The sequence below is a fragment of the Mastigoproctus giganteus genome, chromosome 1, assembly GCF_048544385.1.
Source record: "Mastigoproctus giganteus isolate SK-2022 chromosome 1, ASM4854438v1, whole genome shotgun sequence".
NCBI lineage: Eukaryota > Metazoa > Arthropoda > Arachnida > Uropygi > Thelyphonidae > Mastigoproctus > Mastigoproctus giganteus.
Window position 1 is genome coordinate 79,525,855 of NC_143575.1, and position 288,358 is coordinate 79,814,212.

The 288,358-nt window shown below is 37.7% G+C and overlaps 2 protein-coding genes across 2 annotated transcripts; both read left to right on the forward strand.

The window, feature by feature from the left end:
• Positions 1-36,222: 36,222 nt before the first annotated feature.
• On the forward strand, positions 36,223-70,357 carry LOC150090918 (uncharacterized). Its single transcript, XM_090377509.1, has 5 exons — positions 36,223-36,456; positions 50,693-50,817; positions 53,949-54,169; positions 70,256-70,293; positions 70,334-70,357. The coding sequence occupies exons 1-5, from the start codon at positions 36,223-36,225 to the stop codon at positions 70,355-70,357; spliced, it is 642 nt and encodes a 213-aa protein (XP_090233635.1).
• On the forward strand, positions 70,282-169,532 carry LOC150090919 (tetratricopeptide repeat protein 29-like). The gene is made up of 6 exons (XM_090380666.1): positions 70,282-70,441; positions 81,601-81,822; positions 101,875-101,960; positions 130,785-130,876; positions 157,219-157,342; positions 169,164-169,532. The coding sequence occupies exons 1-6, from the start codon at positions 70,372-70,374 to the stop codon at positions 169,482-169,484; spliced, it is 915 nt and encodes a 304-aa protein (XP_090236792.1). The 5' UTR covers positions 70,282-70,371; the 3' UTR covers positions 169,485-169,532.
• Positions 169,533-288,358: the final 118,826 nt, after the last annotated feature.

Below are 288,358 nucleotides of genomic sequence, written 5' to 3' on the forward strand. Positions count from 1 at the left end.
CCAATACCTCTTCAGGCTCTACACCTAGCAGAATCTTTGTCGCCATTACTGAGGGGAGGGGCTTCTTTGCCGTTTTTTGCCAGAAGCATTTGAAAAAGCCTTAATTTCAGCTCCAGTAGCATGCTCAAATTGAATTGTGTTTTGTCTAATTGCATGTTGCCTAGTAATTAACAATAACTAGGCAAATCTTGACTATTTTCTTTAAATTTTGTTCTGATATTTGTTATCTTAATCCATGTATTGTGTTAATGGTCTAGAACTTTTTTTATGTTTTTAAATTCCTCAGAATCTTAGGTATTTGCGCAACGTCCAGTAGCCTAAAATTTTTCTTCATAAAACAACATTTGACTCCAGCTCTAGTTTTTGGTTTCAGCTCACAAACTGGAAATTAGTTGTTTGGGAATACAAAAGAAAATATAATATTTTAATATCAACAGCTGCACAAAAATTACAAACATTAGCAAGGACACAGTACTACTTTCCTTGGCGAACAAAATCTAGTAAATCCGATTTGTGAAATATTTATAAAAAACATCAGGGCCAGGTTGATACCTTGCTTCATCGCCTAACTGAACGATGGACTTGCGAAAAACTTCCAGTCATGATTCTTGGATAACTAGTACCAACAGTTTTTTCATGCTAATTGTAATAATTTAGGTGCATTCATATTAAAATATATTTTCTTTTGTATTCCCAACAAGTCATTTTTGCTCTCGTGGGTAGCACATTTGGTATTATCACTGTCTCTCCCATACCTGGCAGAAAAGACGTGAAGTTTTGATGACATGAAGTTTTAAGGACCTTTTTCAAAACATGGATGAGTTAATCGGTCTCAGTCGAGAGTATGGTTGTTGCTTTGTTTTTTGTCCCCTCCTGGAAACTTGGGTTTTTTTCGTCTAGCAAACAGCAAATCGACCACAGAACATACACGCAATTTACAAACATAATATATACGGCGCAAATATAGTCTAAGTTGCTGACGCGCCTAAAACCCAACAATAAATAATTTAGTTTGTAATAGATATGATACCAAAAACTGAAGGTGATGTCAAAAGCGGCACTCATGTTTTTTTTTTTTTTTTTATTATTATTGTTATTTATGAAGTAATGCCCTCGTGAGTAGCACATTTGCAATAATCGCCGTCCACCCCACAGGGGATGGATGGAAAAGACCTGAGTTCGAACTCCGTCAATGACACGAGGAATTTTTATGGGCCTTTTTCACAACGTGGCTGAGTTAGTCGGCCTTAAGCGAGGATAGGAAAAGAAAACAGCAGATCGACCACAGAACACATGCAATTTACAAACATTCTATACGGCACAACATAACCTAAGTTTATGATGGACCAAAACCCTATAACAACTGACCAACCAAACTGAAGTGGTACAAGTACCCAAGCAATATACTGAGTAGTTTAAAAAACAGACCTTTACCCTAATGATTTATGTATTAAGATAACAAGTATCATAAAAAAGTTTAAGAAAATAGTCTAGACATGAAAGTTATTGTTATTAAAAGCAGCTTGCAACTGGTAGAAACAGAATTCAACCTGAACATGCTGCTGGAGCATGTTCAGGTTGAATTCTGTTAAGGGGCCTTTTCAATTGTTGCTAGTTAGAGACTTGGGCATAGCTGCTCATTTTCGAATTCAATAGGATTTCGATAGGTTACTCTCAGCCACGTCCCATTTAGTCTGCTAACTTACCGTGTGCTGTTGTTGTTGTTGTTGTTGGGTTTTTTTGGCGCAAGAGCTACTTTGGCCATATTGCGCCTTACCGTGTGCAGCTTCCAGAAATCTAAAAATCAAGCCATTGACTCTTTCATGGAGGATAACATTGCTCAGGGGCTGAATGATGTGTTCATGCGTTACATCGTTTATTCATATCTAATGACCTTGTTGAGGTGTGGTGACAACCCAGCCATAAAACCTGGTAATTAACTCCGTCCAAGGCTTTTAATTATAATGTGTATGAAAAGAGTTTTTCTTATTGATTTGTGGCTCTTTTCCGAGTATTCATTATAGATAGTTGCTAACAGCTGATGATTTTTTTTCCTGTCGAATTGCGTCTTTGCCCTTGCTGACCAAGAGCATTGTCGTTTCCTAAATCAAAAGGTGGACTAGCAGCTTTTCTTGGAGCAATGCTCTACAAGACACAATAATCCTATGGAATGTAAAAATTTCTGTAACTAATGAATGCAATGAATGTCTTTCTCGATAAGAAAACGACGAGGATCGATGCCATTCCAACTTTTAGTGTAAAATTCGCCTCCTATTTTATCAATACAGAATGCAGAGAACGATATTATAGAGGAAGGAGTTGCTGCTTTTTGTACAGGGTTGCGAAATTATACAAAATTCAAATTATTATGTTAAGGTACCCTTAATTTCTTACATAAACCTGTATTTGTGTTTGTAAATTGGATGTGTTCTCTGGTCGAATTGCCTGTTTTGCTGGACGAAAACCTCCAGTTTCTGCGGGAAAAACTTGCTATCTACACCTAAGACCAACTAACTCAGCCACGGAGTGAAAAAAGCCCATTAAAGTTCCTCTCGTCATCGACGGGATTCGAACCCGGGCCTTTTCCTTCGGTGTGGGGAGGACGGTGGCGATACAACTGTGCTACACGCGCAGACTGCGAACTTATACAACAGGGAGTTGTCCTAAACTTTGGTGAAATTACAGAAATATCAATAAAGAGCGCTGTCGTTACTTATGTTTTCTATCGAATTGCGCTATTTTCCTTTGATATTTAGTTCTGTCTCTGATAGAACCAGAACTTCTTCCATGCTTTACGTAAGGGACTCCTTTTTTTTTTTTAGAACGTTTAGTGATGGTGTAATACATTGTTTCTGAGCATAATGTAACTCCACATCACAACAAGGTCTTAAGTTTAGATTCTCCTGAATGTCTCTAATGGGAACCTTGACATGTAAATTATTTTTATGATTTAACAACTTCATTATTATTATATTTGCAATTCATTATTATTATTATTATTATATGCGTCTGCGGAGAGTTTGTTGCTGTTGGCCATATTGCTCTGTGTATACAGGGTGTCTCGAAAATATTGGTACAAACGTTTGGGAGAAGGTAGGTAACATCTAAAGGAATGTGAATCGCATAGGAACCCATAACCGGAAACGTCACGGGAAAGTAGTAGCAGAGGCACAAGAAGCAGAAATGACACAAGACAGTAATTATCATCAGGGACCAGCTTTCGTCTTCAACCGAGTGACTGCCATCGTCTTTTCATGTGTTTTCATTTCCCATGTTAATATCAATTTTAAAAGTAAAATATGTAATTATACCTTTTATGTTCTAATATATGTTTCATGTAATTTTTCTTGTATTAGTTATTTCATGTTAAACCCCTAGCATTGTCGCTGTTGTGGGTATTATTGCATCAGGCAATCATGTAACCAATCACTGCCTGCAATAAAGATATTTATCATTAGTGGCAAACATTTATTTAACATAATATTAAGTATGAGATGGATGCATTTCATGATGTTACAACATATGCTCGAAGGTTACACCATGAGACGCGATGCATGCGTGACACCGACGCAGCATGGATTGGCCGATATGGTCGAACACACCTGGAGTTTCTTTGACAGTAGCAGCAGCGAAGAGGAGTCTCGCCACGAGATCCATTTCCGTCTCCACAGGCGATTCATACACAATAGATTTGAGCCCCCTCCACAGAAAGAAATCAAGGCTCAAAAAATCAGGTGAGTGTGGGTTGCCTACACTCACCTGAAAAGGCGCCCCGTCATGTTGAAACCGAATGTTGCGTCTCACATTTGCTGGAACATCGTCAAGTAACCTTGGCAGAACTTGTTCAAGAAAGATCCGATATTTAGCGGAGTTCATGCGGAATGGTAACAGGTATGAGCCGACTAAGCAGTCACCGACCATACCTGCCCACACATTTATTGCGAATGTTGTTGTACCGCATGGGGGCGCACACCGTGTTGGTTGTCGTGAGCCCACACATGAGCATTGTGCTGATTGAATAAGCCTTCCCGAGTGAAATAAGCCTCATCCGTGACCAAAACATAGGCTGGAAAATTCAAGTCTTGCGCACTTTCTTGGAGAAACCACTGCACAAAAGCCACACTCGGAGGATGATCTTGTGGGAGCAGTAACTGAATCCTTTGGAGATGAAAGGAGTGTAAGGAATCGTCGTGCCAGACACGCTGTACGCTGCAACGAGACACTCCTAAGGTAGAGGCAACGTTGAACGTGGTCTGCCCGCACTACTCCTGTTACCTCTAAATTACCCATAATCGCACAAATTTTGATGCACATGCTCAAACAGTGGTCCGGTACATGTCTGTCTGGGAAGCGTTCTCCATAAATTCGTTGAGCAGCTCGTCCATTGCCCTCTGCTAATCCATACACTAGGTGCATGTCTGCCGGCTCACAGTTCATATATCGACGCATGCTCTTCATGCGGCGACTACTGCTTGAATGAGTAAGCCAGAAATGTTCCCTCTCGCGAACTGATGAACAGCACTGTGTACCGACTTACGGTGACGTTTCCGGTTATAGGTTCCTATGCGATTCACATTACTTTAGATGTTACCTACCTCCTCTAAACGTTTGTACCAATATTTTGGAGATACCCTGTATTGTCTGTAAATTGCCTGTGTTTTGCGGTTGATTTTCTGTTTCCTGGATGAAAAACCATAGTTTCCAGGAGAACAAATCATGCTACTTTCGCCTGAGACCATCTAATTCAGCCACGTTGTGAAAAAGGCCCATAAAAATTCCTCACGACATCGACGGGACTTAAAGTCAGGTCTTTCTCACCCGGTGTGAGGAGGAGTGTGATTCTACTAACCCATGACGGCGAGAAAGTTTGTAGAAATGTGTTATAGACATTGTTTTTCTAAAATGTATTGTATTAGAGAATTGTGTCAGGCGTAGATAGCAAGAGTTTTCTCCCAAAAACGGGTTTTTCTTCTAGCAAAACAGACAAATCGACCATAGAGCACACGCAATTAACAGACATAAGTACACGGCATGGTAGATGAATTTCATTATTCAGGTGGCCTAAAAAGAATAGTTTTTTTTTTTTTTGTATTAGAGAATTTGTGCACAGACAGGAAAGTTGATCCAGGAGCGGCTCTAGGGGGTGGGCATGGGAAGCTATCGCAAATTTGGCGTTTGCTCCCCAGTGGCAGAGTGGCTCTTTCTTTTTTGGTAGATGTTCTACTTGATAATGATCATACGGTGGAGATGGACTTTAAGTCAATGTATTAATACATACATTAATATACTCTGACTATTTGTACTACTATGCATTAAAGAATGGTTCGTTCTGTTGTATTAAAATCGTGTATTAGAGAACGGTTGATGGTTGGCTTGCTGTAGACTGGGACAACATCCTTCAGGTCGCTTATGCCGATGACCTGGCAGTTTTGATTTCTGGTGACGCCAGGTTGGAGTTGGAATGCAGAGCTACTGAGTTCCTTGACGATTTAAATTCCTGGTGTAGGATACACAAATTAAAAATATCTATTAGCAAGACTAAGCAGATGTTACTAAAGGGACACTTAAATATTAACAGACCTCCTACTATAAGACTTAATGGGGAGTCAATCAAAATTACAAGATCTTATAAATCCCTTGGTATATTTTTGGATGATTGTATTAACATTATTCAGAACGCCAAATTTTTTTACGGAAAATTAAAATTCTGACCAGCAAAATCATCAGAATTACTAGGACTGTGTGGAGTATTAAACCCTCCACACTTAAAATGTATTATTCATGTATTTTATACCCATTGTTTGTTATGCTGCCTGAGCTTGGAGCTGCTCCAGGGTAAATCATTATATGGTCAAAAAATATCTTGTTCAAGGGCAGCGTTTTTTTTGCTGCTTGCTGTAAGTCGATCATGTAAAACCGTGTCTACCGCTGCATTTCATGTCGTATGTTATAAGAGTTCCCATTCAGTTTGAAATAATTCTGCAATATTTACTATATCGTCGTCAGAAAACCCTCCCTGCTAGTGTCGGTGATTATACTTATAATTTGGAGCTGCAGGAGAAAGAGGACATTAAAATACTTAGAACTGCATTTGTTAATGAATGGCAAAGTTCTTGGACTCACTCAAATCTTGGTAGAATCATCAACAAATTTCTTCCTGTTGTCTCTGAATATGAAAACCAGCTTGCCTGGTTTAATCCAGGTCTTTTTGTAACCTTCCTAATTACATGTCATGGGAGCCTGAATTATAAATTATATTCATTGGATTTGGCTAACTCTCTGTGTCATTGTGGTGCTCCTGAAACGGTGGAGCACCACATTTTCGACTGTGTAACTTATTCCGATATTAGGAATGAATTGCAATTGTTAACAAGTATTTACATGCCTGATGATGTTTCAAGGTTTATTGTTTGTACAGAGAACTTCATTTTCTGACTTCACAGAGAAATTGTTCAAGCGCAGGAAACGGTTATTGAATAGGGGAAATCATAATAATAATTAGACCTAAGTTATTGACAATTAGCACATTGGTGTAATGACATTTTGTTTTTCACTCTGTGCCTTTTGCAACTATGTGTACTGTTTTGGTGTGTAACTTCCTTTTCTGCTGGTTTTGTGATTTTTCACTCTTCTGAGTGTTAATCAAGTTTCTATAAATGTAAATAGTGTTATGTATTTGGCATGTACTGTTTTTTTTTTAATTTTATTTTAATTATGATTAATTGCTTTGTAGTGGTAAGCTGGTTGGGCCCTGCTGGGTTAGTGGTATTGTTTTGTTTTTACAAACACTTAAGTGTGAAATGATGCCTATGTAAATAATTAGTTTTATGGTTTCTATATCTTGTACTTTAAACTTTCTTTTCTAACTTCTTCATTTTTGGGATGCCTTCTTCTTCCCCTTCTATCTACTTTCCCTCCCCTCCCCTCCCATCTCCCTAACTAAACCTACTACTGTATTTCCTATCTTCCTTTCAGTTGAAAATTGGGGCTCACAGGCTTACCCGATAACCCCATTAAGTGTATCAAATAGAAAGTGGACCGTGCAGCGCCTTCTCGTGGTGAAAGTTGGGAGTCAGGGGGAAGGGACCTGGTGTTCAATGCCCCCAGGTTTCGAAGTCGCCAGGTGCCGGCACTCACCACTCAACTTAGCAAAAGGCCCGGTTTGGAATCCCTTAGATGATCCAAGTAACTTTAGTCAGCGTTTTTCATTCCATGGTTGAGTTAGTCGGTCTCAGGAGTTGATGGCAAGGTTTTTTTTCCAGAAAGAATGACAACGTCCAGCAAAACAGGCAAATCGAGCAGAGAACACACGCAATTTATAGACACAAATACAGGTTTATGTAATCATTTACGGGTAACTCTAATATAATATAATAAATAAAAGTTAGAAACATGCGATATGACCAGACGAATCATGGTACATATCAATTAACACAGACTGATGCATGAGATCTGTATAAAACTTTATGAAGAAATTTATCCCCTCCTTTGTATATCTGAGACATAACCCCTCAAAGGAGGAGATATATATTTGATATATAAAAAAGTACACCGATGAGCCAAAACATTATCACCAGCGAGTCGTTATGCAAATCGAAGCAACTGCAGGTGAACTACGGCGCGTGCACGGGTAGGGACACGTGTATATAAAACACCTGATACTGAGCTCCGTTAATGTGTTACTCTCGTTTTTCAGATGGGAAAGGGAGCGGACTTAGCGAGTTGGACAAAGGCTAAATTGCAATGGCCAGACGACTGGGTCAGAGCATACCCGAAACGGCACTGCTGGTGGGATGCTCATGGTCAGCCGTGGTTAGTACCTACCGAAAGTGGTCTGAGGAGGTAAAATCCACGAACCGCTGGCGTGGTGTTGAACGACCTTGGTTCATCGATGCTCGAGGTGAGTGGAGGCTCTCCCAGATGGTGCATGGCAAAAGAAGGGCGACTGTGGCGCAAATAGCTTGTAATTGGAATGCTGGTGACGGGAGTAATGTGTTACAACACACAGTACATAGAACCCTGCTGAAAATGGGGCTGCGTAGCCCCAGGCTGCTCCGAGTACCCATGCTAACCACAGTTCGCCGGCAATAGCGCTTACAATGGGCACATAAGCATCGAAACCACCTTGAGTGATTGGAAGAAAGTCGTCTGGTCGAGATGAATCACGTTTCCTGTTGCACCATGTGGACGGCTGGGTACATGTGTGTCGTTTACCTGGGGAAGTGGTGCCGCCTGGATGCACGTTGTGACGAAAAGCCGGTGGCGGCGTTGTCATGCTTTGGGCGATGTTCTGTTGGGATACCGTGCGTCCAGTCATCCATGTGCTGGGCACTGTGACGTCTGGTCCATTAGCAGCCCATTAGGTTATGTTAGGGTAGGCAGTCACCAACGCAATTGTAGCTGCAGCAAACCAGGCCATCAAAAGAAAATCCCCATGACTAGGGGCCGTTCCCTGGTGGTCTAAGGACTAGATGCCCTGCGCAGAGAACTCAACCAAAAGAGACGAGCATTCCAAAGAGCCAGGCGTTCCTGGTCCCCCTCCCCCAGAGTTGGAGGCCCTCAGGCAACAATACCGGGAAACCAGAAATGCCTACACTGCAATGATCAGGCAGTGGAAAAAGCTGTCCTGGGAGCACCTGGTCTCTACGGTGGGAAACTCAGACCCCTGCGACATAGTCTATAAAATCACCAGAGGAACAATGGTACACGACAATCCATACATTTTTAAACCTCTGGCATTGAAAATGTTCTGTTTCATACCCACAATGTATACTTCGCGGAGATGGGAGAAACCACTGGTGCCGTTTGATACTAAACACAATCTGGCGGCCCAACAGACTTCTGTCCCATTAGCGACTCGACGACGACATACAGGGAACACATCACAGACCCCACTGGGAATCGATCTGCAGAAAAGAAACGACTGCAAAACTACCTTCAATCCGTATGGCATCGATGTCAGATGGAGTCCACAAAAGGAGAGATAACTCACAAGTTCATTCCAGACATACAAACAATGTATCGAAAATCGCCTTCGTGGTTCTCCCACGAAGGTGATTTTCGAGATAATAAGTAAGTGCAATAGAAATCCACGAAGAGAACCAACAATCTATTTTGCGTTTGCAGTTCACAGGAGACCTGGGACCACATGATGTACGACTTCCGATTCTATAAAGACCTCCGGGTTCTATTCGTCACCGGGCTATATTTTAACCCTAAAGACAGAGAGCACCACATCCTAGAGAATGGCATCACCAACAAAGTATTCTCCAAATATGCCCAAAGTCTCTTCACAAGAAGACTCACCATGCCACAACACCAAACCCATCTGAATAGACAGCAACCCGCTACCATGAAAACAACAGTGCAACAAACCCAAACAGCAACGGCTTGTTGCCTGGACGGAGGTATCTGACCAGAGTAGGATAGGATGATGCCCTCACAAAAATCAGAGCATACCAGATTAAGACATACCGGTCTCCGGATGTGATTCAGAATCGGAGGCGACTGACCACAGAACGCAACGAAGCATGGAGTGAACTCCACTTCCCGGACAAGTCATCATGAAATGTGACTAACTGAAACATGACTACTGAATGACCAACAGACCCGGCCAGTAAACACATTTCCCAGACAAGAGTGATGAAAATGCTACAAACACTGGACCTGACTACCACTTTCAAGGACTTCACACATGACAGCATGGGCGGGACCTGAGTCTCATGAGCAACTGCCTGATCAGATCTCTGCAGAGGCTAGACGGATACCCCCGGACCTGGCAGTGCAGCCCTGCTGAAAAGCGCCTTATTGGCGTTCTAAATCGAGTTTCCTGTCTCTATTTACTTTATACCCTCCTTCCAGGCAGTGGGAGACGGTCTCCAACTCCTCCCCTCCCTGCCATCCTCCTTTCCTCTGGTGGGGCCTTGGTAGGCCCCAGTGACCACCAGGATCATCTTTTCTATCGTACCCAGTCTTCAGTCACCCTCCCTACTCTATGTCCATCCTTATCTTGGATGGACATACACAACTCCAGATACTGGAACGCGGCACTGTAACCGGTGCACGCTACTGTACTGAGGTAATCCTTCCCCATGTGCGTCTGTTCCGAGGTGCCGTTGGACCCGAGTTCGTGTTTATGTATCACTCCACAAACATCACGGAAACGGATCGATATGGCGGTCGAGGTGTTCTCATCTGGAGAGGCGTTATCTTGGATGGATGTACACAACTACAGCACTGTAACTGGCGCACGCTACTGTACTGAGGTAATCCTTCCCCGTGTGTCTGTTCCGAGATGCCGTTGGAGCCGAGTTCCTGTTTATGGATGATATCGCCACATCCCCATCGCACTGTAGATGTTGATATGCTTTTGGAAAGTGAGGACATTGTTCACCAGAAAAAATGTTCACCAGCTGAAGATGGCATTGACAGAAGAATGGACGATGTTACCTCAAGAACTCATCAACAACATTGTTCTAAGTATGGATAGGCAGTGCAAAGCCTGCATCGACATTAGGGGGTGGCCATAACTCCTACTGAGGACCACCTCTTCCCTTTGTTCCATCGTTGGCAGCGATGCATCTGTATCATGGCAGCCAGTGCTATGTTGCCATTTTTGAATAAAGTCCCTCTGTACCGTTTTGTTTCCGTTGTTGTGTTGGTGTTGTTTCCTTCATCATTTCTGTACCTCACGAGGTTCCTTTGGTATGCTTTTCTCATATCCAAGCCACTCCTATGAGAAGCTACAGCTGAAAACCTGACTGGTCCTTAAATTTTGCACACCAGCGTATGTATTGTGTCTGTAAAAACGTGTTCTCTGGTCGATTTCTCTGTTTTACTGGACGAAAAAAACCCATTTTCTGAGGAAAAAATCTTGCTATCTAAGCCTGAGACCGACTAATTCAGCCACAGAGCCAAAAAAGCCCGTTAAAGTTTCTCGCGTCATCAACCGTGGATTCGAAACGTGGCCTTTTCCACCCGGTGTGTGGTAGATAGTGACCATACCACTGTGCTATCCGCGCAGACGGCAAATCGGGCACAATTAAATGCTTCTAACTACCTGCTTTATTCGCTCATATAGCACACTCCTCCGTCCTCGCTTGTTGCATAGTGATCGTAACCACTGTTCTTACCCCACTGGGTGGAAGAGGTTCAGGTTCGAATTCCTCAATGACGCCAAGAACTATTAAGAGCAGTTTTTCACTCCCTGTCTGTGTTCTTCAGTGTCAGGCGCGGAGAGAAAGGTTTTTACTCTCAGTGACTCAGGTTTTTTGCCCAACAAAACAGGCAACCTGACCAGGAACACCCTAAATTTATGGACATAAATATACATAAGTGGATGAGGTTATATTCATATAATCCTGACATGAGAGTACACACCGATGAGCCAAAACATTATGACCAATGAGTTGTTATGCAAATCGCAGCAACTGCAGGTGAACTACGGCGCGGGTTGGGACACATTTTAAAAACCACCTGATACTGAGCTCTGTTAATCAGTGTTACTCTTGTTCTTCAGATGGGAAAGGCATCGGACTTAAGCGAGTTTGACAAAGGCCAAATTGTAATGGCCAGACGACTGGATCAGAGCATATCAAAAACGGCATGGCTGGTGGGATTCTCACGGTCAGCCATGGTTAGTACCTACCGAAAGTGGTCCGAGGAGGGTAAACCCACAAATCGCCGGCGAGGTGTTGGATGACCACGGCTCATCGAGCTCCAGGTGAGTGAAGGCTTTCCCGGATGGTACGTGGAAAGTTGCCAGGGAGTAAGAGAATTAAGATAATTGAGGAGAAATGGTCCGTCCTTCCCTACCAGGAATGGCCTTCAACACATCGTCAATATAATGTACTCAGAGCCTCATTGGAACTGGAACTAGCAGATTCAGAAAGATTCTTGTTTCTAGTTCATAGCGATATTAGGTAGCCCCATATTAGATACGACGGAAATGACAGGACACCGACAATGGTGCTCTAAATCTGTCGATGTATGGATTTGCTGAGCATGATCGTGACACATAGGCTTAAAAGGAAATAAATGGCATCAAACATAGGCTTAAAAGGAAATAAATGTCTTCTGTGGAAAGTGAGGTATATCACCCAATGTGGAATCACCGTTCCCAAGTTGTTCAGCAAAAATAACAGTCTATGGACTGGAATGGGTGTAAATAGTAGAAGACATCGAATAAAATCATAATTTCACTTTCAGCAATATTAAACGCTCTAATGATCTGAATGGAATTGACACTGCTGATAAAAATATGACAACCCTACCAACAATGAATATAAACAACTTGAAAAATTCATACGTCAACCATTATATGTAGTAACAGTATGTAAAGGAATACTAAAATTATAAATTTTAGGTAACCCATAAAACTGGTGAAGTTGGCACTCCAATGCATAAAGTGTCCAATGAAGTGTTTTATTAATCTTATTCTTCATAGACCAAAATAATACACAAAAATAACTTTGGACTCTAGATTTCTAACACTGTAATAAGAAACTCTTCTTCTGGTTCGTATGCTTGATGATCGTGAAGGAGGACCAAAACCTTGCACATGTAATTGGATTTGTCTAAAATAATACATGGTCCTTTGTCTGCTGGAAGAACAACTACATCATACTTTTCAAATAAAGAAGGCCCGTATGTTGTACACGACTGAGTTCGTTGGTTGGTTGGTACAGGGTTTTAAACACATCAGCAGCATAGGCCATATTGCATCCAATAAAATGTGTCTGTAAATTACTTGTGTCCTGTGGTCCATTTGCAGTTTGCAGGACGAAAAACTCGAGTTTCCTTAAGAAAAAACCATGCTACTCAATCCCAAGACCGACTAACTCAGCCACGTTGTGAAAAATTCCCTTAAAAATTTCTCGCATCATTGACGGAATTCGAACTCGGGTCTTTTCCACCCAGTGTGGAGAGAATGGCTGTTTTACTAACTGTGCTACTCATGACGACACACGACTGAGAGCAAGGAGCAAGGATTGATATCCGAGAAATGGAGGCATCTATAATTTTCGACTTCTGTGTGGCAATTCCCGAAGATGCCAAAACGAGAGGCTTCACCCCATGACTAAATGAACAATGGGCTACTGGGTAATACAGAAAACTTCGTTCCAATGGCCAAAAGCTGATATTGTTTTGATGTAAATTCTTTAGTGATTAAATTCAAACCAAATTATATCAGATAAACGAGCGAACTCGGAATCTGAAATGATACATAACAGATATACGTGCCACGGAGGCATTTTAAAGCCGGCAGATATATAAATTTGATACGCTAATTAACAATGGTTATTGTGTGGGCGCGAGGGCAGTACAAACAGGCAAACAAAATTCCAGAATTCATGCAGTACCTTATGGCCTTAGTTTGTTATGCCAAACTGTAAATCCAAATGATATAGGTACATATCATTCTTCTCTTTCTTGGTGATTCCTTTCTACTTTTCTCTCTCTCTCTCTCTCTCTCTCTCTCTCTCACTCAGGGTAATTCCGAATTTTTTTTTTTTTTTTTTTGGCTGGTGCAGCATAAGCCGCAGGCTTCCTTCACCATATGGCTAATAATAATAATAATAATAATAATAATAATAATTTTGACTCCCATGGATTAATGGACGCCGAGTTTTACAATATTGTACAAGACTGAAACTTATAGTGCTGCTATCTGGTGTGGTTACATCTAAATACTATTTATTAATTGAATAGAAAGAAATGCTTGCCGAGTTGCTGGCTGTATATTGTTATTGCTGTTTGGTGTAAAAAAAAACAAAAAAAAAATGAGCTTTGATCCTTGATTACCGACATGATTGATGTTACCGACTCTATTTTTAGTAACAGAAATTAAAATTATAAACGACATATATAAGAAAGGATGCACTTCGAATTTAATTTACAGTATAAAGTGAAAAAAAAAAATTTTTTTTTTAAACATCTAGGGTTAATCGTATCGGTTTCTTTAGCAATTTCACCCAATTGGAATTAACCAAGAATATACAAAGTAGATAATTTTCAAGAAGTTGTGATTCACATTCGATGTCGCAGAAATTTCTTGCCATCATTTCCTGTAATGAGTAGGTCATGCTTATATCCCTTTATCGCCCTTGAAATAAGGGATATTTACTGATTTAATTTGCCAAGAATTAAGTACAATTTTTTGAAAGTTTTTTTTTTACAAAAGCTCAATTCTGTTGTGAACACTTCCATTAATTTTTTTAATGGAATAAGGCCGATTTACAATAAGGCCGTTTTGACCATTGGATAGTGAGAAAGAGAGGATATTAAAATACAGTGGTTATTATATGTTGAGAAGCCAATGTAGCAAACTTGATACAACTTTTTTTAGACTGTTTGGTACCAACATTTCCCATCCACACACCCAAGTTGCTATATAGTGTAGTAAACCAGCACTTTGCAACATTACCTACTGCACTGCACTGTGTGGCAATTTTCAAGAAGTTGATTTGCAGTCTGCTGATTGTCACTACCTACTGTGGGAACAGTAGGAAATAATCAAGCAAACTATAATAAGTAGTAATCAAGTAATTTAATTTTATTTTGATCCAATGGCCTCTTCATTCATCCAAGGGAAAGGCTATATCTCCTGTAGGGTTACTAGAAGTTTCATGATTTTAGGATCTATAGATTTAGCAATCCCTGGAACCCAATTTTATTATTATTATTATTATTATTATTATTAGCCATATGGTACAAGGAAGCCTGAGGCTTATGCTGCACCAGCCAAAAAAAAAAATTCCCGAGTTACCCCCTGTGTGTGTGTGTGAGTGAGAGAGAGAGAGAGAGAAGTAGAAGACATCACCAAGAAAGAGAAGAATGATGATATCCAGCTCAGGACCCTGGGTTTGCCAGCCCATACTCACCAGATGTGAGCCCCCGGGGTATTTTTGGAATGCATCCCAGAAAGGTGATATAAGAAATGCAAATTGCATATTCGAGACCGCCCTTTTTTCTAGTCAGTATATTGCACCTCATATTACAAGCTCTCATCAAATGGTTAATGATGACATATACTCTCTCTCTCTCTCTCTCAGGTATCTGGGAAATTTTTTTTCGCTGGTGCAGTATAAGCCTCAGGTTTCCTTGCACTATATGGCTAGTATTAATAATAATAATAATATTCTGTTACCACTGCTGTGAATGTGTGTGGCATAAATAGATTTTGGCAAATGTGACCTTGAACCATGGAACAAAATTTGCCTTCATAGTGAGTTTCCCTGGTTGTGCTACTTTCAAACATTTAATTTAACTTAGCAATTTAAATCTTGCTGGTTGCAAAAAATATGAGGGGAGAAGATAGCCACCTCACTCTATATATTTTAATAATATTTTATTTAATTTTGATAATTAATAGTAAGTTAATTAATTAACTAAACTTATTTGCTAATATAATAAGCTATAATAATTTTGTTTGTTTAATTATTAATTAAATAAGTGATCTCAATGACATCACATATATATAACCCCAGGGGCTCACATCTAGTGAGTATGGGTTTGGCGCACCCAGAGTTGTGAGTTGGATATCATCATTCTTCTCCTCTTTGGTGATTCCCTTCTACTTCTGACTCTCTCTCTCAGGGTAACTCAGAAAATTTTTTTTTTTGGCTGGTGCATCAAAAGCCTTAGGCTTCCTTGCACCATATGGCTAATAATAATATGAGTAGGAACAAGTGAATAAAGGAGGCACCCCCTGTGTGTGAGTTATTTATTTTAGCAGTGGAAGACTGATAATGTTACAGGAAAATTCATATCCACATACAGGTGCTTATGCTGACCTGTATGTGGATATCTGTGACTATTCCACTACCTTAAAGGTTAATGCAGATATTTTAGTATTATTAGTGGCAAATGATACAAGGAAGGAAGCTTATACAGAACGAGCCAAATTAAAAAAAAAAAAAAAAACATCACCCACATTATCTGACTATCTCTTTGTCCAGGCCTCTAAATTTATTCATATTATCCATTTTTTTCACATTATTCTGAAATCATCTTTTTTCAATTTATATTTATGCCTGTTCATGTGTGTGTTGTCTGAGCAACAAGAAGATTGGTATCAGCATTTAGCTGGAAATCCATTCAAAGCTTTAAACACCTGAATCAGATTTTGCAGGTGCCTAATTTCCAGATACTGGAATTTACAGAAGTGAAGCTTTTCTTAGAGTACACTTTTATTATCCTTACTAATCTCATAGCTCTTCTCTACACCCATTCCAACAGATTCATATCTTTCCTAAAACGGAGCTTCCAGATCTGTATTCTGTTCTCCAGATGTGGCCTAACCATTACTAACTGGATAATAACCTCCTTGATCCTGCTTGCAAAGTTCCTATATATCATTGACTCCATTGAGCTAGCCTAGCAGCCTGTCTTAACTACTCTTAGGATTTCAAATCAGATTGTATAATAATGTCGATGTCTTTTTTGTTCTCCACCATCTCGAATATGGTACCATGCAATTGGTATGTTATTCAGGACTTACTGCTATTCATATGCAGTACCTTTCATTTTTTTTTTTTTTATGTTAAACCTCAATTAACATTTCTCAGCCCATCTTCATAATTTCTTTAGGTCTTTTTGCAATACCATACCCATATTCTTGTCATTAACTACTCTGGCATCTTTGTATCATTGGCAAAATTAGATATTAAACTTGTATGCCATTAACAATATTGTTAATAAATATTGAAAACAATGAAGGGTTCAGCACTGGACCCTGAGACACTTACTAATAACATTAGGTCAAGAAGAGCAGTGCCCATTTATAATCACTCTCTGTCTTCTGCCACTTAAATGTCCCTTTATCTACAGCAACAACTTTCCCCTAATGCCATACCGCTACAATTTGTATGGCAGTCCCATATGGACCAGAAGTCAAAATTATTTTTTGGATCCATTATTATTATTATTATTATCATCCATATGATGCAAGGAAGCCTGAGGCTTATGCTGCACCAGGAAAAAAAAAGTTCCCGAGTAGCCCTGAGAGAGAGAGAGAGGGAGGGAGGGGGGAGAGAGAGTCAAAAGTAGAAGGGAATCACCAAGAAAGAGAAGAATAATGATATCCAGCTCAGGACCCTGGGTGTTCCAAGCCCATACTCACCAAATGTGAGCCCCCGGGGTTTCCTTTGTTACTGCATCATAGCTAATCAGATTGTTCAGACAAGATCTCTCCTTAACAAATCCATGCTGTGACTTCCTTGTAATTGCATTCTTGTCAATATGATCCTGAATTACAGAAGTAATGCAGAATTCTTGTCAATATGAAGTAATGCCTCATATTGACAAGAATTATCTGTTATTTTTATCTATTATGCAGGATAATCTATTATTTTCCCTGGAACTGAAGTCAGGTTTTCAGGTCTGTAATTACTCACTTCACCCTTTGATCCTTCTTGTGAATAGAAGTGACATTTACACATTTCAACTCTCTGTGGCCCCTTCTGGAACTCAAGGACCATCATAATTACGGCTAAAGATTTTTTACCTCTTTTGCTGCTGCTTTTTAATACATGTGCACAATTTTTTACATAACATTAGCATTAGTAGGGGCATATAATGCAAGAAAGCAAACTTATACAGCATCAGCCAAAAAAAAAAAAAAAAAACATGCTCCCATTTCACCCCTCCATTCGTTCCAAGTACCTGTCCAGCTCAGCCTTAAATTTATTTAGGCTATCAACTTCCACAAGAAGGGATGGAAGTCTGTTCCACCAACCAACCAACCACCCACTGGCTAAAGGAAGGTGAAACTTCCGCACATCTGTCCTGCATCTGTCTTTCCTCAATTTGAATTTATGCCCTCTCAAATGATTATTCTGAGCAAGAGGAAGAATTCCATCAGCATTGAGCATGCTCAAACCATTCAAGGCTTTATACTCCTCAATCAGATCACCTTGCAGGTGCCTAGTCTCCAGACACTGTAATTTGCAAAATTTAAGCCTTTCTTCGTAAGAACAACCCTTTGTTCCATTCACTAATCTTGTTGCCCTTCTCTGTACTCGTTCCAACAGCTCTACATCCTTAAAATGAGGTCTGCACTGCTCAGAAAACTTCATATCTGCCTGCACAATTACCCCCAGGTCCTTTTTTTGTTCTCTACCACTGTCAGTGTAGTACCACATAGTTGATACGTCACTCTGGGGTTGCTGCTTCCCATATGTAGTACTTTACATTTGTCAATGTTAAACTTCATTTGCTACCTCTCAGCCCATCTGCTCAACTTTTATGGATCCTGTTGCAGCAGCGTACTATCATTAGTGTCCTTAACAACCCTGCCAACCTTCGTATCATCTGAAAACGTGGACATTAAGCTTGATATACCATATCAATATCATTTATAAATACAGAAAACAACAATGGACCCAATACTGAGCCCTGAGGGACTCCACTAATAACATTAGTCCACGATGAGCAGTGTCCATTGATTACCACTCTCTGTCTTCTCCCCCTCAACCACCCCTTTATCCATAGCAGCAATTTGCCTCCAATGTCACACTGCTCCAATTTGTGTAGCAGTCTTCCATGTGCAACAGTATCAAAAGCCTTTCTAAAATCCAAGTATATAATATCAAAGCTATTCCCTGCATCCAGTTCTTTTGTGACTGCATCATAGTATCCAATCAAATTGGTCAGGCAAGACTTCCCCTTAACAAAACCATGCTGTGTCCGAGCTATAACTGAAGTCTTGTCTAAATGATCCTGCAGTGCTTCTTTAACCAGTGCCTCCATTAATTTTCCTGGAACAGAAGTTAAACTCATAGGTCTATAATTACTTGTGTCAGCCTTTGATCCTCCTTTGTGAATTGGGGTCACATTTGCACATTTCCAGTCTATGGGTACCTCCCCTGAGTCCAAGGAAGCTCTCATAATTATGGCTAAGGGTTTGCTTACTTCCTTTGCTGCCTCCTTTAATATAACTGGATAGATCCCATCCACCCCGGGTGCCTTTCTTGTGTTTATCTTCAACAATTTCTCCTTCACTTTCCTCTCAGTTATTACAAAATCATCCAGATCACTGCTAGAGTTTAACTCACCTCTGGCATTCCCCTCCCAGAATAACTCCTCATGGGTGAATGTAGATGCAAAATACTCATTTAGTTTGTTAGCCACCTGAGCAGGATCATCAACAGTTGAACCATTAATATCCAGTGGACCAATCTGATTCATCCCTTTCCTTCTAGAGTTTACAAAGGTAAAGAACTCTTTGTTATTGTTCTTTGCATCCTTTGCCAAGGATTTCTCATAATCTGCCTTTGCCTGCCTAATCTCCTTTGTGACTTGGTTACAGACCAGCTTATATCTATCATAGGCTTCCATGTCACCCATTAGTTTATATGTATTCCATGCATTTTCTTCTCTGCCACATGTCTCATTAGTTCATCTGACATCCATTTAGGCCTAAACCTTGAACAATATTTCTTAGTTGGTATGTAAAGCCTAGTAGCTTCCAAGATAATTTCTTTGAATGCTTCCCATTTTGAATTTGCTGTTGGTAACATCATCAGTTGGTCGTACCATATAGAATTTAAATACTGTCTCAGACCACTGTAGTCACCTTTACGAAAGCAAAAACCCTTCCCTGTACCCCTGATGATAGTTACCTCTTTGAGTAAATCCCACTTCAGCACACTGTGATCACTGCCACCTAGTGGTTCCTTTATCTGCAGATTCTTAATGCATGAAGAATCACTACTGATAATCAGATCAAGAGTATTACTCCCTCTAGTTGCCTCCCGAACATGCTGATGTTGAAAAGAATCATCCAATAAATCCACAGAATCCTTCCTAGTGTGTGAGTGGCCAACCCACAAATTCCAGTCAATATCTGGGAAATTAAAATCCCCCATTATAAGACTCTCTAATTTACTGGCCCACTCTATTTCCCTGTACAGTTTCTTATTATACTCATCAGAGTCATTAGGCCTACAACACACTCCTTTTCTCAATTTTGATCTCCCAGTGCTTATGTCACACCAAACTGACTCCACACTGCACTGTCCAGCGATGTCGACTGGCTTCACATCCTTGGATTTTATGTGTTTCTTAACTAATAGCATAACCCCTCCTCCCTTCCTATCCTGTCTATCCTTCCTGTACACATCGTACTCCCCAAATTTCAGTTCTGCATTATTATTATTATGAGCCATATGGTGCAAGGAAGCCCGAGGCTTATGCTGCACCAGCCAAAAAAAAATTTCTGAACTACCTCGAGAGAGAGAGAGAGAGAAAGAAAGAAAGAGAAATAAAAGGGAATCACCAAAGAAGAGAAGAATGATGATATTCAGCTCAGGACCCTGGGTGTGGCAACCCCCTACTCACCAGATGGTAGCCCCTGGGTAGATTCCTTATATCTGTGTGACACCACGCCTCTGTTATCCCAACAATATCTGCCTTTGATGTTTTGAGCAATACCTCAAATTCATTAAATTTATTTACCAAACTCCTAGCATTGGAGTGTCTGGAGTCTAGGCACCTGCAAGGTGATCTGATTCAGGTGTTTAAGGCTTTGAAAGGTTTGAAAAAATTCAATGCTGATGGGATTCTTCCTCTTGCTTGAACTGTGTACATGAGCGGTATAAATTCAATGAAAAACTAGACAAACTATTGGAGGGGATAGATAGGTGAAATTGGATTTTTTATTATTATTGTTTTTTTATAATTTATTTTTTTTAATTTTTTTATTTTTTATCTGATGCTGTATAAGCTGATGGGTTGAGAAGTGGCAACTGAAGTTTAACATTGACAAATGCAAAGTACTGCATATGGGTAGCAGTAACCCAAGAGAATGTACCAACTCTGTGGTACTACACTCAGGGAGGTGGAGAATGAAAAAGACCGGGGAGTTAATTGTGCAGTCAGATACGAAGTTCTGTGAGCAGTGCAGACAGGCTGCCAGAACAGGTCATGAATTTTTGTCAATGATATATAGGAATTTTGCTAGCAGAAACAAGGAGGCGATTATTCCTTTGTATAAGGCAGTGGTCAGGCCACACCTTGAGTACTGTATACAGGTCTGGAGGCCTCATTTTAGAAAGGATGTAGAGTTGCTAGAATGAGTACAGAGAAGGACAACAAGATTGGTGAGAGGAACAATGGGGTGCACTTAAGAAGAAAGACTTAAGTTCTGCAAGTTGCAGCATCTGGAGACTAGGCACCTGTGAGGTGATCTGATTGAGGTGTATAAGGCTTTGAATGGTTTGAGCAGGCTTAATGCTGATGGGATACTTCTGCTTGCCCAGACTAAGAACCTGAGGAGGCATAGATTCAAATTGAGGAAAGACAGTTGTAGAATAGATGTGCGGAAGTTTGCCTTTAGCCAATGAGTAGTTGATTGGTGGAACAGACTTCCATCTGTTATTGTGGAAGTTGATAGCTTAAATAAATTTAATTCTGATCTAGACAAACTTTGGAGTGACCGGATGGGTGAAATGGGAAGGGTTTTTTTTTTGGCTGATGCTGTATAAGCTTGCTTTCTTGCATCATATGCCTCAAGTAATGGTAAGCTTGTTTGTTGTATCATTTTGCCACTATTACTATTAATACTAATGATTCAAGCCCTCATGACAACTAAATATGGTAATGTTCTTTTATTTTCTCTATTTTGTGAACTCGGACCTTGTGTGGTCATCTGGAAATAGAAATAGAACTGCAATATATTATTATTAATATTGTAATATATTAACATCAGCCATCACATAACAAAGTTGCATGGTTGCAGAGAACAAAATCTAGTACAGTCTTCAACCTTTTATAATGAAGGCTGTGCTGGGATTTGTTCTTTTCAATCATGCAACTTTATAATGTCATAGTTAATTTTAATATGTATATGTATGTTACAAAACTTCATACATACAAGTATATACAGGGTGTCCGAAAAGTCTGGAACCCATGTGATTTACACTTCATATGCTTACTCTCATTTACAGTATGTATTCGATGTATCCACCCTGACTCCATGAATTTTCTCAGCTGGTGTACCATGTTTGTTTGGATTCTTCTCAGCATATTTGAATCGACAGCATCACAGGTCTTGTTAATTCTCTCCCTAAGACCACGGAGATCTTGGATTTTTACAGCTACACCTGTGCCTTCAGGAATCCCCAAAGTGCAAAGTCCAGTGGGTTAAGGTCATGTGATTGTGGTACCCACTCCACTGGTCTTCTCCTTCCAATCCATCGATGAGGAAACATGTCATCGAGCCAATAATGTGGCTCAGTGACATGTTTAAAGTGTAAATTCCATTGGTTCTAGAACTTTTGGAACCAATGGAATTTATTTGTATACCCTTCATTTGTACTCGTCTCTGAGAAAGTGAAATGGTCATGGAATTCATGAAACATCAGATTCAGGTGATTATTGATACTTTTCAGTTTATTTGTCAACATAGGCATCTGCATGTGGATATAGCTTCCCTATTAACAATATCAGTCTTCTATTGCTATAAACAACCCACATTTAGTTGAAAGTACCTCCTTTATTCTCTTATTAATTAAAAAAGTTCATTATTTCATTTATTTAATAACAATAATTTTTATATAATTTTTTTCCCTCTCCTCATGCAAAATATATGGTTATTTTTCCATATTCTGTATGTTGAAACCATTTAGTCCTTAAATTTGATGTACTAAAAATGGTAACTCTATGTTTGATTCCAAATATATTTTTGCCAGTCAGCTGCTAGATAATTCATTTGCTGCTTCTACTCTGTCAGTTGTAACTGTAGGGAGAGAAACTGCCAACACTATGGAAGTGGGAGAAACCTATGGGGAGGGGGAGAAACTGCTACCACAAGGCATACTGCATGTACCCCCTTCCCCTCCATAACTTTTACCTCATTTACATCAATGAATCATGATAGTCAAACTAATGGAACAACTTATCCACAGAAAAGAACTGAACCTCCCAAAAACTTCCTGATTTATTTCACAAATTCAAAGTTATCATTTGTTGAGCGACCCAATGGTTAGTAGTGTGTACTGAGGCAACTGTGCACGTGATCTCACTGGAAATGGATGGAATATTTATAGAACAGAAAGCAGTGCAACATTCATAGATGCAGGGAATGGGAGTTTTTCCACAAGGGACAAGGATTTATTTTGTAATGTACATCTAAATCATTTTTGCAATGTCAAGACAGCACATTCAATAATAAATATCCAGATAGGCTTGTTCCAAAGACTTGCATTTGTGCAATTAATGATGTTCTTTTACATTTAAGTAATTAAATTAGTTTTTAATAATCGGCAAAAATTCTACAAAATTAAAATAATAAAAATGTTTTTATTTTATTCATGCTGAGGGAAAATGGACCATAATCTGCCATGCTGGTCCAGTGTGGGTTGGCAGGTTGACCGTATTCAGCAGTCAGGGGCCTGAACCCCGGTCTACTCAAAGAGCGCGTGCTACTGCACTCCTGCTCCTGCCCACTCGGCTACGGAGGCCTCAGCATGAATTGTTGAGGAGGCTTCCATCCTGCAGTGGGTTGTAATGGCTGCACTTTACTTTTTTACTTTTATTTTATTAATTTTTGTCTTAGTGATTTATCATATGTTAGAATTAATATGTTGCTTTTTTAACCCTTGCATCTACATGTGGGAATGCACAAACACTAGTGGGAGTATCATGCACTTTTTACTGGAGCCCGCATTAGCTCTTGATGCCCCTGGAGGGGATAGTAGATACTGGGAAATGAAAAGGGCTCAGGATAGGGTGATATTGAGAAGTGGTTGTTACTTGCTTGGACCTGCCCTTGGCAGAACACTGATGATGATGGTAATCACATACTAAAAAGTGTGAATGCATGTTGCATGAGTTAGGGGAACACTCACAGCACAGTCTGTAACGTTTTTTTTTTTTTTATAATTCTGTATTTGCTTTTCATCGGTTGATATCATATTGATGGTTTGACTATTGATGATCCTACTCAAATAGCAAACAAACTGAATGAGTATTTTGCATCTACATTTACACATGAGGAGTTATTAAGGATTGAAAATACTAGAAGGTTATCAAATTGTAGCAGGGTGCTTAATTATTTTGTAATAACAGAGCAAAGTGGAGGAAAAATTGTTGAAGTTAAACATAAGAAAGGCACCTGGGTTGGATGGAATCTATCCAATTATATTAAAGGCAAATGAACTAAGCAAACCCTTAGCCATAATTATGAAAGCATCCTTGGACTCAGGGGAGATCCCCACAGACTGGAGATGTGCAAATGTATCCTCAATTCACAAAGGGGGATCGAAGAGTGACACAAGTAATTACAGACCAGTTTATTTAACCTCTGTTCCGGGTAAAATAATGAAGTCACAGGTTAAAGATGCATTGCAGGATCATCTAGACAAGACTGCAGCAATAATTCAGACACAGCATGGGTTTGTTAAGGGAAAGTCTTGTCTGACAAATTAGATTGGATATTATGATGTGGTTACAATTGAACTGGATGCAAAAAATAATTTTGATATCATGTACTTGGATTTCAGGAAAGCTTTTGACACTTTACACATGGAAGACTACTGTACAAATTGGAGCAGACTGGTATTAAGGGTAAGTTGCTACAATGGATAAAAGGATGGTTGAGTGGGAGAAGACAGAGGGTGGTAATCAGTGGGTGCTGCTTCATGGACTAATGTTAGTAGTGGAGTCCCACAGGGTTCGGTGTTGGGTCCACTGTTGTTTTGTCTATTTATCAATGATATTGATGAAGGTATATCAGGCTTAGTGTTGAAGTTTGCAGATGATACAAAAGTTGGTATGGTTGTTAATGACAGTAATGGCATTGTGCTACTGCAACAGGATCTAGAAAATTTGGGAAGATGGGCTGAGAAATGGCAACTGAAGTTTAACATTGACAAATGTAAAGTTGTTGTTATTTGGTTTTTAGGAGCATTAGTAACTAAGGCCATATTGCTCCGGGGATATGCGGTGGTCATTTCCTGACCTTTCCGCATCCTCCGTATTTGGTGGTCACAGGCTCAAACCCCAGTCTAATCAAGAAGCGTGTGCTACGCACTGTTGCTCCTGCCCACCTGGCTACGGAGGTGTCTCAAATGTAAAGTACTGCATATGGGAAGAAGTAAACTCCAGAGGAACGTACCAACTCTGTAGTACTACACTTAGGATGGTAGAAAATGAAAAAGACCTGGGAGTAATTGTGCAGTCAGATATGAAGTTTTCTGAACAATGCAGACAGGCTGCAAGAGCAGGTCATGGGGTTTTGTCAATGATATACAGGAATTTTGCTAGCAGGGAAAAGGATGTGATTGTCTCTCTGTATAAGGCAATGGTCAGGCCATGCCTTGAGTACTGTGTACAGGTCTGGAGGCCTCATTTTAGGAAGGATGTAGATTTGCTTGAGTGTGTACAGAGAAGGGCAACAAGATTGGCAAGGGGAATGAAGGTATCCTCTTACCAAGAGAGGCTTAAGTTCTGCAAATTGCAGCGGCTGGAGATTAGACACCTGCAAGGTGATCTGATTGATGTGTTTAAGGTCTTGAATGAGTTGAGCACCCTGAATTCTGATGGGATTCTTCCACTTGTTCAGATTATGAACCTGAGGGGGCATAAATTCAAACTGAGGAAAGACAGCTGTAGAATTGATGTGCGGAAATTTGCTTTAGCCAGCAGTGATTAATTTCTGGAACAAACTTCTATCTGTTATTGTGGAAGTTGATAGCTTAAATAGATTCAAGGCAGAATTAGACAGTCATTTGGAGTGAATGGATAGGTATAATGAGAAGAGTTTTTTTTTTTTTTTTGCTGATGCTGTATAAGCTTGCTTTCTTGCATAATATGCCTCTACTAATGCTAATTAGGTATTTTAAGTTAACTTATGTAAAGCTAACTTACAAGTAATTTATGACGACCACTTTTTGTATACCAAAATATTAGGCAACAAAAGAAAGCTATATTTTTAATCTGCCCTCCATGATAGTATAGTGATTTTGCAATGTCATTTGTTTGTAGAGGTCTGAGGTTGAGTCCTGTCTGTGACTGGTGGAATTTCTAATGTCTTCTTCAGTTGTAGTTAGTTGAGCTCAGGCAGAGGAAGCAACATTTTTCCCCATGAGTTATTCTTGGTTTTTCAGCCTGGATAATGTGCAAATTGGCCTGCAAACACACGTAATACACAACGGCACAATATGGGCTAAGTCGCTGATGTGCCTGAAACCCTACAACAAAACTAATTATCATGTATTAAGAATCTTCAAGTATAGGAACCACTAGGCAGCAGTGTATTGATATGGGATTTATTCAAAGAAATAACTGTTGTAAAGGGAAGGGATTTTGTTTTTGCAAAGGGCTCACATCTGGTGGGTATGGGCTTAGCATACCCAGGGTCCTGAGCTGGATATCATCATTCTTCTCTTTCTTGGTGATTCCCCCCCCCCCCCACTCTCTCTCTCTCTCAGAGTAACTTTGGAATATTTTTTGGCTGGTTCAGCTTAAGCCTCAGGCTTCCTTGCACCATATGCGGCCGTAGCCTAGTGGTCAGGCACGCGGGTGCATAAGTACACGTGCCTTGAGTGACCAGGGTTAAAGCCTCTGAATGCTGAATACGGTGCTGTTTCTTGTATTCTCTTTATCTTCTGAACTCCTCTGACCGTTTGGTCGTCCAGAGTATAAACAGAAAATTTATTTATTTATTATATGGCTGATAATAATAATAATAATAAAAAAAATAGTCTTAGACATTTTTACATTTTTTTCAGTGTTTCAGTGGAACTAGCTGATGTTTTAAACAAATACAAATCCCAAATGGGAAAATTAAGCTTTTATTATTAAGCTCTTAAGCTTTTATACTAGCAAAGCGATATTGTTCAAAGTTTTCATCAAACTGATGAACTTAATAGATGATTATATGTAAATTATATGTTGATCACAGAATCCTATAATAACTAAAGGATGGCCAAAACTCTGGGAGGGGCTTTCCATGAATATAACTGTCATGTTTGGGGATCAAATGAAAAAATGATTTTTGAAACTTGAAAATCTATTTATTGGGATTTTAATTACCTGTTAGTAAAATTATGTCATTAAGATAGAATCCATTTTGTAAAAAATATTTCTCTGCCCTGGTGAACACATTTTTCCTAACTTGGACCAATATTTGCATTAATGTTATAGAGAAATCTTTAGCTGCTAAGAGTATAAAGGAAAGTAGCAAGGAATCCATTGCTTCTGTTAATACTAGAAGGAAAGAGATGAACCATATTGGTCCATTTAATATGAGTGGTAACTATTAGTGAATGTATCCAAAAAATGAATAAATATCATCATCATCATAAACTTGGTCCTTCTTAGGTCTTTTAAGACCTGTTCTATTGTAGCTCTTGGAATGGGGTCTTGATCTCGCCATCATTGTTTTGATCGACCCACATCTCTCTCTCTCTCTTGCCTATAGGTGTGTAGTTAAAGGCTGATTTTGGGATCCGGTCTGGGTTCATTCTTTCTATGTGGCTGATCCATTTTTTCTGATACCATTTTATGTCATTTGCTATGTTATCTACTTTTAATTTCTCACGGATATCCAAATTTCTTTGGTGGTCTAGTCTTGTAAAGCTTAATAATGATCTTAAAAATCTCATTTGTCCTGCTTCTAGTTTGTGTGCATCTTTCTTATTTATGACCCAAGTCTCATAGCTGTAGAAGAGGGCTGATTTTGAAGTGACGTTGTGCAGTCGTAATTTTATTTCAGTTGTCATTTTATTATATTATATGTAGTTTATATTTTTGTAGTTTAGTGTGGATGTCTTTCCCTTCATTTGATATTAAATTTTCCAAATAGGTGAAGTCAGATATTTGTTCTATTATTTTATCAACAATAACAATTTTAACTCTTTGTATGTTTTTTCCACATAATCTCATTGATTTTGTTTTTGAGGTGGAGATTTTCATCTCGTACTTTTTTTTACCTGTTTTATTCAGTTCATTTGCTGCTATCTGTAGTTCATCTTCAGATTTTGCAATTAAAACTTGATCATCAGCATATAATATAGCGGTTTGTCATGTCTTTGAGCTATGTGTGCTGCCAAAGACCATTTTAGTTCTTTAGTTTTGATAAGAATGTCCTTTACTTGAGTTTGCTGCCTAACCCATGTGTTTCTCTTCTTATCTAACAGTCTGATTCTCAATATAATTCGTTCCATTCTTCGCTGTGTAGTTCTCAGCTTCTCTTCCATTCTTTTGGTGAGCGCCCAGGTTTCACTTCCATAAGTCATTGTGGGGAATATACATTGATTCATTATTTTACGTTTCAGACAAACTGGGATATTACTCTTCGGTATGTGACTATATTTCCTGAATGCTATCCATCCAAAATTTATTCTTCTCTTGACTTTCAACCATTTATCATTATTACAGCTAATAACTTGTGCCAGATAAGTATATGACTCCGTCTTTTCAATTACTGCTCCTTCAATCATTATTTCCCTTTCTGTGGCATACTTGTTCATCATTACTTTGTTTTAACCATATTCATCTTTAGTCCAAAATCCTTGCTAACTGTGCATAACATTAAGATTTTCCTCTAATTCTTTGGGATCATGACTTATGACCACAGTGTCATCTGCAAATCGTAAATGATTTAGGTACTCTCCATTCACATTGACTCCTTTCTGCAACCAGTCTAATCTTCTGAAAGCTTCCTTAAGGGCAGCAGTAAACAGCTTTGGAGATATTGTGTCTCCTTGTCGAACTCCTTTTTCAATTTTAAATTTGCTACTGTCTTTGTCTAGTCTAATAAAGGAGGTAGCATTCTCATATATTTTCTTCAAAATCATAATATGTGGGGTATCTATGCCTTGTCTTTCCAGTACCCGAAACATTGCCTTATGCTATATGGAGTCAAATGCCTTTTCATAATCCACAAATGCCAGGCATAATGGTGTTTTATGTTCATTTGCTTTCTCCATTAGCTGTGATATTACGTGAAGGTGATCCATAGTTGAGAATCCTGTCCTAAAACCAGCTTGCTCTTTCGGTTGATTCTCATCAAGTATTCTTTCTAATCTGTTAGTAATGACCCTTGTGAACAACTTGTAGATGTGGGATGACAAGTTAATTGGTCTATAATTTTTCCAATTTCTGATTTATCTCCTTTCTTATGCAGCAAAACTATGATTGCATTATTCCACTGCTTAGGCGTCACACCTTTTCTAATGCACTTTGTGAAGAGCCTTGCCAGTTTTTGTGTTATGTCTCTTCCTCCCAATTTTAACAACTCTACAGTAACTTCATCTTCCCCGGGGTTTTCTGATCCTTCATTTTCTTCAATGCATGTTCTACCTCATCAGGAAGAATATCGGGTATGTCATATGTATTGCTAATTTGCAATCCATCTTCCCCACTGCTGGCATCATTCTCTCGCTCCTTGTATAATTCTCTATAGTAGTCTTCTGCAATTTGAATTATGCATTCTCTGCTGTTATAAGTACACCATCGCTATTCTTCAGTTTCAGTATCATTTGTCTTTCTGCTGATTTAAGACCTTTGTTTTCCCTTAATGCTTGTTCTACTTTTCTTGTGCTAAATCTTCTTATGTACTCTCTGAGTCGCTTTCTAATGGAGTTGCATAACTCAGTATACTCAATTTTTTCCTTGTCAGTGTTTATCTTGCTCTTCATTTTTCGCCTTCGGTTCATCATACAAGTGTTTCTTGACTAATTTTTTTTTCTTTGGATTTCTTTTCCCAATCCATCTTCAGTGTTAAATCTTGTTAAAACAGAGCAATATTGCCTTATTTGCTAAATGGTAATATTCCTTGTCGATATCTTTGTCCTGAGCAGTCTGCAGAAGCTCAAATTTGTTCTTAAGTTCCAGTACATACTGCTTTTTCTCCTCTTCTGTTATCTCAAAGACCTTTGTATTATTTACTCGAGTCAGTTTTTTCCTTTCCTTTCCTACATCTATATCAATTGTACATCTTACCATTCTGTGATCACTTCCAACATTTACCTTATTCAGGATGGTAACATCATTCACAATATATCTTCTGTTAGTGAGGATGAAGTCGATTTCATGAGTTGTTAATAAATTTGGACTCTTCCATGTCCACTTTCTGTTCACCCTTTTCTTGAAAAAAGTGTTCATTACTGACAATCCTTGAGATTCTGCAAATTCCACAAGTCTTTCACCTCTTTTATTTCTTTCACCAATTCCAAAATTTCCTATAGTTCCCCTTTCTGTGCTGTTTTGTCTTTTTCCAACCTTAGCATTGAAGTCCCCTATAATAATAGTGTAGTGGGTTTTATGCTTATCTAGAAGACTCAATTTCGGTGTACATTTCTTCAACCTCTTTATCATCATGGCTTGATGTTGGTGCATAAATCATTATAACCTTTAGCTTGTACCTCTTAGAAATCTTGAGTATTAGTCTTAACACCCTTGGTGATGTACTTTTGAATTCCAAAATGTTGTTTTTTAAATCTTAATGGACCAGAATTGGTGTACAGCAGATTTCCACTTAATAAACTTATAAGTGATTGATTTCTTCTTCATGTTTCAGCCAAACCGATGATATTCCAATTCACATTTTCTAATTCCTTTTCCAGCTCTAATATCCTGTCTTCACCGATGAGTGATCGTACGTTGTAACAGGCCAAGTTCAGTTTCCGTGCATGGCAGCCTGGTCGTACCCAGAGATTCTTAGCACCCTCTGCTTCCACTCTGATCCTCTGGCTGCCGTAAGAGGGGGAATGAAAGCCGTTGGGGACTGAGGGCCATTTGTTTTGTTGTGCTGTCATATGCTGGAGGGTTTGGTCTTTTCCTCTTCACGCTGACCAGGTGTCGTGAAGTGAACCACTCTACACGTTCATTGCCACCTCGAGCCCGTGACCACCAAATACGGAGAATGCGGAAAGGTCAGGGAATGACCACCGCATATCCCCAGAGCAATATTGTCTTAGTTGGTAATGCTCCTAACAACCGTAACATCTGGTGAGCTCCTAACATCTGGTGAGTATGGGCTTGGCACACCCAGGGTCCTGAGCTGGATATCATCATTCTTCTCTTTCTTGGTGATTCCCCCCTCTCCCTCTCTCTCTCTCTCTCTCAGGATAACTCGGAAATTTTTTTTTTTTTTTTTTGGCTGGTGCAGCATAAGCCTTAGGCTTCCTTGCACCATATAGCTAATAATAATAATAATATAGTTTGGATTTTATTTCTGTTGTTCAACTGTAGTCCGTTGTTAATTGTTTGTTTCCATTTTTTAATAATTTTATTGATGTAGGTATTAAATAAATTTGGTGATAGTCCACATCCTTGTTTGACTCCTTTATCGGTGTTAATTGGATCTGATAGTTGGCCATTAGAATATTTTATACAGACTTTTGAGTTTTTATATAGGCTTTGCATCGCTTTCCGGAGTTGGGTTGGGATATTTTCTTCCTGTAGAATTGCCAAAATTTTTCCTGGTTTACATTGTCATATGCATTTTCATATTACCTCAGATGCTCACATCTGGTGAGTATGGGCTTGGCACACCCACGGTCTTGAACTGGATATCATCATTCTTCTCTTTCTTGGTGATTCCCTTCTCTCTCTCTCTCTCTCTCTCTCAGGGTAATTCAGAAATTTTTTTTGGCTAGTGCAGCATAAGCCTCAAGCTTCCTTGCACCATATGCTTTATATTAATAATAATAATAATAATCAATAAACAGCAGAAATGTTGATAGACTGAATTTTCTTCTTTTCTCCAAAGTATGTTGTAATGAGAAAATGGCATCTATTGTGCTTCTCCCTTTTCTGAACCCACATTGTTCTTCTTCTAAGAATTGTTCACTGTATTTATTAAGTTTATTCTTTAGTATATTAGAGTATAGCTTTGAAGCAGTTGATAGCAGTGTTATCCCTCTGTAGTTGTTACGGTTATTTCTGGAGCCTTTTTTGTGTAAATTGATTACTACTCCTGTTTCCCAATATTTGGGTATCTGTTGCTTATGCCATATGATTGTTAAATAATTTTAGTAGTGCATTTTTTAGTAAGGTGCCACCATATTTAAATAGTTCTACATTCAAATTGTCTATGCCTGGGCTTTTTCCGTTTTTTCATTTTTGTAATTTTAACTCTAGTTCTTCCATTGTTATATTTTCTTCATCTTCAGTTACCACAGATTCATCTTCCAATTCCCTAGTGTCAAGGTAATACCATAGTTTGGAATAGTGTTGCTTCTGTCCTGTTTGAGAGATGGAGTTGGTTTTTATTTGATCATTTGTATCTAGTTGTAATTTCTTAAAAATTTTAAAACCTCTTCTCTGTGGGCCCATGATATCACGTTCTAAAGATTTAACAAATTTATCCCAGTCATCTCGTTGGATTCTTCTGGTTAGTTTTCTGACTTCTTCTCTAAGCTTTTTATATTTTATGTGTAAATGTAGGTCTTTAGTTTGTAGGAACAGTTTATAGGTTTTTTTTTCTCATTGATTATTTGTTTCAATTCTTCATTCCAAGTTCTTGGCCAGTTTTTATTTTTTATAGGTTTATATTCAAGACTTTCTTCAGCAGCTCCTAGAATTGATTTTTTCATGTTTCACCAGATTTCTTCAACATTATCACTTTCATCCGATTTGAGTTTATCTTTCAATTGACTTTCATACAGGAATTTAGTGCTTTCATCTTCAAAGAAATGTATTTTTAATTTCTTAGTAGTTTTTGTTGGTATTTTCTTCTTTTTATTAAGATAATTTCTTTTTATTTTGAAAGTGCTTTCTACTAGGCAGTGATCACTGTCAATTTCACTGCCTCTGAATACTCTAGTGTCTCTAATTTTGTCATTTAAATTTTCATTAATGATAATATAGTCTATTATAGACTTTGTGTTTCATGCTTCTCATGTGAATTTATGGATATTCTTGTGTCTGAAAAAAGTATTTGTAATTTTTAGTTTATTAAAAATGCAGAAGTCTATCAAGCATCTTGCATTATTGTTGACCATGAGTTTGCCTTCTGATCCTCTACATTTGTCTACTGATTGAGCAACAACTCTTGCATTAAAATCTCTTGCTAGTATAAGGTATTCGTTTTTGTTAGTTTGGTCTATGATCTCTTGTAATTCGTCATAAAATTCTACGGTTTCATCGGCGCCTACGTAGCCAGGTGGGAAGGAGCAGCAGTGCGTAGCACACGCTTCTTGATTAGACCGGGGTTCGAGCCCGTCACCACCAAATACGGAGGATGCGGAAAGGTCATTCAGGGAATGACCACCGCATATCCCGGAGCAATATGGCCTTAGTTGCTAATGCTCCTAAAAACCAAATAACAACAACAACAACATCTACGGTTTCATCAATGTTGCCTTTAGCATTAGTAGAGGCATATGATGCAAGAAAGCAAGCTTATGCAGCATCAGCCAAAAAAAAAAACCCTCCCATTTCACCCCTCCATTCGTTCCAAATGCCTGTCCAGCTCAGCCTTAAATTTATTTAGGATTTCAACTTCTACAACAAAAGATGGAAGTCTGTTCCACCAATCAATTACTTGCTGGCTGAAGACAAATTTCCGCACATTTATATGCTGCATGCCTTCTTCATAGGTAACTTCATAATGATATGGCCCCTCCGAAGCCAGGTGGGCAGGAGCAGCAGTGCATAGCACACGCTTCTTGGTTAGACCGGGGTTCGAGCCCGTGACCACCAAATACGGAGTATGTGGAAAGGTCAGGGAATGACCACCGCCATATCCCCAGAGCAATATGGCCTTAGTTGCTGATTCTCATAAAGACCAAAAAAAAAAACCATAATGATATATTCAGGCTTACCAAGTGAAATGTGGGCATCATCGGGAGTTGCTGTTATAATAAAGAAAGAATAGGAAAACCAAATATTAGACTACTGTTGGATATCACCCAGAATATTGAAATTAAAACTAAAAATTCTATCTGATGAATAAATATTTTGAATATAAATTTACAGACAAAGTTTTTGGAGATGGGGATTCCAGTCTGTCTAATACTGACTGGGAGTTAAATGATTTTATGATAACTGAAATGAAATTGAACAGAAATTGTTTTGGCTAAAAGTAAACAAGACACTTGGGATTGATGGAATATATCAGGTTACATTAAAAGAATCATAGTACTTAGGGTTCAGGAGCTTCTGTGATTCCCCACAACTCCGATGTCAGTTTCCTTGTGTTGAATACAGTATCATGTAAAGGTCACATAGTATGGTTTATGTAATGTAGGGTGACGTTCATCTGACCTCTTAGCCTTGGGGGGGCCCATGGAAAACCACTAATCCCTAATATCTGTACCAGGTGCAGGGAGCCGGGCCAGGGACTAGGGATTAGATTATCTGGCTGGGCAAACCCTGACTTCTCCTGAGCTTACCAGGGAAGGCCCTAAAAAAAAACTGTTTTTGTTGGAAAGGCTAAAAATGACAGTTCAGGCTTTAGAGGATAGGTGGAGGTGAAGAGGGTGGACGATAGGAAGGCTACATTATTATAGCCAACTGTTATAATAATGACAGCATCTAATATGTTGAGTGAAAAATCTATGAATTCACACTTGTACATACATAATATATGATATGGATATTAACAATTAGTTATGTCTGTTAACAGTTCAAGTCTGAGCACAGTCCTATTCATTTTTGCTTCCACTTGATTATAGAATCCCAAAATGAATTCAGAAATATCATTGGTAAATATGCAAATTATACTAGTATTGAAGGTTCTAAATGTAGGGTTTTCATTAGAGTCTCAATGTTACAGAGTCAATAAACAAATTGTTCCATTTAAAATGTGGAGTTTTTAAAAGTGTTTTCTTAATTTTAAATTTAAATATAATTTTAATGATAGCATCGTTAACATTCATGGAAAGTTCTTGCCAATTGGAGGTGTCCAAATGTCTCTTCTCTTCAAAAAGATGGTTGAAAGGGTGCAAAGGTAAGAGCCCTAAGGCAATAACATGAATTTGTTAATAGAGGTTTGTGCCTGAGCAGTCTGATTAGCTGTAAGCTCACAAAGGAACTGAATGCAAATAATAATTTTACATAATGTACATAGGTTTTGGTAATGCTTTTGGTATTGTTGCATGTGAACAATTGTATAAGTAAGAGCAATGTGGCATTAGGGGCAAGTTATTACTGTTAACAATTGAATCACTGATGCTCCTGAACCCTAAGTACTATGCTTCTTTTAATATAACTTTCTCATTTAGGTTGCAGTGATAGGAGACAGTGAATAGTTATGCATGGCTTTTTATGGATTAATTTAATTTATTTTTATTTTATTTTTTTTTTGTTGTTGATTTCTGGAATAAATTGGGTAGTTGATTAGCGCTGATATCTTGGGGAAATTCAGGCGTACCAAGTGAAATGTGGGCATCATCGGGAGTTGCTGTTATAATAAAGAAAGAATAGGAAAACAAAATATTAGACTACTGTTGGATATCACCCAGAATATTGAAATTAAGATTAAAAATTCTATTTGATGAATAAATATTTTGAATATAAATTTACAGACAAAGTTTTTGGAGATGGGGATACCAGTCTGTCTAATACTGACTGGTATGAAGTTCTCTAAACAGTGCAGACAGGCTGCAAGAACAGCTCATAGTTCTGTCATTAATATACAGAAACTTGTCCAGCAGGGACAAAGAGGTGATTACTCTATTGTATAAAGAAAATCAGGTATCTCGAGTACTTGGAAACCTCATTTTATGAAGGATATTGATCTGTTATGAGGAAGGAACATAGACCTGTTGGAATGGGTTCAGAGTAGAGCATCAGTAGTTGGGGAAATAAAAGATATTCTTACTAAGACTAGTGTTTCTGTAAATTGCAGCATCTGAAAATTAGGCATCCATGTGATATCTAATTTAAGTGTTTAAAGCTTTAAAAAGTGTTGGGTAAACTAAATGTGATGGCATCTTTGCTCTTTCTCAAATTAAACTCTTGGGGGAGGCATAAATTGAAAAACGATGGGTGCAGAATAGATGTGTAGGAACTTTTTTTTTTCAGCAAAAGAGTCATTTATTGTTGTGGAAGTAAGTAGTTTGAATGAATTGTTGTTGAATGTTGTGGAAATAGTTGTTGAATGAATCTATTAGAAAAATTTTTAGAAGGAATAGGCAGATAAAGTGGGTAAGAGGGTTTTTTGCTACATCCTTTTGCCAATACTAATACTAACCAAACAAAACCCAACTGAATTCAACTCAACTGTTATAATAATTTGTTCTGTATATAATAGATCCTGTTAAACAAATGGCTGAATCAGGTGTTATAACTGGTGAAGAGCTTAGCCAGCAAGGCCAGGTTGAAGAAGAAGTCTCTGTGGCACATAATGGGTCTCCTAGTGAGAATACTTTTGTTTCATCATTTAAAGTTCCGCATTTGCTTGATCCAAGAATCTTACTTTGTTTAACTACCCCAGGAGGAACTCCACAATTTGTTGGAGAAAATGTAGCAGAAAAAGTGCATGGAGAGGAGCCATCCGAGGTAAGTATTGTTACTATTTAAATAAATATATTTGTGTATTTATTTATTTTTATGGTTTTATGTCAAGGGTACAACATACTAAAAGCATTTATTTATATATATATATATTGTGAGGAAGGTTATAGTATTATAATTGTATTATGATATATACCTAGACGGATCTATGGAAAACGCATAGTATATATACAGAAGGAAAATATATACAAAAGTAAAATATACATGTCTTATCATTGCACACCCCTTATCGCTGTTTTACTTTCAATTTGGGTGGTTGATCTCAGATGAAGTCACCCGAATTGTGGGTATGCAACAATAAGACACGTATATTTTCCTTCTGTATATATAATATGTGTTTTCCATAGATCCGTCTAGGTACATATCATAATATGATTATAATACTATAACCTTCCTCGCAATATATTAATACAATACACAACACATTATGGATGTAGTGTATCCATTGCCACCGCAATAGCACTAGCCAAAAAATACAGTATATTAATTCAGTACATTAAAGTCAGTGTTTTAATGGTTTATATATATATATTTGTTTTTATATTTAGAAAAAAAAAATGGTACAAATTACACTCTTACAGTAGTAATTTTATATATATATATATATATATATATTATGTGAGGTAAAAGTTAGGCAAAAGTAATAAAAATAAATAAATATGGCTATGTAGCTATCATTAGAGGCAGCAAATGCACATCCTCCACATGATGCCTAATTATATCTGATAATTAAAATAAATATAATATTTAAAATAAAAACATCAGCCAGTAGTACGGCAATAATGCAGAGCGAAACGAAACGTAAAATAATATAAAATAAACAAACAGGGAAGGGAAAGTAGTGGTAGTAGGACAAAAGGTAGTCGATAATCCCCTGTATAATTTAGTCAATTAAGTCATTAAACCCAATTAATAAAACATGATGTAAATTTAAAATAATGCCAATTATACATAATTTAGCGGAACCCCCTCGAAGGTACCATTTCCAAAAGACGTGAAATATCACCAAAAAAGGGTTAAAGAAACTACCAAAAAACTAAAATATCAAAATCATAGACTGACCATTATGCCCCATATCGACAGAGGACCACGAGGCCAATAATGGTCATGGAATCGCTGCATTTCAATCGTCATACAAATCATCGCAAAGGCGGAAATATCGAAGAACCAAACCACACCTCCATTCTCCGATAGATCAACCAATGCAAAGGATTTGCATGGCGGTGGTCCTTATGCAGCGAAAAATAATCTATAGAACAGACAGCACTCTAGATCAGAGCCACACCACTGACATAATGCAAGCTTAACCAGCTTATATAATAGAAAGGAAAGAAATAAATGGCGGCACAGGCGCTGCTTATTTAGCATATCAACCCACTACTACCATTAATTTATATTATGTGAGGTAAAAGTTAGGCAAAAGTAATAAAAATAAATAAATATGGCTATGTAGCTATCATTAGAGGCAGCAAATGCACATCCTCCACATGATGCCTAATTATATCTGATAATTAAAATAAATATAATATTTAAAATAAAAACATCAGCCAGTAGTACGGCAATAATGCAGAGCGAAACGAAACGTAAAATAATATAAAATAAACAAACAGGGAAGGGAAAGTAGTGGTAGTAGGACAAAAGGTAGTCGATAATCCCCTGTATAATTTAGTCAATTAAGTCATTAAACCCAATTAATAAAACATGATGTAAATTTAAAATAATGCCAATTATACATAATTTAGCGGAACCCCCTCGAAGGTACCATTTCCAAAAGACGTGAAATATCACCAAAAAAGGGTTAAAGAAACTACCAAAAAACTAAAATATCAAAATCATAGACTGACCATTATGCCCCATATCGACAGAGGACCACGAGGCCAATAATGGTCATGGAATCGCTGCATTTCAATCGTCATACAAATCATCGCAAAGGCGGAAATATCGAAGAACCAAACCACACCTCCATTCTCCGATAGATCAACCAATGCAAAGGATTTGCATGGCGGTGGTCCTTATGCAGCGAAAAATAATCTATAGAACAGACAGCACTCTAGATCAGAGCCACACCACTGACATAATGCAAGCTTAACCAGCTTATATAATAGAAAGGAAAGAAATAAATGGCGGCACAGGCGCTGCTTATTTAGCATATCAACCCACTACTACCATTAATTTATATTATGTGAGGTAAAAGTTAGGCAAAAGTAATAAAAATAAATAAATATGGCTATGTAGCTATCATTAGAGGCAGCAAATGCACATCCTCCACATGATGCCTAATTATATCTGATAATTAAAATAAATATAATATTTAAAATAAAAACATCAGCCAGTAGTACGGCAATAATGCAGAGCGAAACGAAACGTAAAATAATATAAAATAAACAAACAGGGAAGGGAAAGTAGCGGTAGTAGGACAAAAGGTAGTCGATAATCCCCTGTATAATTTAGTCAATTAAGTCATTAAACCCAATTAATAAAACATGATGTAAATTTAAAATAATGCCAATTATACATAATTTAGCGGAACCCCCTCGAAGGTACCATTTCCAAAAGACGTGAAATATCACCAAAAAAGGGTTAAAGAAACTACCAAAAAACTAAAATATCAAAATAATAGACTGACCATTATGCCCCATATCGACAGAGGACCACGAGGCCACGAAGACCACGAGGACGATTGAAATGCAGCGATTCCATGACCATTATTGGCCTCGTGGTCCTCTGTCGATATGGGGCATAATGGTCAGTCTATTATTTTGATATTTTAGTTTTTTGGTAGTTTCTTTAACCCTTTTTTGGTGATATTTCACATCTTTTGGAAATGGTACCTCCGAGGGGGTTCCGCTAAATTATGTATAATTGGCATTATTTTAAATTTACATCATGTTTTATTAATTGGGTTTAATGACTTAATTGACTAAATTATACAGGGGATTATCGACTACCTTTTGTCCTACTACCGCTACTTTCCCTTCCCTGTTTGTTTATTTTATATTATTTTACGTTTCGTTTCGCCCTGCATTATTGCCGTACTACTGGCTGATGTTTTTATTTTAAATATTATATTTATTTTAATTATCAGATATATATATATACAGCAAAACTTGGAAATTCAAAGGAACTCCCCCCCTTCCAAGACAAAGGTACTAAAAACAATTAGATAAATAATATATGCACTTTGTTAAATCAAAATATAAATGCATGTTAACTATGATTTCATTTTTAGTTTGCAGTTTCAAAATTTTCTTTAAATTTTATTATTTAAATTTTTCAGTTACAGGTATCAGTTACATCCTGCAAGCAGCACTTATCACAGTAAGCAACAGTCTTTGTGCATGGTATAAAAGTGTTTTAATTTATACATCATTACTGTGTATTTTGTGCTTTAATAACAGCTTAAATATATTTTGCAACTTAAGTTTCAGAATCCTTATAAAATAATATTAACTTTTTATGATAAACAACAAGGAATAACAGTTATTGCAACATAGGAAAAAATCACGTGGAATAATAATCAGAAACAAATTAGAATGAAAGTCACATCAATGTCATGACAAGAAGCTTGGCAAGAAATCACATCTAAATTAATTGAAAATTGTTTTATAATCTTGCCAAGCTTTGTTCATCAGTTCACATTCTTCTAGAAGGTTCAATGTGACTCAGTTATTGTTCTTGTCCATTTCATGCAGAATGATGATAAAGATGCTTAAAATTCTGAATCACTCCTTGTTTCATGGATTGAACTTTTGATGTCATGTGAGGAGGGAGCTATATTTATATTTGTAAATGCTAAACTGATTCTATTGTATACAGCCGATGTATGCAACTGTCTATGAATAAAACCATATGATTTGTTTATTAAACTTTATTAGCCATTTTTTGGACATTTCAATGGTTAATAATGATTTTTTTCTTTGATTTGTGGTCCACCAGTAAACATTTAACATTAAATATTTTTAATTGTTAAATAAAAATAAAATACTACTAAAAATACTGCTTTGCACACTATTACAAGATTACTCAAATCACTAATGTTTATACAAAAACTTTTTTATTTTATTATGGAACACTAAATGATATAATGCAGTTTCTGTATTATGTGTTTACATCATGTGGAATTCTCTACTGAATTAGAGAAAACATAGAGAAGGAGAAAACAAAACAAAAAAAAAAAAAAAAATGGATAGAATGAATAGGTAGATAAAGATTCAAAAAGTTCTGCTATACCAGGTATAGCAGAACTTTTTGACAGCATTATTACTGTAATGTAAGTGTAAATGTGAAAAGGAGTAATAACAAGAAGGTTTTGCTTCTCCATTTTCAGAACAGAGCCACTGTTTATATAAACTACTTTGTGTTTCTTCCATGGTGAGTTTGCAACTTTGAATTATGCAAAAAGGCTTTGATTTTCCTTTACATTCTAGAGATATTTTACGCAAAACAATATAAATTGAAGCAAACGAGAAAACAAAAATTAAATTATCCAAATTTGAATTTAATAAGTTTTACTGTGTATATAGGTGCCTCCTTAGCCAGGTGGGCAGGAGCAGCAGTGCGTAGCACATGCTTCTTCATTAGGCCGAGGTTTGAGCCCGTGACCACCAAATATGGAGGATGCGGAAAGGTCAGGGAATGACCACCGCATATCCCTGGAGCAATATGGCCTTAGTTGCTAATGCTCCTAAAAGCCAAAAAACAACAAACAACATCAATCCCATTAAGCATCTGTGGTTTGTGTTGGGACAGCAGCTCCGATCTGTGGCGTCTCAACCATGGACCTTACAGGAGTTATAGGATCTGCGGGTTATGTGTTGGTACCAGATACCACAAGACACATTTAGAAATCTTGTAGTGTCCATGCCTTGCCTGCCTGCCTGCCTGCCTCTGTAGCCAGGTGGGTAGGAGCAGCAGTGCGTAGCATACGCTTCTTGATTAGACTGGAGTTTGAGCCTATGACCACCAAATATGGAGGATGCAGAAAGGTCAGGGAATGACCACTGCATATCCCCGGAGCAATATGGCCTTAGTTGCTAATGCTCCTAAAAACCAAATAAAAATAAATAACAAACCATGCCTTGCCAGGTACGAGCTGTTTTGGCTGCACACGGAGGACCAACATCATATTAAGTAGGTGGTCCTAATGTTTTGGCTCATCGGTGTATACTTATGTATATATATAATTACTCTGAAAGCTACAATCTTGTCATTAAATTTATTACTGGATATGTACACCTCCTTACACAATGAAATCCAGTACAACAGGCCCATTTGTATTTATTGTTAAAATGTTTAACCAGAAGCAAAGAAAGTCTGAATAACCCTGACATGTACCATGAAGAAAATCTACAGTATTACTAAACATTCATATTCTGTATACTTTGGTTGCAACAATAGCTATCAGGACAAAACTTGGGCTCCACGTATGTGCTGTGTGATCTGCACCATAAATCTCAAGATGTGGCTAACTGCTAAAATTAAAAGTATGCCTTTTGTTGTTCTTATGGTGTCCAGAACTGCATAACCACATTGATGATTACTATTTCTGCATGACAAAAATATTAGAGATGTCCAGAAAAGCAAGCACAGCATGAAATAAGCTAATATATCCATGCAATAAAGCCTGTTCCACATAATGAAGACTTGCTAATACCAGATCCCCATCACATGGGATAAAGGAAGTAGTGTCGAGTATAGCAAGGATTCTTGTATTTCAGACATTGCTGAACCATCCTATTCAACAAATTTGGAGTACCAATCTAAAATTATAAGCAGGAAGAGTTGAAAGACTTAGTTTGTGATTTAACCTTTTCTAAAGAGCAAGCAGAACTCCTTAGTTCTAGGTTACAGTAGTAGAAGTTACTTGAAACAGGAACTATACTTTTTTACAGTATGTCAAAAACATCACAAAGTGTTTTCAAAATATTTCATTATGGAAGATGGTATGTATTTCTGTAACGATATCAGTGGCCTTCTGAATGAAATGGGCATTGAACATAAGCCTAATGAATGGCATATATTTATTGATGCCTCAAAATTAAGTTTAAAAGCAGTTTTGCTGCACAGTTGAAATGCATTCCCATCAGTTCCTCTACTTCATTCTGTTGGCTTGAAAGAAACATGAAAGTATGTCTGAGATTCCAAGTGCAATAAAGTGCCATGGTTTTGCTTGGAATGTATGTGGTGATCTTAAGGTAATTGGATCACTCACTGGTCTGTGTGGAGATTTCACAAAATTTGTTTTCTGCGTTTGTGGGATCATGCAACAAAAAAACATTGTTTTTCAGCAGCTTGGAAAAGAATTTTTACCAGGGAGAAGTAATACCAAATATGTTTCACTGCTTGAACCAAAAAAAAGGTTGTTCTTCTTCCACCTTTGCCTATAAAGCTTGGATTAATAAGAATTTTGTCAAGGCGCAGGGTAAAGAAAGAAGTGGATTCTGCTACTTAAGGGAAATGTTTCCTGGTTTAACAGATGAAAAAATTGAAAATAGACATTTTCATTGGACCTTAAATAAAGAAACTCTTCAAACATGATGTATTTGAAACAAAGCTACAAGATACTGAACAAGCAGCTCATTTAGAGTAGTTGTGCATGGATTTCTTGGAAGAAAGAAAGATAATAATTATGAATCTCTGGTGTCAACTTTACTGCATTGTTATAAAGATATGAGCTACTAAATGTCTTTGAAAATTCATTTCCTTTTCCTCCATCTCAGTTTTTCCCCCTCAGAATTTGGGAGATGTAAGTGATGGGTAAGTAGAATGCATTCATCAGGACATATCCACAATGGAAAAGTGGTACCAAGTTTGCTGGAATACTGCCATGATGGAAGATCGTTGCTAGGTTCTTAGTAAAAGCAAAATGGACTATAAGAAAAATTCTGAATGGTAAACATTTCTAAGGGAATGCAATATATTGTACATTATATGTTTGATTAAAATATTTTAAAATGAATAAGACCTATTTTTATAATAGTATATGTATTATTGTAAGATATTTGAAGCTGGTTGTTGATTATGTTACAAAAATTTCAGTGTCTTTCAATGGAGACATGAAAGTGACATAATTTTGATATTTTTGGAATCGGGATCAATTTGCTTTAGAATCTGCAAATTTTGCTTTTCTGGTAGGTATGATTTTTTTTTTTTTGGCCAGGCATAATCAGCCAAACAACTCATTCCTAGCATTTAATAATGTCTGTATATGAGGTTTGGCAATAAAGTTCCTGAACTGGTGCAATAAAAGGAACACATAGTTGAAAGAGATCAAAAATAGTTTTACTTTTATTCAAAATAATCACGACCTGATTAATTGCACTTATTACACTATTCTAAAAGTTTCTGAAATGAGTCAGTGAAGGCATCCAAAGAGACGGTGTTTGTTCAGTTCAGCAGTTGTGTTTCTTTGTGTTCTCAACATCCTGAAATCACTTTGCTTTTAGGGAAAGAGGAAGAAGTCTGTTTGTGCTACTTCAGGAGGGTAGGGTGGATGGTTTATCTATAATTTTAAGGGCACAAAAGGTGATATAGTTGTACACGTTGGCACTAATGATATTAAGAGTAGGAGACCAGCGGAATTACTTAACAAGTACAGGTCACTGTTGAAAAAAAGCCGTGAAGTAGGGTTGAATTTGAAAGTGTCTGCAATTCTGCCCAGACACGATAGGAGGGAGTATATGATGAGAGCCTTGTCGATCAATTCGGCCCTGGAAAGATTGTGCAAGGCTCAAGGGGTAGAATTTTTTTCAGCCTGGAATGTACTTGTTAACAGGAGAGATTGCTTCTACAGGGATGGGATACACTTAAATAGAAAGGGTGCAAGAATGTTTGCTGATGCTATCGAGGCAGTGTTAGGTGGGTCGGAAAACTGCTAGCTTGGGGGGAGACAAAGACTAATGGATTAACAGTAGCCACTGGCAGAGGAGAAAGAGATTCTTGCACTGCTTCTATTGGAATGAGCAGAAGCCTGAAAAACAAGATGCAGGATATTTCAGAGACTGCTGGAAGTCATTGCGGTACAAGTAAACACATGGGTTGTGTTAGGGTAGCTAAGAATAGAAACAGGTGCATGTATACTTGCGTGTACACCAATGCTAGGAGTTTAGTAAATAAATTTGATGAATTTGAGGTATTACTCAAAACATCAAAGGCAGATATTGTTGGGATATCAGAGACGTGGTGTCACACAGATATAAGGAATGCAGAACTGGAATTTGGGGAGTACAACGTCTACAGAAAGGATAGACAGGATAGGAAGGGAGGAGGGGTTATGCTATTAGTTAAAAAACACATAAAATCCAAGGAAGTGAAGCCAGTCGACATCGATGAACAGGGCAGTGTCGAGTCAGTTTGGTGTGACATAAGGATAGGTAAATCAAAATTGAGAGTAGGAGTGTGCTATAGGCCTAATGACTCTGATGAGTATAATAAGATACTGTACAGGGAAATAGAATGGGCCAGTAAATCAGAGAGTCTTATAATGGGGGATTTTAATTTCCCAGATATTGACTGGAATTTGTGGGTTCGTCACTCACACACTAGCAAGGCTTTTGTGGATTTATTGGATGATTGTTTTCTACACCAGCATGTTCGGGAGGCAAATAGAGGGAGTAATACTCTTGATCTGATTATCAGTAGTGATTCTTCATGCATTAGGAATCTGCAGATAAAGGAAACACTGGGTGGCAGTGATCACAGTGTGCTGAAGTGGGATTTACTCAAGGAGGTAACTACCATCAGAGGTAAAGGGAAGGGTTTTTGCTTTCGTAAAGGCGACTATGATGGTCTGAGACAGTATTTAAATTCTATACAGTGGGACCAACTGATGATGTTACCAACAGCAAATTCAAAATGGGAAGCATTCAAGGAACTAATCTTGGAAGCTACCAGGCTTTACATACCAACCAAGAAATATTGTTCAAGGTTCAGGCCTAAATGGTTGTCAGATGAACTAATGAGACATATGGCAGAGAAGAAAAATGCATGGGATACATACAAATTAATGGGTGACATGGAAGCCTATGATAGATATAAGTTGGTCTGTAAACCAAGTCACAAAGGAGATTAGGCAGGCAAAAGCAGATTATGAGAAATCCTTGGCAAAGGATGCAAAGAAAAACAGAAAAGAGTTCTTTACCTATTTGAACTCAAGAAGGAAAGGGATGAATCAGATTGGTCCACTGGATGTTGATGGTTCAACAGTTGAGGATCCAGCTCAGGTGGCTAACAATCTAAACGAGTATTTTGCATCTACATTCACACATGAGGAGTTATTCAGGAAGGGGAATGTCGTAGGTGAAGTAAACATTGGCAGTGAGCTAGATGATTTTCTAATAACTGAGAGGAAAGTGGAGGAGAAATTGTTGAGGGTAAACATAAAAAAGGCAACCGGGGTGGATGGGATCTATCCAGTTATATTAAAGGAGGCAGCAAAGGAAGTAAGCAAACCCCTAGCCATAATTATGAGAGCTTCTTTGGACTCAGGGGAGGTACCCATGGACTGGAGATGTGCAAATGTAACCCCAATTCACAAAGGAGGATCAAAGGCTGACACAAGTAATTATAGACCTGTTAGTTTAACTTCGGTTCCAGGAAAATTAATGGAGGCACTGGTTAAAGAAGCACTGCAGGATCATCTGGACAAGAATTCAGTTATAGCTCAGACACAGCATGGGTTTGTTAAGGGCAGGTCTTGTCTGACCAATTTGATTGGATACTATGATGTAGTCACAAAAGAACTGGATGCAGGGAATAACTTTGATATTATATATTTGGATCTTAGAAAGGCTTTTGATACTGTTGCGCATGGAAGACTGCTGCACAAATTGGAGAAGTGTGGCATTGGAGGCAAATTGCTGCTATGGATAAAGGGATGGTTGAGTGGCAGAAGACAGAGGGTGGTAATCAATGGACACTGCTCAACGTGGACTAATGTTATTAGTGGAGTTCCTCAGGGGTCAGTGTTGGGTCCATTGTTGTTTTCTGTATTTATAAATGATATTGATGATGGTGTATCAGGCTTAATGTCCAAGTTTGCAGACGATACAAAGGTTGGCAGGGTTGTTAAGGACACTACTGATACTATGCTGCTGCAACAGGATCTGGAAAGGTTGAGCAGATGGGCTGAGAGGTGGCAAATGAAGTTTAACATTGACAAATGTAAAGTACTACATATGGGAAACAGTAACCCCAGATCAACGTATCAACTCTGTGGTACTACGCTGACAGTGGTAGAGAATGAAAAGGACCTGGGGGTAATTGTGCAGGCAGATATGAAGTTCTCTGAGTAGTGCAGACGAGCTGCAAGAGTAGCTCATGGTGTCTTGTCAATGATATACAGGAATTTTTCTAGCAGGGACAGGGATGTGATTATTCCCTTGTATAAGGCATTGGTCAGGCCACACCTTGAGTACTGTATACAGGTCTGGAGGCCTCATTTCAAGAAGAATGTAGAGCTGCTGGAACGAGTACAGAGAAGGGCAACAAGATTAGTGAATGGAACAAAGGGTTGCACTTACGAAGAAAGGCTTAAGTTTTGCAAACTACAGAGCCTGGAGACTAGGCATCGGCGAGGTGATCTGATAGAGGTGTATAAGGCTTTGAATGGCTTGAGCATGCTCAATGCCGATGGGATTCTTCCTCTTGCTCAGAATAATCACCCGAGAGGGCATTAATTCAAATTGAGGAAGGATGGATGTCGGATAGATGTGCGGAAATTTGCCTTTAGCCAGCGGGCAGTTGGATTGTGGAATAGACTTCCATCGCTTGTTGTTGAAGTTGATAGCCTAAACAAATTTAAGGCTCAGCTGGACAGGTATTTCGAACAAATGGAGGGGTGAAATGGGAGTAGTGGTTTTTTTTTTTTTTTTTTGGCTGATGCTGAATAAGCTTGCTTTCTTGCATCATATGCCTCTACTAATGCTAATGCTAATAATGCCATGTTTCTTCAGAAATATCTTCACGACAAATGTGGAATGGGCAGCGGCATTGTCATGCATCAAGTATCAGCTGACTTTCTCTCAAAATTGTAACCTCACACGGGAAATTCTCTTCAATAGTCTTTGAAGCACCTGTATGTAGAACATGGCATTGACTCTCTCCCTTCAGTTACAGATTTCTTGCAAATCACACACACACTGTGTATCAAAAAACATGATCAGCATTGTCTTGATCTTGGATTTTCTGTAAACTAAACATTTTGGGACTTGTTAATAATTTTGAAGTCCACTGCATGCACTGACGCTTTGTTTCTGGGTCTTACTGAAACCCCCAACACTCATCTCCAGTGACAATACAGTCAAGGAAATTAGGATTGTCTACACAAGTCTTGATGACATCTTTGTATGATGACACTCATTGTTGCTTCTGCTCATCTGTGAAGCTGTGTGGAACAAATTTTGCACAGACCTTCCTTTTCCCTAAATCTTCATACAGAATTTGACTAATCATGCTCTTATTCATATCCAACTCAGTCATCATTCTGAGGATCAAACGACGATCTCTTGCCACAATTTATTGAACTTTTGCAGTTCTGTCTTTGTTTCAAGAGGTTTCTAGATTCCCAATTCTTGGTTCATCGTGAAACTCCTCACATACATCTTTCAACCATTTATCACAGAAGCCTTGAATGTGTAAATACCATTAAAAAAAAATACTCCATGAGGAGGATTCCAAGTTGGATGTATAATGAAGTTGCCAGATTACTTGAACAGAAAAAGATGGCATGGAAAAGCTACAAAGTAATAAAAAGTGCTGAAACCTATAATAGCTACAAAGTGATCTGTAATAGTGCCACAGAAAAGATTACGCTGGCAAAGAGTGGGGATAAGGAATTCTTCACATATATAAATACAAAGAAGAGAAGAACAAACCAGATCGGACCCTTATGTAATGGACATGGGATAGTATTAGATACCTCAGCTGATGTTGCAGATGAATTCAACAGTTACTTTGCATTGATATTTACAGAAGAAAAACCCTTTATGTCAATGAGAAATTATGGGAGTGAAGTTGAAAAATATGTAATTAATCATATTGAAATTTCACATGGGTATTTAATGAAAACGTTTGAGCCTACAGGTGAGTAAGGCTCCTGGGATTGATGGCATATACCCTATAATCTTAAGGGAGGCAGCAGTTGAGTGCATTGAACCGTTGAGGCTAATTATGAGAGCATCACTGGACTCGGAAGTGATTCCCTTGGATTGGAAGAGTGCCTTACATAGGGCAGTTCTAAGAGTGAAGTGAGAAATTACCGACTGGTCAGTCTAACTTCAGTAGTAGAAAAAATCATGGAGACAATGATCAAAGATGGAATTCAGGATCATTTAGATAGAAATGGAATTCTGAAGGATACTCAGCATGGTTTTGTAAAGGGAAAATAGTGTTTAACTAATCTGGTTAGCTATTTTGATAGGGTCACTCAAGAGCTGGACTTAGGGAATAATTTCGACATAGTTTATATGGATTTCAGCAAAGCATTTGACTCAGTCCCACATGAGTGGTTACTCTATAAGCTGGAACAGGTTGGAATCACAACATATAAATGGATGGATAGCAGGATGGCTTTAGGGCAGGAGGCAGTGGGTTGTGATAAATAGTCATTCCTCAGATTGGGTTGATGTAAAAAAGTGGCATTCCCAAAGGATTGATAATAGAACCACTGTTGATTTTGATTTTCATAAATGACATCGATGAAGGGATAGATGGCATGATGTCTAAATTTGAAAATGATGTAAAGATTGGTAGAGTAGTTAATGACCACCACCAAGAAGTGCATTTTCAGAGTGACCTAGATAGACTTCAGGGCTGGTCAGAAAAATGGCAGCTATGCTTTAATCCAGCAAAGTGTAAGGTCATTTTTATTACACCTGGGGAACAGTAACCCCAAAATAACTTATACTTGGTGGAGTTGAACAGTAGTGGAAGAAAGGGACTTGGGTGTTATGGCATAGTCAGACATGAAGTTCTCTAAGTATTGTACACAGATTGCAAGGAAGGTCCATTGTGTCCTATTGATGATTTATCGAACATTTGCTAGTAGAGATAAGGATGTCATAATCCTATTATATAATGCTGTTGTAAGACTACACTTGGAATACTGTTCAAGTATGGAGACCGCATCTAAAGAAAGACATTAAGTTTCTTGAAAGGGTCCAAAGATGAGTAACTTGCCTAGTGAGACCAGAAAAAGGGCATCCATATGAGGAAAGACTTCGAATATGTGGGTTGCAGAGCTTGGAAACTAGACACCTTAGAAGAGACTTGATTGAGGTGTTTAAGGCTCTGAGGCATAAGTAAAATTAATGAGGACAAAATTTTCATATAAATGATTATAAATGATTCTAGAACTAGGGCCCATAACTTGAATTTATGGGCCCTAGTTCATTGTAGCCAGTGAGTTATAAATTACTAGAATAAGTTATCTACATGGGTGGTAGAGGCTTACAGTTTGGGGAAATTCAAAGGTCAGCTGGATAGTTACCTATGGGAGGAGGCAAATGCATAGATTGTCTATTTCCTTTTCTTTTATTAATTATTTATTATTTTTTTAATTTTCTTCTTATATTATTTTCTTCTTCTTTTTTTTTTTTTTTTTGGCTGGTGTTTTCTTGTACCATGTGGCCATTGCTAATACTAATACCATTCAGACACACTGGTATGACTCAATGTTTTATCACCATAAACAGTTTTTAAAATTTCATGTGTTTCTGTTGTAGATCTTCCCAGTTTAAAGCAAAATTTTATATTCATTCATTGCTCCATTCAAAATCATGACATGAAACTTGTTTTTACTTGAAACCTGTCAGCCTACTGGACAATCTCTGTACTGCCATCTATTGAAGAAAGTTTGAACTACAATGCACCACTTCATTTTATTTTCAAACTCATTGAACATGACTGTAGCAGTATGTCCAGGATTTTTATTGCCGCACCTTGTAATCACAGAACACTATGTATATTAACAAACACTGCAGTTTTGTTTTGTCCTTGTTATTCATTGTTTACAAATAGAAATTGCACTTTTTATTTATCCCTCATCTTGTAAATTATGTAAAGGCAAATCCTGCTCAATTAGTATATTCTGTTGAAGTTTGAATGATGAAGGTTTTACGTGTTTGAAATTCAGTAAAAAAATGTGGAAAAATATTATTCCCTATGCGATAAGAAAGTTATTTGTATTTCAAAATACTGTATGAAAATACTGTTTTCTTTATAGATAGCATCAATGGATTCTATGTTATCTCACCTCCAACTGGAAGACGAAAAACCATTTGTTACCATTTTTGAAAAGTTAGATGTTGCTTCTTTGTTTCCAACCATGACCCGAGAAGAAATTGCAAAGTAAGTTGTTTATTATTCTTAAATGAAAATATAAAGGAAAAAGAAGTTGAGCAGTTCCACTATTCTGTATAAATTAGTATTTTGTTTATTATTTATTTTATGAACTTGATGAAAAGGTGGTAAATGAAATCTGAAGTATAACGATTCTGTCAGAAAAAGTACATGGGGGTTTGATAGACTGTAAGTGGAAATGATTATCATTGAGATTGGAACTGAGACCATGTATATTTACAAAATGAAAGAGGAATTATGAATGGATGAGAAATGAACATTTTGCTTTTTTACGTTAATTAATTAAGTAATTAATTGGTAACAAGATAATTAGTTATTTACTATTTATTAATCACAGAAAAAGAAAATTCAATTTATCTAAGAAATAAAAATCTAAAGCATCTATAATGTAATGCATTGCACAGCTTACCTAACTTGTTAGTATTTGTAAATGATCTTGAGTAGGAATTTCAAGTTTGAAATTGAAGTTTGCTGATGATACAAAGTTGAATAGGGTGGTTAATGACAGTAATTATGGTATGCTACTTGAAGAAGATGTAAGTAAACTAGACAGATGTGCCAAAAAATGACAATTGAAGTTTAACATTGAAAAATTCAGGTGCTGCATTTGGGGTTGCAGTAATCCAAGAATAACTAAGAAGAATAATATACCATTTAGGTAGCACCAAACCTAAGGTAATTGGTAAGGAAAAAGGCTTAGGAGTAATTATACAGTTTGACATGAAGTTCTCATGAGTTCTGTATTTACAACACATGGAGTGTTGCGGATGCAGATTAGCTGTTTGAACACCTTGTGGGATTCTGTCAGTGATATACAGGAATTTTGCTAATAGACACAAAGAGGTGATTATCCTATTCTATAAAATAATGGTTAAACGACATACAGAATACTGCATGCAGATTAAACCTTAGTTTTGGAACGGCATAGATCTTTTCATAAAGTTGCGGAGAAGAGTATCAAGGTTAGTTGGGTGCCCAGAAGGATATTCTTACCAACAAAGATTGGAGTTCTGTAAATTGCAGGTTCTGAAAACTAGACATATACATATACAACCCAAATGAAGTCTTATAAGGTTTTAAAAGCATTAAGTAAACTAAATGCTGGTGGCATTTGCTCTTTCTCAGATAGCACACATACAAGGGGATATAAATATAAATTGTAAGAGGATAGTTGCAGAAAAGATGTTTGGATATTTGCAATCAGCCAGAGAGTAATTGATTGTTAGAATGAACTTCCACCCTAGTGTCGCCATTAAACACCAAACCAACCAACCAACCAACCCTAGTGTTGTGGAAGTGAATGGTTTGAATAAATTTAAAGCTTAGGAGAAACTATTGGAAAGAATTTTTTAGTCTATTAAAACTGAGATGGAAGTAATTTTTTTTCAAGCTGGTGTCTATATGCTTTGCTTCCTTGCATCATTTTTGCCAATACTAATAATAATATTCTGCAGCCTTCTGTTTTCAGTTTAAATTAATGTCCTCTTGTATATGTTTACTGAGAAAGAGTAAAGATCCCATCAGCATTTAGTTTACTCAAAGATTTTAAAACTTCACTTTGGCCACATGCAGGTATGAGTTTCCAGATGCCACAATTTTCTTTTTACTTTCAAATTTAATTCAATAAAGTGAATTATGATTGCTATCAGTAAGGTTAGTGCGCTAAATGGATAATAGAATTACATAATTTCTTGGTATTCTTATGGAATACTGACCACAGGTTTGTGGTCTGTATTCCAAGGTAAGTGTTGTGGGTATCCCTGGTTTAAAATATATATTACTGTGATATATGGATTTGAATATACACTGAGTGAACACTGAATTATGATCACCTAACTAATACTTCATAGGTCCTCCTTTTGCCCTCAGTACAGCAGCTATCTGATGTGGCATTGATTCAACAAGATTTCAGAAGCGTTCGGGATGTAGGGCCAACCAAGCTGTGTGCAACGTGGTCAGCAATGCAGGTATGGAGGTGATTGGTGTATCCAAATGCCTGCTATGCTTTTCCATAGTGTCCCACAAGTGCTCTATGGGATTCATATCGGGAGTTCGGAGGCCAGTCGATATGCTGGAAGTCAGAACTGTGTTTCTCAAACCATTCCTGCACAACAAGTGCCCGACGGCTCGGCGCATTGTCATCTTGGAAGACACCATCGCCATTCGGGAAAAAGTGTAACATAGCGGGGTGTATAAAGTCAGCAAGCAGTTGACGATAGCGGAGACCACTGATATGTTGTTCCACTTGCACCAGAGGTCCAAATTCCTGCCAGTGAAACATGCCCCACACCATACAACCGCCTCCACCAGCCTGCACTTTTGATACTATGCATGATGGATCAAGAGCCTCATGTTGTTGATTCCAAATCCGTACATGACCATCCAAGGTGTGGAGTAAATAATGTGACTCATCTGACCAGCACACCTTCTTCCAGTCTTCTCACGTCCAACTTGCATGCTCTTTGCACCAGGCGAGTCTTTTACGCCAATGAACCTTGGTTAGGAGAGGATGCCATAGGGGTTGTCTGCTGGTATAGCCCATATGTGCGAGCATGCGATGCATAGTCTGCCAGATATTGTTCCGGGTTTGTCCATGTTGTATTAGGTAGTCAATTCTTCAACAGTGCTGCGCCCATTGGCCTGTACAAGTCATTAGACCCAGCGCTCACCTCTAACATCAATCTTTCGCTGACCTTTGCAGTTTTTCCATCAGGTCCTTTGACCATTTTGACGTCAGGCCTGGTACACTTTAACTACGGTGGCTCTCAAACACCCTACCAGTTCAGCCGTTTGGTAAATCGAGGCACCACCTCGTCAAGCACATACAATCTGTCCTTTATCAAAGTCCGATAAATCCTTCCTTTTACCCATCATGCTTGGAATTTTACTACCTACTGAACCACTGACACCTTATCTATGCTACGTAGGTCGACTAACTCTGCACCCTCGTACCTCATCTGGTCAACGGGTCGCATTCGGTTTTCATAGGGGTGGTCATAATTCAGTGATCACTAACTGATATTTCTGTGATATTGATTTTAATCTTATATTTTATTCTTTATCCCTTGGTCTATTTTTTTTTTTTTTAATCTCTCTACTTTTGCTTGTTTTTGCTTTAGGGTTCGTCACTCTCCTGGGCATCATGCATGTATTCAATTACTCATGACAGGCTACACAGAATGCTTTGTTGAACTCTATACACTTCTTCAAAAGAGTAAAGAACTATTTCTCGCAGAACAAGAACAAGGAATTACTAATACTGATTTATTGGATAATGACAATGAAACTATTGAAATTCTGCAAGAGACATTAAAACGTGCTCAGAATGCTCATAGAGAAAGTAAATAAATGTTACTGTCTTATTTTTGTTGCTGTTGTTAACAAATAAAAATAACATTTGTCATTAATTTATCTCAGTTGCTCTAGACAGCTATTTTGCTTTGCATTAATCATAGAAACTTACAATTCTTACAATATAATCCTTAGGAGTAATTAGTTATTTAATTGCTTGTCATGGAAGAGAACAATCGGTGGATTTTTGGCTGCTGTAAAGGGATAAGTATTTTTATAGTTTTACTGTATTCTTCGTTAATTAATATACTACATTGTGTTTTACAGAGGTATTAAATAGGTTTAGTAGTGTTCATTAGCTTCTTATTTTTAATTTAATTAGTGATTTTTGGAAGTTACGACTCCCGATGTTGGCGCCAATATTGTTGAACTAGCCGCCATATTGTAATCGATATGAAATAGCACAACGTATATGTCTCGAACTGATAGCATAAGGTAAATGTAAAACTAGATAACGTAATATGAAGCACTGTATTAGGAATCTGTTAGATTACTATAATATTATCAATTAATCAAAAATATTTATTAATCTTATTAAATTCCACTCTTAATTAAACTGTATTTAAACGGAAAAATCATGCCCCAGACTAGAGCTGCCAAGCAAAGATCACAGACTAGCGAGAGTGCTGTGATTCAGGGGAGAAACAAAGGGGGTGATTCTCCAATGCATCACAGTCTCAAAATATGTGTGAAATGTTTGTAAAGTGTAAAGTGTTTTCGGAGCAAATGGCACCAGGGGGTTCCCCCATCTCTGCTTAGTATACATTGTTGTGTGATACAGTATACTGTAAAGGCCAGAGATTTAAAAGTGTATGGATATTGTTATGTGTAATGTTTTGTAACATTGTTCATCTGGCCTTTTAGCTGTTGGGCCCCTGATGTTTGCCCACACTTGGCCCCATAGGGGCAGACCAGCTACACCCCACCAAGGCACCTCCATAGCTAGGTGGGCAGCAGCAGTGCATAGCACATGCTTCTTGATTAGACCAAGGTTCGAGCCCATGCCCACCAAATACGGAGGATGCGGAAAGGTCAGGGAATGACTACTGCATATCCCCGGAGCAATATTTCCTCAGTTGTGAATGCTCCTAAAAATCAAATAACAAACAAACAAAACAACAACAAACCAAGTACACCTAGTATAGTTATATTTACTCTGCCAGGTCCTGCCACCTAATTTCCTGAGATTTCAGTGACTAGGACCTAAAAATAAATGTTCGCTGAACTTTCTAAAATGGGACATGATCTAGCTGAGGAGGATGTCTTTGTGTGTGCTAGATGCCTAGAGTGTCAAGAAATTAGGCGCCAACTCAGCATTCTGATGGGCGTCTATGAGAGCTTGAGGTGTAGAGTAAATTCCCTCGAAGAAATTAATATGAGGGTCCCGTCAAGCTCTCAGCTGCCCAGCTCAATGGCAGAGCTGACTCCTGTGCATCAGGCAACACAGAGGCAATCTCCAAGGCAGAATGTGCTGGTCCCAAAGGAACTAGTTATTGTTGGTGACCCTATTGTCAAGGAGACGGGGAATATACTATGCAAGAAGAATAGGTGGAACAGGACCAGGGTATGTCTGCCAGGAGCAAAAGTTGATGACGTTGTAGAGCAGATATCATCTTTCAAGGGCACAAAAGGTGATATTGTTGTACATGTTGGACTAATGTCATTATGAGTAAATCTGCACATTTACTCAACAAATATAGGTCAATGTTGAAAAAGAGCTGCGAGTTAGGGTTAAGTGTGTGTCTGCAATTCTGCCCAGACACAATAGGAGGGAGTATATGATAAGAGCCTTGTCGATCAATTTGGCCCTAGAGAGATTGTGCAAGGCTCAAGGCTGAAGGGGTAGAATTTTTTTCGGCCTGGTCTGTGCTTGTTGACAGGAGAGACTGCTCCTACAGGGATGGGGTACACTTAAATAGAAAGGGTGCAAGAATATTTTCTGATGCTGCAGTGTTAGGTCAGTTGGAAAACTGCTAGCTTGGGAGGTTACACAGACTAAAAGGTTAACAGTGGCGGCAGGCAGAGGCAAAAGTGATTCGTGCACTGCTTCTATTGGAATGAGCAGCAGCATGGAAAGCAAGGCAATGGATATTTCCAGGACTGTTGGGAGTCAGAGTGTAACAAATAAATACATGTGCTGTGTTAGGGTAACTAAAGGTAGAAACAGGTGCATGTATACTTAGGGGCGCCTCCGTAGCCAGGTGGGCAGGAGCAGCAGTGCATAGCACATGCTACTTGATTAGACCAGGGTTCGAGCCCGTGACCACCAAATACGGAGGATGCAGAAAGGTCAGGGAATGACCACCACATATCCCTGGAGCAATATGGCCTTAGTTGTTAATGCTCCTAAAAACCAAATAACAAACAAACATAACAAACATGTCTACTTGCATGTACACCAATGCTTGGAATATAGTTAATAAATTTGATGAGTTTGAAAAGTGCTAGTCAAGACATCAAAGGCAGTATTGTTGGGATATCAGAGACGTGGTGTCATACAGATATAAGCAGTGTGGAATTGGAATTTGGGAGTACAAGGTGTACAGAAAGGATAGACAGGACAGGAAAGGAGGGGAGTTATGCTGTTAGTTAAGAAATACATAAAATCTTAGGAAGTGCATCCAATTGAAGTTGGTGGGCAATGCAATGTTGAGTCTGTTTGGTGTGATATAAGCACTGGAAAAGGAAAAATGAGAGTAGGTGTATGTTATAGGCCTGATGAGTATAATGAGCAGTTGGGCAAAGAAATAGAGTGGGCCAGTAAATCAGAATGTCTTATAATGGGAGATTTTAACTTTCCAGATATTGACTGGAACTCGTAGGTTGGTCACTCGCACACTAGCAAGACTTTTTTGGATTTATTGGATTACTGTTTTCTACAGCAGCATGTTTGAGAGGCAACCAGAACGAATAATACTCTTGATCTGATTATCAGCAGTAATTATTCATGCATTAAGAATTTGCAGATAAAGGAACCACTGGGTGACAGTGATCACAATGTACGGATATGGGAATTACTGAACAATGTAACTACCATCAAGCCTAAAGGGAAGGGTTTTGCTTTCATAAAGGTTACTACAGGGGTCTCAGACAGTTTTTAAATTCTGTACAGTGGGATCAACTGATGATGATACCAATGTTGAATTCCAAATGGTAAGTCTTCAGGGACTTAATCTTAGAGGCTACTAGGCTTTTCATTCCAACTAAGAAATACTGTTCAAGGTTCAGGCCTAAATGTTGATGAATAAATGAGGCTCGTGACAGAGAATAAAAAATGCATGGAATGCACATAAAATTATCAGGTGACAGAGAAGCCTATGGCAGATATAGGTTTGTCTACAATCAAGCAACAAATGAAGGTAGGCAGGCGAAGGCAGATACCGAGAAATCTTTGGCAAAGGATGCAAAGAAAAACAGCAAAGAATTCTTTACTTATGTAAACTCTAGAGGGAAAGGGATAAATCAGATTGAACCACTTAACATAGATGGGTTGACGATTAATGATCATATTCAGGTAGCTGATAAACTGAATGAGTATTTTGCATCTACATTGACACATGAGGAGTTATACAATGAGGGGGACTGCCAGAAGTTTATTAGCATTAGTAGAGGCATACAATGCAAGAAAGCAAGCTTATGCAGCATCAGCCAAAAAAAAAAACCAATCCCATTTCACCCCTCCATTTGTTCCAAATGCCTGTCTAGTTTGAACCTTAAATTTATTTAAGCTATCAACTTCCACAGCAAAAGATGGAAGTCTGTTCCACCAATCAACCACCCACTGGTTAAAGGCAAACTTCTGCACATCTATTCTACAACTGTCTTTCTTCAATTTGAATCTATGCCACCTCAGGTTCTTAATCTGAGCAAGAGGAAGAATCCCATCAGCATTGAACTTGCTCAACCCATTCAAGACCTTATACACCTCAATCAGATCACCTCACAGGTGCCTACTTTCCAGGTGCTGCAATTTGCAAAACTTAAGCCTTTCTTGGTAAGAGTACCCCTTTGTTCCCCTCACCAATCTTGTTGCCCTTTTTTGTATTCATTCTAGCAACTCTACATCCTTCCTAAAACGAGGCCTCCAGTCCTGTACACAGTACTCTAGGTGTGGTCTGATCATTGCCTTGAACAGTAGGATAATCACCACCCTGTCCCTGCTAGCAAAATTCCTATATATCATTGACAAGACTCCATTACCTGCCCTAGCAGCCCGTCTGCACTGTTCATCAAACTTCATATTTGACTGCACAATTACCCCAGGTCTTTTTCACTTTCCACTTCCCTGAGTGTAGTACCACAGAGTTTGTATGTCTCTCTTGGGTTATTACTAACCATATGCAGTACTTTCATTTGTCAATGTTAATCCTTGGTCCTTGAGGCTGTCACAGACATTCTCTCAGATATGCCAGACAAGCTGTACTTGCTACCTGGGAGTCTAAAACGCTGATGGAACTGATATTCGGGTGACACTCAAGTCAGGTGGACCCAATTTCGGCGAAGTCTGGATGGTCTGTGAGAGCCAAATCCACTGCTTGCATCTTCACGATGGTGGGACTGTTAGTAATCCTGGGTATAACCTCCATGCACAAGTACATGGTGGGGTACCACCCAGGTGTGAACCAACGTAAGAAGGGATCGAGGTGTGGCGCCTGCACCACATGGAGGAATGCCGCCCCTCTATGTTACCAGGCAGTACTAGGTGGTAGATGACTCTCATCAACCAGTGCAATACCACCACTTTGCTTATTGTAGGCTTGAAGTGGTGGAACCCATGTTTAGTCTCTAGAGCTAAGTTCCAGTCAACCCTTCCCTATCTCTTCCATCATGCAGTATGATTGACGACTTTTGAAGTTATGATGAATATTGTGGGGAGATCCAATATTCCTTACATTTTGAGGGTACAGCTCGAAAATGGAGTTTGCAGGCCGGCCGCTAGTTAGTACACCGGACCGAACCTATTGATAACTCTCTAGGAGGCTTCCGGATCAGCTAGTGTATAATCTTGCAACCTCTACTCTGCCAGATAGTGACTGGAGGGAGTCCGAGTAGTGTGTATGCAGGGAGCATTATCGAGGCCACGTTATGTCAAGGATCTGGGTATATTCTTAACATTTGTACACCATATCCAAAAATTTCATTACTTCATACAGCATATCCCACCCACATTTTCTTACTATTGAATACAAAATGAATTGTCAAACTAATAGAGCAAGCTTATCTGTGAAAAGATCTAAACCTCCCAAACACTTCCTAATTCATTTCACAAATATTCTAATCTGAACGATGTCCATTTCCACTTGTAGTCTGCCAAACCCCATGTACTTTTTCTGATATAATCTCAGTTATTGGTTGATTCAACTACTGCTCATCTCAGATGCCCAAATTATCCGCTGTATGATTTCTGTTGCTCAAAGGTGGTACTTGTGCATTTGTCTGTTCTGATATTCCCTGTCAAAGGTCAGAGACTTGGCAATTAGCATTAACATTAGCATTAGTAGAGGCATATGAGGCAAGAAAGCAAGCTTATGCAGCATCAGCCAAAAAAAAAAAAAAAAAACACGCACCCCCCCCTTCTCATTTCACCCTTGAATCTGTTTAAGCTTGTCTTTCCTCAATTTGAATGAATTTATGCCCTCTCAGGCGATTATTCTGAGTAAGAGGAAGAATCCCATCAGCATTGAGCATGCTCAAACCATTCAAGGCTTTATACTCCTCAATCAGATCACCTCAAAGGAGACTAGTTCCCAGACACTATAATTTGCATAATTTAAGATTTTCTTCGTAAGAGCAACCCTTTGTTCCATTCACTAATCTTGTTTCCCTTCTCTCTACTCGTTCCAAGAGCTCTACATCCTTCTTAAAATGAGGCCTCCAGACCTGTATACAGTACTCAAAGTGTGGCCTACCATTGCCTTAAATAAGGAGATAATAACCTCCTTATCTCTGCTAGAAAAATTCCTGTATATCAAGACACTATGAGCTACTCTTGCAGACCATCTGCACTGCTCAGAAAACTTCATATCTGCCTGCACAATTACCCCAGATCCGTTTCATTCTCTAGCACTGTCAGTGTAGTACCACAGAGTTGATACGTCACTCTGGGGTTGCTGCTTCCCATATGCAGTACTTTACATTTGTCAATGTTAAAATTCATTTGCCACCTCTCAGCCCATCTGCTCAACTTTGCTAGATCCTGTTGCAGCAGCGTACTGTTATCAGTGTCCGAAACAACCCTGCCAACCTTTGCATCATCTGCAAACTTGGACATTAAGCTTGATATACCATCATCAATATTATTTATAAATACTGAAAATAACAACGGACCCAATACTGAACCCTGAGGGATTCCACTAATAACATTATTCAACGATGAGCAGTGTCCATTGATTACCACTCTCTGTCTTCTCTCACTCAACCATCCCTTAATCCATAGCAGCAATTTGCCTCCATTGCCACACTGCTCCAATTTGTGCAGCAGTCTTCAATGTGCAACAGCATCAAAAGTCTTTCTAAGATCCAAATATATGATATCAAAGTTATTCCCTGCATCCAGTTCCTTTGTGACCACATCATAGTATCCAATCAAATTGGACAGGCAAGACTTCCCCTTAACAAAACCTTCTGTGTCCGAGCTATTATTATTATTATTATTAATGGCCATATGGTACAAGGAAGCCTAAGGCTTATGCTGCACCAGCAAAAAAAAAAAAAAAAAATTCCCAAGTTACCCCCTGAGAGAGAGAGAGAGAGAGAGAGAGAGAGAGAGAGAGAGAGAGAGAGAGAGAGAGAGAGAGAGAAAGTAGAAAGGAATCACCAAGAAAGAGAAGAATGATAATATCCAGCTCAGGACCCTGGGCTTGCCAAGCCCATACTCACCAGATGTGAGCCCCTGGGGTTACTATAACTGAAGTCTTGTCTACATGGCCTTGCAGTGCTTCTTTAACCAGTGCCTCCATTAATTTTCTTGGAACAGAAGTTAAACTAACAGGTCTACAATTACTTGTGTTGCAATTTGATCCTCCTTTGTGAATTGAGGTCACATTTGCACATCTCCAGTCCATGGGTACCTCCTCTGAGTCCAAAGAAGCTCTCATAATTATGGCTAAGGGTTTGCTTACTTCCTTTGCTGCCTCCTTTAATATAACTGGATAGATCCTGTCCACCCTGGGTGTCTTTTTTATGTTTATCTTCAACAATTTCTCCTCCACTTTCCTCTCAGTTATTACAAAATCATCCAGCTCACTGTCAGAGTTTAGCTCGCCTCTGGCATTACCCTCCCAGAATAACTCATCATGGGTGAATGTAGATGCAAAATACTCATTTAGTTTGTTAACCACCTGAGGAGGATCATCAACAGTTGAACCATTAATATCCAGTGGACCAAACTGATTCATCCCTTTCCTTCTAGATTTTACATAGATAAAGAACTCTTTGTTGTTTTTATTTGCATCTTTTGGAAAGGATTTCTCATAATCTGCCTTTGCCTGCCTAATCTCCTTTGTGACTTGGTTACAGACCAGCTTATGTCTATCATAGGCTTCCATGTCACCCATTAATTTATATGTATCCCATTCATTTTTCTGCTCTGCCACATGTCTCATTAGTTCATCTGACATCCATTTAGGCCTAAACCTTGAACAATATTTCTTAATTGGTATGTAAAGCCTAGTAGTTTCCAAGATAATTTCTTTGAATGCTTCCCATTTTGAATTTGCTGTTGGTAACATCATCAGTTTGTCCCACTGTATAGAATTTAAATACTCTCTCAGACTACCGTAGTCACCTTTACCTTTAATTTCTCAGATATTCCAGTTAATATCTGAGAAATTAAAATCCCCCTTTATAAGACTCTCTAATTTACTGGCCCACTCTATTTCCCTGTACAGTTCCTTATTATACTCATCAACTCATCAGAGTCATTAGGCCTGTAACACACTCCTACTCTCAATTTTGATGTGCCAATGCTTATGTCACACCAAACTGACTCAGCACCGCACTGTTCAGCAATGTCGACTGGCTTCACTTCCTTGGATTTTGTGTTTCTAACTAATAGTATAACCCCTCTCCCTTCCTATCTTGTCTGTCCTTCCTGTACACATTGTACTCCCAAAATTCCAGTTCTGTATTCCTTATATCTGTGTGACACCACATCTCTGATATCCCAACAATATCTGCCTTTGATGTTCTTAGCAATATCTCAAATTCATCAAATTTATTTACCAAACTCCTAGCATTGGTGTACATGCAAGTATACATGGACCTGTTCCTATTCTTAGCTATCCTAACACAACCCGTGTGTTTACTTGTACCCAATGACTCCCAGCAGTCTCTGAAATACCCTGCATCTTGTTTTCCAGGCTGCTGCTCATTCCAATAGAAGCAGTGCAAGAATCACTTTCACCTCTGCCAGTGGCTACTGTTAATCTATTAGTCCTTGTATCATCCCCAAGCTGGCAGTTTTCCGACCCACCTAACACTGCCTCGATAGCATCAGCAAATATTCTTGCACCCTTTCTTTTTACGTGTATCCCATCTGTGTAGAAGCAGTCTCTCCTATTAACAAGTACAGACCAGGCTGAAAAAAATTCTACCCCTTGAGACGTGCACAATCTTTCCAGGGCGAAATTGATTGACAAGGCTCTCATCACGTAGTCCCTCCTATCGTGTCTGGGCAAAATTGCAGATATTTTCAAATTCAACCCTAATTCATGGCTTTTTTTTTTGAATCTCCTCTCTTTGATCTTCTCTGTCTTAAAATCTCTCTACCTCATTCTGTCAAATTCATCTGTTGTCTTTACCGTTCTCCCAACTCCACTAATCACTTGGAGCTCTTTGACTTCCTGTCTTTGCAACTTGACTTTCTCCAGTCCAATTTTCCTTGGTGATTTTAATGTTCACAACTCGAGCTGGCTTCCATTTTCTAGTCACACTGACCCAACTGGTCGAGATGCTGAGGTTTTTGCAATTACTAATGACCTTGCACAGATTGTTCATTTACCTACAAAAATACTCGACAGTCCTAACCATACAGCCAACAGCTTGATCTTTTTCACACAAACAACGCTTCTAAGTACACGGTCGAAGTGAGAGGCCCTTTAGGCACTTCAGATCACAACTTGGTGATTGTCTTTTCTCCAATGGAATCTTTATCTCATGGCTATTCCCAACCTCATGTTTGGCATTACAAGAATGCAAAATGGGATGACCTGCAAGATTTCTTTTCTTTTCCTTGGTCAGATTACTGTTTCAAAACTTCTGATGTCAACATTTGCTCAGATTGTGTCAGTGAAATTATTCTTGCATGAATGGAATCCTTTATCCCACACTCCACTTTAAAATCTTGTCCTTTATCTAAACCTTGGTTTTCCAATAAATGTGCTAAGGCTGTTCAAGAGAAGAACGCTGCATATCGTAATTGGCTTGTTTCTAATTCTTCAGTTTCATTTTCTGCCTACACCAAAGCTCGCAACAATTGTAAAGCAGTTATTAATCAGTCCAAACTAGAGTTTGAACAGGATAAGAGTAGAAAACTTGTTTATTGCCCTAATGGTAGCCAAGCATTCTGGTCTCTTACCAAAGCTATTGGCCGCAACTTTTGCCCATCTCTGCTCCCGCCTCTGTCAAAACTAGATGGTTCTGTTGTCACTTAAGCCAAGGATAAAGCTGACCTGCTAGCATTCCATTTTTCTTCCAACTCACATATTAATGATCTTTGTAAAACACCTCCCACCATTCCCAACATGCTCCATTCAATGCCTCCTGTGGTCTTCCGTCAAAAGGATGTCAGAAGGATTTTGACGAAACTTGATGCTAAGAAAGCTCCAGGTCCCAATGGTATTTCTCCACTTGTTCTCAAAATCTGTGCTCTGAACTTACTCCTATTCTTTGCTACCTTTTTTCACTTACTTATTCCAAAGGTGTTTTTCCTTCTGCTTGGAAATTTGCTCATATCCAGCCAGTTCCTAAAAAGGGTGAAAAATCCCTCCCATCCAATTATTGTCCCATTGCAACTTCTACTCTTTCTAAAGTAATGGAGAAATTAATTAACCGCAAACTTTTAAACTACCTAGAAAACTTCCGTCTAATCAACGATCGCCAGTATGGATTCCGGCAGTGTCAATCCACTGGTGATATTCTGGCTTATGTTACCCATTTATGGACTAATTCAATGGAAAAGTTTGGTGAAACACAAGTAGTTGTTCTTGACATCTCAACGGCTTTCGATCGTGTTTGGCATAAAGGTCTTCTAAACAAGCTTCCATCGTATGGTTTGCCAAATGTTTTTTGTAATTGGTTATCCAGTTTTCTCTCTGATCGCTCATGGAGGGTGATGGTAGATGGCTCTCTGCCTTCTAACTTCTCCACTAATGCCGGTGTCCCCCAAGGTTCAGTTCTTTCCTGCACTCTTTTCCTCTTGTATATTAATGACCTTCTTCCATTGACTGGAAATCCTATCCATAGTTTTGCTGATGATAGCACATTGCATTCCACTTTCCATTTTGAGAAACCTTGCCCTGCTCAATCAGCTTCAACTTCTCGAAAATCTGCTACCAATTCCTTAATGCCGATCTTCAGGTAATTCTCCAGTGGGGCAAAGACAACTTAGTTGATGTCAACCTTTCTAAAACTCAGTCTTGTCTTATATCTCTCAAAAAGGATTCTTCTTCTGCTATGCTTATCTTTGGTGACAGGCAAAATGATATATCTCTTTTGGGGATTACCCCAACTTCTAATCTCTCTTGGCACAAGCACATTACAAATATTGCTTCCTCTTCATCTAAAAAACTTGGTTTTCTCTTTCACTCTCGGCATTACTTTTCTTCCAAACATCTGCTCACTCTGAATAAATTGCAAATCCGCCCTACCATGGAATATTGTTCCCACATCTGGGGTGGTGCCCCCAAAACCTCTCTCAGGCTTCTTGATTCCATTCAGAAGAGGGCAGTTAGGTTAATTAATGATTCATCTCTAACAGAGTCTCTCCACGCGCTGTCTCAACGACGTACTGTTTCTGCTGCATGCCTTTTCTACATATGCTTCCATGACCACTGTTCTTTTGAATTGGCTTCTATAATTCCTGCTCTCTCTTTTAAAACAGTCCGAACACATGCAGCTACCATCCAACATCCATTTACTGTCCAACTTCAAACTCACAGCACAGAACCAACTTTTCATTTTCTTTGTTTATTCATTCAACTGCTGTTTTCTGGAACAACTTTCCTTCATACTTATTTCCTGAAAATTACGGTCTACCGAACTTCAAGTCCAATGTCAACAAATATCTTCTTTCATCTTCTCAACCTTCAACCCAAGCATGGTACTAAATACTATAGGGTCTAATACCTCTCGTGTTTGGGGTTTACATAAAAAAAAAAAAAAAAAATATTCAGTTTCCACTTCTCAGTCCATTTGCCCAACTTGCCTAGATCCGGTTGGAGTAGCATTCTGTCTTTACTGTTGTTAACAACCCTGCCAACCTTTGTATCATCTGCAAACTTGCACACTAATCCTGATATACCTTCATCAATATCATTGATGAATACCCAAAAAAGAACAATGGGCCCAGCACCGAACACTGGGTAGCTCCACTGATAACATTTGTCCACAAAGAGCAGTGTCCGTTGATTACCACTCTCTGTCATCTTCCACTCCAACATCCCTTTATCCATTGTAGCAACTTACCCTTAATGCCATACCTCTCCAATTTGTACAGCAGTCTTCCATGTGCAATAGTATCAAAAAGTTTCCTGAAATCCAAGTATACGATATACTTGAATGTCAAAATTATTTTTGACATTCATTTCCTTTGTGACCACATCATAGTATTCAATCAAATTGGTCAGACAAGACCACTTCTTAAGCAGTCTTGTCTAGATGATCCTGCAATGTTTCTGTAACCATTGGCTCCATTATTTTCTCCGGAACACAAGCTAAACTAGCAGGTCTATAGTTACTTGTGTCATCTTTTGAACCCCCTTTGGAGAGGTCTCCATGGGGACCTCCCCTGAATCCAAGGAAGCTCTCATAATTATGGCTAAGGGTTTGCTTACTTCTTTTGCTGCCTCCTTTAATATAACTGGATAGATCCAGTCCACCACAGGTGCCTTCCTTATATTTAACTTCGACAATTTCTCCTACACTTTGCTCTCAGTTATTACAAAATCTCTTATCTCACTATTAGAGTTTCATAAACTTCTGACATTCCCCTCATTGAATAATTCATCATGTGTGAATGTAGATGTAAAATACTAATTCAGTTTATCAGCTACCTGAGCATGATCATCAATAGTCAATCCATCTATGTTGTGGTCGAATCTGATTCATCCCTTTCCTTCTAGAATTTACATAAGTCAAGAACTCTTTCCTGTTTTTCTTTGCATCATTTTCCAAATATTTCTTGTAATCAGCCTTCACCTGCCTAACTTCCTTTGTGACTTGATTACAGACAAGCTTATATCTGCCATAGGCTTCTATGTATGTCCCCTGATAATTTATATGCATCCCATACATTTTTATTCTCTGCCATGAGCCTCATTAATTTATCTGACATCTATTTAGGTCTGAACTTTGAACAGTATTTCATTGTTGGAATGAAAAGCCTAGTAGCCTCCAAGATTAAGTCCATGAAGGCTTCCCATTTACAATTCAATGTTGGTAACATCAGTTGATCCCACTGTACAGAATTTAAAAACTGTCTGAGAACCCTGTAGTCACCTTTACGAAAGCAAAAGCCCTTTACTTTAGCCTTGATGGTAGTTAAATCTTTAAGTAATTCCCATATCAGTACATTATGATCACTGTCACCCAGTGGTTCCTTTATCTGCAAATTCTTAATGCATGAATAATTACTGCTGATAATCTGATCAAGAGTATTACTCTCTCTGGTTGCCCCTCGAACATGCTGCTGTAGAAAACAGTCATCTAATAAATCCAAAAAAAGTCTTGCTTTATCAAACTCTAACAGGGAGCTACGTGATTTTGTAATAACTGAGAGCAAAGTGGAGGAGAAATTGTTGAAGTTAAACATAAGGAAGGCACCTGGGGTGGACAGGATCTATCTAGTTAAAGGAGGCAACAAGGGAAGTAAGCGAGTCCATAGCCATAATTATGAGAGCTTCCTTGGACTCAGGGCAGGTCTCCATGGGCTGGAGGTGTGTAAATGTATCACCAATTCACAAAGGGGGTTCAAAAGGTGACACAAGTAACTATAGACCTGTTAGTTTAACTTATGTTCAGGGGAAAATAATGATTAAAGGTTACTGGTTAAAGAAGCATTGCAGGATCATCTAGACAAGAATGCAGTAATAGTTAAGACAGACATCGGTTTATTAAAGAGAGGTCTTGTCTGACCAATTCAATTGGATACTATGATGTGGTCACAAAGCAACTGAATGTCAAAAATTATTTTGATATCATATACTTGGATTTCAGGAAAGCTTTTGATACTGTTTCACCTGAAAGACTGCTGTACAAATTGGAGAGGTATTGCATTAAGGGTAAGTTGCTACAATGGATAAAGGGATGGTGGAGTGGGAGACGACAGAGAGTGGTAATCAATAGACACTGCTCTTCTGGGGAACTTCAATAATAACAAATGTTATTATTGAAGTTCCCCAGTGTTTGGTGCTGGGCCCATTGCTGTTTTGTGTATTCATCAATGATATTGATGAAGGTATGTCAGGATTAATGTCCAAGTTTTCAGATAATACAGAGGTTGGTAGGATTGTTAACGACAGTAAAGACAGTATGCTACTCCAAATGGATCTAGACAAGTTGGGCAAATGGACTGAGAAGTGGCAATTTAAATTTCACATTAACAAATGCAAAGTACTGTATATGGGTAGCAATAACCCAAAAGAAATGTACCAACTGTGTGATACTACACTGAGGGAAATGGAAAATGAAAAAGACCTGGGGTAATTGTGTAGTCAAATATGAAGTTTTCTGAGTAGTGCAGATAGGCTGCCGGGGCAGGTAATGGAGTCTTGTGAATGATAAATAGGAATTTTGCTAGCAGGGACAGGGAGGTGATTATTCCGTTGTACAAGGCAGCAGCCAGGCCACACCTAGAGTACTGTGTTCAGGTCTGGAGGCCTCATTTTAGGAAGGATGTAGAGTTGCTAGAACGAGTACAAAGAAGGGAACAAATGGGTGCTCTTACCAAGAAAGGCTTAAGTTCTGCAAATTGCTGCGCCTGGAGAGTAGGCACCTGCTAGGTGATTCGATTGAAGTGTATAAGTTCTTCCTCTTACTCAGATTAAGAACCTGAGGAGGCATAGATTAAAATTGAGGAAAGACAGTTGTAGAATAGATGTGCAGAAATTTGCCTTTAGCCAGCGGGTGGTTGATTGGTGTAACAGGCTTCCATCTTCTGTTGTGTAGTTGACAGCTTAAACAAATTCAAGGCAGAACTAGACAAACATTTGGTGTGAATGGATGGGTAAAATGGGAAGGTTTTTTTTTTTTTTTTTTGCTGATGATGTATAAGCATGCTTTCTTGCATCATATGCCTCTACTAATGCTAATCTTGTTTGCTCTGTTTTGCATCCATTTCACAGATTTACATCCTTCTTTACGGGGCTTCTAAACCTCTGTACAGTATTCAGAATGCATCTAAACCATTGCCTTATACAACAGGCTAATCATCTCTTTGTCTCTGCTGGAAAAATCACCTTATATTATTGACTGGATGCCCATAGTATTCAAATTGGATTGTGCAGTTATTCCTTTGTCTCTTTCATTCTCTGTAATGACCATGGTTAAAGCTCGTGTGACTATTAAATATAGAATAATATTCTTGTATTCTCCTTGTCTTGCCCTCTGACCTTATATGTGATTGTCCCGGAGTATAAACAGAAAGTTTATTTGTTTACCTCAATTATCAGTTTTCAGCCTATCTACCTAATTCGTCCAGTTGTTGTTTAAGGCATACCTCGATCACTTCATTAACCACCCTTGTCCGCCTTTGTATTATCAGAAAATTTAAACATTAAACATGATATGCATACATCAGTATGGTTAGTAAAATAATAAGAGGAGTTTACCTCAATATAGTACGTAGAACACTTCGTTTTCGTTTTTTCCATTTTAATTTCTGGAGGGTATCATATGGAAGTGTTCTACATAATATATTGAGGTAAACTCCTCTTATTATTTTACTAATATTATTATCAACGTAGAACATATTGAGTGTACCCTGTTTGAACACTACCCCTTATCCATATCAATTCACTCATGTTTGTTATTGTTCTCTTGATGTAGGAGTGTAACCCCCACAATTCCATGAGTGATGTAAATTTCATATTTGTTGTCATCCTTAACATTAAATATACTGTAAATAGTTTTTTCATGTGTTACCTTTAAATTCCCTTTGTTAATATTTTTTTAATAATATGGCACAAGGAAGCCATTAAGTGTGTTCTATGCAGTGAAGTGCTGTTTCATTCTTCTACTACATATAACCTTGCTCTTTTCTGACCAAATTAATTTTAAAATGCTGTTTATTGTATTTCAGTGGGACCAAAAGAGAAAGCTACATAAAAATAAAATTACATTAGCACCAGGGTCCAGGCTCATAACGATATGCTACCGACAACAAGACAGACATTAAGGTGTAGATGATTTACCTATGCCTATAACTTTTATTGTTTTACTATAGCTCTAACAACTAGCACAGTGGTTATAATTGCTGCCTTTGCACACTATATAGAGAAATCCTGAATTAAAATCCCATCTTGACAGGTGGAACTTTCATCAGCAATTTTTCACTCTGTGGTCAAATTAGTTTGTCTTGGCAAAATTAGTATGGTTTTTTTCACTCAAAAACTTGGATTCTTCATCTTCTTTGGTCCTGTAAAACAGACAGAAAGACTAACTATGATATATGCACATTAGAAAAATTCAACAATCTCTTCTGTTATATGAGTCACTGTAATGGCTTTTATATGCACAATAGAAACCCTTTTGCAAGATATAATCAGAAATAAAAATAAGTCCTGTAATGAAGAATAAAAAGAGTAATGTATTTTCTTTATATTCCTTCTGTATATATTAATTTAATATTTCTTTTAAGATCTCTGGGATATAGAATATGGAATAAGGACAGAATTGGCAAACTTCTTTTACTCATCAGGAGTCCTTTGGTTAGCAGAATATTTTTATTCTACCTGTTTAGATGTTGTGGACAAAATGGTGGAAAATGATGCTGAAAAACGGGCTGCAACATTACAACAACTTGGGCTATTAACAGAGCAAAAAGGTATTTAAGAACTGATTGTTAAGATTTTTTCCTTTTTTTTATGTTGCTAAAATGTATTATTTTTGTGTAGCCTACCTTAATTATATTCCAGTGTTCATTATTACTTCATTTCATGAATATAGTTAGTGACTTGATTTTAATTACACGGGACTACTTTAATGAGGTAAAGTTAACAACTAACAAAATTTATTCATTAAAGATACATGGTTATCCTATGCAGCCCATTGGTCAGTGGTGTACTGAGGTGACTACAACAACAGAGCATGGAGTAAAATATTTTTAGAAAGCTAATGGAAGACAATTTTACTGGGACAGCATGGTATTTAAGGAGTGTTACATATAGCTGCCAAGTCCCCAGATTTATGACAGAAAATCGACCTTTTTATTTGACTTGACTCCTTTTCCATTTCTCTGTTACACTAGAGTTAATACTATAGAGTTTCTCCATATTTTTGAAAATTACTACTTTTTCTGTCTTTCTTTTTGAAAAATATAGTAAAACTGCATTAAAATCTAATTTTTTTTCATAATTTCAGTAAAGAATATAACTGGTAAACACCTGAAAATAGTTTGCTGTAATTGTTCAGTTAGCCATAAAAAAAAAAAGAAAAAAAGTAAACTTTATTCTGACTTTGTGCCAAACAATGATTAACAGCCAGAACTAAAACAAGCAACTAATCAGCATGCAGGATTAAAATTTGTGATCACAAATGTATGTGAAAATAAAACCCATATTGGCAGTAGGCAGCATAGACCTACTGCATTAATGAAATATATAGAAGTTGGGTACTATTTTAATGTGGGTATTGAAATAATTTGGGAGAAAATTCTCATACTGCTAAATGAGCAGCTCATACAGCTGCTCACTTAGATTCAATGCATTTTTCATGCTTGGTACAGGGTTGCTATTTGAGGACCTGTTCTCTGATGATGGAACCGAATAGTTCAGAAACTGGTCATAACAGTTCTTTTGGGTTTTTGATTAGTAATAGATTTACTTACTGGGTGATGTTCAATTAAAAATGCTAATAGTTATTTTAGGTCAACTCATGGATTACATAGTTATTTTTAAAGAACCATAAGCCCAAGCTCTGCCACAGGAGGGGCAACATTGTCTCCAGTAGTAAAAACAGAAAAATGAACACAGTGTGAGCATTTATCTGAAACTATTTCAATACCTGTGTTGAAATAATACCCCATTGCTAGATATTTTATTAAATTTTTAATTATTTCCCACCTTTATATCAAACATAATGGTGTTCCCCACCATCATGTTTGAAATAAAGGTGATAAGGAATGGTAGAGAAAGCCTGCTGAACACCTGCTAATGTTATTTTTTTCGCTTAATCCTGGTAGAGGATTAAGAATGACTTACACAGATCAGATATCAACTATTAAAGTAAACCCAAAAGGAAAGAACACAACATTTGAAATCGAGCATATCTAATCACACCTATGAACTGTGCAGCTATAAAATATTTCAATTCACTGAGAAATTAGTTAAACCGAGAAATTACACCAAAAAAGAACTTATAATAAAATAAAATCCTCAAAATTTTGCAGAATTTAGGATTTTCCTCAAAATCCTCAAAACTTCAACAACTTCATAGAACTCTTCAAAACTTTTGATAAAATTCCTGTAGAAGTTTAACAGTACATAATCTTCTCTTCAGTATCAAGCCTAGTCTACTTAAAACATTAAGTAAAGCTGTTTAAAAACATGCATTCCACACCACACCAAAAGCATTTCAATGATGATACAAAGTAATATGCAATCATAACCATCATTGCTCATTATGAAATTTTCCAACAAACTTATGGATAAAATTATTATTGACCAGGTTATCAACTTGCATAATGAATTATTACCCACATTCAGTAGTAATATCAATATTGTTGTAAGATTCAAGCATAACAAATTGTCCTAGCCTGTAATATAAACACACAGCAATACCCATTATTATAAATGGTACAAATATCTCACACATTATGCATCTACTCAATATGCAGTCATATACAGTAGACTGTCTAAATAATGACACCCCAAATAATGGAACATTCGAGCTAATGGCACATTGAGATTGGATGTTTACATGCAGTACAGATGTTTTGCAGTGCCGAAAAAAGAAAACAGCAAGTCACATGATTACTGTATTTGTTTACGTTCGCCATTTTGAAGGTGAATTCTGTACTGATATCATGGATTATATCGCTGTTTTTACATTTATTTTAAATTAAAAACCCTTCACTATGGCTCCTAAAATTAATAAACCTCATACACAGAAGAAAAGAAGAACAACATTAAAGCTTAGTGACAAACTTGATATAATCCAAACTATTACATTAGGATCACCCGGAAAGTTATTTCACATACCCATGTGTATTGTGTTTGTAAATTGTGTATTCTCTGGTCCACTTGCCTGTTTTTCTGGACAAAAAATCCCAGTTTCTGGGTGTAAAAACCTTGCTATCTATGCCCGAGATTGACTAACTCAGCCATGGAGTGAAAAAAACCCATAAAAGTTCCTCACATCATTGATGGGAATCGAACTCAGGCCTTTTCCACCTGGTTGTTGTTTGTTATTTGGTTTTTAGGAGTATTAGCAACTAAGGCCATATTGCTCCGGGAATATGCGGTGGTCATTCCCTGACCTTTCCGCATCCTCCGTATTTGGTGGTGATGGGCTCGAACCCTGGTCAAGAAGCGTGTGCTACGCACTGCTGCTCCTTCCCACCTGGCTACGGAGGCGCCTTCCACCCGGTGTGGGGAGAACGGTGACGATACCACTGTGTTACCCATGCAGACTAAACTTGATGTAATAAAGAAAACAGAATGGGGCATAAGTAGGACTGTATTATTAATAGCAGAATGTAATGTTGGATCACCAACATGTTTATGTTTTTTATGTGCAGTTAACAAAATTGCATTCTTAATCTCTCTATTTCTTATTTAGCCTCATTATTTCTACATTAAATATATTAAAAATACAACTTTTTAGATAACGGAAAAATCAAAATAACATCACACTTTGAATCCTGAACTGACATCCTGACCACAATCATGACATCACTAGAAATTTAAATATAGCTCCTTATCTTGTACACTGAGAAATACTATCATTTGGATTTAAATTCTGAATGGACAAAAAACAACTATTTCAAGACATGTTGCAATATTGTATGAAAATATCCTACAAATTCAATACACTAGTAGAAACATATTATGTGGATTAATGCTACATTGTTATTATAGTCATCTATTCACAGATGATCAATTATACCAATGATAGCTACCATAACTCTGAGATGATCAAAAGCCAACTAAAAGATCTTCAAAAAAACTTTGTTATAATTACTGGCTGCCTTGTTGATACCTGTAGACCAGGGGTCAACAACTTTTTTTGAGTGAAGAGCCATTTTTGATCTAATTTAAAAAAAGAGAGAATCCGAAGAGCTGCGCCTCAGCTCAAGCTGGAGGGAGGGGGAGTTTTTTAAGAAATGGAATAGAGTGGATTTTTTAATACTAAAAAATGTAACAAACATCCAATTAGGTATGAATTGATGTGACTTTTGCTGCTGAACTTCTTGAGCGAGTCTGTCAACGTCAATCAGACGAGTATGCCATAATTTTGATCTTTAAAGATGCTGAGAGACTCACATTGTTCAGACAGTTTCTTGATTTATTTTTAATATAGTTCATGTTCGAAAATATTTTCCTGCAGAAATACGTCAAACAAAAAACTGAGAGAAGTCCAAATGCAAATATTTTCAAATTTATATACTTGTCCAGTAAGCTACGCTACACATCGAACACAATTTGGTCTTGCCCTTTCAACTCATCTATTGCCATCCATTTGTATAGAATTGCACGGGCATCCTTTTGCATTTCCAAATCTTCAATTTCAGTTTTAAGGCATTTTAGTCCTGCACTCCACATGTCCTTGATTTTTAAGTCCTCTAACTCCATTTTAAATCGTGCTTCATGTGGGCTAAAAGTTAAAAAGCCACAGTTACATGTTCAAAGAGCCACAGGTTGCCGACCCCCTGCTGTAGACAAATCATCCAGTAATTAAGTTATGCTATTATTTGTAAAGCCTTCTATGTCACAACCTTCAAAAATGTATTACAATCCAGTACTACACTTAGCATTCCCATGTTCCCCATGCCTCACAAAAAAAAAGTTAATTGCATATAAATAAATTTAATATTTAATATTATAATTTAAATTTAAGATAATAAATTTAAATAATACTAGTCATAAACATCCATTTATATATTTTATACCAAAATTTCAAAAATCTTTATTGACCTCTTGTCCATAACTTCTTGCAAAGATAGCTGTGCCAGATTACCAGGAAGAGCATTTTAAATCTATATTGAAAAACATCTCTATAACAAAGTCATATTTAAAAATATATCAGTTATCTGCATTCTGCTTATTAACAATATATCTCATATACAAACTTTTAATTTTCAGTCTATTTACCAGCATAGATGTTACCAATCTAAAAACAGTTTTCAGCACCTTATATAAAAATCATGAACAATTCATAGAGTGTAACTTAACATACTGGAAGAACATTATCCTGTGTACTTTCAATAACCATATCTTTGATGATACATCTCCATATCTAAAAACTAAAGGTATGCCTATGGCAAGTCCAGCCTCATGCATTATTACAAACCCACACTTGTATTCATCAGAAGAATTACTTCCAGATGACTTTTTGATTTTTGGATGATTTATGCATTTTGGATTATTCTAACTTCATATAAGATTTTAATAAGCTATACTTATTTTTGAAAAGCCCAACACTTGTGATAAAAATTGCCCTTGAGCTCTGAAACTACCACCACAACCCAAACTTGCAGTAGAGGACTTGCAATTGAAATACAGTACCATCCATATAAATAGATCTTTATAGTAAAAGAAGCATGTTTAATTTCAAGGTTGTCAACCTCACCAACTGTTATCCAATATCTCCAGTGCTGTACATGTTAATGTCATTTATTCTCAATATGTAAGGGTCACCCTGTCTGTGACCCTACTTCCTCTGGCATCTTGAATTTAAAAGTCTACACACACCATAGTCAGATCACAGATTATAGCCATATGACATATTCATATTATGTAAAACTTGTTCATAGCATTGACCTTGCCATTGATGTCTTAGTGTTTTGGTCTAGAAAACATATACCCGTCAAGTGGCATACGAGGGGGTATCAAAAAGGTCGTATTCTTACCTAGAAATTATAGCCCTAGAAAGTTGAAACTGCACAAGAACTTTAATCCTTTTCTATGTAGTCTTCATGCTTAGTAATACATTTCTCCCATCTATGGATCAGTTGTTTAATGCCTTGATCATAGAAGTCCGCACTTTTTGCCTGAAACCACGATTCCGCTTCATTGATGACTTCCTGAGACCAATCAAAGCGGCATCCATGCAATGGTTTCTTCATTTCTCGAAACAAGAAGTCTAATGGTGCTAGGTCAGGAGAATAGAGTGCATGCTGCAGTAGTTCGAAGCCACACAGAAATCCAACAGTTGGCTAGAACATTGCATTCGACATCGTTTCTGCAATGGTATCAGCAATCTTGGAACCCATCGTGCGGAGACCTTAGACATGTGCAGATGGTCATGTAAAATGCTGTGGGCAGACCTATAACTAATTCCCACTGCTTTTGCAATTAAATGAATTGTCACATATCTCTCACTCAGAACCAGCTACTCAACCTTTGCAACCGTCTCACTGTCTGTGGATGTTGATGGCCTTCCTTCTCTTAGAGCCGACCGGGCTAGCCGAGTGGGTAAAGTACCTGCCCGGCAACCCAAAGGTCGCGGGTTCGATTCCCGCCTCGGGCTTGGATCAAAGTACTGCAAAAACCTTGGGAGGTGCAATATGGCCACAGAAGCCGATGCGCCAACAACTACCAAATCAAAAAATCAATCAATCCTTCTCTTAGATGACTTGTATGACCGCACTGGAACTCCTGTTTCCACTTTTTTACAGTGTTGTAGGATGGACAATTCTTCCCATACACAGCTTTCATATCTTTGTCAGTTTACTGAGCTTTCTTGCCCTGCAAATGCAGGAATTTAATCACTGCTTGATACTCCACTTTGTCAACCGTAGTGTCCTTCCTCAGATTCCGGGCTCCACCTCTGGTGTACAATCACCAATGGGAATGAAATTTTACATATTAGTTATTGAATATGTAGACAACTTATATTAAAAACGGCATCTTCCTACTGATGTTTTATCTAGGTCAGGGTACGAACTTTTTGGGCCAACTGGGTTAGCCAGTTGGGTAAAGTGCTTGCCTGGCAACCCAAAGGTTCTGTTGATCAGAGTAGAAAATGCAAAAACTTTGGGAGGTGCAATACAGCCACAGAGGCCGATGCACCAACAACTAACAAAAAAAAATTTTTGATACCCCCCTTGTATATGGTTTGTTGTTATTTGTATTATCTGGATCAGTGGAGCCAGTAGGTCACTACTGTCCTATTTGCTCCATTTTATGTTTCTGATCAACATCTGTGTTTCTGTTGATCAGAATTTACATTTTGCAGTTTTGTTTTTTTAACATTTACTAATTAATAGGAAAATCCACACATTATATGACACGGATCTAATACATAATACATGACTGTCATGAACACAATACATGGCTGTAATGACTAATCTAAGAGATAATACAAGAATGTCTCATAATGGGGGATTTTAACTTTACAGATGTTGACTGGAATTTGTGGGTTGGTCATTCACACACAAGCAAGACTTTTGTAGATTTTTTGGATGACTGTTTTCTAAAGCAGCATGTTAGAGAGGCAACAAGGGTAATTAATACTCTTGATCTAGTTATCAGCAGTGATTCGTCGTGCATTAAGAATCTGTAGGTGAAAGATTCACTGGGTTGCAGCAATCGCAATGTGGAATTTAATTAAATACATGACTACTGTAAAGGGAAAGGCTTTTGCTTTCGTAAGAGTGACTACAAAGGTATCAGACATTTTTTAAATTGTGTGCAATGGTACTAACTGATGATATTACCAACAGAAAATTCTAAATGGGAAGTAATCAAAGAAGTTACTAGTTTTTTCATACCAACAAAAAAAGAAATACTGTTCAAGGCGTAGACCTAAATGGATGTCTGATGAACTATTGAAACACGTGGCACAGAATAAAAGTACATGGGGTGTATATAAATTATCAGGTGATATAGAAGCCTGTGGTATATACAGATTAGTCTGTAATCAGGTCACAAAGGAGCTTAGGCAAGCTAAGGCAGATTATGAGATGTGTCTGGCAAAGAATGCAAAGAAAAACAGCAAAGACTTCTATGCCTATATTAACAGTAGAAGGAAGGGGTTGAATCACTTTGGGCCACTTGATGTCTATGGGTTAAATGTTGATGATTCTGCTCAGGTTGTGGTCAAATTAAATATGTATTTTGCATCTACATTTACAGAGGAATTCTTTAGTAAAGGGGATGCCAGAAGTTTATCAAACTCTAATAAGGAGCTAAATGACTTTGTGATAACCGAAAGGAAAGTGGAGAGAAGAAATTGTTAAGGATGGACATAAAAAAAAGGCACCTTGGGTGGAATCTGTCCAGTTATATTAAGAGAGACAGCAAAGGAGGTAAGCAAACCCTTAGCCATAATTATAAGAGCATCCTTGGATTCAGGGGTAGTCCCTATGGACTGGAGAAGTGCACATATATATCCCCAATTCATAAAGGGGGATCAAAAGGCAATATGAATAATTACAGACCTGTTAGCTTAATATCTGTTCCAGGGAAAATAATGGAATCATTGGTTAAAGAAGTAATGCAGGACCATTTGGACAGGCATGTGATTGTACTGCAATCACAGCATGGATTTGTCAAGGGGTAGTCTTGTCTAACTAATCTAATTGGTTACTATGATGTAGTGACTAAGGAACTAGATGAAAAAAGTAATTTTTACATCATATACCTGGATTTCAAGAAGGCTTTTGATACTGTTACAAATAAAAGACTGCTGTACAAAGTGGAGCAATGTGGCATTAAGGGAAAGTTACTGCTATGAATAAAGGGATGATTAAGTGAAGTAGACAGAGAGTGGTTATCAATGGTCACTGCTCTTTGTAGACTGATGTTATTAGTGGAGTTTCCCCTGGGTCTAGTGCTGGGTCCATTCTTGTTTTCAGTATTTATCAATGATATTGATGAAGGTATATTAGGCTTAATGTCTAAGTTTGCAGATGATAAAATGGTTGGCAGGGTGGTTAACAACAGTCATTAGAGTGAGCTACTGCAACAAGATATAGGAAAATTTGGTCGATGGGCTGAAGTCTGGGCTGAAGATTGGGTCGATGATGGTTGAAGTTTAACATTGACAAATGCAAGGTGCTGCACATGGGTAGCAGTAACCCAGAGTAACGTATGAACTGTGTGGTACTACACTCAGGGTAGTGGAGAATGAAAAAGACCTGGGAGTGATTGTGCAGTCAGACATGAAATTCTCTGATCAGTGCAGACATGCTGTCTAGTCAGCTTATGTGGTTTTGTCAATGATATACAGCAGAATCTTTGCCAGCAGAGATAAGGAGGTGATTATTCTTTTGTAGATTAATGGTTAGGCCACATCTTGAGTACCGTATACAGGTCTGGAGGCTCACTTTAGGATGGATTTAGATCTGCTGGAATGGGTGCATTGAAGGACAGCCAGATTAGTGAAGGGAACAAATGGGTGCTGTTACCTAGAAAGGCTTCATTTCTGCAAATTGCTGCGTCTCGAGGCCAGGCATCTGCTGGAAGATCTGATTGAGGCATTTAAAGCCTTTAATGGTTTGAGTAAAGTGAATGTTAATACTGTTCTTTCCCTTGCTGAGACTAAACACATGAGGGAGCATAAATTGAAATTTAAGGATGGTTGCAGGATAGATATGTAGAAATTTACCTTCAACTAGTGGGTGGTTGATCGTTGGAACAGGCTTCCATCTGTTGTTGTGGAAGTGGATGGGTTGAATAAATTCAAGGGAGAACTATACAAATTCTTGGAGGATACAGGTGGGCGAATTGTGTGTTTTTTTTTGTTTTTTTTTGGCTGATGCTATATAAGCTTGCTTTCTTGCATCATTTGCCATTACTGCTAATACTACTATGAGACTAATAACATTCATGTTATATGGTTTGTAATAATATTTTAAAATATTTAGGAAGAAAACAATGCAGAAAAATTGAATATTACTAAAAATGAATATTTTCAGTAATTACTATGAGACTATATATTGTGGCCTGCTGTTTTAAGTGTGGGAAGGGTGGATATAGTACAACACTTATTGCTGTCTTGGCCACAGGTGACACAGTATGAAGCAATAGAATGCTCCTGGCCCATGGATTTAGCACACCTGGAATAGGAAGTCTAGGGAACTGACCAATTTCATATTTAATTATATTCTGACCAGTGGTTTTTAGGTCACCTGAAATGCTCATTTAGGATAAAATCAAAAAATCCCTTTTCTTAATCTTTATTAATTTTCAGATTTTTATATTCTACATTACTTGTAAATCTACAAAAAATCTACAAAATTTCTTCAGTGGGTCATTAGAAATAAATTTTACCTACAAGGTCAACTGTTTAAGTAAACTGATATGCTAATTTAGGGGCTTGCCAAATAATTGAGTTTATTAATTTTATTAATTATTAATTAATTTATTATTATTTTTTTTTGTCCTCGCCTTTTCCCATTATATATGGGGTCAGCGTTTTTTTTTTTATTGTTTTGGCATGCAATTTTTTTTGGCTGGATGCCTTTTCTGACGCCAACCCTCACCCTTTATCCGGGCTGGGGATATGCGGTGGTCATTCCCTGACCTTCCGCATCCTCCGTATTTGGTGGTCACGGGCTCGAACCCTGGTCTAATCAAGAATCGTATGCTACACACTACTGCTCCTGCCCACCTGGCTACGCAGGTGCCAATTTATTATTTTATTAATTATTAATTTATTTATTATTTTATTTAATTTTATTAAGTTATTACATTTTTAAATTAATTAATTATGTATTAAGTATTAAGCGGCCAAGATAGCAATAATATTATTAAGCCTGTCTTAATTTTTTAATTTTTATTTTGCAGTAGAATTTAATACTTTTGTTAAAAATTGTACAAAATTTTTTTCTGTGGATTATGGGAAAACATTTTGTGCTGTCTACACAAATATGAAAATATGTTTCTTTGGCAGTGGGAAAGAAGTAGTGACTCACAAGAGGCATTCTTTGATTGGAGCAGCCACTTGTTCCTTGGCCTACAGTGATTTCAGTCAAACAGCATATCATGTGATGCTCATTGCTCTGCTCAGGAAATTTAAAGATATAAATAACAAACAAACATAATTTAATCAGCATTATTACTGATGTCATAAAAAATTAATCTATTATTGTGTTGTCTATAGAATTACTTGGTTTAACATGTTGCTCAGATAAGTTGTAAACCTTAATAAACTTTGATAGGTTACCTAATCTAACTTGACTTATTATATTTGTAAATTATTTTGTATCAAAGCAGAACCACTCCATTAACCATGAGTTAATCTACTTTAAATAATCTAACTTTCATGGTTAATCTACTTTAACCATGAAACATTACTTTAAATAAATGACAATTGCCAATAACTCTACTTTGTTATTTGTTTAATTTATTATTATATTAGATTAAGTAACTACGTAATTGAATTTGACTAGGCCTGACATAGCCAAGTGGTCAGGAGCTCAAGTGCAGTAGCACATGCTCGTTAAGTGGACCAGCATTCAAGTCCGTGACTACTAAATATGATTAATGCTTATATTGATTGATTTTTTGTAAACTTTACTGACCTGGTGGTCATGCCAGAGTATAAACAAGAACATTTATAGTTAGGTTTTGGGCTGGGTTGAAATGTGTTTGTAATGTTGCAGTTTTTAGGAAAATTAACATATATCAATATCCCTTCTGTTCTGTACTTGGGATGTCTGTCAATATCCCAAACTAAACAATGACAATGTGATTGCATGCGATAAATAAGCTTAGCCATCTTTTTAAAATTATTAACTTTGTTTTTTTATGCAGTGAATGTTGCAAGAATGTTGACATGCTGGGTAAATTTTTAAAAATCTAAATTTTTGGAATCTAGGAGATCTAAAAGCTGCTCTTATGAAGTTGGAAGAATCCTTCTTCCTTCTAAATAGCCTTCTTAATGAAGACAGATTTATAACTATGAATTTTAGTGAAACATGCTTACATATCCATAGAGTATGTATGAACCTTGCACAACAGCTTCAGGAAAACAGAAATGAGAATGGAGCTGGAGAAGCTTTATCAGTATTTAGGAGAGCTTTGTTTATGTCTGAAAGAGGTATGTATTCTTGGCTTAATTAATATATATATATATATATGTACAAAAGTTCAGATATACTATTATTCGTTATAAGAAGTAAGGTTTAAATTATAGCATTGTGGTATAACTAAGTCATTTATTTTTAAATATAATGGTATCTTTTCATTTTCATTACAGATGAAAAGATACTGATTTTTTTATAAAATAAATTACAACTGATGCTTTATATTTCATTCAAATCTATTTATCAGAACTTCAGTGTGTATTTATTCACCTAAATGATAGGTATATGTTTACAGTATTACAGATCACTTTGGTGAAGTGCTTAGGCTATATCCCTTTATTACACAGAATTGTAGTACTAAAGGTTACTAAAGATTTCATCCAAGTTTCTTGCCATGACCGACTAACTGGTTAAAATAAATTTATTAAAATGAAAAATTATATATATATAAGATAAAACAGAAATAAAATAAGATAAAAGCATTAAAATACAATAATAAGATAAAAGCATTAAAATACAATAAGATAAAAGCATTAAAATATAATATAATAAAAGCGATAAAATGCATAGAAGCTTTTGAAGCGAAGAGCCTCTTCATCAGACTACCCAACGCTCAAGGCCTATTTTCTAATGTTACTAAAGATTGTTACAAACACTCATAAATAATACTGGCACTTTTGCTGAATGAAAACTATGAGCACAGTTTTATTCTGTACCTGATGGGATTACCAAAAACCACTGAGTGTTTCCTACTCATCAGTTATCAAAAAATAGCATTAGGATATATGCTATAGATTGATTTATTGATATATAGAGTATGTATAATGAATTGTGTTTTCCCGTAATGAGAGAGGTGCTCTAAGTGTTAATTGTTAATTATTATGATATTTTATATCATAATAATTAACAATTATAATAATTATTATAATTTATGCTGTGTTATGTACAGGGCCACATTTACACTTTTGGAGGCCCTAGGTGCAACACAATTATGAAGTCCCAAAAGGTCAGGTAAAGTCAGTACAAAGTAAAAAAAAATTTCTTCAAACATTTATTTCAGTTAATCAAATTCTTAAATATTTTTTTTAAATTTATTGAAAATACAAGTCGACATTTCTATAAAAACTCATTTTAATAAAATAAAAATAACAGCATTGGACCAAAGCCAGAAAAAAAAAATGTTTTCTGGCTTTGGTCTTAGCAAATATATCTATAATATCATCATAATTTTTTTTTGTTTTTTTGGCTGGTGCAGCATAAGCCTCAGGCTTTCTTGTACCATGTAGCTAATAATAATAATAATAATAATAATAATAATAATAATAAGTAATTGAGTCCATTGCATCTGATTCAATGAATAATAATGATAGGTCACTTGTTTTATTTTGGGGCAAGTTGCTTCTTAAATAATTTTTAATTCGTTTCAACACCGAAAATGAGCATTCAGCACTTGCATTTGAAATATGCATAGTCAAAAATATTTTTAAAATAGTTTCTACATTCGGGAAGGTAGATCTTAACCCGTCATTTATAAATTGGTACATATTTTTAATTGAAAAATTTTCTTCTTTCATCATTATTAAAAATTGCTTAACTTCGTCAATAAATTTTTTCGAGTCATTATAAGTCCTATAAGTTTGTAAAATTTTGTTAATACTAGTCATGTACCTATCTTGATCTAAGTCTTTCTTTAAAAATATGTCAAACATATCTAATATGTCTAAATAGGTTTTCTTCCCTTCTTTAATTTACAAAATTAGCTTATCGCAAATGACATTAAAAGTATTAACAATGAAATTTTCTTTTCCATGTAATATAATGTCATCGTCAGATTGTGAAACTTCATCACACATTTTTTTCCGTTTTTTTATTCTTTTTCTTCCCATCTTTAAATTGTGTCTCATCTTTTAATAAATTCGCTTCTACATTTAAAGCAGCAAAACTATTTCTTATGTCTAAAATAAAACCAACTAAAGACTAACAAATTATTAGCTAATAGCAAATCCATATTGGAATCTTGTAGAGATTTACTAGTCACATTTATTCATTGTAAAATTTTGTCCCACACAATTGTTAAAATAGCTGTTTCTAAATTGTCAAAATTTTCAGCCAGTGATGAGCTCTCTGATTTAGAAATAGATTTCATAAGGAGAAATGGATAGTTCAAGTAATCCTCCTTAATTTGTTTATATCCACGTTTTAATGCCAATATAGCATCAGCTCTTGCGGACCATCTCGTTTCACTTAGTCTTTTGACTGTTAAAGATTTTTTTTCTAAATGTATAAGGAGTATGTCCCATCTTCTTGTTGAAGATGAAAAGTAATTATATACATTTTGAACAAAACAAAAATATTGCACTGCTTCCGGACAAGATTCTGCGGCATAATTGCCAATTAAATTTAACGAATGACTAGAGCATGGTAGGTAATGTGCAGAGGGACTATGTTTTTTCAGCCTATGTTGTAAACCTGTATAGACAACTTTAATATTGGCAGCGTTAATGTAGCTTTGCCCTCTGCACATTTTTATATCCAAAGATAATTCTTCTAATTTTTTTAATACTACCTCTTCTAAATATAATGAATTATGTTGTGTAATACTGATGAACCCAATAAATGTTTCTCTAATGTCAGAATATGTTGTAATGTACCTAATTATAATAGCTAGTTGGTCAATATGGGCAATGTCTGGTGTTAAGTTGAGTATTATTTCAAAATAAGCAGCTTCCTTAATTTCTGATGTTAATATTTTTCTTGTTTTATTATATATTAACTCTACAAATTCATCAAAACAAGTGTGGTAAGAAAGATAATTTTATCTGCCAGAACCACAGTTGGTATACATTTTCATGTGATGTTTTAAAAAATCATCAAATTCACTTAAATAATGTAGACACGAAAAATAATTTCTTCAAGAATCAGAAAAAATATCATTTGTATTGCCTCTAAACGATAGTCCCAATTTGAAGTGTTGGTCAAGATATCAAAGGCGGATATTGTTGGGATATCAGAGACGTGGTGTCACACTGATATTAGGAATGCAGAATTTGAATTTGAGGAGTACAATGTGTACAAAAAGGATAGACAGGATAGGAAGGGAGGAGGTGTCATGCTGTTAATTAAGAAAAACATAAAATCAAAAGAAGTGCATCCAGTTGATATAGATGAACAGTGCACTGTTGAGTCAGTTTGGTGTGACATAAGCACTGCGAAAGCAAAAATAAGAGTAGGAGTGTGTTATAGGCCTAATGACTCGAATCAGTACAATGAACAATTGTACAGAGAAATAGAGTGGGCTAGTAAATCAGAATGTCTTATAATGGTGGATTTTAACTTCCCAGATATTGACTGGAACTTGTGGGTTGGTCACTCGCACACTAGTAAGATTTTGTGGATTTATTGGATGATTGTTTTCTGCAGCAGCATGTTCGAGAGGCAACCAGAGAGGGTAATACTCTTGATCTGGATATCAGTGATTATTTGTGTATTAAGAATTTGCAGTATTAAGAATTTGCAGATAAAGGAACCACTAGGTGGCAGTGATCACAGTGTACTGAGGTGGGATTTACTTAAAGATATAATTACCATCAGGGGTAAGGGAAAGGGTTTTTGCTTCCATAAAGGTGATTACAATGGTCTCAGACAGTTTTTAAATTCTGTACAGTGAGGTCAACCGACGATGTTACCAATAGTAAATTCTAAGTGGGAAGTATTCAAGGAATTAATCGTGGAAGCTACTAAAAGTTTCATACCTATTAAGAAATATTGTTCAAGGTTTAGGCGTAAATGGTTGTCAAATGAACTAATGAGACTCGTGACAGAGAAGAAAAATGCATGGGATGCATATAAATTATTAAGCAACTCAGAAGCCTATAGGAGATATAAGTTAATCTGCAATCAGGTCACAAAGGAGGTTAGGCAGGCGAAGGCAGATTACAAGAAATCTTTGGCAAAGGATGCTAAAAAAACAGCAAGGATTTCTTTACTTATATAAACTCTAAAAGGACGGGGATGAATCTGATTGGTCCACTTGATAAACCTTGGGAGGTGCACTATGGCCACAGAAGCCAATGCGCCAAAAACTAACTAAAAAACAAAGGGGGATCGAAGGTGACACTAGTAATTACAGACCAGTTAGTTTAACTTCTGTTCCAGGTAAAATAATGGAGTCACTGGTTAAAGATACATTGCAGGATCATCTAGACAAGACTGCAGCAATAATTCAGACACAGCATGGGTTTGTTAAGGGAAAGTACTGTCTTACAAATTTTATAGGATATTATGATGTGGTTACAAAGGAACTGGATGCAAAAAATAATTTTGATATCATATATTTGAATTTCAGGAAAGCTTTTGACACTGTTGCACATTGAAGACTATTGTACAAATTGGAGCAGAATGGTATTAAGGGTAAGTTGCTAGAATGGATAAAAGGATGGTTGAGTGGGAGAAGACAGAGGGTGGTAATCAGTGGGTGCTGCTCTTCATGGACTAATGTTATTAGTGGAGTCCCAGAGGGTTTGGTGTTGGGTCCACTGTTGTTTTGTATATTTATCAATGATATTGATGAAGGTATATCAGGCTTAGTGTCGAAGTTTTCAGATGATACAAAGGTTGGCAGGGTTGTTAATGACAGTAATGGCAGTGTCCTATTGCAACAGGATCTTGAAAATTTGGGCAGACAGGCTAAGAAGTGACAACTGAAGTTTAACCTTGACAAATGCAAAGTACTGCATATGGGTAGAAGTAACCCCAGAGAAACGTACCAACTGTGTGGTACTACACTTAAGGTGGTAGAAAATGAAAAAGACCTGGGAGTACTTGTGTAGTCAGATATAAAGTTTTCTGAGCAATGCAGACAGGCTGCCAGGGTAGGTCATGGGGTTTTGTCAATGATATATAGGAATTTTGCTAGCAGGGAAAAGGAGGTGATTGTCCCTCTGTATAAGGCAATGGTTACGCCACGTCTTGAGTACTGCATACAGGTCTGGAGGCCTCATTTTAGGAAGGTTGTAGATTTGCTTGAGCATGTACAGAGAAGGGCAACAAGATTGGTGAGGGGTAGGAAGGGATCCTCTTACCAAGGAGAGGCTTAAGTTCTGCAAATTGCAGTGGCTGCAGACTAGGCACCTGTGTGGTGATCTGATTGAGGTGTATAAGGCCTTGAATGGGTTGAGCACACTGAATTCTGATGGGATCCTTCCACTTGTTCAGATTACGAACCTAAGGGGGCATAAATTCAAATTAAGAAAAGACAGATGTAGAATAGCTTTGCGGAAATTTGCCTTTAGACAGTAGGTGGTTAATTGCTGGAACAAACTTCCATCTGTCGTTGTGGAAGTTGTAGGTTAAATAAATTTAAGGAGGAACTGGACAGGCATTTGGAGGGAATGGTGTGATTTTTTTTTTTTTTTGGGCTGATGCTGCATAAGCTCATACACTTGCTTTCTTGCATCACATGCCACTACTACCGAGTAACTTAACGGTAGCTATTATTCTTTTTAAAACCTCTCCAATAATTTTCTTCAGATTGTATTTGTTTCATCAATTCAGAATATATACGACTATTTGAAGAACTTGACTTTTTTTGCGATATGTGCACATGGCTCATATGTGCTCAGTAGAACGCTCATGATCACATAAGGTTTGTGTTACATTTCTCCAGTCATTAAAACCCTTCATTAAGTTATTATTTGACTTAGAAAACAATTCGCAAACAAAGCAGTAAATTGATTTGCTCATTTCCGAAAAAATTAGCCACTCTCATTTCTCCTTTGTACCATTTGTCTTTTTACAGTAAAAATGTGATTCATTTACATTTATGACATATATTCTATTGCTTTCTATGTATTCTTTTTTAAAATTTTCAATATTACCAACATTCTGAGGTGTATTTATTAAAATATGCTCGATAAATTTTTCATCAATACTAATTGGACACATGTCGGCCCCGAGTGCCAAGCATTAGTGTCCAAGCAATTTTCCCTGAGCGATAAATAGTGATTTTCCTAGCGATCTCCTTGTTTAATTTATAGTGCTTTTGACAATTTCAGTTTATTATAAGTGGTTCTGTACTTTACAGATATTGAATAAGAACCCAGAAAGGGTTCTTATTCAATATCACCTTTCTCTTTCTTAGTATATATATTAATTTTCACTAACAAACTAATTTTTCCAGCCGCTTGGTCACTAGGTGGCACTGCTCCTGCCTCCACGTGGCAGGGCCAGTAACCTGGGGGAAAAGGTATCCTCCAGGGTGAAAAGGAGTAACCATGGATATAAATGACTATCCACCTTTAGAGCCTTCAAGCTCAAGGCCAGAGACATCACCTGATAATGAACTAAACCAACCCAAAAGGCTTCGTAGAGAAGCACAATGCCATGACTTGCCAAATTTTTTGGTAATTCACTCCCTATCCACCCAGCCTGTGGGAAAGTTATCATCATTTCTAATTTAAAGATATTTGGAATACATTGCCAGATTACCAAAAATGGTGAAACAACTGTAATCGGGAGACCTTATCAAAACTTCTTTCACCAAACATTCTGAATGGCTGCTAAAAACAAAGACGTTTGACGGACTGCCCATATCTGTCACTCCCCACAACACCTTGAATTCATCTAAAGGAGTTATCACAGAGTGGGACCTACTTACAGTCTCTGAGGAAGAACTAGTTCAAGAGCTTAGCAGTCAAAAAGTGATCAGTGCCAAACGAATTATGACAAAACAAGATGGAAATCTCGTTCCCACTAGATCCATCATCTTAACATTTAGCACTCCGGAATTGCCTTCCACAGTAAAAGCTGGCTATTTAAATTGCCGAATTCGCCCTTACATTCCAAATCCAATTCGATGTTTTAAATGCCAGAAATATGGACACTCTCAGCAGGCATGCAGAGGGGATGCCATCTGTCCAATTTATGGATCAAAGGACCATACACAAACAGATTGTGCAGTCTGAACTCCCATTTGCCCCGACTGCAAAGGAAGCCACTCTGTTTTTTCCCAATCATGTAAAATGTGAAAAACTGAAAAAAAAATTCAAAAATACAAAATTGAACATAAAGTCACATATCCTGAGGAACGCAGACAGATTATGTTGACCATGCCTAGTCGAACATATGCATCTCACACCCAGAGCTATTTGTCAACTGCAGTTTCAAACAGATGTGTCAATTCCACCCAGCACTTCTCTTGCTAACTGGGTTAAAGCTACCCTATTGGCATCTGGAAAAGACACTCCTAAAACTAAAACCAGTGAAGCCACTAACACTCCAATCAGTATTCCAACTCCGACGGTCTCGAAAGACAAAGAAAAATTGAAAACTCCTAAAGACTCTAAGAAAGCTGAAGCATCCACTAACAGTATGGAAGTGGATGAACACCAAGGTTATGAGGAACCCATCCTGGAACTTCATGCCAACGACACAATGGATACTGGATGCCCCATGTTCCCAAAAAAAGACCGGAAGAAATGTTCCATACAAAATAAACAATGAGATGAATCTTCCTCAACTCAACCCAAATAATGCAAAACATCATACAATGGAACCGCAGAGGACTAAGAAGCTATTCAGACTACTTGAAGGATTTACTCACACAATTTAATCCCGTAGGCGTATGCCTACAGGAAACGTTCTTGTCACCACAAAGCTCACCAAAATTTTCAAATTATGTCATGTACAGATGAGATAGAATATCAGAATCTGCTTCACATGGAGTAGCTATTCTTATTAATTCCAATATTCCATCGAGGCTCATCCAGTTACAAACCACCCTAAGTTGTGGCAGTTAGGAAGTTGGTAATTTAGTTACCCTTGTTTCTATTTACATTCCACCATCTCTGCCGTTCCCTCATTCAGAAATGGATAATCTCCTCACACAACTCCCAACATCAATTTGCCTTTTCGGTGTTTTTAATGGCTACCATTCATTGTGGGGATCCACTACAATGGACGACGCAAGATGCAAATTGATTGAGGAGTTTTTTAATAGCAATGATCTAAATTTACTAAACTCTGGATCTCCCACATACATTCACCTACCTACAAGATCTACTTCTGTAATCGACTTGTCAATTTGCACACCGTCAATTTTTCCAATCATGACATGGTCTGTGTTAACCGATCCCTTTAATAGCTTTAATACCTTTAATCATTTTCCGATTATTTGCACATTACAAACAGGGGTAACTGTATAAATCCAGACCAACGATGCACTTGGAAGTTTAGAAAGGTGAACTGGGATGGCCCGAATATATCTAGACAGACTGTATGTTCAAAAACAGCCCATTAATGATGTAACTGCATACATAACCAATCAGATTCTGACAGCATCTCATGGATCTATTCCAAAATCCATGGCATATCGCATTCACAGAATCACTGGTGGAACACAGACTGCCTTCATGCCAAAAAAGAGAAAAACCGTGCGTGGAATAATTAATAATTTCTGAAAGTATCCTACCACAACAAACTTAATCACTTATAAGAGGCTTAAAGCTAAAGCAAGGCAAATTAGATGGATAGCAAAACGTGAGTCATGGATTGCCTTTGCCTCAACCATCACCAAAGACACTGACACTCGGCTCATATGGCACCTCCATAGCCAGGTGGGAAGGAGCAGCAGTGCATAACACACACACTTCTTGATTAGACCGAGGTTCGAGCCCGTCACCACCAAATACGGAGGATGCGGAAAGGTCAGGGAATGACCGCCGCATATCCCGGAGCAATATGGCCTTAATTGCTAATGCTCCTAAAAACCAAACAAACAAACAAACCGGCTCATATGGAGAAAGATATAGGCCCTAAATGGCAAATTTGCTCGCTGCCCTCTTCAATACTTAATTGGAAAGGGAAAGAAGTGTCTACTCCTGAAGAAGTTGCTAATGCATTAGCAGAATCATTTGCCACAATCTCTGCTTCTACTTCTTATGCTTAGACCTTCCAAAACATCAAAGTAGCGGCAGAAAGGCATAAAATCAACTTTTTCACACGCTGCTCTTTCCTGTACAACCAACCTTTTACATTAACAGAACTCAAAGAATCGTTAAATAGATCATCCAATAGTGCCGCAGGTCAAGATGGTATTCACTACATTACCACTTTTCAGGTCCGGTTTAAGAGCATACTCTCTGATTCTCACATTCAGGAAGAAGGAGTCCCGCAGGGATCGATACTTTAGCATTAGCATTAGTAGAGGCATTAGATGAAAGAAAGCAAGCTTATGCAGCATCAGCCAAAAAAAAAAAAAAAAAAACCCACTTCCACTTCACCCCTCTGTTCGTTCAAAATACCTGTCCAGCTGAGCCTTAAACTTATTTAGGCTATCAACCTCCACTACAAGGGATGGAAGTCTGTTCCACCAACCAACCACCTGCTGGCTAAAGGCAAATTTCTGCACGTCTATCCTACATCTGTCTTTCCTCAATTTGAATTTATGCCCTCTCAGGTGATTATTCTGAGCTAGAGGAAGAATCCCATCAGCATTGAGCATGCTCAAACCATTGAAGGCTTTATACACCTCTATCAGATCACCTCGCTGGTGCCTAGTCTCCAGACTAGGCACCAGCGAGGTGCCTAGTTACTTAGTTCAACACTTTTTTTTTGCAGTCACCTGAGAAGCATTTACCTGAAAAGGACTTGCTCACTTTGTTGATCTTCTACAATTGAATTTTTTATGAAAATGCTTATCCTTCTTCCTGGCACCATTCTTTTATTTTTGCCATACCAAAACCAGGGAAATATCTTATCCTGGTTCAAAATTATAGGCCCATATCTCTCACAAGCTGCTTGGGTAAAATTTTCAAAAGGATGGTTTATAGTAGGCTCACCTACATCCTGGAGTCACAGAATCTCCTTCCAGATCGTCAGTATGGCTTTCAAAAAAATAGATCAACCCTAGATGTGCTCATCAAAGCCGAATCTCATATCTGCAATGCCTTTGTCAGGAAACAACATCTAGTTATGGTCAACTTAGATCTTGAAAAGGCATTTGACACTACCTGGCGTTATGGTATTCTTATGGATCTTTACCATCTAGGATTTAGGGGCCGTTTGCCTGAAATAATTAAAAGTTTCCTGCCAAGTATTCTCTTATACTGGACCACTTTTCAGGTCCGGTTTAAGAGCATACTCTCTGATTCTCACATTCAGGAAGAAGGAGTCCTGCAGGGATCGATACTTAGTTCAACACTTTTTTTTTTGCAGTCAGAGTCATGATATCCCAAAAACTGTTCAAACTTATATGCATGCAGACGATCTTACCATTTCCTGTCAGAATCAAAGTATCAATACCATTGAACACCAACTCCAACTTGCCATAACCAAAATTGAATTATGGACTTTAAGAAATGGTTATTGACTATCAGAAAAGAAATGCACTACTGCCCACTTTTGCAAGCATCGGGCTCTCCATCTTGATCCTGAATTACATATCAACAATATCCCAATCCCACTTACTACTAACATCAGATTTCTTGATCTGATATTAGACAGCAAGCTTAATTTCCAAGCTCACATCAATCAGTTAAGAAATGTCTGTCTAAAATATATGAACATACTTTGGTCAGTCTCGTCCAAGTCTTGGGGAGCTGATCAATATATATTACTTCACCTTTACAGAACTTTAATCCATTCATGCTTAGATTTTGGTTGTCTAGTACAAGTGACTCCCGCTTAACACTGATAATCCATTCCGGAAAAACAGAGCGCTAAGTGAATCCACGCTAAGCAAGCGCGCATTCCCATAAGGTAACATGTATTTGTGAGTTGCGGTCGGTGCCATAGGATATTTCCTAATCAATAATAAATGGTAGTGAAAAGATGCACAAATGTCGGTCAAAATATTTAATATTCAAATATTTGTACATATAAAATATTCTGCATTACATACGTATATAATTATGTGGTAACTACTGACGTATCAAGATTAAACTTAAAATTCTAATTAAAATCATGAATTTAATTGATCTAAATTGATTTAATTTAATTGATGAATTTAATCATGAAAAATGTGTTGATTTTGGGGTGAACTTTGGCCCCTCTTCCAAATAAACTAAAAGGGGTATTAATTTTAAATCCCCCGCAGCATTACCACCTAACAATAAAGTCAACCGATCCTTCACCACTTTGAAACCTGCGTGTTTTTTTCTTCTTTCAATGCGAAACTTCTTTTAGGCATTCGTTTCCATAAAAGTCCTGCTTCATCTATGTTAAAAACTTGTTGAGGAGTATAACATACTACCTCTCTTCAATAATTTTAACAAGTTCTTTTTTTGAAAGTTTCGGCTCCTTGATCTGCACTTGTGGCTTCCCCCTGGATTTTAAATCTGTTCAACAGCCCTTACCAGTTTTAAATGGTTCCACATTTTTTTTTTTAGGTGAGTTTTCTTCAGATCATCATATTGGCTAATCTCTTTCTTTCTCTCTCTCTCTCTCTCTCTCTCTCTCTTTCGGCGCCTCCGTAGCCAGGTGGGAAGGAGCAGCAGTGCATAGCACACGCTTCTTGATTAGACCGGGGTTCGAGCCCGTCACCACCAAATACGGAGAATGCGGAAAGGTCAGGGAATGACCACCGCATATCCCGGAGCAATATGGCCTTAGTTGCTAATGCTCCTAAAAACCAAATAACAAACAAACTCTCTCTCTTTTTTTTTTTTTTATAATATTTAACTTAACTGAATTCTGCATTGGATATTATCTTCAATAATATTAGTTAAAGTCTTTCCATTTCAACCCTAATAGCCGGCCTAGCCCTAGTTGCTTGCAGTGGAACAGCTATCTTTCCCACTGCTAAAATTAGTTCTTTTTTTTTTTATAATTGTTCTTACAGTTAAACTTGCAAGTCCTAAATTATGGCACACATCCGCTTATCGTTGACTGGAATCGATTTGCTTCAAAACTTCTAATTTAATTTTCAAATTCAGTCTTTTTCTTACATTTATAGTCTTCATACTGTGCTCAGACGTTGCTTTTTCATTCTTATCAGCCATTATTAACTCTTCGAAAATGTAACTGCATTGGTTGCATTAATTAAAATACAACGTTCAAGTAAACTGTCCATTATGCACGATGTCTAATACTGTACTGAGTGATGACTAGACTTCGGATAAATGCAAAGAATGCAAATATTACAAGCAACATACTTGATCATTTTTTAAAATGTTGATCTCGGAACTACGTAACGAGTCACTGTACTGCAATTAAATTAGCGTTCGAGAAAATTTCACTGAGTGTGGGAAAATTTCTCAAGTCACCGTGGGAAACGTTTTAATGCTGTTTTGCTATTCATTTTCAAACTATCGACTCCATCAAATGAAACGATTTCATTAAATATGCCAAAAATGCAATCTGTAAAAGAGCGTTATAGTGATCTGTGACAGTGTTATAGTCAGATACGGGTTATAATATAAGAACAGCGTTATAGCAAATCAGCATAAAGCGAACCGTGTTATAATGGCGGTGTATATGACTCTGCTAGAAGCACTACTTTACAACACCTAAATATCATTCAGCACAGTGCTCTGAGGACTGCGTTGGGCGCCTTCAGGACTTTTCCAATCCAAAGTCTTTATATCGAAGCACATGATCCTCCATTACATATTCATAGAAAAACATTGTTGCTCCAATACGCTACTAAAATCCAGAGTATATCCTCTCACCCCAGTTGGGAGTATCTTTATAATACTTGGTAGGATTTGTTCTATGGGAGCAAACCAAGTGAAAATAGACCTGCTTCACTCAGAATTAAAGAGCTTGTTCAGAATTGGAATATTGATTTAAGCGATATCTTTCAGGACACAACTGCTCCTGTTCCACCCTGGACATATGTTTCTGCATCTTATGATGTACATTTTTTTCAGTGGGGGAAAAATGTCATACCACCTTGCAATATCAGGCAGTTGCACTCATCTCACGCTACTCTGAACTTTCGTGCCTGTAAAATCTATACTGATGGATCAAAAACTGCGAGTACGATAGGTGCTGCTGCTGCAGTCTTTCCTTCATTTACTGCTACAGCCTCACTACCATTACCCTGCAGCATCTTCACTGCTGAATTATATGCTATCAAATTAGCACTTGGTAAAATTATTGAGCTATCCATTTCACCTGCCATAATTTATACAGACTCACTCAGTGCTGTGTCTGCCATAAGAAAGAATTTCTCATCTTCCCATCCAGTCTTGAAATACATTCATTCCCAGTTAATTTCCTGCAACGTGTCTAATCAGTCAATCAGTTTTTGCTGGATACCTGGTCATTCTGGTATTCCAGGAAATGAAAGTGCTGACTTTGCTGTTAAACATCTTCAACCCTCTCTCTCTCTCACAACACCCTCAGGCTCCTTACAGTGACTATAAGCCTATCATTCACAAAGCATGCTACGACAACTGGTCACAGATCTGGAAAAGTAACACCAACAATAAACTTTACCAGATAAAACAAGATCCAAAGCTGTGGCTCTCTAACTTCTGACGAAACAGAAGAGAGGAAGTAGTATTGGCACGAATTGGACACACTCATCATACATATCTCTACCTGCTATTGGGAGAAAACGCACCTCGGTGTTCATCCTGTCAGACACAATTTACGGTCCGTCATTTTTTGGTTGATTGTCCCTTACATTCAGCCATCTGCTCTAACACTTTCAAATCTCTCTCCACATTGAACATCTCTCATGACTTATCGCACTTCATAGGAAATTAAGTAAACGTAGAAGAACTTTTGATGTTCCTAAAATATATTGACCTGTACAGGAGCATATAATTTAACATCTATACAGGCATCTATAACATCATTTACAGGCAACTATATGTTGCCTGTAAAAAAACAGCAACAGACACAATTTGACCTCAGTAGCCATTGTGTCATTAAGCTCTATGCCAACAACAACAACAACCACATGGCTATATCAATAGGATAAGAGATAACTTGCTTTCTGGTAAGTACAGACTCTAATTGAAAATTTTCTTCAAAATTGTGTTGATTTGTTTCATTTACGTCTTCTATATTGTGCACATTATTTTGATGTTCTTCATTTTCCTTTTCGTCTCCTGATAACAATGTTTCACTTTCATTTCGAGTAATATGAGGTACATCTTCAGTTCTATGAAATTCTTCATTTTCAGGACGGAAGAAAGACAAAATTGCCCCCTTTTGACTATTTAGCTGTTTTGCCTTTCTCTGAGTCGTTTTCTTTTAATAGCTCCGGATTCACACTTTCTTGGCATCGTTATGTGTGTTATGCTATTAAAAGCAAAATAAATATTTATTAAATCCAAAATATTAAAAATAATTTTTATAATGAGTACTAAATTCTTGAGTTTTAGATCTATATTTATTTCTTTATATGTTACATATAATTACTTTTACATACTATATTACTGTTACATACAATTATAAAGAAATAAGTATAGATCTAAAAACTCAAGAATTTAGTACTCACTATAAAAATTACACGAAAAGATCAAGAAACCAATTAAAATTTAAAATAATTTAAAATTACATTAAAAGCTAAAATATATAAAAAGAGAAAGAATAGTATTTTTCTGTACAAAAAATTATCTTAGTTTTGTTAAAATAACAATAATAAATTTATTGAAAAATATATTCTTACCTACTCCGACAGCTACTTTGTACTCATATACTGCTATACAAATCGTAACCAAATACTAATGGTAACTAAACTCTCAGTAGTTACGCATGCGTACGAACGATGGTTAACTTTGATCAGTTACGGCCATGTGATAAAACAGTATTTCAAATGGAGGCAGGAGACCTCACAAATTTTTCAGGGACTCTAGTTTTTATATTATAAATTTAATATTTAAAAATAAGTATTTTATTTTGCAACTATAACTAGACTGTTTTTTATATAGTTGTTAGTGAGGAGTTAGGTTTTAAAGTGAGGCCCCAGCTTGTTCCTAATGTGCCTTATGGTAAATGCGGCCCTGGTTATGTATATATACACAAATTCCTTTATTACCCACAGTACATAGTATAACATCACTAGATAAAAGGGTAATTGTACCCTGAAATAGCACAGCTGGGGAGGGAATTTACAAGACAAATAAACAAGTTTATTCTCTCAGCCACTTCTGACAATACCTAAAATACTATTTATGTTACAATGCTATAGGATTGCAGGGGATATTTCACTGCAGTAATCAAAATCATTAAAATTGGTATGCTTTACTGTGTTCAATTTTTGATCATCAGGGTCATTTTTGCTCCCACTGAAGACTGAAGCATAATACTAAACATTAAGGCATGGTCTTTTGTTGAACTTAGAGCCAGAGCATAATTAAGTGTAGGAACAAACTTCCATGTGGTGTTGTGCTAGTGGATATTTTGAATATAAAGGATTGGACAGATTATTAGAAGGGATGAACAGATGAAATGGGTTTTGTGTGCTTTTTGGCTGATGCTTGTAAGCATGCTACTTGCATCATTTGCTACTACTAATATATTAATACTAATTATATCCCTAATTTATCACAGCATGGGTTTGTGAAGGGAGAAGTCTTGCCTGACCAGTTGTTGTTTGCAGTTTTATGGTACAAAAACTGGTTTAGCTATATTTTGTCTGTTCAAGTTTTTCTATTACCAGTTATGTTATTACGGATATTAGGTGCAGTTGGTAATATTTATTAACTTAGGGAACGTAAAGAGGTCATTTACTTCTGATTGGTCTCCCAGAATAAGTCTAAGGGTTAATGATTCACGTGCATATGATTTGAAAGCTGATTGGCAGCTGTGAAATAAGTTACTTTACTGTGAGTTGGAAATGACACTAAGGACATTGTGAAGGATCATCTTTCATTAGGAGGTAAGAATGCGTTAAATGTGTTTATTCAGTATTCTGTTCAGTATTTCTGTTGTTTGATCTGGTATAATTAGCATTAGCAGAGGCATATGATGCAAGAAAGGGCTAGAATTCCTCAGAAATCAGTTCTGGGGCCTTCTGTTTCTAATTTTCTTCCATAATGGTTTTGAAGAGGGGAAAGCTGCTAAAGTTTTGGTAATGTGAAAGTAGGACAGTTGAGTATCAACCAGAACCAGGCTGTGCTTCTTTAAAATTACTTAGGTTACTTGCAAATATGATCTTAAAAATAGCAACTAATGATTCATGTATTATAAATAAATAAATAAAATAAATTTTCTGTTTATACTCCGGGACGACCAAACGGTCAGAGGAGTTTTTACAAGATACTCAGAATACAAGAAAAAGCACCGTATTCAGCAGTCACGGGCTAGAACCCCGGTCACTCAAGGCACGTGTACTTATGCACCCGTGCGCCTGACCACTAGGCTACGGCAGCCTTCGCCATAGGTGAAGGCTGCCATAGCCTAGTGGTCAGGCGCGCAAGGGCTTTGCACCTGGGAACAAAATCCAGTTACTTGCTAGGGGGAGAACAGTTAAAAGTATTTCAGGATAGAAAAGACTTATAATTTATGATATAATTAGATATACAAAATATACCATGCAATGTTAATAGATGGCTAGGAAGGCACATGTGTTCTGTGTTTTATGAGATTTTTATAAGTAGGGATTTATGATATTGAACAACAATATAGAACAACAATATTGTTCTTCTGTATAAGATGCTAGCAGTATTGCATTTGGAATATCATTTAAGGTCTTGAGGCCATACCTACAAACGACTGCACTTTTATAGAAGGTTCAAAGGATGACAGATTGTGAGGATGATAATTAATGCTTGTATGAAGAATAGCTCAGAAGGGTTAGAAGGGTGGATGACAGATGCTTGGCAACTAGATATGATAGCCGGATTGAATTAATTCCAGTGATCTACAATACCCTCCCAAAGGAAAACTTCACAAAATGCAGCTTTCTGTTAGGCCCTAAAAATTTGTATCTGTGCCCTCTAGGTCTTGTTTCTGCTATCAGTGAGAATATATCTCCATCAGTCATTTTACTGATCCCTTCAGGACATCTCCATTAGCTGTTTGGGTGGCTGAAGTGGAAAGTTGGTAAATTGGATAGTCACTTTTTTGTTAATGAGGAAAGTATGAGTGTTTTGGGAATTTTTTTTTTTATTTACTTTTTGCTAGATGTAGAATAAAGTCCGAGTCTGCTTTCTTGCATTATTTTGCCATTCTAATACTGATTCAGATTGGGATATGAAATTTGAAGTTTTTTTTTTTTTTTTTTTCCATGCTGCAGTTTGTTTAGTTAATCTGAGGTTGTGGATACAAGGATATATAAGTCCAAATATAAAATTTTATGAAAATCTGTCCACTGGGAAATGGATTTTGATGAAATTTTATATTTGGTTCATATTGTTATCTCTAGACAGTCCATGTGTGCTTCACCTGTATTGTTGTGCAAGACTCATGAATGAGGTGTCACTTGTGAAGAGATACATATAATAGAGGGTAAAAAGCACCAAAAAAAAAGAATATACAGGAGAAGAGAAATAAATATTATATGGTTTTAATTAAACTGAATGACTAAGTTCCAAGAATTAAAATGAAACTAAATGCTACTAGGCATAATATTTTAAGAGTTTAAGATTATCTATATAATATTGGTGTAGATACACCATAGACAACTCTTAAAGAAAAAACTACGATAGTAGTTTAAAGGGCATCATTTCATCTGTATCTCATATTGTGCTTATTCTTCACAATGAGTTACCGTGTATTGCATTACCTCGAATAAGTAACGCTTCACTACTAGAGAAGACTATTGTTACTTATTCTGGTGGGCACCGTTTCAAGTATTGCGATATGTGGTAACTCGTTGTGAAGGATGAGCACAATATGAGATACAGATGAAATGATGCCCTTTACACTGCTATCGTAGTTTTTTCTTTAAAAAACTCAAATAAGCGTTGCTTATTTGAGGTAGTGCTGTTGTTATTTGTTGTTATTTGGTTTTTAGGAGCATTAGCAACTAAGGCCATGTTGCTCCGGGATATGCGGTGGTCATTCCTTGACCTTTCCGCATACTCCGTATTTGGTGGTGACGGGCTTGAACCCCGGTCTAATCAAGAAGCATGTGCTACGCACTGCTGCTCCTTCCCACCTGCTATGGAGGCGCCAAGAGGTAGTGCAATACATGGTAACTCATTGTAAAGGATGAGCACAATATGAGATACAGATGAAATAATGCCATTTATACTACTATCATAGTTTTTTCTTTAAGAGTTGCCTATGTGATATTATATAAAGTTCCAAGAATGTAAAAGTGTAAAGTTTTGTTAAGTGTTCTGTAAAATTATAATCTTAGTAATTAATTGATAAGGAGATAACTATATTTACGCTTCACTTCATCACACTTCAGTTAATCGCAGAAAAGAAAAATAATTAATTTTAAGAAGAATAATAGAATTTGCCTGAAACATACACAAAAATTCTATTATTCTTCAAGTGTAAATTCTAACTTGTAATGGAAGTATGTTATTGTATGTTTATACGTTATTTAACAATAAAAAGTTCAGTCGATATCACATGTTTAACATGCTTTGTTGTCCCTGGATAGCTTTTAGGATCAATCATAGCCTCCCCTGCTGCATGCCCCAACCATAGAAATCTATATATATAAATGAAAGTATAGTGAATATCACATATTGTGATCACTTCAGGACTCAGCTAAACTGATAACAATAACTAATTGATAAAAATAACCAAAGAAACAAGAATGCAGCTGTTCAGCATTGTTTATTGATGTAGAGTTGAAATGTGTACATAAAAAGGCAGATGTGGACAGAAAGAAAATATTAAAATCAAGTAATATTATTTCTTTGAGAAAGTCATCAATAAAAATGAAACTGTCATAATGCTTCTGTAAATTCATACAAACCATTTAAAATAAATAAAGAAAATATTAAAATCAGAAATTAGAAAAGGGTTAATGATCTTCTGTAAAACAGTCAGATTGGTAGGAGTGTAGATACAGTTTCTTTTATGGAATAACAACACCAATAAATATAAGAACTGCACAAAACAAAATCAGTAACTAGCTCACAACATGTCAGAGTTCAAGAACAAATTGAGAAGTTACATAATCACTTCTGCTGCATATGGTATGCCTAAACTCCAATAAGGAAAAAAAGTGATATAAACTTAAATGCTAATTATAATAAAAGCTGTTTATTTGCAACATATATTCTGCAAGCTGGTTCTAAGTTAAATTCCGATTTTATAGCATTCTCTCCCCAGTTTCCCCCTACAGAAATATTGCTATACATTTAGAACAGGAGCTCTGATCCATTTCAAAATTTCAATACATACTTATATTTTAGTAATCTTTGTAACAAATTTTCATGTCAATGAATTGATTTATTTTGTTATAAATAATGAATAATTGCTATTTGCTAATGCACCTGAAATATAATGCACTGCATACATTAACTAAATGTTACTAAAAAACTTTAGTTTTTCATAGGCAACATAGGCAAACTGACTAGTGGTGGCAATAAAGTGCTAAAACTGAATGTTGTTCAGGGTAAGAGGGGAGGCGTGTTTTCTGATTGGCATCACTGCTAGTGGAGGCCCCCCTCTTAAATAGCACTCTGATAGATGGCCATTCCAGGCAGCTAACTTGCCAGAACTCTGCTACAAAGGTTAGTTTAATCGGGGGTGAGGGCTGCAGGTGCCCATATTTTTGCTTCACAGAATTGGGTAAGTAATTATCTGATGTAGTCAGTGGTGCTGGCATTGTCATTTATATTATTTCAGATCCCACCACTATAATAACTTTTTTTTTTATCCTCTGAATATTTTGGAAATGCTTCCTATCTGGATGAAATTTGAAAAAATGTTCCATTTATAGCTTTTTATAATAGTTACTAACAAATAGTCACTATTTTATAATAATTAAAAATGAGCCCTTCTAATTCATTTCTATACCCCAATGCCGTCACATTAAATCTGTAGAAACTTCAGAATTCTAGTTTAATTAATTGATGGGTCTTCTACCAGTCATACTTCTTTTGCATCCTCCCTCCTATTTACAATGACATTGCCTTCATATTCAATTTTATGAATTTAAATACATTAAACCTATTATAATTTAATGCTATATATATATTTAGCTGGTGCCAAATATGTTGAAGCAGCAACTCATTTAAAGATTGGAGAACTTTTATTTTCATTTGGAGCATGTGATACAGCACTTATGGTAAGTGATTTTTATTTCATATCTTTAATATTTTGTATTGTTAACAGTTCTGTTATTTTATGATGCATTTTGGGGCAAACATATCCTTTTTGTTATTTTGGAATAGCCTAAAAACATTTTGGGAATATTTATTCTTACTCATAAAAAAAAAATTTAGAAACAAAGAAAGCAGGAAGAACTATCATCATCAGCCATTTTCAATCCACTGCAGGATGAAGACTTCTCTAGCAACTTTCCAGTTCCTTCTGTTTTGTGAAATGGCCATCCATTTACTACTCAATAAAATTTACTACCCAAAACTCATAAATTTCCTTTGTTGGTCTCCGTTGTTATTAGCATTAGCATTAGTAGAGGCATTTGATGCAAGAAAGCAAGCTTATGCAGCATCAGCCAAAAAAAACAAAAAAAAAAAAAAACAAATAAATAAATAAATAAAAAATAACCACTTCCGCTTCACCCCTCTGTTCATTCGAAACACCTGTCCAGCTGAGCCTTAAACTTATTTAGGCTATTAACTTCCACGACAAGGGATGGAAGTCTATTCCAACAACCAACCACCCGCTGGCTAAAGGCAAATTTTTTCACGTCTATCCTACATCTGTCTTTCCTCAATTTGAATTTATGCCCTCTCAGGTGATTATTCTGAGCAAGAGGAAGAATCCCATCAGCATTGAGCATGCTCAAACCATTCAAGGCTTTATACACCTCTATCAGAACACCTCGCCGGTGCCTAGTCTCCAGACACTGTAATTTGCAAAACGTAAGCCTTTCTTCATAAGAGCACCCCTTTGTTCCATTCACTAATCTTGTTGCCTTTCTCTGTACTCGTTCCAGCATCTCTACATCCTTCTTGAAATGAGGCCTCCAGACCTGTATACAGTACTCTAGGTGCGGTCTGACCATTGCCTTATACAAGGGAATAATCACCTCCTTATCCCTGCTAGAAAAATTCCTATATATCATCGACAATACACCATGAGCTACTCTTGCAGCCCATCTGCACTGCTCAGAAAACTTCATATCTGCTTGCACAACCACCCCAAGGTCCCTTTCATTCTCTACCACTGTCAGTGTAGTACCACAGAGTTGATACGTTGCTCTGGGGTTGCTGTTTCCCATATGTAGTACTTTACATTTGTCAATGTTAAACTTCATTTGCCCCCTCTCAGCCCATCTGCTCAACCTTTCCAGATCCTGTTGCAGTAGCATAGTGTCAGTAATGTCCTTGACAACCCTGTCAACCTTCGTATCGTCTGCAAACTTAGACATTAAGCTTGATATACCATCATCAATATCATTTATAAATACAGAAAACAATAATGGACCCAATACTGAACCCTGAGGGACTCCACTAATAACATTAGTCCACGATGAGCAGTGTCCATTGATTACCACTCTCTGTCTTCTCCCCCTCAACCACCCCTTTATCCATAGCAGCAATTTGCCTCCAATGCCACACTGCTCCAATTTGTGCAGCAGTCTTCCATGTGCAACAGTATCAAAAGCCTTTCTAAGATCCAAGTATATAATATCAAAATTATTCCCTGCATCCAGTTCTTTTGTGACTGCATCATAGTATCCAATCAAATTGGTCAGGCAAGACTTCCCCTTAACAAAACCATGCTGTGTCTGAGCTATAACTGAAGTCTTGTCTAGATGATCCTGCAGTGCTTCTTTAACCAGTGCCTCCATTAATTTTCCAGGAACAGAAGTTAAACTAACAGGTCTATAATTACTTGTGTTGCCCTTTGATCTTCTTTGTGAATTGGGGTCACATTTGCACATCTCCAGTCCATGGGTACTTCCCCTGAGTCCAAGGAAGCTCTCATAATTATGGCTAAGGGTTTGCTTACTTCCTTTGCTGCTTCCTTTAATATAACTGGATAGATCCCATCCACCCCGGGTGCCTTTCTTGTATTTATCTTCAACAATTTCTCCTCCACTTTACTCTCAGTTATTACAAGATTATCTAGCTTACTGCCAGAGTTGAATACACCTGTGGCATTACCCTCGCTGAATAACTCCTTATGTGTGAATGTCGATGCAAAATATTCATTCAGTTTGTTAGCTACCTGAGCAGGATCATCAACAGTTGACCCATTGGTATCAAGTAGACCAATCTGATTCATCCCGTTCCTTCTAGAGTTTACATAAGTAAAGAACTCTTTGCTGTTTTTCTTTGCATCCCTTGCCAAAGATTTCTCGTAATCTGCCTTCGCCTGCCTAACCTCCTTTGTAACTTGGTTACAGATCAACTTGTATCTATCATGGGCTTCTGTGTCATGTGTTAATTTGTATGTATCCCATGCATTTTTCTTCTCTGCCATATGTCTCATTAGTTCATCTCATATCCACTTAGGCCTAAACCTTGAACAATATTTCTTAGTTGGTATGTAAAGCCTAGTAGCTTCCAAGATAAGTTCTTTGAATGCTTCCCATTTTGAATTTGCTGTTGGTAACATCATCAGTTGGTCCCACTGTATAGAATTTAAATACTGTCTCAGTCCATCGTAGTCGCCTTTACGAACAGCAATAACCCTTCCCTTTACCCCTAATGGTAGTTACCTCTTTGAGTAAATCCTACTTCAGCACACTGTGATCACTGCCACCTAGTGATTCATTTACCTGCAGATTCTTAATTCATGAAGATTCACTACTGATAATCAAATCAAGAGTATTACTCCCTCTAGTTGCCTCCTGAACATGCTGATGTAGAAAACAATCATCCAATAAATCCACAAAAGCCTTGCTAGTGTGTGAGTGACCAGCCCCCAAATTCCAGTCAGTATCTGGGAAATTAAAATCCCCCATTATAAGACTCTCGGATTTACTGGCCCACTCTATTTCCCCGTACAGTTTCTTATTATACTCATCAGAGTCATTAGGCCTATAGAACACTCCTACTCTCAATTTTGATCTCCCAATGCTTATGTCACACCAAACTGACTCGACACTGCACTGTCCAGCAATGTTGACTGGATTCACTTCCTTGAATTTTATGTATTTCTTAACTAATAGCATAACCCCTCCTCCCTTCCTATCCAGTCTATCCTTTCTGTAGACATTGTACTCCCAAATTCCAGTTCTGCATTCCTTATATCTGTGTGACACCACGTCTCTGAAATCCCCACAATATCTGCCTTTGATGTTTTGAGCAATACCTCAAATTCATCAAATTTATTTAATTTACTCCTAGCATTGGTGTACACGCAAGTATACATGCACCTGTTCTTTTTCTTAGCTACCCTATCACAACCTATATGTTTATTTGTACCCCAATGATTCACAGCAGTCTCTGAAATATCGTGCATTTTATTTTCCAGGCTGCGGCTCATTCCAATAGAAGCAGTGCAAGAATCACCACTTTCACCTCTGCCAATGGCTACTGTTAATCTATTAGTCCTTGTATCCTCCCAATCTTGCAGTTTTCCGACCCACCTAACACTGCCTCGATAGCATCAGCAAACATTCTTGCACCCTTTCTATTTAAGTGTATCCCATCCCTGTAGAAGCAGTCTCTCCTGTTTATCTTTCAGGTTTTCTTTTACTTCCTCTTGGGAACTAAATTCTGTTATTTTCGTACTCCATCTGTCATCATGTCTTCCAGCTATGTATCCTGCCCAAGACCATTTCAGTTCTTTAGTTTTGATAAGAATGTCTTTTACTTGAGTTTGCTGCCTAATCCATGAGTTTCTTCTTCTTATCTAACAGCCTGATTCCTAATATAATTCATTCTATTCTTTGCTGTGTAGTTCTCAGCTTCTCTTCCATTCTTTTGGTGAGTACCCAAGTTTCACTTCCATAAGCCATAGTGGGGAGCATATCTTTGTTCATTATTTTACATTTCAGACAAATTGGGATATTGCTCCTCAGTATGTGTCTATATTTCCTGAATGTTATCCATCCAAAATTTTTTCTTCTGTTGTCTTCTAGCTATTTATCATTATTACAGTTAATGACATCCCAGATAAGTATATGGCTCCACCTTTTCAATTACTTCTCCTTCAATGATTATATCCCTTTCTGTGGCATACTTGTTCATCATTACTTTTGTTTTAACCATATTCATCTTTAGTCCGAATTCCTTACTAACTGTGCATAACTGATTAAGATTTCCCTCTAATTCTTTGGGATCATGGCTTATGATCACAATGCCATCTGAAAATCGTAAATGGTTTAGCACTCACATTTATATTGACCCCTTTCTGTGACCAGTCTAATCTTCTGAAAGCTTCCTCAAGGGCAGCAGTAAACAACTTCGGAGATATTGTGCCTCCATGTTAAACTCCTTTCTCAATTTTAAATTTGCTACTGTCTTTGTCTAGTCTAATAAAGGAAGTAGTGTTCTCATATATTTTCTTCAAAATCATAATATATGGGGTATCTATGCCTTGTCTTGCCAGTACCTGAAACATTGCCTTATGCTGTATGGGGTCAAATGCCTTTTCATAATGCACAAATGCCAGGCATAATGGTGTTTTATATTCATTTGCTTTCTCCATTAGCTGTGATATTATGTGAAGGTGATCCATAGTTGAGAATCCTGTCCTAAAGCCAGCTTGCTCTTTTGGTTGATTCTCATCAAGTATTCTTTCTAATCTGTTAGTAATGACCCTTGTGAACAACTTGTAGACATGGGATAACAAGCTGATTGGTCTATAATTTTGAATTTATGATTTATCTTAACTTGTCACATAACTAGGATGAACTGGTTATGTGATAACTGACCCCTCTTCATTACAAAATGACATGTTAGTAATATTGAGTTTCAAGTAAGTTTCATACTGAGCTATAGTAACTGACATTTACAATTTTTATTTTGATGTTTGATCAGACTCTGGAGAAAATTTTTATATTTTATTTTGACACTAATTCTAGCAACTACGCAAATTAATACACTCTCTCTCTCTCACTGAGAAACTTTGCATTACACACACACACACACACACACACACATGTAGGTAACCTTTAAGTGTCATTGTATTATGGCTTAACATATGCCACTTATTTTAAAAGACAAACATGCGTGAAACAATTTACTAATGCCTACCTTATTAAATATTTACAATTACTTATATTTGAGTAAGTGAAGCTGCACTTGTGCACAAGCTTTCTTCCAAAATGTTTGTGGATAGCTCAGAGTTATAATTTTTCACAAAGTGAGAGTAATCATTTTTGTGCCACATAAAAACACCTTTTAATCTCCCTTTGAAGTGATTAAATACTTTTAAAAAAACAAATAATAATTCAGAGGATTTAATGATTACACATACCTGAACTGTTATTATTGGTGGTTAGGTTTAATTGCTGCTAGCTTTGGCGCCTCCGTGGGCAGAAGCAGCAGTACGTAGCACACACTTCTTGATTAGACTGGGGTTTCAGCCCATGACCACCAAATACAGAGGATACAGAAAGGTCAGGGAATGACCACTGCACATCCCCGGAGCAATATGGCCTTAGTTGCTAATGCTCCTAAAAACCAAATAACAAACAACAACAGCTGCTAACTTTAATCATCAGAATTTTTGCTTGTATATTAGCTGTCTGATTTACTGATTTTTGCATTACTCATACATATTTGCAACAACTATAACCCATTGCACAATATTAAAGAAGTTACATAAAAAAAACCTGCATTTACTTGCAATTAGCAGGAAACTTCAAAAAGGGTTTTGGGTATTTAGAGTACTGCAGCTGAGAAAATTTCAAATGTTGATCTATCTGTGTGTTATAATTCATCAGGAGAGAGAGAGAGAGAGAGAGAGAGAGAGAGAGAGAGAGAGAGAGAGAGAGAGAATTTGTTTAAAAAAATTCCTAATTGTGAATAAACAAGTCATTGCCTTTTTGGATTATTTCCATTAAGAGATAACTACAATTTAAAGCACTGTTACCTTGCAAAAATTACTTTTAAAAAGAGTATTATGTTCCACAACCTATATTGATCCCTTCCCTTGATCACATGCACAACTCCTCTTGGTGGTCAGGATGTCCAGATAAATAGGAGAAGGAAAATAGCATTATTAAATGCCGAGCAAAAAAAAAGTTTTCATTATATTTATTTCAAAAGATTTAAACATTACTGATTAATATGCTTTGGTCATATAAAGTGAAATATAGTCTTAACTAGTCTAAGACAGCATATTTTAATTAATTTTATTTTTATATTTAATCTTTAATTTTTTTTCATTATTAACCACAATATAGCAGTGCAACCACTTCATCATATTACTTACTAAAATAAAGACAAAAATCGGCAAAAAACCTCTAATAAAATATAGTTATAAAATCTTCAAATAAAAAAATTTAAATGATAAGATAATAAAAAAATAAAGTAATGGTGCACAAAATGCATAGGTTAAAATTCTGTGGTCTTAAATCCATAATAAGAAATGAACATGTGTGTGTGACCACCATAGCCTGAATATTATAAAATTTAGAAATATAAAACTTTCCATGCATAGAGTAATCCTGGAGGTATGCACTTTTTTTAAAGTAGATTAAATTATTTGTGTTATTAAAATTTTTAATTGGCACCATTTTTAATTCCAATATTAATTAAATATCTTTGTGTTATAAACAAAAGAGTGTGTCATAAATGTCACTTTGCCAACTTGGAAAAGTAAGTGAAAGCAAGCTTTAAATTACTTTCTTTGGAATATTTGTGATATTAGTTAACAGCATTGTTATAAATGAATCAAAAGTATAGCAAATATTCTCTTATAATAACTAAAATATATTTCTTGTCTGTAAATGAGTTAAAAGCTTTAAATTGAACTTTAATGTGTTTTCCGATGCCTATAAATTGCACTGAAGTTCCATTCATAAGTGCTATTTATGTTATACCATTAGCACCCAACTCATTTTTATTTTTGTTGGACTATTTTTATTACGTTTTAAAGGTTCATTTTCTACCACTGTGGGTGAAATCGTATTTCATTGGGCCCCTGATTGCAATTCATTCTTAGGTCTTCACTTAGAATAGCTGTTTATCAACTACCACAATGGTATTTTGGTGACTGATATTGAGGAAGTACTGCACACATGTGTATTCAAAATGAAAGTAAAATGTTTGTTATTAGAGCACAGAAAAAAATCCAAGTGTAATGATGTATTAAATTGCCTTTTTTATATCCTCCATTTTTTCTCATCTTATCTATTGTACTCATTCAAATTCTATAATCCCCTGTGTTTGAGTGGCATATTTTCGATATCTGTATAAATGACTGCATTTGATGACTTAACCAGTACTTCAAATTCATAATAACTAGGTTTTGATGCATACTTGAATTTGATGTTAAATCTTTGTTGATTTTGTTTCCAATTTTTTTTTTTTTTTTCATTTCTTTCACAAACTTCCCCTCTGTGACATTGTAGTATTTGAATTCCTTTGTTTTCTTTTGTATTGATTCATTGGTTATACAGTCGAATCTCATTCATACAAAGTTCAAGAGACCTAAATTTTAACATTTTGTAATAATGAGGTCTCCCAAAAGTGTCAATTTTAGCAATTTTTTTTTTTTTTGGTACATACTGTATATCTAAGAATAATAATAATATCAAAAATAAATTAATTTAAATTAATTAAAATAAAATAAAAACAAAAGTCTTGTCTAACAATGCAGTAATAGGAATAACATGTTTTTTAAAGATTTTATTTTATTTGTAAGATAAACTAAGAAAAAAGCAATTAACAGAAATGAAAATATTGTACAGTATATATTTTGATATACATAATATTTTAGTATCACAGTAAAAAAGAATTACAATCTTCACCATAAAATGAGACATACAAACCATTAACTTTTTAATAAATTAATCTAATTTAAAGAAAGAATCTAATGTTGTTTGCACAGTTTTTGTCCTATATGCATTTTTAACTACAGCACAGACATTATCAAATGCAATAGTTGTTTCTTTATCAATGTTTTATCAATGTTACTGCAGGCCAAAACATTCTCTGTCATGTTCAATGCATTTTGGGCATCTTTTTTTGATGGCAGTGTGTGTGCTTCTTCACTTTCGCTGTCGCTAGTAACAAAAACACATTGTTTTGATTGGTGCTCAGCAGCTCTTCTGGTGCTGGAATTGCAGTGGTAGCAACTTCATCATCCACCTTTACAAACTCTTCAAATTCACCAACAAAATCCATATGCTCCTTCAGATTCTTCCATTCTTCAATGTTGCTATCACATTTGTCTGCTGGACTATGTTTTTCGATGATATTCTCTCCAAAATCACTCTTTCTGAAGCAGATGATTATTACACTTGATGCAATACTGTCTCAAGCAATAACAAGATTACAGATAGCATCCAAGATATTCCAATTTGTCTGAAAATTGTTCTCTCCTTCTATGTTGTGGATCAAGTACTTTATCAGCCTGGCTCTCTTGAGGTTATAAATATTGCTTCGATCCAGTGGTTGCATTAAACTGGTGGTATTGGGGGGGTAAAAACAACAGCCGTATATTTGTCAACTTAAGTGTCTTGGCAGACTGTGCTGTATAATGATCTAGAATCATCAAAATGTTCCTTTTTTCTGAAGCCATTCTTCTGTCCACTTTTGATAACCAAGACTGAAAAATTTTTAACCGTAAGCCAAGAACTTCTATTGGCCTCATAATCACAGGGAACTTGGTTAACTGGTTTAAAACATCTTGGCTTGGAAAATTTACCAATCACAAGTGAGCATAGTTTTGTACTGCCATCTGAATTTCAGCATATATATATATGTTGCAATAAGAGAACAGTGAGTCTTTGTTTACTAAATTTTCCACCATGACAAGACTCTCCTCGAGGCGCCTCCATAGACAGGTGGGCAGGAGCAGCAGTGCGTAGCACACGCTTCTTGATTAGACCGGGGTTCGAGCCCTTGACCACCAAATACGGAGGATGCGGAAGGTCAGGGAATGACCACCGCATATCCCCGGAGCAATATGGCCTTAGTTGTTAATGCTCCTAAAAACCAAATAACATAACTCTCTTTGAACAGAAATTGTTTTGTTTGGCAACAAATTATAAAGTAAGCCTGGCTCGTCAAGATTAAAAATATCCTTTGCCTCATATTTTTCAAGAACAGACCATACAGAACACCACCAGTCTGTAGCCCTTTGTCGAATAATCCAGACTCACTGCAAACATTTTGCAAATCCAAGTTATTCCTGTCTTTAAATCTTTGGAACCAGCCACTTCTGCATTTGAAGTCGCTAATTCCATGTTGCTGGCAAGATAATTTGCCTTTTCTTGCAAAATCGGACCTGATATTTCTTGGAAAATTAGATGCACGCATTTGTTGGTACCACTCAAAACGTTTTGTTTCAAACTCCTCATGTTTTGCACCATGAATTTATTTCCTGTTTTTCATCACTGCTCCAGTGTCACGCACTTCTTCAAGTCATTTTCGATTTTCAGTATTGTAGATAAAGTAGTTAAAGGGATGTTGTATTCCTCTGCAATGTCCATTTATCTTCTTTCGATTCTATCAGCCTCTTGTATAATTTTTAGCTTAATTTCCAGGCTTAATTCCATCATTTTGTTGCCATAACACTTCTAGATAAGATTTAATATAAACTAATTCAAGATGCCTGGTCAGCGTAAAGATGAAAAGACCAAACCCTCCAGCACATGACAGTAAGACGAAATAAATGGCCCTGAGTCTCCAGCGGCTTTCACTCCCCCTCTTATGGCAGCAAAAGGATCAGAGTGGAAGCAGAGGGTGCTAAGAATCTCTGGGTACGACCAGGCTGCCATGCACGGAAACTGAACTTGGCCTGTTACAACGTAAGATCACTCATCGGTGAAGACAGGATATTAGAGCTGGAAAAGGAATTAGAAAATGTGAATTGGAATATCATCGGTTCGGCTGAAACACAAAGAAGAAATCAATCACTTATAAGTTTATCAAGTGGAAATCTGCTGTACACCAATGGAAACAGTGAAAGGAGTGAAGGTGGAGTTGGGTTTCTGGTCTATAAAGATTTAAAAAACAACATCTTGGAATTCAAAAGTACATCACTAAGGGTGTCAAGACTAATACTCAAGATTTCTAAGAGGTACAAGCTAAAGGTTATAATGATTTATGCACCAACATCAAACCATGATGATGAAGAGGTTGAAGAAATGTACACCAAAATTGAGAGTCTTCTAGATGAGCAGAAAACCCACTACACTATTATTATGGGGGACTTCAATGCTAAGGTTGGAAAAAGACAAAACAGCGCAGAAAGGGGAACTATAGGAAATTTTGGAATTGGTGAAAGAAATGAAAGGGGCAAAAGACTTGTGGAATTTGCAGAATCTCAAGGACTGTCAGTAATGAACACTTTTTTCAAGCAAAGGGTGAACAGAAAGTGGACATGGAAGAGTCCAAATGGATTAACAACTAATGAAATCGACTTCATCCTCACTAACAGAAGATATATTGTGAATGATGTTACTGTCCTGAATAAGGTAAATGTTGGAAGTGATCACAGAATGGTAAGATGCAGACTTGATATAAATGTAGGAAAGGAAAGGAAAAAACTGACTCGAGTAAATAATGCAAAGGTCTTTGAGATAATAGAAGAGGAGAAAAAGCAGCATGTACTGGAACTTAAGAACAAGTTTGAGGTTCTGCAGACTGCTCATGACCAAGGTATCGATGAGGAATATTACAACTTTCTGAAAGTGATAAAGCCTAAGAAACCTATAGGTAAAAAGAAATCCAGATAAGAAAAAATGAGTCAAGAAACACTTGTCATGATGAACTGAAGACGACAAATGAAGAGCAAGAAAAACACTGACAAGGAGAAAATTGAGTATACTCAGTTATGCAAAGCCATTAGAAAGAGACTGAGAGAATACATAAGAAAATTTAACACAAGAAAAGAACAACAAACATTAAGGGAAAACAAAGGATTTAAATCAGCAGCCATGAACAGTAATACAGAAAGACAAATGATACTGAAACTGAAGAAACACTAATTATACCATGAACAGGGAAACACTAATTATACCATGAAACAAATGTAGCAAATTAATGCAATGATTAGGATTAATCTAAGCAAGGTGTGATTCTGCTATGTGTATAAAGAAGTACCCCAACAATCAAATTAAAATAATTTATAAAATAAAGGAAAACGAAGTGACACTCACCCTTAACAGTGCAAATATATGCCCAAGGAGATATGCAATTACATGCATGTACACACACACACCAAAGGAAGAGTGCCACAAGCACCACATCAGAAAATATCAAGGCTTGTGAATTCCAAACTGATGTTCCTTGAAGAAGGAACATCAGTTTGAATGCATGTTAGCATTAGCATTAGCAAGGGCACATGATGCAAAAAAAAGCAAGCGTATGCAGCATCAACCAAAAAAAAAAAAAAAAAACCCTTATTTCACCCATCCCCTCATGCCAAATGTTTGTCAAGTCCTGCCTTGAATCTATTTAAGCTATCAACTTCTACAATGACAGATCAGGGGCAGATTTAGGCATGGTCTTTATGGGCTGCAGCCCAGGGCCCCGTTCAATCAAAGGGCCCCTTCGCGGTCAAAAAAAAAAAAAAAAAAAACAATTTAAATTAAAAATTTAAGTAAAAATAAATTATACAAAATTTTTTCATACCTAGATAAAAGTTTAAATCGTTGGTTTGCAACGCTATTGGATTTGAATAAAATATCAAATATCAATGTTTTAAAGGACAGTAAATAGTAAATATGGCTCTGTCTTCTATCGCCTCTGTCGGTAGTCGGTAAAATCAAAATATACTTTATCATTTGTCAATTATGCAAATAATGTGGCAACGTCGGAATGGGAGTGCAAGTCTAGCCCCTCTAAAGCGTGTTAGCTTACTGTAACTCTCACCATTTGACATTTGAAGTTATGTATAGTACAATATAATTGAATATTAAATGGTCATTCGTTCGGTGAAGTGTACTGTTCAGTTGCTTCGTTTCTTCACCGGTAAGTATTGGCAAAGTTTACTAAATACTAAATAAATATAAGTTAAATCACTCTCCGGAAATCTTTTGTCAGCACGTAAATTCAATCGTTTTTTGCATTTCCTCGAAATGAGCTATAATAAAAATAACTGGACACCGTTTATTTGAAGTAAGCGGTAGGCACTAGTAAGCGGCATAAGCCATAAGCTTGCTTACTTGACAATGACAATGTAAGATGTAAAATTCTACAAATTTAAAATAAAAATAATTGTTTTGCTAGAAGTAATGTTAAAGTTTGAAGAACGCTAGATTTAGTAATGTATAGTTTAAGTGTGAGAATTGAGAATAGTAGCAAAGTGGTAAACAAGTAATTCAAATAATATGAGAGAGCAAACAGGTATTCTAAAGGAGAATAAGAGCTGAAGTAAATATTATTGATGTAAGAGAAAGAAAGAAAAAAAAAAATTGGTAAGGTAAGAGAATGATTGAGTTGTTGTTTGGTTTTTAGGAGCATTAGCAACTAAGGCCATATTGCTCCGGGATATGCGGTGGTCATTCCCTGACCTTTCCGCATCCTCCATATTTGGTGGTCATGGGCTCGAACCCCGGTCTAATCAAGAAGTGTGTGCTAGTGCGTAGCACCCGCTTCTTGATTAGACCGGGGTTCGAGCCCATGACCACCAAATATGGAGGATGCGGAAAGGTCAGGAAATGACCATCGCATATCCCGGAGCAATATGGCCTTAGTTGCTAATGCTCCTAAAAACCAAACAACAGTAACAGTGCTATGCACTGCTGCTCCTGCCCACCTGACTACGGAGGCGCCGTTGATTGAGTAATCATTGTGGAGTAAATTTTATGTAAAATGTCAAGAAGCGTAGCACACGCTTCTTGATTAGACCGGGGTTCGAGCCCGTCACCACCAAATACAGAGGATGCGGAAAGGTCAAGGAATGACCACCGCATATCCCGGAGAAATATGGCCTTAGTTGCTAATGCTCTTAAAAACCAAATAATAACAACAACATAACAAAATGCAGAGTTGCTTGCTAAATGTGTTGACGTTGGTTTGTGGCCTACACAGTTAAATGATAATTTTATTAATCACTGTCTCTCACATGAAATGACTTATTTCCAAAATAAAGATTCAAAAACATATATCCAGTTTCAATAAGGAATTACAAAGAACAAAACATCATTTTCAAATAAGTACTTTACGAAAAAAATTAAAAATGGTCAATTACTGGAAAGATCTTGGTTGTGCTATTCTACCAGTATGGAAAGTGTCTTTTGTCTAGTCTGCAAACTTTTCTCTAAAGTCCCTTCTCAATACACAACCGGATTCTCTGACTGGAAACATATAGGACCTTGTTTAGAAAGTCACGAAAATTCTAATGAACATAAGAGAATAATGATTACAAGAAATCATTGTTAGTATGGTTAACACGTAAAGAAAATAAGTCTGTTATTGATAAGCAGTTGCAGGAGCAACTAAGAAAAGATATGGAATATTACCACAATGTCCTAAAACGTGTTATTGCAGTGGTGAAATATTTAAGTGTAAGGGGCTTAGCATTCAGAGGTCATGAGGAAATATTTGGCTCTCCGCACAATGGTAATTTTATGGGGGCTCTGGAATTACTAGTAGAGTTTGATCCATTCATGTGCAAACATATCCAACAACGAGACCTACGACCAAAGCCTTTCACTTTGTACTTATCAAAAACAGTTTATGAACAAATAATAGAGATTATGGGAAAACAAGCAATAAAAAGAATTATAGCTGAAATAAATAGCGACGATGCAAAGTACTACTCAATTGTGATGGACTCGACACCAGATTTGTCCCACAATGACCAACTAGCTATTATAGTATGATATTGTTTTGAGGGAAAATTGTATGAAAGATGTGTATCTTTCATCAAAATTAGTAGTCACAGTGTCTTATCTTTATTCAGTTCCTTACAAGAATTTCTAGAAAAAAATGGACTGCCACTGGATAATTGTAGAGGACAGTCTTTTGACAACGCTGCAAATATATCCGGCAATACAATGGTGTGCAAGCACATCTCAAACAAAAAAATAAATGTGCTGATTATGTGCCGTGTGCTGCACATTCCCTAAATCTAGTCGGTGGGGAAGTGGTTAAAGTTGCGACTCAAATTGTGAACTTTTTTGGAGTAGTGCAACAAATATATATTTTCTTTTCTGCAACTACCCATAGGTGGGAGCTTCTAAATCGTGAAACAAAACCAAAATTTTCGATAAAAAGTTTAAGCCAGACTAGATGGTCTTGTCACTATAATGCTGTTAGAGCTTTAAAAAATAGTTACGATGATATCATGAACATATTAAAAACGTTTAGTGACAATATGGATGAGAAACTTGATTTTCAAAGAGAGGCACGGAATTTATATAATAATTTGGCGAAACTTGAAACTGCGATTTTAACTGTTCTTTGGGAAGAAATTTTAGAGAGATTCAATTTAGTTAACAAAAAAGTGCAGACCCCAGGCTTAGACATATGTGAAGGCGAGAAATTAATTACGTCATTAGAAGCGTTCGTGAGCAACATACGAGAACAATCAGATCAGAAACTAAATGAATACGAGAAGACAGCCAAAAAATTAAGTACTAGTGTGGAAAAAGAATAGCAATTTAAAAAAGAGACGTATTCAAAAATTTCGGATAAATCTACAGACAACTTTTCGCTAAATGGAGCAGAAAAATTTAAACGGGATATGCTAAACGTTGCATTAGATAAGTTGATTATGGATTTATACAGAAGAGGCCATGTCTTTGAATTTAGCAAACGATTCAAATTTTTAATGGATTTGCAAGACATTAATATCGAAAATATTGACTTGGAAAGTGCACGTAATGCTGTTGATTATTATTTGGATGACACAGACGAACATTTAGTCAATGAATGCATTCAGTTAAAATCCTACTTACAGAATAAGCCAGACTCATGCGGTTATATATTCAAGCTAATTTATGAAAAGAAACTTGTCGATGTTTTTCCGAATTGCTGTACAATCTTAAAATTTTTTTTGGCTTTGCCAATCACCAGCTGTGAAGCGGAGTGATCCTTCTCCAGGATGTCCTATACAGAAAACAAATATAGGACAACAATGACAAATGAAAGATTAAATTATTTATCAATTATTTCCATAAACTGTGATTTAACCAAAGAATTACAATGCGATGATCAAATAAAAGAATTTGCAGTGCAAAAATTCAGAAGAGTTATTCTTTAAATGTCTTTAATATATTAAAAATACTTACATTATATAACTCCTAGAATATTTTATTTATTTTATTTTTAAGAATTAGTATTATTTTTATTTTTGTTTTTTTTCTTAGTCTTTATTCTTGACCTGAGAATTTGTTGTTTCGTTTTTTTGTTTGTTACTAAAAGTAATATTTAATACATTTTATTTTTTATTTATGTTTGATATTTGTTATGTATACAAAACCTTTTTTCATTATAACTGTATATAAAAGTTTGTATATCCAAGTGCATCAAAAAAAAAAAAAGTTCTTCAATTTCTGTTGCCTATTTTTCCTATTTAAAAAAGGGTAAAAAAACAGTTTTTTTGACAAAATGGCAAATGAGTCGCCACAACTAATCCAAATTTGGGTTAATTGAGCAGGCCCCCAAACAGTGTTAGTATAGGGGCCCCCAAAGTTAATGTTTCACCTCTGCGACAAATGGAAGCTTGTTCCAGCAATCACATATGGCGCCTCGGTAGCCAGGTGGGAAGGAGCAGCAGTGCGTAGCACACGCTTCTTGATTAGACCAGGGTTCGAGCCCGTCACCATCAAATACGGAGGATAGGGAAAGGTCAGGGAATGACCACCGCATATCCCCCGAGCAATATGGCCTTAGTTGCTAATGCTCCTAAAAAAAAACCAAAAAAATTCCAGCAATCAACCACCCACTGGCTAAAGGCAAACTTCCGCACATCTATCCTACAACCGTCTTTTGTCAATTTGAATTTATGCCCTCTCAGGCGATTATTCTGAGCAAGACGAAGAATCCCATCAGCATTGAGAATCCCATCAGCATTGAGCATGCTCAAACCATTCAAAACTTTATACACCTCAATCAGATCACCTCGCAGGTGCCTAGTCTTCAGCTGTAAGTTGCAAAATGTAAGCCTTTCTTTGTAAGAGCAACCCTGTACTCATTCCAACAGCTCTACATCCTTCTTGAAATAAGGCCTCTAGACCTGTATACAGTACTCAAGGTGTGGCCTGACCATTGCCTTATACAAGGGGATAATTAGCTCCTTACCCCAGGGGCTCACATCTGGTGAGTATGGGCTTGGCAAACCCAGGGTCCTGAGCTGGATATCATCATTCTTCTCTTTCTTGGTGATTAATTTCCACTTCTTTGAATCTCTCTCTCTCTCTCTCTCTCTCTCTCTCTCTCTCTCTCTCTCTCTCTCTCTCTCTCTCTCTCTCTCTCTCTCTCTCAGGGTTACTCGGAAATTTTTTTTGGCTGGTGCAGCATAAGCCTCAGGCTTCCTTGCACCATATGGCTAAAAAAAATAATAATAATAATAAAAATTATCCCTGCTAGAAAAATTCCTGTATATCATTGACAACACACCATGAGCTACTCTTACAGACCATCTGCACTGCTCAGAAAACTTCATATCTGCCTGCACAATTACCCGCAGGTCCTTTTCATTCTCTACCACTGTCACTGTGGTTCCACAGAGTTGATACGTTACTCTGGGATTACAGCTTCCCATATGTAGTACTTTACATTTGTCAATGTTAAACTTCATTTGCCACCTCTCAGCCCATCTGCTCAACTTTTCTAGATCCTATTGCAGCAGCGTACAGTCATTAGTGTCATTAACAACACTGCCAACCTTCGCATCGTTTGCAAACTTCGACATTAAACCATCATCAGTATCATTTATAAATACAGAAAACAACAATAGACCCGACACTGAACCCTAAGGACTCCACTAATAACATTAGTCCACGAAGAGCAGTGTCCATTGATTACCACTCTCTGTCTTCTCCCACTCAACCATCCTATATCCATAGCAGCAATTTGCTTCCATTGCCACACTGCTCCAATTTGTGCAGCAGTCTTCCATGTGCAACATTATCAAAGGCCTTTGTAAGATCCAAATATATGATATCAAAGTTACTCTTTGCATCTAGTTCCTTTGTGACATCATAGTATCCAATCAAATTTGTCAGACAAGACTTCTCCTTAATAAACCCATGCTGTGTCCAAGCTATAACTGAAGTCTTGTCTAGATGATCCTGCAATGCTTCTTTAACCAGTGCCTCCATTAATTTCCCTGGAACAGAAGTTAAACTAACAGGTCTATAATTACTTGTGTCAGCCTTTGATCCTCCTTTGTGAACTGGGGTCACATTTGCACATCTCCAGTCCATGGGTACCTCCCCTGAGTCCAGGGAAGCTCTTATAATTATGGCGGGTTTGCTTACTTTCTTTGCCGCCTCCTTTAATATAACTGGATAGATTCCATCCACCCCAGGTGCCTTTTTTATGTTTATCTTCAACAATTTCTCCTCCACTTTACTCTCAGCTATTACAAGATTATCTGGCTTACTGCCATAGTTGAATACACCTCTGGCATTCCCCTCTCTGAATAACTCCTCATGTGTGAATGTAGATGCAAAATATTCATTTAGTTTGTTAGCTACGTAAGCAGGATTATCAACAGTTGAACCATCGATATCAAGTGGACAAATGAGATCCATCCCCTTCCTCCTTGAGTTTACATAAGTAAAGAACTCTTTGCTGTTTTTCTTTGCATCCTTTGCCAAAGATTTCTCATAATCTGCCTTCGCCTGCCTAATCTCCTTTGTAACACCGGAGGCTGACATCTGGTGAGTATGGGTTTGGCACACCCAGGGTCCAGAGCTCGATATCATCATTCTTCTCCTTCTTGGTGATGCCCTTCTACTTCTCTCTCTCTCTCAGGGTAACTCGGAAACTTTTTTTTTTTTCCTGGTGCAGTATAAGCCTGAGGCTTCCTTGCACCATATGGCTATTAATAATAATAATAATGGTAACTTGGTTACAGACCAGCTTATATCTATCATAGGCTTCTGTGTCTCGTGTTAATTTATATGTATCCCATACATTTTTCTTCTCTGTCACATGTCTAATTAGTTCATCTGACATCCATTTAGGCCTAAATCTTGAACAATATTTCTTTGTTGGCATGAAAAGCCTAGTAGCTTCCAAGATTAATTCTTTGAATGCTTCCCATTTTGAATTTGCTGTTAGTAACATCATCAGTTGGTCCCACTATATAGAATTTAAATACTGTCTCAGACCACCGTAGTCACCTTTACGAAAGCAAAAACCCTTCCCTTTACCCTTGATGGTAGGTACCTCTTTGAGTAAATCCCAATTCAGCAAACTGTGATCACTGCCACCTAGTGGTTCCTTTATCTGCAGATTCTTAATGAAGAAGAATCTCTACTGATAATCAGATCAAGAGTATTACTCCCGGTAGTTGCCTCCCCAACATGCTGCTGTAGAAAACAATTATCCAATAAATCCACAAAAGCCTTGCTAGTGTGTGAGTGACCAACCCAAATTCCAGTCAATCTCCGGGAAATTAAAATCCCTCATTATAAGACACACTGATTTACTGGCCCAATCTATTTCTCTGCAGAATTGCTCATTATAGTTATCAGATTCATTTGGCCTATAACACACACCTACTCTCATTTTTCCTTTCCCAGTGCTTATGTCACACCAAACAGACTCAACATTGCATTGTCCACAAACATCAATTGGATGCACTTTCTTAGATTTTGTGTGTTTCTTAACTAACAGCATAACCCCTCCTCCGTTTCTGTCCTGTCTATCCTTTCTGTACACATTGTACTCCCCAAATTCCAGTTCTGCACTGCTTATGTCTGTGTGACACCATGTCTCTGATATCCCAACAATATCTGCCTTTGTTGTCTTGAGTAGCACTTCAAGCTCATCGAAATACTCCTAGCATTGGTGTATATGCAAGTATACATGCATCTGTTTCTACTCTTAGTTACCCTAACACTGCCCATGTATTTACTTGTTCCACTATGATTCTCAGTGGCGCCTCCTAGCTAGGTGGGCAGGAGCAGCAGTGCATAGCACATGCTTCTTGATTAGACTGGGGTTTGAGCTCGTGAACACCAAATATGGAGGATGCAGAAAGGTCAGGGAATGACCACCGCATATCCCCGGAGCAATATGGCCTTAGTTGCTAATGCTCCTAAAGACCAAATAACATAACATAACATAACATATGACTCCAGCAGTCCTGGAAATTCCCATTGCCTTGCTTTCCAGGCTGCTGCTCAATTGCATTTCAATAGAAGTAGTGCAAGAATCACTTTTACCTCTGCCAGCAGCTACTGTTAATCTATTAGTCCGTGTATCCCCCCCAAGCTAGCAATTTTCCGACTCACCTAACTCTTCCTCGATAACATCAGCAAATATTCTTGCACGCTTTCTATTTAAGCGTATCCCAACCCTGTAGAAGCAGTCTCTCCTGTTAACAAGCACATACCAGGCTGAGAAAAATTCTACCCCTTGAGCCTTGCACAATCTCTCCAGGGCTGAATTGATCGACAAGGCTCCCATCATATACTCCCTCCTATCATGTCTGGGTAGAATTGCAGACACTTTCAAATTCAACCCTAACTCATGGCATTTTTTCAGCATTGACTTGTACTTGTTAAATAATTCTGCCATTCTCCTACTCTGTGGGTTCTCTGTCTGTATTTTATTTCAACTTTGTAGATGTTATACTGTTGTGGGTGTGGGATGCACTTCTTGGGCAGGGAGTTGTGCATTTGCACTACGAAGAGTGAGGGCCACTTTAGTTTCTTGTATTTTATGAGTTATTTTTATTTGATTATTAGAGCATCTTGTTTGGGTATCTTACGCAGGTATCAGAATCACACCTTGCTAAGATGAAACCTAATTTTTACTTAAAATTTCTGCATTTGTTTAATGGTATAATTAGTGTTTTTTTTTTTTTTTTCTGTAATAGTCTTAGAGATACAACCATCATATTCTTTGAAGTAATTTTAAAAATATCTGTGTCAAAGCTTAACCATCTTCTTCAGTATTATTTAGATGCAGATGAATTTCTAACATACAGTGCAACCTCAATATAATGCAGGTATCAGGCAACAACTTTAATACCCACATTATAAGCGAAGCACATTATAGCCAAAAAACTTTTACCATTTTTTTCCTAGTTTTTTTTTTTAACATAAATACACTTTACTTATTAAATAAATATTTTATTTAATAATGTTTTATGAGTATGAAGACTAAAAGACATAAAGTATTAAAGGTTATAAATCTTTATTTGTCCTACCAAATTTAAAATATAGGTGTACATTGGTAAGTGACAAATTCCCTTCACGGCAGACAATGCCAGGGGATTATTCCCTTTACATTCTACTAATGCACAATGCATCCATTCTGAAATAATGATGCAATTTTGTTTGCTGTAACTGATGACAGCATTATTTCAGTACATAATTCTTAATAGTGGTCAGATGCAATAAATGAAGATGTTCACTACCACTCTGACGTTCTAACCCATCACCTCATTAAATGTTTTAAAGCACTTTGTTAATTTCTGGTGTTTTTTTCTTACATGAGTCATCCACATTATCTTCTGGGTCACTCTCTATGTCACTCATCATCTGTTTGTTGATTGTATTCCCACTGTTCACAGAGGCTGCGATTTCTTCCTCTCTCAGGTAATGCACAGCTGGAGCTTCCATCCACTTCAGTCCAATCAGTCCAGGGCATTGCTCCAAGACTACCACCAGATATGTTACAAACAGCTTTTGCTTCTTGTTCTGAAAATGGTACTGATTCAAGGTTATTATTAGTGATTTTGTCTTTTCCAATATATTTTTTTCAGCAGTTTTCAATTGCTTTCTCCCAAGCCAATCCAATATTGTGTTATGTTTTCAGAAGTTCTAGAGCTTGAATTTCTGAGTTCACAACACCAGAAAGTCGCTAACTCTGATAGAAGGCTTTGAAGGTTCGAATAATGCCCTGATCTGTGGCTGAATTAGTGCAGCTTGCTCCTTGGCAGAAATGTGACTCCGATCTTGCATCGATTTCAGGGCATCAGCCAAAGGATATGCTGGACAGTGTTCCAGCAGTAACAGAGCCTTTTCTTCAAGTTTTTTTGGAAAACAACTGTGTCTCACCAATGGTATTAACTCACTTTGAAACGGTGAAGCAAAAGTGTCACTCATCATCCAAGTTGGAGCTATCTTTATAAATCACAGTGTAAAGATTTCATGTTTATGTGCTTTAAGCATCCGGAACTTCAACTTTTACCAGGCACCTCCGTAGCCAGGTGGGAAGGAGCAGCAGTGCGTAGCACACGCTTCTTGATTAGACCGGGGTTCAAGCCCGTCACCACCAAATACGGAGGATGCGGAAAGGTCAGGGAATGACCACCGCATATCCCAGAGCAATATGGCCTTAGTTGCTAATGCTCCTAAAAACTAAATAACAAACAAACATCAACTTTTACCAATGTACAATGGCTTTAGCTTGTGATTTCCAGTCTAGTTTAGGCACAGTAACACAGTAATTCTCTCTTTGTTAGTTTTGAGTACAGTGCTGTTTCATCACAGTTGTACAACTGGTCATCTGCTAATTCACCATCTTCAATTACATTATGCAGAAATTCAGAAAATGCTTCTGCTGCTGTAATGTTATCAAATGCAGATTTTGTTTTGCCACTCCTAACTCTTTCAATAGTCTAACTTTTCTTCAACTGTATAATTTTTTTCTTTTCATGACCATTACTTCAGTTGTACTGATTTACTAATTTTGCTGTGTAGTTATTTCTGATGCCTCGGAATTTGCCAAGTTTTAAGAAAACTAAGTCAAACCAAACTATTTAGCCTATCATAGTGCTGAAATGAACTGACAAGTGATTTATTTCTCCATAAATTACTTGCCAGTTTGTGTATATTTTTGTCTAGTTTAGCCCCTAGCAGTTTTTGCTATCCTAAGTGTAACTTCTAGTAATTACTGTAATTAATGTAATGCTACTGTAATTAATGTAATGCTACTGTAATTAATGTGATTAATTACAGTAGCTGTAATTCCCTCCAGAGGTAACTGTTTGTAATTAGCATTCCACTGATATACTCTTTTATGGCATCTCTAGCCAAGGGGAGAAACTGGATGTCTACAATAATTAGTCTCTGAATCCTGTTTTTCACAAAAATTACGCTGCAACTGAATACTGAATATAGTGAGGCAAATAAACAGTCAAATAGCTAATTTCCACTCTTAGAAATATGGTATACGAGTATATGCAGTACAGTATTCACTTTTTCCCGTTTTCAATATGAAATTGCTAATTCTTGAACATGCTACTTTTTTATAATTCATTTTGGGGAGATGATCATACCCACAGTATGTCTGAAATGGCAGTATGAAGCAGCGCATTATATCGAGGTTGCACTATACATCATATCATATGACACTATCATACATCTCTCCTTCCTCTATAAAATCAGTTTAAACACCAGAACAGCTCACAGTTATTGTGATTTCTAAAAGATATGTGCGAAAGTATTTCATAATTGAGGGTCCATCATTTTTTTTTGTTGCTAAGCATTAGCAACATAAAGTGTTAACATATTAATTTCTTATGCATAATTCATTGAAGATATGTCAGTTTTGTAAATGACTCACTAAGTATTACTGAGATATATCTTTCCTCATTTATTTTTTACTAGAGTATGGGTGTATTTCTTCACAGCCAAAGAACTTAATTAGTTTTTTGCTTATACTCTGGGATAGCTGTATAGGGCAAAAGTTTGTGTTTACTGTTCAAAGAGTAATACTTCCTAAGTTTGAAATTGAAACTAGCAACACAGCAAGTTATTTTAAAGAAATTAGTAGGGGGGGAAAAGAGCGATTTGCATCATATAAAATTTTCCATGACGGTGTGTTAATAAAAGATGTGATACAATTTGCTGCTGAATTGCTTTTTGAAGGCTATGATAGAAAAATTGAAATACATTCTTCATTTAAAAAACTAATTCTCACACCAAACATTTTCTGAAAATATTTCAGAAATATAGAATCACAGTTGTCATGATAATTTGAATATACGTGAAGCATAAAATAATATAGATCAATTATAGATTTGATCATTATAATAGAAAATTAGTTTCACATTTAACAGGTATAGAGGTGTCTGTATGTCAATGATATAAAATCATGAGCCAAAACATTATAACTACCTGCCTAATAGTGTGTTGAACTGCCTTCAGCATGATAACTGCTTGCACCTGGCATACCATCAACTTTATGAAACTGCAGAAGGTATCTTGGACCATCTGGACCGAAGGATATCGTGGAGTTCGGCAATGGAGCAAGGCACTGGCATGAACTGGTGTATGTTGCGTCCACCACATCCCACAAATGTGTGATGGGATTGATCTTGTGGAATTTGGCAGCCAGGGAAGCATGCAAATTCCTTGAACCATTCCTGCCCAATGAGGACCTTGTGACAGGCATTGTCTTGTTGACAGAATCCAGTGCCATCTGGATACATGGTCACCATCTAGGGAAAAACTTGGTTTGAAACAATATTGAGATAGGATCTAGCAGTGAGGGTGTGTTCATTGGGGATGAGGGGGCCTAGTGATGTCCATGAAAACATTCCCCCAAACCATGATACCATTGCATGTTTTTGTCCAACTGCACAGTTTGGTTGCAGCTATTCACCTGCTCACTGCTGAATATGCACCTGTCCATCAGCATGATAGAGCTAGAACCTTGATTCATCACACCTGGCAACTCTTTTCCAGTCATCCAATGCCTAGGAACAGTGCTCCCATGCCCACTGCGCGCAGAGGTGTCAATGATGGTCAGTCAAAATGGGCACATGAACAGGTTGCCTATTCTGTAAGCCTATCTGTAAGAGCATCCGCTGGATGGTGTGCTCAGAAACATTTCTCTGTGCAGCCCAACTGTCATTCATCTCGGCTGTCATCCATTGGTAGTTTCCCCATCCCAGCATGTTGAGTGGTTGTGTGTGTCCCTCTTCAGATTATTCCTGCCATGCCTTCTACTATGGCAGCCCTTGAACAGCCAACAATGCCAACAGTTGCTGAAATGCTGGTGCTGACCCCTGCCTTCCTAGGGCCGCAAATCATTCCCCGTTCCAACTCCGTCAGGTCCTTCCCTTTTCCCATTGCACGGGTGTCATACTGACGAACTGGCAGGCACTACCCATGCCATCACTGTATAGGCTGTGATGTCACTCCCAGGTGTTGTGGGATGCACCACTCTTGGAGACAGGGGTGTATTCATCATGTTTTTGATCACAAGTGTATGTTCACAAGTAATGCTCAGATCATTACTTTAGTATCAAAAATAGAAATGTGGACAAAATCAAGAAAGTCTAATATAAAGATAAATCTAAAGTTGAAGAAGTTTATAAAGCATATCTATTAAATGAAAATAGGAATAAAATTTTATATCATAATTAAACAATAAGTCCAGTTAAAATATACACCGATGAGCCAAAACATTATGACCCGTGAGTCGTTATGCAAATCGAAGCAATTGCAGGTGAACTACGGCATGTGCACAGGTTGGGACACAGTAAAAAAGAACACCTGATACTGAGCTCCGTTAATCAGTGTTACTCTTGTTCTTCAGATGGGAAAGGCAGCAAACTTAAGCGAGTTTGACAAAGGCCAAATTGTAATGGCCAGACAACTGGGTCAAAGCATATCTGAATTGGCACAGCTGGTGGGGTGCTCACGGTCAGCCGTGGTTAGTACCCACCGAAAGTGGTCCGAGGAGGGAAAATCCATGAACCGCTGGCGAGGTATTGGATGACCACGGCATCATCGATGCTTGAAGGGAGCGAAGGCTCTCCCAGATGGTACGTGGCAACAGAAGGGCAACTATGGTGCAACTCTCTGGTAATTGGAATGCTGGTGATGGGAGTAATGTGTCACAACACCCAGTACATCGAACCCTGCTGAAAATGGGGCTGCATAGCCACAGGCCATTCTGAGTGCCCATGCTAACCAAGGTTCACCAGCGACAGCGTCTACAGTGGGCACACAAGCATCGAAACTGGACCTTGAGTGATTGGAAGAAGGTCGTCTGGTCTGATGAATCATGTTTCCTGTTGCACCATGTGGACAGCCAGGTATGTGTGCATCGTTTACCTGGGGAAGTGATGCCGCCTGGATGCACCATGGGACGAAAACAAGCTGGTGGCAGCGGTGTCATGCTTTGGGCGTTGTTCTGCTGGGATATCCTGGTCCAGTCATCCATGTGCTGGGCACTGTGATGTCTATCACCTACCTAAACATCGTTGCTGACCAGGTACACCCTTTCATGGCAACGCGCTTCCCCTCTGGCGGTACTTTCAGGATAATGTGCCATGCCACACCACCCGGATTATTCGAGACTGTTTTGCAGAACATGAGGAAGGCTTCCAGGTATTGCCCTGGCCTACAAATTCCCCAGGCATCAATCCCATCGAGTATCTGTGGTTTGTGTTGGAACAGCAACTCTGATCTGCAGCGTCTCAACCACGGACCTTACAGGAGTTAAAGGATCTGCTGGTTACATGTTGGTACCAGGTACCACAAGACATTTAAAAATCTTGTAGCATTCATACCTTGCCAGGTACGAGCTGTTTTGACTGCACTTGGAGGACCAACATCATATTAGGTAGGTGGTCATAATGTCTTGGCTTATCGGTATAGAGGATTAATGGTGAAATTTGCACACAGATATACACAGATCAGCTTATTAAGCTATAAGTAAGAAAAGGAAAAGATTGAAATATGAAATGAGTAAGTTAAAAAAGCAATTAATGAAAAACAGTTACCTTAAAAATTACTCACAAAATGAAACAGAAAAATATGCAAATATAAAAAGAATACTGCAACAAATATAACTACAAAAGCTTATCAATAATTTTGGAAAGATTTATAAGTAACATTGAGAATAATGGGTGTGTAAGTCATTGGGTTATCTGATACTGTGTTGATAATCAAAAAAAAAAAAAGAAGGCCAATGCCCTTATTAGTTGACTTAAGTTTTCTTTATTCTTAATTAAAGGTCTAACTGATGGTAAATAGCATCAGACTGAGACAGTTATGTCAATTTAGTATTAGCATTAAGTTGAGGCAAATGATGCAAGAAAACAAGCCTATACAGCATTAGCCAAAAAAAAAAAAAAAAAAAAAAACCTTCCCATTTCACCCATCCGGTCACTCCAAATGTTTGTCTAGTTCAGCTTTAAATTTATTTAAGCTATTATAATTAGCCATAAGGTGCAAGGAGACCTGAGGCTTTTGCTGCCCCAGCCAAAAAAAATTTAATTACATCCTGAGGTTTGTAATTAAATTTAGAGAGGAAACAAGAGTCAGAAGTAGAAGGTAATCACCCAGAAAGAGAAGAATGATGATATTCTTCTCTTTACTTCCACTTAATAAGTGCATTCTTCTTCTCTTTACTCTACTTAACAAGTACAGGTCAATGTTGAAAAAAAGTCGCGAGTTAGGGTTAAATTTGAAAGTGTCTGCAATTCTGCTCAGACACAATAGGAGGGAGTATGATGAGAGGCTTGTCAATCAATTCGACCCTGGAGAGATTGTGCAAGTCTCGTGTAGTAGATTTTTTTTCAGTGTGGACTGTGCTTGCTAACAGGAGAGACTGCTTCTAAAGGGATGGGATACACTTAAATAATAAGGGTGCAAGAATATTTGCTGATGCTGCCAAGGCAGTGTTAGGAGGGGTCAGAAAACTGCTAGCCTGGTGGGATTCACAGACTAAGAGATTAACAGTAGCCGCAAGCAGAGGAAAAAGTGATTCTTGCACTGCTTCTATTGTAATGAGCAGCAGCCTAGAGAGTAAATTGCTGGAGATTTCAAGAGCTGGGGATTGCCAGTTGCTGGCAATTTCATATGCCTCAACTAATGTTAATGCTAACTTCCACAACAACAACAGATGGAAGTCTGTTCCAACAATCAACTACCTGCTGGCTAAAGGCAAACTTCCGCACTATTCTACAACTGTCTTTCCTCAATTTAAATCCATGCCCCCTTAGGTTCTTAATCCATGCAAATGCAAAGTATCCCATCAGCATTGAGCCTTCTCAAACCATTCAAGGCCTTTTACACCTTAATCAGATCACCTTGCAGGTGCCTAGGCTCCAGATGCTGCAACTTACAGCACTTAAGCTTCTTTTGGTAAGAGCACCCCTTTGTTCCTCTCACCAATCTTGTTGCCCTGCTCTGTACTCATTCTAGCAACTTTACATCCTTCCTAAAATTAGGCCTCCAGACCTGTACGCAGTACTCAAGAAGTGGTCTGACCATTGCCTTAAACAAAGGGATAATCACCTCCTTGTCTCTGCTAGCAAAATTCCTGTATATCATTGACCATGGCAGTGATCTACTATGGCAGCCCATCTACACTGCTCCGAGAATTTCATATCTGACTGCACACAATTACTTCCAGTTCTTTTTCATTCTCTACCTCCCTGAGTGTAGTACCACCCACACAATTGGTACATTTCTCTTGGATTACTGCTACCCATATGCAATAATTTGCATTTGTCAATGTAATACTTCAGTTGCCACTTCTCATCCCATCTGCCTAACTTTTGAAGATCCTATTGCAATAGCATACTGTCTTTACTATCATTAACAACCCTGCCAACCTTTGTATCATCTGCAAACTTGGACATTAAGCCTGATTTTTCCTTCATCGATATCATTGATAAATACACAAAACAACAATGCGCCCAGCACCAAACCCTGGGGGACTCCACTAATAACATTAGTCCACGTAGAGCAGTGTCCATTTATTACCACTCTCTGTCGTCTCCCACTCAACCATCCCTTTATCCATTGCAGCAACTTGCCCTTAATGCCATACTGCACCAATTTGTACAGCAGTTTTTCATGTGCAACAGTATCAAAAGCTTTCCTGAAATCCAAGTATATGATATCAAAATAATTTTTGACATTCAGTTCCTTTGTGACCACATCATAGTAAATTGCTGGAGATTTATACAATAGTATACAATCAAATTGGTCAGACAAGACTTGCCCTTAACAATTCCATGCTGTGTGTGAACTATAACTGCAGTCTTGTCTGGGCGATCCTGCATCACTTCTTTTACCAATGACTCCATTATTTTCCCCAGAACAGAAGTTAAACTAACAGGTCTATAATTATTTGCGTCACCCTTTGAACCCCCATTGTGAATTGGGGATACATTTGCACATCTCCAATCCATGGGGACCTCCCTTGAATCTAAGGAAGCTCTCATAATTATGGCTAAGGGTTTGTTACTTACATTGCTGCCTTCTTCAGTATAACTGGATAGATTCCATCCACCCCAGGGGCCTTTTTTATGTTTAACTTCAACAATTTCTCCTCCACTTCACTCTCCGTTATTACAGAGATTATGTATGTATTGGTGATAATTACACTTGATTATGTATGGATGAATAATAACAGACAGCTTCCTCATTCTGTGAAAGCTGTCTGTTATTTTCTGTAGTCAGTTAAATTGGGGTTTGTTAAATTGAGGGTTTACATTATATGCACTTTGAAATGTGCAATTTTTACTATCAGCATTACTTTACTATCAGTGTCCATATGAATAAAGGACAAGAGTATTTGCACTTTGCATGGTTCCTTATTCTTTCCTGTTGGTGAAATATTTTTGTTTATGTACATATACTTTTTTAACAATATTAATATGGTGAAATAAATAAAATGCAAGTTACCAATCATCACAACAGTTCCTCTTTCATAATGAATATTCCCCAATAATTTACATTTCTTTATAGGAATTTGGGATTTTTCTTTCCATATGTGAGCATCTTGGGAATGATGAAGGAATTTGCCAGGCATATATCTCTCTATCTCAAGTACATGAAAGGTCCACTTTTTTATACAATTTTGACAGCATATATATTGTACAATGCTATATATGAATATATACATATTGAACTTTAATCTGTATTTCATTTACATTAAACCATTGATTAGGCATAGTTTAAGCCCATAAGGGTTCATTATCACTTCTAAAATTTCAGATTCGTATATGCAGCTGCTACTGAAATTGCAGAAAATGAATATATAATTCTTAAAATATTAATTTATTTAATTATATTTTATGATGTTTCAAAATACAAAATAATTATAATTAGCTTACTACTTCTATATTTTATATTTGTTTTTATACAAAAAATAAATATATATTTGTTTTTGGTATATTGATGTATCTGTTTTTGTATTAGTTTTAATAAATATCAGAATTAAAGATATTTTTCAAACAAATATTATTAATGAAAATAATATTTTAAAAATTCAGAAAAAAAATTTAAAAAAATACATGTATGCTGCAGTGAAATCCTCTCGTTTCATTCAGAACCTTCAAGGCTTCAATGGCCAGATTTAAACAAAAAAAAAAAAAAAAAAAAAAAATGCCCTTCCCCACTACATGAAAAGTTCCAGTAATTCTGCATTCATTTTTAAACTGCTCACTACATTGAATTATCCCATCAGTACTATGTATTCTGCTGGCCCTGAGAGCTAGCCTGATTACCATTGCTTTCAGGCTTCCATCTTAACACAGCCCTGATTATGCATACCATTTTATCAAAATTGGGCTTGTAGAAGGATATGGTGCTAGTTGCATCATTTAGTCAAGCCCTGTGCTTATTTTTAATTATTTTATTTGAAGAAAATAATGTTTCTACACATGTTTGTTTGTTAATTGGTTTTTAGGAGCATTAGCAACTAAGGCCATGTTGCTCCAGGGATATGCGGTGGATATTCACTGACCTTTCCACATCCTCCGTATTTGGTGGTCATTAGCATTAGCATTAGTAGAGGCATTTGATGCAAGAAAGCAAGCTTATGCAGCATCAGCCAAAAAAAAAAAAAAAACCCACTTCCACTTCACCCCTCTGTTCGTTCAAAATACCTGTCCAGCTGAGCCTTAAACTTATTTAGGCTATCAACCTCCACCACAAGGGATGGAAGTCTGTTCCACCAACCAACCACCCGCTGGCTAAAGGCAAATTTCCGCACGTCTATCCTACATCTGTCTTTCCTCAATTTGAATTTATGCCCTCTCAGGTGATTTTTCTGAGCTAGAGGAAGAATCCCATCAGCATTGAGCATGCTTAAACCATTCAAGGCTTTATATACCTCTATCAGATCACCTCGCTGGTGCCTAGTCTCCAGACACTGTAATTTTCAAAACTTAAGCCTTTCTTCGTAAGAGCACCCCTTTGTTCCATTCACTAATCTTGTTGCCCTTCTCTGTACTCGTTCCAGCAGCTCTACATCCTTCTTGAAATGAGGTCTCCAGACCTGTATACAGTACTCTAGGTGTGGCCTGACCATCGCCTTATACAACGGAATAATCACCTCCTTATCCCTGCTGGAAAAATTCCTGTATATCATTGACAATACTCCATGAGCTACTCTTGCAGCCCGTCTGCACTGCTCAGAGAACTTCATATCTGCCTGCACAACCACCCCCAAGTCCCTTTCATTCTCTACCACTGTCAGTGTAGTACCACAGAGTTGATACGTTGCTCTGGGGTTGCTGTTTCCCATGTGTAGTACTTTACATTTATCAATGTTAAACTTCATTTGCCACCTCTCAGCCCATCTGCTCAACCTTTCCAGATCCTGTTGCAGCAGCATAGTGTCAGTAGTGTCCTTGACAACCCTGCCAACCTTTGTATCGTCTGCAAACTTGGACATTAAGCCCGATATACCATCATCAATATCATTTATAAATACAGAAAACAATAATGGACCAAACACTGAGCCCAGAGGGACTCCACTAATAACATCCGTCCACGATGAGCAGTGTCCATTGATTACCACTCTCTGTCTTCTCCCCCTCAACCACCCCTTTATCCATAGCAGCAATTTGCCTCCAATGTCACACTGCTCCAATTTGTGTAGCAGTCTTCCATGTGCAACAGTATCAAAAGCCTTTCTAAGATCCAAGTATATAATATCAAAGTTATTCCCTGCATCCAGTTCTTTTGTGACTGCATCATAGTATCCAATCAAGTTGGTCAGGCAAGACTTCCCCTTAACAAAACCATGCTGTGTCTGAGCTATAACTGAAGTCTTGTCTAAATGATCCTGCAGTGCTTCTTTAACCAGTGCCTCCATTAATTTTCCTGGAACAGAAAGTTAAGCTCACAGGTCTATAATTACTTGTGTCAGCCTTTGATCCTCCTTTGTGAATTGGGGTCACATTTGCACATTTCCAGTCTATGGGTACCTCCCCTGAGTCCAAGGAAGCTCTCATAATTATGGCTAAGGGTTTGCTTACTTCCTTTGCTGCCTCCTTTAATATAACTGGATAGATCCCATCCACCCCGGGTGCCTTTCTTGTGTTTATCTTCAACAGTTTCTCCTCCACTTTACTCCCAGTTATTTCAAGATTCTGTAGCTTACTGCTAGAGTTGAATACACCTCTGGCATTCCCCTCGCTGAATAACTCCTCATGTGTGAATGTCGATGCAAAATATTCATTTAGTTTGTTAGCTACCTGAGCAGGATCATCAACACTTGACCCATCAATATCAAGTGGACCAATCTGATTCATCCCCTTCCTTCTAGAGTTAACATAAGTAAAGAACTCTTTGCTGTTTTTCTTTGCATCCCTTGCCAAGGATTTCTTGTAATCTGCCTTCGCCTGCCTAACCTCCTTTGTAACTTGGTTGCATATCAACTTGTATCTATCATAGGCTTCTGTGTCATGTGTTAATTTGTATGTATCCCATGCATTTTTCTTCTCTGCCATATGCCTCATTAGTTCATCTGACATCCATTTTGGCCTAAACCTTGAACAATATTTCTTAGTTGGTATGTAAAGCCTAGTAGCTTCCAAGATAAGTTCTTTGAATGCTTCCCATTTTGAATTTGCTGTTGGTAACATCATCAGTTGGTCCCACTGTATAGAATTTAAATACTGTCTCAGTCCATCGTAGTCGCCTTTACGAACAGCAATAACCCTTCCCTTTACCCCTAATGGTAGTTACCTCTTTGAGTAAATCCCACTTCAGCACACTGTGATCACTGCCACCTAGTGGTTCATTTATCTGCAGATTCTTAATGCATGAAGAATCACTGCTGATAATCAAATCAAGAGTATTACTCCCTCTAGTTGCCTCCCGAACATGCTGATGTAGAAAACAATCATCCAATAAATCCACAAAAGTCCTGCTAGTGTGTGAGTAACCAGCCCCCAAATTCCAATCAATATCTGGGAAATTAAAATCTCCCATTATAAGACACTCTGATTTACTGGCCCACTCTATTTCCCTGTACAGTTCCTTATTATACTCATCAGAGTCATTAGGCCTATAGCACACTCCTACTCTCAATTTTGATCTCCCAATGTTTATGTCACACCAAACTGACTCCACACTGCACTGTCCAGCGATGTCGACTGGCTTCACTTCCTTGGTTTTTATGTGTTTCTTAACTAATAACATAACCCCTCCTACCTTCCTATCCTGTCTATCCTTTCTGTAGACGTTGTACTCCCCAAATTGCAGTTCTGCATCCCTTATATCTGTGTGACACCACGTCTCTGATATCCCAACAATATCTGCCTTCGATGTTTTGAGCAATACCTCAAATTCATCAAATTTATTTACTAAACTCCTAGCATTGGTGTACACGCAAGTATACCTGCACCTGTTTCTATTCTGAGCTACCCTAACACAACCCATGTGTTTACTTGTACCGCAATGGCTCCCAGCAGTCTCTGAAATACCATGCATCTTGTTTTTCAGGCTTCTGCTCATTCTAATAGAAGCAGTGCAAGAATCTCTTTCACCTCTGCCAGTGGCTACTGTCAATCTATTGGTCTTTGTCTCCCCCAAGCTAGCAGTTTTCCGACCCACCTAACACTGCCTCGATAGCATCAGCAAATATTCTTGCACCCTTTCTATTTAAGTGTATCCCATCCCTGTAGAAGCAATCTCTCCTGTTAACAAGTAGAGTCCAGGCTGAAAAAAATTCTACCCCTTGAGCCTTGCACAATCTTTCCAGGGCCGAATTGATCGACAAGGCTCTCATCATATACTCCCTCCTATCGTGTCTGGGCAGAATTGCAGACACTTTCAAATTCAACCCTAATTCTCGGCTTTTGTTCAACAGTGACCTGTACTTGTTAAGTAATTCTGCCGGTCTCCTACTCTTAATATTATTAGTGCCAACGTGTACAACTATATCACCTTTTGTGCCCTTAAAAGATGATATTCGCTCTACAACGTCATCAACCTTTGCCCCTGGCAGACATACTCATGGGCTCCAACCCTGGTCTAATCAAGAAGCATGTGCTACGCACTGTTGCTCCTACCCATCAGGCTATGGAGGTGCCCTCTACACATGTCAGCTTAAAATAAAATTTTATTTTCATTGTTGCCTTTTCAGCTTTGGATAACTTCTCTTTGGGCAACCTCCAAAAATGATAATTTTTTTTTTTACTTTAATAATTAAATTGTTTAAAAATTTTACAAATGCATAAAAAAAAGGGCATACCAATTTCAGTCACATTTATATTGTTGAACGGATTCTGAAAAAGTTGCTATTGTTTAAGCAATTATGACCCATTGGATTTGGTATACAGAATTTCGATTTGGATGATGCTATTTCCATAGAATGATCTAAGGCAGGGCTTCTTAAACTTTTTTCATTCACGACCCCATTTATGATTGCGAGTTTCTTGGCGACCCCATATAAATATAAAAGAAAGATAAATTAATATTTTTTGATGATTTATTTATTAGGTAACAATATACATATACATATGAAAATATATAGTTTTAGAATTCGTTTTGAAACATACAAAAATCTAAAATTAAAAATTGCACAAAAAATTGTAAAATTGTATTTATTATAGTTACAAAAATTATATGACCTATTTTTCATCAAAATTGCATTTTTTGCAATAACATAAATAAAAGGGGATTCTGACCGTCTTAGTTTGCTCGAATATATTCGAATGCAGTCGTTGAGTGGTAAGTATTAAATTAAAATTAAAAGTAAAAAATTTAATGAGATGGATGTGCCTGTTTTTTATTGCATAACAAATTAAATCTTGGTGGAATGTTTGACACTGCTGGACGTAAGACCTCTTCAACTTTTTTTAGCGCTGAACGATACTGGGATTTAATATGTGTTAAAGCTGAGAAAGTAACTTCACATAAATATGTGGTGTTGAATGGCAGAAGTACATTTAACGCCATATCAGCGATTGTGGGAAATTCAGTTCTAGTTCCGATCCAGAATTCAGTCAAGGACTTTTTTTGAAATTGTAGTTTTAAGTTTGAGTCACTCGAAAGCTCAGCAAATTCCTCTTGAGCTTTAAGTGGCAGGTGATCAATCTCACTTAAGCCAATCCAAAACGGCTTTTGAATCCAAACTATTTTTTGGAAATCAATATTTAATATAAAATATGTACGGAACTGTGTTTCTAGCGCTTTTAAGTGATCTACAATAATTTTTGCAATAAAAGTTTTACAATGAATTTTCTCGATTATAAAATTGTCGACACTGGAAAACATTTCGAACGAATTTTTTTCTACCCTACTTTTCCAAATGTTGATCTTTTTGATAAAACTTTCAATTTTATCATTCGAAGTAAATATATCGCAATTTTTTCCTTGGAGAGACAAGTTGAGATCGTTTAATTTCGCAAAAATATCTGACAAATAACACAGCTTGGATAGCCATAAGTCATTTTGAAAAAAAGCAGCAAGTTCACATTTTCGTTCAGTTAAAAATATTTCGATCTCATCCTTTAATAGCAATAATCTTCTTAAACTTTGACCTCTTGACAACCGTCTTACTTCTGCATGTAATAATAAAGTTGTGTAGTTGGAATCCGTATCCTTACAGAGATTTGAAAATAAGCGGCTGTTAAGGGCATGGCTCTTAATAAAATTTATAATCTTAACAGCATCCTGAAGCACATCGTTCAATTCTGGTGCTAATTTTTTTGCTGCAAGGGCCTCTCGGTGAATAAGGCAGTGAGTAAAAGTTATATGATCATAATGAGCAGCTTGAAAAAATGATTTAAAACCAAAATTTTTGCCGGTCATCGCTCTTGCACCATTTGTGCATATTTCACAGCAATTTTTCCATTCTAAACCTTCAGTTTTTAAAAATTCGTCAACTTTACAATATATGTCTTTCCCTGTAGTATGGTCTTCCATAGGACGACAAAATAACAATTCTTCCTCCACGCTTTCTTTATAAACGTACCTGACATATACTAACAACTGAGCCAATTTAGTAATATCAGTTGTTTCGTCCAACTGAATTGAAAATTTTGGGCTTTCTTTAATTCTTGTAATAAGTTGCACTAATTGGTCCTTGTTAATATCAGAAATTCTATTCGAGACAGTGTCGTTCGACAAAGGAATTTTTCGAATATCATCGCCACATTTACTTCCATGTAGTATTTCTACCATTTTAATAGCAGCAGGTAATACAAGATCTTCTCCAATGGTGAACGGCTTTTTATTTTTAGCAATACAGTATGAAACTTCATATGATGCTAGTAAACATTTTTCACTAATGGTTATAAATTTTTCAAAGGATTTTTTTTCTTTATTTAAAGATTTATACAGTCTTTCAAAATATTCTTTTGGTTTATTGACATACGAAACATGCTTTGATTCAAGATGTCTTTTTAATTTTGATGGTTTCATACTCTCCGGAGCCAATAATTCATTGCAGATCAAACAAAGAGGTTGTTCATTACCCTTACAATTTTGAAATGTAAAGCCAAATTGAAGAAAAGACTCATCATATTTTCTTTTTCGCACATAAGATGCCTGTTTTTCAATATTTTGTCCTGCCTGAGAAGAGTTTGTAGCATTATTATCTGCGTCATTGCTATTCTTATTTAAGTTCAGCCATTTATCCATGGCCAAAAATTATTTTGATCCTAAAATACAATAAATATATAAAAATAACATATTGCATATAATAATTGATTTATTAATTACCGAATAAATAAAAAAAACTAAAATCTCGTTACGGCGGAACACTGACAGTTGACTACACTAGAAGAGCGTCAATACTACACTAGTTCACATTACAGTCAGTGTTATTGAATCATAGTCTCGCTGCACGTGTGCGCGCGCATTCCTCCCTTTGTTTGTGTGCAGGTGTGTGAGTGTGACTCTGCACAAATACACATCTAGATGTTATAAAATCGTGTATTTAAATATTTGACATTAAAATCTCTCGCGACCCCAGAATTTTGCTACGTGACCCCAAATGGGGTTGCGACCCATAGTTTAAGAAGGCCTGATCTAAGGTATTCCTTGAGCGACATGGTGCATAGGTAAACTGTTGTTTGAAGATAATAAAGCACTCAAGCCTATGTTTATTTCTCGATTGGAAATATATACATAATTTTAGTCAAATGTTAGGATTAGCATTAGTAGTGGCAAATGATGCAAGAAAGCAAACTTATATGGCATCAGCCAAGAAAAAAAAAAAAAAAACCCTTTCCATTTCACCTGTGCTTTTCCCACCAGTAGTTTTGAATTTATGACTACTCGTGTGCATAGTCTTGAGCTTGCTCAATCCTTTCATAGCTTTAAACACCTCAATCAAATAAACTTGCAGGTGTCTAGTCTCCAGACACTGCAATATATGGAACTGAAGCCTTTCTTGGTAAGAACACCCGTTAATCCCTTCACCAATCTTGATGCCATTCTCTGCACCCATCTGAGCAGAACGAGCTTTTCTGCCTTCGTAAAATGAGGTCTCAATATCTGTATGCAGTTCTCAAGATGTGATGTAATCATTGCCTTGTACAATGAGATAATCACCTTTTTCTTGCTAGAAAAGTTCCTCAATATCACTGACAAAACTCTACGAGCTATTCTGGCTGCCTGTCTGCACTGCTCAAAGAACTTCATATCCAACTGTGCAATTAATTCCAGGTCTTTTTCATTTTCCACTGCCCTGAGTATAGTATCACACAGTTAGAGCTTTAATCTAGGAATACTGCTCTGCATATGCAGTACTTTGCATTTTTTAATGCTAAACTTCAATTGCCATCTGTCTGACTTTTCTACATCTGTTGCAGTAGTATACTGTCATTGCTGCCATTAAATTCCAACTTAACTAAAATTCCAACTTACGTAGAGTTCTGTGGAACGCAACCCTTACGTAAATCTGGGAGTGGCTCTATATGATATCAAAATTATGTTTTGCATGCAGTTCCTTTGTGACCATTTTGTAGTATCCAATCAAATTGGTCAGACAAGAGTTCCCCTTAACAAACCCATGCTGTGTCTGAAGTATAACTGCAGTCTTGTCTAGATGGTCCTGCTTTAACAACAAAGAAGTCTTTGTTGTTAATGAAAGAAAAACAACAAAGACTTCTTTACTTATGTAAACTCTAGAAGGAAGGGGACGAATCAGATTGCTCCACTTGATGTTGGTGGTTCAACTGTTGATGATCCTGCTGAGATAGCTGACCAACTGAATGAGTATTTTGCATCTACATTCACACATGAGGAATTCTGTAAGGAAGGGGAGGACAGAATTTTACTAGACTCTAACAGGGAGCTAAATGATTTTGTAATAATGAAGAGCAAAGTGTAGGAGAAATTGTTGAAGTTAAACATAAAAAAGGCACCTGGGGCAGATGGAATCTATCCAGTTTTATTGAAAGAGGCAGTGAGGGAAGTAAGCAAACCCTTAGCCATAATTATGAGAGCATTCTTAGAATCAGGGGAGGTGTGCAAATACAATACATTTGCACATCTCCATGGACTGGAGATGTGCAAATGTATTCCTAATTCACAAAGTAGGTTCAAAGGGTAACACAAATAATTATAGACCTGTTAGTTTAACTTCTGTTCTGGGGAAAATAATGGAGTCACCGGTTAAAGAAGTGATGCAGGATCACCTAGACAAGACTGCAATAATAGTTTAGACAATGCATGGGTTTGTTAAGGGTAAGTCTTGTCTGACAAATTTTATTGATACTACGATGTGATCACAAAGCAACTGGATGCAAAAAATAATTTTGATATCGTATACAGTAGACTCTCAATTCCCCAGGATAGATGGTAAAAAAAAATTCCTGGATAATCGATTTCCCAGTTAATCCAAAAATACAGTAAGTTCCCGACATACGTAAGAGATATGTTCCCGGACTTCTTATATAAGTCGAGTTTTACGTAACTCAGGAATGACTAAAAAAAATATTGCTACTATATCCCTGATATGCCAAAATTAAAAAAACCACATAATATCCTCAGAAGAATTAAGAAAAATAGTTATATATTTTTAATTTAGTTCAATTAAAAACTTTGTCTGGGGACGGCAGTGAAATAGCCGGAATGGCACATAAGAAAAGAAAACATGCGTTATTGTACTGTAAAAACTGATTTGTATTTCGTAGTCTTGGTTATTATAGTTGACCTCATTTGTGCTGATCGCTTCTCGTATTCTCTTTCTACTTTATTGTGTTCACCGTTGCCACTGACAAATCTGAATTCCATGCTATACTTGTTAATGTTTAGCCATTTTCATACATCCTTATTATTTTAATTTTCTGTTCCAACTCGATCGCTTGCTTTCCTTTTCTTGATCGATTTACTAGTACCACTGTCACTTATTCTCTTAGTAGGCACCGTGATAACATTCAAAATTAAATTTTCTGAAAAGAACTTCACAGGGTTAAGGCGAAAACTCACTGTTATCACCCCACACGAGCTCACATTTTACTAAAACACATTTCTGGAGGTCACTGCCATAAAACAATAAAAACGATTTGCACTTTCCAGGTTACTGGGTTTTTCTGGTAGTGTATCTAATTATAAACGTGTAGTAAATTCGATCTTATTGCATTTGTGATAATAGCAATAGCTGGAATTCTGTGGGTTTTTAAGTTATTATAGTGAATTGTGTGTCGTGTCCCCTTCACTGAAATCTTCAGCCATATAAAAAAAATATAAAAAAAGTTATGTAAGTTGGGGACTTACTGTATCAAAAAATGTTCAGCAACCTACTTAAAAATATGGCGATAGATAAAAAAACTAAAAAACTTACCACGTACTTCTACTTACATGTCCAATACGATGCTTCTATTTATTTTTTACGATGTCGATTTTAGATCATTAGATTTAATGATTTAAATATAATGACTTAAGATTTAAAGACTTAAGCTAAATAAAGGGTTGATTTAAAATCGACCCTTTATTTAGCTTCCTTTTATTTTTTAAAATGACGCATATGGTTTGGTCACCAACATTATAATGGTTCTTTAGAGATTTAACGGATGCACCGTTTTCAAACTTTTGAATAATTTCAAGTTTTTGTTTAATTTTCTTGCGTTTGCTCATCATTTTCGCGATTTCTAAACCAAAAAAAAAAAAAAAAAACATAGTTACTATAAAAAAAATTCCAACATTCCTGACATAAATAACGAAACAAAATTTGTCCTTTTGTGGTGCGACGCGACACACTAAAACAAACTAAACATTTTGTCTCTTTTTATTTATTTTTTTCTGAGCAACGGGTGTGAAGACACTGGGGGGTTGCAAGATAATAGGCACAATAATCTCCTAATTACGACTTATAATGCCACTTCTTGTCGCTCATTTATGACATGCAAAACTTTTCTTTATACCTATCTAGTTATTACTTGAATTTTATGATTTCGTGTTGATTTTTTTTTTTTTTAATTTGGAGTCTTAAAGTGTCCCGGTTAATCCGATCCCAGTAAATCAAGAGTCTGCTGTACTTGGATTTCAGGAAAGCTTTTGAAACTGTTGCACATGGAAGACTGCTGTACAAATTGGAGCAGTATGGCATTAAGGGCAAGTTGCTGCAATGGATAAAGGGATGGGTGAGTGGGAGATGGCAGAACATGGTAATAAATGGACTGCTCTACGTGGACTAATGTTATTAGTGGAGTACCCCAGGGTTCGGTGATAGGCACATTGTTCTTTTGTGTAGTTATTAATGATATCGATAAAGGTATATCAGGCCTAATGTCCAAGTTTGCAGATGATACAAAGGTTGGCAGGGTTGTTAATGATAGTAAAGATGGTATGCTACTGCAACAGGATCTAGAAAAGTTAGGTAAATGGGCTGAGAAGTAGCAACTAAAGTTTAATATTGACAAATGCAAGGTATTGCATATGGGTAGCAGAAATGAAAAAGACCAGGGGGTAATTGTGCAGTCGGATATGAAGTTCTCTGAGCAGTGAAGACAGACTACCAGAGCAGGTCATGGAGTTTTGTCAGAGATATATAGGAATTTTGCTAGCAGAGACAAGGAGGTGATTATACCTTTCTATAGTACAATGGTCGAGCCACACCTTGAGTACTGCGTATAGGTCTGGAAGCCTCATTTCAGGATATAGAGTTGCTAGAACATGTACAGAGAAGGGCAACAAGATTGGTGAGAGAAACAATGTATTCTCTTACCAGGAGAGGTTTATTCTGTAAGGTGCAACATCTGGAGACTAGGCACCTCTGAGGTGATCTGATTGAGGTGAACAAGGCCTTGAATGGTTTGAGCAGGCTCAATGCTGATGGGATACTTGCACTTGCTAAGATTAAGAACCTGAGGAGGCATAGATTCAAATTGAGGAATGACAGGTGTAGAATAGATGTGCAGACGTTTGCCTTTAGCCATGGGTAGTTGATTGCTGGAACAGACTTCCAACTGTTGTTGTGGAATTTGATAGCTTAAATAAATTTAAAGCTAAACTAGACAAAAATTTGGAGTGACTGGATGGGTGAAATGAGATGTTTTTTTTTTGGCTGATGCTCGATAATCTTGCTTTAGCATTAGCATTAGTAGAGGCATTTGATGCAAGAAAGCAAGCTTATGCAGCATCAGCCAAAAAAAAACCCACTTCCACTTCACCCCTCTGTTCGTTCAAAATACCTGTCCAGCTGAGTCTTAAACTTATTTAGGCTATCAACCTCCACCACAAGGGATGGAAGTCTGTTCCACCAACCAACCACCCGCTGGCTAAAGGCAAATTTCCACACGTCTGTCCTACATCTGTCTTTCCTCAATTTGAATTTAAGCCCTCTCAGGTGATTATTTTGAGCTAGAGGAAGAATCCCATCAGCATTGAGCATGCTCAAACCATTCAAGGCTTTATACACCTCCATCAGATCACCTCGCTGGTGCCTAGTCTCCAGACACTGTAATTTGCAAAATTTAAGTCTTTCTTCATAAGAGCACCCCTTTGTTCCATTCACTAATCTTGTTGCCCTTCTCTGTACTCGTTCCAGCAGCTCTATGAAATGAGGCCTCCAGGTCTGTATACAGTACTCTAGGTGTGGCCAGTTCTCCTTATACAAGGAGAATAATCACCTCCTTATCCCTGCTAGAAAAATTCCTATATATCATTGACAATACACCATGAGCTACTCTTGCACTGCTCAGAGAACTTCATATCTGCCTGCACAACCACCCCAAGGTCCCTTTCATTCTCTACCACTGTCAGTGTAGTACCACAGAGTTGATACATTGCTCTGGGGTTGCTGTTTCCCATATGTAGTACTTTACATTTGTCAATGATAAACTTCATTTGCCACCTCTCAGCCCATCTGCTCAACCTTTCCAGATCCTGTTGCAGCAGCATAGTGTCAGTAGTGTCCTTGACAACTCTGCCAACCTTTGTATCATCTGCAAACTTGGACATTAAGCTTGATATACCATCATCAATATCATTTATAAATACAGAAAACAATAATGGACCAAACACTGAGCCCTGAGGGACTCCACTAATAACATTAGTCCACGATGAGCAGTGTCCATTGATTACCACTCTCTGTCTTCTCCCCCTCAACCACCCCTTTATCCATAGCAGCAATTTGCTTCCATTGCCACACTGTTCCAATTTTTGCAGCAGTCTTCCATGTGCAACAGTATCAAAAGCCTTTCTAAGATCCAAGTATATAATATCAAAGCTATTCGCTGCATCCAGTTCTTTTGTGACTGCATCATAGTATCCAATCAAATTGGTCAGGCAAGACTTCCCCTTAACAAAACCATGCTGTGTCCGAGCTATAACTGAAATCTTGTCTAAATGATCCTGCAGTGCTTCTTTAACCAGTGCCTCCATTAATTTTCCTGGAACAGAAGTTAAGCTCACAGGTTTATAATTACTTGTGTCAGCCTTTGATCCTCCTTTGTGAATTGGGGTCACATTTGCACATTTCCAGTCTATGGGTACCTCCCCTGAGTCCAAGGAAGCTCTCATAATTATGGCTAAGGGCTTGCTTACTTCCTTTGCTGCCTCCTTTAATATAACTGGATAGATCCCATCCACCCCGGGTGCCTTTCTTGTGTTTATCTTCAACAATTTCTCCTTCACTTTACTCCCAGTTATTTCAAGATTCTGTAGCTTACTGCTAGAGTTGAATACACCTCTGGCATTCCCCTCGCTGAATAACTCCTCATGTGTGAATGTCGATGCAAAATATTCATTTAGTTTGTTAGCTACCTGAGCAGGATCATCAACACTTGACCCATCAATATCGAATGGACCAATCTGATTCATCCCCTTCCTTCTAGAGTTTACATAAGTAAAGAACTCTTTGATCTTTTTCTTTGCATCCCTTGCCAAGGATTTCTTGTAATCTGCCTTCGCCTGCCTAACCTCCTTTGTAACTTGGTTGCATATCAACTTGTATCTATCATAGGCTTCTGTGTCGTGTGTTAATTTGTAAGTATCCCATGCATTTTTCTTCTCTGCCATATGCCTCATTAGTTCATCTGACATCCATTTTGGCCTAAACCTTGAACAATATTTCTTAGTTGGTATGTAAAGCCTAGTAGCTTCCAAGATAAGTTCTTTGAATGCTTCCCATTTTGAATTTGCTGTTGGTAACATCATCAGTTGGTCCCACTGTATAGAATTTAAATACTGTCTCAGTCCATCGTAGTCGCCTTTACGAACAGCAATAACCCTTCCCTTTACCCCTAATGGTAGTTACCTCTTTGAGTAAATCCCACTTCAGCACACTGTGATCACTGCCACCTAGTGGTTCATTTATCTGCAGATTCTTAATGCATGAAGAATCACTGCTGATAATCAAATCAAGAGTATTACTCCCTCTAGTTGCCGAACATGCTGATGTAGAAAACAATCATCCAATAAATCCACAAAAGCCCTGCTAGTGTGTGAGTGACCAGTCCCCAAATTCCAGTCAGTATCTGGGAAATTAAAATCCCCCATTATAAGACTCTCTGATTTACTGGCCCACTCTATTTCCCTGTACAGTTTCTTATTATACTCATCAGAGTCATTAGGCCTATAGCACACTCCTACTCTCAATTTTAATCTCCCAATGCTTATGTCACATCAAACTGACTGAACACTGCACTGTCCAGCGATGTCGACTGGCTTCACTTCCTTGGTTTTTATGTGTTTCTTAACTAATAGCATAACCCCTCCCCCCTTCCTATCCTGTCTATCCTTTCTGTAGATGTTGTACTCCCCAAATTGCAGTTCTGCATCCCTTATATCTGTGTGACACCACGTCTCTGATATCCCAACAATATCTGCCTTTGATGTTTTGAGCAATACCTCAAATTCATCAAATTTGTTTACTAAACTCCTAGCATTGGTGTACATGCAAGTATACCTGCACCTGTTTCTATTCTTAGCTACCCTAACACAACCCATGTGTTTACTTGTACCGCAATGGCTCCCAGCAGTCTCTGAAATATCAAGCATCTTGTTTTTCAGGCTTCTGCTCATTCTAATAGAAGCAGTGCAAGAATCTCTTTCACCTCTGCCAGTGGCTACTGTCAATCTATTGGTCTTTGTCTCCCCCCCCCAAGCTAGCAGTTTTCCGACCCACCTAACACTGCCTCGATAGCATCAGCAAATATTCTTGCACCCTTTCTATTTAAGTGTATCCCATCCCTGTAGAAGCAATCTCTCCTGTTAACAAGTAGAGTCCAGGCTGAAAAAAATTCTACCCCTTGAGCCTTGCACAATCTTTCCAGGGCCGAATTGATCGACAAGGCTCTCATCATATACTCCCTCCTATCGTGTCTGGGCAGAATTGCAGACACTTTCAAATTCAACCCTAATTCTCGGCTTTTGTTCAACAGTGACCTGTACTTGTTAAGTAATTCTGCCGGTCTCCTACTCTTAATATCATTAGTGCCAACGTGTACAACTATATCACCTTTTGTGCCCTTAAAAGATGATATTCGCTCTACAACGTCATCAACCTTTGCCCCTGGCAGACATACCCTGGTCCTGTTCCACCTATCCTTTTTACAAAGCATGTTCCCTGTTTCCCTGACAATAGAGTCACCAACAACTACTAGTTGTTGTTAGTAGTCACCAACAACTACTAGTTCCTTCGGGACCAGCGCATTCTGCCTTGGGGGTTGCCTCTGTGTCACGTGATGCCCAAGTGCAAGCTCTGGCGTTGATGTGGGCAGCTGAGAGCTTGATGGGCCCCTCAATTTAGTTTCTTCGAGGGCATCCACCCTGTCCTTCAAGCTCTCATATAGGCCCCCAAGAACGCTGAGTTGTTGCCTGATATCGATACACTCCTTGCATCGTGCACACACAAAGACATCCCCCATGGCAGTATCATGTCCCGTACCCGATTGCTCTGCAAACATCAAGCAAACAGTGCATTTTATAAGGCTGTGAGTCAGAGGACAACTGACCCCCTCAGTTCTGCTCTGAGCCACAGCACTTCCATTAGCTTGAGCCTTTTGCTTTGCTGCTCTGGTCTGAGTCATGATTCTGTTAATTTATTAATTAATAATAATTAATTATGTTATGTTATTAATTATGTTAAATATAATTAATTATGTTACGATTGTAATCTAAGTCATTATATGTATTTATTTAAAAGTACAATTTAACTGCTAACGAAGTTCAACTAACGCTATCTAGTACAGTATATAACTATCGTATCACAAAGGCGGGAACTTACGAACTTTATATCTACGGACACTTAAGTATTAATTAACTTTCAAATCTCGCTGTCTCAATTCATAATAAACTAACGATCCTTACTAGGTCTATAAGCTACTTACAGGAATAATTCGATGTAAAAATATTCAATCAAGCGGCTAAATATGGCTAAAGAACTTCTTGTTCAGCAGAGTTGCAAACACATGGATACCCTTACCAATACTTTCATGCATCATATGCTTCAACTAATGCTAATGCTAATTATTTATTTAACTAGTGACTCCATTATTTTCCCTGGAACAGATGTTAAACTAACAGGTCTGTAATTACTCATATCACCCTTTTCTATTCTGTGGGGATTTCTCCTAAATCTGAAGATCCTCTCATCATTATGGCTAATGCTTTGCTTACCTCCTTAGCTATGCCCATTTATAAATGGATAGATCCCATCCACCCAAGGTGCCTTTCTTCTGTTTAACTTGAACAATTTGTCTTCCACTTTCCTCTCAGTTATTACATCAACAGTCAAACAATCGATATCAAATGGACCAATTTTATTGATCCCCTTACTTCCAATGTTTACACAAGTAAAGAAGCCTTTGCTGTTTTTATTTGCATTCCTTTTCCATAGATTTCTCATAATCTGCCTTCACTTGCTTAACCTCCTTTATGACTTGATTACTAGTTTTTATCTACCTTAGGCTTTTTGTGTTGCCTTATTGTGTTAATTTATATGTATCCCATGCATTTTTATTCTCTGCCACAAGTCACATTAGTTCATCTGACATCCATTTAGGCCTAAACCTTGATCAGTATTTCTTACTTGGTATGAAAGCTTAGTAGCTTCTATGATTAATTCCTTGAGTACTTCCCATTTAAAATTTTCTGAGCATAACATTATCAGTTGGTCCCACTGTATAGAATTTAGAAACTGTCTGAGACAAGTGTAGTCACCTTTTCGAAAGCAATAACTCTCGCCTTTACCCTTGATGGTAGTTTCATCTTTAAATAAATCCCACATCAGTACACTGCGATTACTGTCACCTAGTGATTCTTTTATCACCAGATTATTCATAAGAGATTTTAAGCAGAGATTAATCAAAGAACAGTCATCCAATAAATCCATAAAAGTCTTGCTAGTGTGTATGTGACCAATCCACTAGTTCCAATCAATATCTGGAGAGTTAAAATCCTCCATTATTAAGACATTCTGATTTATTGGCCAACTCTTATGTCTCGGTACAGTTGTTCCTTATACTCATCAGAGTCATTAGGCTAACACGCTCCTACTTGCATTTTTACTTTCTCAGTGCTTATGCCACACCAAACTAATTCTTCATTGCACTGGCCACCCATATCAACTGGATCACTGCCTTAAATTTTATTTGGAAGACCATAACCCTTCCCCCCCTTTACTGTACAGAAGTTGCCACAAATACACTAATAACAGCATGATCTTCAGAGAAGAAATGTGTGCTCGTATTCTTTGTAGACTTCAAAGCGGCATTCGACACTCTTTGTTGGCAGAGTGTCCTGGATTGTTTCAGGGAGGCTGAGGTGTCACAACCACTATATCTGCTAATCTCGAGTTACCTCAATAACAGAAAAATAACAATCAGAGCCAATTACTGTCATCTAGTTAGAAAAATCACTAGAAGCTGTCCACAGGTGTCCATTCTTAGTCCCTGTGCTGGAATATAGTATTTGACAAATGGTTGACAAGAACCCATGAGAGCACTATGAAACTGGTCTATGCCTATGATTTAGCCATTACTGCCTTTGGAGATTCCAGAAGCCAGTTGGAGAAAACATCAAATGAAATCCTACAAGACCTCGCCAATTGGTGCGACAATAACAGATTAGCTGTGTCAACATTGAAAACCAAACAAATGTACATAAAGGGCAATATGAACACCATTAGGGTGCTGATTATAAAATAAAAGGAGAACAGAAAACAAATTAAATATGTTAAAACATAGAAATACCTGACTGTGGATTGATGATGCTTGTTGTTTCATTCCATTCTGTGAATACACCAAAGAATAGACAAAATATCACTGTTAAAACTGCCCACATTACAAGAAAAGATTGCGGTCTTAAGGGCAGTACCTTAAAATTATATAATGAGTGTTTATTTTTGCTTATGTTAACATATGGCTCTGGTGCTTGGGGCTGCAGAGTAGAAAACAGTGTAGTACAGAGAAAATTTATCCAAGCTCAGTGAACAATCATACCAATCATCTCCAGAGCCTGCAGGACCATCTCAACTTCCACCCTGAAGTTTATCTGCAGAAAGCTCCCCATTCACTTGGAAGTTATATGCACTTTTCTGAAATATCACCTAAGAAAGTAAACCCCGGAAACTATCGGTGGTGCCTCTCAGGACCTTACTATCACCCTGCAGAAGAGAAAAAGAAAATCCAAACAGAACTGACAAACCAGTGGCAACAAAGTTGGAATGACTCTATGCTTGGAAGAACCACTTATACTTTTATGCCTGTAGTTAAGGGATTTTCTAACCAGCAACTGATTTGGTTTAATCCTGGACCTCATATAGCTTTCCTATTAATGGGACACAGAAGCATTAATGCCAAATTACATTCATTTCACCTTTTACCAATGCCAAACTGTTTGTATGGATTGGCAGAGACTGTGGAGCTTTTATTCTGTTGCCCTTACAGTGCCGACCTGTGTCAGCCACTGGAGACACTCACTGGAGTCATCACTTGTGGATGCACCATCCTATATCTTAGACTAATGTTATTAGTGGAGTCCCACAGGGTTCGGTGTTGGGTCCTCTGTTGTTTTGTATATTCATCAATGATATTGATGAAGGTATATCAGCCTTAGTGTCGAAGTTTGCAGATGATACAAAGGTTGGCAGGGTTGTTAATGGCAGTGTGCTACTGCAACAGGATCTAGATAATTTGGGCAGATGGGCTAAGAAGTGGCAACTGAAGTTTAACCTTGGCAAATGCAAAGTACTGCATATGGGTAGAAGTAACCCCAGAGAAATGTACCAGCTGTGTGGAACTACACTTAAGGTGGTAGAAAATGAAAAAGACCTGGGAGTAATTGTGCAGTCAGATACGAAATTTTCTGAGCAATGCAGACAGGCTGCCAGGGCAGGTCATGGGATTTTGTCAATGATATATAGGAATTTTGCTAGCAGGGAAAAGGAGGTGATTGTCCCTCTGCATAAGGCAGTGGTTAGGCCACGCCTTGAGTACTGTGTACAGGTCTGGAGGCCTCATTTTAGGAAGTATGTAGATTTGCTTGAGCGTGTACAGAGAAGGGCTTCATTCCCCTCATGATTGGTGAGGGGAATGAAGGGATACTCTTACCAAGAGAGGCTAAAGTTCTGCAAATTGCAGTGGCTGGAGACTAGTCACCTGTGCGGTGATCTGATTGAGGTGTATAAGGCCTTGAATGGATTGAGCACGCTGAATTCTGATGGGATCCTTCCACTTGTTCAGATTACGAACCTAAGAGGGCATAAATTCAAATTAAGAAAAAACAGATGTAGAATAGATGTGCGGAAATTTGCCTTAAGCCAGTGGGTGGTTAATTGCTGGAACAAACTTCCATCTGTCATGGAAGTTGATAGGTTGAATAAATTTAAGGAGGAACTGGACAGGCATTTGGAGGGAATAGTGTGATTTTTTTTTTTTTTTTTTTTTTTTGGCTGATGCTGCATAAACTCATACACTTGGTTTCTTGCATCACATGCCACCACTACTACTACTACCAAAGAAAACTTTAATGCTTTCTCACTTTTTGCCATGAAAATCTTCCAGAGAAGGACGCACCTTCTTAGAATTAACTCCGACCCTGACTCAGAATTCCATTGTTGACTGACATCTCATGAACATGACAAACTCCAGACCTGTACTGTATACAGGTCTGGAGGCCTCATTTTAAGAAGGATATAGAGCTGTTGGAATGAGTACAGAGAAGGGCAACAAGATTAGTGAATGGAACGAAGGGTTGCTCTTATGAAGAAATGCTTAAGTTTTCAGATTACAGTATCTGGAGACTAGGCACCTGCGAGGTGACCTGATTGAGGTATATAAAGCCTTGATTGGTTTGAGCATGCTCAATGCTGATGGGATTCTTCCTCTTGCTCAGAATAACCACCTGATAGGGCATAAATTCAAATTGAGGAAAGAAAGTTGTAGGATAGATGTGTGGAAGTTTGCCTTTAGCCAGCGGGTAGTTGATTGGTGGAACAGACTTCCATCTTTTGTTGTGGAAATTGATAGCCTAAATAAATATAAGGCTGAACTGGAGGGATATTTTGGAACAAACAGAGGGGTGAAATGGGAACGGGTTTTTTTTTTTTTTTTTTTTTTTTTTTTTTTGGCTAATGCTGCATAAGCTTGCTTTCTTGCATCATGTCTCTACTAATACCAATGCTAATGCAAACATTGACATTTACTGGACTTGACTATGTCTCCTCTTTAAGAGGTGAGAGAACCTGCAGATCCAGAAGTCTGCTGGGTGTGAACCTGTTTGGTTGATCTGCCTGGCAGAGGGGGACTAATGCTAACCCAAGCTGAGGTAGGGTGTCTCTGGACCTTGGGTCTCTACAAAAGATCCATTCCTCAAGGGGTGGAATCTTTTGCTGACCCAGCACCATGCTTTGTGGAAAATTAACTGCTGGCTCTGCTCTGTGGAGCAGGATCCATGCATATTAGGAGTAGGAAGCTGCTGACCTTGGACCTCCGGGATGGGATTAATGTTCTAACTCCTCACTTCCTTAGATAGGGAAGGTGCAATATGGCCTGAGCAGCCCATGCACCAAAAATAATAACACCAACAACAACCTTGGATAGGCATGTTGTATGCCACTGTCCATCCCTTTTAACTGATTACTGTCTCTGCTTTCTCTCTTCTACTTTTGAGGGGGATGCCTCTGACTTTCATCCCCGACTGTTCTGTCATTTTGTCCCTTCCTTATCGAAATTCCCATACTTCTTCCACAATCACCCACTATTTCTTCCTTGGACCTCTCTGGAACGAGTTCTAGAAAAGTCTAATATGTGCAACTTAGTACACTTAGGCTGGGAGGTGGGGGGGTGGCTGACCTGACTTTTCTCACCCTTTGGCTGCTAAATGCCAGTGCCAGGCACAATACTACAATGAAACAAAATGTTACATTTAACACATACATGGCTTATGCTAGTCCAGAAGTTTCAGTGGCAAATCAAATAGAGGAAACCCTGGATCCTGCAACAAATACGCTTAGACACATTTGACATTTTTGCCCTTCTGTACACATTGTACTCTCCATATTTAAATTCTGCATCCTTATATCTGAGTGACACCATGTCTCTGATATCCCAACAGTGTCCTCATTTGATGTCTTTGAAGCTAGCCCAAATATTTACAGGACCTTGTTCAAGAATTACTTGCAGCCCCTGGGGTCCTGTACAAAACTGATACAGGGCATTTTTGTAATAGTGATTTTTTAGTTTTTTAAATTTTACAGTAACTAAGAAATAATTAAATAATTTTATATTATACTGAACAAAAAATTTTAAATATGAATAATATTTATTACATTAATCAACAATACTGTTTAACAATTGCAGTCATCTCATAAAGATTGGAACATGAATAAATAATAATAGAACCAATAATCATACAAATAATACAGATATTATTGAAAGTGAGTATAACATAAAAATTACATTTTTTTAAATAACGCCCTATGTTTGATATCAAATGAAACATACACGTTGAGAATAAAGTATATGCTCTACTTATAGTAATTTTCAAGTTGACTCATGCAAGTGCTCTTGATAATATGGGTAAGATGGCAGTAGACTTGTTGAGAGAAATGAGGAAAAGAGGCAGATCATATTATTAAGACCATTTGAGCGTGGGGCCCTGTTCGACAGAACCAGTTGAACATGCTTGTGGATGGCCCTGTCTTGACCAGCACTTCAGATTCATCAAATTTACACCAATGTACACCAATGCCCCTAGCATTGGTGTACATTGGTGTAAATTTGATGTATACTTGCATGTACACCAATGCTCCTAGCATTGGTGTACATGCAAGTATACATGCACCTGTTCTAACTTTTAGTTACCCTAACACAGCCCATGTATTTACTTGTTTCATTACTCCCAGCAGTCCTTGAAATCCCTGTCACCTTGCTTTCCATACTGCTGCATGTTCCAATAGAAGCAGTACATGAATCATTTTCACCTCTGCTTGTGGCTATTGTTAATCTGTTAGTCTGTGTATACTCAGCTAGCAGTTTTCCAACCTGTCTAATATTGCCTTGATAGCATCAACAAGCATTCTTCTTTCTATTTAAGTGTATCACATTCCTGTAGTAGTAGTAGTAGTGGCATGTGATGCAGAAAGCAAGTGTATGAGCTTATGCAGCATCAGCCAAAAAAAAAAAAAAAAAATCACACCATTCCCTCCAAATGCTTGTCCAGTTCCTCCTTAAATTTATTCAACCTATCAACTTCCACAATGACAGATGGAAGTTTGTTCCAGCAATTAACCACCCTCTGGCTAAAGGCAAATTGCTGCACATCTGTTCTACATCTGAAATTAATTTTTTCTTAATTTGAATTTATGTCCCCTTAGGTTTGTAATCTGAACAAATAGAAGGATCCCATCAGAATTAAGTGTGCTCAACCCATTCAAGGCCTTATACACCTCAATCAGATCACCGCACAGGTGACTAGTCTCCAGCCACTGCAATTTGCAGAACTTTAGCCTCTCTTGGTAAGAGGATCCCTTCATTCCCCTCACCAATTTTGTTGCCTTTCTTGTTGCCTAAAATGAGGCCTCCGGACCTGTACGCAGTACTCAAGGCATGGCCTGACCATTGCCTTATACAGAGGGACAATCACCTCCTTTTCCTTGCTAGCAAAATTCCTATATATCATTGACAAAACCCCATGACCTGCCCTGGCAGCCTGTCTGCATTGCTCAGAAAACTTCATATCTGACTGCACAATTACTCCCAGATTTTTTTCATTTTCTACCACCTTAAGTGTAGTACCACACAGTTGGTACATTTCTCTGGGGTTACTTCTACCCAGGCACCTCCATAGCCAGGTGGGAAGGAGCAGCAGTGCGTAGCACACGTTTCTTGATTAGACCGGTGTTCGAGCCCATCACCACCAAATACGGAGGATGCAGAAAGGTCAGGGAATGACCACCGCATATCCCGGAGCAATATAGCCTTAGTTGCTAATGCTCCTAAAAACCAAATAATAAATAACGTAATAACTTCTACCCATATGCAGTATTTTGCATTTGTCAAAGTTAAACTTCAGTTGCCACTTCTTAGCCCATCTGCCCAAATTATCTAGATCCTGTTGCAGTAGCACACTGCCATTACTGTCATTAACAACCCTGCCAACCTTTGTATCATCTGCAAACTTCGACACTAAGCCTGATATACCTTCATCAATATCATTGATAAATATACAAAACAACAGTGGACCCAACACCGAACCCTGTGGGATTCCACTAATAACATTAGTCCACGAAGAGCAGCACCCATTACTTACCACCCTCTGTCTTCCCCCACTCAACCATCCTCTTATCCATTGTAGCAACTTACCCTTAATACCATTCTGCTCCAATTTGCGCAATAGTCTTCCATGCGCAACAGTGAAATCAGTGAATTTCCATGAAATCCAAATATATGATATCGAAATTATTTTTTGCATCCAGTTCCTTTATAACCACATCATAATAACCAATCAGATTTGTCAGACAAGACTTTCCCTTAACAAACCCATGCTGTGTCTGAATTATTGCTGCAGTTTTGTCTATATGATCCTGCAATGCATCTTTAACCAGTGACTCCATTATTTTACCCGGAACAGAAGTTAAACTAACTGGTCTGTAATTACTCGTGTCACCCTTCGATCCCCCTTTTTGAATTGGGGATACATTTGCACATCTCCAATCCGTGGGATCCTCCCCTGAGTCCATGGACGCTCTCATAATTATGGCTAAGGGTTTGCTTAGTTGCTTTGCCGCCTCCTTTAATATAACTGGATAGATCCCATCCATCCCAGGTGCTTTTCTTATGTTTAACTTCAACAATTTCTCCTCCACTTTGCTTTCAGTTATTACAAAATCATTAAGTACCCTGCTACAATTTGATAATCTTCTGCCATTTTCAAACCTTAATAATTCGTCACGTGTGAATGTAGATGCAAAATACTCATTCAGTTTGTTTGCTATCTGAGCAGGATCATGACTTGGATGTGCTTGTTTTTTGCCACAAAGAAAATCAAAATTTGGTATTATTGATTACAGTTTCAAGCGCATTTCTGGTTCTGCATCCATTGTATTCCTGTATTTTGTTTTTGTCGCTGTATACGTGGAAAAAGCCTTTTCGCATAATAAGTCGTGACAAAAGACAAGAATCTTTATTGCATGATCAGACACTTCAGGATATCCACTGTAAATTTGCAACCGAAAATCAAGTTCTTCTTGTTGGTACTTAATTTTGAAGGTCGAATCTGTATATATATCAATTAACTGTTCCCTCTCTTTCATTGATAAATTTTCACTTTGGCAACGATTAAATGGGTTTTTAATCCAGTCGTATGATTCAGTTTGCACTGGAAAATATTCTCTAATAGTTTTTTGTAGATTCAGAAAGTGCTCTATTTTGTATTCTTGAACAATTTTATGAAGATTGAGATCATTTTGTATCAAGAAGTCACTTAATTTTTCAAAATTAAGTGACTTTTTGAAATCCATAAATCGTATTTCAAAATTAATGCATTTATATTATCATTAATTTTATATATATGAATTTTAGTTCCTTGGAGGAATATATTTACTTCATTTAAAATTGAAAATATATCTGCAAGGCATGCCATAATCTGAATCCATATGTTGTCATGTAATTTTGAGCAATAATCATGTTTCATTTGAGTTAAAAAAAATTTCACCTCTTCTTTCAGCTCACAAAACCTGCTCAGAATTTTTCCTTGTGATAGCCAGCATACCTCTGTATGTAGGAGCAGTGTTTGGTGAGAACTAGATAGCTCCTCACAGAATAATGAGAATAATCTTGAGTTTGACTCCCTGGATTTGATAAAATTAATGATTTTGACAACGTCATCTAAAACATCTTTTATTTTTTGTAGAATTCATTTCACAACGAGAGCATGATGGTGCAGACAGCAATGAGAATGTTGAATATGTGGGGCTATTGTTTTTATTCTTGATATGACTCCTTTATTTGCACCCAGTAAAGATTTTTCTCCGTCAGTACAATTGCAAAAACATAAATCCCAAGATAGTCTATGCTTCTCCATATATATGTTTATAACATCAAAAATGTTTTCACCAGTAGCTCTATCCTTAAGAGGCTTGCACAAAAGAATATCCTCTTGGACAGTTAAATTAAAAATATAGCATACCAGAACAATTAAATTAGCCAAACCAGTAACATCTCAAGATTCATCTAATTGCATCATGAAACCACGGGGAGATTTTAATCAAGATATTAATTCATCCTTACAAAAAAAGTGCCATAGCTCTTATGCGACTAGCAGCCGTGGTATCAGAGAGAGAGAGAGAGAGGTATGCTATCAATTTCTTTGGCATATTTCTCACCAATCTTACAGGTAATTAGGCCTTTGGCACAAGGTTTTATTAATTTTTCACCAAGTGTATATGCCTCCCCTTCTTTAGCAATACAATAACTAACAAGGTAGGAAGCCTGAAGTGATTTTTCATTATCACTATACATAAATGTTGAAAAATATTTTTTCATGTTTTTGAGCTCTTCATATTTCCACTTAAAATATTCTATGTTTTTGCCTATCATATGTGGGTGGTTTTCTCCAATGTCTTCTTAATTTTGTGGAATTTAGACTACTATTCCTTACAACGTTTTCACATTCGACACGTATTACTTACAACTTTTTCACTTTTGACACATGTTACTTACAACCTTTTCACATTTGGCACATATTCCTTTCAGCTCGTCTTCATTTCCAGTCCAAGTAAATCCAAAACTTAAGTAGCTTTCATCATGATATTTTCTTTTTTTAGAACCACCTTCATGCAATTTCTGTTTTTAAATAGGCGTTTCCAAAATGGCTGTTCTGCATGTCGAGTTTCCAGAAGTAGATGTGTAAGGTGTAGGCTAAATTTCTCTTTTTTATCCAGTTACAGATTTTAACTTATTTTTGATTATATATTCAACACTTAACACTTATTTCATATAAGTGTTATGTTTTTAATTTAATTAACTCAGCTTTACTTACTGTTTAGCAAAGGAAATTTATCAACTGCAGTTCAATTGCTCAAGCTGTGTCAGAATATTGCCCAAGTACAAAGGCTGGAACATTCACTAATTTCATCGTGTTTATCTCTGGGACAACTTTACACTTCAATGGTTAGTAAATACCTGCTTTTGATTTAGTGTTATTTCTGAATAAGATGATGTTCTATGACGATTCTGTTTCTCTAATTAAATTCTGAAATGAATTGCTTAGCTGTTTACTTTCCAAAGATTTTATAATTTTATTTTGGTGATTAGATTTGCTATTTGTTTTAGAGTTTTTAACAGTTTTTTTTTTTTTTTGAGTGACTCTTATATGTGCATTTTTTCAGTTTTGTTAACTCCCCTTGCTCCCTCTGATTTTATTCATTGAGTGAGTATTGTTATTGTACCAATTTATTTTTTGTATGTTCTTTTCCTTTTTATTTCCCATTACAGATAATATAAACATCAAGGTAATTTTAAGTCTTATTCACAGCCAAGAAATAAAACTAGTATATCATTTTATAATGTTTGCACAAAAATGTTGTTTTATATAGCTATTCTGCTGGTTCAAAATATTATTCAAAAACATCTGAAAAAAGAGATTAAGGTATCACATTTTCTTCCTCTTTTTACATGAATGTTTCATTATCTCTATGTTGCTTAATATTACAGTAGACTGTCGAAATAAAGACACCCCAAATAACAACATTCGAGCTAACGGCACATTGAGATCGGGTGTTTACATACAGCATAGATTTCTTACTGAAGTGCCGAAAAAATAAAATGGCAAGTCACGTAATTACTGTATTTGTTTATGTTCAGCATTTTCAAAGTGAATTCTGTACTGATATCACAGATTATACCACTGTTTTAATTTATTTTAAATTAAAAACCTCTCATTATGGTTTCTAAAGTTAATAAACCTCATACAGAGAAGAAAAGAAGAACAACATTAAAGCTTAGTGACAAACTTGATGTAATCCAAACTATTACATTATGGTCACCCGGAAAGTTAATTCATATATCCGTGTCCATTGTGTCTTTAAATTGCATATGTTCTCTGCTCGATTTGCCTGTTTTGCTGGATTAAAACTCCAGTTTCTGGGAGGAAAAACCTTGCTATCTATGCCTAAGACCAACTAACTCAGCCATGGAGGGAAAAAAGCTCATAAAAGTTCCTCACGTCATTGACTGGATTCAAACCCAAGCCTTTTCCAGGTGTGAGGAGGATGGTGATAATACCACTGTGCTACCTGCTGACTAAACTTGATGTAATAAAGAAAATAGAACAAGGGCATAAGTAGGAGTGTAGTAGTGACAGAATATAACATTGGATCGTCAACGTGTTTATGTATTTTTTTTTATGTGCAGTTAATTAAGTTGCATTCTTAATCTCTTTATTTCTTATTTAGCCTCATTATTTCTGCAGTAAATATATAAAAAATAAAACTTTCTATATAATGGCATCTTGAATCCCCGAAGGTGCCATTATTCTGAAAGTCTACTGTACATTTAAAAAACTAGGACTACTTTTAATGGTCTTAAATTTATAATCAGAATATAGAAATTTTGCATCTGCCATGCTGGTGTATGTCCCTAAAATTTTTGTTCTTCCATTAGTGGATTTTTGTTCCGTGTAATATGGGCAAGTTATTTTTAAAATATTTCACAGACTGAATGCATATAAAAATTTAATTTTTTATGTTTTAGAAGAAACCTGGACTATTATTCTTGGAATTACTTGTATGATAAATAATTTAAGATTCCTTCTAGCTTAGAAGCAGATGTTATAAGATATTTTTTAGTAAAAATTATTATGAGTCTGCACAGTGTCCCTTACCTCTTGTCACATAGACTTCAGACTTTTCTTGCCTGATTATATATACTATTTTCTTGTAAACCCGATTGATTGTTAAATGTCTTAGTTGAATTGTTAAACACTTTCTAAAATCCATTATTGTTATTGATGAAGTGTTAATGCCATTGCTTTTGCAATTTTTATGTTATCCATTCATGTTCAATATATGTAGGATCAACTTTAATTTTTTGATTATATTATAATTACACTTTTATTTTATTTACTTTAGATTTATGGCCAAATTTCATTTGTCCATTAATCTGAACTAAACTATTATAATTATTGATTTTCTTATTTATCTATCATAGCCCAAATGATATAAATGCTATTACAATTCTATTTTTCTAATTAAATTCTGAAATGAATTACTTAGCTATAGACTCTCCAAAGATTTTATCACTTTATTTTGATGATTAACTATGCTATTTGTTTTAGAGTTTTTACTATTCTCTGAAATAACATATATCATTTCTGGCATTTTAAAGAATTTTTTCAGTGAATGATCCAAATCTGACTATTAGTCTAAACCAGGGGTCGGCAAACTTTTTCTGTAAAGGGCCAGATAGTAAATATTTTAGGCTTTGCGGGGCAAGAGGCAAAATCAATATTATGATTTTATAATAAGAGAGAAAACAAATTTCCACAAATTTTTTTTTTTATTGAAAATTCAAAATATAGTTATAATAATTGAGTACAAATTTTTGGAATACAGGTATACTAATGAGAAGAAGGGAATTCATTTTTTTTTTTGGGAAAATATTTCGTTTAATTTGGGTTCAAAGTTAGTGTTCCCTATCATCAAAATCAATTGCAAATGTTCATCTGTTAATGCTGATCTATAATGAGATTTTGCATATTTCATCTTTGAAAATGTCTTTTCACTCATAGATAGTGCTAAATACTGATATCAATCCATGAGCATATTCATCACTTGGAAGGCATTTATAGAATTCTATTAGATTTTTCTCTTGTTATTTGCCTTTTAGCATGTCATTATATTGCAGATTAATTACTTCCAATTGAAGGTTAGATGGAAGCTCCTCAATTGCACAGTTAAATGGATTTTGAAATATGCTAATTTCTTTTGCACTTGCATCGAGGTCCACAAAATGCTGCTGGAACTATAGTTTGAGCTTGGAAAATATGTCCTCTGCAAATTTGTATGGAAATGGAGATCTTGCTTCTTGTTTTAAACAGCACGAAAAGTGTATAAAGCAGCTTAACATTATTTGTGGTTCAAAAAATGTTAGTTGTCGTTGAAATGACTTTATCACGGTATAAGTTTCACATATAAGCACCATTTTGCCTTGTAATTTTAGGTTAAATTCTTTAAGATACATTATCAAGTCTGCAGCAAAAGCTAATTTCCAAAGCCAGTGTTTGATAATAGTGGTTGAGGGTGGGCCTTCTCGTTCAGAAAAATTTCAGTTCAGCCCTGAGCTCAAAAAATCTAAATAAAACTTTACTACTGCCAGGAGCGCATTAAGGTCGGTTGAGGCCCCGGGCGCGGAAGAAAATATTGGGCCCCCTTAAAAAAAGAGAGAGACATGGAAAATAAAAATACATGTTAATCATTTTTTTAAATAAATAAAAAATATTATGTACTGTTAATATTTTATTTCCAATAAAATTTGAATATAATATATGTATAATATAATTAATAATAGCATAATAATAATCACAAAGTTTTGAACTAATAGTTGAACATATTATTATAGTTGAACTAATATGTTCAACTAATTTGTTGGGGTTTTGCGTGGGCCCCTTCAGAAGTCGCGGGCCCAGGGCGCGTGCCTGGTGCGCCCGCCGTTAAATCCGCCTCTGACTACTGCTAAGCCATTGAGCTGCTGTATGGTAGGGCAAGTCAAGATATTCATCTTCTATTTCTGACAAAAATTCACATAACCGATGGTGGTTAAGTCCATGAGAGCAAATGAAGTTCACCGTTGACACTACTGGTTCAATGACACATGATAGAGTCAAATATTTTCCGCACAGTACCTGCTACTGATGATGATGATGATGAGGTGCCTCCATAGCCAGGTGGGCAGGAGCAGCAGTGAGTAGCACATGCTTCTTGATACGACCAGGGTTTGAGCCCGTGACCACCAAATACAGAGGATGTGGAATGGTCAGGGAATGACCACCGCATATCCCTGGAGCAATATGGCCTTAGTTGCTAATGCTCCTAAAAACCAAATAACAACAATAACAACCAGCTGATGAATAACACAATGAATAATCATAAACTTTAAACATCTTGCATTTTCACAAGCTTTGTAAATTTGTCCAACTAAGCCTTTTCCTGCTCCACACATATTTTTACCACCATCAGTTGTAACACATCTTAGCATATTCCACTTCAGGTTGTGCTAAATTAGTGTTTTCTCAACTTCTCTGAAAATATTCTCGCCTGTAGTTGTTCCACGCAGACTATTCATAGAGGCTAATTCTTCAGTCACTTCGAACTCAGCATTGACTCCTTGAATAAACAACAACAACTGAGCTGTATCGGAAACATCTGTCAACTCATCAAGGGCCAAGGGAAACCACTCAAAATCATTTGCCTTGTTTTTTAATTGACTCTTGATGTTGCTCCCATTGTCCTCAACTCTCTAGCAACTGTTCTTGCTGATAGGCTAATAGTCTTAAACAAGTCTATTTTCTCTGGGCACATTTCTTCGACTGCTGCAATCAAACACCATTCAATAAACTCACCATTGATAAACAGCTTTCCTTGCTTGGCTAACAAATGAGCCACTCAGAAACTTACTTTTGATTGCAGTCTCATTTTCATTTTTTATTTTTGCGAAGAAATTCTGCTGTGATGAGATATTCTGTTTTAAATTTTCTAATTTTTCTGACTGTTGCTTTCCTGTGACAATATCAAACTAAACACTCGTGTGATGAGTGCTTAGCTTGGTAATTTCAACATACAGTCAGTCCTTGTATAGCACGATAGTTGTGTTCCTAGAAACCCTTGTGCAATGCAAAATCGTGCAATATAAACAACAGGCCCTATGGGGAAAATAGGGTTAGGTGCCGACCACCCAAGATTGAACACACATTTGTAACCAAAACATTACCAAACACAATAAATTATCGTAATAAAATACGTAAGTATATTTTTACGACTATTACGTAATAAAATATTGCTAATACTTTTGCTTCTATCATAAGCAAACTTGTTTTTTGTTTGATTTTCTATCCAAACAGATGACAGCCGTTCCATCTCTTCCAATTCTTTGTGTCTTAATCTAATGGATGGATTTTAATTACACTGAGTCGTTCCTGCTATGAAAGTTGTTTTTCTCTGCATTCTTCGTAATTTTCTGCGTTGCCTGATTTAGGTCTGTAGCACGTGCAATATCACATGGTCTTTCATTTTGCTCAAAGTGTTTCCCAATTTCATATTTTTTCTCTATCGACAGAGGTGGACTGGCCATAAGCCTTACCGGGGAAACCCCAGTGGGCCGGATGGGCCGGTGTGGTTTTGGCCATAAATGCTAGTATGAGGCCACTATAAATTTTCCCGGGTAAGAATTTTGATCCAGTCCGCCTCTGTTTATCGATATTGCTTTTCTTTTTCTCTCTGAATCTGCAGTATCTTCACCAGGACGCTTCCTTTTCACACCTTTTAAGTATTTTACTCATTTTTAGGGAATAAAGCACAATTACAAAATGAGGAGGCACACTTGATACACAAACAAAACTGCGCACGTGTAGCAACTGAATAAACAACACCATAAAGGCAGAGATACACTATTAAAGCCTCACATTTTACTAAAGCACATTTCTGGGGGTTACTACCATAAAACAATAAAACCAATTTCCAGTTGCATTTCTGCTAGTGGAATCCGTTATAAACTGGTAGTAAACTCGATCTAATTGCATTTGCAATTATACCGATAGCTGGAATTGTTTTGGTTTTTACGTTATTATGGTAAAATGTGTTTCCCCTTCACTGATATAAAAAACATAAATACATTTTCAGAATCTTCTCTTCATTCCTATCGTGTTGCGTTCTGTTGGGGTGAGTCTGCGTTCACTGCCATTTCTTGTAAACACAAAGGCGAATCGTGCATAAGCGAATTCGGTTCGTGTTATATAATAGATATCACTCCCCTATTTATAAATCGTGTACGATCGAATTCGTGTAATGTAAACACGTGTTATACGAGGACTGACTGTATATTGTATTCTTTTAGCACCACTATAGTGTCATTGCATAATAAACACAATTCTTTGGCATTTAACTCTATAACAAAATAATCCACACTCCACAGAGCATTAAAAGTGTGACATTGAAAGTCCACGTTTCTCTTCTTTTCTTGTATTTACATGATGGGTACGCATTGGTAATAAAATAAAAATAAAATGTCACGGTATGGTGAAACGTGTTACTCAAAATGCTGTCAAGTTATCATTGCATCACTGTTATGTAGTGCACCAAGCAGCAGTGCAAAGCGATGAGAACCCTACATACGGTCTCTGTCGCAACTACTCAGCTTTGACGTTGTAACGCGAAAGCAGCCATAGACAATACGTAAATGAATGAGCATGGCTGTCTTCCAATAAAACTTTATTCATGGATGCTGAAATTTGAATTTCATAAAATTTTCATATTGTCTTAAGATATTATTCTTCTTTAGATTTTTTTTCAACCATTTAAAAATGTAAAACCATCCTTAGCTTGCGGGCTTTACAAAAACAGGCAAAGGGCTGGATTTGTCCCGTGGGCTGTGGTTTGCTGGGCCCTGGTTTAAACTAACAAAAATAAAATTATAATTATGATATAATAAAAAATTAAAGTTGATCCTATATATACCTACAAGGATTAGTCAATGAATTCTGAACAGCACTCAACATTTCCTAAAATATAAGAGTGTAAATTGTGTTTATATAGCATTTTGTTGCTGAAAATTAGGGAATATATACTGCCAAATTGATTGATATTGCTTCCTCAGTTTCAGGGTGTGAGTAACAAATTTTAAACAGTGTAACACAATAATAGCTGCATGAATAGAGTTAACCAAGGAATTGCAGAGAACTTTCTGGAAAATTGAAACAGTACATGACAAATTTTCAAATGATATCCACCAATCTTCACAAATGATTTGCTCTTGATAGAAATATGATCTCTTACTGGAGATATTATTTTTTTGTGAGCATCCAGCATTGATGATAAACCTCATTCTGAAAAACCTCATCAGAATTATTATAAAAATAATTCTTTTGAGACAGTTTTGGATTTTTTCAATAATTCCATCAGTAATTATTTAAAAAATTGAACTATGAAAGAAGATCAAAGACTGATAAGTAATAAGATTGCATGTTTTGTTAGCATCAGCCATGGTATGTTTATACTATTAGTATCAGTATTAGTAGTGACAAATGATGCATGAAAGCAAGCTTATAAACAATCAACCAAAAAAAAAAAAAAAAACTTCCCACATCACCTGTCCATCACCTCCAATAGTTTGTTTAGTTCTTCTTTAAATTTATTCAAACTACTTACTTGCACAACAACAGATGACAGATGGAACTTTCTTCCAACAGTCAACCACCAGCTGGCTGAAGACAAACTTTTACACATCTATCCTACAACCATCCTTTCTCAATTTATATCCCCTATGTGTTTTCATGTGTAGTCTAAGCAAGAGGAAGAATGCCATCAACACTGAGCTTACTCAATCATTCAAGACCTTAAACACCTCAATCAGATCTCCTCGCAGGTGCCTAGTCTGCAGACTGCAATTTGCAGAGCTGAAGCCTTTCTTGGTAAGGGCACCATTTTGTTTCCTTCGGCAATCTCGTTGCCCTTCTCTGTACCCATTACAGAAGCTCTACATCCTTCCTAAAATGAGGCCTTCAGACCATTGCCTTATACAGTGAGATAATCACCTCCTTATCCCTGCTGGAAAAATATGTGTATATCTTTGACAAAACCCCATGAGTTGTCCTGGCAGCCTTTCTGCATGTCTCTGAAAAAGGACTTCATATCTGACTGTGCAGTTATCTCCTGGTCTTTTTCATTTTCTACTACACAATTTAGTACCACACAGTTGGTATGTTAATCTGAATCACTGCTACCCATATGCAATACCTTGCATTTGTCAATGTTAAACTTCATTGTTAAACTACAATGTGAAACTCCATTTCTGGGCCCATCATCTTAATTTTTCTAGACCTTGCTGCAGTACCTTACCTTGATTACTATTATAAACCACCATGCCAACCTTTGTGCTATATGCAAACTTAGACTATAAGCCTAATTTGCCTTCATCAGTATCATTAATAAATATAGAAAACAATGGGCCCAGCACTAACCCATGGGCAACTCCACTCATAACATTAATAAATGAAGAGCAGTCTCCATTAATAAGCACTCTCTGTCTTCTCCTACCCAACCATCCCTTTAATCATTGTAGTAACTTGTACTTAAAGTAAACTGCAGAAATTTGTGCAGAAGTCTTTTATGTGCAACAGTATGAAAAGCTTTCCTGAAATCTAAATCTAAGTACAGTATATGATATCAGAATTGTTTTTTGCATCCAGTTTCTCTGTTACTGCATCATAGTATCCAATTAAATTGGTAACACAAGGTCCCTCTTTAAAAAAAACCCATGCTATGCCTAAAGTATAATTGTAGCCTTGTCTAGATGATCTTGCATTACTTCTTTAACCAGTGACTCCATTATTTTACCTGGAACTGAAGTTAAGCTAACAGGTCTGTAATTACTCATGTCACCTTTTGATCACCCTTTATGAATTGGGAATACATTCGCACAAATAGTCTGTGGGGGTGCCTCCCCTGAATCCAAGGATATTTTCATAATGCTTCCCAGATGAAAGACACAATATGGCTCTAGCAGCCTATGTTGATACAATATGGCTCTAGCAAACCCTTAACCATAATTAGCATTAGTTGAGGCATATGGCACAAGAAAGCAAGTTTATACAGCATCAGCCAAAAAAAAAAAAAAAACAACTTTCCCATTTTGCCCATCCGGTCACTCCAAATGTTAGTTCAGCCTTAAATTTATTTAAGCTATCAACTTCCGCAACAACAGATGGAAGTCTGCTCTAGCAATCAACTATCCGCTGGTTGCAGCATCTGGAGACTAGGCACTTACAAGGTGATCTGATTGAGGTATATAAGGCCTTGAAGCCTTGAATGGTTTGAGCAGGCTAAATGCTGACGGGATACTTCCACTTGCTCAGATTAAGAACCTGAAGGGGCATAGATTCAAATTGAGGAAAGACAATTGTAGAATAGATGTGCAGAAGTTTGCCTTTAGCCAGCGGATAGTTGATTGCTAGAGCAGACTTCCATCTGTTGTTGCGGAAGTTGATAGCTTAAATAAATTTAAGGCTGAACTAACATTTGGAGTGACCGGATGGGCAAAATGGGAAAGTTGTTTTTTTTTTTTTTTTGGCTGATGCTGTATAAACTTGCTTTCTTGTGCCATATGCCTCAACTAATGCTAATTATGGTTAAGGGTTTGCTAGAGCCATATTGTATCAACATAGGCTGCTAGAGCCATATTGTGTCTTTCTAATGGTTAATAGGAAATACTAACTTTATTGTAATACCCGTTATATTTTATGGTATATTCCTATGTTATTTAGGAAGCTAAACATTTCTGTTTTATTAGAATCATCTCCAAGAATCTGCAATAACTTTAGTGAAGACTGTGCATTAGCACATGATTTAAAGCTGTTTGAGTTGTTATTGAGAAGGCGAGGACAGTCCATTAATAAATGATGAATGGTCAGTTGTACATGACATGATGTGCATTGAGGAGTGCTGTCATTCATTAATAGATAGAGGTGTGTGAGTTGAGTATGACCAATTCTTAGCCTTCCTAGAATTACTTCTTCTCATCTGCTTTTCTGAACGCTGGAGAGCCACAGCTTCAGATCTGGTTTTATTTGGTAAAGTTTGTTCCATGGACTCCAGATTGTTGACCAACTATTGTAACATGCTTTATGGATGATTGGTTTGAAATCAGTATATGGAACTTGAAAAATCTTTAAAATAGAAGTATCTGGTTGTTTGACTGCAAGATCTGCTTTTTCATTTCCTATGATCCCAGAAAGTAGAATTTCACAATTTGGTTTGACTGATAACATGCAAGTAATTCAGAATGTATTTTTTTTATTACAGGGTGAGAGAAGTTGGTATTACTGCTTATGTCGGAGACAGCACTGAGCAAGTGAGTGCATATTAAAGCAGATGGAATTAGAAGTTCAATAATGTGATCCAGATCTTACTTCCTTCGCTGCCACCCTTAATATAATTGGATATATCTCATCCACCCCAGGTTCCTTTCTTATGTTTAAAGCCTTCCTAGAATTCTCGTAATCTGCCTTTGCTTGCTTAGCTTCCTTTGTGACTTGATACAGACTAGCTTATATCTGTCATAGGCTTCTGTGTCACTCGATAATTTATATGCATACCATGCATTTTCTTCTCTGTCACGGGTCTCGTTAGTTCATCTGTCATTGATTTAGGCCCAAAACTTGAACAGTATTTCTTACTTCATATGAAAAGCCTAGTAGCTTCCAAGATAATTCCTTGAATGCTTCCCATTTAGAATTTGCTGTTGGTAACATCATCAGTTGGTCCCACCATATAGAATTTAAAAACCGTCTCAGACCACCATAGTCACTTTTACAAAAGCAAAAACCCTTCCCTTACCCTGGTAAGGGAAGGGTAGTTACATCTTTAAGTACATACCACATCAGTAAACTGTGATCACTGCCACCTACTGGTTTCTTTATGTGCAGATTCTTAACGAATGAATAATCATTGCGAATAACCAGATCAAGAGTATTACTCAAACTGTTTGTTTCTCGAACGTGCTGCTGTAGAAAATAGTCATCCAGTAAATCAACAGAAGTCTTGCTAGCATGCGAGTGATCAACCCACAAGTTCCAGTCAATATCTGGAAATTTAAAATCCCCCATTGTGTAATTCATCCAGTAAATCCACAGAAGTCTTGCTAGTGTGCAAGTGACCAATCCACAAGTTCCAGTCAATATCTGGAAAGTTAAAACCCCCCAATTGTGTAAGAAATTTTATGTACTAGCCCATTCTATTTCTATGTAAAGTTTTTCGTTGTACTCATCTGAATCATTAGGCCAATAACACAATCTTACTCTCATTTTTGCTTTCCCAGTGCTTTTATCGCACCAAACTGACTCAATATTGCATTGGCTACCATATCAAGTGGATGCACTGCCTTAGATTTTGTGTTTCCTAACAAACAGCATAACCCCCCTCCTCCCTTCCCATCCTGTCTGTCTGTCTGTCCTTTCTGTAAACATTGTACTCCCCAAATTTAAATTCCTTATATCTGTGTGACACCATGTCTCTGATATCCCAGTAATATCCGCCTTTGATGTCTTGAACAGCACTTCAAATTTGTGAAATTTATTTACTGTACTCCTAGTATTGGTGTACATGCAAGTATACGTGCACCTGTTCTTACTCTTAGTTACCCAAACACAGCCCAGGAATTTACTTGTTCCATGATGACTCCCAGAAGTTCTTGAAATTCCCAGCACCCTGCTTTCCATGCTGCTGCTCATTCCAATAGAGGCAGTGCAAGAATCACTTTCACCTCTGCCTTCAGCTATTGTTAATCTGTTAGTCTGTGTATCCCCCCAAGCTAGCAGTTTTCTGACCCACCTAACGCTGCCCGACAGCATCAGCAAATATTCTTGCACCTTTTCTATTAAGTGTATCCCATCCCTGTAGAAGCAGTCTCTCCTGTTAACAAGTAGAGATTGTGATGAGAAAAATTCTACCCCAATTACGGATTACCTGATTATTATTATTATTACAAAATAATGAATGTATAAAAATAACAACAAAAAGAAATGAAATGAATTTTTAGATGATAAATGTTAAATGCTGTACATTCAATAAAGATTATAAAATAAAAGAGAATTAAAATAATTTAAAGTCTTTTTTTTTGTGATTGAAAAATATAAATTATATTTTTCATTGGATCTGTTTAATAAAGAAAGAATAAAATAAGAACAAATTGATATCAAAGCAGTTTTTTACTCTTGTTTTTTCAGAACCAATTTGATGAGGCTGAGATCCAGTTTACTGAAGCATTCCACTTATTAAATAAACGTGTAGATTTTAAACAAGTTCCTCTTGCTGATCTGGATTTCAGTCGTGTTTTCTGTGGAGTGGGAAGAGCACATACTGTTTTACCTAGCCTGTATAATATGCTTAGTGAAAGTGGAAAGAGTTCCCTCTACAAAATTCTTATGTGGAAATCAACAAGAGCTGACTTCATAGATAGCAATCCAACTAGCTCGATAGATAGCAATCCATCAAGCTTGACAGACATTAATCCAACTAGCTCAGAAGTACTTATTGATGAACAGTGATGTTTTACTGCTTATGCATATATATTTATGTTATTATGTACATTTTACACACACACATATGTCATTCTTTTACAATATCAATATTTAAAGTAATCATATGATTACTAGAAATATTCTACCATTGTTATTTAATTATTTGTACAACTTGCTTTAACTGTTATCATCATTTAATTTATTTTTATAAATTACTTGAACAACTTGAATCATTATCGTTTAATTTATTTGCACCAATTTAATTTTTTAAACTGAAGTTTTTCTTTGATACGAATTTTATTTTGTTTGATTTCAAATAACTAATAACTTTATTTAATTTGCTGAATCTTATATTCATGCAGTTACATTTTGAAAATGTAAATGCTCTTTTATGTTACTGAAATTTGGTTCTGTGTCTAGACTTAAATATAGTATTCATAACTTATATGAGGTTATATGAGCCATTTTATAAAACACTAGGTTTAATATAAATACTAAAGAAAGAATTCTAGAATTTGTTGCCTGGATGTTACACTCCATATATTCATAATATGCATGCTTTGAATAATTCAATTTTCTAATAAATTTTTCATTATAAAATTGAAATACAAATAGAAGCAGTAGGCTAGCTACCAGTGGTTGGTACCCTAGATAAACTGTTCAAGTCAGTATCCTCAAAGGCCAAGGGTAGGTATACGCTGAGGTTTTTTGGCACCCTATGCAACTACCTAGTTTAGAGTGCCATATGTTGAGAGGCTGATCAGTGTTTCTCTAGAAATTAAAGTCATAGTTTCACTTCTTGAATTAGAACTATTTCCAGTCAGCAGAACTCAGACAGGCAGACCTAAAGACTTGCAGAGGCTTGCTTATGAAGACTTTTATACCAAGTGTTGAGGGAAACTGATCCAGTTTCTCCAATTTTCATGGAATTTATCCAAAGATGAGTAATATAAGCAAAGATATTACCCAGTGTTTCCCAACCTTTTTGTTGTTGCGGCACACTTTTCAAATGCTAAAATTTTAATTTTGTGGCACATTAAATCATTATTATACTCATATATATTATATATACAAACATATAACATATATTTATAATATATATATATATTATAAATATTTATAATATACATATCATAATATTTATAATATATATATATATATATATATATATATATATATATATATAATTATTATAATAATATATTTAATAATCCACTTATTACTTGTTTTAAATGCTTTTACTCTCCTCTTTTTTGAAACATACATACATTGCATGAAATTTAAAAGAAAATATATAAAAAAATTAACAAAATCATATCATCATCATGAACTTGGTCTGGCTTAGGTCTTTTATGACCTGTTCCGTTGTAGCTCTTGGAGGTGGTCTTGATCTCACCATTGTTGTCTTGGTCGACCAACATCTCTCTCTTGCCTGTAGGTTTCTAGTTAAGGGCTAATTTTGGGATCCAGTCTGGGTTCATTCTTTCTATGTGGCTGATCCATTTTTCATGATACCGTTTTATGTCATTTACTATGTTATCTACTTTTAATTTCTTGCGGATATTTAAATTTCTTTGGTGGTCTAGTCTTGTAAAGCCTAATAATGGTCTTAAAAATCTCATTTGTGCTGCTTCTAGTTTGTGTGCATCTTTCTTATTTCTGACCCAAGTCTCACAGCTGTAGAAGAGAGCTGGGGTGCCTCCGTAGCCAGGTGGGCAGGAGCAGCAGTATGTAGCACACGCTTCTTGATTAGACCGGGGTTAAAGCCCATGACCACCAAATACGGAGGATGTGGAAAGGTCAGGGAATGACCACCGCACATCCCCGGAGCAATATGGCCTTAGTTGCTAATGCTCCTTAAAACCAAATAACAACAAGAGAGCTGGTTTTGAAGTGATGTTGTGCAGTCGTAATTTTGTTTCAGTTGTCATTTGTTTTCTGAAGTGGCATTTGATCATTCCGTTCATTTTAGTATATTTTTGTAGTTTAGTGTGGATGTCTTTCCCATCATTTGATATTAAATTTCTCAAATAGGTGAAGTCTGATATTTGTTCTATTATTTTATCATCGATAACAATTTTGACTACTCTCTGTATGTTTTTTTTCACATAATCCCATTGATTTTGTTTTTGAGATAGAGATTTTCATCTTGTACTTTTTACCTATTTTATTCAGTTCATTTGCTGCTATCTGTAGTTCATCTTCGGATTTTGCAGTTATAACTTGATCATTGGCATGTAATATAGTTTGAAATTTATTCCTGTTTTTCAATTGTATTCTGTTGTTAATTGTTTGTTTCCATTCTTTAATAATTTTATTGATGCAGATATTAAATAAATTTGGTGATAGTCCATAACATTATCACTTTCATCTGATTTGAGTTTATCTTTCAATCGACTTTCATACAGGAATTTAGTGCTTTCATCTTCCAACAAATGTATTTTTAATTTCTTAGTAGTTTTTGTTGTATTTTCTTCTTTTTATTAAGATAATTTCTTTTTATTTTGAAAGTGCTTTCTACTAGGTAATGATCACTGTCAATTTCACTGCCTCTGAATACTCTAGTTTCTCTAATTTTGTCATTTAAATTTTCATTAATGATAATATAGTCTATTATAGACTGTGTTTCTTGCTTCCCATGTGAATTTATGGATATTCTTGTTGTCTGAAAAAAGTATTTGTAATTTTAAGTTTATTAAAAATGCAGAAGTCTATCAGGCATCTTCCATTATTGTTAACCATGGGTTTGCTTTCTTATCCTATATATTTGTCTACTGATTGAGCACCAACCCTTGCGCTTAAAATCTACTGCTAGTATGAGATACACGTTTTTTTTAGTTTGGTCTATAATCTGTTGTAATTTGTCATAAAATTCTGCGGTTTCATCAATGTTGCCTTATCATATAAAACCAAACCAAAAAATATACAATTATGACATTTTAATCAGTGAGACTGTTGGGTTTAATATGAGGCATCCAAATCTTTTAATACGTGGATTTATTGTTGATAGCCTTACTTTCAGCTCCTCTTCTACCGACTTTAGTCTCTTCTTTCTTTCTTTTATTTTATTTTTTTTTTTTTAATCTCGTTTAAAGCGGAAAACACCGTTTTGCACAAGTAGGAAGTGGAAAATGGCAATAAAATTCTATGCCTTTTCAGAAAATTCGTGGAAATTCATTTAGAATTTTGATCCAAAATTTGCTAAAATTAGTGTTATTAAAGCGAATTTCCAACGACTGGTCGTACGGATCTCAGCTAATTCTTCTGGCTCTTGCAAATTAATTTCTAACATTGGAAGGTTTCTTGTTGCAAATGGATCTCTTGCCCACAAATATTTTTTGGTACCAGTGGATGGGAAGTAATGCTCAATTTTTGTCTTTAACAGCTCTAATGTTTCGCTTATTACATTAATTATTTTAGTAAAATTTGTTTTGGCAGTCAAAGGAAACATTCCTAAATTTTTTTGTTACATATTTTTTCCATATACTCAACTTTTTTTAAAGGCAAACAACTTGTCAGTAGAAGTGATAAATTTTCCTCTGAGCCTTGCATACTGATATTTAATTTATTTAGTTTCGCGAAAAAATCTTCTAGAAAACCTAATTTACAGCACTAAATTTCATCATTTAAATAATCACAAAATTCTGATTGCTCCGGTGAAAAAACTATGAGCATTTCCTTATGCAACTCATCCATACGCATAAGTTCATTTCCTTTTGATAGCCACTGAACCTCAGTATGCATTTTTAAAGAAAAATGATCAGACTCCAATTCCTCACATAATTTTCCAAAAATACCTTATTTTTTGTGGTTTAGTTTTGATATAATTGACCATTTTTACTGCATGATCAAGTACAAGTTTTAAATTGGGTAAGACTGTCTTTGTTACTAGAACTTCTCTGTGTATAAAACAGTGTGTTGTAATAATATCTGAATTATGTCATTTTACTAAGTTTACAAATTCTTTTAGTGCTCCTGTTATCGCTAGAGCACTGTCAGTACAAATGCCAATACACAACTTTTATAATATACCACACTTTTGTAAATAATTATCCATTATTTCGAAAATATCTTGACCAGTTCTTTACAACAAAAACATAAAAAAAAAAAAAAAGATTAATAATTGTGTCATTTTCAATAAACCCAACAAATGCTATATTTGGCTTTCTAGCTAATATCTGTAGAATTATCTACTTGCAATGCAAACCGTTTCCCAAAATTATTAATACATTGAACAACTTATTATTATTATTAGCCATATGGTGCAAGGAAGCCTGAGGCTTTTGCTGCACCAGCCAGAAAAAATAATTTCTGAGTTATCCTGAGAGAGAGAGAGAGAGAGAGAGAGAGAGAGAGAGAGAGAGAGAGAGAGAGAGAGAGTCAGAAGTAGAAGGGAACCACCAAGAAAGATAAAAATGATGATATCCAGCTCAGGACCCTGGGTATGCCAAGCCCATACTCACCAGATGTAAGCCCCTAGGGTTATTTCTTAAATATCATTGGACATTTCTTTTATACACCTGCTAATTGTGCTCTTCGAAAGTGGTATTGTCATTATACTTTTTTCAGCTTCCTCTCCCAAAATATTTTTCACGATTACCTGACATGCTGATAAAATCAGACTTCTTGCAATCAGGGGAGATTTCTTTTTTTTTTTTTTTTTTTTTTTTTTTGCCACCAGTTCGGCTACTAAATATCTGATAAAGCACTTCATGTGCTTTATCAGGTATTTTAGCCATATTATAAAATTCAGTACCTTGTTTTCTAGTAGATCTAGGCCCGCAGTCTTTTAAAATACTCCATAGTTTTGGACGATAAATTCTTGTTTCATAGAAAAATGCTGCAATTTACTCGGCACCATTGATTCATTCGACAGTTTTAAACCACATAGCACACATAAAGGTCGAGGTCAATCTTGGGTACCAGTATATAAAAATCCCATCGCCAAATAATCATCATCATATTTATGACAACATGTTTTTTTCTTTTTTGATGTTAATGGTTGCTTGCTCATTTTTATTTTTGTTACTTTCTCCAAGTTGTTATCATGTTGCCTCTTCTGATTTTCTTTCACTAAATATTTATCAATCATAATAATTTCTAAAAAAATTCAAGTTACTTCTAGAAACTAATACAGTTAATTGAAAATACTTGTTCTATACGAATTAACTGAATATGACATTTTAGAGATAAAAACACAAAGGAAATTTCTTGCTGTTTTCAAGTTACACTTATTCAATGGCAGAATGCAATGCTGGGTACCTGGGAGAGACTTGCAAGTGATAAGAATGGCCGAATAAAGGTGAACAGATCTAGTACTAGGAATCAAAACGTGACTTCACGTTTACCACCAGAAGTGGCTTGGATTGGCAAAGCGTAAATAAACAAATTTTTTATTTGAATTAATTTTTATTATAAAACATGGATTTATTAAATTTTTTTTATTTGCATTTTCTGCGGAACACAGGTTGAGAAACACTGATATTACCATTGCATCAACATTTATGAAATCCATATAGTGATTGATAATCATATAGAAAGTTTCAAATATAATAGTTGGCATTTAAGGGATTTCTTCAATACTCTGCAAACAGTTCAGATACTATCTGCATGAGATAGTATCTGCATGAGATGATCCCCTTTTTAGAAATATGAGTAAATTTCTACATAGGATCAAAATCATTTGTAGAATAAAATAGTATAAAAAAGACAACCCAAAACAGGAGTTAACCCTGGAGCACAATTTTAAGAACAAGTGGGGAATGCTATGAGGATCTGAAGGCTTCTTAGCATCAAAATTGTTCAGGATCCTTATAATGTCATTCTGTCAAACAACAAAGGAGGCATTGAATGGAATGTGTTAAGTATGATTTAAATACGACAGGAGGACATTTACTAAATCATTGATACAGGAGTTAGAAGAAAAGTGAAATGCTAACAAGTCAGCTTTATCTTTAGATTAAGATGCAATAGACTATACCAGGAAGAAACAGAGGTTGAAGTGTGGATGGATATTATCTTCATAAATCTTCTTCTTCAAAAGGAGTGTTTCCATTTACAATGGGTTTCCTCAGCCTACAAGTTATTTCTTGTTAGGAATTTTTTCCCGCCATAAAGTGCGGTTCAAGGTGTCTTGGTTGGTTAAGCCTCGGGCTGTCATGCACTCCCGTACTCCATCCATCCATGTCCTCCTAGGTCTTCCTCTTCTCCTTCTTCCAGGAGGTATCCATTCCAGGATAGCCTTTGGATATCTGTTTTCTTGCATCCGTTTTACATGTCCATACCATGTTAGACTCTTTTCTTTGATGGTGTCAATAATAGTCTTTTTCACTTCCATTTTTTCCCTTATGTCTTCATTCCATTTTCTGTCTCTTCTAGAAGTTCCTGCTGAGCGTCTCCAAAAATCCATTTCTGTGGAGAGCAATTTGTTTTCCGCTCGCCTATTCAATGTTCAGGTTTCTGCTCCATACAATAGAAGACTTTGTACAATCGTTTGAAATATAAGTTTCTTTGTTTTATATAGGATATTTTTGCTCCGCAGAACAGAGTTTAACATGCCGATAGCCTTTCAGCTGTCTGTAATTCTCTTATTGATCTCTGCTTGGGATGATCCATCACTTTGTAAGATTGATCCCAAATATTTGAATTTATCGACTCGTTTGATTTTAAAACCTGCAATATTTAGAACATGTCCTGGCCCTGAAGACAACATTTCAGTCTTGCTAAAATTGATTTTTAGACTCCATTGTTTATATTCCTCAAACAATTGACGACATGCATACTTTGCATCTTCTAGGTCTTGTGCTATCACCACCTGATCATCTGCAAAAAGTAAATTGTGAATATAGGTGTACTTATTAATCGGCAATCCCATTTTATTACATTTTTTTGACCAGGATCTTAGGCAGATGTCGATATAAATTTTGAAAAGTGTTGGTGACATGAAACAACCTTGTAATAAGCCTTTTGAAGTGTGGAATTCAGGTGACAAAGTTGATCTCACTTTAATTCTGCATCTATTATTCCTGTAAATTGCCTTAATAATGTTAATCAGTTGTCCATCAATATTTGCCTCTTCCAGTACTTCCCATAAGAGTTTTCTTGGAACACTGTCATATTTCTGTCTCTTCTAGAAGTTCCTGCTGAGCGTCTCCAAAAATCCATTTTTGTGGAGAGCAATTTGTTTTCCGCTCGCCTATTCAATGCCTTTTCAAGGTCAATTAAAATCATAAAGATTTTTTTTCCTTTTGATTGGCATTTTTCAAGGATCTGTCGTATTGTTGAGATATGATCTATACATGACCTCCCAACTGAAAAACCACTTTGTTCTTGTGATACCTCGATTCGGGCTTCTACATGGTTCCTGATCCATTTTCCAAGAATCTTTAACAGCGGGTTCAGGACACATATTCCTCTGTAATTTGAACAGCTTTTCCGATCGCCCTTCTTATAAATTGATGTAATATATCCTGTTATCATTTCTTTCAGTATTTCTTCTCCTCTCAGTATACTATTTAACAGTTTTTGTATCAGAACAGCCACTCCTCTTCCTCCATATTTCAGAAGTTCCATGTAAACTCCTCCAGGTCCAGGCGATTTGCCATTCCTTCCTTCCTTTAGCAGGAGTTCCACTTCCCTAACAGAAACTTTTAAGCCCGAGTCTTCTACAGCAAAATCCTCCATCGTAGTAGTAGTAGTAGTAGTAGTGGCATGTGATGCAAGAAAGCAAGTGTATGAGCTTATGCAGCATCAGCCAAAAAAAAAAAAAAAAAAAAAAAAATCACACCATTCCCTCCAAATGCCTGTCCAGTTCCTCCTTAAATTTATTCAACCTATCAACTTCCACAACGACAGATCGAAGTTTGTTCCAGCAATTGACCACCCGCTGGCTAAAGGCAAATTTCCGCACATCTATTCCACATCTGTCCTTTCTTAATTTGAATTTATGCCCCTTAGGTTCGTAATCTGAACAAGTGGAAGGATCCCATCAGAATTCAGCTTGCTCAACCCATTCAAGGCCTTATACACCTCAATCAGATCACCGCACAGGTGCCTAGTCTCCAGCCACTGCAATTTGCAGAACTTAAGCCTCTCTTGGTAAGAGGATCCCTTCATTCTCCTCACCAATCTTGTTGCCCTTCTCTGTACATGCTCAAGTAAATCTACATCCTTCCTAAAATGAGGCCTCCAGACCTGTACGCAGTACTCAAGCCGTGGCCTGACCATTGCCTTATACAGAGGGACAATCACCTCCTTTTCCCTGCTAGCAAAATTCCTATATATCATTGACAAAACCCATGACCTGCCCTGGCAGCCTGTCTGCATTGCTCAGAAAACTTCATATCTGCCTGCACAATTACTCCCAGGTCTTTTTCATTTTCTACCACCTTAAGTGTAGTACCACACAGTTGGTACGTTTCTCTGAGGTTACTTCTATCCATATGCAGTACTTTGCATTTGTCAAGGTTAAAGTTCAGTTGCCACTTCTTAGCCCATCTGCCCAAATTATCTAGATCCTGTTGGAGTAGCACACTGCCATTAACAACCCTGCCAACCTTTGTATCATCTGCAAACTTCGACATTAAGCCTGATATACCTTCATCAATATCATTAATAAATATACAAAACAACAGTGGACCTAACATCGAACCCTGTGGGACCCCACTAATAACATTAGTCCAAGAAGAGCAGCACCCATTGATTACCACCCTCTGTCTTCTCCCACTTAACCATCCTTTTATCCATTGTAGCAACTTACCCTTAATACCATTCTGCTCCAATTTGTACAATAGTCTTCCATGCGCAACAGTGTCAAAAGCTTTCCTGAAATCCAAATATATGATATCAAAATTATTTTTTGCATCCAGTTCCTTTGTAACCACATCATAATATCCTATCAAATTTGTCAGACAAGACTTTCCCTTAACAAACCCATGCTGTGTCTGAATTATTGCTGCTGAATTATTGTGTCTGAATTATTATCGTCTTGAACTCTTCCTGGTCTTCTTTTAAAAGTCCTTAATATACTCCGTCCAGTCTTTCAAAGGTATTAATTGCAAACAAGGATTGTGTTTATTCTGTTTTCTCAAGTCTTTAAGGACCTTTCACGATTCCGCTGATTTCTTGAAGCCCAATTTGCTATTAATAGTTGCACATTTCCTTTCCCATTCTTCATTTTTCGCTTCTACTACCAACCGATTGGCTATTTTCTTTTTTTAACATAAATGTTCCTATATGCATCATTCCTATCACCCAGCCATTTCTGATATGCAAGTTTCTTTTCCTCTACAGCAGCTCTTACTTTCTCTGTAATCCAGGTCTTTTTTGGTCCTTGGCTCTTCTTTTTGCCTAGGATTTCATGAGCTATTTTTTTAACAGTATTTTTTAAATATTCTTAGAGTTCTTCAGTATTACCTTTTATCTCTACGTTAATTGCAGCATCCAGTCTCTGGGTGAAGTTGTTTCTAATGCTGTCGTCCTGGAATAGGTCAATGTTAAATTGATTCACTTGTAGCATTTCTCCTTCCCTGCATTGTTGGTTGTCCCCACATATTTTCTTAATCCAGTTCCACCTCAGTGTTGTTTTAACAAGAAAATGGTCAGATCCACATTCAGCTCCTCTATAAACTCTGACATCTTTCAATACATATGTCCCTGAACGTTTTGAAATAATGTAATCTATAACTGATCTAATTTGTCTTCTCTCCTGTGACCAAGTATATTGATGGATATCCTTGTGTTGGAAAAATGTGTTTATTCTCAAGTCGAACTGTTCACAAAGATTGCATAGTCTATCTCCGTTGTCATTCCTCTCTTTCTCTCCAAATCTTCCAATAACTTTGCTATTTTGTTCAGTTCCTACTCTGGCATTGAAATCTCCCATTAGAAATAACTCTTTGTTCTTAGGAATTTTTTCTCTTAGTTCTCTCAGATCCTCCCAAAATTCATCCTTCAAGGTATCGGCGGCAGTGTCATTAGTCAGGGCATATATTCCCAAAATACATATTTCTCTCCCATACATTTTCAGTTCCAATGAGATCATTCTTTCATTAATAAATTGCCAGTTTTTGATGTTGTCTCAATTTCTTTTATGAATCTTTATAAATACTGTACTTATTTCTTTATAGAGCTGCTTGTCATTTCTTCTCTCAGCATTTTATATTACGTAAGTCAAGAACTCCTCGACTTATGTAATACTCGACTTACAGAAATTTGACTTTACATACGTTTTTGCCAGCTGGTGCAAACTTAAAAAAATTGTGGAAATGTATTTTGCATCCCGTAGGAATAAATGGAGGTATCATGAAAATATCGTAATGTGAACCCAATAACACATTGTTTTTTTTTTTGGTAATTTGTTCCAAGACTTTGGAAGTTGAAATTTTCGCTATATAACTAAGCTATTTATCTCTCTAAAAGGTCATTTCTATAATGGAAATTGCACTACCTTTTCATCATTATCATATGTTCCCGTTATAAGAATCAATTTTGAGTGCCTTTGTGATATTTTTCTAAAGGACGTTTCTGGAGGTCACGACCAAAAAACAGTACAGTCAGTCCTCGAATAACACGTATTTATACTACACGAATTCAATCATACATGATTTATAAATAGGGGAATGATATCTTATATAACATATACAGAATCTTATATAATATATCTTATATATATATATTATATATTATATATCTTATATATCTTATATAATATATACAGAAAACCCACTACACTATTATTATGGGGGACTTCAATGCTAAGGTTGGAAAAAGGCAAAACAGCGCAGAAAGAAGAACTATAGGAAATTTTGGAATTGGTGAAAGAAATAAAAGAGGTGAAAGACTTGTGGAATTTGCAGAATCTCAAGGACTGTCAGTAATGAACACTTTTTTCAAGAAAAGGGTGAACAGAAAGTGGACATGGAAGAGTCCAAATGGATTAACAACTAATGAAATCGACTACATCCTCACTAAGAGAAGATATATTGTGAATGATGTTACCGTCCTGAATAAGGTAAATGTTGGAAGTGATCACAGAATGGTAAGATGTAGATATAGATGTAGGAAAGGAAAAAACTGACTCGAGTAAATAATACAAAGGTCTTTGAGATAACAGAGGAGGAGAAAAAGCAGTATGTACTGGAACTTAAGAATAAGTTTGAGCTTCTGCAGACTGCTCAGGACCAAGATATCGACAAGGAATATTACAACTTTCTGAAAGTGATAAAGCCCAAGAAACCTATAGGGAAAAAGAAATCCAAAGAAGAAAAAATTAGTCAAGAAACACTTGTCATGATGAACCGAAGACGACAAATGAAGAGCAAGGAAAACACTGACAGGTAGAAAATTGAGTATACTGAGTTATGCAAAGCCATTAGAGAGAGACTCAGAGAGGACATAAGAAGATTTAACACAAGAAAAGTAGAACAAGCATTAAGGGAAAACAAAGGATTTAAATCAGCAGCCATGAACAGTAATACAGAAAGACAAATGATACTGAAACTGAAGAATAGCGATGGTGTACTTATAAACAGCAGAGAAGGCATAATTCAAATAGCAGAATACTACTATAGAGAATTATACAAGGAGCGAGAGAATGATACCAGCAGTGGGGAAGATGGATTGCAAAGTAGCAACACATACGACATACCCGATATTCTTCCTGATGAGGTAGAACATGCATTGAAGAAAATGAAGAATCGGAAAGCCCCAGGGGAAGATGAAGTTACTGTAGAGTTGTTAAAATTGGGAGGAAGAGACATAACACAAAAACTGGCAAGGCTCTTCACAAAGTGCATTAGAAAAGGTGTGATGCCTAAGCAGTGGAATAATGCAATCATAGCTTTACTGCATAAGAAAGGAGATAAATCAGAAATTGGAAATTATAGACCAATTAGCTTGTTATGCCACATCTACAAGTTGTTCACAAGGGTCATTACTAACAGATTAGAAAGAATACTTGATGAGAATCAACCGAAAGAGCAAGCTGGCTTTAGGACAGGATTCTCAACTATGGATCACCTTCACGTAATATCACAGCTAATGGAGAAAGCAAACGAAAAGAAAACACCATTATGCCTGGCATTTGTGGATTATGAAAAGGCATTTGACTCCATACAGCATAAGGCAATGTTTCAGGCACTGGAAAGACAAGCCATAGATACCCCATATATTATGATTTTGAAGAAAATATATGAGAGTGCTACCTCCTTTATTAGACTAGACAAAGACAGTAGGAAATTTAAAATCGAGAAAGGAGTTTGACAAGGAGAAACGATATATCTCCGAAGCTGTTTACTGCTGCCCTGGAGGAAGCTTTCAGAAGATTAGACTGGTCACAGAAAGGAGTCAATGTGAATGGAGAGTACCTAAACCATTTACGATTTGCAGATGACATTGTGGTCATAAGCCACAATCCCAAAGAATTAGAGGAAAATCTTAATCAGTTATGCACAGTTAGTAAGGATTTTGGACTAAAGATGAATATGGCTAAAACAAAGTAATGATGAACAAGTATGCCACGGAAAGGGAAATAATGATTGAAGGAGCAGTAATTGAAAAGGTGGAGTCATATACTTATCTGGGACAAGTTATTAGCTGTAATAATGATAAATGGCTGGAAGTCAAGAGAAGAATAAATTTTGGATGGATAGCATTCAGGAAATATAGTCACATACTGAAGAGCAATATCCCAGTTTGTCTGAAACGTAAAATAATGAATCAATGTATACTCCCCACCATGACTTATGGAAGTGAAACTTGGCCACTCACCAAAAGAATGGAAGAGAAGCTGAGAACTACACAGCGGATAATGGAACGATTTATACTGGGAATCAGACTGTTAGATAAGAAGAGAAACACATGGATTAGGCAGCAAACTCAAGTAAAGGACATTCTTATCAAAACTAAAGAACTAAAATGGTCTTGGGCAGGATACATAGCTCGAAGACATGATGACAGATGGACTAAGAAAATAACAGAATGGTACCCAAGAGGAGCTAGAAGAAAACCTGGAAGACAAAGGCGGAGATGGATAGATGAAATTCATGAGTTTTTGGGTAGTAAATGGATGGCCAGTGCTCAAAACAGAAGGAACTGGAAAGTTGCTGGAGAGGCCTTCATCCTGCAGTGGATTGAAAATGGCCGATGATGATAATGATGATCTTATATAACACGAACTGAATTCGCTTTTACACAATTCGCCTTTATGTTTAAAAGAAATGGGAATCGAATGCAGAATCACCCCAACCGAATGCAACACGATTGGAATGAAGAAAAGATTCTGAAAATGTATTTATGTTTCTTATATCAGTGAAGGGGAAACACATTTCACCATAATAATGTAAAAACCCACACAATTCTAGCTATCTGTATTATCGCAAATGCAATTAGATCGAGTTTCCTACCAGTTTATAAGAGATTCCACTAGCGGAAATGCAACTGGAAATTGTTTTTATTGTTTTATGGTAGTTACCCCTAGAAATGTACTTTAGTAAAATGTGAGGTGTTAATAGTGTATCTCTGCCTTTACGGTGTTGTTTATTCAGTTGCTACACACACGCAGCTTTATCAAGCGTGCCTCCTCGTTTTGTGATTTTGCTTTATTACCAAAAAATGAGTAAAATACTTAAAAGGTGTGAAAAGGAAGCATCCTGGTGAAGACACTACAGATTCAGAGAGAAAAAGAAAAGCAATATCGATAAACAGAGGCTGACTGGGTCAAAAATTCTTACCCGGGAAAATTTATGGTGGCCTCATACTAGTGTTTATGGCCAAAATCACACTGGCCTCCGGCCAACTGTGGTTTCCCCCGGTAAAGCTTATGGCCAGTCCGCCTCTGTCGATAGAGAAAAAATATGAAATTGTGAAACGCTTTGAGCGAAATGAAAGACCTAAACGAGGCAACTCCGAGAATTACAAAGAATGCAGAGAAAATAAAAACAACTTTCATAGCAGGAACAACTCAGTGTAATTAAAATCCATTAGATTAAGACACAAGAATTGGAAGAGATGGAACAGCTGTCATCTGTTTGGATAGAAAATCAAACAAAAAACAAGTGTTTATGATAGAAGCAAAAGCATTAGCAATATTTTATTACATAATAGTTGTAATAAAATATGTAAGTATTTTATTCGATTATTTATTGTGTTTGGTAATGTTTTGGTTACAAATGTGTGTTCAGTCTTGGGTGGTTGGCACCTAACCCTATTTTTCCCATAGGGCCAGTTGTTCATATTGCACGATTTTGCATTGCACGAGGGTTTCTAGGAACACAACTATCATGCTATACGAGGACTGACTGTATGCACTTTCTGGTTTATTGGGCTTTTCTGTTAGTGCATCTGATTATAAATGGGTAGTAAACTTGATCTTATTACTTTTGCAATAATACCGATGACTGCAATGTGTGGATTTTTACGCTATTATGGTGAAATGTGTTCCCTTCACTGAAACCTTCAATCATATAAAAAATGAATTTTCAGAAATTTGGTTTTTATATGATTGTTATGAAAAATCTTCTCTTCATTCCTATTTATGTATTACAATGGTGAAGGGAAAGCAATCAACGGAAAGTGCAAGTGGTGGTAGTGCCAGGAAATGAAACAAAATTGATTTAGAAATGAAGATGAAAATGATTAAGAAGTACGAAGCAGGACAAAGTTTGTCATCTGTTGTAAGGGAATTAGGTCTCGCTGCTTCAACAGTGAATACTATTTTAAGGGACAGGGCACGTATAAAAGAACATGTCAAAGGATCAATGCACGTAAGATCACCAGTGATCACGAAACAGCGTTTGGGTGATATATCAAAAACAGAACAGCTGTTAATAATATGGATGGAAAATCAGATTCAGAAGCGAGCGCCCCTGAGTCTAATGACCATCAAGCAAAAGCAACAAGTATTTATAAAGATATTAAGGATAAGTATGGCGAACCCAACCGAAGTTTGTGGCAAGCAACAGGTGGTTTAATAGGTTCGAGCATTGTGCTGGTTTCCGAAACATTAAAGTATGCAGTGAAGTCACCAGTGCCGATTTTGCAGCTGCAGAGAAATTTTGTGATGTGTTGGAAAAAATTATTGATGAAGGCTATTCAGTGCAGCAAATTTATAACGTTGATGAGACTGCTCTGTATTGGAAAAAAATGCTGGATCGAACATACATTGCCAAAGAGGAAAAGACCATGCCAGGTTTCAAGGCTTCAAAAGCTGCACTAGCCCCAAGCAAGGGCTACGCTCTTGCTTGGGGCTAGTGCAGCGGGAGAGTGCAGATTAAAACCACTGCTTGTGTACCATTCTGGAAATCCTCATACATTTAAGGGCATCAATAAAGCCACCCTACCCGTGCATTTCTGATCGAACTAGAGAGCATGGATAACAGTATCTCTTTTTGAGGATTCATTTAAATGCTTCTTCATTCCCGAGGTTGAAAAATATTGTAAAGACGATCTTCCTTTCAAGATTATTACATAATATTCTTCTATTAGATAATGTTCCTGGACATCCTACTTATCTAGATGATTTCAATTCTAACGTGAGAGTCGTATTGCTACTGCCGAACACAACTTCACTCATCCAACCTATGGATCAGGGTGTTATTTTGAATTTAAAAGCATACTATTTACACACAGTATTTGCTCAGGCATTGTCTGCAGTAGACAATGAGAAAAAATTTACGTTAAGAGACTTGGAAATCTTACAATATTTACCATGCCGTCTTAAACATTAATAAGGCCTGGGAAATTACTAAAAGTTGTTTAAATAGCTCATGGAAGAAAATATGCCCATGGCATGTATAAGGCTTCGAAGGATTTGAAAAAGACGAATCATATGAAGAGGTTACAGATAAGATTGTAAAGGTTGAGAGCTACTTCAGTTTCAGGTTGATGCCAAAGACATGGAGGAGTTAAGAGAAGGAATTATCTAATGAAGAACTTATTGACTTGCAAGCAGCGATAGTGAAAGAAGAAAATGCTGACAAAGCTCAAAATGAACCAAATGAGGAGCTGAGACACTTCATCACCAGAGAGATGACAATGGCGAGGTTCGAGAAGATGGATCCTGACAGCAAATGATTCTTAAAAGTTAACAAAGGAGTGAATGATATGTTTGCTTGCTACAAAGAAATCTACGATGAAAAGAAAAAAGCCACCATCCAGTCATCCATTAATGTGTTCTTTTGTATTGTTGAGCGGCCAACCCCTTCTAAATCTCCACAGCGGCATACTTATCAGCTGAAGACGTTGATTCTGGCAACAGTGCTCGAGAGGTAAAACTTACTGATGTTATGCCTGTCTCCTCTGTTTTTTTGTAATTTTATAATTTTGAAATATTTTAAATTGCACACTTTTGTAATTTTTCCTGCGCATGAGATAAAAATTGAATAAATACAATAAATAATTCTATTCACATGTTTGTTGAACATTTCTTTTTCAATTCAATCAATTCAGTGAGCACAGTTGCAAGTGCTGCACAAGCATGGGGGAAATTCTGACTTATGTAGTGTTCCCTGGGAGTTTCTGTATTAGTAATAGTATTGGCAAAATAATGCAAGAGAGCATTCTTATACAGTTAGCAAAAAAACCACTTAATTTGCATTCCTTCTAATAATTTGTCTATCCCTTGTTTAAATTTTAATCAAACTATTCATTTTCACAAGTGCCAAATGCAGTGTTGAATCCAGAGGGTTTGCACCGGTGGGATAAAATGTAAACTTCAGGGGTACATGCACCAGTAGGGGAGAATGTAAACTTTGGGGGTACATTTAGTAAATGTGTATATTTTTTATTATTATTTAATATTTACAACATATGTATATGTTACAAACAAATCTGTATATTTATATTTATGCATAATATGCATAAATATAAATATACAGATTATGCATATTTATGAATGTTATAATAAGAGAATATGAGAAAACAAAATAGGAAATAAAAGGAAATATTTATTATTTAACATCTAAATACTAATAGTCAGTTCACAAAAACCACATTACCGACAATAATCACAGTTTAATGATATGAAAATCACTGATTAAAATTCGCAAAAAAAAAATTATACAAATTATAATCAAACATGCAAGTACTGTATTGTAATAATCTTATTCTTCTTTGCTGTTTCTTTGCATGTGTATTAATCACTTCATTTATTAATTTTTCCGATAACTCATTCAAGCCCTCTAAGCTTATCTTCATGCAGCCTTGCAATATTACAGTACAGATGCATTATAATAAAAAGGTTATAAAATGTATTGTTTATGAGCTGTGACCAAACCTTCTTGTTTGCGGTATACAAAGGAAGTCACATGTAGACTCTTGCTGTGAAAAAAAAATAAAGGGAATGTGAAAACCATAAAGCAAAACTGCTGAAGATTGAATTACTGGCTGCAGTAGACTCCTCCCTATGCCTGGACATCATTTAGTCCTGCCCCTGAAAGCTGTGGGACCCTATAATTATAATAGCATCTGTCAGGAACCAATTCAGGCAAACCTATTTGCAGCTTGTGATCTTGTTTGTGATATACAAACAAAAAATTAGTCACATTTTAGTCGAAAAATTAGTTTCACATTTATGTGAAAATAAAGGGAACCTGAAAACCATAAAACGAAAATGCGGACACTTGAAATAGTGGCTTTTAGTTACAATTTATGCAGCCAGAAATATTGCCCATTTAATTATTTTGAAATTTTTGTGTCTTTTGAATTTTAGTGATTTATTTTCGCTGTGTACCACCTAATGAGTACCACACTTAGTTGATATGATTTTTTGTGTTTGTTTGTTTGATATAAATTTATTGAATTCGTGTTTTATAAAATAAAAATTTACTATTTTTCACTGGGAGGAGATTTTATTCCACTAGGTGAAACTCACCCCTGGTCACCCCTCTGGATTTAACACTGGCCAGATGAAAGTTTGTTCTAACAATCAGTTACTCCCTGGCTGAAAATAAATAAATTTTTGCACATCTATTATTAGTATTTATCATATGCAAAAAAAACCTCTTCACATAGATGCGTGTGTGTGCTATGGGGGTTTAGGGGCCTAAACACCCATAGCACACACTTTGTTTTTAGCTTTTTCACAGGAAAAAGCTAAAAACAAAGTTCAGATGTAACTCCTTCATTTTCATTACCAAGATCACATAGATGCTAATCCAGCTGACCTTTGAAGTTTATCAAGCTAACGTCTCAACCTTCGTCAGCTTTAACTACTCATGTAGGTAACTTATTCCAGTGATTTACAACTTGCTAGTTAAAATAAAGCTTCCTATAATCCACTCCTTATCCCCCCCCCCATAATTTGAATTTGTGTCCTGTAGTTCTAGTACCATTTATAACCATGAAAATTTCACATAATTCAGTTTATTATCCCCTCTCCATGTAGACCTCATTAAGGTGATCCCTGAGATGTCTGCCAAGCACATCAACTGTCTTTGAACCTTTTCAAGAAGGTTGGTGTAATTTTTTTAGGTGTAGTCTCTATGTTTTGATACAGTATTTTAATTGCACTTTCACCATTAAGAGTGCACATGGCATACTGTGTCAAAATACCCTTTGAAGTGGGAATATGACCTCCCTATTTCTACATAACAATATTTGATAAATCATTGATAGGACACCATGCCATATTCTTCACAAAATTCTGGTCCATAGCATACTTTCACTCTCAATTTCTCGTTGCTTCCAACTATCTCACACCATGCAAACACTGGAAATGCTTTTGTTGCACTTGGGCTACTTTTTTTAAGAAGCAATGACCCCCTCCCTTTCAGTTTTGTGTTTTTTCTCTAAATACATTATCTGTGCCATAGTAAAACACATTGTTAACCCTGTTATGTCAGCATTAGGTGTCCTGACTAGGAATACAAACTCACTCAGTTTATCAACAACACTCCTAATTTTATTGTACATACAATTTAAAATAAGCATTCTTTTGTTGTTGTTGTTTGCTACTCTAACACTTCCTCTGAAGTTAAATAAGTTTCTTGACCTTGCATTATCTTCCTATTTGTTTAAAACTTTGCTGTCCTTGGCATCTTCAAAAAATCAGAGGACTCTTCAGCTTTTGAGGCATCATACAAGAATTCTTGAGATATGTGCAAATGTAACTTTGACCCATATATAAACCATAAACCCTGTTGTTCATTGGATGTTTAGGGGCACAAGGGCAGCTGTGGCCAAATTATGCCTTTTTGTATGATTATACAAAAGTAAGTTGTACAAGTGAATTTTTTATGGAAGAATTCACGTGTACAACTTAATGATGCTATGTTTGCATCATTCCCAAACTATAGACCCATAGATAAACATATCAGTAAAATTTATTAATCTTATGAAATTTCATTGTCAGTTGAATTTGACAATGAATTGAATTGTCAATTTCATTGTCAATTCGAACTTTAACTAAATAAATATAGCGACCTAGTTTTCACAAACGTAACATCATAAATTAATACATATAAGTTGACAGGGGATAAGAAAGTCATATAACGTAACTCGGAGATAACATTGGATACCGAAATATATATATATATTGGGGGAGGCAGTTGTCCTCTGAATCACAGTCTATTGAAATGCACTGCTTGTTTGATGTTTGTGGACAATCAGGAACAGAACATGATATTGCCAAGGGGAATGTCTTTGTGTGTGTGTGATGTAAGGAGTGCGAGGAAATCAGGCATTAACTCAGCATTTTTATGGGCTTATATGAGAGCTTGAAGGACAGGGTGGATGCCCTCGAAAGATTTAAATTGAATGGACCATAAACCTCTCAGCTGCCCACATCAATGCCAGAGCTTGCACTTGAACATCAAGCAACACAGCGGCAAATGCCAAGGCAGAATGCACTGGTCCCAAAGGAACTAGTTGTTGTAGGTGACTCTATTGTCAAGGAAACGGGGAACATATTGTGCAAAAAGGATAGATGGAACAGGACCAGGGTATGTCTGCCAGAGGCAAAGGTTGATGACATTTAGTGGTTATTGGCAATTCCCGCTGGACCCAGCAACGAGCAATCCTTCCTTTCCAGTGTTGGACGATAGTGAGTGCTCCCACCTCGTGGTATCTAGGTCATTGCCTCCGGCTGTTCAAGACTGCGCCTGAAATAAACTAGCGAGCTGTGCTCTCTAACTGAAATAAACTAGCGAGCTGTGCTCTCTAGTTTATTTCAGGCGCAGGTTTATTTCAGGCATCACATATACTACCACAAACAACTTACCTCCTTTATAGCAACTGTCTGAAAGTGTTCTGCTTCGCCTTCGGTAGGGTGTGCACATGTGCATTTCCATATGCCCATGCACATGTCTATTTTCTCATATGCGCACGCGCATGTATATTTTTGTGTGGGTGTGCGCATGTCCATTTTCGTATGCACGTGCTCATATTCATTTTCGTATGCGAAAATATCTATTTGCGATGTGCATTTTAGTATGTTTATTTTCATATGCGCGTGCGCATGTCTATTTATTTATGCGCGTGCCCACATATATATTTTTTTTCGTATGCGCATACGGAAATATCTATTTTCGTATGCGATGTGCATTTTAGTATGTTTATTTTCGTATGTGCGTGCGCATATATATTTTTGTATGCACGTGCATTCATTTTCAGGATAATTTGGAGGATAAATTTTCAGGATAAATTTAAAGGATAATTTGATTCAGCACGGCTCAGTGAACATGTACATATAAAAAACTGATAGGTACAAACATGTACATACAAAAAACTTGCACATGCCTAAAAGTTCTGAACAATTCCCGCTGGACAATTGTGGACAATCTGACTCTTGTGGCCTGCATTGCCTTATCATAAATTCAAAACAGCTTAACGTAACTCAAATTGAAAAATATTAACAATTTTTCTTGCAAATTTAAACTTTTTAATTCAATTTTAACAATTTAATCTTGCAAAACAAGATTAAATGAAGTGTTTTGTCCAAAATTTATCCAAACATACAGATATATGTTTGGATAAATTTTTTTTTTTTTTTGGATAAACCAGTTGCTATCAGTTTTGACATTCAGAGGACAGCATGGGTAGCAAAGTTGGTAGGGTCGCTCTCCTTCCCACATCGGGTGGAAAAGACCTGAGTTCGAGCCTCATCAGGAGAATATTTTTATGGGCCTTTTCCACAACTTGGTTGAGTTAGTTGGTTTCAGGCAAAGGTAGCATGGTTTTTCATCCATCAAACAGAAAAAATCGACCTTGGAACACATGCAATTTACAGACAGTATACACAGAGTAATATGGCCTTAGCCACTGATGCTCCTAAAATCCTATTACCAACATTCATAATTAATTGTGACATCTGAATGTAATTGATGTAATTAAATGATGTAATTGATGTAATTAATTGTGACATCTGAACAATGTAATTGTCAATAAACCACCTTAACATATTGGATTTTTTTTTTAAGATATGCTTTTAACACATTTGCTTACACCTGCATTTGATGTGCTGTAATTTTTGGAACGTTGCAAAATAACAACAGTCTGAAATCCTCAACTCCCTGAAAATTCATAAATAATAGTTGAAAAGTAAAAGTCTGAAATTTATATGTAAGAGTGAACTTGTGGTCTGAACTGTAAATCAGAACAAAATTCAAAAGTTTATTCCATGTACATAAAGTAATCTTAACACAAGCAAAAATAAAAGCTATAAACAAAAATGAATCATTGCTGATATTATCCCAGAATTCAATCAATATTCAGGTAGAACAGAGCAATTAAATTTAATAAGCCTTTAATTTTACACCACTCATATACTGACAGTTTAAGAATGACCAACTATATGCATAGAGTTTTTGGTGCCCCTAGGTAGAAATGTATTTGGCACCCTTGAGATACTTTTATTAAATATTATTATAATAAAAATTTGGAATTTCAGCACCCTCAGATGTTGGTGTCCCTATGCCCTGCTTACCAGGCTTACCATATTGTGCTAGCCCCACATTATGGTACAGAACTTTGATCCTTTTTTTGAATGTTTATGTGTGTATCATTTGTAGTGCCATTTGATGCTACTGTGCATCAGAAGTAACAAATGTTCAATTAATTTAAGAAAGTAAGCCAGTCTAAGCGTCAAGCCCAGCCCAAAATCAAGCAGTGTCAAGAGTGGATACAACAGATAAAGACTGAATTAAGTTGTTTATGTAAGAACTAGGCTACAAAGTCATTATTGCAACTGAGTCTTTGATATGTCATTTCTGAAAACTGCACATTTTGTGAGTTTTACTATTTTTGGGACAGGTGCAACATGATAAGGCATTATTTAATAACAGTTACTCTTCTTTGATTGGACAGTTGGAATCAAACCCAAAAACAGTACCTGTAAGTGAAATGCAAACTTTTCACTTACAGGTACTGTTTTTTTTTTTTTTCTCCGTTAGTGTGCAATTCTGAAAAGTTTTCATTTGAACACACAGCCAAAGGTGCAGCCACAGAGGGAAAGAGCTGAATTTAAGTGCAGCCACATATATTTAGTTCTAAATGTATTTCTGAATTAAAAAATTTTATTTCAAAAATCAAAATCCACCACTCATATAGCTAGAGGCAAAACTACAGATTCTGCCTCCACCTTCCCATGAAATTCTCAAACAAGCCTCCTGTGTTCTTTAGAAATCCTCCATAACAGCTTAGTAGGCATATTACATTAGCATCTGCTAATCATTTTGAAGATGTCTGGGTTTGATTCCTGTTGATGACTGGAGGAATTTCTAAAGTCTTGTTCACCTGATGCTGAAGTTAGCCGATCTGAGGCCAAGCTCCAGTCCCATTATCTAATAATTTGAATTTGTGCTCTTTAGTAACCATACCAAACCATCAAACTCCCTTTCCTCCATGTACTGGTGGAACTGACAACATGGTAGTTTCACTACTACATGTTAATCTTCATATTCCTTTACTTTGCTGTTCAAGATATCCAAGGAGCTCTGTAATTCTTCCTCATTATTAGCAATTAATATCTGGTCATCTGCAAATCTTATTGTCTTTATCTTCTCCCCTCCTACTTTTATACCACCTCTCTGCTCTTCTTTGTACTCTTTCATCAATGCTTCTGCATATAAATTAAATAGTAAAGGGGATATGGAACATCCTTTCCTTACACTCCTACCAATGTCTACTTCTTCTGATTCCTCTCCATCAATCCGAACCAGAGTTGTCTCTCCCAGAAGAATGAATAGGGCATAATATCCAGTCATCCCCAAAAAGTTTTGGCTCATTTTCACAAAAACAGATCACCCATGGGTGAACTAAACTCCTGAAGAATATTTTTTGTATTATACGATCGTACTGTTATTGTTCATGCCTGAAAGGAAGTCCCCTCCCTCACCTAAACAAAATTTCAGTGTGTGCCAGTTTTGTTGTAATTTAGCATGGCAATTGACATTATCAAAGTGCAATGGAATAAAGAATTATTGATGGGAACTTGTTTGCTTTTGTACTTAATAGACAAGCAGAAGCATTTTATAATTATGGACAACACAGCATTCTGAAAATTCCTTTGTTTTTTAATTTTTTATTTTCTCTCCAGAGAACAACCTCTGCATAATTGTGTATATAAGGAACAATATTCAAAGGAGTGGATATTAATCGAAAAATACTACCTTGCTGATGAAGTTAAAAGCATAGTGTGCATGGCAGTGTAAGCATAATTGCAGAGGTGAAACTAGAAATTTCCCCCCTCCTGCAATGTTGGACCAATGGCAGTATGGTAGTGTCTGCACAGCAAAGTTGTACAGTTAGGACCATGCTGAGCCACCACAGGGTCTTGATGCAAACAGGAAAACCTACCATTTGCTACAAGAAAATGCACAGTGTAATACTACTGTTTTGCCATAACTGAGTTAAAACTTGTATATAGTGGCTTCCAAACTTCCGTGTTAACAGTGCGCTGACTGCAGGTTCTTTTTGATTTTTTTTTTTTTACAACATAACCCAATAAGGATTTAAAGTGGTGCCTAGGTTTTTTTCAGTATAGTTCTTTAAAAAATGGGATCAAATAGTGTAGTATTCAGAATGTGGTGGTTTGCATTAAGCATCAATACAACTAGGGTTGTGAAGCATCAGTAGCTATATTGTGTCTGTAATAGCATGTATTCTTCAGACTATTTTGGGAGATAAAACCGTCATCTGAGACCAACTAACTCAGCCATTAGTATTAGTATTTTCAAATTACTCAAGGAAGCAAGCTTATACAGCATAAGCCAAAAAAAAAAAAAAAAAAACCCACCTTATCTGTCCATAACCCTCCCTAATAATTTTTCTAATCCTTCCTTAAATTTATTCACACTACCAGCTTCCACAACATCAGATGGAAGTTTGTTTCACCATTTGATCATGCTCTGGCCAAAAGCAAATTTTTGCACATCTATTCTGCAGTCACCTTATGTGTGTTGTCCAAGAAAGAGTAAGGATGCCATCAGCATTTAGTTTAGTCAATCCATTCAGAGCCTTAAACACTTCAATCAATTCTCCTCACTGCCTAGTTTCCAGGCACTGCAAGTCTGTCATTGTATTACTAGGTTTTGTTTCAAAGGAGACATTTAGTCTATAAGGCTGTCCCCTCCAATAACTGAGATCTAGTAATACAATGACATAATTCTCCAAGCTATATGAATTTTTTTGTGGTCACAAATGTATAATTTTTACAAAGACTGAATGAAAAATTCTTTGTTTGGTAAACTTGCTATAAGAAAAAGTGTTTTAGCTAAGACTGCTTTGTGTAATCTTCATTTCTAAAGTTCATAAACTTTAAAAAGCTATCAATTACCATTTAAATAGAACAGTATTTATGAACAGATTACTGTATATTTCATTAAATAATGAGTAAAATAATGAACATATTTTTAAATCAATCCCCATTTCTTTAAGAGTTTTAGACTTAAGAATTACACTGTCTCTTGCAATTCTGTGTAGTTTGCCTGTTTTGCAACATCAAACAATATGGTCCAGTGGTTATCAAACTTTTTAAGATACTTTGCACTCGCAAAACACTGTTAAAGGCCAAGTTTATTTTTATGAAACTGGTAATTTAATGGGCTGCTAAAAAATATCTGAAACTATCAATAAATGATAAACAAAACTATCTGTAAACTTTTTTATTTTTTGAATGGTTAACAAACCAGGAATTAACTTGTTACCTATTTGGCAGTTATTATTTCAACAACATGAAATAATAAATAACTAATAAGAAGTTCATGCTCACATCTGGTGAGTATGGGCTTGACACACCGAGGGTCCTGAGCTGGATCTCATCATTCTTCTCTTTCTTGGTGATTCCCTTTTACTTCTGACTCTCTCTCTCGCTCTCTCAGGGTAACTCAGAAATTTTTTTTTGGCTGGTGCAGCATAATAATAATAATAATAATAATAATTATTATTATTATTCTGGTTATGTGTGTAAGCACCAAAACAACTAAGAATGAGGCACAGTATACTGTGTCCATGCATTCTATGGTTTCTTTGCCTGTTTGTTGGATGAAAAGCCTGAGCATCCAAGCTCAGGTTCTTCATCCTGAGATAAAACCATGCAACCCTCACCTGAAACCAACCAACTCAGCCACGTTCTGAAAAAAAGCCTATAAAAATTACATCATCAACAGAATTTGAACCTAGGTCTTTTCTACCTAGTGTAGGGAAGACTGATTATATCTACTGAGCTACCTGTGATGGCCACATTCTGGTAGTGATTCTATTCTAATTTCCGTTATGGTAATTTTAATATAAATAAAAGTATGAAGGCACAACCTATCCACAGATAAATATAGCAATAATACATTAATTCTGGTCACCTTTGGGGATTCAAGGTGCCATTATTTTGGTTTTTCTTTATCTAGAAAGTTTTATTTTTAATGTATTTAATACAGAAATAATGAAGCCAAATAAGAAATAGAGAGATTAAGAATGCAGTTTTATTAACTGCACATAAAAAAACATAAACATGTTGATGATCCAATGTTGCATTCTGCCATTAATACACTCCTACTTATGCACCATTCTATTTTCTTTATTATATCAAGTTTAGTCTGCGTGGGTAGCACAGTGGTATCATCACCATGGAAAAGGCCCGGGTTCGGATCCCGCCGAAGACACAAACTTTTATAGGCTTTTTTTCACTAGTTAGTGGGTCTCAAGCATAGATAGCAAGGTTTTTCCCCCCAGAAACGGGTTTATCATCCAGCAAAACAGGCAAATCGAGCAGAGAACACATGCAATTTACAGGCACAATACACATGAGTATATGAATTAACATTCAGGGTGCCTCTAATGTAATATCAAATTTGTCACTAAGCTTTAATGTTATTCTTTTCTTTTCTGTATGAGGTTTATTAACTTTAGGAGACATAGTGAGGGGTTTTTAATTTAAAATAAATGTAAAACAGCAGTATAACCTGTGATATCAGTACAGAATTCACTTTAAAAATGGTGAATGTAAACAAATACAGTAATCATGTGACTTGACATTTTCTTTTTTCAGCATTGCAAGACATCTGCACTGGATGTATACATCCAATCTCAATGTGCTGTTATTTGGAGTGCAATTATTTCAACAGCCTACTGTAGTAGTTCCTTTCTCCCAAGACAGGATTTGAACTCACACCTTTTCCACATTCTCAGAAGTCTTAGAGCTATGCCAATATATTTTTTTTATCTCTCACTCTTCCAATTCTTTAACACTATGCCAGTGTGTAAATAATATTTGCTTTGAACAAAAAAACAACTGAAGTCTGTTCAGTGGAAGTGATTTTATACACTCAGTGATCATGATAACTGAACTGTGACCACCCCATCCAGACTAGGCTACATAGCTTGTGGTATAAAAAACTGAACAGCTTCTGATGCTAGAGCAGTGGTAATTTGCATCTGGTCATGAAAGTCAAAGTGATAAAGTAGCAGTGATGGGACATAGTGAAGACATCATGGCATTTCAAATGGATACGATTGTAGAAGCTCATGCATTGGGTACTTCCATATCGGAAACAGCATGTCTCATTGGTTGCTCGTGGCCCATTGTGCTTAAGGTGTACAAAAAATAGTGTCAAACGGATCAAGCTACTGCCCGCTGACAGAACCGTAAAGGATTACTCAAGGTGGATATTTGTGGTGAGCGAGGGATGCAGCATGTTGTATGAGCTCAATGGCAAGTCACAGTGTGACAGTTGACATTGCAATGCAATATGGGGAATACAAGAACAACATCCTAAATGATGATGCTCCACATCCCATACATACAGGCCTTGTTGAGGACCCCAACTGCACGTGTGGGGAGGTTGAGAACTGGAATCACTTGGTCTACGACTGCCCAGAATACGAAGATCTCAGAGGCATCCTGATCACAAAGATACACTATCTTCTGAAAGGACTGGAATCCCACTTCATTGACACAGAAGAGGGAAACAGAGCACTTTTTCAATATGCACAGGACCTCTTCAAGAGAAGAAAACTGCTAATTACCATAAATCATGTCTGACGAAAGACCACAAGTTAAACTGTGCAAGACCATAAAATACTATCCAATGGAGTTACTACAGAGAAAAACCTTGAGGTTGGGGCTTACCCCATGAGTGACCGGACTGAAATCGACTCGATAGTGAAGAAAAGAGAATGCAGCACAGCTGCCAAAATAGCAGGGATAAGGAGGTGATTATTCCCTTGTATAAGGCAATGGTCAGGCCACACCTTGAGTACTGTATACAGGTCTGGAGGCCTCATTTCAAGAAGGATATAGAGCTGCTGGAACGAGTACAGAGAAGGGCAACAAGATTAGTGAATGGAACAAAGGGTTGCTCTTATGAAGAAAGGCTTAAGTTTGCAGATTACAGTATCTGGAGACTAGGCACCTGCAAGGTGGCCTGATTGAGGTATATAAAGCCTTGAATGGTTTGAGCGTGCTCAGTGCTGATGGGATTCTTCCTCTTGCTCAGAATCATCACCTGAGAGGGCATAAACTCAGATTGAGGAAAGACAGATGTAGGATAGATGTGCGGAAATTTGCCTTTAGCCAGCGGGTAGTTGGTTGGTGGAACAGACTTCCATCCCTTGTTGTGGAAGTTGATAGCTTAAATAAATTTAAGGCTCAGCTGGACAGGTATTTTGAAAGAACGGAGGGGTGAAATGGGAACGGGTTTTTTTTTTTTTGGCTGATGCTGCATAAGCTTGCTTTCTTGCATCATATGCCTCTACTAATGCTAATGCTGATTAAGCCTGCCTGATATACCTTCATAAATATTGATAAAAATAGAAAACAACAATGCACCCAACACCTTAGGTAGGTTACTCCACTAATAACATTAGTTCATGAAGAGCAGTGTCCATTGATTACCACTTTCTGTCTTCTCTGCACTCAACCATCCATTTATCCATATTTAGTCTTTAACTTGATTTTTTGAGTGGCTCTTTCCCGTCAGGCATGTGGAGATAATTCTTGACCTTTGTACAAGTAAAATTGAAATCAAAATTGCGTATCACCATTAATTCCACTACTAATGTATTAAGAATCGACCTATTTCTTTCACTTCGTAACGCATTCGTTATCAAACAAAAAATTCGATGAGTCATATTAGAAATTTGGAATTTCACGAATGAAATGCCATTATCTCCACTTAGTAGCACGCTGACGTAGCTGGGAAGTCTGCAGCGATTTTTTCCGTCCAACACTATCAATATCTACAGCAATCTCCAAGTAGATTTAAAAGGCTTTCCACAGAGAAGAACTACAGTATACCATGCTAGATTTTCAGAATGTGTTACTCCACTTATAAATATGAGCAAGTGAAGCCCACAGAAGAATGCAGAAAATGAAAAGTATGATGAATTCGGGAAAACAAACCGAATAATAATAATTTATTTATCCCTATTTTATGTTACACTTTTTGGAAGTAACAGCAAAAAGGGAGGGAGAACACATAAGTCAATGGCTTTTTAGGGGTGTTCCCTTAGAAAACGATATGAATAACAATAAAAATATACAGTCCTGAAATTGCACAGGTAATGATCAACAGATAAGACATAACTAAATTTGAATTTTTTGTACATTTCTTTACAGAAGACTTCGTAAATCTTCTCCATTTATAATTGCACTGTATACATTTTTACAATTAAATGATGAGAGTAAAACCATGAGATGTCTGCACGGAAATTTACAAAAAATTTGACTGCTTTCTTTAACATTTGTACATTATTTCTATATGGGTAATGTTTTCATCTGATTATAAAATTAAGAAGTTGAGCAGATGGTAATTTACTAATTTGAATCAGACATCTCTGGTGATGTGTTCAATTAGTAGTATTTTTGAATCATTTTAGTGAAGTGGCATTTTTGATTTTTACAGGAAGATTGTTCCAGGGTTTAGCGCTCTGTATTTTATACTTTTCTGACCCTGTGGCTTTTCTGAAAAGCAGAACCTTCAGATTTGCTTCATTTCTTAGATTGTACGATATTTCTTCTTCTTCTATGGTTATGAAAAAGGATCTGAAGAGAGGGATAAAGTCTGGTGTCTTCAAAGCATTGTAAACAAGGACCGCCTCGGCTTTCTGCAACAGCTGGTAGGTGCTTAGGAGGCTCACTTCCTTGTAGCTTGAATTAACCGATGCGTTCCAGGGAAGACCTAAAATTGAACGAACGCATCGATTGAGAATGGAGTTGATTCTCTCAAGGTTTTCTTGGCAGGTGGTACCCCATGAGATAATTCAATAGGTGAGGTGCGGCTGAATTAAAGAAAGGAATACTAGTCTGAGAAGGGAAGAAGACACCCAGGCAGAGGCCCTGGCGAGTATTCTCGCTAATGACGAAGTTTTCTTTCGTAGGATACTCATCATACTGTATTATTTCCGCACTGTAACTTCTGTTATATTTATGTTTAATTATGTCTCGCTGTAGATAGTCGTGTAGATGTGAACATAGTTAAATGTTACTTTAATTTCTTGTAAAATTACAAATTATGCTTTGAATGTAAAAATAACTATATAATAAGATTAATATGTTACATATCAGTCTTATTATATGATGATATGTATAATTTATGTTTACATATTTGTATGTGCGCCCCAACCAGGTGTAACCAGGTGTCTTTTAAAAGAAAATAAAGATAATAATAAATGGTTAATTTAATCGAATTAACTTATCAATAACAGTTGAAAGCGCGATTTTCGATGAAAAACGATTTCATAATTTTGAAATGAAATAAAATTTCTGATCCCTAGATCCCTCTAGCGGTCAGTTACAATGGAATATTGCTTTCCAAAAGATTAAAAAATCTTATCTTAAAAAAAAAAAAAAAAAACAAGTCTTAGGTTATAGCAGTGCTGACGATGTTCAATTTAGCATTGCTTATTTAAATTTTTAACCAAAGAATCTGGTGAAAACAAAAGCAAACTATATAAATTCAAGTAAGTTATAAAAGTTTATTTTAAATATGGGTTAATTTTTCAAACATATATGTTATAAAATAACATCTATGACGACACTAAATCAGTGTCGTCATAGATGTTATTTTTAAATATGCCTTTTTAAATATGTATGCATGTTATTTTTAAATATGCCTAGGATTATGCCTGTAGTTACAGTAATAATTTACTGTAACTACAGGCATAATCCTAGGAGTATCAAAGTTGTATTATCAACTGCATGCCTTACAATGCAAAATGACCAGACGCTGCATGGTTTGGCTTCCTTTTTCGCATTGTGGAATGTATTACTTAAATATATGTATTGCATTTTTGACAGGAACGCATTTATTAATTCGCGAAACAAGACAAAATATCCGTATAAAATAATAATAATATACATCAAGCTGGTAACTAGATTGCAAACGAATGCTACACCAGCTAGTGCACTAGTAGTTTGAGAATAGAGCTGGATGTATGAATATCGTTATACATAATCACAAGTTTTACTACTCTGTGGTTATAATAAAACAGTTTACATAGAGTTAGTTGTGTTTCATCAGTCTACCAAGGCGGAGTTCCGGAGCGCCCCTACATAGGGTATTATACATGTCTACATGTACAGTACTTAATAAGTTATATTTAAGTTAATAAGTTAACTTATATGTAATAAGTTAGCTTACTAGTGAGCTTTACTTATCTTTAAAAAGTGCAGTGAAAAATTCTTTCACGTTCTTTAATAATAATATCCATGTTCACTTTCCAAAATGAATAAATCCGAATGAATTATGTAATAAGTTTAAAAAAAAAAGGAGTGTCGAATTGATTTTAAGGCTAGAAACATGCTTAAAACAAGGTAGAAGATAGCATAGGTTCGGACTGAATGAAAACTTCCACCTTTTTTGTGCCATTCGTTTTCCACGCAATTTTTGACTTCACTAGTGCTAAATATGGTAAGTTTTTTTTTTTTTTTTTTTTAATTTTAAGTAGCATGCAATTTTATATTATAAATTGTAGCATAGGATATTTTAGAGTATATCACTGTATTCAATAGCTGCCTGAGGTAAAATGACCAGACGTCTCTACTTAGGCGGGACAATCCCGCTTTTTACCTTCTTGTCCGGCTGTGCGATTGAAGTACTATACCTATTTCTCCTTCATTATAAAAGTTTCATTTATTGTAATATACGATAAAAGATTTGTAACGTTTAGTTTATTATTTTCATAATTATCATAAAAATTTCTAAATGAAAAACATATGTAATATTATGAGGTTAAAATGTATGAGTTGCTTAAAAAAATGTCAACAAATAATTTTAATCCTTCTCTTTATAATACATAAGGTTATTAAAAACTATAGTCATATTTTGAGTAAAAATCTAATAATCGAATGCAGTTCTAATAATTGATTTGAAAATTGAGCTTGACTTATCTTTAAAAAATGCAGTGAAAAATTCTTTAACGTTATTAAATATAAACAGTTCTTATTCTTTAATAATATCTATGTTTACTTTCCAAAAATGAATAAACTGAATGAATTATAATCAGTAATCTAATTAATATTTTAATGCCACGCACGATATGCTGCAGAACCTGCATATGTGTTTGTACTGTGTGCTTCAGTGTAAGATTTGTAGATGTTCGACTTGATTCCGTCAGTATTAATAATTCGTCGATCTTTATTCGTGCATGTTTGAACGCAGTAATCCCTACCACTACCACAGTGCTTTACTGTTACCATTCGCCGACAACTGCTTGAACTTCCATTCGTGGAATATTGCGAAATTATTATTATTATTATTGGCGTATGGTGCAAGAAGCCTGAGGCTTATACTGCACCAGCCAAAAAAAAAAAAAAAATTCTGAATTACCCTGAGAGAGAGAGAGAGAGAGAGAGAGAGAGTTGTTGATCTCTGACTGGAAGACAATCCCAGACTGGATGCTCAGTGATCATAGAGTGATTACCTTCTACATGGCATTACACTCAGCCGCTCCCCCCAGGGCCCCTAGACAGCTCGCCCTTGTGAGGTTCTCAATCAAGGATGTCGATTGGCAGACTTTTGATGATTCGATTACCAGAGATTTTCCCTCACGCAATCCTAACCACCTTAACTCATCTGCTGCTAATGAATTGGTCGACATACTTCAGCAAGCACTATTGAAGGCTTCGGATAAGTCGGCAAGGAAAAAGTCCATCCGTCCCACTGTTTGCTCATGGTGGTGTAATGAGCTAGCAACGATGCGTAAGGAAGCCCGCAGAGCGCGACGGTTTTATCAGCGCCATCGCAACTGGGCCCCCTCTGAAGTGGCAAGATTACACAGTAGCTACATTGCCAAAAAGAATGAATACACAAAAGCTATTGCCGCCAAGAAGAGAGAAACCTGGACTACATTTGTTAATGACTCGGGGAATTCCAATCCATGAGCTTTATAAGATAGCGAGGGAGAAAACATACATGCCTGATATCTTTGGCACAGTTACAACTGAAATATCAGAGACCTCGAACTGGACTAACACAATTAAATCAAATACTAGACAAATTGTTTCCGGAGGATGATGCCGCAGGAGATCGACCAGAGCATTCAGCTATACGAATGGCCAACAAAATCTATAACAATAAGGCAACTACCAACCCCTTTACCATAGATGAACTGTCGACAGTGATTAATAGGATCAGTCCCAAAAAATGCCCTGGATCTAATAGAATATGTTTTTATTCTGAACTTCTTCAAGCTTAGACCGCTATACCTACAATTACTGTATAATAAATGCCTGCAAGACGGAGTGTTCCCCAAAATTTGGAAAATAGCTCTCCTTCGGCTCATCAGGAAACCTGGTAAACCTCCTGACGACCCCCGCTCCCTCAGACCTATTGCCCTCCTGACAAATCTCGGGAAAATACTGGAAAGACTCATGGCACTAAGAATCATGCAGTTACTCTGTGAACAAAACCTCTTCTTACCAGCACAGTATGGCTTTATGCCAGGGCGCTCTTCTGAGGAGGCTCTGTTTGACCTGGTCCTCCACATAGAAAATTCTACATCCAAATATGAACTGGCTATCTTTGTTGATTTCGAGGGCGCCTTTGACACTGTCTGGTGGGACAGTGCATTGGCCTGCCTCCGCCAAGCTCAGTGCTCCCTCCAGCTATATCAGCTCTTTCGAAATTATTTCACAGAGCACGAGATAGTAGTCAAATCCAACTACCTGCAGGTAACCAGACCAACCTCTCGAGGGCGCCCACAAGGTTCTGTCCTAGGGCCCCTTCTCTGGAATATGGTCCTACACAGCTGGCTCACAAAACACTTGGATGAATGTAAAATAGTGGCTTTCACAGATTGATCTCATTATCGATGTTCCTGGAAAATCCCGCTTTGACCTAGAGTGTAAAGCAAATCGTATCAAGTCCAATCTCAACTCCTGGACAGTGCTCAACAAATTACGAATCAATCCGGATAAAACAAAAATGATGCTCTTCAAATCCAAGCTAGATCTCAGCCACCACAAATTAAGATCTCTGGACAGCAACTCCCGATCGTAACACAGACGAAAGTCCTGGGGGTTATTATTAATCACAAGCTGAGCTTCCACCAACGTCTTATGCACCTAGGGACCAAGGCTAAAAGATTTTCAGCGTCCATCATTAGATTTTCCAGATGTGACTGGGGACTCTCAAATAAAACTCTGTCCTTATACTACAGAGCGGTCTTTTTGCCTATTGTGACATATGTGGCTGGAGCATGGTTTCATAGAGTGAAGCTAGTCAAAATGAGAGACAAACTTAACTCCATCCAGCGAAGCATACTTTTGTCTACTCATAGAATTTGCCGAACAGTGTCCACAGCTGCCATTCAAGTGATCGCCGGAACATTACCACTGGATTTGTACGTCATCTATCGAGGTCTAAACTTCAGGATCAAGAAGAAAATTCCAACTAATATCCTTGAAATTGAACTGGATCTAAACAGCAACCCCAAAGCCGAAAAACTCAGGCGCTACAATGAACTGATAAACATTTGGCAGATCAGCTGGGATACCTCTGTAACAGGCGCCGTCACTAGAAAATTCCTTCCAGAGGTCTCATTTACTGCAAAGAAAACTGTTAAGTCCTGGCTGTCGCTGACCTTAGAATCCTCCTTCGTGGTCACTGGACATGGTTCCCTCAACGAGAAGCTTTTTCAGCTAGGACTGTCTACAACAGATGGCTGTTTCTGTGGAGAAAAGGAGAACTGGAAGCATCTGCTATTTGAATGTCCGCTGTATGAAGACATCAGAAGAATTCTTACACAGGCAGTACCAAACATCACTGAGCATCAACCAGATCGCCTACTCCGAACACCAGAAAACCTCTCAGCGCTGCAGACTTATGCTGCACAAGTCTTCGAGCGTAGAAGGCAAACCCATGCTGAAGCAAGATGCATTAGAAATACTCCTGCAACGAACTGAAAGTCCACAGTGAAAAACTTTTATTTATTTATTATTATTATTTTTTATTATTTATTTATTATAATAATTATTATTTATTTATTTTTCGTCGCTTTCTGCCTGGAGTTAGTTAATCCGGTGCAGCTGTTTTTTTTTTAATTTCATTTTATTTTTTCCCTGCTTAATTTGCCATTTAGATATGGCCTTATTGAAATTTATTGTCTACTTATTTTTATTAATTACTTATTTTTTTTATTTTTTTAATTAATTAATTAATTTATTTTTATTTTATTTTTTTTCTCTTCTTTATTTATTTTTATTATTATTATTATTTTATTTAGTTATTTTTTTTTTTCATAACCTGCACCACAGGTGACTTTCCTTTTTTTTCTCTCTCTTTTCCTTTCCCCCCCCCCCTCTGGAATGGGCCCCCTAGAGGATCCTGGCCCGCCTTCTGACAACACTAGGTGGATCAGCGTCTCTTTTGAGACAGTACGTGTTTTACTGGGATTGGCCCACCTTCCCGTGGTGTGGACGAGTACCCAGAATCATCTGTCCATGTGACTGATGTTTTTGGGTAGCCAAACGGCCAGACACAACAACAGAACAAACACATAATACACACAAACCTACATCACACACATCTGACCCATTTGTAGTGATACTGTTCTTTACAGAGATACGAGGCGGAGTTGAACAAACGTTCTAAGTGCCGCCCATTACATATACACATGTCCACATGTTGTTGTTATTTGATTTTTAGGAGCATTAGCAACTAAGGCCATATTGCTCCGGGAATATGCGATAACCTTAATCAGGAGGACGCTAGAGGAAGCTCAGCCTCACCTGGAAAAATTTGAACCGTCGCTACTCCCAAAGACTTTTCTATGATCCTATACCAGGGGTCGGCAACCTGCGGCTCTTTAACTTTTAGCCCACATGAAGCAAAGTTTGAAATGGAGTTAAGAGGACTTAAAAATCAAGGACACGTGGAGTGCAAGACTAAAATGCCTTAAAAGTGAAATTGAGGATTTTGAGAGGCAAAAGGTTGCCCTTGCAATTCTACATAAATGGATGCCGAGAGATGAGTTGAAAAAGCAAGACCAAATTGTGTTCGATGCGTGATGTATCTTACCGGACACGTATATAAATTTGAAACTGCATTTGGACTTCTCTCACTTTTTGGTTCGAAGAATTTCTGCGAGCAAATATTTTCGGACCTGAACTATATTAAAAATAAATCAAGAAACCGTCTGAACAATGCGAGTCTCTCAGCATCTCAGATGAAAATTACGGCATACCCACCTGGTGTTGATAGACTCGCTCAAGAAGTTCAGCAGCAAAAGTCATATTAATTAGAAATATTATTAATAAATGATATTTCAAAATATATATTTTTTTAATAAAACACCTTCCCACTCTATTCCATTTCTTAAAAAACTCCTCTCCTCCCCCCAACTTGAGTTGAAGTGCGGCTCTTCGGATTCTCTTCTTTTTTTTTTTTAATTAAATCGAAAATGGCCCTTCACTCAAAAAGATTGCCGACCTATACAGTAACTTATTGGCAGCCTCGAGAACATTTGGGTGCACTACTGATACTTCCATATCTACTTTCTTAGTTTTAACTAGAATAAATCAACCACAAATATGTCGCTAACAGATGGACAATTTAATTTTACCATTTGAAAAAGACTGTGCAAAAGCAATCATATTGATTGTTCATTTTTTATGCATTCTTTTAATGATTAGAGAAACAGATGCTTGCAACTGTTTCTCTAATTATAATTATTAATAATAATTATTTTTTTTTCATATTTTATGGTGCAATAAATAATGTTTAAAAAATATAGAAAATTGGCTTTGATTCAATCTTTGATCCAATCAAAAAACTTTGATTCAACTTCTAGCAGACTTCCCCTAAAGTTCCAGCATCTTTTTTACTCCTGAAATATATATGTAGTTCCGGTCCTGATTACGTTTCCATTGAGTGTGAAGCTCTCAAGCGATACTGTATTGTTAACGAATTATTGCATGAGGGTAGAACGTAGTTTGCGTTATGTTTATTTGCATTAAATGCGCTCTCGGTTACTATGAGTACTACTATGAAATGCTATTAATTTTTTGTGGCTTTTCTCAACACTATGAATTTTTACAGAAAAGATGTGGGTTAAAAAATAAGAAATGTAAATATACTGAGCACAACGAACCTAATACAATACTATTTGAAAGTGAATAGCCTGCTATGTGCAGTGGTGGTTATTACACCTAAAATAACTTTTCAGAAAATACACTATGAAGCTAGTTTGAATAGCCGACGTACAGTGTACGTCTGATCTTATGATCGTATTTTCTAATTTATGGGTGGCAAAATACTGCATGCGCCTAGAGATCCACTGGCAGACACACCACTAGTTGCTACCCTTTCAAAATCTCCCCCTGGGGAAGGGTTTGGTAAATAAGTGAATCCAGAAAGTTTTTCAGATGAAACTTATAAAATTCACTATCCTGAAATATGTATTACTTTCGGATTACAGTACTTTCTACCTAAACACATTTAAGGTTTTAGGTAGAAAAATGTTCAATGTTTGTTCAAAAAATAGGATAAACAGGACAGGAGAAATTACTAAAGGACTTTGTGATTAATGTTTACCTGTATAGTTTCCTAATTTTCGGGGACTTTATCAACTCCATAATTTAAAACAGGAGTCGACAAATGGTTGATTGCGGTGCATAGAAATAAAAATTTGATTTTCTAGGAGCACCAATGCGAGAAATCTTAATTGCGTTCTTTATTTAGTTTTAAGAGGCACGTACCTAATGTGTTTTTTAATAATAAAAAGTTATAATCTGTAACTAGCATATCTTATTTAAAATAAAGATACAGCACACGTAAAAAAAAATTGTTATATCGATTTCGTGACATTGTTTATTTTGATAGTAAACGGGGATATCATTCTTGTGTGTGTTTTTGCAGGTTTCTGGTTTAAAACATTGTAATGCATGATACAAGTATTAAATAGTTTTTTTTAAAAAAAAACATTTGATAACAGTTGTTATCAATTTGTGGTAAACATTTGATAACAAACTCTGGGTCAAATCCGGAGATGTGGCAACTCTAATACACCCGCTCAATTTAGAGGGGGAGAGTTTGATTTGGGACTGTCGGAAGTGAAGTACTTAGGATATTTCCACACCCCAATATTATTAATGTAATATTTTTTCATAAGAGTAGTACTACATAGATATGAAACACAGGCATGCACGCTTGCAGTTGAATGTTTTTAAGCACTGCTTATTTTTCAAACACTTTTGACGTCTCTAGTTGAACTGATATCCACTTGTTCCTTGTCGATAGGTAAAGTGGGCCTTTATGGTTGGCTGTAGACCAGTTGATGTTACCAATTTAGGTTAATCGAACTAGTAACTCGAGGAATAGCCACGTTATTTTGTTTATGCATTATTAATTAATTCAGTTGACAAATTCATATGTTACAAAATGAAGTATTATTTCGTATTCTTTTATAAGCATTTACGAACCGGAAATCTCTTTTATAAAATATATTATCTTTAATAAACAAGCATGTGCAGGGTATTATCAATGTTTATAGAGAATCGGAACGGATTTCCGGTTTTCTCCAGTCCATTCTGAGTCCTGAGAGGACAATATAATTAGTAAAAACGGTGTTCAAATAAATAATAAATATCTTAAACAATTATTGTATACGTAGTACATAACTGCGATTTCTACGTAGTATTGACCAAACAAAGTTTGCTACTAAGTTCATCGATCTCGTATTATAGGGGCATGAGTTACTTTTGTAGGTCATCTTTATCACAATAGATAATAAATAAATAGGTACGTAACATTGCAATATTTACCTTCATGGTGACAAGGCCAGGGGTTCTTTAAATGAAAAGCACTGTTTGAATGGGGAAGTATACTGTTATTTATTTAAAATTTATATTTTAAATTTATCATTTCCCCATGGCCTGAAAGAGAGGTGGTTAATCTCTATCAATCTAAAAATCTCAATTTGTCTCTTGACTGACCGATCTTTCTCACCATGATTTACAACCCTTTATTGGGATCACACTGTAGAAAAGTAAACATCGTAAGTTAACGACCTGAGTGTTGATGTGCAGAAGTTTTATAGCTCAAAAAATTTAGTGCGAAAGGCCGCGCACGCTGCGAGAGCTGAAAAATATGGTTTTGAAGGTAAGGCATAGGCTCAGTTTGTACGTAATCTAGAGCAAAATAAGATAGCTACTAAATTCATTGATCTTATAGCGTGGAGGCACCTCACCATAGTTCTTGTGGAGAAGTACTATTTACAGAGACTGATAATTTAATTCGCGATAAAGATTTCTCTCTCTCTCTCTCTGTTGTCGTTACGAGCTTTAAGGGCGAATGCTGCATGTATATATTATGTAATGTATATACATCTTCTTCTTCCTATCCAGTATTAGGCCTAGTGGCCTGTTACGGTCTCTCTCTCTCTCTCTCTCTCTCTCTCTCTCTCTCTCTCTCTCTCTCTCTCTCCATCTTTGCCTCTGTCGAATCCATTGGCAAGGACGCGAGGAATTTTTATGGCCTTTTTTCACAACGAGGCTAAGTTAGTCTGTCTCAGCGAGAGTTGCATGGTATTATCTCCGGGAAACTGATTTTACGTTCGCAAATAGACCAATGAACCACCGAATACATGCAATTTACAGACACAGTATATATTGACGACTCGTAGCCTTAGTTGCTTTGATGCTTACCATGCACAACGGTTGAATAGTTTTGTTGCAAATAATAGTAGAACAATCAAGGATTTGGAGTAGCTATGCAACAGAAAATATTCATGTATTTTCTCGTACCTCCTTACTGTTGTCTGTGGCAGCTTAGTCAGTATGATACGTTACCGCCTGCCACTGTTTTTGAGAAGTATAGGTTCATTTCCTATATGCGACCGAAAGAATTCTTTACGCCTCTTCAGTCAGGGATGTAGTGAGCCGATTTCAGACGGAGGGAGCATGGATTTTTTCCGTGAACTATTTGGGTTTTTCTGCCCGCACAACATGCAAATCGGCTTGTTCATCGGCTTGAATAATATGTTTCACAAAAAACAAAACAAAACATGGTCCGTTTACGATTAGCCACCCCATATGGGAGTGGGACTTATTAGGAAATGACTTCAAAAGGAAGCGGTATTGCTTTCCTACCCACAGCTGCGGTTGTGTGGTAATCATGTCGTCTCCCTCCAGTTGCACCACTTGTCAACGGTACAGTTTGTCGTATAACCTCAGTAAATGAGTTAAAACAAATAAAATTTTGAATTCATTTCAAAATGCATACCATTTTAACCTCCATTCGCCAAATCCGCTCCCTAGGCCGTGGCCTATCCGCGGTAAAATCAGAGAATGGGATTTTTCCTAACTTTTAGAATTCAATTTTGTTAGTATAAATAAATAAATAATAATAACCAAACAAATAATTCCTATCTGGCCACTTAGCCTCATGCAAGGAGAATCAACTTTGATTTTCTATCATTGATCCTAATTGGATGAGTTGACATCCCTGCCACTTGGAGGCGTGCCTCTACTACCCAGCAATCTAAATCTCCTTTTAAATACTTCCGAAACGTACTTATTAAAATAAGTAAATAGTCTTTTATCAGTGAACATGACATGGAGTCTCTCCTTCTCCAGATAGCCAATTGATAGTTCCAATTCCGTTCTGAAGTCAACATAATAATTGCAGTCAAGCATAACATGCTCAGATGTCTCAAGCTCTCCACATTTACATAACCCATTTTCTTTAAGTCCAAGCTGAAAGAGTCTCAATGCCAATCCATGTCCAGTTAACAGAAACATAGAACAAAGACCAAACTGTTGCCAAGTCTTTCTTTTAGTATCAATTATATTTATTTTCGGCAAAAACATAAAGGTCTGTCGTCCTTTTTCAGATGTTTCCCATTCTATTTGCCATCTTATTTTAATTTCTTCTAAAACTCTATTCTTTTCACTTTTAACATCTGCTCTTGTATAAATTTTATCTGGTTCTGGACAAGTTCTTATTCTTACTATCGTCTTCCTAATATTCCGTTTAGTAAGATATCCTACTCCAGCTATTAACACTACATACTGGACTGGCAACCTACCTGATATTACCTGCAAGGCTTCTGTGGACACCGTCCGACATGCCCGAGTAATCCCTAGTAATGCAAATCTTTGTGCTTGTACTAGGTGTTTTTGAATAATCTTATTCCCAATCCTATGAACCCAAGCCCCGGCAGCATAACACATTATAGGTGAAAACAAACAATCGTATAACAGATTGAGGCCTCTACCTTTTATGCCCCAATCTCTTCTAATCACCCTCCGGAGCTTGGCATATAAGGTTTTAATTTTGACTTTTAAATACTTAACGTGTTCTGTAAAGAACAAACGTTCTTCAATCATTAAACCAAGATATTTCGTTACTCGTGCATATCGAACGGCACTCCCCATCAGCCGTACAGTAGGAGCTCTATTCATGCTTAGTCTTCCCTTAAGCAACATCTGAACCGTCTTTTCCTTTGAAACCTGCAATTTATGTTTCTTTGTCCATATTTCCAATGTAGTCAAAGCTTCTTCTGCTTTACTTTCTATGGAAGATCTGGAATTTCCTTGAACCATCATTACCAAGTCGTCAGCATAAGCTATTTTTGTGACTCCAGCCATTTCTTCATTTAAATATTCATCAAAGACCATGTTCCACGCAAAGGGGCCTATCACCGAGCCTTGTGGACATCCTTTAACAACTTTCCTAATTATCTCTGTATATCTAGTTTTAACTACTACAACCCTATTGGAAAAGTAGTTTCTAAACACTTTATATAATTTTGTCTTACATACTTCTTTAATTCTAGACATGATGCCATCCCAGCATAAGTGGTCGAAAGCACCTTTAAAATCAATAAATATACCTAAACAATACCGTTCCTCACTGTCCTCCACCGCTTGAAGCAATCTATATACCGCATCTTCAGTTGATGAGTCTTTCTTAAAACCATGTTGGTTTTGTGATAACATATTTTTTGTTTCATATCTCATCATAAGACGGTTCATACATAATCTTTCATATATCTTACCCAAAACGGAGAGGAGAGCGGTTGGACGATATGTACCAGTTTCGTTAAGCATACGATCTGCCCCTTTTATAAGTAATTTTATCTGTGCTCTCTTCCACTCATCCGGAAAGGCACCCTCTTCTAAACATCGATTATACAGATTTAAGTATAACTCTGGAGCCATTTGAAAAGATCTTTTCATCACCAATACTTCTATTTTGTCTAGGCCCGGCGATCTACCATCCTTCGCCTGGCCCATGGCCGTTGTCAGTTCTTCTAATGTAAACTGTTCTTCTGGTGTCACGATAAAATTCTGACCATCTATTTCTAAATCATTGACTTCTTCATTTTCATCTGGAAAGAGATCGTCCAATATCCTGTTCACTGATTCTTCCCAAGTTAATGTTTGACTATTTTCATTGCCGATAGTACTCATTATTTCCGATAGGCTTCTTTTATTAGTTAATAATTTAAAAATGGAATTCCATGGATCCCTAGATCCTTGTTTGCTCACATATCCCTCCACTTATTCTGTTTAGCTTTACAGATAGCTGTAACATATTCTTTACGACAAGCTTTATACATATTTTTATACATCTCACACAAATCTAAATCTCCGTTTCTTCTTACAGCCTGGAACTTTCTTCTTAAACAAAATGTTTCTCTCCTTTTTTCAGATAATTCAGTACTCTACCAGAATACTGGCCTATTAACCTTATACCTTTTCTTCATACTACAAGAACATGCATCTATTAAAATAACAGTTAATTGTTTAACATAATCATTTGATGTCAGGCCTACCCAATTTATTTCATTGATACTACTCAAAAATACCTGCTCAAACTTTGGCCACTTTGCAGTTTTATCCATAAATCTATCAATATCATTCAGTATTCTTACTGAATCTTTTATAACACAGGAAAAAGAGATGCTATTATGATCACTAGTGGTATGATGTTCTATCACTTTCCAATTTCTAATACTATCCACAATAGAGGTAGTTGCCAAAGTTAAATCAATACATGACTGACCATGTACCGTGGAATAAGTAGGAGCATGTCCTGTCACATTTAACACCTCTACACCTGAGGCAGCAATGAATTCCTCCAGCATCACTCCTCTTTCATCGGATACATCACTACCCCACAATGGAGAACAAGCATTAGAGTCCAAGGCAACCACCACATTACAAGAGCCAACTAATTCATATAATTTATCTAAATACTTTATATGTTGTTCCATTCCCTCTGATGGCTGACAATATATTGTAACAACATACAACTTACCACATTTCCCTATAATTTCACAACAAACATGTTTTTCATCACACAAAGATAACACTTGTGTTACAACCACTTCAGGATCTCTAATTATTATAGCCATCTTTGGATTATCACCTTTAGAAACAACTCTATATCTAATAGGATAACCTGCTACTTTACCTTTAATTACATATGGCTCCTGCAAGAGGGCTACCGAGAAATCTTCACATTCCATTATATGATTTATTTGCAATGCAACTGCCTTAGCCCTTTGTGCATTTAATTGCAAAATTTTAATATATTTATCCATAATTAATTTTTCTTTTATGAATATCTAAGGCCCTTTGATACTCAATACACTTTTTATCCACGGCAGCATGAGCAGTATCTTCATTCTTCCCTTTACAATTACAACACTCTGGCTGTTTCCCTCTATTTGGACAATCTTTAAACAAATGTTCTTTAGAACAGTGACCACACCGCATCTCTCTCCGACAATACTTTGCAACATGGCCAAAAGCAAGACATTTATAACATTGAGTAATTGAGTATATCTCCTTAAATTTGTAAGCCATCCATCTCACAAATAATCTTACTCTATCCTTAACACTATTCCATAATATAGGAGATAACTGTAAAATCCAATTATTCAACTGCGTATTCTTATTCCTATTAACAGTTAAAATCTCAATATTTTCATTAAACATCTTTTCACTTATATCACAATCTTTGAAATTTTTCACCCACAGTTGCTGCAACAATTCTTCTTTTTCTACATCCTTTTCCACATCAAATAATACAATCCTTGGATACACAGGTTTAGGCACAATATACTTTAATCCCAAATCCTGAATTTTGGAACACGATTTTAATTTTATCAAATCATCATTTGTCTCAGCTTCTACCAGTACTCCCCTATCTCTTATTGGTTTTAAATTCCGAACTTTAAGATTTGATAACATCGGCCTTATTTCTTTTAAAATATCCACTTTAACATCTTCACTCGTTTTATGTTTATCTGTTATTGCTTTTATGATCATAACCTTTGACACCGTATCTTCAAGTTTATTTTTCACAATAGTAGAATAACTTTGTTTTTCCTGCTTTCTTTTTACTTTCTCCTTCAGTAGAACATTTTCAAGATACACTTCTTGCGCCTTTTGTTCCAGCTTATCCCATTTTTCCAGTATAATTCTTATCACTGCAATAGGAACTTTACTTTGCTCATTCCATAAAAACGAGCTTAATTCACTCCTTATTTCTCTAACGTAATCAAAACCTTCCATACTCGGCCGTTCACTTACACTGTTCTTTCGTTTTCTCTTCTTATGTTTTTCACCATCACTTAATTCTTGTTTATCTTCCACTTTTTTAGACTTTTTACTTTTACTTCCTTTTTGCAAAGATTGGGAAGTACCTGGTAATGATGTTGATCTTGTCTTTACTGGTGTTCTCTGTAAAGTTTTTCCAATGAAAATATCCTGTTACACTAGTTCCTGGGCTGAAGAAAAAGTTTCCTTTTTCAAGTCTTGTCGTTCACTTTCAGTAATAACTTTCACAACTGGTTGCACTTCTTGATCATCCATCCTTATCAAATCCTCCTCACTTGAAGATGAGGAAGACATAGTGTATAATATAAAACTCCTTATTTACAATTAAAAACTGAAATCTAACAACAGAGTCAGTAACTATTTACAAATATACAATCAATGTAAGCAAACAAGGAGCCACAATCCAATTGTCAAAATGGAATATTAAAATTGCACTTAGAAAATCTATTCAATAAATGCGTCTAAAACACTTTTCCCAAGTTTAACGGACAAAGGTCCCAGAGGATCGACTCACAAATTTGTGCCAAAAAAGGCAAACTGTGCCAAAGGGCACGGAAATGCTCTAACACACCTCAAGAGGAAGAAAATGACTTTAATTGCCTCTCTGACTCTGCCAGAGAGGCGAATCTGTACGTTTTGTCCTTGCAGAACTTCTGACAGTCAATGGATAACCTGTTAAATATTTCCATGGAATTAAATGGAAACATGTTATCCAGGGAGGTCATGCTGCGCAGCTTTGGATCTGAATGACAGTGCGCTGGTATGAGTTCTATTACGATCTTACGGTCTAGCAAGTATATCCCAGATATCAGGTGAGCTGAATTTAAACACCCCCCCCTCTTGAGAAAATTAACGAGACCTACGCCCCCTTTGATCTGTCTGGCTCAACTTCGCCAGGTAGGGGTATCACCCCTACCTGCCCGCCCCGGACCACGAGGAGGTGTGAGCCTTAGACGCACCAACACACACACACACACACACACACACACACACACACACACACACACACACACACACACACAGCACTACCCACCTCCTCTGTCCATCCCCTCTAATAATGTCTAATTCTTCCTTAAATTTGTTCAGACTATCCACTGACACAACGCCAGATGGTAGTTTGTTCCCACTTACTGGCTGGAAAAAAATTTTCGCACTATTCTGCAGCCACTCTTATAATTTATGTTCTCCGTATGTGTTGTCCAGAAAGGGTAAGAATACCATCATTATTAAGTTACTCAATCCATTTAAAGTCTTAAGTGCTTCAATCAAGTCTCTTTGTAGGTATCCATTTTCCAGGCGCTGCAATTTTCAGAACTGAAATCTTTCATTGTAAGAAACGGCAGGTGCAGATGGAATGCCCCAATTCATTATTAAATGTCTCAGCCCATCTATTTTGGGTCCCTTTCTTACTATTTTTAATGCTTTTTTGTCACGTCATTTCTTCTTCAGCAGTAGAACATTACCTTGTGAAGCCTATATCCAAAATTCAATCCCCTACTCTTCTTAAGCATTACCGGCCAATCTCCAATTCCTCAAGTGTAACTCCTTGAGAAGGTACTTCTCCCCGTCCTAACTAAACAACTCCATCCACATCAGCCTCCTCAAATCTATCACTCCCTTCCTCATAGATCCACTGTGACTAACCTCTTAGCCTCCACCAGCTCCATCCTCTCTGCGTTTGACTCTTATGTAGAACTTGCAGTCACCTATTTAGACCTCGAAGCAGCTTTCGACTCAATAAACGTTCCTGCAGTGCTGAAGCTACTTTCAGACCATTATCAAATCAAGGGAGACACCTACAGTTTCTCTCTTCACTCCTTCAAAACCTGGCTTACTGTCCACGGCCAAACATACAAGCGATGTATCTCTTCAGGCGTGCCACAGTGTGGTGTCTTATCTGGGCTCTTATTTTCAGCGCTTATCTCCCCAATTGTTGAGTCCAGATATGTTATCTGTGTTATGCTGCTGATATGAAATTCCTCACACTGATTTCTCCACATGATCATCTTGTGATAACAGCATCAATTAACAATATACTCCTGGAATTTGCAAACTATCTCAACCAGTTCGGACTAAATATAAATCCAGAAAAGTCTGAATTTATTATTATTAATATCAATTTATTTCCAAAGAAATGGTCCCTTTACAGCTATCCAGCAAGAGGACACGGGTTACATGATAATAATGAATAAATAAATATTTCTATACTATTTACAATCTATGTACAGAGTACTCAAATGAATTGATACAATACATGGTCTAAAACAGCATCTGATTACATAAATACAACATAAATACATAATAGTAGATACTTAAATACAACAATATAGATAATATAGCATCCCAGAAGTTATATCACCTACAGTTTGACCAGGGCATACATGTCTGCCAGAGAGGCGAATCTGTACGTTTTGTCCTTGCAGAACTTCTGACAGTCAATGGATAACCTGTTAAATATTTCCATGGAATTAAATGGAAACATGTTATCCAGGGAGGTCATGCTGCGCAGCTTTGGATCTGAATGACAGTGCGCTGGTATGAGTTCTATTACGATCTTACGGTCTAGCAAGTATATCCCAGATATCAGGTGAGCTGAATTTTCCGGAGAGAAGCTGGGCGAAGATCACGAGATTCCTGGAGATTATATGATACTTCCAAGGTAGCATATTTAGATTAGAGAGCATGACAGATTTTGAGATTGTAGGTGGTAGGCACGCGACCTTATTTAGCCATTTTAAAATCCAGTATTCCATTGATAGGAACCTGGTTTGGTAAGATGGAGGTGCCGAGGACCATATCGTTGAGGCAAACAATGGAATTGGGATTATGCAACGGAGAATATAGTTAGTGATAAGATGTGGGTTATGGAAGTTGGAGATCTCCTGTTTCACTGCCCATATAGCTGCATATGTTTTTTTTCCGAGTGGCATTAAAATGAGGCAAGAACGTAAGGTCTTTGTTCCAGATGAGGCCCAAATCGTTATGCTGGGTGACTTTTTAAGGAGTTGCCAATCATGATGTTCACATCGTTTATATTTCTATTTTTGATTATAGTAAGTTGAACAGTTTTTCGTTGTTAATGGAGAGCCCAATCGCGTTAAGGTAATTTTCAAGTTGTTGTAACTGTCGGTTGGTGATCACTGTGCTAGACTGGAGAGACTGGCGGCATTTTGTAACAACAAAGAACTTTATATCGTCGGCATACGTGGTAAAGTTATGATATGGATAAAGGGGTGGTTGAGGGGGAGAAGACAGAGAGTGGTAATCAATGGACACTGCTCATCGTGGACTAATGTTATTAGTGGAGTCCCTCAGGGCTCAGTGTTGGGTCCATTATTGTTTTCTGTATTTATAAATGATATTGATGATGGTATATCAAGTTTAATGTTCAAGTTTGCAGACGATACAAAGGTAGGCAGGGTTGTCAAGGACACTACTGACACTATGCTGCTGCAACAGGATCTGGAAAGGTTGAGCAGATGGGCTGAGAGGTGGTAAATGAAGTTTAACATTGACAAATGTAAAGTACTACACATGGGAAACAGCAACCCCAGAGCAACGTATCAACTCTGGTACTACACTGACAGTGGTAGAGAATGAAAGGGACTTGGGGGTGGTTGTGCAGGCAGATATGAAGTTCTCTGAGCAGTGCAGACGGGCTGCAAGAGTAGCTCATGGAGTATTGTCAATGATATACAGGAATTTTTCTAGCAGGGATAAGGAGGTGATTATTCCCTTGTATAAGGCAATGGTCAGGCCACACCTAGAGTACTGTATACAGGTCTGGAGGCCTCATTTCAAGAAGGATGTAGAGCTGCTGGAACGAGTACAGAGAAGGGCAACAAGATTAGTGAATGGAACAAAGGGGTGCTCTTACGAAGAAAGGCTTAATTTTTGCAAATTACAGTGTCTGGAGACTATGCACCAGCGAGGTGATCTGATAGAGGTGTATAAAGCCTTGAATGGTTTGAGCATGCTCAATGCTGATGGGATTCTTCCTCTAGCTCAGAATAATCACCTGAGAAGGCATAAATTCAAATTGAGGAAAGACAGATGTAGGATAGACGTGCGGAAATTTGCCTTTAGCCAGCGGGTGGTTGGTTGGCGGAACAGACTTCCATCCCTTGTCGTGGAGGTTGATAGCCTAAATAGGTTTAAGGCTCAGCTGGACAGGTATTTTGAACGAACAGAGGGGTGAAGTGGAAGTGGGGTTTTTTTTTTTTTTTTTTGGCTGATGCTGCATAAGCTTGCTTTCTTGCATCAAATGCCTCTACTAATGCTAATGCTAATATTCTCACTAAATAAAACGCCTTCTTGTATTCAGCCAATACTGTGTAATCTCCTATTCCCATCGTTAATAAGTATACTGATCTCGGGGTTATTTTTGATCCTAAGCTCTCTGCTTTGGCAACCACATGGAAAAACTGCTCACCCAGACAGCTCGACTCAGATGGATGGCCAAATTACACTTGTATTATGTTAATGGAGTCACACCTACCAGAAGATATATAAAAACCACAGTATACTCTCCGCTTTTATATGCTGCAGAGATATGGGCATCTTCTGCCCCTAGCACAATTCGATCACTTTTTTCTACTGACATTTTGGCTCTTAAAATGTGGCCATAAACAAACATAAACATCCACCGCAGTTAAAGACAACTGGAATGTTCTTGTTCATACACCGGCACAACCACCAGATCAGTGGAATCTACAATAAATCAATCAGTACAAACGTTAATCGTATTTAGTAGTCAACGAGCTACAACGATATTCAAGCAGATTCAGAAAAGCTTTGCACAGAGAAAAGGTACAGGACTAAAATGTTTCAGAATGCATTACTCCACCTATAAATGTTGAGTGAAGCCCACAGATGAAAACAAAACAGAATGCAGGAAATGAAGAATGAACTGGTCGGAACTGTTTTTGCTCCGCACTGGTGTTCCGGTTATGGTTACATTATACATCATGTCTTTCTGTTATCTTGTTTTAAATAGTGGTGTAGATGAGAACATTCTCTAATTAATTGTAAAATTGCAAATTATGCTTATGCTCTCTCTCTATCTGCCTGTCACGTAAAATAAGACAATGATATATAATATAATTAATTAGACAATGTATAATTTATTAAGACAATGATATGTATATAACTTATATTTGTATATATATGAATGTGCACCCCCTGGTTAATAGCCGTAAGCGGGTTCTCTTAGGAGAAAATAAAGATAATAATAATAATAGTCACGGGCTTGAACCCCGGTCCACTCAAAGAACGTGTGCTACTGCACTCGCGCTACTGACCACTCGGCTAAATGGCCAGTTTGATAAAAATTCACAGGTTCCCCATGCTGATTAGGGTGAAACGCCTTACCACGACTGTCAAAATGATCACTGGCAAGATGGCACCGTCATTCTGGGACTTGTTCTCTTGGGGAACCCTCAGCCTTCGCTCAGAGCGACTCCAACTCGGTGCCCACATCTCAGCTGTCTCCATCTATCCGACAGGTTTCTGCCTTTTCAGCTACTTTCATGTGTCCAGTCTTTGGATGCTGACTTTAATAAGTGTGTTTTTGACAGGGAATACAGATGCATCCTTAAACTGTACTTCCTTGTCCCTGATCCTTCTCCTCGAAGCTCGCCTTAGTTCCGAAAGCCATCAATATCATATGACATGAAGATGGCTTACTAACTTTTCAGTTTTCCACTTATATATTCTTTGTACATTGTGGTGTATATAACTGTATTATCTTTGAGTTTTGAGCTGTATTTCCTTGTATTCGTCCACATATGTATTTTCTTATGTTTAATTTATCAATGTTCTTTCTCTTACATATTGTGCTATTACTGTTAACCCCCCCCCAGCCTTGTGGCCGTGAAGGACAATATTGCAATGTATCGATTTGTATTATTATTATTATTATTATTGAAATAAAGATTTCTAATAAACTTGTTTCTCTTCTAGAGAAAATCAACCTGTTTTAACAGGTCCATTCTCTCCTAAAATGAGGCTTCCAGATTCTGTATGGCGTACTTAAGATACACTTGACCACTGCAAAATTCCTGTATGACAGAGACTAATGAGTTGTCCTAGCGCAACCTCTCCGCACTGCTCAGAGAGCGTAATATCTGACTGTGTAGTTATCCCTAGATCTTTTTCATTCTCCACCACCTTGAGCGTTGTGCCACTCACTTGGTATTATTCTGAGATTACTGCTACCTATATGCAGTACCTTGCATTTATCAACGTTAAATGACAATTGCCACTTCTCATCCCATCTCCTTTTTCTATGTTTTTTGTACGCATTGATACATTGTATGCATTAACCCAACCTTTGTATTATCTGCAACTCTAGACATTAAGCTTGATATGGCTTCATCAGTATATTTAATAAATATTGAAAACAGTTTAGTTGTTTTTCTATGGTAGAGAAAAATAAGAAGAATAGAAGCTGGAAATATGATGATGAGTATGAAGTAGGAATAAAAATTCTGTTAAAACTTGTTCGTTCCTATAAAAAATAATTTTAAGCAAGAGATGCGAATGTACTTACTAGCAAATTATTTTACATTGGGAAATCTAACATTTCGATATATAGGCGCTTTGCATTAAATCTGAATGGAATAGTTTGCCACTTAGTCACGTATAGAAATGAATGCAGGGTAATGCTTTGGTATCCTTGATAACTTCATTCTTCCAATTCTGATGCAATTTTATAGCGAAACAGACTGAAAAGAATATGAGATGCCTTCCACGGAAATGGAAACCAACACCGCCTTCCAGTAAAAAATTGTTCTATTGGAAGGATGGGTAATATTTTTTCGACATATGTAATAAATTGGTGAAAAGTGTATCATAAAGACTACATGTTGCATTAAAGGAAACCTTGAGATACATTAAAAGTAGTTATTTAATACTGGATCTCTATAGGCTGTAGATGTGTGAATGTATCTCCAATTCACACAGGTGGGGGGGAGGGTCAAAGCGTGATATGAGTAATTAGAGACTTGTTGTAAGGAAGTACTTGTTGTAAGACCTGTAAGGAAGTACTGTAGGACCATCTAGACAGGAATGCAGTTATACCCAATAACCATACAACTTACTTTTTGACTGGACATGGTTCCATTTTTGCGAAGTTAAGGGAATTTGTAATCACTAAGCGTATTCTATGTACTGTACTTGCGGATTCCCGGACGGTTAGAACCAACCGTCTTTTCTATGAATGTGTTGAGTATTGTGACTTGAGGGGACAGTTAATTAAAGAACCTCCTAATCTCCACTCCCTTACTCCTGGATGTGCACAACTGTTAGTTAGTAGAAAAGAAGATTTTTATGCACTTCAAAATTTTGCAGTCCAACTATTCAGAATTAGGATCTTTTTGCAGTTGGAGGACCATGAGCCAGATACTGAATGACAATTAAAAAGGGCTTGAAAAGGTCATGACGTGCTATATTAGAACGGAATACAGTATTATTATGGTGGATAGGATGAATGGTACTGTTCTGATTATAGGTGGGAGTTTAACCTGTGAGCACTACTGCTTCTAAGGAACTTCATCATACATCCTCCAGATGCCTCTTCCACTAACAGCTAATTCAGAGCAGTTGTTGAGGAGGCCGCTGACGCTTTTCGGGCAGGCTTGTACTGGAGAAAGTGGGGTTCTAGCGGAGGATTAAACCACCACGATGAGCCTGTTGGATTGCATTGTGGTTACTTTCTCGATCGATGACCTGTGATGCTATGGTGTTATTTTGGTTCCAAGGCCTGTACGTGGAGACTGATTGAGGTATTCCCCTTTACTGTTAACTGCTATACTGTTGGAACTGTTCAGGTCCCAGGAAAAGTTGACTTCTTCATTGTGACCATAATTCCTCGTTTACACATCTACTTCCTGGATTGGACTTCTCCTCATTTTGAATCTTCGTGGTGGATCTACAATTGTCAATTGGATCCTCAAAGATCATCACACCCTTATGTTGGGACTTTATAGTGTCAGATACCTTCATGGTATTGCATTGTGATACGGACATTACATTGAGAATGAATTGACGGATCTCTATAGGCTGGAGATGACTTTTGTACCACTAACTAAACATTGTTAGTGGTACCACTAACCAAGACTTTTGTACCACTAACCATGTTGATGTACAATTATCTCGGACTCTTAGGGAATCTGAGATAATTGTACATCAACATTGTTAGTGGTACAGCATTGTAAATAGTTCGTGCGGTTGCCAGGAAAGCTGGCTGGGACCGCATAGTACAATGACCAAATAAATAAAAGATATTGCGGATTAGTTAGAGGGATCTTTTCTTATAAATTTAATTGGATATTATGTCGCAGTAACAAAGGAACTGGATGCAAAAAAATAATTTTGGTGTCATGTATTCATTATATTGAATTTCAGAAAAGCTTTTCATACTGTTGCACGTAAAAGACTGCCTGCTGTACAGACTGAAGCAGTGTGTTACATTCAGGGCAAGTTACTGCTATAGATAAAGGAATGGTTGAGCGGGACAAGACAGTGAGTAGTTATTAATGAGCACTGCTTTTCATGGACTAATGTTAATAGTGGAGTCCCTCAGTGCAAGGGCCATTGTCATTCTCTGTGTTTATTATTGATATTGATGAAACCATATCAGTTTTTATGTCTAAGTCTGCGGGTAAAACAAAAGTTGGCAGGGTGGGTTAATGACAGTAATCAGGTTATGCTCCTGCAGCAGCATCTAGAGAAATTCGGCAGATGGGCTGAGGAATGGCAGTTAAAGTTTAATATTGAAAAATGCTGTTGTTTTTGTTCTTTGGTGCAAGGGGTTGACAAATGCAGGAAGTAGATGCATATGGGTAGCAGTTATCCCAGATTAATGTACCAACTTGTGGTACCACACTGAAGGTCGTGGAAAATGAAAAAGACTTGGGGTAATTGTGCAGTGAGATATTAAGTTCTCTGAGCAGTGCAGACAGGCTACAAGGACAGCTTATGGGGTTTTGTGAATGATATACAGGAACTTTGCTAGCATAGATAAGGAGGCGCTTATTCCTTTGTGCAAGGCCATGGTTAGGCCGTATCTTTAATACTGCATACAAGTTTGGAAGCGTCATTTTAGGATGGATATGGATGAATGGTACGGTTCTGATTATAGATGGGATAAATGGTACCGTTGTGATTATAGATCTGTCGGAACGGGTGCAGAGAAGAGCAACGAAATTAGTGAGCGAAAAAGGGTGCTCTTAATAGGAAAGGCTTCATTTCTGCAAACTGCAGCGCCCTTAACCTATGCATCTGCAATTAGATCTTATTGTGGTTTTTAAGTGTTTAAATGGATTGATTAAGCTCAATGCTAGTGGAATCGTTCCTCTTGCTCAGACTACACACAAGGGGACATGAGTTCAAATTGAGGAAGGATGGTTACAAGAATTATGTGCGGAAATTTGCCTTTAGCCAGCCGGTATGTTGGAATAAACTTCCCTGATATTGTAGAAGTGGATATTTTGAATAAATTGAACGAAGAACTAGACAAACCATTGAGGGAGATGGACAGATGATCTTGTCCATTCCCTTTAATAGTTTGATGTGGAAATGTTTTATTATTTTTTTCTTTTTTTTTTTTTTTTTTTTGCTAATGCTGTATAAGCTTGCTTTCTTGCATCGTTGCCACTGCTATTAATTACATTGGACAAAACGGCAAATTTTAATACTTTTGTCTTTTTCTCCCGAAATATGCTACATCTTGTGGAGTTTGACGGGCTGTATCCAAATTTGTAGTGAGATATTACCTACCACCCACAAATTAGAGAGGAATGCAGGTTATTTATTGAAATTTTTAATGAAATTATAATAAACAAAATTATTATAAACCGTTTACGCCGTTTATTTCAATAAACGGCGTAAACATGTAAATATATATATTTTTTTCATTTGATTTTCCCATGTAATGATCAATGTCCTACAATACTCGGCCGGCATACTGGGCTTTCGCCTGCCTTGGTAATCTTTTTCCATGGTAGCAATATCTTGATGAAAACGTTCACCGTGTTCATCAATAATGTGTAAAAGGTTATGTGTAAAAAGTACTAAATGGGAACGGAGGTGTTTGCAATCGAGATTTTGGTAAGCTTGTAATAAATTCATTGTCAATATTTTATAGCTGCCTTTTTTGTTGTTGCCCAAAACAATGTTCCCAGTTTTCTTCAAGTATGTCCAATCTTCCACTTCCAAAGGATCTAGCACTCTTTCAAAAATGTTCATCTTTCATTATCTCTCTGATTTTCGGACCGAGATATACACTTGCCTTCTTTGATTTTGGCTTCACTAGTGCGTGGAAACTTTGGTTTTAAATATAAAACCTAAATTTATTGAATTCATATTTTATTCATAATAAAATTAGAAACTAAAATTAGATACTAAATTCATATTTTATTGAAATAAATCAAATAAATATTTTATTTATTTATTTGATAATTTTTATTTAAGCTATTTTTATTCCTTTCCATAACTTATACGATTATTCATGATTTAACTTTATGCGATGCGGTGGTAAAAATATTAAAGATGACATATTTATTTCCAGGTAGTACATGATTCATGCTAGGCGGCCAAATCTTAGTTTCCTAATGAATAGTTTTGGCTCGGTTGCTCTGCTCGCACAAAAACCAACTGCATTTTGTGCAACTAAATTGTAGACCTAAGAGGAGCACAATAATTTTTAAAACTCCCCAGGTGAGCCATTTATATTCATCTTACTGTACCTTTATTAAAAGATCTGCGTTCTTATAGGATTCTTTCATGTGGACAGTATGTATGATTGGTATAGATGGACGTGTGTTTTCATTGTGGAGTAGCACAGTTTTCAGACCTAATTTGGAAGAGTTGATGAACCTCCATTCTTCTGGTTTTTGTTCTCTTCGAAGTGCATTAAGCAATTTATCAACATCATTTCAGTAACATCGTGAATTTTCCGTAGAAATATGAAGAAAGCTCCCTTTTTTGCCATTTATGAAATCATCATCATCATCAGTCGTTTTCAATCCACTGCAGGATGAAGGCCTCTCCAGAAACTTTCCAGTTTCTTCTGTTTTTCGCGATGGCCATCCATTTACTACCGAAGAACTCGTGAATTTCATCTGTCCATCTTTGTTGTTATCTTCCAGGTTTTCTTTTAGCTCCTCTTGGGTACCATTCTGTTATTTTCTTAGTTCATCTGTCATCGAGTCTTCGAGTTACAGTATTTGTCCTGCCGAAGAAGTCCATTTCAGTTCTTTAGTTTTGATAAGAATGGCCTTTACTTGTGTTTGCTGCCTAATTCACTTGTTTTCGCTTCTTATCCAATAGTCTGCGTATCCAATAGTTTCTCTTCTTATCCAATAATTCACGTGTTTCTCTTCTTATCCAATAGAAAATTTTGCCAGCCGGGTGGTGTTATGAAATAGCCGGTGGGGAAGTGTAATACTTCGCAATATTATAAAATTTTCTGTTATTTATAAATATGACTTAAGCGATTCAGAGAAAAAATTAATTGCATTATTTAATATTATAAGTCCCAGTTCCATTGACTTCGATAGCATAGTATGTTCGAATTAATATTGATCGAGATCAGTGAGCAGTACCATATGGTACCGCGAGAATCGCATAAATTTCAGCCAGGCGGTCAGTTAAATTCACCGGGCGGTGCGCCCATTCAGTATGTCCTGGGGACAACACTGACTGATTCCTAATATAATTCGTCCCATTCTTCGCTGTGTAGTTTTCAACTTCTCTTCCATTTTGCTGAGTGCCCAAGTTTCACTTCCATAAGACATGGTGGGGAGTATACACTGGCGTTCAAAGAAAGTGCATCACCCCTTAAAATTGTAATTGTCGTCCGAATAACGTAAGTATTTGGAAATATTTCTTACAGATTGCATTAGATAAGATTGACACGAGTAAGTGATGACATAATATTGCATCAGCTGTTAGTTTCAGCTATATAAGCACGCTCTGCAAGAGCTGCAGTCATTCCTTGCTTGTGTCAGAATAAGGAGTTATGTGCAGTTGGCGCCGAAGAAAGAGTGCTATTGTTGCTTTACCTGAGGAAGGATGTTCTTCCCGTCGTATTGCTTATAGTGACTTGTAATCAGTCGAAAGTGAGTAGTTCTTTCCAAATTCAAGAATATTGGTTCTGCCGATAGGAAAAAAGGAACCGGACGCAAGTGAGTCTCTACGCCAAAACAGGATCGGCCGCGTTTTGAAGCGCTTGTGCCTTAAAAACCGTAGAGCTTCTTCGTCTGAGCTGAAAAGAGACTGGGAAGAACATACAGGAGTGGTAGCAAGTGCAGTAACAGTCAGAAGACGCCTGTTCAAAAATGGTCTTGTAGCCCGTCGTCCTAAGAAGAAGAAGCCCCTCCTCACACCAAAAATGAAAAAGGCCCGATTAATTCGGTGTAAGGAGCATGTCAATTGAACCACCCAGCAGTGGAAGTCAGTTATCTTCTCGAGTGAGAAGAAATTCAACCTGCATGGCTCTGATGGGAGACAAACGATTCGCCGTAGACGTGGTGAAGAATACCATCCAGACTGTATGGTGTTTACAGTGGAATTCCCTACCAGCCGAATGGTGTGTGTGTGTGTGGGGGGGGGGTGCATTACGTATTGCGGAGTAGGTCACCTGCAGTTTATAAAAGGTTCCGTAAATGCCAATGGATACCTGGTTATATTGGAAGGAAAATTGCTGCCTACCATTAGAGACCATTTCAACCTGCCAAATAACTGCATCTTTCAGCACGACTCTGCTCCTTGTAATCGGGCGAAAAGTGTTAGTAGGCACTTATGTAGTTACTTTAGCATCATTTCTGCAGGGGTTCAAAGGCGTTTGCAGCAAAGCTGCGAGAGTCGTAGTTGAGTTAGGTCTAGTGATGTCACAGTTCTCATGACAGACGCTCTCCGGAAGGAAAAGTGTCCGGTTGATTTCAGGTCCCTTCCGCGGTTGCTGTTCGTCCGATGGATTGGAGTTTTTCTCTTAGCCCTCCATTGTGTGAACTTACGTTCGTTGAAGTGTGAGTTTTGCAGGGGCTCAATCAGTGGGAGGTCATTGGTGAGTGTCAGTTTGTTGCTGGATCTCTGGGATGGTGAAGAGGTATGTTTTTTTTTTTTTTTTTTTTTTTTTTTTCCTGTGGCGATGTGGTCGGAGGCCTGCGTAGCAGTTCAAGATAGTTGATAGGTAGGCCGTTGTTGTATGGAGAGAAATTTTTTATGGTAGTTTTTCTGGTAGCAGAGGAGGTGCCAGAAGGGTCCTGCGCCTCACGAATAGTTCCTGTGCAAAGTGGGTAAGAGATTTGTAGTGGTCTTCGGATTATAGCACTGATTTTTGAGCGAGAAGTGAGTATTCGTGATAAGGATGCAGTGGAGGCCCTCATAATAATGGACAGTCGTACATAACATGACTCCATGTCTCATCCTACCCACAGCTGCAGGCTGGAAAGTCCACGATGTGGAAAGAGAACAGCTTCGCATTGAAGGAGCCATGAGTAGGAAATTGGTGAACAAGCCAGGTGATACCCATTGTGGTTGCCTCGGGTATACTAATCTTATGTCGGGAATGAACTGTCTCGTTATAGCTCTTTTGTAGAGTCTGCCCATCTTGCCTGCCATGCTTGTTGTAGGTGGGCTGTGAGCTGTTGTTTCTCCATGCTTTTGCTATTATTAGGTTCAGTCGTGAATCCTATGCAGGTTTTAGATGTTCCTTTTGGTAAGTGGTACAGTAAACCACAAAAGTGGGTAAGTGGGTAAGCGAATGATTTCCAGGTCTAGGGGAAGGAGCCGCGCCAGAACCTCGAGCGCATGCGTGCTCACCCTACAGCACGTTCTCGAGGTTGTGAGAAGGAAGGTTCGTTGCAGAGTGTCCAGTTTTCTTCTGTTTATGGCAGTGGTTGCCCTATTGAACCAGATGTTGTTAATTGGTAAGGAAATAAAGTGTAATAAAGTATAAATCTGTGCTTTTTATCTTTACTTTTATAGCCTGTGGATAATATTTCCCCTATTTTCGCTTATTAGAATCGCCGTTGATAGAATTAAAATTAAATTCGTAAAGGTGATTACAATGACCTGCGCTTATATCGTATAGTGAACGGTATTTTTTATGGAGTGTCCATCGTAAAGTGATTTGATCGTATAGTGAACCAATCGTGAAGCGTGGGTCCACCATAGTGAACATTGTATAGATCACCTACACGTGCGTGCAGGCGCCTCCGTAGCCAGGTGGGAAGGAGCAGCAGTGCATAGCACACGCTTCTTGATTAGACCGGGGTTCGAGCCCGTCACCACCAAATACGGAGGATGCGGAAAGGTTAGCGAATGACCACCGCATATCCCGGAGCAATATGGCCTTAGTTGCTAATGCTCCAAATAACAAACAAACAAACAACCTATACGTGTATTGCATCCGTCGATTGACAAAAATCTTTAAGAAAAAGCGACACGAAATTATTCATTCCCTCACCCACGTCGTACCAGGCACGAGCGACGCATGACCCAATCTGATTGGGCCAATCAGTACTCCTGATTGCGTCATGCTATCTCTTTCGCCATTCTACACTGTATTTAATAAAAAATTTCGACGGAAAAAAATGTATGGTTCAACCTGTCGAAGATTAATAGTGAGTGGAGCGTTGTAAGGCGTACAGAGCACGTATACGTGCAATGCGCCACCGAAACCACCTCCATTGAGTACAAAGGAGAGATCTAAGCTATTCCGACAGCAGAAGAAATTACAGCGTGCAATGGAGTTGAACAAAGAAGCCGGAGAAGGTCCATCCACACCTTCAGAGCTTTACATCTCCCCAGAAATGTTATAAGGGAATTAGGAAGAAGGAGTCATGGAAGTTGATAGTGAAAATGAAAACGATGAAGAGTCCTCGAAGCCCAGTCGTAAATGAAAAGCGAAGAAGCCAAAACCGACTGCCAGAAGCACTCCATCAAATCGTTCAACACGTATTACACAGCCGTAGCAGCAACATGATTTTAAGAAACAGGAGCAGCCACGCACAGTTTAAACGTACATTCCTGGATAATGATTCGGCTTTGGTTCAAGAAAGATGTGAAGATTGTAGCAGCTCGAGATCACGCTCTTCTTCAAACAGCATTTCCAAATGAGGATGTAAGTCAAATGTCGGCCTGTAACAGATGTGGCTCTCTCAAGAACAAAGTGATTCCGGCTCTATTCAAGTCAAATGGTTTTAAATATCATCCGATGCCACGGAACTTGGCGAAACTAGATTTGGTACCGGAACGTCTCATATCTCCGAGGCTCCCATTCATACAGATTCGTCGCTTGCGGCATTCATACGGTCAAGTGATAAATGTTCGCCTAAGGAAGTTTCACTTAACTTCTGCTATTCGTGCTCGGCACACTCACAATTTTTTTTTTTATGTTTCAGACAAATTGGGATATTGCTTCTCAGTATGTGACTATATTTCCTAAATACTATCCATCCAAAATTTATTCTTCTCTTGACTTCCAGCCAGTTATCATTATTACAGCTAATGACGTCCCAGATAAGTATATGAATCCACCTTTTCAATTACTGCTCCTTCAATGTTTATATCCCTTTCTGTGGCATACTTATTCATCATTACTTTTGTTTTAGCCATATTCATCTTTAGTCCGAAATCCTTACTAACTCTGCATAACATTAAGATTTTCCTCTAATTTTTTGGGATCGTGACTTATGATCACAATTTCACCTGCAAATCGTAAATGGTTTAGGCACTCTCCATTCACATCGACTCCTTTCTGCGACCAGTCTAATCTTCTGAAAGCTTCCTCAAGAGCAGCAGTAAACAGCTTCGGAGATATTGTGTCTCCTTGTGAAACTCCTTTCTCAATTTTAAATTTGCTACTGTCTTTGTCTAGTCTAATAAAGGCGGTAGCGTTCTCATATATTTTCTTCAAAATCATAAAGGTTGGGTCCGCGTTCACTATTGGGGTATCTATGCCTTGTCTTTCCAGTGACCAAAACATTGCCTTATGCTGTATGGAGTCGAATGCCTTTTCATAATCCACAAAAGCCAGGCATATAGTGTATAGTGTGTTCGTGTGTAACGGCACCAGGGGTTTCCCCATCTCCGCGTTGCTTTCATTGTGGGTGTAACAGTTCAGTGTAAAGGCCAGAGATTTAAAAGTGTATGGATTTTGCAAGTGTAGTGTTGTGTATCGTTTTTCTTCTGGCCATTTAGCCGCTAGACCATTGCTGGGGCCCAACATTGTCCACACTATGCCTCGTGGAGGCAGACCAGGTACCCAGTAATTTTAAATTTTCACTCTGGCAGGTCCTGCCACCTAATTTCCTGAGATTTCAGTGGCTAGGACCTTAAAAAAATAATAATAAATAAAGAGAAAAAAAATATTAATAAAAATAAATAAAATAATAAAATAAAAAAAAATGGGGGCAAAAAACACTGGAAAAGTAAGGCCGAAAGAGGTTTATATTAATGCGGTTTAATTTTGGACGTTGTTGAATTTTGAGATTGTGTGGGGTGTACGCAGACAGTTTAGGCAGAGTGGGGAGGGGAGACTAAAGACTGGGAGGAAAAGACAGAAGTATGGGGACGATAGAGAAGGCAACCCCAAAAAGTCAGTGGGGCAGGCCCAGGCCCCACCAGCATAAGAAGGGGGGAGAGGAGGAGACAGAAACCCGTATACTCCCCCCCGGCATAGGGAAGGTAATTTATAGGGAACTAGGTTAGGCACCTAGTTCGAATCGCCAGATGGCACTTGTGATTTTGATGGAAATCATTATAGTTCCTGCTATGGAGTGTCTTCTTTGCCCATCTTTCTAGCTTCATTTTGTACCTCCTGGTTGGGAGGGACTCCACGCTTAGATTGAGTGGGATATACCGCTTGTCTGTTTTCCTTATGGCCAGGTGGAATGCTGCTGTGTGTTTCTGGAAGTAATCCTTCAGGGGAGCAATCGCTGTTTTCTGTTGCTCGATTAGGTCTATCAGGGCCCCTTTCTCCCTCTTTCCAAGCTATTGTCAGTCTCCACGGCTGTGTTAGTCCAATCTCTGATCCCGAAGGAGTATCTTAGCACTAGAACCGCATAGGTGTTTATGGCTTTAACTGTGTTCCCTCCGATTAGCTTTGCTTTCAACAGGCTTCTGAGTCTCTGGTGTTATTTTTCGGTCAGACAGGCCTTGATTTCCTTGTGCTCTAACTGCTGAGCCTGAATCATCCTCAGGTATTAATAAGTTTCTCACTCTGTCATGGCTTCGATGCCTTTACAAGTCTGCAGCTGGTAGTTTTTAGCGAATAATTTCCCCTGATGCAATCCGTGGGTCTTGCATTAGTCTTGACCAAATTCCATCCTGATGTCTTTGCTGAATTCTTCGGTGATCCGGAGTAGTTGCTTCTCGGTTGCAGCGTAGAGCTTGATGTCATCCATGTGCATAAGGTGGGTGAGGGTGCACCTCTTTTTCTTTCCTTCTTTGAGATTATATCCATACTTGCTGCTGTTGAGCATGGTGGACACGGGTTGAGCGCTAACAGAACCACAGGCATAAAGTGTAAAGTGTGTTTAGTGTCAAGCGGCACCAGGGGTTTCCCCCATCTCCGCGTTGGTTGCATTGTGATGGGTGTGCCAGTTTACTGGAAATCCCAGATATTCAAAAGTGTATGGATATTGTACATGTGTAGTGTCGTGTACCGTTGTTCATCTGGTCATTTAGCCGCTGTACCCCTACATATAAGGTGTAAGGTATATTGTTGTCATGTGGCACCAGGGGTTTCCCCCATCTCCGCGTTGCTTTCTTTGTGGGTGTACCAGTTTCCTGGGAATGCCAGAGGTTTAAAAGTGTGTGGGTATTGTAACTGTGTAATGTCGTGTACCGTTGTTCATCTGGTCATTTAGGCCGCTGGACCCCTGCTGGAGCCCAGCGTTGCCCCACCTTCGCCCCGTGGAGGCAGACCAGGAAACACCAGTAGACTAAAATTTACTCTGACAGGTCCTGCCACTTAATTTCCTGCGATTTCGGCGGCTAGGACCGAAAAAAAAAAAAAAAAAACTTATGTACACATATACATATAAGAACATACACATATATGCACATATACACAACAGTGATACATAATATGTACGCATCCATGCAATCGTAATTACTTTGGATGTTTGCATACAGCACGTGTGCATGCATTCATATGGCAGGAGTAGGGCAGTGTAGTAGGGCCACTTGTATTAGATTAAATTTAGTGTGTAGGGCGCTCGCGTCGTGTATAGATAGAGTGGGGGAGGGGAGGAAGAAGTTTGGGGAACACAGAAGAGATTCCCCCAGGTAGTCAGTGAGACATGCCCATGCCTTACCAGAAGGAAAGGTATAGTAGCAGGTGGGCGAGGCGACTGGTCGTCTCGTCCTCTTGCCAGGAAGGGGTATTAAAGGAGAGCCAGGCTAGTGCTTGGCTCAGGCCGCCAGAACAGCTGCTATTCGTCCTTCATTCAGATTTTTTGCCTATCTTCATAGTTGCTTAGTAGGTCATCTTTGGTGTTATGCACATTTTGGCTTCTAGCCGTTATGTGGCTAGTGGGCATTCAAGTTCCGTCTTCTTCTGTACTATTCAATGGACACTGCTCATCGTGGACTAATGTTATTAGTGGAGTCCCTCAGGGCTCAGTGTTGGGTCCATTATTGTTTTCTGTATTTATAAATGATATTGATGATGGTATATCAAGCTTAATGTCCAAGTTTGCAGACGATACAAAGGTTGGCAGGGTTGTCAAGGACACTACTGACACTATGCTGCTGCAACAGGATCTGGAAAGGTTGAGCAGATGGGCTGAGAGGTGGCAAATGAAGTTTAACATTGACAAATGTAAAGTACTACACATGGGAAACAGCAACTCCAGAGCGTATCAACTCTGTGGTACTACACTGACAGTGGTAGAGAATGAAAGGGACTTGGGGGGGTGGTTGTGCAGGCAGATATGAAGTTCTCTAAGCAGTGCAGACGGGCTGCAAGAGTAGCTCATGGAGTATTGTCAATGATATACAGGAATTTTTCCAGCAGGGATAAGGAGGTGATTATTCCCTTGTATAAGGCAATGGTCAGGCCACACCTAGAGTACTGTATACAGGTCTGGAGGCCTCATTTCAAGAAGGATGTAGAGCTGCTGGAACGAGTACAGAGAAGGGCAACAAGATTAGTGAATGGAACAAAGGGGTGCTCTTACGAAGAAAGGCTTAAATTTTGCAAATTACAGTGTCTGGAGACTAGGCACCAGTGAGGTGATCTGATAGAGGTGTATAAAGCCTTGAATGGTTTGAGCATGCTCAATGCTGATGGGATTCTTCCTCTCGCTCAGAATAATCACGTGAGAGGGCATAAATTCAAATTGAGGAAAGACAGATGTAGGATAGACGTGCGGAAATTTGCCTTTAACCAGCGGGTGGTTGGTTGGTTGGTGGAACAGACTTCCATCCCTTGTCGTGGAGGTTGATAGCCTAAATAAGTTTAAGGCTCATCTGCACAGGTATTTTGATCGAACAGAGGGGTGAAGTGGAAGTGGGTTTTTTTTTTTTTTCTTTTTTGGCTGATGCTGCATAAGCTTGCTTTCTTGCATCAAATGCCTCTACTAATGCTAATGCTAAAGGCTTCAGCGAACTTTGAGAAGGCAATATATTCCTGCCTCCCGTCCAGGTGTTGTTCTCTATCTTTGGGCAAAAAGGTGATCCGGGTGATGAGCTGGCAGCGGAGGTCATCATAAAGCTGGCATTCATGCATGAGGTGGTGCCAGCTCTCCACAGCAGCAAGTAGGGTCATCTGTAATGCCCAGGGCTGTAAGTTTAGCCTTAAAGGCACCATGTCCTGTTAGCAGGAAGGTCGCTTGGAGTCCCGGCGTGAACTATGCTGGAGCCATTGGATAGAGATTTCCAACATTGGGGAAGAATCGTTTGGTGACTTCTCCATTTGGGGAATTCTCCCATCTTGTTTGCCAGGTTTGCATGAGATGATTTGTAAGTCTCTTTTTCTCAGTCAAACGGTTTGTGGTAGGATCTGCGTCGAAGCCGGCGAAGGTACAGGCTCTTCCCTTGGAGAGTTCATATAATACTCCACATTTAGCTACTTCGAGGTCCAAAGGTAGAGTTCCCGCCAGCACCTGCAGCGCGTGGGTGCTAACTGTTCTGCAGGCCCAGGTTATAGCGAGCAGCATGGCTCTATGGATAGAGTCGAGGATTCTGCGATTTACAGCCTTGATAACTTTGGGGTACCATGCTCCGGAAGCATAGGTAGCTATCGGCAGGAAGGCGGCTTTGTAAATCAGCTTGAGGGTCTTCTTTTTCAATCCCCAGTCCCTTTTTGCGACTCTGGTAACAAGAGCTGTATAGCCCCGTATGTTCTTACTGAAGTATTTCAAGTGTGCCTGGAAGGAGAGAGTGGGGTCCAGTATTACTCCCAGGTATCTAAGTTCCTTGGACAGTCGGTGTGATACCATCAATCTTAATCTGTTGGGGTCTCCTGTAATCTAGGGCACCCTTGAGGAGAATGGAGTCCGTTTTGGGTGCAGAGATCCTAAGGAAGTGGATATTGGTCCACTCTTGTAGGATTTTAAGGGCATGATTTGCCTTTCTTTCCAGCTGGATTCTGCTGTTTGCCTCTATCATCAGGATGAGGTCGTATGCAAAGGCTTGTGAAGACGCCTCTCCAATATCGGTATTTAGGAATTCATCCAAGACGATTTTCCATAACGTAGGTCCTAAAACGGAGCCTTGTGGACAGCCTCTGTTGATTTTTCTGGTGAGTATTTTATGTGGAGCATTCACCATGATGAGTCTACTGGAGAGGTAGCTTTGGATTACTCGATAGAGGTTGCCTGGCAACCTCTATCGAGTAATCCAAAGAGGTTGCCTGGCATCCCACTCCCCCGGAGCCGAGCCAGGATGCTCGGCCACCAAAGGGTGTCGAATGCCCCAGCAAAGTCGATAGAGACAGGCAGGAAGTATTTGTTTTCTGTGGCAGCTGCACGTGCAAGGACATCTACAGTCGATGTTCCCGGTCTAAAGCCGTACTGGTTTGGGGACATTAGGTTCGCCTGTAAGTATTGAGCTTGTATTCTGGTTAACAGGAGTCGTTCCAAGAGTTTACTGCAGACTGTTAGTAGGGCTATTGCAGACTGTTAGTAGGGCTATGGTTTTGTCGGGTTTTTAATTATGAGTCTAATATTTGCTTTTTTCCAGTCCTTCGGATAGGTCCCAGTTTGGAGACATAGATTTAAGAGGTTCAGTAGCATATCGGGGGCTATCTCCACCACCTTCCTGATGATTTCCGGCTTCAAGAGGTCCGGACCCGTTCATTTCTTACTTTTAATAAGGTGCACAGCCACTTGTAATTCCTCTATCGTGAAATCTGGTTCCCTGTCTTCTGTTCGGTAGTAGTCATTCTCTGTGCACATCTTGATTTGTTGGGGTGTCTGTGGGTCTACATGAGGGTGGAAGGTTACGTCCAAAATATTGTTAACAGATGCCTCCCAAGAATTGGTAGCATCTCCCTGTGGTGTTAGGGTGGTTGAAATTACCTCTCCCCTGGGGAGTTTATTAGTGGTTACTTTGTAGACCACCCCCCCCCCAGGGGTCAGTGTTGCCAGTGGTTGCGACCAGATTTTCCCACGAGAGTTGTTTACTTCTGCGTATGAGCGAGGTGTACTGGTTTCTGGCCTCCTTGTAGATTTCCCGCAGTGCAACCACTTCAGGGGCAGGCCAGGAGCGTCTGACTCTCTGGAATGCTTTTCGTTTGTCCTGGACTTCTCTTCGGAGCCTGTGGAGCTCCGGACTCCACCATGGTACAGCACCTGAGGCAGGTTTTCTTCGTTTTATGGCAGCATTCGCTGCTTTAGTAATGATCGCTGTTTTTTTTTTTTTTTTTTTTGGAGTTGGTCAGGGTCTTGGTTTGGTTGAATTGCAGATTGCTGTGTATCGTTTTCTGCTATTAGAGTGTCTCTGAATTGGTTCCAGTTTGCAGTGTTCAGCGCATATCTATGCAGCATTTTTTCTCAGGATATTGTCTCTGATGGTCTCTGTTGAGTTGGAAGGTCAGAACCCTGTGGTCGGACGTTGTCCAGGCATCCTGAACCGTCCAGTCTGTTATATTGCCAGTAATGTTCCTAGTGGCTAGGGAAACATCGATGGCTGATTCCCATCGTAGGTTGCAGTAAGTCGGTAGTTGATTAGGTTGGTTTAGCACTGTTATCGTTGATGTTGCTAGGAATTCCTCCAGACGCTGCCCATTCCTTGTCCCCTGCCTGTCCGGAGTATGGCTGTACCAAGCTGGTGACCTGCAGTTCACGTCCACTCCTATTATTAGTTTCTGGTCAGGGAGGATATTTGTTACATGTTCTAGGTACCTTGTAGCCATCGTTATATCCTCTCCAGGGCGACAATAAAGGGCTACGACGTAGAAGGCTCCCAGTGCTGAGATAAGATGTGCACAGACTGCCCAGGCCGTGCAGAGGTGAGTGATCCTGGTAACTGTTATATCTGGGTTTCTGACCACAATAGCGGCCCAGGGGATTTCATTTTCAGGCTGTATGATCTTGTATTGTAAGGGGTATCCCCTTATTTGATTGGCGGCTGCGTATGGTTCTTGGAGTATGATGATATCTATATTTTCGTCGTCAGTTTTCATCCTGACCTGGTCGACCACTGTCCTGGTTCTATGAGCGTTTATCTGGAAGAATTTGATTACTTTAGTGTTGAATTGTTTATGGTGTGGTGCCATTATCTGTTCTGGATTGAGTCAAGCTCTTGTATTTTTGGTATATGGGACACATGCTGTCTCTGAGGGAATGGGAGGCATCCATTTTCTGACTTCTGCAGTTAGCACAAACGGTGTCTGTGCTCTTATTTTGGCAGTCGGTGAAGTTGTGGCCCTTGCCAGCGCAGTGGCCGCAGGTTCGCACAGCCTGGGAGCATGTGTGCGACGTGTGTCCGAACTTGCAGCAGTTGTAGCACTTGATGATAGCCACATGTTCGCAGAATCGGTGGCCACCCCAATATATATAAACTCTAGTCTGATTTATAAGTATTTGCCAAGTTACCGGGCTCAGTTCTACAGACCAGTTGACTGTGCTCGAGGACTTGGTCTTGATGGTTTGCTTGGGTGTCACGTGATCATTTAGATTTTGATCTGGCAAATGTTTGGACAGATTTCTATCAAACAATTCTCTTGCGACCTCCTCGGGTTTGATATAGTGGTGTTTTATATTCATTTGCTTTCTCCATTAGATGCGATATTACGTGAAGGTGATCCATAGTTGAGAATCCTGTGCTAAACCCACCAGCTTGCTCTTTCCGTTGATTCTCATCAAGTATTCTTTCTATTCTGTTAGTAACGACCCTTGTAAACAACTTGTAGATGTGGGACAACAAGCTAATTGGTCTGTAATTTACAATTTCTGATTTATCTCCTTTCTTAAGCAGAAAAATTATTATTGCATTATTCCCCTCCTTAGGCCTTTCCTAATGTATTTTGTGAAGAGTCTTGCCAGTTTCTGTGGTTATGTCTCTTCCTCCCAATTTTAACAACTGTACAATAACTTCATCTTCACTCGGGGCTTTCTGATTCTTTATTTTTTTCAATGCATGTTCTACCTCATCAAGAAGGATATCGGGTACGTTGTGTGTGTTTCTAATTTGCGATCCTTCTTCTCCACTGCTGGCATCATTCCCTCGCTCCTTATATAATTCTTTATAGTAGTCGTCTGCTATTTGAATTATGCTTTCTGTATTACTGCTCATGGCTGCTGATTTAAGTCCTTTGTTTCCCCTTAATATTTGTTCTACTTTTCTTGTGTTAAATCTTCTTATGTCCTCTCTCAGTCTCTTTCTAATGGCTTAGCATAATTCAGTATACTCAATTTTGTCCTTGTCAGTATTTATATTGCTCCTTGTTTGTCGTCTTCAGTTCATCATGACAAGTGTTTCTTGACTAATTTTTTCTTCTTTTGATTTCTTTTTACCTGTAGGTTTCTTGGGCTTTATCACTTTCAGAAAGTTGTATTCCTCGTCGATATCTTGGTCCTGAAAGGTCTTCAGAAGCTCAAACTTGTTTTTAAGTTCAAGTACATACTGATTTTTCTCCTCTACTGTTATCTCGAAGACCTTCGTATTATTTACTCGAGTGAGTTTTTTCCTTTCTTTTCTTACATTTATATCAAGTGTACCATTCTGTGATCACTTCCAACATTTATCTTGTTCAACATTTACCTTGTTTCTGTATCTTGGATAGATCTAAATCACGCGTAAGATCTTGATTTTACTATAAGATTGAGTTTTGGTCTGACCATTCTTGTTCAGAGTTCATTTCCGTTAAATTTCCTGTGTTTTCCTCTTATAATGACCAGTTTTCTGGTAATTAGAAAAGCATGACTAACTAGTGTGTAAATGGCTGACGAGATATTTGGCTACTCAGTGTTTTTTTTTTTCTCTTTCAGTTTTTTTTTTTTTTTCTCTTTCTTAACTCTAACTGAAGGACTCTCCGTCCTTCAGTTAGAGTTAAGTTAGTCCTTCAGTTAGAGACGAGAAGCACTATTAGTGTAGCCTACGTGGGGAGCCCACTTCTTATTGTGATCGCTTACTTTGAAGCCAAAATAAAGTTCATGTGCTTTCTTTTATATCAGTATTTACAGATTGTCTGCGAAATTTGTTAGTGTTGTCACTTCACATACGTCTGTAGAACTAACGCACTAATGCGACATTTTAAAAGAAGTGCAGCTGTATATGATACCAAACACCCGAGTTTACTGATACTCGTGTGGGCTAACATTGTACTGATATGTACAATGTTAGCCCACACACTTAATACCTTGACTGACTAACCTGTCTCCGAGATTTGCCTTTTTTTATTCATTTCACATGCAGATGGGGTAGAATAGTAGAAACTGCCTGGAAACTGACCACTGCAGCAAGATCTATAAAACTCTCGACTCCAGAACTTCTCAACAGCAGTCCAACTAATATGAACAGATAGACCCAAATCTAACTAAGTACGTGAAATTAAATATGAAATATCTTGCGAATTGAGGGTGTTATGAAAAACGGGCTACACATTCGAAATCGCCGTTAAAAAATATACTGTGGCTAACCATATTTCTATCGAAAAAGTTTCCCTTTCTTGTTCAATATAATCCTCTTCCTGGTCGGTTTTTACTGTAATTGTTTTTCCTGCGTTTATGCGAGATGACAGTCATCCGTAGGGAATCTAGAAACCTCTCCAAATTTGGTAAGTAAGGTTTTTATGTTTTGAGTAAAGAACTCTGTGGACACTATTGTAAGGGTTGTATAGGTTCTATTGTAATTTTTATAATCAAAAATTTAACATAAACTATTTTACTTAAAATTAATTTGCGTGATTTATTGTTTTTTCTTCCTTTTAATAATACAGGGTTATTCAAAATGGTGTCGACAATTTGTCAATTTATTTGATAGTAACTGCAAAAACCATCAGATGAAACAATAAATATCAAAAGTTTTTAACAGTTACTTTCAGTCATTCAGTATAGGCTCCACGCGTGCAAGGGCACACGTGGAGCCTACATTGAAGTTAATAATGGTAATCATATTCATGCCGCACTTTCTCCAGCAAATTGTTGTCGATCTGAGTGATAGCTGCAGTGACACGTCATCGCAACCCTTGCAAAGTGGTAAGTAAGAGGGACACAAACACCAAATCTTACACAAAACCCTATAGATTAAAATCTAGGGAAATGAGGTCCGGTAATCTCGGTGGCCAATGAAGTAAAGGTTTGTCAACACGGGTAGCACGGTCAATCCAGCGACGTCATTTAATTGTCATTCAGAAACTTTCGCACCTGCCTAGGGAAATCTGACGGAGTCCCATCCTGCTGCAAAATGAAGTTGATTCCATCTTGTGTCAGCTGTGGCTGCAACCACTCGATCAATCAGCATGTCAAGGCAGGAAATGCCATTCACAGTGTCTTCAGCGAAAAGGAAGGGCCTCATAAATCTTTTTCACAGATATTGTATAGAAAACGTTTACTTTTTGACTATCCCGTTCATGATCCATAGTTTCATGTGAATTCTCACAGGTACAAATGCTGTGTCGATTCACTTTACCACTAAGATGGAACTTGGCTTCATCGGTAAACACTAATCTCTCCTTGAAAATTTCAGCGGTATCACACAGTTCTTGCATATTTCAATAAAATTCGTACATAGAAACTTTATTGTGCGGTTTTAAGGTTTGTAACAAACGAATTTTGTAAGGACGCTTAGAGAGCCTTCTGAGAATATGCCAAACAATTTTCTGTAGAATCCCCAAGCTCTCTACTGGCCTTGTTAATCGATTTCCCGGGACACGTTCTGCAGTTGCGTCATCTGTGCTGAGATGACCTGTGCTTTTGCCCTTGCAGATTCGTCCACCCTCCACGACTTGCCTATATGACTGAGTGATGGAGCCTCGAGTTGGTGGATTTCTATGAATTTTAGTTCGAAATGATCGCTGCACTGAAATACTTGATTTTGTTTTTTGTCAACAGAGAACATAAAATGATTTCTCCACAGATGATTCGATTCCTGTTGTTAGTGATGGACCCCTGTTGTTAGTGATGTCGATGATAAAGCCATTTATTGTTGTTGGCGTTTCTTTGGATAGGTGATACATTAGTCCACAGCATGTCACCTCTAGATCCAGAGGTAGGGCCCTCCTATGTGACGGGGTATGTGAAAGCGAATACCTTCAGTATCCACTTTCAGGTACCAAATGGGCGACCCATAAGTGATAGCCGGAATGAAGATTATTTTATAATAGAGGGACAGGGCCCTCCTGTTTAGTCCCCTGTCCCTGCGTGTGACTCTGGCCATCAACGCCACATATCTTCGAAGTTTGTCTTTTAGATACAGCAGATGTGGTTTGTAGGACAGATTGCGATTAAGGATGGTTCCTAGGTATTTGATCTGGTTTGATAGTTTTATTGTTTTCCCCGCAATCTTGATTTGTGGAGATCTTTTCAGATTTCACACCGATCTCGTAACTGACTATGGAAAAGACTTGATGGGACGTAGCTGTACTCTAGGAACGACACCGCCAAGAATAAGACTAAAAGGAACTCCACTGTACTTTACAAATGCAGCGATGCTGTAAAGGCAAAGTCGAGGTAAAACCTCACAAGAATAACACACCAAACTGGTAACTTGACCATGGAAAAGACTGGATGGAGCTATACTACAGGAATAGCGCCACCAAGAAGCAAGACTAAAAGGAACCCCACCAGACTTGACAAATATAGTAATGCTGCAAATCAAAGTCAAAACCTCACAAGAGCAACTGGTAACTTGATCACAGAGAAGACTAGACAGGCCCACTGAACAGAGCTGTGCTCCAAGAATGACGCCGCAGAGAAGCAAGACTAAAGGAAACTGCACAGGACTTGACAAATGCAGCGATGCTGCAAAGGCGCCGCATGGTGACCTGCACATCGCCCCTAGCGCTGTACCTTTTCTTCCATACTCCTGGCGGGGGAAGGAGCCATATTGCTGGCTCATCCCCCCAGGTTTCAGTGGGGCATTGGCATGCCCTACTTAACTTGGGGTCGCCTTCCCTATCCCTAGAGCAAACCTCACGCAATTTAACGAAGAATATACTTGTGTATGTGTATGTATGTGTATATTTTATATTCGGTATGTATAAAATGTGTACATATACATTTTATACATAGGAAAATAGGTAGCAGGACCTGTCAGAGTATATATAAGCTACTGGGTTCCTGGTCTGCCTCCACGGGGCGTAAGTGGGGTAACATTGGGGCCCCAACAGGGGTCCAGCGGCTAAACGACCGGAAGAACAACGGTACACGATACTAAACGATCCAAAACCCGCACACTTTTAAATCTCTGTCAGCGTACTGTAACAAACCGCAACGTAAACTACGCGGAGATGGGAAATCTCTGGTGCCGCTTGACCCTAAACACACTTACACACTACTCTGAGGAGTGCCAGTATGAATCCTACCCTTATCGGGTTAGAAGGGCAACTTGCCTTTGAGATATCCTGCACTCAGGGTGCTTGCATTATCCTACCCCAGTTGGGCTTCGCAGGGGTGTTGCGTTGTTCTGTTCTGTCTTGAGTTCCGCAAGTCTAGCTCTTCTAGAATTGAATACATCCTGGGCGTAGCGTGTTAAGGCTAGGTATGTGGCCTCTTGTATGTGGCCTCTTGTAAAGTTGATTCCTGATTGTGGGGGTTTCCTTGTATCTCTGTGAGGAATTGAAGTTTGGCGTTGTCGTAAGTGAGACAGTCATACATAAGATGTTCCTAGTACTCCTCTCCATCACAGTGGCAATATGGGTTATTTTCTATTCCCATGGATGTCAGTTTTTAGTCCATGGTCCACGGCCTGTAATCAGGAGAGTGACTCGCAATCCAGGCGAGTATCAGGGAGGAGGCTTTGGGAAAGTGCGACTTATTGAGGGAATAAATCTTTTGGTGATTGTCCCTTTCGGCATCGTATCCCATGTTTCTTGCCAGAGGTTTTGTAGGTGGTCTGCAATTTTTTTGTTTCAGTTACACCTTTTCCGGCTTTAAAACAAAATTTTATCACCGCTCTTTGCTCGGTCCTTGAATCCGTGGCGACATGATTTTACTGCGCCAACTGAAACATAACTTTCCAATAGATCGCCTTCCTGCACACTGATGAAACTTGGCACAGAGCCAGTTCAGACTTGATAGCGAACAGTTACAGCAGTGGACAATGTATGGCGCTGGTGATATCGTTTAAAAGGAATCAGTCTTAAAACTTTTCAGATACACTTTGTAAGTAGCCAGAAACAACTAAACACTTACACTGCATAAACACAACATTACACACCTTTCTGGCAGTTTACAGAATTCTAAATCATTACAGTGTTCCACGGCGGAGTTGGCAAAGTTCTGGAGCCACCCTACATAAGATACTATGGACGTGATTTCAATATATCTTCATTCTTGCATTTCATAATGTTAGCGAGTAGCCAGTCACAGTGCAGGTTTCATTGATGTCTGTTAGCCAGCACATGGTAATAAAATCAAACTACTATTCACTTCATTTAGGCTGTTTTGGCAGGTTGATTTCTATAAATTTTCCAGTGTTTATGTGATGACTTATCGCTTTTAAGTATTTGTATGCTTACATAACTATCCTCATACATTAGGGAATGCGAGCTCGCTTTTGGCAAGAAAGTATATATATATATATAAAAGTTTAGGTTCGAATCCTGTCGGATACTGGAGGAATTCTCAAAGGCCTCTTCCACTGAGGCTGTAGTTTGGTGAACGCACGTAGGAAATAGGGAATGACATTATTCCTGTGGTTGCAAGGGGAGTGAGCATCTGCGTTTTATTCTGTCGATTCAGAGTTCATAGCATATGTTAATGTTAACTATATAGCCAGTCAATGTACAAGTGAACAAGAAATGAGTGAAGTAAAAGGCAAATAACAACCAGCTCACAACTGGCACGGACAAGGGGAATCAGGCTGACTTCATAATTAAAAAAAAAAAAACACAATGTGCTTGTGCTTTCATAATTTGTTACTTCAAGCTTACATAGAATGTTGAAGTACTGTGATCTCTCTCTCTCTCTCTCTCTCTCTCTCTCTCTCTCTCTCTCTCTCTCTCTCTCTCTCTCTCTCTCTCTCTCTCTCTCTCTCTCCACCTACCCCGAAATCCCTACCATTATCAGGCGTTAAAGATGGTGCGCACAAGATTTGGTTAGAGGGAAATCTTTTTTGGAAAGCGCTTTGTTAGTCTGCCATGAGCTGTTTTTATCATGTCTATAAATTGTGGATTCTAAGGGTGGTTTTACATTTTTCAGGATGAAAATTCCATGTTTCTGGGATGGAGAGGAAGAACCCAACATTTATACCTAATATCAACAAACTCGATTGTCATATGTAAAGGCCTTTTTAAAGGTTCTTTTAATACAGCTTCTGGCACCTGTAAATTACGCCGAAGGGAACAATTGCTGTATTTTTTTTCAATTCCTACTATTAGTTCACACTCTCCCTATATATATTTATATATCTTGTTCAAATAAAATACTTTTTATTCATCCATTCAAGTTCAAATAAATTTTTTTTAAACTTGTAGTGGATGACACTTGATGTTAATACAGTTTTTTCAAATATTAATTCATTAATTAAATTTAATTAATTAATTTTAGTTTTATATGGGAGAAAAAAATTTCCCTTATATAAGATATTTAGCAGGATATAAATTTAGGAATAAAATTGAAATCAACGGGCAGTACGGACGTATCGGTAAAATGCAAGGATTTCAGTATTTTTCACGTGAAGGTGAAAAATGCGAGTTCAATTCTTGCGAAAATCAATAAATTTTTGTTATTCATCCACTCAAGTTCAAATACATTTTTTTAAACTTGTAGTGGATGACACTTTATGTTAATACAGTTTTTTCAAATATTAATTCATTAATTAAATTTAATTAATTAATTTTAGTTTTATATGGGAGAAAAAAATTTCTCTTATATAAGATATTTAGCAGGATATAAATTTAGGAATAAATACCGTCAGTGGCGAAACGTGTAGATCGCTGGAAAAATTTTTTTTTTTTCATTCTGGTTTCTAGTCTGAGTCAAGCAGGGAACAAAGTGGAAAATGAAACATGTGAATAAAAATAATAGTCCAACACCATATATAGAAAGGAAAATTGAAAATTGCAAGGAAATTCGCTTTCTATTTTGCCACTTAATATTGTGATTCTGTCATATGTATATACATATTTATATTAATTGTAATTATGTAATAAAAAGTAACTAAAATAAAATTTTTCTTTGTTGACCTAAGTAGGAATTGACTTAATTTTTTTTTTTTTATATTACTTGTTTTTAATCAATTCCTGAAACTTTCAAGTGTAGCTTGTCTCTGCTCTATTCCTGTGAAACCGATGCAAAACTATCCTACCACGCAGGAATGCCTAAAATCAAAATACGTACCAAAATATCGCGCTTTATAAAAATACGTGCCACCCTCATTCACACAGTATTTTCCAATGTAAAAGATCATCCATAATAATATTTACAGAAACCTCTAGAGACAGGCGAGATTGCCCGTGAATCAGAAGGGTCAACTCATCGGCATAAGCCAGTTTTGTACAGTTCAAAAAGGATTTAAGGAGTAACTTGACGAGGTACCAGACGAGTGGACTTAAAAAAAGAACCGTGTGGACAGCCACGAGAGATTGTGCAAGTGATAGACTTTGAGCCGGTGAGAAAACAATAGTACGATTGTCGATATAACTTTGAGTAGGATTATACAGAGGTAGAGGACAGGCTACAAGTCACTGGCTTGAATAAACTTGGCCACCATAGCAAATCTAAAGCCTCTGAAAAATCAACAAAGATGGCCAAGAGATATTTAGAAGTACAAACTTGAACACTAGCGAATAATTTAACTAGGGCCTCTTCGGTACCCCGTCCACACCAGAAACCAAATTGATCTTTGGAAATGAAGGACGTATCAGAGAAAAAACTAGTAATCCTCTCAGCCATTAACTTCCAGAGTGTTACCAAGGTTGGAGAGGAGAGCAATCGGTCTGAAAGACTTTGCAGTCGAGTAACTTTAAGTTTTAGGTATCAACTTAAGAAGTGCATTTTTACAGGTAGCAAGAAAGACTCGAAATAACACAAGCAATACATTTTTCAATGAAGACTGAGGCATTTATTGTAAAGATTCAAGAGTATAGAAGGAAGAAGTGAATGAAACTTTTTTACGAAAATGTCCAAGCCAGGACAGCTGGAGTCCTTGATCCTAGACAGCAGTGTCAACTTCAGCTTGGATAAAAGGTGGGATAGAAGGGGGTGGAGTTGTAGAATTTATTGCCTTCTGTGATTTCCTGATGGATAGGTACATCATCATCTGGTGAGTCAGAAGAAAGTAAAGAGTCCAGAGTGGAGTAAACTGTATCTTTCCAGGTCAGAGTTTCGGAAGTATTTTAAGGAAGAAAATTGTATACAATTGAAGAATGAATTTTATATTGGGTCAGCCGATTTTTTATAGCACAAGCGTCATTATTTCCTGTAGGGAAGACAAGGTTTTACCAAGATTGGATTTTATGTGCCTTAATAGATTTATATATATATATTTTTTTTTTTTTTTTTCAGTTGTTGATATTCGCACTTAAGTCTCTCAATCTTGGGGAGAGGCCAGTTCCTCCTATGGACCTGATTGGACCGTCTAGTTTGATGGACTCTACGCCTAAGTGAAGTCAATTCATGGTCCTACCAGGCGGTGGAATGAGAGGATACAGTTTTCTTTCGAGCAGCCAGGGAACTAGCTCGAAACAAGGCATTACTAACAAAAGCAGTGTCAGAAGCATTAAAATCATGCAGGTGGTTAATGGAATCAGGTTACACTTTCAGAAACTGAAAGTGGGACAAAAGGGAGAGAACTGAAAGAGAATACGAATAAAAAAATGCTTAATTTTAATATTCATATGTAATGTTATTATTCCCATTGGTTTTAATTTATTAAGTAATATGTTTAATCTTGTTTAGGGAATTGGGTCCATCACCTTTCGAGAGCTGATGCTTTGCTTTGCACTGCTGCCAATTTCAATTTTCTTGATTTTTTTTTGTAGTGCGACGCCTCGTATTTACATCGTATCATTTTACTTTGTTGGAATTGCAAAACAAGAAGAAATAGTTTTTTCGCTGCAGAAAATATTACACAGGAAATGCTGAATATAGAAATATTCAGACACTTGATATTCAACTCCTAATCTCCCAGTTCTGTCTTCGTACATCATTTACTTCAAGCAACGAGAGCCACTTCGAAAGCTACTCAGTGCAATTCAGTGTCCTGTTACCAAGGTAACCAATCTCCAGCCTCTGTATCAGCTTTAATCTAGGTGCCGACATTTGTAGTGTAACGAGCGAATAGGAACAGTGGTTGGAAGATGAGAAAATAGGAAAATATGCGTTGCCTGCTAGCTTTAGTTATTCGAATTTAAAGTTTTTTACAAAGTGACAAATGGCAGGTTTCAGGTATAAAGAAGATTCCCATACGTAGAGCTTGACGAGAGAGAGAGAGAGAGAGAGAGAGAGAGAGAGAGAGAGAGAGAGAGAGAGAGAGAGAGAGATTTAGAAATTATAACTGCTGCTCTCATTCTGTTCTGTTACGCATAGGAAGCAGCTGAAGACTTGTATTGCAGCTAAAAGAACATTGTCCCATTAAGAATAACGGAAACAGTACAAAAACAGAATGAAGACCCGATGGTTTATTAAAATTATCAATCACTAAAAAGATTATTATTTTTGTGCAGTTCGTGTTGTTATCGACGGGAAACCAAAATGATATCTCTGACCTTTAAAATTGCCTTCACTTTTTTGCCGATACTGAACACTATTATTTTTCAATGTCTCTTCAGCTGTAACTGTAATGAGCTAGTCCCATGAAAATTCTCCGTTCTGTTCCCAAATTGAGAATTTGGCAAGTTGAATTGATATAAAGTATTCCCCTTACAAAATTCAAATAATGTAGCAGTTAATTCAAATGATGAATGAGCAGAATTTTTCGTTATGAGAATACGGGGCGCCTCCGTAGCCAGGTGGGCGGGAGTAGCAGTGCGTAGCACACGCTTCTGGATTAGACCGGGGTTCGAGCCCGTGACCACCAAATACGGAGGATGCGGAAAGGTCAGGGAATGACCACCGTATATCCCCGGAGCAATATGGCAATATGGCCTTAGTTGTTAATGCTCCTCAAAAAAAAAAAAAAAAAAAAAACGTGAGAATACGGAGAAATTACGACTATTATTGAATTAGCTCTCCACTCCCCAAAAGTAACGGTGTAGTATGGCTATCGGATTCACGGTCCCCAATTTTTTAAGAAACGAAATATTGAAGGTGTGCTTGTAAATGCATAATGTTGTAAGCACTAGCTGAACAGTTTTGTGGAGGCGTGTGAGAATTGTTCTCAGCGTGGATTCAGCAGAAAGGCGCGGAATTCATTTATCCATATCACGAACCGACGATCATTTTCCTAGCATTTTCATTCCTGTACACATAAGTTCCCAGTTAAACTCCAAGGGGTTCTCCACATCTCTTATCTAGAATTTCTGTGGGAATTAAAAATTTTCCACTAGGAGCCAGAAGTCGTTCCTCAACATGTCTTGGCGAAGTTAAGTTCAAGTGATTAATCCGAAATTTGAATCCGCTGTCAAAAATTGTTCCATATAGAGTTACCAGTAGAAACACGTGTTCGATAAACAAACTGACTAAATACCGGACATGTATAGAATTTACTAAATTTGCTTTTCTAAATTTTATAACATGCATCGCAACTATTGTTGCTGTTTAGGTAGAACTGTTTCTTTAATCTTTGTTATTCTCACAAAACCAGAATAATTGTTTTGAACTGTTTCATTAACATTTCAGTTTCTATGGACTGATGAACCTGAACGAAGTATTTTTTGTCTTCTTTTGGTAATCATTTATTTTCAAGTACAGGCAGAGCTTGTTTTTTACGTCACGATGATAGCTTGATGACATCACATATCTTCCCCATAATTTATACTAGGATATCCCAAACTTTATGTAGCGTAAACTCGCTCGCTTATTTCAGTGCCTTTCCTGTCTCAAAAATATAAACGCATGAAAAAAAAAATGAGAAACACGAATAACTTTTCTCTTTTTTGAATCTTACAAGAAGTCATTTGTTGTCTGTGCATTTTTTAGCTTTCAAATAAACTAAGAATTAATGTTAAAGATGACGTTGGTTAACGTCATGGAAAAACTCTGTCAAGAGCAAAATAATGCAATTCTGTTTTCAAATTCGATTATTTGTATATTTTCCAAGGACTTTTTTCTGATTTTTTTTTTTTTTTTTTTTTTTTTTGATTTATTGTAAGGACTACTGCTGGAACGCGAATTACACTTTGGAAAATGCTAGGTTAAGCTATATTCCATGACGTCTAGTTGTATAACATTTTTGTTCTTCACTATTTACTACTGCCAGGTAATACCTTGTTGAAAACCGAAAACACCTTTCTGAAACAAGCATCGTAATACAAATGGAATCAACAATATTCTAAGGTTTTTCTTCACTTTTTAAGGAAAAAAGCAGATTGGTAAAGAGCGCTCAAAAAATCGGAATACATCCTAATGCAGAAAATCTTTGGTTATTGGGTAGTTTAAATAAATTTAAGGAAAGATTAGACAAATTGATAGAGGGTTTTCACCGATGAGAGGAGAACGGTTTGTATGATGCTGTATAAGTTGCATCATTTGCCACTAATATTACTAAATTAAGACGTTCGCAAGTAAGACAATAAAAGACTTCCACATTTATGCGTAGATGAGCAGCATAAGTGTAAGCGATTAAATTACGCATTTCTTCGTCAGCCATCATGAAGCGGGTGGTAAAAGATTATCCCTCTTTTAATATACCTCAACTGTTTATACGTGAAAGACCTTTTTCGCTATAAAAAATGATAAAAGCCACACAATCAAATTTAAATTATAAGTTGTAGAGTAGTTTGAATAAAGTTTCAATTTAGTTCTATTATATTTTAGATTAGTATTTCTTACTATAATCTCCATCCTTCCAACGAGAATATTTTTTGCGCCAAACTTGATGCAATTACGCAAAACCGAAAAATTCAGATAAACGAAACTGGAGGCTGCAGATACGCGGAATTGATAGCTGTCCGATATTTCTGAGGAGGTCATCTGATAATCCTAGTTCCATATGTATTCATATAAGTATACGAATAGGGCATTATAAAAAGACATTTCAAATACTTATTTAGCATTTTTTTTTAGTTTCTTTATATAGCACATACATTTTTCACGTAACCGCTATGCTCTTTTAAAGCCCTTTGACTTCTTCATAACATATTCCGCAATTTTTTTTTAACAAACAGGATATTGTAAGAGTGCTTGTAAATGCATAACTCATTTAAATATGCCACATTTAATGCAGCCATGTATTAAGTATTTGTTTAATTATAAATATTATAATAATTTATTAATTATAATTATTATGTACTAACTAACACATTTTATAATCTTATATTCTCGTTCAGTATAAAATAAAAACATTAGCCACACCTCGTGTATATATATATATATATATATATATACGAGGTGTGGCAGTACAGTTCCCGGATTGGTGTAATAAAAATAACACAGAGTGAAAGAGCTCAAAATGGTTTTATTTTTATTGAAAGGAATTACACCTGATTGAATGCTCTTATTGCACCGTTCTAAGAGTTTCTGAAAATTGTCAGCGAAAGCGTCTAAAGAGATTATGTTCAGTTCGGCGGTTATGTTTTTTTTATGTCTTCAACATTTGAGGACAGTTTTCGTTTTGGAAAAAAGGAAGAGGTCCGCTGGTGCTAGATCGGAAGTATAGGATGGATGGTTGATCTATACAATGCCATGTTTCGGTCAGAAATGGCTTCACAACAAGTGCGGAATGGGGGGGGGGGCCTTTTCTTGCAAAAAGAACCAGCTGCTTTTCTCTCAAAACTGCGGGCTCATCCATGATATGGACTTCAATAATCTTTAAATCACCTGTACTACATACAGGTGATTCAGTACAGGCAACCCCGTATAACACGGTACTTCTATAACACCGTTTCGCTTTAACACGATTGATAATTGTGGCAATCCTCGCACAACACGGTTTCGTTCTAATACAGTTAGAGAATTTCGGCAAACTTCGCATAACAAGGTATTTTTGAGCTTTTGTGCGGGAAAATCCCTGCTATTATGTTGGATGTAATTTTTCAACATTTCCACCCTTTTTGAATCCCCACTGTTGACTCGCTAGTCAAAAAAAAATTATTGAGAAATCCCAGTATTTTATTTTGTTGGGAAATCCCCGTGTTTTATTTTGTTGGGAAATCCCCGTGTTATGTTCTGTTTTATTGAACTTGTGAAAAAATTTTAGATTTCAAAGTTTTATTACTATTGGATATCACGCCAGGCCATCCAAAAGATCTAAGCCATTAAACCGTTCAAGTTATGTTTCTACCACCACAGTTGTACTAGGTTAATACAACTTGTTTCATTCAGCCATTAGATCAAGGCATTATATCCACCTTTAAAACTCATTACATCAGAAAATCGTTACAATGGATTTTGGGAAAAATTGATTTATTGAAGTAATGGAGACATGGAAGCATTTCTCAATTGTGGACTGTATCAAAATCATAGCTTTATCGCTGAAAGAAGTAAAACTGTCAACCTTAAATGCGTGTGGAAAAATGTATGGCCAGAGTCAGTTAATTAAGGAAATATGGTCGAACCGACAGAAAACGGAATCGGTGCTATAGTAGAACTTGCTACGTCGGCAGGAGGGGAAGGTTTTGATGATTTGACTACTGAAGTCCTCGTGGGTAACACAGTTAATAGAATCGCCCCCCTTCACACCGGCTGGAAAAGACCTGAGTTCGAATCCCGTCGATGATGGGAGGAATTTTTATGGATCTTTTTCACAACGTGGCTGAGTTAGTCGAGCTCAGGCGAGGATAGCATGGTTTTTTCTCCCGGAAACTTGGGTTTTTCGTCCAACAAAACAGAAAATCGACCCCAGGACACACGCAATTTATAGACAAATACGCAGAGCTATATGGCCTTAGTCGCCGATGCTCCTAAAAAAATAAAAAAAAGGTATGATTACTGAAGACATTCAAAAATTACTGGTAGAAAAAGAGGCTGGCTGGCGAAGCAGATTTGGTGGAAATGGCATCATAGATAAACCAAATCAATTCAAAGGATGATAGCGCAGATGAAAATTCTAAACTTCCAAATTTTACACTAAAAAGCATACGGGAAAGCATAAAGTTAGCTGAGCAATTAGAATCTAATTTTTTAAATGCAGATTCTTGAATGAAAGTAGCCCAAAATTCAAAAGGGAACTTCAAAAATGCTTAGTTCCATACGATGAAATTCACAAAGAGTTATCAAGCAAAAGCAAACAAACCCAGATTACTGATTTTTTAGAGAGCAGAAAATACACGAAATCTGGAATAGTGTAGTTTTGTTAACGAAATAGTGTATTTTTGTTAGCTTTTGGAACGTAATCCCCCTTTTTGTACTTTTTCTTAGTCCCATATAACACGGTTTTGCACAACACGACTTTTTATAGGAAGCTAACTGCCGTGTTATACGAAGGTTACTGTATCGACTCTCTTTCTCTCCCTTAAGGTACAAATTTCCTGTGAATCACATCCTGTGTTTCGAAAAACATGATCAGCATCGTTTTGATCCTGGACTTCTGTAAACGAAACTTGGTGATGATTTTGAAATGCACTGTGTGCTCTGACGCTTCGTCTTTGATCGAATTGAAACACCGAGCATTCCTATGATAATACAGACAAGGAAATTAGGATTGTCTTGACAAGTCTGGGTGAAGTCTTGCAATGACAACACTCTTCTTTGCTTCTGCTCCTCCGTGAGGCTGTGCCGCACAAATTTCGCCCAGACCTTCCTTTTCTTTAAATCTTTATGCAGAATTTGACGTATCGTCTCCTTATTCATATCCAAGTCATCAGCCGCCATTGTGAGCGTCAAACGATGATCTCTTGTCACAATTTCCCGAACTTTAGCAACTCTTTGGTCCATTGCAAAATCGTGACAAGAAACGTTAACGCTACTACGAATGGAACTGATTGTTACTTGCAATCTATACAATCTGTCAAAGTTGGAACTACAGTATATCACTTGCGTTTATTTTCAAACTCATGGAATATGACCTTAGCAGTACCAGTCTGAGAACTTTATTGCCAAACCTCGTATATAAAGTGTAATTTTAAATTAAAGCACATTGGAATTATGTGAGAGTATATGAACTTTTCAGTTGCATTATAGGCAGATTAAGTCTATATGGTGCTGACTAACGTTAGGTGTGCCTAAAGGCGCAACTTAGTAGCAACATATTTTGCCTACGCGTAATCTAATACTAAAAACTAAAAATAATTTTTAATGCAAATATTATTATTATCAATACATATATATGGACGGAAATAAATAATAATGATAATTAAATTTCGAATGGCTCGATATTTTCTAAAAGAGCCAAATATAAAATTTCATAAAAATCCATCCACTGGGAGTCAAGTTATTACATGCAGACGGACGGACAGACGGAAGTGGTGAAGACAAGTTGCTTTGCACGTATGTATTTGCTAACATGCGTAAATAGCGGGTTCTACCTTAAATAGAATAAAAATTATTAGATTCCTAAAAATATAAAATAGCTTTTTTGATATACTCTGAAAATTTTGTTACAGTATCGCTGATTATCTTCACCATTCACTAATATTTCAGTAACTTTTATACATATTTACCATCAAATAAAGACACATCAATGAAAACGAAAGAAGGTGTTCTTACTTTCTTGTTTAATAATCCTCTTTTTTCACAAGGGCTGTTATGCCTGTAAGCACACGGATAGTAAGTAGGTAAGCTTTCGATATGGATCACGTATGTCGCAATGATTCAAAAACATCGAGGCTTACACAATTATAATCGGAAATCAATCACTCCAATAGAAGTGAAAGGCCACCAAAAATAAAGGATATAATACCCTTACAGTATTTTGGAAAGGCATAGCTTCCTAACTCCCTTAGTCATTGTTATTATTCCAGACAATTTAAAAATTTTTATGAATTAATAAAATCCATAAAAGCCATAATGTAGGCCACAATGCAATACTGAAGAATCTGGATATAAATAGCATATCAAAATGTATAGTAGTAGTAGTAGCATGTGATGCAAGAAAGCAAGTGTATGAGCTTATGCAGCATCAGCCAAAAAAAAAAAAAAAAAAAAAAATCACACCATTCCCTCCAAATGCCTGTCCAGTTCTTCCTTAAATTTATTTAAGCTATCAACTTCCACAACGACAGATGGAAGTTTGTTCCAGCAATTAACCACCCGCTGGCTAAAGGCAAATTTCCGCACATCTATTCTATCTGTCCTTGAATTTAAATTTATGTCCCCTTAAGTTCGTAATCTGAACAAGTGGAAGGATTCCATCAGAATTCAGCGTGCTCAACCCATTCAAGGCCTTATACACCTCAATCAGATCACCGCGCAGGTGCCTAGTCTCCAGCCACTGTAATTTGCAAAACTTAAGCCTCTCTTGGTAAGAGGATCCCTTCATTCCCCTCACCAATCTTGTTGCCCTTCTCTGTACACGCTCAAGTAAATCTACATCCTTCCTAAAATGAGGCCTCCAGACCTGTACGCAGTACTCAAGGCGTGGTCTGACCATTGCCTTATACAGAGGGACAATGACCTCCTTTTCCCTGCTAGCCAAATTCCTATACATCATAGACAAAACTCCATGACCTGCCCTGGCAGCCTGTCTGCATTGCTCAGAAAATTTTATATCTGACTGCACAATTACTCCCAGGTCTTTTTCATTTTCTACCACCTTAAGTGTAGTACCACACAGTTGGTACGTTTCTCTGGGGTTACTTCTACCCATATGCAGTACTTTGCATTTGTCAAGGTTAAAGTTCAGTTGCCATTTCTTAGCCCATCTGCCCAAATTATCTAGATCCTGTTGCAGTAGCACACTGCCATTAACAACCCTGCCAACCTTTGTATCATCTGCAAACTTCGACATTAAGTCTGATATACCTTCATCAATATCATTGATAAATATACAAAACAACAGTGGACCCAACACCGAACCCTTGTGGGACTCCACTAATAACATTAGTCCACGAAGAGCAGCACCCATTGATTACCACCCTCTGTCTTCTCCCACTTAACCATCCTTTTATCCATTGTAGCAACTTACCCTTAATACCATTCTGCTCCAATTTATACAATAGTCTTCCATGCGCAACAGTGTCAAAAGCTTTCCTGAAATCCAAATATATGATATCAAAATTATTTTTTGCATCCAGTTCCTTTGTAACCACATCATAATATCCTATCAAATTTGTCAGACAAGGCTTTCCCTTAACAAACCCATGCTGTGTCTGAATTATTGCTGCAGTCTTGTCTAGAAGATCCTGCAATGCATCTTTAACCAGTGACTGACTCCATTATTTTACCCGAAACAGAAGTTAAACTAACTGGTCTGTAATTACTCGTGTCACCCTTCGATCCCCTTTGTGAATTGGGGATACATTTGCACATCTCCAGTCCGTGGGAACCTCCCCTGAGTCCAAGGATGCTCTCATAATTATGGCTAAGGGTTTGCTTAGTTGCTCTGCCGCCTCCTTTAATATAACTGGATAGATCCCATCCACCCCAGGTGCTTTTCTTATGTTTAACTTCAACAATTTCTCCTCCACTTTTCTCTCAGGTATTTCATTAAGTATCCTGCTACAATTTGATAACCTTCTGCCATTTTCAAACCTTAATAATTCCTCATGTGTGAATGTAGATGCAAAATACTCATTCAGTTTGTTTGCTCTCTGAGCAGGATCATCAACAGTTGAACCATCGATGTCAAATGGACCAATTAGATTCTTCCCCTTCCTTTTAGAGTTTATATAAGTAAAGAAATCCTTGCTGTTTTTCTTAGCATCTTTTGCAAGGATTTCTCGTAATTTGCCTTCGCCTGCCTAACCTCCTTTGTGATCTGATTACAGACTAGCTTATATCTGCCATAGGCTTCTGAGTCGCTTGATAATTTATATGCATCGCATGCATTTTTCTTCTCTGTTACGAGTCTCATTAGTTCATTAGATATAACCATTTAGGCCTAAACCTTGAACAATATTTCTTAATAGGTATGAAACGTTTAGTAGCATCCACGATTATTTTGATATGCTATTTGTATCCAGAATTCCTTGCTGCAAATTAAATATATCGTCTCGATTACATTACTACAAAATGATTGTATATTTATTATCTTCATCATTATGTTTGTAGTTGTCATTTTTTGAATCTTAAATGTCTTTGTAAATATTTTTTTTTCCTGAAATAATTTTCCTATTTTTTATTTATGGAAATTTTTATAACAATAGGTTGCGTGGAGCACTTCTCACCAAATCAGTAACTTAATAATTTTGCTTCTAGTCTGAAAAGGCCATTTAGGAGAACGCCGTGCGTCTAAGTAAGTGACACAAAAGGTAATTGAATTTTCGAGCATTTTATAGTAGATTACATCTCTATGCTCAGACGTTGCTTGTCATTGGCATTGATCCTGGTTTGTTTCTAGGGGCAACCTCATACTGTTATTATCAATAGTGCCCACATGTCTGTCTGTGTACAGGTATATGTAGTGTAGGAGGGAGTAGACAAACTGGTGGTATGGTCTATATGGCATGTAATCGTTTTCACTGACTTTGAATGAAGTTCCGTTACATGGCTGAGTACGTTAGTTGCCGTGTTATTTGTATCCCGCAGAATTTGCAAGCTTAATCCGTGCAGTAATGGACAAGGGAAGCATAACGATTTTCTATAATCAAGGAAATAATCACTTTGAATAACAATTAACGAAATAGCCAGTTGTCCCAGCATTTAAGGATAGATTGTTTGGTAATGTTCTTCGTAACAAGTTTCAGTAAATTTAGAGGAGTCATTTTGTATAACGATCAGATTCTGTTTGTATTTTTCACCGGATTAAGAACGATCACTCGTTTTCTTTTGGAATGTACTTGTTTTTAATCACGAAAGGTTTTCTTTGTTTACGTGTTTTGATATAGGAGGGGAAATGACAAGGCTACCTAAATGGAGAATCAAGTTGTGCAAAAGCATCCTGACAGAGAAGTCAAAAGAAAAAAAATATATATATACATACTGTCATATCAGGGCCGCCCGACAACCAACCCATCTGCCCATGTGTATTATACCCATAAATTGCATCTGTTCTCTGATCGATTTGTAACCACTATACTACCACACGGACTTAGGACAAGGGTGAGGCATCTGGCCCGTTTGTTGTAGGCTACACGTACGCCCAATATAGCAAATAATATTGCAGCGCACTTGATATAGGGTGGCTCATGAACAGTTTTCATTCACCTTACAAATAACATTTCGATAACACTCTGCTTACTTTATATCTCTAATGATCTGGTCCTAGTTGTCACCTTGCAAGTAACAACCAGTTTCGTTAGGTTAGTAACGCGTTCTGTCACGATTTTGCAATGGGGCAACGAGTGAATATCAAATTTTGCTTTGAACTGGGAAGATCTGCAATAGAAGCGCAGCGCATAAAATGTTAAAAACTGTTTATGGCGATGAAACGTTAAATCGTACCAGCGTGTTTGAATGGTATAATCGATTCAAAGACGGTCCTGAGGATGTTCGCGATGACCTAAGAAGTGGCCGTCCGTCAACCTCTTGAAATGAGGACAGAGTTCCAAAAGTTTGGGAAATTGTGGCAAGAGATCGTCGTTTGACCCTCAGAATAATGGTTGATGAGTTGGATATGAATAAGGAGACGATTCGTCAAATTCTGCATGAAGATTTAGAGAAAAGGAAGGTCTGGGCAAAATTTGTGCGGCACAGCCTCACGAATGAGCAGAAGCAAGAAGCGTGTCATCATGCGAAGGCTTCACCCAGACTTGTCAAGACAATCCTAATTTCCTTGACTGTATTGTCACCGAAGTGTTCGGTGTTTCAATTCAACCCAGAGGCGAAGCGTCAGAATATACAGTGACTTCAAGATCGTCACCAATGCTCAAAAAGTTTCGTTTACAGAAGTCCAGGACCAAGACGATGCTGATCGTGTTTTTCGAAACACAGGATGTGATTCACAACCAATTTGTACCTGAACGGAGTAAGAGAGTTAATGCTGCGTTCTACATACAGGTGATTCAAAGACTATTGAAGTGCATTTCCCGGGTGAGGCTGCAATTTCGAGAGAAAGGCAGTTGGTTCTTGTGGCACGAAGACCCCCACCCATTCCACACTTCGTGTGAAGACATTTCTGATGAAATACGGCATTGTATAGATCAACCATCCATACTATTCTTCCGATCTAGCACCAGCGGACTTCTTCCTCTTTCTTAAGGTGAAAACTGTCCTCAAAGGAAAGAGATTTCAGGATGTTGAGGGCATAAAGAAAAACGTAACTGCCGAACTGAACATCATCTCTTTGGAGGCCTTCGCTCACTATTTTCAACAAATCTCATAACAGTGTAATAACTGCATTCAGTCAGATGGTGGTGATTACTTTGAATAAAAATAAAGCGATTTTTTAAGCTCCTTCATTCTGTGTGTTTTTTGTTGCACTAGTCCGGGAACTTTATTGCTACACCTTGTATGTACAGTGGAACCTGCACGTGCAAGCTGTTCTCATTTCCCGTTTGTTATTAGAGAATATGATCTGCCAGCTTGAAAGATCGCCACCAAGTATAATAACAATTTTAGCAAATCAAATTCTAACGAAATGCTAAGAATTGCACTTAAGTGGTGTGGCTTTTATGAAGCTAGCAAATAGTTACTTATCTCTCTCTCTCTCTCTCTCTCTCTCTCTCTCTATTTGAGAATATATATATATATATATATATATATATATATATATATATATACACTTCAAAAGTATTTGAGAATATGTGCTGATAAATGTCAGGAGTTAGTAAATTCAAAAATCCAGTAAGTTTGAAAACGTTTCTAAGAAAACTTTTGTAGATAGCAATTAGGATATTTACTCCCAAAAATACTCTTCTCCATATTATGCCATAACCATTCTTCCATATATCAAATAAATGTTCATTTAATCCAATCTCTCGACATTTCCACTTTACCCTCACCGTTATAGTGCTATCTAAAGTGTTGAAACTGTTAGTTTTTAGTTTAAAAAAAAAGCGTGTATTTATTTTGTTATGTTAATTTACTATTTCGTAATACAAAACAACTATTCTCTTTAATACGTTATGGCTGCTTAAAGTGTTTCTCTTTGCCCTAAGGTAAAACTTCGGTTTGGTCCTGATAAACAATGATCGTTCAGATTTCCACAATTAATGAAACCTCATTTGTTAATATCTTGTATTTTCTAATTACAGTATTTTCCTTCTAGAAATCGAACATTTTTACCAAACGGAACGCCAGTTAATAAAATAACTTTTCTTTTAATAATCAAGCATGCAAAGGTTATTACAAATGCGTATGACGAACCCGAATGTGCTCCGGTACATTTCGAGCCCTGCACTCAAACAAGGATGCTGCTCTCATGAAGTAATAAACACATCTGAGTTCATTATTTAGAATCCGTTCGATTTCTTAAAGTAGATACTTAAGAATTAGGAAAAATTTGAGTTGAAATAGCCAGAGAGAGAGAGAGAGAGAGATTTTCCAATTAAATTGTAAGAACATCGCATTTAGCAGTACCCGATTATAGAAAGTATTGAAGTTCTTCCCCCCCCCCTCTCTCTCTCTTTTCCGCCAACGTTGTCCTGAACTGTTCTGACATTCTTTTCAATGCACTTTTGTCCTTTTCATCTCTGATCTTTTAAGAGTGGTTTCCATAGCAACTGGCTAAGGATTATTCGTATTCGATGAATGGTACAGCTGCCTACGTCACTGTGTTTAACTGTCAAAGGTCGCAATTTAGTCTAGACATTTTAATTATACAACACCGTATTGTTGAATTTGTGGTTAATCGACAAGTTCCCTTGGAGAACAGTAACCAAAACTTGTTATATTCTTTCTTAATTGGCCTCTTATCTAATCTAAATCAACACTGAAAATAAACTCCTTTATTACACCTATTCAAATAACTGCCTTTTATGGTCAATACACTAATTTAATATTTTTAGTATAAATTATTTCTCTTTAATAATTTTTTTCGATTTATTTATTTCTCTTTGCTTTACGGAAAAACTTCGGTTTGATCGTGTTAAATGAGGATCATTCAACTTTCCACAGTTAAACCTCATTCGTTAATATGTTGCCTTTTTGGTTAAACTACCACTTTTCGATGTTTTTTCAAGAATAAATATGTGTAGAAGGTTGTTTTCCTACAAAACAGTCTAAAATTACTTTGAATCTTTTTTTGTTTAGACAGGATTACACTGATCCATACTCACCTGAGATTGTCGATCGATTTTAATACAGGCAGTTGCTGTGTATGAAAGGTTTTTAAAGACTACTTATATGGAAGAATGCAAATATCCTTGACATAATAACAAGGATATGCTAATTATACATAACTGAACATTTATCTAAGATTGGAGGGACACAAAGACTTCTGCGCTGTCTTATATCATTCGATTTATTATTATTTTTTGTTACTAATCATAACAGAATTTCATATTTCAAATAAAAAAGGTAATGGTAAACTGCAGCCATTATCAATTCACTGCAGGATGGAAACCTCAACGATTCATATTGAAGGAAATGGACCATAATATGCCACGTTGGTCCATTGCGGGTTGACAGATCGACCGTATTTAGCAACCACGCCATGAACTCCGGAATACTCAAAGAGCGTGTGCTACTGCACTCCCGCTCCTGACCACTCGGTTAGCTTAGAAATAAATAGGCTGAGAATACCGAGGATTCTGTGAACTTATAATTAATGCTTAAGAAAAATGTATATTTTTCTTAAGCATTAATTATAAGTTCATAAGTTCTTTTCGCCTTTCATTTTGAAAATGCAATAAGAAAAATGTATATTTTTCTTATTGCATTTTCAAAATGAAAGGCGAAAAGGGAAAGAGGCAGTGTTTAGTTCATATCTTAACTGCCATCAAGATATCCTTTAGTAGAGTATCTGTCTCTTATAGAATATGTAATCTTGATTTTACCCAGAAAACGAAAACCGTGATCGCTTAATGAGTGCGGGGATTAGAATTCGAAGTGGTAATAGTCTTGAAAAATTTTCTCGGTTTATTTTTTTTTTTTATTTAAATCAGATTTAGGTGTATACCTTACCCCAGAAACGGCCTACAAGCCAGAGGGTTCCTTTCTAATTCACAAGGAGAGTTTACATTTAAGAAATTATCTTAAATTCAACAGACATAGAAATTAACAATATCATAAATGAATATTAGGAGTACATAAACAGTCAAATATCCACATGTTTATTTAGGAAGAACCTTTTTTGTTCCCCATGTCAACCTGGTCGTTGTTTGGCAGGAGGGTGTATATACGATGGATGATCTCTGTCTGGCAGGCCTTTTCTTTGCAGAATCGGTCACAGTCTATGTCCAGGGTGAGGAACATTCCTATAGTGTTGGATGGGAACATCCGGTCTAAAGATTTTATCCTGTTCGTGGGTGGATGAATTGTAGTTTGGCTATGGCAACGGGGTCTGCTGGAAGTTGGGTGGTGAAAGGCTATCCCAGTACTTGGGATTTCTATTTTTTGGTGATGAGTTTTGAGAGGGTGGAAATGCTCGTTTTCATTAAGATCAGTTGCTAGGGGACGCAATCCGGGTTTGCCTGAAGGATACTTCTAGAAGTGGTAAACGGCTTTCCCAGGTAACGTTTTAGCCACCTCAGAATCCAGTATTTCACAGTCAGGAACCTCCTGAGATAATCAGCAGGCGCGGAAGCCCGTAGGGAGGCATATAGGGCAATGGGAGAAACACATCTCACCACATAGCGTGTTACGAGGTTAGAACTAAGTATCCCTGTTAGATCCTGTTTAACACGCCGCAGTGCCCCAAAGGTTTTCTTTCTTGCCTTTGCGAGGCGAAAAATTAAGGTGAGTTTATCATCCCATTGCATACCTAGGTCTTTGTGTTGTTGCACACTCTCTGAACATGATTCTCCAACACAGAGCATGTTGCACCTCCAGCACGCACGCCCTACAGGTTCTCGCCGGTGTACTGCCCCTAGACCTTGAGGTGGCCCATGTGGGGATGCTGTATCAGCTCAGCAGAGGAAAGTCTACCACCTTTATTGATTTTACCACGGATCCTGCTAACACCTATTCCAGCGAAAAAAGCAGACTCCTAACCTACTTACAACAGACCTGGCAAGCCAGATGGTCTGAATCCACCAAAGGGGCCATCATCCGCAAATTTATACCAGACATATGCAAAGTATATCCCAAATCACCATCCTGGTTCTCCCCAGGCCTTCTAACCACGTACCTCCTAACAGGGCATGGTGCCTTTCGCAGTAAACTGAACCTTCTTGGACTTTCCGACAGCCCCCTTTGCACCTGTGGTGCCCAGGAAACCTGGGATCACTTGATGCATGACTGCCTACTATATGATGACCTCAGATCTTCTCTCATCACACAAATTCATTTCATCCCTAGAGATCAGGAGCAACATCTCCTGGAAGACCACCATACCTACACAGCCTTTTCGAACTTTGCTCAGAGCCTCTTCACGAGGCGGAAAACCCTACCACAACCACAGAATCAGACCCAACCAGACAATGAAACGGCCTAATCAGCCATGTGTAAAGACCACTACTTGCTTCAGCATACTGCAATCCCCGTGAAGCCTTTCAACCTGCACAATAATTGTGCCTTTACAATGCAGTCTCAACATCACCTTCATCTACCATGACTGCCGCTCCGTCTTCGCCTCCCACCAAGTTGACTCACCACTGAAATGACTCCACTATCTGGACGGGACTTCTTTGTCCCAGGATTGACACTACTTGGATTTGATCCTCTTTGATTGACTCTACCAAATATATCTTCATGCAGCTCACTACTGAAATGACTTCACCACCTGGACGGGACCTGTCTGTCCCAGGACTGCACTACTCGAATCTTACCTTCTCGGACTGGACTCTGCCAACTATGACTTCACGCAGCATTGCTGCCAATGCCACGTGGCGATCCTGAACCCGTGCTCCCTTGCACGGCCCTGTTTCTCCCCTGTCCTGGCCGGGAGGAGGTGAAGGTCCCCTTGTCTCCTACCCGCCACCCCCTCTTTCCTTCTGGTGTGGCATGGGCCTGCCTCACTGATTTTGGGGTCATCTACTCTATCGACCCTATACTTCTGTCTCTCACCCCCCAGCCTTTAGTCTCCCCTCCCCCTCTAGCTTTCCAACTAGCGTTCATCCCATGTCAAAATTATCCTAGCCCTACACCCAAAATTCTAAATTCCACACTGTATAACTTAAAACTCCTTGGCCTGACCCAACCTCTAGCGCACCCCCCCCCACCTTTTTTTTTTTTTTTTTTGGTCCTAGCCACTGAAATCCCAGGAAATTAGGTGGCAGGACCTGCCAGAGTACTTATTTAAAAATACTGGTGTACCTGGCTTGCCTCCACGGGGCTAAGTGTGGGCAACGTTGGGCCTCAGTAGGGGTCCAGCGGCTAAATAGCCAGATGAACAACGGTACACGACACTACATCCAACAATATCCATACACTTTTAAATCTCTGGCCTTTACAGTGTTCTGTAACACGTGACAATGTAGACTACACAGAGATGGGGGTAACCCCTGGTGCCGTTAGACCCTAAACACACTTTACACTTTACACTTTTAACACAGATGTCAGTCTTGAGCCTTTTCATAGTGAAGGACATTTGGACAATCTTTTTTGGGTTCGCCTGAGATTGGCTAACTGCAGCCTCGATTGAAGAGGCCTTTAGAAATTTCTCCAGTCGATGACGGAAATCGAACCCAGACCTCTCTGAACGAGTGCCAAGTGGCGAAACCACTATACTCTCACGGGAGGCTTTCAGTGACATTAGACTATCATACTAGGGCAACCCACGAGCCCTAGTATGGAAAAAACTTTCCATCTTCTCCTCTATTTAAATAAATTCCATCTTTATAAAACAACTTTCTTCTGTTAGCTAGAGTATGCCATTCTCGGAAATTCCGACCATAAGCATTGCAGAATACCTCAAGTCTAGAGTTAATCTAAGATGAACTCGAGTTAATCTAGAATTCATCACGTTTCCTCCTATCATGTTTGGAAAGAATTTCAAAATAAGAGCATTTTGTCTCTTCTCTTCTCTTCTCGCAATATTTTTACAGCATGACCTTATATTCCTTGACCAAATCATCAGTTTGTTTGTTTTAAGTCATTAGTACCCAGCTGGGTCACTTTAGTACTCTTACAAACTGATAGCTGATCAGTCATCATCAGTTTTCACACCTGGCAGACACTCTACTTCTGTTCCAATCTACCTTTATTACAGAATATATATCCGGTTTCCCTCACAATTGAATGTCCCAATATGACTAACTTCTGTGGAATCAGATTTTATATCTTTTAACTACGAGGGATTTTTGAAAAGTTCGTAAAAATTCCTATACTTAAAATATACAACACTTCAAAATAGTAACCCACCAAGCTTCATGCAGTTTCAGTGAAGTCTCTTTTTAATTACAGGTCCTGAAAACAAAGTTGTGCGAATAAGGAAAGATGGAACAATCATTCGCCATGCAGTCATCCAATATTTGAGATAAAAGGGACTAACGCTAAAGTCAATTTATGACTACAGTATATGTTTACAACTTTTGGGGAAGGTGCCCCTTCCTATTCCATGGAAGCATGCAGAATAATTTAAACGAGGGAGAGAGAGCCTGGAAGATGACCTTAAAAACACACTGTGGAATACTTGCAACGTCCATCACTCCAGAAGTTGTTTACAGTGCACGTGAGTTGATGATGGGTGCTCAACAAGTGACAGTTCGGTACATTCCCAGGATCGTGGGCATTTCATCTGAACATGTGTACCACATAATAATAGAGGATCTCGCTATGAAAAAGGTGACGGGACAATGGGTCCCAAAACTGTTGACAGCAGCTCAAAAATGAACTTGACCTGATAACGCACAAGAGTTGTCAGGTCAAGTGAATATTTGCATCGTTTTTAAGCAGATCTAGCAAATTTCCATGCAAATTTTCTGACCATAGATGAGATGTGGTTCCATAACTTTCAGCCAGAGACAAAGGAGTTGTCGAAACAGTGGAGACATAGCTGTTCTCCAGTTCCAAAGAAAGCCATGTCCATTCCTTCTTCTGATATGGTGACGGCATCGTTTTTTTTTTTTGCGGGGGGGGGTGCTGTTGGAGTGTTGCCAATGGGTTACCTATAGAAAGGCCTGGCAGTCACAGGCGCATATTACACAGACCTTGTGAGGTATTTGAATGAAAACATCAAAAAAAAAAAAAAACGCCGAAGGAAATTCCGAAAAGAAGTCCTGTTCCTTCAGGATATGCTCCTGCGCAGAAGTCTATCATTGACATGGATTCACTGCATGAGTGCAGCTTTTAATTCTTGGACCATCCCCCGTATTCTGATGAATATGCGGAATGGTTTAGATCTAGCACTATTGGACTTTCAAGGCCACTCCGTAGCCAGGTGGGAAGGAGCAGCAGCAGTGCGTAGCACACGCTTCTTGATTAGACCGGGGTTCCAGCCCGTCACCACCAAATATGGAGGATGCGGAAAGTTCAGGGAATGACCACCGCATATCCCGGAGCAATATGGCCTTAGTTGCTAATGCTCCTAAAAACCAAATAACAAACAAAAAAAAAAAAAAAAAAAAAAAATTGGACTTTCAACTATTTCCTAATTTAAAAAAATTCCTGGCTGGCATCCATTTTCCCACAAACAGTCACGTCACTGCTGCAATGGATGCATTCCTGGAGGCCCAAGAAAAAACTTTCTTCGCAGCTGGAATCAACGCATTGCAGCATCAGTGGCAAAAGTGTGTTCATTCCAAAGGTGACTGTGCTGAAAAGCAAGGTGTTTGCAGACTCCTCAAATAAACCCTTAGGCCACGAACTTTTAAAAAGCCCTTCGTATTTACAGATTTTACACGCGCTGCATAGTCCATAACTATTCAGTATGTTCGAAATCCTCGAAATTAAATAAAATATTCCCGCTCTATTTCATTTTTGGCGTTTCTTCTCCAGTCGTGAGCAACAAAGTCATCAAGCTGCCTCTCTCATGAAAAGTCTAGTAGCTTCCACGATTAATTCCTTCTAAGTGGGAAGCATTCAAGGAATTAATCGTGGAAGCTACTAGACTTTTCATACCGATGAAGAAATATTGTTCAAGGTTTAGGCCTAAATGGTTATCAAATGAACTAATGAGACTCGTGACAGAGAAGAAAAATGCATGGGATGCATATAAATTATCAGGCGACGCAGAAGCCTGTAGCAGATATAAGCTAGTCTGTAATCAGGTCACAAAGGAGGTTCGGCAGGCAAAGGCGGATTACGAGAAATCTTTGGCAAAAGATGCTAAGAAAAACAGCAGGGATTTCTTTACTTATATAAACTCTAAAAGGAAGGGGCTGAATATGATTGGTCCACTTGACATCGATGGTTCGACTGTTGATGATCCTGCTCAGATAGCAAACAAACTGAATGAGTATTTTGCATCTACATTCACACGTGAGGAATCATTACAGTTTGAAAATGGAAGAAGGTTATCAAATTGTAGCAGTGTGCTTAATGATTTTGTAATAACTGAGAGCAAAGTGGAGGAGAAATTGTTGAAGTTAAACATAAGAAAGGCACCTGGGGCGGATGTGATCTATCCAGTTATATTAAAGGAGGCGGCAAAGCAACTAAGTAAACCCTTAGCCATAATTATGAGAGCATCCTTGGATTCAGGGGAGGTTCCCACGGACTGGAGATGTGCAAATGTATCCCCAATTCACAAAGGAGGTTCGAAGGGTGACACGAATAATTACAGACCAGTTAGTTTAACTTCTGTTCCGGGTAAAATAATGGAGTCACTGGTTAAAGATGCATTGCAGGATCATCTAGACAAGACTGCAGCAATAATTCAGACACAGCATGGGTTTGTTAAGGGAAAGTCTTGTCTGACAAATTTGATTGGTTATTATGATGTGGTCACAAAGGAACTGGATGCAAAAAATAATTTTGATATCATATACTTGGATTTCAGGAAAGCTTTTGACACTGTTGCGCATGGAAGACTACTGTACAAATTGGAGCAGAATGGTATTAAGGGTAAGTTGCTACAATGGATAAAAGGATGGTTAAGTGGGAGAAGACAGAGGGTGGTAATCAATGGGTGCTGCTCTTCGTGGACTAATGTTATTAGTGGAGTCCCACAGGGTTCGGTGTTGGGTCCACTGTTGTTTTGTATATTTATCAATGATATTGATGAAGGTATATCAGGCTTAATGTCGAAGTTTGCAGATGACACGAAGGTTGGCAGGGTTGTTAATGACAGTAGTGGCAGTGTGCTACTGCAACAGGATCTAGATAATTTGGGCAGATGGGCTAAGAAGTGGCAACTGAAGTTTAACCTTGACAAATGCAAAGTACTGCATATGGGTAGAAGTAACCCCAGAGAAACGTACCAACTGTGTGGTACTACACTTAAGGTGGTAGAAAATGAAAAAGACCTGGGAGTAATTGTGCAGTCAGATATGAAGTTTTCTGAGCAATGTAGACAGGCTGCTAGGGCAGGTCATGGGGTTTTGTCAATGATATATAGGAATTTTGCTAGCAGGGAAAAGGAGGTGATTGTCCCTCTGTATAAGGCAATGGTCAGGCCACGCCTTGAGTACTGCGTACAGGTCTGGAGGCCTCATTTTAGGAAGGATGTAGATTTGCTTGAGCGTGTACAGAGAAGAGCAACACGATTGGTGAGGGGAATGAAGGGATCCTCTTACCAAGAGAGGCTTAAGTTCTGCAAATTGCAGTGGCTGGAGACTAGGCACCTGCGCGGTGATCTGATTGAGGTCTATAAGGCCTTGAATGGGTTGAGCACGCTGAATTCTGATGGGATCCTCCCACTTGTTCAGAATACGAACCTACGGGGACATAAGTTCAAATTAAGAAAGGATAGATGTAGAATAGATGTGCGGAAATTTACCTTTAGCCAGCGGGTGGTTAATTGCTGGAACAAACTTCCATCTGTCGTTGTGGAAGTTGATAGGTTAAATAAATTTAAAGAGGAACTGGACAGGCAATTGGAGGGTATGGTGTGATTTTTTTTTTTTTTTTTTTTGGCTGATGCTGCATAAGCTCCTACACTTGCTTTCTTGCATCAAGTGCCACTACTACTACTACTACTACTACCTAGATAACTAGTAAGAATTTTATATAATCGAAGTAAACCGCATTGTAACGAAATGTTCAACGCTATATTACTGTATCAAGGTGTAACAATGCTGTAATGTTCATTATAAGTAATTAAGAAGAACGACATAATCTGGTGTTATAAACAATCAGTGAATTTTTTAATCTATCGATTTACTGTAATTCCATCAGCAATCGCATATGCAAAATTCATATTTCATGCGTAGTTTGTTCTTATTAAAAACCATCCATTTCCTTGTATAATCGAGTTTTGAATATGAAGTAAATTTTGAGGACATTCACTTCGATTTATTCAAGCTCCGCTGTATTTTCAAAAAAAAAAAAAATAGTTGTTTGGCTGACTTAATAAGTGGAGTGATTAACCAATAACAATTTACAAAATTAAAGACTATAATAACATAGTAAAGGTGGTGCTATCTGGCAACTGAAGTCAAAGAAAAATTAAAAATCAAATTACCAAATAAAATAAATAAATTAATTAAAATTATAGAATGGATAAGGGAGGCCAACACACACCTAAGCAAGAACAGAATCACGGTCTCCGCTACATAATGGCGCAACTGCTGCCAAGCACCAGCAAGAAAACGCCCACAGCACTTAATCCTAACTTTTAAGGGATATTATCCTTACTATAACAGACATACAACTTTTATAAAGCTTTATATTTAGTGGGATCCTAAAATATTATTTTAAGATTAATTTTAATCATAAAGTGACGTTTTTAATCAAAGGTGACGTTTTCGCTTTTCTGCACTCGCTCCTCCGGAATAGAACAGTGTACCTCACTCATCATAAGCTCTGCTATACCCGATCCATCAATGCTGGTGTGCCGCAAGGTGGCGTTTTATCGGGGTTACTTTTTACCGCCCTCCTTATTCCGTTTGTGTGTAACAGAGATGATGTCATTACCTACGCCGACGATATAAAGTTCCTAACGGAAATACCACCATCAGCCGACAGGGGAGTGATCACATCGGAAATCTGTAATAAGATCACAGCTTTCTCTAACCACCTCAACCATTTCGGTCTCAAACTGAACCCCCAAAAATCCGTTATTATGGTTTTTTCTCTGAAGAAGTGTCCCACATCCATACAACCCTCACTGCAGGGTGCAGTTATTCCAAGTGTTACTAAACACAAAGATCTCGGTGTAACCTTCGACCCAAACCTTAGGTTCAACTGTCACATCGAATGTGTTCTACGCAAGATCAACCGAATGCGCTGGATTGCCCGTCAACATCTTCTTCATAACACAGACTCAAGAACCACAATCAGATATCTGGAAACCATTGTGTATCCTACCTTTCTGTATGCCTCTGAAATATGGGCATCCGCAGTACCTTCTCTCATGAAGCCCATCTTCGCCAGTGAATACTGGATGTTGAAGTGGGCAACCCACAAACATCGACTCCCCCCTCAGCAGAGGACCACCAGCATGGCCGACCAACTCCAAATCCCGCGGCTGCCTCAAATAATCAGCATGAGGAGAACTGCGACCACAGTCAAAATGCTGGTTGGAAAAATCAACTCCCCTGACTTCTGGGATATATGCCAGTGGCATGTTCCACTTCCTTCCTTACGAGCCACCCCTCTTCTTCAGCTACAACGGAACAGGCTGAAGATCAGTGACAGATTCCTACCTGGACAAGTACTTCCTACAGTACAAGCCCTGCTAATGATCGGAGTTGACCTGCAGAAATTCGCTTCTGATCGCAATTACAGGCGCTCGTTGGCCGAACTTGTTCCCCTTTTGTTTGGCCCCTGATGTCGACTCATACTGAAAACTCCATCTACTATCTCCTATGAGGCGCATAACGGCACGTCGCAGGCAAATCGACGAACTGTCTCACAAGAAAAGACGATACCGAACATCAATTTGGCACTGTGAAAAATTCTGACTCGTGTGAATATGCTTAAATATGTGCTTAAATATTATGCACATATCTTGGTGTACTGTCTGCCTCACAACTATACATACTCGTATCTATTGAATGGCTAATGCTACGTTTTTAATTGTTATGTAATCTTTTATACTGCAAATTTTTATACTGTACATATTTTTATATTACCCTATATCATTGTCAAGCCCCTGGCCTCCTGGCTGTGGCGGGCACATTATTGTATCTGTATCTTTACTGTACAATAAAGATTTTCTTCAAAGTTTTAAAGCATGATTGATATGATATGATTGTTAGAGAAAAGAACTGGGAAAAAGTGGTGCCATCTATGGACGTCTAAGGACTGAATACATTAAATGTCTATATATATTCAACAAACAGAAAATTTATAGTTAATAAATTTTCTGTTTGTACTTCGAGACAGCACCATAGGTTAGAGCTGTTCAAGAGATACACTACAACGATATAGATATCCGATTTTATTTTGTATACACTCCCGCCAAATGGAATTAGGGCGTACGACAACAGTTTTTGTTTAATTTTTTTTTTTTTTTTTTTTTTTTTGAAATTAACTATGACATTGTACGTTTAAAATTAAAAAAACAACACACTACAAAGTATTTTAAGATTTTTGCATTGAGCATTGAATTTGCATTAAGCTTTTTGCATTAAGCAAAAACTTTATAGCAAAAATATTAAAATAATTAATATTAACAAATGTACTGATTTTTAAGCAAAATATCCACCACTAAGTTGTATGACTGGCTTACACAGACGTGGCATTCTGGCGATTAATTTCATAATAGTGTCTTAACTAACATTATTCCAGGCGATCTGAAAGGTTTCCCATACATTTTGTGAAGATAGGCAGATTTCACGAACTTGACAGTCTAGATGATCCCCTAATAGCTCTGTTGGATTTAAGTCAGGCGATTGGGATGGCCACATCATAATTTGCAATATTCCGTCGTGTTATTTAATTGCCAGAAAATTCCTGCACAATTTGTAGTTGTGCTTTGGTTTATTGTCTTGTAATATAATTTTTTTTCCACAAAGTGGTGGAAAAAATGTTATATTACAAGAGGATATTTTATATTTTATATTGAGTCCAGAAGATATTGCGTTGTGTAACTTGTGTTCAAGAATGCTTTTATAGCCTTCATTTCTTAAAATTCCTCCTTCAATTCTGACGATATCACCCACTTCAGAAAAGCAGAAGCAAACCCAGATCTGTTGGAACCACCACCAGGCTTAACGGTATGCATTAAACAGTGTGGCAGCATTTTTTACTTCAGTTGATCGTCTCACATTAACTCTACGGTTGTATTCAAAAATTTCAAATTTGGATTCATCCATCCACAGTACGTTTTTCCACTCTTCAATGTTGATGGTTCTTACTCCAACCGTTTCTTTCGATTTTCCGCTATTAATAAGGGCTTTCATGCATGAAGTCCTGCTTGTTTAAGACGAAGTTTTACATTGGACATTATCCACGTAGACACAGGAGATTCTCTGTTCCTGTTGAACTCACCTCGGATTTCAGGTGCAGTAAGTCGTCGATTGCGTTTAGAAATCAATGTTTCATTATGGTCTTATCTTGTGCTTCCGTTGTTAGGCGTAGTCGTCCTGATCGTAGTTTGTCCTTTAAATTACCGGTCTCCTTGAATTGTCGAATGGTAGTTTATACTTCTTTAAATGAAACACCTAATTTTTTTGCCAATCCGTCTTGTGGAATAACTTTCTGTATACGAAATTATAATAGCACTTCTTTTTTCAACACTCAGTTTATCATATTTATCACGAAAAAATGATAAAACTTAAAACACAAAACACACACCAAACACTCTTTCTGAATGATGGGTGTAGAATAATCTACAACCTTCTATACTGTTGAAACAATACTTCCGCTTTCTAAATATTCTAGGATCGTCTACAACTTTTTACCACATTCGGAAACCTTCTACACCTGTCTGGAACGTTCTCGAATATTCTAGGAATTTCTTAAATATTATTTCAGTTTTTTTTATTTTTTTTTTATTTTAATACATAATAGAAAATAATTTAATAAAAATTGGCAAACATGTTTTTCCTATTTTAATAAAAACATTGAAAATTAAGAAAAAGGAAACGTGATTCTAAACGTTTAGGCGGAAGTGTATATTATATGAGTATTAGCATTTGCGGTGGAAAATGATGCAAGAAAGCAAGCTTATATAGCATCAGCCAAAAAAAAAAACAACAACAAAAAAATCTTCTCACTTCATCTGTCCATCACCTCATATAAATTGTACAGTTCTTCTTTGAATTTATTTAAGCTATCCATTTCCACAACAACAGATGGAAGTATGTTCCAGCAATCCACCACCTGCTGGCTAATGGCAAATTTCTGCACATCTATTCTGGAACAATCCTTCCTCAATTTGAATTTATGCCCCCTTGTGTGCCCCCTTGTCTGAACAAGAGGAAGGATCCCATCAGCATCGAGCTTGCTCAATCCATTCATAGTTTTAAACACCTGAATCAAATCACCTTGCAGATGTCTAGTCCCCAGACACTGCAATTCGCAGAACTGAAGTCTTTCTTAGTAAAAAAAAAAACAAACAATCAAACTATTATATTAGACTACCCGAATATTTAAAATTCATCTGCCGTGCGGTGGTCTTATGTCTGTTAATTGCGTGTGATCTATGGTCGATTTGTCTGTTTTGCTCAGGCCTGGACCAAGGTATTTCCGCGCCCCGGGCAAAAAAAAAAAAAAAAAACCAAACTATTATTTTTAGGCCACCCGAATAATTAAATTCATCAGCCGTGCTGTGTCTTAGTCGGCTAATTGCATGTGTTCTATGGTTGATTTGTCTGTTTGCTGGACGAAAAACCCCAGTTTCTGGGGAAAAAATCTTGCTATCTACCGTGCCCCAGGCAGAAAGATTTTTCGGCTCCTCTTTACTAAGGATATATATATATATATATATTTTTTCATAATTTGTAAAATTTGGCGCCCCTTAAAGAGTGGCGCCCCTGGCAAAAGCCGTGCTAGCTCATGCCTTAATCCGGCACTGGTTTTGCTGGACGAAACTGGGGCGAAACCTTGCTATATACGCCTGAGGCCTACTAACTCAGCCATGGAGTGGAAAAAAACCATTCAAGTTCCTCGCGTCATCAACTGGATTCGAACTCGGGCGTTTTCCACCCTGTGTGGGGTGGACTGTCCCACACCGCCTTTCTTAGTAAGATCACCCCTTTGTTCCTCTCACCAATCTCATTGTGCTTCTCTATCCTCATTCCAGCAGCTCTCCGTCGTTCCTAAAATGAGGCCACCACACCTCTATGCATTACTGATAGGCGGAATTATATAAGGCAATTATCCCATTGTATAAGACAATGGCCTGACCATTGCCTTATACATTGGGATAATTACCTCCGTATCTCAGCTAGCAAAATTCCTGTATATCATTCACAAAACCCCATGAACTGGCCTGGCAGCCTGTCTGCATTGGTCAGAGAACTTCATATCTGACTGCACAATTATATTATGCAGTTTTCTACTTACCTGAGTGTATTACTATACGGTACGTTACACTGAGGTTACTGCTACCCATATGCAGTACTTTACATTTATCAACGTTAAACTTCAATTGCTATTTTTCAGCCCATATGCCAACTTTCTAGATCTTGTTGCAGTAGCATACTGTCACTAACCACCCTGCCAACCTTTGTATCATCTGAAAACATGGACATTAAGACTGATATGCCTTCATCAATATCATTGATAAATATAGAAAACAACAGTGGGTCCTACACCGAACTCAGGGAGATTCCGCTAATAACATTAGTCCGTGAAGAGCAATATCCATTGATTACCACTCTCTGTCTTCTCCCCCTCAATCATCCTTTATCCATAGCAGTAACTTGCCCTTAATCCAACACGGCTCCAATTTGTACAGCAGTCTTTTATTTGTAACAGTATCAAAAGCTATTCTGAAATTCAAGTATATGATATCAAAATTATTTATTGCATCCGGTTCTTTTGTGGCCACATCGTAGTAACCAATCAAATTGATCAAACAAGGTTTTACATTTAACTAACCCATGCCGTCGTTTTAGTATAATTGCGGCCTTGTCTGGATGATTATGCATTACTTTTTTTACCAGTGACTCCATTATTTCTCTGGAATAGAAGTTAAACTAAAAGGTCTGTAATTACTCGTGCTACCCTTTAATCCCCACTTTGCGAATTGGGGATATATTCGCATATCTCCAGTCTGCGAGGACCTCCCCCCTCTAAATCCAAGGATGCTCTCGTAATTATGGCTAAGGGTTTGCTTCCTTCCTTCGCTGCCACCCTTGATTTAATTGTTTAGATCCCATGTCTGCGCTGGAAGAACAGTGGTATCGTCACCGTCCTTCTCACACCGGGTGGAAAAGGCCCGGGTTAGAATCCCGTCGATGACGCGCGGAACTTTAATGGACTTTTTTCACTCCGTGGCAGAGTTAGTCGGTCTCAGGCGTATATAGCAAGGTTTTTTTCTTCCAGCAAAACAGGAAATCGACCAGAGAACACACGCAATTTACAGACAAAATACATATATTGGTATATTTAATCAATTACTGGTGACCCTAATAGAATTTTTTTTTTTTTTTTTTGTTTAGATCCTATCCACTCCAGGTGCCGTTCTTATGTTTAATTTCAGAAATTTCTCTTCCACTTTCCTTTCAGTTACTGTATTATGAAATCATTAAATAAAAAAAAGTTCTTGTTTATAACCTGGCCAACCAGTTCAGTGGAGTTTACAATGAATTATCAATACAAACATTAATCGTATTTAGCCGTCCCCGTTCACTCAAAGAGCGCGTGCTCCTGCACTCTTGCCCCTGACCACTCCGCTACTTCCTGTGAGAGCTCGATTAACTTCTGGTATCCCTTTCCTTAAAGAATTCCTAATGTGTGAATGTAGATGCAGAATACTCGTTCAGTTTGTCGGCTACCTGAGCAGAATGATCAACAGTCGAACAATGGATAGAGTGTGTTTAGTGTCAAACGGCACCGCGGTTTCTCCCATCTCCGCGTAGTATACTTTGTGGGTGTGAAACAGAACACTGTAAATGCCAGACGTTTAAAGGTGTATGTTTAGTGCCGTGTACCGTTGAAAATCGAACCATGAATATCGAGTAGACCAATTTGATTCATCTCCTTCCTTCTAATATTTACGTAAGTAAAGAAATGTTTGCTGTTTTTCTTTGCATCCTTCGCCAAAAGATTTCTTGTAGTCTGCCTTCGTTTCATATCGTGTAGTCTGCCACGTGTCTCATCGGTAAATATGACATCTATTTAGGCCTATACCTTGAAGTGTATTTCTTAGTTGGTATGAAAAGCCTAGTAACTTTTATTATTATTATTAGCCATATGGTGCAAGGAAGCCTGAGGCTTATGCTGCACCAGCCAAAAGAGCCCCTGGGGTTAAATCAGATGTGAAATTCGTGAGAAATCTTTTATGTAATCTAGTCACCTGAAAACATGCACGCAAATCAGATGACTTTACCTGTTAAATTTGCTGGAAATAATGAATGCTATCTGTTTACCAAAAGCATAAATAAGAAACCTTTTACTTGTGAAATTTGGACTTTATTAATTTATAAGTTGTGTGGGGTGTACACTGAAAGTTAGACAGAGTAGGGGGGAGACTGAAGGCTGGGGGGAAAGACAGGCATGGGGATGATAGAGAAGGCGACCCTAGAAAGTCAGTGAGGCAGGCCCATGCCTCACCAGGAGGAAGAAGGGGCGACAGGGAAGATGAGACAGGAACCTGTCTCCTCCCCCAGCCAGGGAGGAGAGTAAAAGGAAACCAGGCTGGAGTGCTCGGTTTGATTGCCAATGTGGCAGAGAAGCTGCTGGTGTCTCCAATATCTGGGTTTGGAGTTTTGTGTGGGATCAGGTCCTGGTTGATCTTGCCTGCAGATTCAGTTGCAGATATCAGCCCGATGGAACTTGGATGAAGGAAGTGAATTTCAGTTCAATTGAGCTTCGATTAGGTTGGCGGTTGATGCTACTGGAAAGGGGTGTCCAGAATCTGTCTCAAGTTATTGGTCTCGGTGGTTTAGGCTCCTTAATGCTCTTCGTTTGTTGAAGACATCCTGTGCAAAAAGTGGTGAAGTATTTATAATTGTCATGAGTATGAATTAGTATATGTTCTTGGCCCTTTGGCAAAATTAATAATCTTTGTGATCAGAATAGATCTCAAGTCCTCATAGTCAGGACAATCATACATTATATGGTGCCAAGCTTCGCCAGTGCCACAGTGGCAGCGTGGATCATCTGTGATGCCCAGAGATGTTAATTTTTCTTGAATCGACCCATGGCCTGTGAGGAGGTACGTTATGTACAGGCCAGGGGAAACCAGCTTGGGGCTTTTGGGAACGCGGTCTTGACCAGCACTTCAAATTCATCAGATTTATTTAATATACTCCTATCATTGGCGTACGTGCAAGTATACATTTAATCATAGTTACCCTAACACAGCCAATGTATTTACTTGTTTTCTGGTAACTACCAGCAGTTCTTGAAATCCCCAGCACCTTGATTTCAAGGCTGCTGCTTATTGCAATAGAAGCAGTACAAGAATCACTTTCGCTCCGCCTGCAGTTATTGTTATTCTATTAAACTGTGTGTTACAACCATGGTAATACACAGATTAATAGAAGCAGTATGTGAAATATACTCTGGCTGTGTTTCTGTGTCAGAAAAATTTCTCCAATTAAAAGTGTAGATTGATTTTTCTGAATGTTGTTATTTAAACAAGTTATAGTAAAGGTACTAAGTGACAGGATTATACACTGAAAATTTACCTATTTATTTATTATTTTATGATCGGAACAAAAGATCTTTATTCAATGTATAAAACATCATAATGCAGTATACATAATGAGTTATACAATACATCGTTTAGTATACATAATGCGTTAAACATCATTAAACTAGTACAAAAGATATATCAGTAGATATATCAACCCTTTTGGTTGCGAATGAAGCTTATATGTGTCTTGCATTGACACAAAAAAGGTAACTACATCCCTTTATCTTCTTCCCTCAATGTGTCCTTCCATGACTGGGTTAACTCTTCTCATAAAACCGCTTTGATTGAGGGATTGGTTACTTGATACCTGATTGAGTCATTGCACTAAACTTCCGATCCATCATGTCTACAGAAAAGAAATCAAGGGCCGAGCAGGCGGGAAGCTTCTAATCCTCTTGACAACATTATCAGTATGGCTTTGAGCTTTATTCTGTTGGAATAAGAGTTATTTAATCTGTAAGAGAAATAGAAAAGGCTGGTCTAAGTAGTGTTAATGTAATGTCTGTCTATGAGTTTTTACGGCTTCACCTTAACGTCTGGTCTTTTAGGGTGGGGAAGTTTTTCTGACACTGATTGTGTGTATGTACAAATAAGAGAGGACTGTTTGAAAAGTAAGGCAATAAATGTTTTCCAGAAGAAACCGTACCCTCCTCAATGGTGAAATGTCGCATAAATAAAGGCACATGCGTAAAATTATTTCCCCCCCCCCTTTTTATTACTATACGCTGTACACCTTTGTTTACATTAGGTGGTTAAAACAAAATGATTTCCCTACTTTAAACATAGACAGATGAATTGTGCGCAGTGATATCCGATATCTGCTTGTCAAAGGGAGTTCCTCCGAAGTTCAGCCCACAGAAATTTTTCAGCAACTGCAAACTGTATTTGGTCCGCTGTGAATGTACCAAGGATTCCTTCGAGAAGGGCTGCTTTATTTTGCATGACAACAGTGCGACACCGACACACAGCCCTCTGTGCACACTGGTTACATCGTTATAGATGGGAAGTGTCCTCCGTCCACCACACATATCGACTTTGCCCTTGTAACTTTCATCAATTTGGTCTGTTGAAAAATTAGTTGTTGAACAGTTGGGCTAGTTTCTGAATGTGATGGGTGACTGAGTCTTAAAGTAGGACATTCGTGCGCCTTCGCTTATCCGTTGTTTCATTGTTCTGCGGTTAAATATCTATTCACAAAAACGTCTGTTACTGAAAATAGCCGTCGTATAAATACCAAAACAAGCTAATATAAAGTTGTTTAGTAATTATGGAATTTATTAGACAGAACTATTCTTTCTTAGTACATTTCAATTTTAACTTAATTCTCTGACTTCTTCGAAGTTGAAATAGCAGATTAATTCAGTTATTACTCAATTCCAAAATGACATAAGTATTAACTTTCCAGGGAAATTGACCGATCTTAGCCCTCCTCCTCCGTCCGCACGAAGGATAGTATTGTAACTGCTGTCCTTCCTCTGTGGAAAAGATCTGAGTCTGAATTCCAGGATAGGAGAGACTTTTATGGGCTTTTCTCACATTGCGTTCTAGTTGGTCGATTTCAGTCGACGATTGTACTCACATCTGGTGAGTATGGGCTTGGCACACCCAGGGTCCTGAGCTGGATATCATCATTCTTCTCCTTCTTGGTGATTCCTTTCTGCTTCTCTCTTTCTCTCAGGGTAATTAGGGAAATTTTTTTTTTTTTTTTTTGGCCGGTGCAGCATAAGCCTCAGGCTTCCTTGCACCATATGGCTAATAATAATAATAATAATATTCCTCTAGAAATCCGTTTTTCATCTAACAAAAGAGGTAACGCGATCGAAGAATAGCCAGCACATAATATATAGGCACAATATAATGAAGTCAGTCTTGTCCCATCAGTGCCTTTTTTATATAATATCTTATAATGCTTGTACAAATTGGAATCACGCGTTTGCTCAATCAAACTTAACTAAACCTCAAACCGAACTAACTAAATCAAACTCACCTGTCATCCATTTTGGCATCTGATGTTTATGGAATTTGACGACTGGTATAAATATATCTGTAGCCTTGTAGAATAAATTTCTTGTATATTTCCCATAGCACATATGATCCCGACACAATACTGTAGTCACTCCAGTTAATTTAGCCCAATAAATATCTCATTCCATTATAGTACCCTCTCTCTTGAAATTGAATTTATTGCATTTACTTTGACCTTTTTTGGTTTCTTTAGATGCAATCCATTTTATGGTATTGTGGCCACTTTCTGCTGTTGGTTCCCCCATTGTCAAGTTTTTAATACTGTTAAGCTCTTTAATGAGAACTAGATCGAGGGTATTAGAGCCCCTTATACACCTCGAACTTTCTGGGATAAGTAGCAATCATCCAGTATATTCAAAAACCTGTTACCATGTAGTGTATATCCTAGTCTGTAAGGTAGGTTGAAAACACCCATAATGAGGTCCTCGCAGTAGCATAGTTGATATAACCACCGTCCTTCTCCCCGCACCTGGTGGAAAAGACCCTCATATCGTCAATGGTACGAGGAATTTTTATGGGCCTTTTTTCACAACGTGGCTAAGTTACGCAGTCTCAGGCGAGGATAGCATGACTTTTGTTCTCCCGGAACTCAGATTCGTAACTACTCCGTCATTATCTGGTGGCTTTTTTTTGTTTTTCCAGTTTTCACTTCTAAGATATAAAAGCAACCGTTGTACACCCGCTGTTTATAGAACCACACTTAATAACAAGCATATTAGCCGTAGAACACATGCTGTTATACAGGGTGTCTCAAAAATATTGGTACAAACGTTTAGGGGAGGTAGATAACATCTAAAGGAATGCGAATCGCATAGGAACCCATAACCGGAAACGTCACCATAAGTCGGTACACGGCGCTGTTCATCAGTTCGCGAGAGGGAAAATTTCTGGTTTACTCATTCAAGCAGTAGGCACCGCACGAAGAGCATGCATCGTTATACGAACTGTGAGCTGGCAGACATGCACCTAGTGTATGGATTAGCAGAGGGCAATGGACGAGCCGCTCAACGAATGTATGGAGAACGCTTCCCAGACAGACATGTACCGGACCACCGTTTGTTTGCGCTTGTGCATCAAAATTTGTGCGATTATGGGTCATTTAGAGGTAACAGGAGTAGTGCGAGCAGACCACGTTCGACGCGAACTCCCACCATGGAAGAAAGTGTGTTGAATGCCGTCCAGAATTATCCTACTACCAGCACACGTGCCGTTGCCTCTGCCTTAGGAGCGTCTCGTTGCAGTGTACAGTGTGTCTGGCACCACGATTCCTTACATCCCCTTTCATCTCCAAAGGGTTCAGTTACTGCTCCCCCAAGATCATCCTGCACATGTGGCTTTTGCGCAGTGGTTTCTCAAAGAAAGTGTTCAAGACTTGAATTTTCCAGCCTATGTTTTGTTCACGGATGAGGCTTATTTCACTCGGGAAGGCTTATTCAATCAGCGCAATGCTCATGTGTGGGCTCACGACAACCCACACGGTGTTCACCCCCATGCGGCACAACATCGCTTCGCAATAAATGTGTGGGCAGGTATGGTCGGTGACTGCTTAGTCGGCCCATACCTGTTACCATCCCGCATGAACTCCGCTAAATATCGAATCTTTCTTGAACAAGTTCTACCAGGGTTACTTGACGATGTTTCAGCAAATGTGAGACGCAACATTTGGTTTCAACATGACGGGGCGCCTGCCCATTATGGAAGGTGTGTTCGTCACCATTTGAATAGGCATTTTGCGTCGATGGATTGGCCGTGGTGGACCCGTTGCCTGGCCCCCACGGTCACCTGATTTGTCGAGCCTTGATTTCTTTCTGTGGGGGGGGCCCTCAAATCTATCGTGTATGAATCGCCTGTGAAGATGGAAATGGATCTCGTCTGCGCTGCTGCTACTGTCAAAGAAACTCCAGGTGTGTTCGACCGTGTCCGCCAGTCCATGCTGCGTCGATGTCACGCATGCATCGCGTCTCATGGTGGAACCTTCGAGCATCTGTTGTAACATCATGAAATGCATCCATCTCGTACTCCATTGTTAATATTATGTCAAATAAATGTTTGCCACTAATTGCTGTCTTGTGTCATTTCTGCTTCTTGTGCCTCTACTACTACTTTCCCGTGACGTTTCCGGTTATGGGTTCCTATGCGATTCACATTTCTTTAGACGTTACCTACCTCCCCTAAACGTTTGTACCAATATTTTTGAGACTCCCTGTATATACGATGCGCTGATGCCTGAGCTGCCTTATTGCTAAAACAGCTCAATCCAGTCTCAAGGTATAATATCAAGAACTAATTTAGGACATTTCTGCAGCTTGATGAGTGATTTGCATCAACGAGAGCATCCAGCTTTTTTTTTTTTTTTTTTTTTTTTTTTGTTAGTTGTTGGCGCATCGGCTTCTGTGGCCATAATGCACCTCCCAAAGTTTTTGCATTTACTCTGATCCAAGCCCGAGGCGGGATTCGAACCCGCGACCTTTGGGTTGCCAGGCAAGCACTTTACATCTAGCTTAAAATATCCCAGTTGAGATTAGCAAATCTCAGAGAAGCTGTCAGAAAGTAGAAAAACCTATTGTAAATTGTACAAAAATTCTCAAAATTACAAACTGCTGAGTTGTGCAACGTTTTTGGTTATTCTCTATAGCGCAAGGCATTCAATTAATATAAATAATTTTCTTGCTGTTCAGACATATGTTGTTTGTTGAAACCTTATAAATGTCGATAATATGCAGATTTTATCTGATGCAATTTGAGTTTCATGCATCACTAAGATATATATGTTGGTGGTAAAAGTTTATTTCCCCGTAATTAAAATATCTAGCCTGTTGAACCTCAGTAAATGTGAGCTGCTGCAATTCTGTCACCATAGCTACCCTACCCAGGCCATCGGCTCGTGAAAGAAACCTGTCAGTTTCTATGGTAACAGTTATTCGTGACGTTGTGTGCTCTGGGCTAGTGTTCGCACCTGAAAGAAGAGGAAATCTTCGAGTACAAGAATTTCTTGAAGATTTAAACCCTGGCTGACATTTAGGGGACTTTCTTATTCTTCCATAGTGCATTTGTTTCGTTTCAAGAGGTTGGCCTTTGTGTAAGTTGTGCAGCTTTCAGCGCACTCTAAAAGTGGAATGGAAGTTGTTAAAAAGACCTTTTAGTAATTGTGAAAAAAAAAAAAAAAAAAATCCCTCTGCCTCAGCAAAAGATGTCTTTAAAGACTTTTCAATAGCTTACTGCTATTTAATCTGAATGCTTGAGCTGTTAAAAGGTGCTACATTTCAATCTATTTTCGCTCTTCACTTACATGGTGGTTGTTTCTTTCTGTTATGTTGTACGGACTGTTGAAAATGGCGGAATGTCGTTTTTGAATGATCCTATGATGCCATGTTCAGCATTCATAATTTAGTGGGACATTGGGATTTTGGCACATAGTGTATTTCAAATTTTAAGACGAAGTGGGCTAGATTAGAATATTAAAGAAACAAAAAATAATAAAAATAATCATTCTTGTTACACAGATTATATTGTAAAAAGGATTTGCTTTGTACGTGGTGACATGCAAATTTCTGTGTATTTATCAGCGCAGTGATCGTAAAAGACGCAGTTTTATTTACTTTTAAATACTTCCGCTGATAGTTTCAGTCACAATCTGTCACTTACTTATTTCCCATTTAGATAAACGTAGATAAATAATCTGTGATTACTGCCAAATATCAACGTAAGAATTTTCAGCCTCATAATTGTACATGATAAGTGCACTACTGATTTACTGATTATTTCAAGAAAGTGCGAAATCAAAGTTATTTGTGTTGCTTAGTTCGAATTATTTATTCACGTCACAGGAATAAAAAAAAAAAAAAAAAAAAAAAAAACAAATAATCAATATTGTTGCTGCTAATCAACGTATAGATAGTAGGCAGCACTATAAATAATATTACTCATCACTGTGATATAACCAGGAATATTATAATGAGATAAATATGAGTAATGATATACACCGAATGGCAACTTTATTAGGTACACCTACCCTTTCATGAAATGGGGAGCACTTTCAGTAACAGCATCACGCGTTCGTACCATGCTATATAAAATAGGTGGGCCGAGACTTAATCATTGCGAGAACGGACAAGACGAAAGGTTTAAGTGACTTTGAACGTGGCATAATAGTTGGTGTGAGACGTGCCGGTATGAAGTCTCAGAAACTACAACCTTCTGGGGTTTCATGTACACTTTGTCTTGGATGTATCGAGGTTAGTTCATCCAAATGACATCCAGCCAACGATGAATATACAGTCGTCAACAGAGGCTGGCAACGCTTGTTCATGGTAACAGAAAGGCTGCAGTCAGTCAAATAACAACCCAGCACAGCAGGGGTTCCCAAAGAAGCATTTCAGAACGCATAACTCATCGCACCTTGTCACGGATGGGATATTTTAGCCGACTACCGACCGAACCGAGTTTTACACATGTCAGCCAAAAACAAGAAAATAAGGTTACAATTGTGTCAGGAATACCAACACTTGATGGTGGAGGACTGGAAAAACGTTGCTGTTCTGACGAATCCCAGATTCCAGTTCACACATTAGTTCACACTAATGTGTGAACCAGAATGCGGCTAAAAACAGCACGAATATATGGACTCATTCTGCAGGCATCAACAATGCAGGCTGGTGGTGTCGATGTAAATGTGTTGAAGCGTGTATTCACGGTGAACATTGTGCCCATCGATACCAGTTGAGTAACATTTGCATGCTACAGGTTATGTGGAATATTGTCTCCGACCAGACGCAACCGTTCGCGACTGCAGTGTAGCCATCTGCGAAAAGATTCTTCTAGCACCATGATGCACCATGTTACAAAAACAGAATTGTAAGGAACTGGTTCCAGGAATATGAGAGTAAATTCAGCCTACTGCGGTGGCCTCCCAGTCAGCCGATCTCAGTCGATTTGGGAACTGTTGGGTTGAAGTGGAACGAGATCTTCGCAGTAGAGGATCGCAACCATCTGTATCCAATTTGCAACTGTGGGCAGCAGTTGAGTCAACATGGACCAGCATTCCTGTGGTATGCTTTCGACACCTCGTTGAGTTAATGCCACGGGAGCACATAACAATTATAGAAAATGTACGTGGATAATGTACAGAACTGCCAAAGCGAGCAATGATAGTGCTCGACAGAAGTATCCATTCGCACATTCGCAACATAGCCGAGATTTTCCACCTTAAATGCAAACCAGTTTTTTACCTCACAGCTTGTACCTAATCCCAATTAGACAGTTCATCGATGGGACTGGAGAAGTACGGGCACTCATTTTGTGGTCAACAGCTTTAGGCTCCATCGTAAATACAGTAGTTTAATATTTTGTAAATATTTGTATAGTTTGTAAATATTTGAGTTAAATGTTTTAGTCCAGCTCTTTGGGATGCAACAATATTCCTCATGCATTATGAAACCCGAAAGCAAAAGGCCTTTTCCTAAGTGACCTATATAGATGCAGGTAAATAATTACGTAGTGATTGAATGCCGCGCACTACAAATGCACAAGTAAATAATTACGTAGGTAATTTCCTGATTAGATATCGATCATAGTGACATAGTGTTTTTTGTCTGGCGGCACCGGGGGTCTCCCCCAAATTCGCGTTTTTACTGTGCAGAATACAATACTCTGCATGAGGCCAGGGTGTTAGTGTGTATTTTGTGAAGTATTAATGTGGGTTATGTTGTTCCTCTGGCTACTTAGCCTGGGGGCATGTGGAGATCCACTAACGCCTCCAGTTTCCATCACCGCCTCGGGGAGGCGGGCCAGGACACATTCGGAGAGAAGAAAGCTCTGGCGGGGGTAAACCCTCGGGTAGCCTAGGCATCCAAGGAAAGCCCAAAAGAAAAAAAAAAGGAGATAATGGGGTGATAGGAAGAAGGTGGGATAAAAGGGGCAGAGAACAGTGGGGGCAGTAGTTGAGGCACTCGCCTGATTTGAAAGGGGAGATAGTAAGGGAACCCCTGGTACAGAACGCCCATCCTGGTCCAGAGGGTGGGAATTGAAAGTGGGTCGTGGGGTGAGCCACCATGCAAGGGGGGTAACCCTGGGTGGGGGAAGGGGATTGGAGAAAGGAGACTCGACCACCCCAGGTGGTAGGAATAAAAGAACATAAGGAAAGAGATTCCTATGGTGGAGCGTGCTTTTTGCAGCTCTGTCCCACACTGGCCTAGGGGTTACCCTAATGACCAATGTCAGCATCCCACACCATGCCATTTGGAAAAGGTCCCTGAGAGCCTGCATAGCTATCAGTCTGTCCAGTGAAGAGGCTAAGATAGAACACGCAGTTAATAATAACTTTCATTCACTCAACATTCCCACAATTTTATTTTTCATAGTTTTTTTTCTTTTATATATCAGATTAGATATTGATCAGTGCGTTTTGACAGGTGTCTTTTGTGTAGAAAAGATTTGACTTACTCCGTCGTACCTCTACATATTACGTAGAAAAGCGTGCGCGAGGATTGACGAGCAAAGCGAGCAGGGGAACCCCCTAGTTATTATTATTATTATGAATTTATTTACGCAAAGTTCACCCCCTGTACAGCCAGTGGGCTAGGAGGGTGTACAAAATATTTTGAAATATACAGCATACAATTAATTTTATACAAATTTTCAAGATATTTACGATAATGGTATTAAATAGATAATCATATTTGCTTAATAGAAAGTTACAATTCACTTTAAAATAAAATTGATCCTAAAAATTAAAGAGATAAATATGACCTATATATCTTTTCTTCAGTAACTGTCATAACAAATTTAACTATTTTTAATTACATTATTGCATTTAATTATTTACATCATATAAATTTCAGATAAAAGATTCAGCTCAATTTTTACGTAGTTCTGGTATTTGGTCCATAATTTGGCTTCTATACATATGTATGTTTTATTGTCTTCGAACTTTATTGGATCAGTGGAGAAGGTGTTGAAGTGTGCGATGGTGTGACATGGGAACATTCATTTTAAGGAGTCCAGATTAGATAGCTTTATCGTAATTGGAGATGCTGGCTCTGGTGGTTTCTATTGTAATTGGAGATTCTGGCTCTGGTGGTTTCTATTTCTTGCAGTAATATCTTCTATCGATGGGGCATCGATATGGCGCGTTAGCAGCTTAGAGTGTTGAAAGTTTTTTATTATTTTTTTTATTTTTGAGGATAGTGAGCTTCCAGGAGGTCACGCCTAGATTGACTAGGAGAATAGGAGGCATATAGAGGTATACGTATGAGGCATCTATTAAGCTATTGTCCAATCAGTTTAATGTTGTGGCAGCCTGCGAGCTCCTGGCAGATATCCCAGAAAGCAGCATAGGTCTTCTTCTTCTTTGCTTTTAGGAACTGTTCCTTGAAATTTAAGTCTTCGTCCTACATTAGCCCAAGGTCATTATGGGATGAAACTTTAGGGATTGTCTCACTGTTAACTATAACGCGGACGTCATTTTTGACCGTCCCATTCGTGATTGTCATGTGGGCTGACTTGGCATTATTTAGTTGGAGTTCAGCTTGCTGTAGAAAGTCAATTAACTGTTGAATTTGCGTGGAGTTTTCATTATTAATTTCTTGTATCTGTTTGGAGTCTTTTGAAATAATAAAGAATTTTAGCTCGTCAGCGATGGAGATAATATTTGTATTTTTTGCGAGGAATGGTTCAAGTAGGATTTCAAAGAGGGTTGTCGACATCATCCCACCTTGAGGCACACCCCTCGTTGCATAGATGGTTTTCCGGTGAGATCCATTGGTTTTTCCCTGTCCACTCCGCCTGATTCCAGTATATAAGTGACTGGTCGTGACTGTGCTGGTGTGAATCTGTCGCTCAGTTTAAGCCTACATAACTTTGATAGCAGCGTTGGGTTGACCTCATTCCAATGCTGCTGCCAAGGGATTGTACAACGGTGTGTCTGGAACAGAGATCCCAGTTTTTTTTTTTTTTTTTTAGTTTTTGGCGCATCGGCTTCTGTGGCCATAATGCACCTCCCAAGGTTTTTGCACTACTCTAATCCAAGCCCGAGGTGGGATTCGAACCCGCGACCTTTGGGTTGCCAGGCAGGCACGTTTACACACCCGGCTAGCCCGGTCGGCAGAGATCCCAGTAATTTGGGGGTGAAACGACTCCAATTAGCAGCTTGATAGAAGTTGTGAGCTTTTTGCTGTTTATTGTGATTGGTAGATTTGGTATCTATATCTGTCTCGCCATTTTGGTTGTCCGTACTTGGGGATGAATGTGATATTTATAAAGGGCCCACTTAACTAGCCAGTACTCTTCTGCACAGATTTTTTTTTTTTTTTTTTTTGCGAGTATGCGAGTATACATCGGTCTATTTGCTGGTTGAAAACCTCGACTTTTAGTGTGATCAAAAACCATGCGCCCCTCGCCTGAGACCGACTAACTCAGCCATGTTGTGAAAAAGCGCATAAAAATTCCTGAACATTAACGGGATTTGAACTCAGGTCTTTTCCACCCTATGTTGGTTGTTATTGTGTTGTAGTGGGTTTTAGGAGGATCGGCGACTAAGGCCATATTGCTCCGTGTATGCCTGGACGGAGTTCCAGAGTTTCCGGGAGAAAAAGCCATTCTACCCTCGCTTGAGACCAACTAATTCATCCACGTTGTGAAAAAGACCCATAAAAATTGTTCACGTCATCGACAGGACTCGCACTCAGATCTTTTCCACCCGGTGTGGGGAGGACTGCGATTCAACCAAATGCGCTACCCACGAGGGCGCCTATGTGGTAGGACGATGATTATATCCACGTGGGCACAAATTCATCTTTAAGTTTTATATGATGTCGTGGATGGCTGATTTCTTCATCAGATTATCTAGAACTGCCCATACCCTGAGATTAACATGAATTATTCAAGCTTTAGTGATGTGAATCCACTGGGGAAGCATACGACAATATTTCTTGTCTGCAGTTATCTTCTTGAGATAAATTCCATCATAGGAGTGCCTGTACTGTTTGAAGTGCTGGCGGGTAGGAGGCGACACAGTATTTCAGATGATATGTTTCATTATAACTATAGGATATGTATACAGGGTGTCTCAAAAATATACGGCAAAGCTTCAGGAATGAGTTCCTCATATGTAGACATTAAAAATATTTTATATCAACATAGTTCCGGAAATGCTTGGTTCCCGAGTGTCTTATCTCCCGCATGTGATTTCCTTCATCACAAAGTACTGACAGAATCTGCTGGTTTTCCATTCCGACCATGTACTCAAATCAGCAGCAAGCGAATATGCACTTTATGTACGCAGGCTAATCTGCTGGTGACAAGGCCTGTACCCGGTGCAGATGATAAGGGTACAGTTGGTGTTCTCGCAACACTCTCCAAAAAGTCGAACTTTGAACAGCCGGTTACATTGCTATTCTGCGTGTGCTGATTCCAGGAGTGGCATGCACAACATCCAAAATCTCCTCCTCTACTTCAGGAGTCGTAAATCTGGGTCGTCCTCTGTCGGCAGCACGAAGTGTAAAGGTCCTATGTTCACAAAGGCTGCGATGGATACCTTCAAACGTTTTCCTGTCTGGACATCTTCGTTCTGGGAACCTTTTCGTTGTACAAACGACGAGCCTCCAGAGTATTGTCGTCTGCCAAACCGTACATAAATTGCATATCCGCTTGCTCCTGATTTGAGTACATGGTCGGAATGGAAAACCACCAGATTCTGTCAGTACCTTGTGATGTAGGAAATCACCTG

Bases quoted from the DNA above. Each gene is read 5' to 3' on its own strand.
- LOC150090918 (XM_090377509.1), top strand. From the start codon at position 36,223: ATGGCTGAATCAGGTGTTATAACTGGTGAAGAGCTTAGCCAGCAAGGC. The intron at 36,457-50,692 runs GTAAGTATTGTT...TTTTCTTTATAG, and splicing joins ATGGAGAGGAGCCATCCGAG to ATAGCATCAATGGATTCTAT. The intron at 70,294-70,333 runs GCAAACTTCTTT...TTTGGTTAGCAG, and splicing joins ATGGAATAAGGACAGAATTG to AATATTTTTATTCTACCTGT.
- LOC150090919 (XM_090380666.1), top strand. From the start codon at position 70,372: ATGGTGGAAAATGATGCTGAAAAACGGGCTGCAACATTACAACAACTT. The intron at 70,442-81,600 runs GTATTTAAGAAC...TTTGGAATCTAG, and splicing joins GCTATTAACAGAGCAAAAAG to GAGATCTAAAAGCTGCTCTT. The intron at 130,877-157,218 runs GTCCACTTTTTT...CTTACTGTTTAG, and splicing joins CTATCTCAAGTACATGAAAG to CAAAGGAAATTTATCAACTG.